General features: G+C 36.2%; 31 protein-coding genes, 2 long non-coding RNA genes, 1 other non-coding gene and 1 pseudogene across 56 annotated transcripts; 18 read left to right on the forward strand and 17 right to left on the reverse strand.

Moving 5' to 3' along the window:
• Nucleotides 1-14,060: 14,060 nt before the first annotated feature.
• LOC147569866 (NAD(P)-binding Rossmann-fold superfamily protein) lies at nt 14,061-17,954 on the forward strand. Its single transcript, XM_086656398.1, has 7 exons — nt 14,061-14,417; nt 15,091-15,196; nt 15,290-15,378; nt 15,858-15,913; nt 16,330-16,476; nt 16,857-16,982; nt 17,442-17,954. The coding sequence occupies exons 1-7, from the start codon at nt 14,278-14,280 to the stop codon at nt 17,720-17,722; spliced, it is 945 nt and encodes a 314-aa protein (XP_086512524.1). The 5' UTR covers nt 14,061-14,277; the 3' UTR covers nt 17,723-17,954.
• A 7,149-nt stretch (nt 17,955-25,103) lies between these two features.
• LOC147569867 (cellulose synthase-like protein D3) lies at nt 25,104-31,783 on the forward strand. The gene is made up of 4 exons (XM_086656397.1): nt 25,104-25,658; nt 25,751-26,665; nt 28,486-29,296; nt 29,711-31,783. The coding sequence occupies exons 2-4, from the start codon at nt 25,758-25,760 to the stop codon at nt 31,466-31,468; spliced, it is 3,477 nt and encodes a 1,158-aa protein (XP_086512523.1). The 5' UTR covers nt 25,104-25,658; nt 25,751-25,757; the 3' UTR covers nt 31,469-31,783.
• Nucleotides 31,784-32,803: 1,020 nt separating this feature from the next.
• On the reverse strand, nt 32,804-36,049 carry LOC147569868 (putative xyloglucan endotransglucosylase/hydrolase protein 30). The gene is made up of 4 exons (XM_086656399.1): nt 35,583-36,049; nt 35,385-35,485; nt 34,583-34,791; nt 32,804-33,539 (listed from the first exon to the last, which is right to left on the reverse strand). Exons 1-4 carry the CDS (start codon nt 35,848-35,850, stop codon nt 32,987-32,989), a joined length of 1,131 nt encoding a protein of 376 aa, XP_086512525.1. The 5' UTR covers nt 35,851-36,049; the 3' UTR covers nt 32,804-32,986.
• A 6,567-nt stretch (nt 36,050-42,616) lies between these two features.
• Nucleotides 42,617-44,737, forward strand: LOC147569869 (F-box protein At1g20360-like). Its single transcript, XM_086663555.1, has 3 exons — nt 42,617-42,682; nt 42,817-42,982; nt 43,557-44,737. Exons 1-3 carry the CDS (start codon nt 42,617-42,619, stop codon nt 44,735-44,737), a joined length of 1,413 nt encoding a protein of 470 aa, XP_086519681.1.
• Nucleotides 44,738-47,217: 2,480 nt separating this feature from the next.
• LOC147569870 (protein AE7-like) lies at nt 47,218-49,657 on the forward strand. Of its 2 annotated transcripts, none has more exons than XM_086656403.1 (6): nt 47,218-47,546; nt 48,097-48,261; nt 48,419-48,524; nt 48,625-48,724; nt 49,156-49,201; nt 49,315-49,657. In XM_086656403.1, the coding sequence occupies exons 2-6, from the start codon at nt 48,132-48,134 to the stop codon at nt 49,413-49,415; spliced, it is 483 nt and encodes a 160-aa protein (XP_086512529.1). In that variant the 5' UTR covers nt 47,218-47,546; nt 48,097-48,131; the 3' UTR covers nt 49,416-49,657. The 2 variants fall into 2 exon arrangements, with proteins under 2 accessions (XP_086512529.1, XP_086512530.1); XM_086656404.1 differs by having other exon boundaries at nt 47,281-47,508.
• Nucleotides 49,658-49,827: 170 nt separating this feature from the next.
• LOC147569871 (AMP-dependent synthetase and ligase family protein) lies at nt 49,828-60,624 on the reverse strand. 3 transcript variants are annotated; one of them, XM_086656400.1, is made up of 18 exons: nt 60,233-60,624; nt 59,659-60,156; nt 59,038-59,234; nt 58,692-58,895; nt 57,523-58,251; nt 56,622-57,286; nt 56,143-56,218; nt 55,960-56,046; nt 55,403-55,446; nt 54,485-54,593; nt 53,785-53,844; nt 53,444-53,528; nt 52,983-53,047; nt 52,818-52,877; nt 52,680-52,724; nt 51,473-51,582; nt 50,881-51,391; nt 49,828-50,427 (listed from the first exon to the last, which is right to left on the reverse strand). In XM_086656400.1, exons 1-17 carry the CDS (start codon nt 60,567-60,569, stop codon nt 51,145-51,147), a joined length of 3,618 nt encoding a protein of 1,205 aa, XP_086512526.1. In that variant the 5' UTR covers nt 60,570-60,624; the 3' UTR covers nt 49,828-50,427; nt 50,881-51,144. The 3 variants fall into 3 exon arrangements, with proteins under 3 accessions (XP_086512526.1, XP_086512527.1, XP_086512528.1); XM_086656401.1 differs by lacking the exon at nt 52,680-52,724; XM_086656402.1 differs by lacking the exons at nt 49,828-50,427; nt 50,881-51,391; nt 51,473-51,582 and adding an exon at nt 51,831-52,517.
• Nucleotides 60,625-63,548: 2,924 nt separating this feature from the next.
• LOC147569872 (DNA-directed RNA polymerases II and V subunit 8A-like) lies at nt 63,549-66,549 on the reverse strand. Its single transcript, XM_086656406.1, has 5 exons — nt 66,517-66,549; nt 66,017-66,119; nt 65,625-65,782; nt 64,039-64,133; nt 63,549-63,865 (listed from the first exon to the last, which is right to left on the reverse strand). The coding sequence occupies exons 2-5, from the start codon at nt 66,087-66,089 to the stop codon at nt 63,754-63,756; spliced, it is 438 nt and encodes a 145-aa protein (XP_086512532.1). The 5' UTR covers nt 66,090-66,119; nt 66,517-66,549; the 3' UTR covers nt 63,549-63,753.
• On the forward strand, nt 66,040-71,531 carry LOC147569873 (uncharacterized). The gene is made up of 8 exons (XM_086656405.1): nt 66,040-67,169; nt 67,335-67,430; nt 67,836-67,946; nt 68,018-68,327; nt 68,839-68,929; nt 69,838-70,171; nt 70,325-70,473; nt 70,809-71,531. Exons 1-8 carry the CDS (start codon nt 66,876-66,878, stop codon nt 71,320-71,322), a joined length of 1,899 nt encoding a protein of 632 aa, XP_086512531.1. The 5' UTR covers nt 66,040-66,875; the 3' UTR covers nt 71,323-71,531.
• A 418-nt stretch (nt 71,532-71,949) lies between these two features.
• LOC147569874 (uncharacterized) lies at nt 71,950-74,646 on the reverse strand. Its single transcript, XM_086656407.1, has 4 exons — nt 74,371-74,646; nt 72,868-73,041; nt 72,385-72,576; nt 71,950-72,262 (listed from the first exon to the last, which is right to left on the reverse strand). Exons 1-3 carry the CDS (start codon nt 74,440-74,442, stop codon nt 72,391-72,393), a joined length of 432 nt encoding a protein of 143 aa, XP_086512533.1. The 5' UTR covers nt 74,443-74,646; the 3' UTR covers nt 71,950-72,262; nt 72,385-72,390.
• A 1,672-nt stretch (nt 74,647-76,318) lies between these two features.
• Nucleotides 76,319-78,362, reverse strand: LOC147569875 (NADH dehydrogenase [ubiquinone] iron-sulfur protein 6, mitochondrial-like). The gene is made up of 3 exons (XM_086656408.1): nt 78,221-78,362; nt 76,799-76,883; nt 76,319-76,660 (listed from the first exon to the last, which is right to left on the reverse strand). The coding sequence occupies exons 1-3, from the start codon at nt 78,347-78,349 to the stop codon at nt 76,545-76,547; spliced, it is 330 nt and encodes a 109-aa protein (XP_086512534.1). The 5' UTR covers nt 78,350-78,362; the 3' UTR covers nt 76,319-76,544.
• Nucleotides 78,363-82,941: 4,579 nt separating this feature from the next.
• LOC147569876 (lipoyl synthase 1, chloroplastic-like) lies at nt 82,942-86,524 on the forward strand. The gene is made up of 7 exons (XM_086656409.1): nt 82,942-83,422; nt 83,702-83,865; nt 84,067-84,157; nt 84,285-84,442; nt 85,161-85,332; nt 85,477-85,587; nt 86,184-86,524. The coding sequence occupies exons 1-7, from the start codon at nt 83,087-83,089 to the stop codon at nt 86,262-86,264; spliced, it is 1,113 nt and encodes a 370-aa protein (XP_086512535.1). The 5' UTR covers nt 82,942-83,086; the 3' UTR covers nt 86,265-86,524.
• A 657-nt stretch (nt 86,525-87,181) lies between these two features.
• LOC147569877 (uncharacterized) lies at nt 87,182-89,338 on the reverse strand. The gene is made up of 2 exons (XR_015231352.1): nt 88,579-89,338; nt 87,182-88,500 (listed from the first exon to the last, which is right to left on the reverse strand). It is a non-coding gene; the product is annotated as an uncharacterized LOC147569877 (long non-coding RNA).
• Nucleotides 89,339-92,525: 3,187 nt separating this feature from the next.
• LOC147569878 (uncharacterized) lies at nt 92,526-95,596 on the forward strand. Of its 7 annotated transcripts, none has more exons than XR_015231358.1 (6): nt 92,526-93,395; nt 93,688-93,756; nt 93,867-93,961; nt 94,060-94,167; nt 94,809-94,867; nt 95,328-95,596. It is a non-coding gene; the product is annotated as an uncharacterized LOC147569878 (long non-coding RNA). The 7 variants fall into 7 exon arrangements; XR_015231353.1 differs by having other exon boundaries at nt 92,590-93,395; nt 94,112-94,167; XR_015231357.1 differs by having other exon boundaries at nt 93,255-93,395; nt 94,754-94,867.
• Nucleotides 95,597-100,130: 4,534 nt separating this feature from the next.
• SCAMP5 (SCAMP family protein) lies at nt 100,131-105,512 on the forward strand. The gene is made up of 12 exons (XM_086656444.1): nt 100,131-100,430; nt 101,450-101,566; nt 101,665-101,730; nt 101,853-101,886; nt 101,974-102,096; nt 102,704-102,766; nt 102,877-102,970; nt 103,693-103,738; nt 103,819-103,886; nt 104,127-104,175; nt 104,676-104,741; nt 105,275-105,512. The coding sequence occupies exons 1-12, from the start codon at nt 100,374-100,376 to the stop codon at nt 105,305-105,307; spliced, it is 816 nt and encodes a 271-aa protein (XP_086512570.1). The 5' UTR covers nt 100,131-100,373; the 3' UTR covers nt 105,308-105,512.
• A 1,698-nt stretch (nt 105,513-107,210) lies between these two features.
• PRK (phosphoribulokinase) lies at nt 107,211-110,812 on the forward strand. The gene is made up of 5 exons (XM_086656445.1): nt 107,211-108,395; nt 109,165-109,249; nt 109,578-109,662; nt 109,776-110,020; nt 110,294-110,812. Exons 1-5 carry the CDS (start codon nt 107,839-107,841, stop codon nt 110,543-110,545), a joined length of 1,224 nt encoding a protein of 407 aa, XP_086512571.1. The 5' UTR covers nt 107,211-107,838; the 3' UTR covers nt 110,546-110,812.
• Nucleotides 110,813-111,359: 547 nt separating this feature from the next.
• Nucleotides 111,360-113,809, reverse strand: LOC147569881 (uncharacterized). Its single transcript, XM_086656446.1, has 2 exons — nt 113,422-113,809; nt 111,360-112,493 (listed from the first exon to the last, which is right to left on the reverse strand). Exon 2 carries the CDS (start codon nt 112,412-112,414, stop codon nt 111,521-111,523), a length of 894 nt encoding a protein of 297 aa, XP_086512572.1. The 5' UTR covers nt 112,415-112,493; nt 113,422-113,809; the 3' UTR covers nt 111,360-111,520.
• A 4,669-nt stretch (nt 113,810-118,478) lies between these two features.
• On the reverse strand, nt 118,479-122,357 carry LOC147569882 (transmembrane 9 superfamily member 2-like). The gene is made up of 7 exons (XM_086656447.1): nt 121,610-122,357; nt 120,964-121,004; nt 120,282-120,867; nt 120,061-120,198; nt 119,747-119,903; nt 119,184-119,668; nt 118,479-118,889 (listed from the first exon to the last, which is right to left on the reverse strand). The coding sequence occupies exons 1-7, from the start codon at nt 121,768-121,770 to the stop codon at nt 118,670-118,672; spliced, it is 1,788 nt and encodes a 595-aa protein (XP_086512573.1). The 5' UTR covers nt 121,771-122,357; the 3' UTR covers nt 118,479-118,669.
• A 596-nt stretch (nt 122,358-122,953) lies between these two features.
• Nucleotides 122,954-124,899, forward strand: LOC147569883 (uncharacterized). The gene is made up of 4 exons (XM_086656450.1): nt 122,954-123,300; nt 123,398-123,464; nt 124,435-124,521; nt 124,624-124,899. Exons 1-4 carry the CDS (start codon nt 123,139-123,141, stop codon nt 124,704-124,706), a joined length of 399 nt encoding a protein of 132 aa, XP_086512576.1. The 5' UTR covers nt 122,954-123,138; the 3' UTR covers nt 124,707-124,899.
• A 100-nt stretch (nt 124,900-124,999) lies between these two features.
• On the reverse strand, nt 125,000-130,481 carry LOC147569884 (D-xylose-proton symporter-like 2). Of its 2 annotated transcripts, none has more exons than XM_086656449.1 (14): nt 130,276-130,481; nt 130,067-130,158; nt 129,053-129,131; nt 128,786-128,845; nt 128,604-128,670; nt 128,391-128,515; nt 127,904-128,005; nt 127,305-127,670; nt 127,181-127,228; nt 127,017-127,079; nt 126,522-126,602; nt 126,181-126,279; nt 125,889-126,026; nt 125,000-125,308 (listed from the first exon to the last, which is right to left on the reverse strand). In XM_086656449.1, exons 1-14 carry the CDS (start codon nt 130,327-130,329, stop codon nt 125,177-125,179), a joined length of 1,506 nt encoding a protein of 501 aa, XP_086512575.1. In that variant the 5' UTR covers nt 130,330-130,481; the 3' UTR covers nt 125,000-125,176. The 2 variants fall into 2 exon arrangements, with proteins under 2 accessions (XP_086512575.1, XP_086512574.1); XM_086656448.1 differs by having other exon boundaries at nt 130,067-130,161; nt 130,276-130,462.
• Nucleotides 130,482-132,259: 1,778 nt separating this feature from the next.
• LOC147569885 (putative NADH dehydrogenase [ubiquinone] 1 alpha subcomplex subunit 12) lies at nt 132,260-135,378 on the reverse strand. Its single transcript, XM_086656451.1, has 5 exons — nt 134,769-135,378; nt 134,422-134,448; nt 133,531-133,619; nt 132,679-132,788; nt 132,260-132,597 (listed from the first exon to the last, which is right to left on the reverse strand). Exons 1-5 carry the CDS (start codon nt 134,855-134,857, stop codon nt 132,436-132,438), a joined length of 477 nt encoding a protein of 158 aa, XP_086512577.1. The 5' UTR covers nt 134,858-135,378; the 3' UTR covers nt 132,260-132,435.
• A 153-nt stretch (nt 135,379-135,531) lies between these two features.
• On the reverse strand, nt 135,532-143,690 carry LOC147569886 (protein TOPLESS-RELATED PROTEIN 2-like). Of its 4 annotated transcripts, none has more exons than XM_086656453.1 (26): nt 143,426-143,690; nt 143,192-143,232; nt 142,811-142,978; nt 142,416-142,709; nt 142,172-142,330; nt 141,824-141,998; nt 141,623-141,737; nt 141,392-141,504; nt 141,152-141,290; nt 140,920-141,029; nt 140,698-140,767; nt 140,509-140,582; nt 140,299-140,394; nt 140,126-140,221; nt 139,590-139,717; nt 139,155-139,389; nt 138,903-139,070; nt 138,675-138,782; nt 138,449-138,595; nt 138,101-138,211; nt 137,822-138,004; nt 137,562-137,690; nt 137,343-137,438; nt 137,015-137,200; nt 136,323-136,492; nt 135,532-135,984 (listed from the first exon to the last, which is right to left on the reverse strand). In XM_086656453.1, exons 3-26 carry the CDS (start codon nt 142,915-142,917, stop codon nt 135,771-135,773), a joined length of 3,423 nt encoding a protein of 1,140 aa, XP_086512579.1. In that variant the 5' UTR covers nt 142,918-142,978; nt 143,192-143,232; nt 143,426-143,690; the 3' UTR covers nt 135,532-135,770. The 4 variants fall into 4 exon arrangements, with proteins under 4 accessions (XP_086512579.1, XP_086512582.1, XP_086512581.1 ...); XM_086656456.1 differs by having other exon boundaries at nt 135,532-135,981; nt 143,426-143,604; XM_086656455.1 differs by having other exon boundaries at nt 143,195-143,232; nt 143,426-143,565.
• A 6,734-nt stretch (nt 143,691-150,424) lies between these two features.
• LOC147569887 (Sec23/Sec24 protein transport family protein) lies at nt 150,425-161,094 on the forward strand. Its single transcript, XM_086656457.1, has 12 exons — nt 150,425-151,448; nt 151,758-151,931; nt 155,957-156,118; nt 156,335-156,477; nt 157,049-157,124; nt 157,204-157,379; nt 157,482-157,563; nt 158,305-158,382; nt 159,387-159,548; nt 159,645-159,908; nt 160,087-160,191; nt 160,794-161,094. Exons 1-12 carry the CDS (start codon nt 150,726-150,728, stop codon nt 160,938-160,940), a joined length of 2,292 nt encoding a protein of 763 aa, XP_086512583.1. The 5' UTR covers nt 150,425-150,725; the 3' UTR covers nt 160,941-161,094.
• A 555-nt stretch (nt 161,095-161,649) lies between these two features.
• ENH1 (rubredoxin family protein) lies at nt 161,650-164,565 on the reverse strand. The gene is made up of 6 exons (XM_086656458.1): nt 164,048-164,565; nt 163,743-163,964; nt 162,982-163,148; nt 162,463-162,547; nt 162,120-162,188; nt 161,650-161,838 (listed from the first exon to the last, which is right to left on the reverse strand). The coding sequence occupies exons 1-6, from the start codon at nt 164,156-164,158 to the stop codon at nt 161,668-161,670; spliced, it is 825 nt and encodes a 274-aa protein (XP_086512584.1). The 5' UTR covers nt 164,159-164,565; the 3' UTR covers nt 161,650-161,667.
• A 563-nt stretch (nt 164,566-165,128) lies between these two features.
• On the reverse strand, nt 165,129-168,256 carry LOC147569889 (myb family transcription factor PHL11-like). Of its 6 annotated transcripts, none has more exons than XM_086672453.1 (7): nt 168,197-168,256; nt 167,467-167,682; nt 166,444-166,520; nt 166,294-166,357; nt 166,102-166,174; nt 165,956-166,025; nt 165,129-165,764 (listed from the first exon to the last, which is right to left on the reverse strand). In XM_086672453.1, exons 2-7 carry the CDS (start codon nt 167,609-167,611, stop codon nt 165,372-165,374), a joined length of 822 nt encoding a protein of 273 aa, XP_086528579.1. In that variant the 5' UTR covers nt 167,612-167,682; nt 168,197-168,256; the 3' UTR covers nt 165,129-165,371. The 6 variants fall into 6 exon arrangements, with proteins under 6 accessions (XP_086528579.1, XP_086528561.1, XP_086528568.1 ...); XM_086672435.1 differs by having other exon boundaries at nt 166,102-166,180; XM_086672442.1 differs by having other exon boundaries at nt 168,024-168,214.
• Nucleotides 168,257-170,511: 2,255 nt separating this feature from the next.
• LOC147569890 (alpha,alpha-trehalose-phosphate synthase [UDP-forming] 1-like) lies at nt 170,512-179,836 on the forward strand (annotated as a pseudogene). Its single transcript, XR_015235032.1, has 16 exons — nt 170,512-170,540; nt 171,100-171,214; nt 171,348-171,445; nt 172,204-172,358; nt 172,919-173,007; nt 173,361-173,409; nt 174,595-174,695; nt 175,001-175,188; nt 175,429-175,496; nt 177,871-177,917; nt 178,375-178,554; nt 178,644-178,766; nt 178,860-178,947; nt 179,052-179,182; nt 179,284-179,382; nt 179,576-179,836. The product of XR_015235032.1 is annotated as an alpha,alpha-trehalose-phosphate synthase [UDP-forming] 1-like (transcript).
• Nucleotides 179,837-179,860: 24 nt separating this feature from the next.
• Nucleotides 179,861-182,941, reverse strand: LOC147569891 (cell division cycle 20.2, cofactor of APC complex-like). Its single transcript, XM_086656465.1, has 4 exons — nt 182,212-182,941; nt 181,369-181,641; nt 180,410-181,261; nt 179,861-180,301 (listed from the first exon to the last, which is right to left on the reverse strand). Exons 1-4 carry the CDS (start codon nt 182,305-182,307, stop codon nt 180,161-180,163), a joined length of 1,362 nt encoding a protein of 453 aa, XP_086512591.1. The 5' UTR covers nt 182,308-182,941; the 3' UTR covers nt 179,861-180,160.
• An 8,822-nt stretch (nt 182,942-191,763) lies between these two features.
• LOC147569892 (uncharacterized) lies at nt 191,764-194,046 on the forward strand. Its single transcript, XM_086653198.1, has 4 exons — nt 191,764-191,902; nt 192,131-192,508; nt 192,783-193,185; nt 193,407-194,046. The coding sequence occupies exons 1-4, from the start codon at nt 191,764-191,766 to the stop codon at nt 194,044-194,046; spliced, it is 1,560 nt and encodes a 519-aa protein (XP_086509324.1).
• Nucleotides 194,047-199,895: 5,849 nt separating this feature from the next.
• LOC147569893 (uncharacterized protein At1g51745-like) lies at nt 199,896-204,838 on the forward strand. The gene is made up of 3 exons (XM_086656412.1): nt 199,896-200,674; nt 201,807-202,843; nt 203,195-204,838. Exons 1-3 carry the CDS (start codon nt 200,475-200,477, stop codon nt 204,367-204,369), a joined length of 2,412 nt encoding a protein of 803 aa, XP_086512538.1. The 5' UTR covers nt 199,896-200,474; the 3' UTR covers nt 204,370-204,838.
• A 1,523-nt stretch (nt 204,839-206,361) lies between these two features.
• Nucleotides 206,362-208,598, reverse strand: LOC147569894 (ubiquinol oxidase 2, mitochondrial-like). Its single transcript, XM_086656411.1, has 4 exons — nt 207,993-208,598; nt 207,470-207,598; nt 206,823-207,311; nt 206,362-206,594 (listed from the first exon to the last, which is right to left on the reverse strand). The coding sequence occupies exons 1-4, from the start codon at nt 208,395-208,397 to the stop codon at nt 206,535-206,537; spliced, it is 1,083 nt and encodes a 360-aa protein (XP_086512537.1). The 5' UTR covers nt 208,398-208,598; the 3' UTR covers nt 206,362-206,534.
• A 1,345-nt stretch (nt 208,599-209,943) lies between these two features.
• Nucleotides 209,944-218,403, reverse strand: LOC147569895 (uncharacterized). The gene is made up of 6 exons (XM_086656413.1): nt 218,304-218,403; nt 212,599-212,721; nt 212,264-212,520; nt 211,841-212,185; nt 210,681-210,787; nt 209,944-210,435 (listed from the first exon to the last, which is right to left on the reverse strand). Exons 2-6 carry the CDS (start codon nt 212,706-212,708, stop codon nt 210,136-210,138), a joined length of 1,119 nt encoding a protein of 372 aa, XP_086512539.1. The 5' UTR covers nt 212,709-212,721; nt 218,304-218,403; the 3' UTR covers nt 209,944-210,135.
• On the forward strand, nt 214,583-216,211 carry LOC147569896 (uncharacterized). The gene has a single exon (XM_086653233.1). It carries the CDS (start codon nt 214,583-214,585, stop codon nt 216,209-216,211), a length of 1,629 nt encoding a protein of 542 aa, XP_086509359.1.
• A 5,652-nt stretch (nt 218,404-224,055) lies between the features above and the next one.
• Nucleotides 224,056-225,754, reverse strand: LOC147569897 (acyl-CoA-binding domain-containing protein 1-like). The gene is made up of 4 exons (XM_086656414.1): nt 225,699-225,754; nt 224,719-224,836; nt 224,486-224,548; nt 224,056-224,312 (listed from the first exon to the last, which is right to left on the reverse strand). Exons 1-4 carry the CDS (start codon nt 225,708-225,710, stop codon nt 224,233-224,235), a joined length of 273 nt encoding a protein of 90 aa, XP_086512540.1. The 5' UTR covers nt 225,711-225,754; the 3' UTR covers nt 224,056-224,232.
• A 2,151-nt stretch (nt 225,755-227,905) lies between these two features.
• TRNAG-UCC (transfer RNA glycine (anticodon UCC)) lies at nt 227,906-227,977 on the forward strand. Its single transcript has one exon. It is a non-coding gene; the product is annotated as a tRNA-Gly (tRNA).
• A 3,139-nt stretch (nt 227,978-231,116) lies between these two features.
• LOC147569899 (cysteine-rich receptor-like protein kinase 10) lies at nt 231,117-235,091 on the forward strand. Of its 4 annotated transcripts, none has more exons than XM_086656418.1 (8): nt 231,117-232,220; nt 232,765-232,896; nt 233,180-233,304; nt 233,387-233,597; nt 233,720-233,957; nt 234,057-234,213; nt 234,303-234,545; nt 234,963-235,091. In XM_086656418.1, the coding sequence occupies exons 1-8, from the start codon at nt 231,299-231,301 to the stop codon at nt 234,969-234,971; spliced, it is 2,037 nt and encodes a 678-aa protein (XP_086512544.1). In that variant the 5' UTR covers nt 231,117-231,298; the 3' UTR covers nt 234,972-235,091. The 4 variants fall into 4 exon arrangements, with proteins under 4 accessions (XP_086512544.1, XP_086512542.1, XP_086512541.1 ...); XM_086656416.1 differs by lacking the exon at nt 234,963-235,091 and adding an exon at nt 234,870-234,909; XM_086656415.1 differs by lacking the exon at nt 234,963-235,091 and having other exon boundaries at nt 234,303-234,845.
• Nucleotides 235,092-237,325: 2,234 nt separating this feature from the next.
• Nucleotides 237,326-239,225, forward strand: LOC147569900 (uncharacterized). Its single transcript, XM_086656467.1, has 3 exons — nt 237,326-237,869; nt 237,991-238,605; nt 238,904-239,225. The coding sequence occupies exons 1-3, from the start codon at nt 237,601-237,603 to the stop codon at nt 239,037-239,039; spliced, it is 1,020 nt and encodes a 339-aa protein (XP_086512593.1). The 5' UTR covers nt 237,326-237,600; the 3' UTR covers nt 239,040-239,225.
• Nucleotides 239,226-246,987: the final 7,762 nt, after the last annotated feature.

A 246,987-nucleotide genomic window follows, 5' to 3' on the forward strand; every position in this document is an offset into this window, starting at 1 on the left:
TTGTCACGAGAATATGTGACAATTAGGACATAAACCCCATATTACTTTGTTAGCCAACATTACTAGTCCCATCTTTCAACAAAAAAAAAACATTACTAATCCCATCATTTTATTTTTTTTTTGTTGAAAAATAAGCCATTCATTAAGATATCATAACGTTATTACAATATTTATCTATTAAAATACAAGGAATATTAAGCCACTTCTTATTTCTATTCTTCTTTCTTGCCCATTTGGCTAGCTTGTCTGCATGGTAATTGAGCGCTCGTTTGGTGTGTTTGAATAGGACTTTCTCGAAGATTCTTTTGATTTCACGCGCTTTCTTGATATGAATCAGAGATTGTCAGTGAACTGAATTCTTCTTATTGTTGAGATGGTTGATAATGTTGATGTTGTCACTTTCTATGATGATAGTCTTTAGATCTTGTTCTTTCGCCCATTCTAGACCGTATAGTATTGTCATAGCTTCGCTTTCTTCACTGTTTCTAGCCCTCGATGTTTTAACTTGCGCCTCGATAAATTTAGATTCAGAGTTATGAGCAATTAAGCTGATTCCCACATTGGATGTTATATTAATAAAAGATGCATCAACGTTAATTTTTATAGATTGAGTGGGTGGTGGTTGCCATTTTTCTGTAGTTTTTTGATTCTTTTCTTTCGAGATTTTGATTTTCCTAGGAAACGATTCGATCATTTTGATAATTATGTTTAGGTCATTAACCTCATGTTGAAAACAGTGGTCGCATCTAACTTTCCATAGTATCCATAAAATTATCGCGAAGTGGATATCTTCACTGGTATAACATAGATCTGAGTTCTTTTCCCATGAAAAGATTCAGTCCGTAATTGAAGTGATGTTTTCCGATATAATATTAAAGTGGAACCATATGTTTTTAGCAATAACACAGTGTAAAAGAGCATGCTCTATGGTTTCTATGTTTGTACAGTTCGGACAATTCATATTGTTGGCAATGTATTTTCCTATTCTATTTCTGACAGGTAGAGATTTAGTGCAGATTTTCCAGATGAAGATCTTGATACGAGGAACCGTTGGAATAGACCAGATGAACTTCCAATTCTGCTCTGTGGGATATTGATTAATGTTGTTGGTGCTTAGGTGCTGGTACATAGATTTAACCGTGAATTTACCGGACTTAGCAAGCTTCCACTTAATCTGATATGTGCCTTCGCTGTTCACCGGGATGGCTTTGATGAGGTTTTGCGTCTCAATATCAAAGTTAGCGTTGAGGACCTCCTCATTCCATGCGTTATTCGTGATGAGTTGGGAAACTTTGTTAAGGCCCGAGTGATTATGGTTGTTTATGGGACCGGTAGTATCTGGAATCCAGTTATCTTCCCATATCTTGATGTCCTTACCTGATTGCACTTCCCATACAGCTAAGTTTTCAATCATGCTGTAGTGCTTCCTAATGATTTTCCAATTCCAAGAATGATGAGGTTTCGCCGGACCTGGTTTATCCGTGAGCGGGAAATATTTGGCCTTGAGAATTTTGGCCCAAGCAGTATTTGGCTCAGTTTTAAGCTTCCAGGCCAGCTTGGATAGGAGGGCTGTGTTGTCTTGGTCCGGGAGATGAATACCTAGACCTCCGAGATTCTTTGGCTTGCAGATATCCGACCAGGCTTTGGTACAAATTCTTTTTGACTTACCCCACCAGAAATTCCTTTGAATGGACTTGATGCGTTTGCATATTCCTTTCGGTATTGCAAAGCACTGCATCTGATATCGGGGTACGGCCGCCGCGATCGCCGAGATGACCACCGTGCGACCAGCTTGGGATAAAAACGAGTGGTTCCATTTGTTGAGCTTGTTATTGATATGATCGAGAATATCGTTGAAGACCTTAGTTTTCTGAGCTCCTATGAAAAGCTGGGCTCCTAGGTATTTCTCCGAGGTGGAAGCATACTTGACTTTAAGAGTACGCATAATCATCCTCTTGAACTTAGGGTGTGAGTTTTTGGAGCAGAATATATTGGATTTAGCATAGTTGATCATTTGCCCCGAGGTCTCACAGAATTCCTGAAGAATCTTCTTGAGGATGTGAATGTTGTCAATCGTGTTTCTGCCGAAGATGATACAGTCATCCGTGAAGAGAAGGTGAGATATCTCCAGTTCAGCTCTATTAGTGGGAAAACCCTGGAACTTGTTGTCATTGATATTCATCAACTTGCGGCTTAGACCTTCCATAGCCAGAGTAAAGAGAAAAGGGGAAAGGGGGTCTCCTTGTCTTATGCCCCTAGTAGGGTAGAAGGTGTTGCCCGGACGACCATTAACTAGGACAGCCATTGAGGATGTTGAGATACATGTATGTATCATCTTGATCCAGTGATCTTCGTAGCCTAGATTTTTCATGATGTCTGTAAGGAATTTCCATTCAATTCTGTCAAAAGCTTTAGACATATCCAACTTGAGTCCGAAGTATCCTGTTGCTCCTTTCATCTTCTTGTAAGAGTGAATAATTTCTTGGCCTATAATGATGTTATCTGTTATTTGTCTGCCAGGAACATATGCCGCTTGGAAAGGAGAGATGATAGGGTTCAAAGTGTGCTTAAATTTATCTGCAAGGATCTTCGTGATGATTTTGTAGGTTGTATTGAGGAGACTAATAGGTCTATAGTCTGCAGGGGTTTGAGGGATGGGTGTTTTGGGAATGAGGCAGATGTGTGTATGGTTGATTTCCGGAGGTAGGTAGGCTGTTTTGGGAATGAGGCAGATGTGTGTATGGATACCCCAACCAGAAAATCGACAAGGGTACGAGGGCATCCAGGTTTTAGTGAACTAGGGTTTTTATATTACGAAGATAAGTTTGAGATCTTGGAGAAAGACGAAAATTCATGTATCATTCGATCAACTGTGAGCGTTGTGCTGAAGGAAGGTTCTGAAAGTTATGCTTCTCTTGTTGCTGTCGATGCAAGATATGGGCTTTCCAAAGCAATCACAAAATATGTGATTGAAAACAAACAAAAGACTACGGGTTAAAGTAATGGCATGGCGAGCAGTTCCGGGAGGATTCCATTTATGATGATGAAGTTTGTGCTTGGTAATGTTTTGTTTTAATGTTGATTTTCAGTTCAGCAAGATGTACTATTGAGATACATGAGATGGATTGAGAAGGCAAAGATTCGACCATCACGACTAATTCAAAATTAGTTTTGATTGGCGGTTCTTAAATTTCTCAATCCGTCTCATGTATCAAGTATCTCGACATGGACTTATGGGTCTGTCAACTCCTTTATCGTTCTTCCAGTTATTTTGAGTTATATTGTATCAGTTATGATTATAATAGTGAAATAATGTCTCAATCTTCCATTGGAAATAACATGACCCCGTAATGACTCTCTGTGGTCTTACTATAGCTAAAGAATTTTCAAACATATAAATCGCAACTATATTTATTGTTAATTTAGACTCTTGATTTGGGATATCAAATTTATTTGAAATCATATTCTATGAGCTCAGTATCAGTAAAGCAAAGTTAGAGACAATAATGGAATATAAACTACCTAAGTTAAATAGATAAAAGTGAACAATAATAAACTTCCGGTCAGTCTTTCTATTTTGACCTTTATTTTATAACAGATTTCCTCTCTCTCTCTCTCTCTCTCAGTGGATACAGTAAATCAATTGCATCTCCCATACTTTCTAATTGGCTTAGTGGATAGAACGTTATTTGGGTATATGATCTTCTCGTTGTCGAAGCTCAGAAAAACTGTATCAAGGATGTTCATCTCTTCCACTATCACCTGGACGCCCTCTATTTCGCATAGATCGCCGACATCAAAAGGATGCATTACAAATAAGAAGAAGATTCCCTCAAACACCGTTTTGCAGGTGTTCCTCAAGATGAAAGCAACCAGAAGAAGCTGAGAGCTTATGAAGACTAGGAGCTGGGTGGTTAAAGTAGAAAGTAGGGCACCCAAAATCAAATATAGACTTAACCATTGAAGAACAGTTGAAGTGTTGAACTTAGCTCTCTTATGTTCTTCTGCAAATGGGTCATCATCTTCTTCATCATTCAATCTCCCCAAAAACCCAGATCTCAATTGCACTGATTTTGGAATTCTCCCTGATCTCTCATAATTCATGAATTCTCCACTTCCGATCTCACTATCTAGATCATCTCTTGATAGTGAGATCCCACCAGCTCCTGGTGGTGGCAATGGAAGTGGCCTGCCAGAATCCCTAGCTAATTCATCCAGATCAGTGTTCTGATAAGGTTCCTTACAACCAGGACAAATTCCATTTCCAGTTTTAACAGCATCAACATAACAATCCCTACAGATCTTGAAATCACATTCACAAGGAAGAATATCTAATCCACGTTCATCACTCATAACTTTACCATCACAACCAGGAACTGCACATGAAGATCCTTTTGAACCAGCCATCTGTGGATGATTGATTTCAGATTCAATCACCTTATCCATCAGATGAGCTCTAGTAACGTTGTTAAAACCACCGGTAAATAACGAATTTGAAACGTACTGTTCTTCAACTTTCTGTGAAATCGATGGATCCATTGGTTGATTATCAGGAGTAGGAGGTATATGAACTGTATAATTCATGAACTCTCCAAATTCTGATGTTTATGGGTGAAAAAGATGTAGCAACCACAAAGATAAAACATGCAATAAAGTTGGTTGGTCTTAATATGTATAAGAATGACAGGAAGGGAAAGAAGAATATACCAATTACCCCATATGCATTGCGTGACACAACCCTTACAAAGTTGGTTGGTCTTAATATGTAGAAAGTTGAGTACACATTATTTTTTATTATTTTTTTGTTGAAGGAGTACACATTACTTAATTAGTCTAGAACAAAACCATAAATAAATTTCTATGTTACAAATTTATAACTACTTTATTTTAAAGCGTCTTTTGTTCGTTTCAACTTTCATGTGAAGGAGTGGTACCTTTGTCTTTCCAATCATGTCTTCCACTTCTCTTTTCTCTGTACCATCTGGTCCATCTCATAAGACGTTTAGTTTATATACTTGCATTATTCTTTAGGTGAATAAAAAAGGAATGCTTTGCCTTATTTTGGAGATGTTTAAATGGATTCTTCTTAGAATTACTGAAATTTATTACATAAGATATTTATTTATGGTTTTGTTCTAGAATAATTAAGTAATGTGTACTCAACATTCTACAATTATCCAAAAAAATCCATTCTTTGAGTACAAGCTGGTTGGGCATACTTATAGTCGTGGTGATGACCATAGTATAAACTTTGAGTATAAATCAAGATAGCCAATATATAGACAACCAATTTTGTTATATGGACAACTATTTTATGTGGATAACTAAAAAAATTAAAAAATTTATATGGACAACAACTTTTAAGGGAACATCACTTTATTATTTTCCACTCAAGTCCTCAAAAGAATTAGAACTTTTATTTTAACTCATTTTTTTCATAAACCCTAAACTTTAGTCTTCTTGTTCTCCTACTTCTTCATCACCTACAAACTTGTAGAACTAGAAATTTTGGAAAGGCATTTTTGATCATTACCCCCAAAACAATCAAACAAAATTATTAAAGAACCTGCACCACATATGAGTTGTTGGACAAACTTAACTTAATCTAATCTATAGCAGATTTAGTCATCTTCATTAAATCATTAATAGCAGAACTCTTTGAAATCGAAAAACAAAATCAAGAGATTTGATTTTTTTGCAACAAATAACAATCGCCAAACTAACACCTATGAGGCTATGAATACTTGAACAATGCAGCTACAGTTCGTGGATTTTTCTCAGGAAAGACTAGCATTGATCTGCTGATGGAGGGTTTTCGAAACTGCTACTGTTTCGGTTTCCAGTGTTTTCCCCGAAACAGGGTGAAAAAGATCACTTTGTACACGTGATGGGAGAGCACTGGATAGAGGCAAGTCACCCATTTTGTTTTGCTTAGACATTCCTTCGTCATTAAAGGCAGGTGTAACTTTTTAACCTAAAGTGATAAATGTGAATTTCATCACTTGAGTAATAATGTCTTCATAAGAATATTTAGACAGGCACAACCAAACAGATGTTCCATCAAGAGGGGTTTAATTCCTTCTTATCCATCTAGTTTTCTCCTCTCTCTCGCTCTCTCTCTACTTCTCATAATGATATTATTCTCCACATCCGTGTTTCATTTGTGAACAAGATGGATGTTTCAAAAAAAGAAAAAAAAAAAAGATGAGAAGGATATCACCCGAAGAAGATGAAGAATATGAATGATAGTTAGGTTCTTATTTTTGATCATTGTGTTTTCTTAATGGTCCTCGGAATAATTACTCTTAATATTTAAGACATTACGGAGTTGTCCCCTTAATAAATTAAAATCAATTAAGTCAAATATAATTGACTTATGCCGGACCCGAAAATAGTGGTCCATCACATGTCCATCACAATATTGTGTGTTAGAGGGTGTTCATTTGAGGAGGTCATCCTTAATTAAGAAAAGGAATGGAATAAAATCAAAATTTAGTCACATGTCCATCACAATATGCATTTTGACAATAACTCCAATAAGCTTTTGCCTTCTCAAAGATTCTCCTAATTCAATTTATTATACTCTTCCATTATCTACATTTTACATTTTTTTTTTTGCTTTTACCTTTTATGATGTAAATTCCATTTTTTTCTCTCTATGATTGTTTCTTTTACGTTTTTTCTTAACTAGGTCGTGTTTGTGTAACTCGACTCAATCAAGAGCATAACTTGATCATATTAGAGCTAGACTAAACTTCACGAAGTACTTGCCAAATCGGATCAAATTAATGTTGAACGTCGTAATAAACCTTCTCCAAAAACTTGCATGTATGCAAATCTAAGACAATGAGAAATAAGCTTTATCAAATAGCTATCTTGTATTCAAATCTATAACTATCGCTTTACGAGTTGTGTGAAATTTGTCGGATCTAATTAGACATAAAATAGTATCATGCAAATATTTGAAAACCCAAATCTTTCATTTTTTGCTTCAAGTTGTCTTCCTCGTAACTCATTGTCCAAAGTTAGACGGACTTGTAAAGTCCACTTTGGTTGGGTGTGACCAAATATCTGATTTATTTCATGGGAGACATCATCATAGGAAAGCTCTACCAAATAGAGAGCAAGTCAACAACTTGGGAAGTTCAACAAAAAAAAAGTCAACAACTTGGTCCTAAAATTCTAGAAATATGTGATGGAGGCTTGTTATGTCCCATAAACTCTTTGAAGGAGTCCTATCAAGATAGCTGTAAAAATTCATCTTCACCAACTAGTCTAGTCTAGTTCCTTTTTTTTTGTGTTGCAATTCAAAGGATTGTTGCTATATATTTTCTACTTGTCATACAATACAATTGTTGCTATATATTTTCTACTTGCAATTCAAAGGATTGTTTGACCAAATAATGAAAAATAAGTCAATCATGTTTTCCATCTATTGATTTTGTTGCTATATATTTTCTACTTGTCATACAATACAATTGGATTGGTTCAATATTATATCGTATTCTATTGTGTATTCTAATTCAATTCACAATTTTCGTTTCGATTTTTTGGTTAACTCTTTTGCCTCTATGACAAGGTTTCAGAATAGCCCAAGTCCACAACAAATAACTAGAATCAGGAGCCTGAATTCCCTGCCACTAGTTAGACTACTTCTAAATGATTCGCTATAAAGTGGCCGATTAAAATGTTGAAGGATATATTAATAAAGGACTAAAGTATGTATATTAACGAACATGATTTTTTAAGCAAGAAAGTAGTCAAAGGAAATTAGAGAAACCAAACGGAGGGCGAAAACAAGAAGGATAGTGAATGAATCATAGGTTTCCTTGAAGTAGTCCAAATGATAAATATCATATATTACTAAATGTACTAACATGTGAGGTTCTCTTCACAGTTTAATCCATAAAGTAAGATTTATCTGCAAATATTATAGCTCAAGTGCACTAAAAGTTCAAAACAAGCAAAATGGTGGCGAATGTCGGTAACGTGAAATACACATAAGAAATGGTCAATCAAATAGATGGCTGCTAATGATATATAGAAGCCCTTGTCTCCCTAGATTGCACTTGTATATAAGAGATTGGGCTGAACAAGCGACCATGATGCACATTTGTGAATGTTTGGCAGTCTAAGTTTGCAAATGTAAACTTTCACTTAATGAAAAATGATTAAGTGAACTAGAAGAAAGGTTGCAAATGAAGTACAGATTACCGTTGTTTGGGAATTTGGAGAGAACCTCGGACTCTGCTTTCCGCTTCCCAGTGAAGTATCCAGAAGAAAGTAGAAATGGTGGTAGGTTGTAATCATGGACAGAGATCATAACAAACTTGGGGATCCCTATACGCGAAACAAACACAAATTAGGTTTTACTTAAAGCATGACATACACTGACAAACAAAACACTCTCATGCCAAAAAGGTAAACTGTAGCCATTATCGAAAAGAAACATAGCAAACCGGACTCTTTTGCTCCCATTGGAGATTTAACATATCCATCTCATTGAAGTTTTCAATGCAAGCTAAAACTAGTTTCGGTTCCACACTTTCATAAAATCGCGGACCAACCGCAATCTTCAGTATCAAAGCAATATAAACCACGGTAACCCATTTCTTAATTCCGACTTGCAACTTCAAGATATTTCCCTCAATCCAAAATTTAACTATTACTTACTGAAAAAACGCAGCCAACGGGAATATGGTCGAACGGATTTTCTTACCATAATCCTTTGCAGCACCAACTGCTACAACATTTGCTTCACCATTTATCTTCTTCATTTGCTCCTCACTTCCAAAACCTCCAATAGTTGAAACAACTGCGCAGCACCAAGCAATACTTCATCCCAATTTGCATAAAATACGTCCCCTGTACATTGAGATATGGTTTTAGATATAGAAGCATACATGCAAGAAGAACTACACAATAAGAATCTGTCAAATTACTGACATAATCGTCCTAGAAGTCTAGAATGATAGTTCTTAGCTCTTGAGTAGTTTGGCCTTGCCTATTTGAGAAGCTTTATTTTGAAATGGAAAATTAACTTCTCTAGTTAGTATAGAATTGCTGCTATTCACTACTTCCTTGATTAAGGTCACTTCCTACTGGTAAATATACATGTGAAATCAAGTGATGGTTAAAAAATTTATTAGCTTGAGTAACCTGGTCAACCCATGGATCTGAGTAATTAGGCCGCCCTGACCTGAAGTGGCTCAAATTTCGGCTTCAAGAACTTATGTACAAAAGCACAAAAAAAAGAAAATGACAACTGAGATGAGAAAGCATTCTTGACCCAAAGTAAACTGAGAAATAAATCCAATGCTTCTCCATGGTAGCCATTGTCATAATTAAGAAAGGACCGCCGCATTGGGAATTGGAAACCAAGAAAATTCTCCGGAGTACAAAATTTTGGCAAACTTTTTTGTTTCCACCAAACCTCCCACCACCATTTCTTCTCCACGGCGGTAAGGGTTGCACGCAAACTGTCACTACCAGCGACCTTTAGTAATTTTTTTTCTAGATCTTTCTCTCTGCTCTTCACTGAACAGACGAACATACCAAGGTCTGTTCTTGAAGAACAGATCTCGGTTTGTTCTTCAAGAACAGACCACTCCGGCGAAGGTCTCCCTTCGTCGGAGTAGTTTTAGAGAGAGAGAAGAAGAGAGAAATTATTTTTTTTTTAGTTTGAAGGTCGCCGGCCGGAATATTTGGCCGACCGGCGACCTCTGCCGGAGAAGGTGATGAGGTGGCGTAATAGATGATGTGGCGTGACTTGCCAGAGAGAGAAAACATGAAGGAGGAGAGCAAGTGACGGTGTTATAACGGAAGGGGCCATATGGGTATTTCTCGTAAAGTGAGGGGCCAGGCGGGAAGCTGGTCACAAAGTAGGGGGCCATTAGGGAAATAACCCAATCTTTTATTTATTCTTTTCAAAAGAGTAAGATATGAAATGGTATTATTTTAGGGACAAAAATAGAGGTGTTTCAAACGTCTAGAGAGAGAGAGATATTTCAACAAAAAAGAGAGAGAGAGAGAGAGATATGTTTCTTTCTCTTTTAAGGCAGATAAATAAAGATATCTTGAAAGAGAGAAAGAAATCTTAGGGGAGAAACGTGATAGGCAAGAGCTAATACAATATTGGGAAGAACTTAAATCAAATCAGAGAATGAGATTTTGATTGATATGGAAATAGAGCATTAGGGGGTTGGTTTTCTATATATATGAGATATATTTTAGAGAGAGGGAGAAATGGAAAGAGTGATGAAGAAGTTGGTTTTGGATGGAAAATTAGGAAGATATATTTTTACAGAGAGAAATCCTAAGAATTTGGCAAAGATAGAATCAAGAAGTTTGAAAAGACTCGTTAGGTATCAAATTATTATTTAGGTTGATTATGTAAAATATTCATTTTGGATCAGTTAGAATCAAGAAGAACAAGATTAAGACACTATGAGAAAAAAAAAACATATCGAAAAATGGAAACGTACCAAAGTATAGAACAAAGATAACTAAGTATTCATGATTTTATTTATCTTAAGCCTAGATAATATAAATCCTTTATTTGACTGTGTTACAGTTATAACGACAAATACATTTGTAGCCATCACAAATTGCAAATCCATCTTCATGCTCGCCTTTGCAATAATAGGAACATAAATCAGTGTCACAATTATAGTACATTACATATTCGTCACATGCTTGTGTTTGTTGCACCACCATTGTTGAAACTACACGACAAAATGAGATAAACAATTAAAACCAAACACAAACTTTATGGGTAAAACCAATGTTTTTGTATAGCTCATCTACACATATAATCTTCTCACAGGAGGAGGTTATTGTGGGTCGAAGTTGAAGGAAAGTGCCTATGGTCGTCAAGGTGAGATGGTCGGAGAAGTTTATACATACATAAACACATACATACATACATATATACTGTAAAAAATTTGGTGCTTGTAAAGTAAAAGTTGAGGAACAAACCAGAGAATAAAACAAGAACAAGAAGGAAAATATTGGTGAAAGGGAATTTGGCCATTCCAATAGCTTAAAAGAACTTGAGGAAAATACTTTTTTTAAGAAGAACTCGAAGTTATATTTTTTTTTCCTGCAGGTTCAAGAATGTGGTTATTCATCTCTATTTATAGGACTTACAAACAATCACACCTATCTTCTAATTCTTATAGTAGGTTTTGTCTTAAAAGGAAAATCAATTTAAATGTTTAAATTTAATTAAGAGAATAGTTGTCACAATCATATTAATTTTTAGATATAGTATCACTCAAGTGAATCAAATATTTAATTACTCACTAAAACTAGAAAAAAAATTATGAATTAACATGAACGAGGAGGAAACCATATGGTGGTCAATACGTGGACAACCAATTCTCCTTTGTGGACAACTAATTTCAGGACCGGTGCGAGTCAACTATATTTGATTTAGTTGACTTTGAATTAATAAGGGGACAACTCTATAAGGGCTTGAATATTAACACTACTTAATGATAAGCCCAAAAAGGTTACACCTGCAAGTGCACAGGCGCCAAGTAGTGATATTCCGGTACGAGATCGATGCGCATAGACTTAGTCAATCACGTTCTTAACCTTATAACTATTACGGTTTCTTCTCAAAAGTGGTTTGATGGTAAGACGATAATAAAAGAAAACAAAATAATAGAATAACGAATATATTAGTAATAGAGAAAACTTAGAAAATAGGAGAACCGAGGGTTTTCGAATCCATCCGTATAACGATTCTAAAGATGATGTACTTGCACTAGTCAACTAATTCTTTATATTACTCGGGTTTTATAACATGAATAGTTTAAAATCCGAAAGATATTTTCATTATAAGCAATAAGAACTTAACAGTAAACGAGAATTCAATCTAGGAATTAATTGACTCACATATAAATCACATCTATAAAATAATTTTAATAATAGACTTCATCTAAAACCCTAGATAAGATGGTTAGTTACTCATAATGAACAATATGAAAATTAGTAAGTATGAAAGAATAAAAGAGAAACATGGAGGATAAACTGAACTTTTCTCACTAAAACTTGTTTTCCCTTCCGAAGCCAAACGCACCCGAGGAAAAAATGATTTTCCAGCACAACTCCGGGAGAAAATGATTTTTCAGCAAAGCTTTCGAACCAAACAGGGTCTTCTTCGACAACACATTTTTTTTCTCTCTCTATTGTGTTTTAAACTTTTTCTAATTTGTCTCTCACTAAAACTATTAGAAAAAATGCAGAAAGAATATGAAGGAGTAAAGAAGATGAATTGATTTTCGGTTTCTCTCTCTCTACAACTTCTGATTTCTCTCTCTACAGTAAAAAAAATACAATAATGATTTCCTCTTCTCAACTCTCTGTCTTTATCATAAAGAAGAAAATTGAAGAATCTAAATGCATATACTAATCAAAGATCAACTCTCTGTTTCTACTAATCTCTCTACAACTTCTGTTAATTTCTCTCTCTCACTAAAAGAAACACAAGAGAGGAAGATGGTAATAGAGATAATGTCAGCCGAATGATGATTAATGATAACTCTCTGTTTCGGTTTTAGTCACTATTCAAGGTGAGAGATGATGCCCTGTGTCTCTGTTCTTCCTCTTATATAAATCCGAAAAGAAGTGCCCAACAATCAATCTCTCTCTCTCTCTCTATCGCAATCTCTCCCTAAAATCAGAAGGTAAGAGATATTTTTTTCAATCAAATTTGCCCTCTTCGATTTTTTACTCCAGTTCTTCAAAATTTCTTTCCTTTTATCTTTCTCTATATTCTCTGTTTTCTAAGAGGGAGAAATATAAAAATATCAGACAACATCAGGGTTTCAGACTACATTTCTGTAAGATCAGATCATTTCAACAACCAAATTAGGCTAATCAATCTCCAAATACAAGATGATCAGAAAATGTTTTCATTTTGGGTAAAGTTATTGCCAGTAGGGTTTAGAATCAATCTCCAAAAATGTTTTCATTTTTGGGTAAAGTTATTGCTAGTAGGGTTTAAAATTTTGGGTAAAGAAACACAAGAGAACAAGATGCCATCAGGAGCAGAATTGCTAAGAGACACCACCAATGTCTCTCAACTATATGGTAAAGAAATTAGAAGAAGTAACGCTTGCAATTCATCATCCAAAACTAACTTCATTGCAGAAAGTTGATTTACTAGACTTTTCATCTCATTCAAGTGTTGAGTAATTGAGGTTCCTTCTTTATATTGTAATTTTCCTAGCTTTCTGAACAAGTAAGCCTTTTTGGCAGCTGTCTTCTGATCATATAATTCTTCTAATTTCCTCCACAGACTAAAAGCAGAAGTCTCTGTCAATACATGATGAAAAACACTGGGTTCTACCCATTGTCGAATAAATCCAACAACCTTTCGATCTAATAACTTCCAGTCTTCTTCTTCCATCTTCATCTGTTTTATATTGTGATTTTCAATGAGTGCAACTAGGTCTTTGCAGTATAACAAATCTTCCATTTTTGCTTTCCACATCAAATAGTTTTCTCCATCTAAACTAATCATGCGATTAGTATTCACTTCCATATTTCTGAACAATAAATCCAACCTAAGCTCTGGTACCACTTGTTAGGAAAAGTAACATGATTAACTTGTTCAGGAATATGAAGACAAACGATGCGAAAGTAAAAGTAAATACACCAAGATTATTTAACGTGGCAAAAACCCCTCCAAATAGAAGGTAAAAATCACGAGATCTAGTCCAGAAATCTTCCACTATAATGATAATAATGGGTTACACAATTCTTCACCAAACCTATGGTGGATAAACTAATTGTTCAAGATGTGTAGAAACACTCTTTGATAACAATTCTTCCCTAAACAAATAGAGGATTAAACATTTCTTCAAGATGTGTGGAAACACTCTTGGATAACAATTCTTCCCTAAACAAATAGAGGTTTACCAATAGAAATAGGAATTTATGTTTTGGCTTGAAAAAATAGAAGTTTATATTTTTTTCCCCAAACAATGAATAAGAGAAATCTTATTCCAACTAGGATTCCTTTTATTATAAGGAGAGACCCCAACAGATACGATCTAAAGCCCGACAAAATTAATGGCCTCAAACTGGTATTAACTTGCAAAATCACATTTTAATCTTCTCTCAACTACCTCGTGTCTAATAACAAACCTCACAGTAAAAGGCTGTTTATGTCATTTCCATACTATCCCCTCTCTCTTATTGTAGTTCAGTAGTTCAACTTTGTTCTCTTTCGAGTCTCGACGATTTCTCACCCTCTGAAAAAGAAAAATGTCGTCTTCGTCGGTTTTCATGTCTTTCGCCGCCATTTCAACTCCTCCGACTTCATTCAAGAAACAGACGGCGTCTCCAATTCGGTTAAATTCATCTCTTCAATTCTCTTCTTCTTCTTCTTCTTCTACTCAGAATCGGTCAGTTCTTTATTCGTTTTTCTGTCATTCCATAATTTGAACTATTTCAGTGAATTCTCTAATTTAACTCTACTTGAGCTAAAATTATGATTTTAGAGAGAGATAGGGGAGGAGATAGAGTTAAGTAGTTGAGAAAATGTGTTAACTTTGAGAGAAATAAGATGAAGATTTTGTTTCCTTATAAATTGGATTGCCAAATAGTACAGTTACAGTTTGTTCAATCCATTAGAATTGGGAAATTGTTAGAAAAAAACAAGCCAAATCCCTAGAATTTGTTTTTAATTGTAGGTTGATTTGACCCAATTTGAAAAGCAATAATGAAAACCCTAATAGTAGAAAAATGAATAGTTGAATAATGTACACATTCAATTGGAAATTTAGAGCTACTTAAACAAGCCTAGTAGGAAGTTTATGTATCACAAATTGCTTACTCCATGGGTTCTTCCCGTTGTGATCTATTAGACTATATGGGAATTTCGTGAAATTAAACAAAACGAAAAAAAAATGAAAACTTTAGACTTTAGAGATTGATTTTTGGATCAGCTTTAAATCCTACTTTTAGAGCATTGAACCCTACTTAAAGAAACCTTTTGGTTTGATGCTATATTTCTTTTTCAACATAATGTGAATGGGATGTCCTCTTACTGACATAAACCTTTCTTTTATGTTTTAGTTTGTCTAGTAGGCTTAGTGTGAGCTGCACTTATACTGAAGCAAACATGAGGGAGGATTTCACAGCTGCTCCAATAGATGTGGTAGCTGATGTGAAGAGCGAACGGGTTTGCACTTGAAAAAATTTCAAATATTATCAATTTGTGCGTTTAAGTTATACTAGAAATGAGGTATCTCACTGTTTTATTTTCGTTTAGTAGGTTGTAGTTTTGGGTGGTAGTGGATTTGTTGGTTCTGCAATATGCAAGGCTGCAGTTTCCAAGGGCATAGAAGTTGTAAGTCTAAGCAGGTGCGTTATAGTCTCATCTAGAAACTTATTATACTTATGTTACTTTAACATAAACACTAGCTGGTGGTGGACACAATAACCACCGAGAAGCGGATAGATCATTCTGATACTTGATTTTGTTGATACCATCGGCCGCCCATATCCAATTCAACAGTTTATGCATTGAGTGAGTAATTTTAAGTTAGCAAATTCTGATACTCTGGCTACCACCTCCGGCCACCACCAACTCGAAGGTGGTGGTCGGAGGAGGAGAGGAGAGAGAAAGATCTGGAAAGAAATTACTAAAGGTCGCCGGTAGTGACAGTTTGCTGGGGACTGTTACAGTCGTGGAGAAGAAATAGGGGCTCCTACGCATGGAGAGGCATTGGATTTATTTCTCAGTTTACTGTGGGTCAAGAATGCTTTCTCATCTCAGTTGTAATTTTTTTTTTGGCCTTTTGTACATAAGTTCTTGAAGCAGGAATTTGAGCCATTTGCAGGTCAGGGCGACCTAATTACTCAGATCCATGGGTTGACCAGGTTACATGGATACCAGGCATGTTTCTTCCTTTGGTCTTGGTCTTAGGTTCTCTTACTGAAGCTAATAAAAATTTTTTATGCGAACATGGTTCATGACAATGTGGAGGTCTTCATAATGCTGACTTATGTATCTGCACCAAAAATTTATCGATAGGTGTTTTTAACCTTCACTTGATTTCACATGTATATTTACCAGTAGGAAGTGACCTTAATCTAGGAAGTAGTGAATAGCAGCAATTCTATACTAACTAGAGAAGTTAATTTTCCATTTCAAAATAAAGCTTCTCAAATAGGTAAGGCCAAACTACTCGAGAGCTAAGAACTATCATTCTAGACTTCTAGGACGATTATGTCAGTAATTTGACAGATTCTTATTGTGTAGTTCTTCTTGCATGTATGCTTCTATATCTAAAACCATATCTCAATTTACAGGGGACGTATTTTATGCAAATTGGGATGAAGTATTGCTTGGTGCGACGGCAGTTGTTTCAACTATTGGAGGTTTTGGAAGCGAGGAGCAAATGAAGAAGATAAATGGTGAAGCAAATGTTGTAGCAGTTGGTGCTGCAAAGGATTATGGTAAGAAAAACCGTTCGACCATATTCCCGTTGGCTGCGTTTTTTCAGTAAGTAATAGTTAAATTTTGGATTGAGGCAAATATCTTGAAGTTGCAAGTCGGAATTAAGAAATGGGTTACCGTGGTTTATATTGCTTTAACACTGAAGATTGCGGTTGGTCCGCGATTTTATTGAAGTGTGGAACCGAAATTAGTTTTAGCTTGCATTACAAACTTCAATGAGATGGATATGTTAAATCTCCAATGGGAGCAAACGAGTCCGTTTTGCTATGTTTCTTTTTCGATAATGGCTACACTTTACCTTTTTGGCATGAGAGTGTTTTGATTGTCAGTGTGTGTCATGCTTCAAGTAAAACCTAATTCATGTTTGTTTCGAGTATAGGGATCCCCAAGTTTGTTTTGATCTCTGTCCATGATTACAACCTACCACCATTTCTACTTACTTCTGGATACTTCACTGGGAAGCGGAAAGCAGAGTCCGAGGTTCTCTCCAAATTCCCAAACAACGGTAATCTATACTTCATTTGCAACCTTTCTTCTAGTTCACTTAATCATTTTTCATTACGTGAAGGTTACATTAAACTTAGATTAGCAAACATTCACAAATGTGCATCACGGTAGCTTGGTAGGGCTGAATAAAAGTTACTCTCTCTCTCTCTCTGTACCTCACACACACGCACACACAGACACAGACACAGACACACAGAGACACGTGCACACACGTACACATATAATGTGTGGCATCAAGTAACCATAGGTATTCAAAAAATAGTTGCAATTAAACCAGTTAAGAGGGAAGTCAATTTTCAGCCCAATCTCTTATATACAAGTGCTATCTAGGGTGATGCTTCCAATGGCTTCTAAAAATCATTAGCAGCCATCTATTTGATTGACCATTTCTTATGTGTATTTCACGTTACCAACATTCGCCACCTCACAGATATTTTGCTTGTTTTGAACTTTTCAGGTGTTGTATTAAGACCAGGTTTTATATATGGAAAACGAAAAGTCGATAGCTATGAACTCCCACTTGATCTAGTAGGGGAGCCATTAGAGAAGTTTCTGAAAGCAACCGAGAACTTCACCAAACCTTTAAGTTCTCTTCCAGCATCTGATCTTCTTCTTGCACCACCCGTGAGTGTTAACGATGTTGCACTTGCAGTTATAAATGCAATCACAGATGATGACTTCTTTGGTGTTTTCACAATTGAACAAATCAAGGAAGCTGCAGCAAATGTGAAGGTATGAAGTCTCGAACTCGAGGTTACCATTATCAGACATTCACAGTTTGGCTAACTCAAAAAAATTCAAAATCAATTCGTTTCAGATTCCTGAAATTTAAAAGCAAGTCGAAACCTTCCCATTTTAGCGCACTTGAGCTATAATATTTGCAGATAAATCTTACTGTATGGATTAAACTGTGAAGAAAACCTCACATGTTAGTACATTTAGTAATATATAATATTTATCATTTGGACTACTTCAAGGAAGCCTATGATCCACTATCCTTCTTGTTTTCGTCGTCTGTTTGGTTTCTCTAATTTCCTTTGACTACTTTCTTGCTTAAAAAATCATGTTCGTTAATATACTTGCTTTAGTCCTTTATTAGTATATCCTGCTTCAACATTTTAATCGACCACTACCACTTTATCGCGAATCATTTAGAAGTAGTCTAACTAGTAGCATGGTTGCCGGTTGGGAATTCAGGCTCCTGATGCTAGTTATTTGTTGTGGACTTGGGCTATTCTGAAACCTTGTCATAGAGGCAAAAGAGTCAACCAAAAAATCTAAACGAAAATTATGAATTAAATTAGAATACACAATAGCATACGATATAAACTTGAACCAATCCAATTGTATTGTATGACAAATAGAAAATTTATAGCAACAAAATCAATAGATGGAAAACATGATTGACTTATTTTTCTTTATTTGATTAGAAAAAAAACAAGTCAAGTTGGATTTTCCGGGTTTAATACAGAGAGAATCATATTTCCTTCTTTTATGTAAAACCAAAATAATAATAATTATTTGATGAATTAGGTCCCCGGACCCCCTAAAAGATGTCAAATCCGTGTTCAATATCATTCTACGTGCTTACAATACATTCCTTATAAAAATATATTATATATTGAGTGTCAGGATGTACCTAATCTCGTAGAGTCATGGTAGATTTAAGTTATGTTTATCATCGATTGATTCTTTTCTTGATTACTGATGAATAAGGTTGCTTGTAGTTTAGATAAGTTCCAAATGCAAAAATTTTACCAGGATGTTTACTAAATCATTGTAACGACCCTAATAGATACTAAATAATTCATCTCAACAAAAGTATTGTAGGAGCCCTAGCTCAAAGTCCGCATATAAATTTATCTAGCCTTCATGTGCAATTTAGGTTCCTCAGCAGTTAAAAATATGAATATGAAAGTGTTTTTTTTTCGTTGATGTTGGATACAGATTAGTTAAATTTTAAAAAATGTTTTTTTTTCCGTTGATGTTGGAGACAATTAACCACTCATTTAACTTGGTCAAACAATTATTTCAGAGTAAGTAGAAACGGCTCTCTCTCATCAAAAAAAAAAAAAAGTAGAAACGGCTCAACAACAATCCTTTGAATTATCCTAAAAAAACAATCCTTTGAATTGCAACACAAAGAAAAAGGAACTAGACTAGACTAGTTGGTGAAGATGAATTTTTACAGCTATCTTGATAAGACTCCTTCAAAGGGTTTATGGGACACAACAAGCCCCCCATCTCATATTTCTAGATGGAGGATTGTCCCAAGTTGCTGACTTGCTCTCTATTTGGTAGAGCTTTCCTATGATGATGTCTCCCATGAAAAAATTCACATATTTGGTCACACCCAACTGCCCAAGCACCCAACCAAAGTGGACTTTACAAGACACGTCGAACTTTGGACAATGGGGAAGACTACCTAGAAGCAAAAAATGAAAGATTTTCGTTAATATATTATGTCTAGTTAGATCCGGCAAATTTCACACAACTCCTAAAGCGATGGTTATAGATTTGAGCACAATATAGCTATTTGATAAAGCTTATTTCTCATTGTCTTAGATTTGCGTACATGCATGTTTTTGAAGAGGATTTATTATGACGTTCAAGATTAATTTGACCCGATTTGGCGAGTACTTCGTCAAGTTTAGTCTAGCTCTAATATGACCCGGTCATGCCCTTGATTGAGTCGACTCACATGAAAAAATGTAGGGTTTTTTTTAGTGAATGACTCCCATTTATTTAGCAATATCAGGGGACACCCCTAAAAACATTTTTGTTTAGGCGTTAACCCCGATTGACCTAGTTTCCGTTAAATATTTGTTATATGTGGGGCGTGTGAATCACACGCTTCCTCTGTGACGAAACTACCCTTGTCTTAATCTGATGGTCATCACATGGGTTCGAGTTCCACCGGTCCAGATCTATTCCTCCCCTCTCCTTCTTCTTTTTCTCTCGTCTTGGAGCAAAAGTAATTAAAACTAGAGAGAGAAAGTGCGAAAATAGCTTCTCTATCAAAACCATTTTCATTTAGAGATCATGTTAGATGAAAGCAAGTTTTACACTACTCCAGGAGATTTTTAAAAACCGAAGTTGTGCAATGTCTTCTTCAAATGAAAATTTTTGTCCTAAAAATCCAGGATTTTGAATAAATGAAGCTTTCATCATATTCATGGTCCGTCCGGACAACTGATCAGTCAAGAAGATACTCTTCTTTATGTCTTTCTACATGAATTTGGTATCTTGTGATCTATACATGATGGTTTCAGCGGCCTGAGACTGATTTCAAATTGCTTCTTTCTTCCAAATACCCAAGTTCGAGAACACAATCAATTGCCATAACTGTAATTGATGGATCTTGAGAGCTTAAATGACTAAAGATTTGGGGATTTCACCTTTTGATTCGAGTTCATCAACAAGAGGACTTTTAATTGGTCTGATTGAACCCATTAATACTTCACCTACGAAAACCTCTTTATCGTCTTATCGAATTTGATTCGAGTTCATGTTTCTGAACCTCTGCGAGTAAGGGTTGATCAAACACTATGATGACCTTGTAAGTTTTGAAGATTCTTGACAGGGTTTTGAGTTCAGAGATATGATTAGAGAGTCGAGGGATTTAGGTCGTTAGAAAGTAAAACTTTTTGCTTCAATTTCGAGCTCTAATAGAGCTTCAATGGAGAATGAGTCTCTTGCATCTTCATGTGTGGAGCCATTGAAGAAGCTTTACTCTTAGATCGTTTTTTAGGGCCAACCCTTCAATGGGTTCTTCCGCCATTTCAATCTTTTTAAAGTTTCTGGATTTCTTGTTAGAGGTTGGATAGAGAAGAACAATCTCTTGTAAGGGACATGAATCAGAAGGTTGAAATTTGAGATTGGGTTTTGATGGATTTTGTTCTTCGGTGAAGAAGAAAAAGAATTAATATTGAGGAGACCAAGAGTGAGGTGTGGATGATCTTCGCCATTGAAATTTTGATTTCCGATTTGGGAAGAAGAAGATGACTTGATACTCAGATGGGGTTTTGCTGGTTTCTGTAATTGAGATGAAGAATCCATGGTTGAGTAATTCTAGAGAGACAGAGAGAAAGATGATCTTGTCACTGTTTGTTTGATGGATTTGATCTTGGTCGTTGATAGTGTAAGTCTCTAGTGCAGATTATTATGGGGGTATTTTCGTCCGATGAGAAGCAAGTGATTCGCACGACCACTACTTCACGATTATTTGACGGGAGAATGAGCTTTAGGAGTTAAAGCCTAAACGAAAATGTTTTTAGGGGTGTCCCCCTAATATTGCTAAATAAATAGGGGTCATTCACTAAAAAACCGAAAAAATGTAAAAGAAGAAAATCATAGAGAGAAAAAATGACATTTACAACATAAAAGATAAAAATAAGAGTTAATTCCTATATGGCCCCCTACTTTGTGACCAGCTTCCTTTATGGCCCCCTTTTTTTCGTAAATTCAAATATGACCCCCCTATTTTCAGGTAAATGTCATTACTACCCTTCCTAATTCTAAATTTAAAACATTAAAACAAAATTATTTCCACCTCACCCCTCTCTCCCTCCACCTCATCTCACCCTACACCTCACCCTTCTCTCTCTCTCCAATTCACCTCTCTCTCTCTCTCCAACTCAACCCTTTCTTCTCCGGTGAGGTGGCCGGCCAGAAAATTTTCCGGCCGGCCACCTTCAAATTTAAAAAAAAAAAATTTCTCTCTCCTCTCTCTCTCTAATTTTTTTTAAAAAAAAAAAATCTCTCACCTCTCTCTCTCTCTAAAACTCCGGCGAAGGGGGTTTCCCTTCGCCGGAGGATCTGTTCGTGAACAGATCCTCCGGCGAAGGGAAACCCCCTTCGCCGGAGTTTTAGAGAGAGAGAGGTGAGAGATTTTAAAAAAAAAAATTAGAGAGAGAGAGGAGAGAGAATTTTTTTTTTTTTTTTAATTTGAAGGTGGCCGGTCGGAAAATTTTCCGGCCGGCCACCTCACCGGAGAAGAAAGGGGTGAGTTGGAGAGAGAGAGAGGTGAGTTGGAGAGAGAGAGGTGAATTGGAGAGAGAGAGAAGGGTGAGGTGTAGGGTGAGATGAGGTGGAGGGAGAGAGGGGTGAGGTGGAAATAATTTTGTTTTAATGTTTTAAATTTAGAATTAGGAAGGGTAGTAATGACATTTACCTGAAAATAGGGGGTCATATTTGAATTTACGAAAAAAGGGGACCATAAAGGAAGCTGGTCACAAAGTAGGGGGCCATATAGGAATTAACTCTAAAAATAAATTTTTTCAAATGTAGAAAATGGAAGAGTATAAATTAGGAGAATCTTGGAGAATGTCAAAGCTTTAATGGGGTATTTTCAAAATGAATATTGTGATGGACTGATACTCCGACAATTTTGTGCCATGGTGACACTTTGAAACAGACTTTTGCTTAAATATAGTGTTGATTTGTACTGAAAGTTATACTATTGTCATCACGACAACTATCAGTATATGCAACTAATCTATACTCAACAAATGATTTTTTTGGGTAACGGTTGAAAGTCGAGTACACATTAGTAAATTAGTTTAGAACAAAACTATAAATGAATTTCTAATGTTATAAATTTCAGTAATTCTAAAGAGAATCGAATTAGACATCTCCAAAATAAGGCAAAACGTTCCTTTTTTATTGACCTAAAAGAATAATAGAAACATCTTATGAGATGGTATAGGGAAGGGAGAAGTGGGAGACATGATTCAAAAGACAAAGGTACCACTCCTTCACATGAAATGAATAAAAGATGCTAAAAAATAAAGTAGTTATAAAATTGTAAGAGTTGTGTCAGGCAATGCATATGTGGTATATTCTTCTTTCCCTTCCTGATCAGTTCCTTGTCAATCTCATACATATTATTATATACTTTAAATGTTAGGATTAAGACCAACCAACTTTATTGCATGTTTTATCTTTCATGTTGTTACAACTTTTTCAACAATAAAATTAGGTACATACTTTGAATTTATTCGTATTGCATTTCTACTGAGGCACAAAAAATTCTACAAGTTCTAGACTTGTAGTTTATCTTACAAACTTGTTCTACGGATTTGATCGCCGCCAAAAGAACTAAAGATGAGAGAGTTTTAGAGGGAGCGAGAGACAACATACGGCAAGAATGCAATAGAAGCACATAAATGGATCTCTTGCAATCAATATATCACAACATTAATATGCAAAAGATTTCTAATACATGGGCTTTCAGATTGGAATATAAAGAATTAGCACAGGTAAATTATGAGTTTGGAACACATGTGAATTTTTTTTTGTTGAAAGATGTGAAATTATTCTGTCAAGTTGTTTTAAATGTCGTTTTTACTTGGGTTTGATGTAAGACGGCTAACTGAACGGTGACCGGTAATTGTATAATTTATACGCGAATAATAAAATATTATTTATTTGTTTGATGTAACCAGCCACAGTTATTCGATTGATTTGTTTATCTCCCTATTCCTGGCATGAACGGCACGATACCGTTGAACAATGTGTATCGCACGTGCTTTTAGGAAACTTCTTCGTATATGGGCCAACGTAACCTGTTACGGCCCATTAAGAACTTCTCAATTCGTGAGTCCACGATGTAATGTTTGCCACGTGGCATGCGATGATACACCGCCGCTCTAGAATATCTTACGTCTGACGATTAGACAAATATTTCCGAGAATAGCCTTATGTTTCAAATGTAATTACGAGATCAACCAGTGGTCATTGAAAGTCCTCCCCCTAAAGCTGTTTCCCGCTGTTATCATTTTGATTTGAAGATGTACAGTGGGCTTACACGTTTTCTAATCTTTGTTGGGCAAACGAACCACTTCCTTTTACTCCGGAAAATAAAGTACTATTATTTTGAAGGAAGAAATTGCGCCCCTCCTGCCCCCTACTATGGTGGGACTTAGTCCGACCCGCCGACGGATATTTCAGACATCGAGTTGGGTGAGTTGGACAACTTTGATCTTTGTCCATCACGGTGCTCTGACCTACCGAAGGATCTATTTAAAAAAAAATGTGTCATTATCTGCTTGGGCCTACTAAATTACTAGAGTAACTATGGCTCAGACGTGCATATTGGGCTCAATGTATTTTTCGCTTAGATGTAGTCATGTAGCTATAAAATTTGTTGCCCAAAAAGCTTCATTTGAATAAACATTACAGCCTAAAGTGCAAGACCCAAACTTAACATCTTTACATTTATAAACCATCTACCTTTCCCGACTTCAAAATATGATGTACTATTTTTTCGCCAGATTTTGACAGAGGGCCGGGAGACTCAGTGACACTAAAAACTCAAATGTTGAGAACAGGTTGAGTTACATAACCACAATCCAACCCAACCCAACCCCACGACTATCCTCTTCGAATAGAGGATATATTAATTTTGTTTGAATTTTTCGGTCTGAGCACGAGATAAGTTTTGGTTCACAAATGCGTGGGGGGGGGGGCAAAAGACAAATAAAATTGAACATACTGTTTTGCTTCCGAACCCAAGACAACTTAAAATTCACATAAAAATCATAAAAGAAAATATTAAAATGAAATTAATAGGGATGACTAACTTTTTTTAATGGTGTGAAAAACCAAAGAACCACTTATTACTGTAATCTCCATTACTCCAAAATATTTAATTTTTGAAACACATTCTATTGTAAAGAAAAATGGTTATATGATTGATAAACAACTGACAATCCATATACAACATATCCCAATTGTTTAAATCAAATTTGAAAAGAGAATGACTTCTCAAAAAAAAAAGGCTTCCCAAAAAAGGCTTATCGTGATATGTTTCTTATTTTCAATAAAAAATTTCTTTTTATCCCTCTATTTAGATTCCTCTCCCAGTCCTCGGATGATGTGGCACATATTACTTGATTATATTTTTCTAATATTCTCTCCTCAATTGTTCCACACTCAAGTAATATGTCGCCACATTAACGGTGGGTTGGAGGAGGAACCAAAATAGGGAGACGAATAAAATTTCTCATGTTCAAGAGAGTCAAAGGAAATTTTCGGCATTCTACGGCATACTTTCAAAGAAACCCGGTGCGCCAACCCGTGGGCTATAAAACTACAGCCAAATCCTAGCTGCCAAATCAGCCGAATTTTTAAATTTATTTTACGCGTCATTTATTTCTCCATATCAGCCATTTTCCACATCAGAATCGTTTACACTCCTATTACGCGTTTATCTCTCTAAACATTTTTTCCCTTTAAAATCATCTTCCGTTCCGGCTTTCTCCCCTTAATCCGGCATTTTTCTTCTCTCTCTCTCTCTCTTTCTTTCTTTGTAAGAAAAGGACTTTATTAGTGAGAGAAAGAAAGAGAAACCAATTTCAAGGAGATAAAAACCCTAATTTCACTCTTCTTGTCCTAAAACCAGAAAGAAAGAAATAAAACACCTTTTCAGAGAATCATAGAGATTTTCAGAAATGGCGATTACTACTGTTCACTATTTGAATAATTCTAGGGTTTATTAGGTGTTTTTTGGAGACGAAGATGATGGCGTATTGATAAGTGATTGTTTTGTTAGTTTGACTTGTAGGTGACGATAGAGACTTGGTCTTTGATTCATCTGTTTTAACTCAGTTGAAGTTGAAACTTTCTTACACACATTGTTTAATTGATTTGATTGCTGAGATTGAGATCATCGGTAAGCTCTCTAGCTCAAGTTTGAGCTTATTTCTTGTTTGATGATTCTCTTTTTGAAGTTGATTTCTTATTGAATTGAATTCAAAATTTCAGGTTCAAAATGAATTCAAAATCGTTTAAAGCAAGCCAATCTTCGTTATCTTCATCATCAGATTTCCAGGAAATGCAAAATTTGAATAATAATAATGGTAATAAGCCTCCGATGCCACCTCCTTCTGTGACTTTTGGTAGGAGAACTTCATCAGGAAGGTATGTGAACTATTCAAGAGATTCAAGAGATGATCTAGATAGTGAGATCGGAAGTGGAGAGTTCATGAATTATACAGTTCATATACCTCCTACTCCTGATAATCAACCAATGGATCCATCGATTTCACAGAAAGTTGAAGAACAGTACGTTTCAAATTCGTTATTTACCGGTGGTTTTAACAACGTTACTAGAGCTCATCTGATGGATAAGGTGATTGAATCTGAAATCAATCATCCACAGATGGCTGGTTCAAAAGGATCTTCATGTGCAGTTCCTGGTTGTGATGGTAAAGTTATGAGTGATGAACGTGGATTAGATATTCTTCCTTGTGAATGTGATTTCAAGATCTGTAGGGATTGTTATGTTGATGCTGTTAAAACTGGAAATGGAATTTGTCCTGGTTGTAAGGAACCTTATCATAATACTGATCTGGATGAATTAGCTAGGGATTCTGGCCGGCCACTTCCATTGCCACCACCAGGAGCTGGTGGGATGTCTAAGATAGAGAGGAGGTTGTCGTTAATGAAGTCAACTAAGTCTGTGTTGATGAGAAGTCAGACTGGAGATTTTGATCACAATCGTTGGTTGTTTGAAACAAAGGGAACTTATGGGTATGGAAATGCTATATGGCCAAAGGATGAAGGATTTAATGGAAACGGTGATGATGGAGTTCACGATCCGTCGGAGCTGAGTAACAAACCATGGAGGCCGCTTACTCGGAAATTGAAGATCCCTGCTGCTATTATCAGTCCATATAGGTATGAATATACTCTCAATTGGTTGTATTATTACTTCCCTTTTTTCCTTTCTCACTTTTTTTTTATTATTCCTTTTGTTTATTTTGAATGATGATTAGATTATCCACCATTGTTTAAAATTGATGATATGCAAGTTTTTGAATTTGTCCCTTTTTTGGGTTCATCATATTGCATTTCATGATGGTGAGTTAGGGAAGTCAATAACATAATTACTACTAATTAGAGGAAGGGATAAAAAGAAAGTAAGAATTATAGCAAACAATAAGAGTTTTTCACTTTGTGTGTCTTTTTAAATTCATGGAATCATGGAGTTTTGGTTAGGTGATTCTTCCACTTATGAAGGGTGTAGCAGGTTTAGTTCACTAGGTCCTCATTTATTTGACCATGTTTCTTTCTTGTAATTTTGCTTGAAGAGATCGGTTTTGATCTAAAATTGAGTCCCTATAGGCTACAACCATAGAAAAGCTAGGTAAGATCCAAGTCAAGGGGTTCTTTTTTCTCTCTAAAAAATTTTCAAAAAGAAAGCTGTTAACTTGGACCCCACCAAACTTTTATCAGATCCAATAAGTGGGAGAAAACCATACTCTTTTTTCTCTTCATATGGGTTACCATTGACAACTTTCGGAAAAGCTGGCCTAGCTCATTGAATTTCTGTTGGCAAAATATATTTGCTGAAATTCAGGTTCTTTTGTTTCTACTGCTACGCCACTTGGAGAAAGTCCTGTTTATCAAGTGGATCTATGGTGAATTGGTGTTTTATCTATGATCCTACTATTTTTCATGCCAAGTGGAAAAGTGTCTTGTTTATCAGATGGATCCATGGTCGATTGCTGACTTATCTACGGTCGAAAAACAACCTGTTCTTTATGGATCATGACCTCTAAAAATGTGTAGCTAATTTTATGTGGATCCCCATCAATAGTCGATTCACCTTAAATACCCAGATTTCTAATATGAAATTTGATTTATCGTACTGCGTAAGTACGTATGCATACTTATGTGCTATTACATCTCTTAGTCTAGCAAATGAACATACTAACTGAGTGACTTGTTAAAAGTAAAACTTCGGTGATTGCACTCGCGTAAAAGGGAGGGTGATGAAGGTAATTATTGATATACAACCACTTACGAAATGTGTTATCTCTTTGTCTCTAACCTCCATTTTCTCTCAAGCATGTTGAAGTCAACTATGTGAGAGATCACAACCGACACATATCGAACTTACTCTCCTCAATTTTGCTCTTTCCATTATGAAAAATTAGAAACAGAAAGGGAAGAACAGGATGATCATCTTTCGCAGTACAGTTGAAATTATTAACTTTTGACAAAATTTAATACCTTGATTAGAATACATCCCGATCAAGGTCTTAAATACTGGTTATAGATGACATTTTATTTTTTCCCTACCTTGTGCTGATTTCCAAGGAATATTAACTAAAACCCCAGAATATCCCCATTTTCTCTTAGAATTGTTTCTGGTAGTGGCAATATAGTATTAGGGCTGAAAAGTTGGAAGTCCACAATCCACGCCAGTTCATAACCCTCACCCCTTCATTTAAGTGTGCTGGATAGTGTAGTTCAGAATCTATGTACTAATAAGTTATGCTGATTTAGTGATTTCTTGGGTTACTTTTCTGCACGTCATTGTGCGGAAGTATTTTACCTGACTAGTGAAGCATAGCTACTACAGTTTGTTTTATTGCTTTGGTCTCTTATATCATTCACTGAGTCCTTTCAGAACTATTTTCAGGATATTCCTGAACTCGGCTTATTTTTCTTTTTGTTGAAGTAACTGTTTTGTGGCGTTGGTTGTGTCACAGGCTGCTAATTGTTATTCGGGTAGTTGTTCTCACCCTGTTCCTAATGTGGAGAATCAAACACAAAAATGAGGATGCTATCTGGTTATGGGGAATGTCTGTTGTCTGTGAATTATGGTTTGCCTTCTCTTGGTTGCTTGACCAACTCCCAAAGCTTGCCCCAATCAACCGTGCTACAGATCTCGCTGTCTTGAAAGAAAAGTTTGAAATGCCGAGCCTCAACAATCCTACTGGAAAATCTGACCTCCCGGGGGTGGATATCTTTGTTTCTACTGCTGATCCAGAGAAAGAACCTCCTCTGGTAACTGCGAACACTATCTTGTCTATCCTTGCTACTGATTACCCTGTCGAAAAGCTTGCTTGCTATGTATCTGATGATGGAGGTGCCCTTCTAACCTTTGAGGCCATGGCAGAAGCTGCAAGCTTTGCTAATGTATGGGTGCCATTTTGCCGTAAACATGATATTGAGCCCAGGAATCCAGATTCTTATTTTGGTTTGAAGAGGGATCCTTACAAGAACAAAGTGCGTGCTGATTTCGTGAAGGACCGTAGAAGGGTAAAGCGCGAGTATGATGAGTTCAAGGTTAGGATCAATGGTCTGCCTGAGTCCATCCGTCGCCGTTCGGATGCCTATCATGCTAGGGAGGAGATCAAAGCCATGAAACACCAAAGACAGAATAGGAATGATGACGAACCTGCGGCAACTGTGAAGATCCCAAAAGCTACTTGGATGGCAGATGGGACCCACTGGCCTGGCACGTGGATGGTTTCTGGATCTGAGCACTCTAAGGGTGACCATGCTGGTATTATACAGGTAACTGTTCTTACTGATGTCATTTTTTCCATGTTTTTCGACCCCCTGACTTGAGAATGGACATAGAGATCATGGAAACTTTAGATCTTTGTTTTGGGCCATTTCTGTGAATGACCTTCTCAGTTCTAGTTTTTTTAATGTTGTAGAAAATGTGGGTTAAACTATTTTTTTGCATCATGAGAAAAATGAAAGAGTTAAAGTTTATATGCTCTATTTCGTTTTTACTACTGTCTCAAATAATAATTTTTGGCATGCCATATTTTTGTTGTGCGCCAAATTCGTGATGAGGGTGCGGACAACTTGATTATTGTATTATTATCTTTTGTTATTTTCCCACTATTTTACCTTCTCATCATATAGCACACTTTGATTAAATAGGAGAAACAAAACTAATCATGCTTCATTCACCTACAGGTGATGCTGAAGCCTCCTAGCGATGAACCACTACAAGGAACTTCTGATGAATCCAATCTCATAGACGCGACAGACGTTGACATCCGTCTTCCCTTGTTGGTCTACGTGTCCAGAGAGAAGCGTCCTGGATATGATCACAACAAGAAGGCTGGTGCCATGAACGCCCTGGTCCGAGCATCTGCCATCATGTCCAATGGGCCCTTCATCCTCAACCTCGATTGTGACCATTATATTTACTATGCGCAAGCAATGAGAGAAGGAATGTGTTTCATGATGGACCGTGGTGGGGATCGCCTATGCTATGTTCAGTTCCCTCAAAGGTTTGAGGGTATTGATCCCTCCGACCGATATGCCAACCACAACACAGTTTTCTTTGACATCAACATGCGGGCCCTTGATGGGCTCCAAGGCCCTGTTTATGTCGGAACTGGTTGTCTCTTCCGCAGAATTGCTCTTTACGGTTTCGACCCACCTCGATCAAAGGAACGTGCTACCAATTGCTTCAGTTGGTGCTTTCCTCGTAAGAGGCAACCTTCCTCAGTTACTTCCACCCCTGAAGAACACCGATCTCTTAGAATGGGTGATGATGAGGACGACAACATTAGTCACTCACTACTCCCAAAAAGATTTGGCAATTCAAGTTTTCTTCTCGATTCTATACCAGTTGCAGAATTCCAAGGTCGACCACTTGCAGATCACCCAGCAGTGAAAAATGGACGCCCCCCTGGTGCTCTGACCATTCCAAGAGATCTTCTCGATGCATCAACTGTAGCAGAAGCTATAAGTGTCATCTCTTGCTGGTACGAAGATAAAACTGAGTGGGGTCAACGCGTTGGATGGATTTACGGGTCTGTTACAGAAGATGTCGTAACTGGGTATCGAATGCACAACAGAGGATGGAAATCGGTTTATTGTGTGACAAAACGTGATGCTTTCCGTGGGACTGCCCCAATTAATCTTACCGATAGACTTCATCAGGTTCTCCGATGGGCCACTGGTTCAGTCGAGATCTTCTTCTCTCGTAACAATGCTTTCCTTGCCAGCTCCAAGATGAAATTTTTGCAGAGAATTGCGTATCTTAACGTCGGAATTTACCCTTTCACTTCCATCTTTCTCATCGTCTACTGCTTCTTACCAGCTTTATCACTCTTCTCCGGTCAGTTCATTGTTCAGACTCTGAGTATTACCTTCCTAACTTACCTACTCGTAATCACGCTTACACTAGTCCTGCTTGCTATTCTTGAGATCAAATGGTCAGGAATAGAGTTAGAAGAATGGTGGAGAAATGAACAGTTCTGGTTGATTGGAGGAACAAGTGCTCATCTTGCTGCTGTTCTTCAAGGTTTACTCAAAGTTATTGCTGGGATTGAGATTTCTTTCACTCTAACTTCAAAGTCAGGAGGAGATGATGTCGATGATGAATTCGCTGATCTTTATATCGTTAAATGGACATCACTTATGATACCGCCTATCGTGATTATGATGACAAACTTGATAGCTATTGCTGTAGGATTCAGTAGAACTATTTACAGTGTCATACCACAATGGAGCAAACTTATCGGTGGAGTATTTTTCAGTTTCTGGGTTTTAGCTCATCTTTATCCGTTCGCCAAAGGTCTAATGGGAAGAAGAGGAAGAACGCCAACTATCGTGTTCGTCTGGTCAGGTCTTATTGCTATAACTATTTCCCTTCTTTGGGTAGCTATCAAACCCCCATCTGGTAGCACACAGATTGGAGGATCATTCCAGTTCCCTTGATTCTTCATCAACAAGGTAAATCTGATTTTGATCTTCAAAACACATTCATCTTTTTTTCTTTTCTTTTTTTGTTTTCCATTTCCTGGCTCTATGGTAGTTTTTTCTGATGGACCAATTCCTGATTGACTGAAACAAACTCGTTATATTGAACCGGAGATCAAACCTAAAAATGAAGAACAGATTTTGTTATTTTCGGGTTACATCATTTTTTGTTAAATTTATTATTAGTACAGTGTAATGAACTAAAAATACAATCTTATATGGATTCCTTCTGTAATTTGGTTTAGTATCGACAATCGAAATTAAAATTTACTTTATGTGATCCTTGTTCTATGAAATTTTTAATTCTAATCTTTTTGTTTATTCATAAACTGATGTGGATCCTTTGTCACAAGAAAGGGTTGCAGGTGGATTGACCATCTATTCTCTCTATTATACAGTGGAAAGAATGACTGTTACAAGTAGTGAAGATTATCGTATGTAGTGATAAATCAGTTCTGTTAAGACTCAAGGAACCTTGAGTTTGACTGACTGTTTGACTAACCAATAAGGCATTTACACTTCTTTTACACCACCAAACAGAGTTTGTCTTACACCTTTGATATGAAAGAGTGACAGTCTCTCTAATTATCTTCTTTTTCCTTCTGAACCTCTCCATAAGAAAAGAACTAAAAACATGAAAACAGTAAACACACAAGATTGGATGCATCCCCTCCCACAGAGAAAGAGAACCTTGACAGAGGAGTGATCACCCTTTGACAGAGAAGGGGACCTGCAGTGGTAGAGGTCTCTCAATATAGATGAGAGAGATGAGCATTTCGGTCACAAAACGGAAGTGATGGCGTTCTAATGGCTTTCGGTTGGCCTAGGAGTAAACTCAATTACCAACTATAGAAGGAGTAAAATTAATTTCTAGTTGGCTGAAGGGGTGCTTTAGAAAAAAAACTAAAAGTTTATATTCTTCACATATCATCAGTTTCTTTTCCCAAATTTTACTTAAAAACAGACTTTAAGATGCCAATCTGTAATGTTTTTTGGGTTCTCTCGAAGTACATGGATGTTTGCCTTCAGCCGGCATACATACACATTTAATAGTTGATTTAAGTTGTCAATAATCTTTTGGCGATTATGTATTATATAAGTAGTGGTTTCCTCGTCCTATCAAGCATATACTAATCAACAACCTCTCAAGTAGAGTGGGAAGCAAAATTCGATTTACGACAAGTCTGTATATTCACGCTTCTGAGCACTAAAAATCCAGACCTATTGCGATTCGTCTATGGGATTAGAAAGTGGACTCTGTAAGGTGGTATATATTGAAATTTGGAATGAATATTAGGTAAAAGAATAAATTGAATTTAAATCAGTAAAATCCACAAATATGCAGATGTATATATATACTTTTTTCTATATTTATTAATATAGATAGTAATAATGTAAACCGAAAAGAAAGAGAAAGACACCACAACTAATAACACCATCATATACAATGTCAAATACTCATTATACCACCCTCTTTTATATTTCTGCTTGGTTACCAGACAAGTTCACAGAGGTTGAAGAACCACGACTGTGTCGCTTTGATCGACGGTGGCGAACCTGGTGGCTTCCATGACTACCATGACTACCACTGAATTTCAACCTCCCGCTATCCTTAAACCGTATCTTTTCTTCCGGAACAATGACACATTCCGGTGGTGGAACTGGATATCTCAACGTATCGTAACAGTATGAGTAATACATATACTTTTGTCGGAAATCACTCATTGCAGTTCTTCGTTTCGGTGTTATAACAGCAAAGTCAGCATTCTCTAATTCAGCATTCTTCTCAGAGCAACCAGAGTTTGGAACTTGTTCAATAGGATCAACTGGACAACCATTCAGGACTAAATCTGAAAATTCCGATACAAAAGGGGCGAATTTGTAGTCAACTTTGTATTTACCCCCATTTGTAGCCCAATTTGAAGCATCCCATATTGTTGCATATAAAGACATCGGCTTAGAAGGGTAGTCGGCTCCCATGGCTTCGTTTCTTGCTACTTCTCTGATTGGAACGTCGTCTACGTAAAAACTGTATTTTCAATCAACATAATATTGGTATTAGAGGCAGAATGACTACAACAAACTAGAACAATCGCGTGTAAGTTACAATTTACGAACATATTTAGGTTTTGCAGAAAACAATGACTACAACAAACCACAACACAAAATTTTTATTCGTGGACACATTCTATTCAAGCAATTTTCCTTTACTCTTTTTGAAAATTCGGAACCTTTTGCAAAAAACCAATACCACACAAATAGAATTTTTTTCTATCAATAGAATTAAGAATATAGTATTATAACCACCCAATTTTTTTTTTTGTTGAACTTAACCACCCAAACTTGGTTGTATCAAACGAATATCCTTTTCAATTCGTGCTTATGTTTTTTAAGGGTTGTTTGTTACAAGGCCGTTTTTTTTTTCTTTTGCAAAGTATGAGTGTTCTGATAGTCACTATCAGAAAAATTAGTCAATTCTAAACCTTTTAAAATATGTAATCAAATCGATAAATATATTTCAATGAATTCCATCATATCTTTGATCATAAAATATGGTGCAAACATACCATACATATGTAAGGTGGACCACCAATAAAGGATTCGAATGATTCATTATTGACTTGGAAATGTCATGGGCAACATGACTTAAGCAAAGAAATATTATGGGAAACATGACTTAAGCAATGAAAAAATTGAAATGATTTTTATTTTAAAAATAGGCTCAAGAAGAAAGTATTTTTGTTAAATGACACCATCAAAAGTTGGCATATGTTATAGCAAACCTATTCATGGTTAGCAATAGAACTATTTCATTATCTTAACAAAAAAAATAGAACTATTTCATTATGCATCATACCATATATTATAAGAATTATGTAAGATAATTTAGCTTGTTCCAATTAGATATCTCCCTAGTTCTTTATTCACAATCTCAACATTGTTCGCAAAAATATAACTTCTAAATATATTTTCGAATTAAACGACCCTTAATTAACTATAAAGTAATCTAAGTTCTTCAAAATTTTGACTAGGAAATTAAAAACAAAAGAGATTAGAGAAGAGACGACGTACATGATAGAAGTAGCGGTCCATAGGATACTGTAACGATGGAATTCCCGAGTTGGGTCGAACCATAAGGTATATCTTTCTTCTCTACCTCGGTTAGTACTTCCATTTCCGTACACATTAGTTTGAAATCTCCATTCTTTTCCTTCAACATTCCCTAGGAATTCTATATCTAATTCATCATGGGTTTTCTCAAATACGTCTGCATTTGATGTCTGCCATGGTAAAAAAAAAACATAAATAAATTTCTTTAACAACATAAATAAATCTTCTCCGATAATGAATAATACGGAAATAACTTTTTTTAAGGGACGATCATGTTTGGTTGGGGTAAAGAAATGCATCTAGAGATTGATTTTGTACATCCAATACTGTTTGATTCACAATTATTAGATATAGGACCGGAATAACAAATCCACCCACCCCAGCTCCGATCCTCCATCCAGGAATTGGGAGTCACATTCCTGATACTATTTATTCAATGTTATTCATGGTAATCGCATTTTAGTGTGTGACACGTAAAACTAGTGATAATAAAAAATTCTAAAACAGTAAACTCTAATCCTCTGATAACAAGAAATTACCCAAACTTTTTCTATTGATTTTTCTTCCTTTTATAACTATGAGCCAAAATTAAATTAAATTAAATTCAATATAAGGAAAAAAAAATACTAATTTCCAAATTGAACAAAAATAAATAATCCTGCTATTAACCTCGAGATATACGTCAACAGAGAAAACTCAAATCGAATCATCAACGGTCCAAAACAAGCTAAATAATATGAAATTCAAGATGATAAAAGCTTACGTAGAAAGCAACAACAACACCGGCGGTGTAGGCAGATGGCAATTTAATTTTAGCACTGAATAGTCCATGATTATATAAACTTGACGATATGAACCCCGATCCTGTTATATTTAACGGAAAAACGTTTAAAAAAAACCCTAATAAATAATCAAAACCGAAAAAAGAAGAAGAAAGAAATTGATTAAAAAAGTATATTACCAGAATAACGATTTAGAAGAAGACGAACAGAGTTTCCATCAGATGAACGGAGGAGATTAAAATCACCAAAAAGAGGTGAATAACCTTCGTCGAATTTAATCGTCGTTAGGTTAAAAGATGATGATGATTCAGAAGCGCCTATACATGTTTCTATTGAGAGAAGAAGAACAAGAACAAGAATCGAAGAAGAGATTAAGATTGATGAGGGTAACATTTTAGAGAGAGAAAAACTACTACGTAAACGATGATTTTTATTATTATGATTCATTCTTTTTTTTTTTTTCTTATTAGTTGTTTACTTTCTCTCTCTAAAACTCTGTAATTTTCTCTCTCTATCTGTCTCTGTTTTTCTTTTCTTCCCCTCTTTTGATTATCTTCTTTGAAAGGTTTTATAGTAAGCAACTCAAATACGCTAATGATCTAGTTGGCATAACGTATTGGATTTGTCTTACTATAATACCCTTGTTAAATTATTAAATGACCAACCTAACCTATCTTATATAGACCTATATTGGGTAATTGTTTTTTTGTTTTATTTTCTGAATCTAACACGTTTTAATCTAAATTGTCTAATTTCTTAGTTTTTATAAGAAACTCGAAAATTATCTCATATTAGAGGCTCTTAATTCAAACTACTTTCATAATTGATTCATATTAGACTATAAATGTTAACTTAGATTAGACATTCAGACAAGTTAGAAAAAAAAGACAAAAATTATGAAGTCTAACTCGTATCAACTATTCAATTGTTGATCTTGAGTTAAAACAAACACCACATACTTTAAGGATATGAATTATTAATACGTCTAAATATAACGTGTGTGTGTGTATTATTTTCGTTTATGTTTATTGTCTAAATATGACGCATATGATACGTCTAAATCAAAATCGTCTACCTCAAATGAACTAAAAATCAGTCTATGTTAGTCACTCATACGAGTCAATTACTGAGTTAGACAAAAACAATGTAAAGTTTAATTCGAGTAAATTTGAACCTCGAGTCAGATTTTGTCTTATCGTAAACACTACATTGGTCTTTCTCCTAATTACTTCATTAATCAAGTGGGTTCTTAGCGTGGTTACTAAATGAGGTGTTGTTAAGGGTAATAATGTCAACAAATAAAATGCTTTCTGTAGGGGGTATTATTGTGATAAGGATGAATTATGGGAGTATAAATGAGATAAATTTGACCTCTAACGCGTCCTATCCACTAGAAACGGCAAAAAGAATGAAGGGGCGGGGGGTGGAGAAAGTTTCTTTTGGTTGTGCAAGAAAAGCGTGGCCTATACTCACGGCGGCCATAACAGCGAATGCCACGCTGGATTCCACGTATGTTACGTGGAATGTAAGATAACTAAATTTGTTAACATCAAAACAAACCGTGAGATATTCCTCGAACATTGTGGTGTTTTATGATATTTACTAAGGTATATCCCGTGCCCTAGGGCACGGACACTTGTATCAATTAAACGTTATGAAATTTATTGTTATATTTTATTGAGGGAGATAGATTTTTATTAGTTATTATTTTTTTGTTTATTTTCTCTTAAATTAGTTATTATTTTATTGAGAGAGAGAGATTTTAATTTCTTTTTTTAAACCCTTGAAGTTTATTTTGTTTCTGTTTTTCTTAAATTAGAATTTTTATTTCTAAGAAGGAAAGGATATTGTATTTTAAATAGGTAACTTTATTTCTACGAAGGACTATATTTTAAATTTTGAGAAGGACTTCTAGACAATATCCTTTATTAAAAAAGGATGTTTGTCCCAGTCATCGTTTTCCCTAGGGTATATCCCGTGCCCTAGGGCACGGACACTTATATCAATCAAATATTAAAGAATTTATTGTTATATTTTATTGACAGATTTTTATTAGTTATTATTTTTTTGTTTCTTTTATCTTAAATTAGTTATTATTTTATTGAGAAAGAGAGATTTTAATTTCTTTTTTTAACCTTTGAAATTTATTTTGTTTCTTTTTTTCTTAAATTAGTTATTTTCTTACTAAGAAGGAAATGATTATTGTTTTTTAAATAGGTAACTTTATTTTCTTACTAAGATAGATTTTTATTAGTTATTATTTTTTTTGTTTATTTTCTCTTAAATTAGTTATTATTTTATTGACAGAGAGATTTTAATTTCTTTTTTTAACTTTGAAATTTATTTTGTTTCTTTTTTTTTCTTAAATTAATTATTTTTTTTTCTAAGAAGGAAAGGATTATTGTTTTTTAAATAGGTAACTTTATCTCTACGAAGGGCTATATTTTAAATTTTGAGAAGGGCTTCTAGACAATATCCTTTATTAAAAAAAGATGTTTGTCTCAGTCATCGTTTTCCCTTCTGTTTTATTATATAGATTATTTTTTTGTATTATTTTTTTGTTTCTTTTATCTTAAATTAGTTATTATTTTATTGAGAAAGAGAGATTTTAATTTCTTTCTTTAACCCTTGAAATTTATTTTGTTTCTTTTTTTCTTAAATTAGAATTTTTATTTCTAAGAAGGAAAGAATTATTGTTTTTCAAATAGTAACTTTATTTCTACGAAGGACTATATTTTAAATTTTGAGAAGGGCTTCCAGACAATATGCATATTTAAATAAGGATGTTTGTCCCAGTCATCGTTTTCCCTTCTGTTTTATATAATAGACTAGGGTATATCCCGTGTCCTAGGGCACGGACACTTGTATCTATCACATGTTACGAAATTTATTGTTATATTTTATTGAGAGAGAGATTTTTATTAGTTATTATTTTTTAGTATTACTATTTTTGTTTTTTTTCTCTTAAATTAGTTATTATTCTATTTTTTTGAAACCAGTTATTATTCTATTAAGAGAGAGAGATTTCAATTTCTTTTTTTAACCCTTGAAATTTATTGTCATATTTTATTGAGAGAGTGAGAGAGAGATTTTTATTAGTTATTATTTTTTGTATTACTTTTTTGTTTCTTTTCTCTTAAATTCGTTATTATTTTATTGAGAGGGAGATTTTAATTTCTATTTTTAACCCTTGAAATTTATTTTGTTTCTTTTTTTCTTAAGTTAGTTATTTTATTTCTAAGAAGGAAACGATTATTGTTTTTTAAATAGGTAACTTTATTTCTACGAAGGACTATATTTTAAATTTTGAGAAGGGTTTCTAGACAATATCCCTTATTGAAAAAAAATGTTTGTCCCAGTCATCGTTTTCCCTTCTGTTTTATTATATACTAGGGTATGTCCCGTGCCCTAGGGCCCGGACACTTGTATCAATCAAATGTTACGAAATTTATTGTTATGTTTTATTGAGAGAGAGAGAGATTTTTATTAATTATTATTTTTTGTATTATTTTTTTGTTTCTTTTATCTTAAATTAGTTAATATTTTATTGAGAGAGAGATTTTAATTTCTTTTTTTAACCCTTGAAATTTATTTTGTTTCTTTTTTTCTTAAATTAGTTATTTTATTTCTAAGAAGGAAACGATTATTGTTTTTTAAATAGGTAACTTTATTTCTACGAAGGACTATATTTTAAATTTTGAGAGGGACTCCTAAACAATATACATAATTAAATAAGGATGTTTGTCCCAGTCATCGTTGTCCCTTCTGTTTTATATAATAGATTCTACCACTAGTGGCTTGTTCTATCTTTTTAGAAAATTTGAAAATATTTGATCAGGTCAAAAAATAATTGTTCAGGTCAAAAAATTATTTTCAGAAAATTTGAAAATAATTGTTCAGCTCAAAAAATTTGAAAATAATTTCTTAAATATCTTAACTGTTGAGGCGTGTTTTTCCTTTCCTTTCCTTTAGATCCAACTTTTATCTTCTTGCTTCGTCTGCTTTCCTCATCTTCTTGTTGTGAAAGACATGGCTGCTCCTTCCACTGACGCTGATTTTTCTGGCAAAATGCGTTTCCCTAACCATATGACTCAAGAAGGTGTCGCTAGTCTTTGCGCCGAGCATATGATTCTGGATACCATCGAGCTCATTCTTCCAACTCCCGAAGATCGCATCTGTTTTACAGACAATCACCATGTTGGTGTTTATGAAATCTTCTTTAACTTGGGCTTGGTATTTCCTTTTCCACCTTTTCTTGTGGAGTTGATGAACTACTACAGGCTTCATCAGTTTCAATTGAACCCTAATGATGTGATGACTATCATGGTGTTCTATTTTCTCTGTCTCCGAAAGGGTGAAAAGGTCAGTCTCTATGCTTTTGACAAGATCTTTTCTATTAAGTCTAGTGATCGTTGCTGGCATTATTTCTCCTCTCGCCTTGCGTCGTTCTTTTCTGCTCCTTCCATCCCTAGAGATTATAAGGAGAAGTTCCTTTTTGTTCGTCCCTAACTCGCTACCGAGGAATTTGGTTTTGTCGTTCGTACCGCTGGTTCTTCCGTCGATCGTCCCAACTTATCCCTGACGCTGAGGATGCTAGATGCTTGGAAAGCTTGACTGTTTTGGATAAGGGGAAAGAGGGGTTGATCCCTGAAAACTTTGCGAATTTTCGCGCCTTGCATCAAACACAGGTGGTTCCTTCTCTTCCAGGTACGCCGTTTAATCTCTTGTCGTATCGTTTTAGTTTGTTTTCCGGTGATTCTTTTTCCGTAAAACTGTTTTTTTTAACTTCCTTGGTTACCAGTGTTTTTGAAGAAACGAGTCAGGACTGACGATCCACCGTTTTCCTCTACTTGGGGTGGGAATCGGGCGGGTTCGGACGGGCTCGGGCAACTATGAGCCGGGCTCGGGCAACTATGAGTCGGGCTCGGGCAACTATGAGCCGGGCTCGGGCAACTATGAGCCGGGCTCGGGCAACTATGAGCCGGGCTCGGGCAACTATGAGCCGGGCTCGGGCAGATCGGGCTCGGATAAGCCGAGCCCGCAATAGGGAGTCGGGCTGATCGGGCCGGACATAAATCAACATACTAGAGCCCGTAGCCCGTCCGAACCCGGCTGCCCGAGCGGGTTCAACCGGACTCGGACCGGACGGGCTCGGGTAATTTGACTTAAAAAATATTTGAAAAAACAATTTGTTTTATGTAAAAACAAATAATTAATTAAAATAACACCAATAGTGGATCCTGTATGGCTTTTAGGGTTTGTGTATAGATTTTAGAGTTTTTATATAAAAAAACAAATAATTTGACTTAAGAAATCAATCAACCTAATAGAACAACAGTAATTGCAGGTTTATGTATAGCTTTTAGGATTTTTAAGATCCCCTCAGATTGAAAATAAGCAATAACTGAATAACCAGTAAACCCTTCTACCAAAATAAACAGTAAACCCTATTCTTCCATATACATTAATAACCAAAATTACCAAAGATTCAATAAGTAAACCCTATTCTTCCAATAACCAAGATTACCAAACATTCAATAAGTAAATCATATTTTTCCAGATACATCAATAACAAAGATCTATAAAGATACATCAATAACCAAGATAACCAAAGATTCAAAAAATTTGTTACAACATCATCAGATCTATAAAAATCACTACAAACCATTTCCAGATCTATAACAACAATACATCACATTTAAATAACAACAAACCTATTCTTCGAGGTACAACATCATCAGATCCATTATAAAACATTAAAAATCAAAAAAAGAAACAAACTAACTACATAATAACTAATTTCTAAGATGACTTTGAAGCTTAAAGAATCCTCAATTTATAACTTAGAAAAATCATTTGTAGACTATGGAGAAGGGGAGTACTTGAACATATTAGCTTTAGGATCTACAAGATTTGGTCAAAGTGTTCATGAAGGAGAGAGAGGGGCAGAGAGAGGCGGAGAGAGAGAGAGGCAGAGAGAGAGAGGGGCGTATAGAGAGTTAGGGTTCTGTTTAAGAACCCTATTTATAGGGTTCAAAGGGTGTTTAGATCCAACGGTTGAGAGACCCGTAGGGTTGCCGAGTTTATTTTTTAATCGGGCTCTTTCTCGGGCTCGGGTAGCGGGCGGACACTATAGGGCGGGTAGCGGACGGGCTTTTCGGGCGGACTTCATCGGGCTCGGGTAACGGACGGGTATATTGGGCCGGGACTCGGATTTGAGGTTATGTCCGAGTCCCGGCCCAATAAGCCCGATTCATCGGGCCGAGTTAGCCCGGATCGGGTTGGCTACGGGCAGCGGGCTCTAATGGTCCGGGCCGGACCCCGGGGTCTCGGACCGTTTTCCCAGCCCTAGTTCTTACAGAGAGTTAGAGGCATCGACAACTGCGGTGGCAAGAAATTCTAATGGAGAAATCATTCAATCAAAATCTCACTTTCTCACCCAAATCGGCGATGCCAATGAAGTTGAGGATTTCAACCTTGGCTTTTAGCTTGCGACTGGTCTACAACTGACGGGTTTTATAGTAGAAGGAGATGCTAGGGCAATTACACATCTAATATCTGACGACTCTGAATTCACTCCATGGCGCCTATTAGTCTATCTGAACCGTTTGCGTGTCTTAACCAGAGATCTCCACGTGTCCATTTAGTGGTGTCCCAGAGTATGCAACCAGTTTTTTTTTTTTCTAGTCAAAGTATGCAACCAGTTGGTCCACCAAGTGGCTTCTGACCCTTTAACCCATTGACTTTGGGAATGACGTTTTAATTCTTTGATGTTAACTTAATCTCTTAATAAGTTAAGGAAAAATCTTAATCTCTTAATAGTTAATTCCTTTATTTCCTGTTTTGATGTTTGAGGAATTATATGTACGTAAAATCTCCCAATTCAAAAAAAAAAAATATTATATGTTAATATCTTGGTGTTTTATATATACAAAATGCTTTATTCTCAAAAGAAAAAGAAAAAAAGAAAAGCCAAAAAGTTTCATCAGAAAAAACTCTCTCTCTCTCTCTCTCTCTCTCTCTCTCTCTCTCTCTCTCTCTCTCTCTCTCTCTCTAAACCCTCTTCTCTCCTTAAACTCTGTTCTGAAACTCTCTCTCTCTCTCTCTCGCTCAAAAATCAATGGTTTCCTCTCTTCTCCATCAAAACTATTCTCTGCCAGAAGTAACAATTAATACTAGAGGTTTTTTGAGCAATCAAAGAAGAATCGATCCAATGAGGAGGACGACGACAACGACGACGGCTTCTATTTCCACATTGATAACCTACGTCAAGGAACAGGTAACTCAATTTCCACATTCAATTTCTCTCTCTCTCTCTCTCTCTCTCTCTCTCTCTCTCTCTCCCTCTCTAATACTACTATATAAGTTGCTGATTAATGTGTACCTTGTTTGATTATTAATACTCAATAATAGGACGACCACGGGAATCATATAATAGGTTTTTTTGGTATAGTCACCGATGATGATGATGATGACATTGACAGTACTACTAGGGTTTATGACGAGGTCGTAATTCCACCATTGAATGTCATGGCTTTGAGTTTCACTAACACCGCAAGAGCAAAGATCGAAAAAGCAGGTGGAAAATGCATAAGTTTTCATCAGCTTCCTCTCACCTTCCAGAAAAAGTTTTTATCTGACTTCTCAAAACACCATCATCCATTACCCATCCTCAAACCCAACAACAACAACAACAACAACAACAACAACAACAACAACAACAACAACAACAACAACAACAACAACAACAACAACAACAACAAAGATAGGAGTAACCAAGCCATGAGGAATGTAAGAAGGAGAATAATACAAGGAGGAGGAGGAGGAGGAGGTACTAGGGTTTATTATTTTATTCTTTAAGGACTACTTTATTCTTCTCCCATGATTGATTATTTAGAACAAGTCTACATGACTCGCTTCTTTGGACTCCCGGCCACTTGAACCGTCTGCCGTCTGTGAGAGAAATAAGGGTTTCTCTCTCTCCACTTGACTGAACATGTGAGAGTAGAGAGAAACTGAATATGTGAGAGGAGAGAGAAACTTTTCTTTCTCTTACAAGCGGTTCAAGTGGGAGTCCACGAGGCGGGTTGAGTATACTTTTTGTTATTTAGAACTACTTTCTCAAGTTTTTCTCTCTTTCTTTTTCTTTGCAGAATATTACCAATGTACTACCCCAACAATGTCAGGACTGGTCATGGACATCGACGATCTCCTTTGTGAAATCCTGATAAGATTACCTGCAAAAACATTAGGTCAGTTAAAAGTTATCAACAAAAGATGGTACTCTTTCATCTCTGATCCTTCCTTTGTCGCCAAACACACTAGTCTTCAAACACCTCAATATCCTTCTGGTTTTCTTTCGGAAACATCTATTTCATTTTCGAGAACATTTGGTGATATTAATATCACTCTGTTACCTTTCGATCGCCCTTCACCCAATCTCTTTAGTGAAACCACCTTTGCTCCAGGTTTACCACCTCTTAAGTGTAATATGTCAACCATTCGTGCTAGTTGTCGTGGCCTTCTTATGGCTGAGATTGGAGACTACATTTTCGTCTACAACCCTTTGACCAAGAAAAAAAGAAGAATTCCATCTCCCTATGATATGTTCCATTGTAGTTATGGAATAATCTTTGGCGGGTCAACTTCCTTCGACCAGTATGACTATAATAATCAATACACTCTGGTTTGTTTGGTTGAAGCGCACAAGGTTATTAAATTCAAGATTGTTTTGCCAAAGAGAAAGCGTTGGAGTGACTCCAACAAGTCCTCGATGATAAGCTATGGTACTAACGGGTTAAAAAAATCTTCCGTATGCAGACATATTCTTCCTATTTGTTATCGAGGGATTATACATTGGTTAACTAAAGAGGGTTATATTATTGCATTCAATTTGGGTAAAGAAGAGAGTGGGATGATTGAAATACCAAAGAGCGTAATGGCGGTTGGAGGGAACGTAGATTGGTGGAATTGTACTTGGCTTGGAGTATTAGAAGATGAAGTTAATCTTGTTGTGGCTACCTCTAAACATGAAATAGAAACTTGGGTGCTCCATGATTATGAAAATAACAAGTGGAAAATTAAGAGAAAAGATGTGGTGATAAAATCTAGGAGGATTCCCGTACTTCATATAAGACCATTGTTCTTTGATGGTAAGAGATTTTTGTTAACCATCTCAACCAACATCTTCTGCAAGTCTGGGCGCACGGTACACTTACAGATTGAACATGATGTCCGAACTGGTGTTTCAAAATATATACGTCGCGAAGGTCATTCATCGTTTGTAGGTTATTCACCGCGTTTCCCTATTATAAGCACTCTTACTGAGGTTTAGAATGGTACTTAGTTTGTTTGTGGAAGATAGATACACATTTTGTTTGGTTTAAGTTCCATTTTGTGCCATTTCGGTAGGAACTCTTTTTCCGGGTTAAGCTTTCAGTAGATACTAATCTTTTCTCCTTTTTCATTCTTTAAAGCTTTGAGTTTGAAGTTCATAGTAATTGAGTTTGGATGTGGATGATCTCTACAACATCACTGACGGAGTACTAGACAATGACAATGAGTTAAGAGATACTAGCAATTTTCTTTATCATTGCTATTCGAAAATTTCTGCTTAAATCAAATCTTATGTGGGTTGTATTCTAATAAAGGTGCTTCGTTTTCACTTGTCCGAGTTGCTTTCACTTGGAAAAAAAATGTAGGAAGAAATTTTATGATACCAAACAAAATTTTCTTTTATGCTGTAGTTGGATTCTAATACAGTACTAGGCATGGTTTGCTCTTAATTTTTTAGGTTAATTGTGTCTTGCAACTCTAATTTGTGACTAATTGGTCATTTTGGTCACATTGATTCTAGTTGTTCCCTTTGATTTCCCCCTCTTCCAAGTTTAATTCTCTCAACAATAAAGTTCAGATTAATTTTAAGGCTCCTCTTTCTCTCTCACGAATTTAAATTGGATAGTTTGTGGTTTTAGTTTAGATTTTTAATTGAACTTCGATAATTTGAGGAAGTGTTTGTAGAATGGTCGATTACAGGCTAAAGGAGAAGTAGAGACTTTCTTTTGGTACAAAGTTTGTTGGTTTCATTTTGTGGTTGAACTCTACAACCACTACCGAGTAACCGGTAGATTAGACCAATTTTGTCATAAATTTTGGTTGAAATCCTTCTATTTCAACTCATGAGAGCAAATCCAATGTGTTGGGCTCGAGCTCCCAGTTTTGGGAGTCTCAGAGCTTTTTGGAGTTCTTAGTTTTTTCAATTACATTGACAGGTTGTCAACCCAAATTTTCAATTGTTGCAATTAAAACTCATTAAAATTGATACACACACACTAGGCATAAAACTCGCGTTACGGGCGGGGAAATGCTCTTTACACAACGCGAAAAAATAGACGTGATATTCGATTATTAAATTTTTATTTCTCTACATTGCGTACTTTTTCATTGTAATTTTATTTTCTCTTGGTACTTTCTCATTGTAATTTTTAACTCTTTGTACGTTCTAAAGATAAGTGTCGTTTTTCTGGAGGTGTAAGTTTATCATAAGTTATTTAAGATTTTTGAAACTACAAATTTTTTTTTCTTCTGATTTTGATGTTTTAACTCTTTTTAGAAAATATTAACAGAAATTTTTTTCTAGTTTTTCTTTTATAGATAGTTCACTGCCCCCGTATTATTTTTTGACAAATGTGTTACTAAAATGTTTGCAAATTGTGATATAGTTATCGAACATAAATTTTCATATAGCTTTAATGTAATCAATTTAGACCCATTTAAAAGGGTGGGTGTTTTGGGGAAGAAAGAAAATTTTCTGGAAAAAAAAGGTGGAAACTCCAAAAAAACCTAAAACCATTTCCCCAAACACACCCTTAAAGTCGCCAAACGGATTTGTCCGACGAAGGGGGACAACTTTTTCGCTTCTTCTCCCTCATCTATCTCTCTCTCTCTCCCCCTTCTCTCTGTCCTCTCTATCTCCAGCGAAGGGGTTCCTTCCTCCCCTTCCCTGGAGCTTGTCTGGTCTTGGAACCAAATGAGAATTTGGTTTAAAATCAGAGATACCAGATCTCGGCTTCGGCGAAGGAGATCCCCTTCGCCAGAGATAGAGAGAAAGAAAGACAGAGAGGAGAAAAAAAAAAAGAAGAAGCCGAGATCTGGAATTAATGGTGGTAGTGAAAAAAGAAGAAGAGTGAAGAAACTTAAAAATATCAGAGTTTGGATGTTTGGAGAAACAATAAATTCTAATTTTTTTTTTCTCGTTGATAGTTTAATTAGCACAATTTAGGGATGTACTTGAGTCGAGCCGATGCGAGAAGTAAAATATTCAAGTTCGGCTAGTGTCTTTGACTCGAGTTCTAGCTCGAGCTCGGTCGAGTACACTGTCTACTTTCTACAGCTCGACCTCGCATTGTTTTAAGCTCATTTATCAAATTACTTCAAATTAAAGCAACTTCTTAAATTATCAAAATACTTCAACGACCATTTATCACATACAACAATAATGATTTATGATTTATATTCCAATAATCTTTTAATGATTGATCTTCCATGCACAAATTTCAATACTAATACGTAAATATGTACTACACTATTATAGATAGTATGTTAAACGAGTTGTTCACGAGTAACTCGAGATATACTAAAGAATGATCAAATTCGACTCGTTTACATAAACAAACATGATTTTGTACTTGTGGTAAGCTCATACTCGTTAATCTTCGAATCGATCATGAGCAATAGTCGAGTCAAATTCGAGCAACTCATTAAAAGCTCGGCTCGAGTACACCCCCTCTTAAGCAACTCTATTTACCTCTTGATAGGAACAAATTCTCTAACAATAACCACCAAGATGATCTAACACATATTTGTAGCGTGGGTGTCTTCATAATTGTGCAAAAGGGTAGGGGTGGTTTGGGCATTTTCTCTACTATAATTTGGGGACCGAATTCAACACCAGCAACGACGAGACGAGAGCAACTAGTTCTAGGGTTTATATTCTAGAAAATTAATCTCCCATTTCTTTCTCAAGGATTGCTTGTGAAGATTTCGCTTTGAACTTTCTCTCTCAAGGATTCGATTAGTACCACAACAAGTAGCCGAGCAACTAGGGTTTATTCTAAATCTTCATTTTCTCTCTCAAGGATTCGGTTAGTTGAACTTTCAATTTTCGAATACTTGATTTGATTCAAACCACTTAGATGTTTAATGTGTAAAATATTTTAAAATTTGAATGTTCTGAATCATAGAGATTATAGATATTAGATATAATTTTGCTTTTCCTTTCAAGAAATTCATCAAGAAATTGACAGAGTCTCTTTAAGAATTGTAAATATGGTTTAGGTTGTAGGCTTGTAGTTCACCTGTTTGATGAAATTCCTCACTTTAAGTTTTTGTTTGCTGACCACTCTGAGGTTAGAAAATTGCAAATTAAAGACCTCAATCGATTGATGATTATGAATTATGAACTATGATTCCTACTTCCTTTTAAGTTATAAATCTTAGATAACTTCAAATTTTGTTAACTAGTCCATTTTCGTTTGCCGATTGATGGTTATGGTTTATGAAATACGATTCTTACATTATCTATTCTTTGTTTGGATCATCTAGTAGGATGATATTTGTTGAAGCAAATTTATTTGTCGAATAAATCTCCAGCCAAAGATAAGTCTTCATTATCAATTCTTTTTTTCCTTTCAGGAAGACATTTTAACTTCAAGATTTCACGTGGAAAAATGGCGCCAGGGTTGATTAACGCTAACCCTGTTGTCTATGAAAGGAAAGAACGTCGCATACGTGATCCTGTATCCCCTGCTGATGTGGATGAATATGCTGTTGAAGCCATTGATCAACTAGAAATTTTTGATATCCTCTCGATGCAATTAGTTCAATTTAATAACCCCGATGCTTATTTCTTTTTTTCTTCTTGTATATAACAGTAAGCTTCAATTGTATTGGGTCCATCGAAACTTATAAGCATTTTGTTACTTTTGAATTATTTTTATTTCCTTAACAATCTTACATCATATTAGAGATATAAAAGATCCAGAACATCCTTATTCATTGGAAGAACTCAAAGTAGTTACTGAGGATGCAGTCGAAGTGGATGACAGGCATAGCCATGTTAGGTGAATATGTGATTCTTTAATTTCTAAGTTATCGTTGACTGTGTATTGTTCCTGAAAATCGAAACTCATTGTCTACTATTTCTAATGTCTTATGATTCAGGGTAACTTTTACTCCTACAGTTGAACATTGTTCTATGGCTACAATAATTGGACTTTGTTTACGAGTGAAACTTGTGCGCAGTCTACCTTCTCGTTACAAGGTGTGTTAGTTATTCCTCAGTTTAACTAGTGTAGATTGATACTTTAATGAACCGTTGCTTGTGAGTTTGTTTGATATTGCGATGTTACTTTCTAGCAACTGATTAACTATTTCTTTTGCTACTATCTCTACTTCGGAGCTTACAAGACATATTTATCTCATTTTTGTTGGCACGAGTCTACTTCTATAATTAGTAGTTGTAGCTTCTGAACCTGTAGAAAGGGTTGGCATCTTATTTAACTTTCACCATGAAGGTGTTAAATACTTCTCTTCCTGATTTCTTGTGGAACTGCTGATTTCTTTTTTGGCGTTTTTTGTTCTTTTACTAGAATTTCACCCATAATCCCTATATCTATGTGGCTAGTCCCATTTCCATTTAAAAATTAGCTTTTCCAGACTACTAAGTACGGAAAATGTTTATACTTTTTGTAGATTGATATTAGAGTAGCACCAGGAAGTCATGCAACAGAGGCTGCAGGTATGTTCCTCCCCAGTCTCTTTTGCCTGAGATATTGTCAAAAGTAGGTATTTTCTGTTTTCGTTTCTCTCACCATTTCTTTTTTTTTTTTTTTTTATCATTTTTTATTGCAGTAAACAAGCAGTTGAACGATAAAGAACGGGTTGCAGCGGCACTAGAAAATCCTAACCTAGTGGATATGGTTGATCAGTGTCTAGCTACAACTTGTGAGTGAGCAAATGATATCCAACAATCGCCAGTCAGTAGTTCGAAGGAGTGAGAACTGATTTTTGCCCGAATAATTCTTTTCTTGTATAGGTTGTCTTGACAGGGATCAACTTCGTTAATTACTCTTCTTGCAATTTCCAAACTCGTTTACTTCTGTACGATAGTTATGCTTACTTGACATATCTGTACTAGTGATGATTTTGTACTAGTGATGATTTTCAGCTTCAAAATTTTAATATGTTATTGAGATATAGTTGTTATGAAGATCTCATTAGGATAACTAAATATGCCCCAGTGAGTTTTTGCTAAGAACGATCAATAATGCTCTCAAGGATTTAACCGCATTCATGAACATATTATGCTAAGAACTAGGTATGCCCCAGTGAACTTTTGTTTGGATATATCATTGGTTAGATAGATTTTCTCATAAAATTACTTTTTTTTGTTGAGAGACTCATAAAATTACTTCTGTTATAATGGCTTTCTAAATAATATAAGATTATATGGGAACATTTAACTCGCATTCCTTTGAACAAAAAACAAATTTAACTCGTATTTAGTTTACAACTCGGAAGTTACAAAAGATAGCACAGTCGAAGTGAAGGAAGACCTCCTAGGTCACATGAAAATGAGGATTTATGTTCTATCCTGTTGGACTCTTTGATGTTCTATCCTGTTGGACTCTTAGTACTGCTCTCAAGTCGACAAATATAAATATTTTCTAACCATGAAAGATGAGTAATCAGAATCAGATTGTGCTCCTTGACCTCTCAATCCTGCAATCCTCTTTTGACTATAAATTTTCTGTCCCGTTGATTCACACTTAAATATTAGTCTATTGTGCTCCTGGCAATGTCCATTCCCATTTCTTCGCCTAACATTATAGCCAGGTGAACTGGAAATGCTCACTTTGATTATACACTCGATTTACTTGTTCTGAAGTTCGATTCTTAGGGTTCAGTAGTCCAATCACATGCCTAACCAATGCAGCTGACTAGCTGAGAGCTCTCTCAGAGATTCTGCAATAAAAATTGTTGCAATAAGGAAGTTATAACTTTGAATGGATCTTTCACGTCCCGACGTCTGTGTAGTTTTCACAGACTCGGTCACATTTCGTTTAGGTGTAATTGAAGAAGAAACTTAGAAAATCTACATAAATATAAGTTCTGTTCTATCAGACCAAAATTTCAACATGATTGATGGGTGTTTAAATCACCAAGCAGAGTGAATGAGCTGGGCTGTTCATAGTTTATCGTGCCCACCAATCATGATGGTCAGTCTAAATTTATTCAAACCACACTCTGGTTGCTTTGTAAGGCGAACTGGGATAGCTCGAGGCCGATCAAGTTGTGGGACTTGGATGGCTCAGCCGTCGAGCCTAGCTGAGCAAGGCCAGAGTCTCGAACCCAACTACTTGGAATATGTACTAGTAAGTTTCAACGAAAGACGCAGCTGAACACACAATGACTAACCTGCATGGCTGCATGAAACATTGACGTGCTCATGACATCACACCATCAACCGTAATCTACTCGCATTGACTTGAGGGATGTCAGACTGATTGCCGAGGCGGTCCGATGTTCTCTTCTCTTCTGAACTCTTGTCGACAATTTTCCAAGATGCGGCGTTGTAAACGTTTGTAGCAAAATCTGCTTAGACAAAGTTACTAAAGGCAGTGTAGAATAACCAGTTAAGGAAGCAGCTAATACGAGAGAGGATTCGCCAAAAGGAATTTATCAACTTGGTTTTCCGTTGAACATCTCGACTTCTATGCAATGCAAGTAATCGTCTCTACAACCAACAAATATACGTCCACCAATCATCACAGGTGAGGAGAATATTTCTCCTGGAAGATCCAATTTTCCAATTTCTTGCACAATTGAGTCTGAAGAGTTATCATTTGCTTGACTATTCTGTTGTAGATTATGCAAGTTGATTCTAAGTAAACAAATGCTTCCAGAACTGCTACAGATGCATACCAACCTGAGAGAGAAAGTGGATCGTAACACGAATCAATGGTCAATATATCTTTGGAGTTCTATGCAACTGACGTTGTATTTCTACCTGTCTGATGGGTGGGATGGATCAGATGTCAACTGCATATTCTCATCAACAAAAGCAGATGCAGTAATTGGATCTCCTACGTTATATTTCCACAGCAACTCCCCTCCTTCCTGGAATGGGAAAAGAAAACCTAGGTTACTCAATGCTCATTCAGAATCAGAATAGTTCGCATACAGGAAATAGTTGGGGTAGTACATCTGTACAAGCTCAATCATGCTAACCACTTCAAACTTCTGCAGACGTTTTACTACGGTTAGATGTTATAAGTTTCATCATCGTCTTTGTACTACGGTTAGGTTACCCGCTATACTTGCTTACCAAAAGATGTGATTATTCTTTTGGTTCAAATTCACTACTGTTTTTTTTTTTTTTTTAATTCAATGTAAACTTTATTATTTATCTAACAAAAGTTTACAAGGGGAAGCAAAGGTTACATCAGTCAAGCACATAAAACTAAAATGTAACACCCATAACCAGTTCTTAGCCGATTTCTTCAAATGCAAGGTAGCCTCTACAAATATAGTAGATATCCAAGTAGACAAGAACTGCTGCACTTGTCCTGGGCTAGTAAACCCAGAAAGAACACCCCACTGCAAACTACTGATTATCATGTCAAATGTCAATCCAAATCTGCTTTAAATACCAAGACAAACTAAACCTGTCCCAGATAGGGTGAAAATAGGAATCAAAACCTTCCCCAAAGGCTATGGACTTCCTAGGAGCGGAACCAAAAGGTTCCAAAGTTACCCTCCAGAATTCCCTCGGTGGAGATATATCCAACCAATCTTCAGCAGAAAATGTGTTAGATACCTGGTAAATAGGGTTGCCAGCCCAGTCCAAGTTCAAAAACCTGACTGAGCCAGGAAAATGAAGCAGTAAAACTGCTGAAGGTGGAAGGAGAGACAAGTAGTCTATGCCAGTTGAAAACACGTGAGGATTGAAACCCAGTTAAAAACTACTTTTTGGACCTGCCTCTAACTCCCCAGGTTCCCTCTAACTTTCTTTTTAATGTATCAAACTTCAAAATCTCATTTTTGCTAAGAATCTGCAGTACCAGAAATTGATGATTTCAATAAGTTGGTTTATTAGATTCAAAGTCAAATATAAAATCAACTGTAACGAAGGTAATCCTACAAATACTATAAAATCTATACCCGGATGCAAAGGTTAACCCTAATCATAACTAGTGCAAGTTTCCTGGCCTTACCAATTCAAATGAGTAGACACTACCATTTCTGGAACATACAACAACCTGAAATATAATCAAAACCAACCATAAAATTTTGAAGAAAATTGAGTTCACAGAAACAAGTAGGATATGTATGTTTCGGGAAGGAAAGGACACCTGAGAGGGGAGCGCATAAGATATGCACGCGCCAGCAAATATTGGACCATCTGTAACTGCCTAAGGAAATAAAAGTAAACAAAGTAAATCTTCTGCTTCATGTATTTATGCAAGTCGTGTAACACGTAAGAAATGTAAAACATGAAGCAACTAATATAGACATACCTTCCAGACGATTGACCCACTTACACTAAATACAAGTACATTCCCATTAACCAAGCAGCAAATGACTGTCAAATCAATGTATGAAACACTGATAAATTTGCATCCTATAGATAAGAAATATATCTCTTTAGAGCTATTAGTTGGCCTCCGATTGACTTGTGAGGCCGCTGAGTTCCCACTTTTCTTTCTTTTAGGTTTTTTTCTCTTCATTTTCTTTTATATTGTACATAGAACTTGAATGGTAGCTAACAAGTATATTCCGTATAAGAAATAGTACTACGTTACTATGTATATACATATGTTTACATTATTAAAATATACTTAATGCTCAAGCTTTCGAAAGCGAGCGAGTCCTGCCACCCGGCTCAGCTTTCACGGAATTGGGGACAATACAAGTCATACGGCTTGGCTTTAAAAAACAAATTTCAAGAACTGCAGGAAGTAGTCAGAGACAATGTTACCATTTCCATGTAGAGAACCAACCGAGAGAGATCCGAATACTGGTGCTTCCAACTCATGGACCCATTGAGTGCAAAATGGTGACACCTACATGACAGAACACCTTTATTGTAATAAACACTAATCTACAAAACTCATTTATACAAACATCTAACAACACGAGGAGCAACGCGGAGCGCACAACTTGCCACAAAAATCGTCGCTAATAATATGATTCATTCTGTAAAGATAGTTTCACTGGTTACCATTAAGTTCATGACAGAGTATTGGCCTAAAAAATATTAAAGAAATCTACAGAGACAATTACATACTCAGCAGAATGATATGATTTACTTTTGCATACCTCAATTGATAGAGCTGTCAGGCGCCCTTTAGTAGATGCCACATAAAGCATGTTATGTACCTACACCAAAAGACGACTGACCACTGATTACAGATGCACTAACATGAAAAATGTGGCAATTCATTTTCTAAGTTCCAGATTATACATTAATAGTGCACTATGGGAGATGAAGCAAATAGTTGTAGGGATTTAGTAAATACTACCTTTGGCTATGGAGTATGTATCCATTAAAGGAAGTGGAATCAGTATCATGCTTGGATAAATATCCATTTCATAGAATTGATGATTATTCAGTATGGAACAGAACCAAGTGGTCTGCCCATATTGACTTAAGGATGATAACTACCAGTTGAGAATGAAAAGCAAGATCGATAAAGTCCGAAAACATTTCTAGGACTAGATACTGGCTTAGGTAAGAGTAATATATGCAACATGTCCCTCAACGCTATTTAATGATTGAGTAAAATAAACAACTTATTAGCAAATCAGACAGCGCAAAAAGCAAGTAAAATTGAAAACTTTTTAGGAGAAGCAATATCAAGCAACACAATAAAATACCTCATGACATTGGAAAGATGTCAAAAGGACAAGACATAACAGACCAGAAATAAGAATGAAAAGAGAAACTACATCTGTGGATGAATCCAAACTTTGAAGATGTTCTAGAAAAAAAAGGCTTCACAAATCAAATAGAACGCACCATATCAATAGAAGGTGACCCGTATATGCTGCCACCACATGAGACATCATACACACAAGAGTGGTTTATGTAATCCAGAGCATAAAGATTATGATCGTAGGATCCACACCTGTAAATGTTAAAATATAAATACATCTAATCTACAAGATACAACAAAGGGCAGTTGCAGCTTTCATTAACTAGACAGCACCAACAAACATTTGCAAATTGGAAATGTCATCTCTGCCTAAAATGCTCTATCAGTATACGCAAACGCAAGTATTACTTTTTTTTGGTTGTCTAGCTGCAACCACATTTACTAAATTGTAGTTACTAGTTAGCTCCCACGAATTTAGCAAACGTTGGTGGGAATATATGCATTCATTTTAAACCAGAAATAGTCACGCCCTCTTTTTTTTCCTTTTCCCCAATGGTTCGTGAAGCTGCACCTAGATAGTCAACACTCGACAACAATGTCTTGAATTGGGAATGTTCTGCAAATATTTATGGCCATAAAGGGACAAAATGCCATATGTCGGGTAATACCCTCTGTACATACACAACATGCACATGAGAGGTAGGTATGGCGGGTTATGCAAGAACCAACCCGAGATAACATGCCGAAATGACCTACCTACTTCTGAAGCAATGTGAGAGATATGTATGCACAAAGGGATAACCCATAAGTACGTATTTCACGCATACGGAGCTAGGAATAATTATCGGGACATGGAAAATAAAAAGCTAATGTGTAAACATAATGAATTTAGTATATAAAGGAAAGAGATTAGGGGGCACAATTTTGTAGGCTTGATTATGTTCTATTATTCGCCATTTCACACTCAATACGTCTTGTGAAAAGTTGGGATACATGCATGTGCTTTTGATTCAAAATTCAGGTATAACATTAGAGAAAACAAACAAGTTATAGCACATTACCATATCAAGTGTCTGTGTTTGTCCACAACTGGCTGTGATTTAACCTTCAAAATTCAGTCATAAAGTTTCGAATCAAATAAACAGGAGAAAAAGAAAAAAACTTGGTGCACATAATACTAGAATAAGGTCCCATGAAATAACTACAATCATTTCCGTAAAATAAGCAGTTCAGATAAGAATAGTTGGACCAGTGAACTATGTTCCCTGTTTTGTATAACTGGTCCTCAGATCATTTTCTTCAATAACGAAACGAAAAATGAAAACTCCAAACATGTCGAAATATCGTTTATCAGTAATGTAATCAAAGTTCATCATTTTTTTACTGAAGGGTCTTCCCACAGCCAACAGTGTTGAGCTTTATTCAGGCCAGTTCCTCTTCTTCAACTACATTTTTCCCCTATTCTTTTATCATGTAGCTAGATTACTTATACATCCGATTTCTCTTGGAGTTTAATCTAGTGATCGGTTAAGTGATCAATGCAACATGTATAAAAGATGAGGGCAACTTATATGTATATAACTGCTTCGAAAAGTAAACTAAAGTAGACAAGTCTCACCTCACCCTGTGTTTGGAATGCCCAAGCCAAGGCGCCAGTCATAGAATCAAGAAAGTAAACCTTTCCTTTATAACACCCAACGACAACCTACATACATTAGAAAATGAGCAAATGAGTAAATATCTTGTATACTAGTGAAAAGTACTTGGTAAATCTGGAAAGACACTCTAGTCAGATATATACCTGAGAGATATCGTCAATAAAAGCTGCTGAGCATTCAATTCGTCCCTCTAATTTGATCTCCCATTGAGGAATACCACTAAATAAATGTATATATAACCACTTTAAGTTTAACATCTAAAGATAACAAATTGTTTTAGCAGTAGCACCTTCATTACAATTTCATTTTTTCAGAATGGTCTTTCATTATAAGTTCGTAACTAAAAGCAAATTTGGCTGGTTATGCATATTTATCTAGTAGCAACATAGTTGTGATTTTAGATCTGACTCTCTGACACCTAGTTGTACTTCGAAGTTTTGTTTCATTCAGGAACTCTGTTACTCGGACTTGACTAATGTCATAAGTTGTTAATACAGATCACGAAATCATTGTATCTATAAAGAAATCCTAGAGGAGGAATTTTAAGATAAATATTTTAATGTCTACTTTTTACTTGCTAACCACATAACCAGAGTGAAAACCAACTTAAAACTGTGCATACCTTATGCCATCAGTACAGAGAAATAGATGTGAATGAGATCCAATAAATATATAAACTGCGTCCTCCTTGAAGACAACTAACGGTGATGCATCAACACATGATCTCAAATGAACCTTCCACAGTTTATGCATGAAACCTTTTATATTTCTTGGAGTTCGAAGTGCCCTGCATGCTTTAAGTACATCATTAACCCCGTTTTCCTCTCCGCATGTTATCTTGTTACAGCGACTAAATGAACATGCCATAGATTTACAATAACTTGGCATCCATGTATTCCTTCCTCCTGAACTTCTATCTATTGAACCAGTATGTAGATTTGCACCCACTTTCAAATATCTTGAAGCACCACTATAAGGAACTCTCAGTGAACTACCAACTGACTTATTGTTGTTTGCAGGAGTCAGTGAACTGAAAGACTGTAACAGGTTAATCTTTCGTTTTTTCAGTTTTTCTTCTGAATGGTGAATAGTTAACCCATCTTCAAATGAGATTTCATCATCTAGTAGAGCATTTAGAAGCTTAGATGGACTCGGGAATTCATATAATAACCTCATATTGATCCCCAACTGATGGGCAACTTGTGCTGCTGCAAGAGAATTACCACCCATTTGAAAGAAATCAGTATCATCGGCAACTTCTCCAACCATTAAAGCAGTAGAAAAAGCCTGTTGAAGAATGAACAGAAAAACCCAGGTTAGAAATTTGATCCAGAGAGAAATGGTGACAATTTCGATAGGTTCTAAGTGAAAGGTTTTATCAACCAGTACTGGGGCCTGCCAAGATAAGAAAATTCAGCCAAGAGTCATTCATAGGGCTAGACTCTGGAAATTACAAACCCAGAAGACCTAATAAACATTCACTAATATCAGCATTAGTTACAATGGAAGAGTGAGATGCAAACCTGTTTCAAAACTTGCAGAAGATCAGAATCACATTCAGAAACACCAGTTTGCTTTTGACAGTGTTTCATGGATAATGTTGATCCAGACAGAAAAGCATAATCTACTTTTCCAGTTGAGGACAAAGGCAATGAATGGATACACAAATACCGATTAGGAATCATAGCCAGAGGAAGCATTTTGCTTAACCAAGTCTTAATAGAAGAAAAGAATAAATCGTCTGTCTCGACTTCTCTTTTCAATACGATGTAAGCTACAAGGCAAGAACGCATTCCTGGCCCTTTTTGATAAATTACAGCAGCATCAACCACATCCAGGTGCTCCCTCAAAGCATCTTCAATCTCCTCTAAAGCAATACGTTGCCCATTGAATTTTATAGTGCGGTCTTTTCTCCCCAAGAAGACCAAATCACCAGAAGGAAGTCTTTGGGCGAAATCGCCAGTTCTAAAATATAGTTTGGTCCTAGTATCCGAGAGAGAACCCTCACGAAGTCCAGAGTCTTGAGGCCATTTCACATAGTCCAAAGACGTAATAGCAGAATCCATGAAGTATCCAACTGATGTGCAGACACCACCTACATATATCTCGCCTTCGTTAGGCTCATTTGGTTCTCCAACCAGAACTATGTCACAATTAACAATGGGTAACCCAATAGGTACACTGCTTAATACCTTATCTTTCAAAATCATTGGCAACCTCTTGCAATCAAAATATGTACAATCGCCTGATACCTACAACTCCAAGGGTTGATAATTAAATAATCAATGTCGTAATAGCTCTTTCTGTGGTACGTAAAAGCAATTATCAGCATCCCTTTTTTAACCTAGCACGGACCATATACCTCGGAATACTTGTATTCCCGCTCTATCCTTTTTTTGTAGAGAGAACGATAAGATTTTTTTTTTTACAAAACGTAAGTAGGTAACCATTAAACCACAGATGTCAATCAAGTCGACTATCATACTGTTATAGTGTTATGGACGAAATCAGAGAACAAACTAAAGAAGATTTTAATTTCGAGAAAGAAGAACTATACTCCAATAACAAGATTTCTAAATTATTAAAAAATGTCGGAGCACAGAAACATGATACGAAACAAGAATTACATTATATTTCCATAACTACGAAAAGAAGAGCGGATAAAGCAAAGAAGTTTTTTATTTGCTCAAACCTCCGTGCTTCCGTAGAGATTCAAAACTATAGTCTCCGGCAATAGTCTGCAGAGGATATTCCACAAAGATATCGGAAAAACTTCTCCACTAAGTACTAAAGTGTGTAAGGACCTCCGGATACGGAGACTGTACTGATCTCTTGTAGCGGGAAGAATTGCTCTCATCACTGACGGGACGATAGTCAGACTTGAAATACAATAGGCCTGAAGAAAGAATAATCAGACTTTGTAAGCACAATGCGACATGATATATTAATCTCATTGCACCTTCACAACAGTAAAGGTACAGCAAAATGAGCGATATATTGGGCAAGTAACAGAGAAATTCATATTTGCAGAAACATACCTTTAAATAGTCAACAATACAAAGTGGATTTGCTTTTAATTTCTGAAAAGGAGGTACAACTAATGGGCTACAAGTAAGAATAGCAGCAAGAAACTCTTGTAAATGGTCAATGAAGCTAACTGATGTCTTGAACAGTAAAGTTTCCCCTCTATGTAGGGGATACATCTCTTGCATCCATAAAATGCGATTTAGAAGACCTAAAATGATGAACAGTGGTTAGCTGCTCGTAAATAAATGCAGAACGTAGCAATATCAGAATAAAGTTGGGAAATAGTAAAAGAGAAACAAAATGTAGCTTAATTGAACAAGTACATATTTTATTTACTTATAATCATTATTCACTAGTAGTATGTAGACAAAAGAACAGATAACATCAAAATAAGGGAAAACGGGTATTCAAAGATTTATAGCCAACAAACCCGAGAAACATTTCCATCCCACCAAATTCATCAATATTGCTAAACCTAAACTATCAGTTCATGGGATTTGGAGAGTAAAACAGTGGATAAGAGTCATGGTACTTTATGTCGAAACTTGAAAGAAGCAGAAAAATTACAGAACCTCGAATATATAATGCAGTTTAATATAATCTTTTATTTAAAAAGTTATAGTAGCGTTTACCTTTCTCAGTACCACAGACACCTTTAGGTTTTCCACTTGATCCAGATGTATACATCAAGTAACAAAACGCCCGCTTGCGTCTGCTTTCACAAGGCCATTCTAAATCTAACTGATCATGATTCCTTTTATTGTTCTCTTTCATAGACATATAAAGAACACGACAATTGCTGTCATTTGATAATGTCTCATCAAGTTCATGACTTTCACTTATATCATGTGAAGATTCACACTTTATAATAAGATCAACTTTCGAAGATGAAACAATCGACAAAATCCTGGATTGTGGCCATGAAGGATCTAAAGGCAAGAAAGCTTCCCCACATCTTAAAACTGATAAAACAGTAACTATATATTCTACAGAAGGTACCATATATATTCCCAATATCCTTGGGAGTCTATCTATCTCTTCAAGCTCAGATGACTGATCTTCAGTTAACCTAGAAGCATTTGAAGATTCTGAATTCAATTTACCCACTTTCTCTTTCTCAAGGAAAAAACCTAAAACAATACCAAAGTTAATTAATTAACGAGATTAATTTCTGCGTGAGAGAGAGAGAGAGTTTAGAACCCTAACCTTTGGGTGTTATCGTGTTCGGATCATTACCGCCGTCGAGCACAAATCGAATACGAGAGGTCAGCATCTGAACTGAAGCTAATATATCTGAGAATGTGAAAATCTCATCTCCTTTGTAAGTTAGGTTAGAGAGAGAAACTCGATGAGAATCAAAAAACTTATCTTCGTCGTAATCAAAATCAGGATTGCTGAAAATATTCCGACGCAGCTCTTCACATATCTGAGATCCACCTGAAGCATGTATAACTGCAATTTTTTTAGGGTTTCTTGAGGCAACATTGAAGAACTCGTGAGATAAACAACAGTGATTCTCTTTCCCTCCTTTTTCTTCCTCCATGGTTGTTTTCCAGTGGCAAGAATTGGGTGAAACTTTCCCGCGAAATGAGTAGAATGAAGGGATTTAGAAGCAAGGTCGGGCAAGTTTAGGGGGGGTAGTTGGAGCGGGACTTTCACAGACTTTCATAGACAAAATATCCCGTAGACATTTCAAGACATTTCGGATGAGTTATTATAGACAACATGTGCTCATAGACATTTTCAAGACATTGAGAGTTTGTAGACAAAATATCTTTATAGACATTTCAAGACATTTGATCCATAGACAAAATGTCTTGGGGACATTTTAAGATCTTGAGTCCATTGACAAAAATATATTTTTCGACTTTTGTAGACATCTGTGAATATTTGTGGACATTGATGGACATTTGGTAGACATTTATTATTTTAATATTATTATTATATTTAATCACATGAAATAATATATTAATACTAACATTTCAAAAATATATTTTTCGACTTTCGTAAACATCTGTGAATATTTGTGGACATTGATGGACATTTGGTAGATATTTATTATTTTAATATTATTATTATTTTTTAATTACATGAAATAATATATTTATACCAACATTTCAAAAATATATTTTTCGACTTTCGTAGACATCTGTAAATATTGTGGATATTGATGGACATTTGGTAGACATTTACTATTTTAATATTATTATTGTTTAATCACATGAAATAATATGTTTATACTACATTTCAAAAATATACTTTTCGACTTTCGTAGACATCTGTGAATATTTGTGGACATTGATGGACATTTGGTAGACATTTATTATTTTAATATTATTATTATTGTTTAATCACATGAAATAATATATTTATACTAACATTTCAAAAATATATTTTTCGACTTTCGTAAACATCTGTGAATATTTGTGGACATTGATGGACATTTGGTAGACATTTATTATTTTAATATTATTATTGTTGTTTGATCACATGATGGACTTCAAATGTCTCTTGTTTTTTGAAAGACATTTTGACTTCCAAATTTGTCCCAAATCCTTCACAAATTCATCAAACTATGAAGTCCACCAAAGTCTGGGACATATTTTGTCTACAATCGAATGCCTCGGACTTTCATAGACTCTCAAATGTCTGGATTTGAATGCCTCAGACTTTCGTGGACTCTCAAATGTCTGGATTTGAATGCCTCCGACTTTCGTGGACTCTCAAATGTCTGGATTTGAATGCCTCAGACTTTCGCGGACTCTCAGGACTCTCAAATGTCTGGATTTGATGTGAGCCACAAAGACCACATAGCTCTGCCTAAAAAAGGCAATGTTAGGGACCTAAAATCCAACTAATCTAGGTGTACTTCATTTATTCATAAGTTTAATAAAATCAGTATTTATGTTTCCATGAGATCGAACCTAAGATTGAATTTGAGACTGATGCATTACGGAATAGATGCACTACCAACTGGATTACCAGTTGTTCGCTAAAAAGAGAAACTTAGTTAAGTTTCGGTTTCGATGAAATTTTCGGTAGACATGAAAATAGATTATCGAAATATTTCGAAATTTAGTTTTTAGTTAGTGGAAGGATTCGTTTCGAAATTAGAGTCAGAAAAATAATGCAATTTTTTTTGTTCATGTTTGACTTGCAATTTGATTTTCATACAAATTTTTTTCCTTGAAAAGGGACCATTAACTTCTTGAAACCATAACTCTTAAAAAAAAAAAAAAATTTCTTGAAACCATATGAAAAAAATTGTGGTTTTTAAACAATTTTATAGAATACACTTCTTTGCTCATCATTTCACTGAACTTATGGAAATGAATGTATGTGTTTTTTAATTATTTTGCATGTTTTTATCTTAAGATCTTAAAACAGTCTTTTATACCTAATGCATGTGTTTTCAGCAATCAAAACAAATCTGAATTTGAAAAGAAGACTAATGTCTAAATTGATTAGAGAAGTAAACACATACAAGTACTCGGACTATACAAGTAAATCACGCATTATTTATTTCAGATTTAACAAAAAAAACAACACTTCTATTTTTTTCATTTTCACTTTCTTTTAGGTATTTTTTTGGGCGTCCTCTTTCTCTCCAAGTCGTGATTATTGATGTAAACTAGTAGCAGCATAGAGGACAAATAGAAGTCCACAATAAATTTAACAGATCCGTAGCAAAACCGTTTATTAGAAAGGCCAAAATATCAATTATTAAAATGTGAAAGTCTGCATCTTTCAGAAAATGGTTTCCTATTCGAAGAGTGCATATGGAAGCACAATAAATAAAACTAGGTAGCAAGATCTAATGAGGACTGTCAAAAACGATGGAAAAAGAAATTGAGAGATTTGGGAAAATAAAGAAATTATCTGGAGTAAAAAGTTTTGGCCCGCAAATAATTTTTTTTTGTAAATCTTTTGTTTCCTCCAAACACTTGAACACTTACATTTTCAACTTCTTCCTCTTCCAATTCTACCATGGACACCCGTGAGTTCCACCTAAATTCCGACTACCTCCACAACAAATCCCGATCACATTTTCATCATCTCCGACAACTCTCATCTTCTCACTCTCTCTCTCTCTCTCTCCGAAGGGGAGGAGCCCCTCCGCCGGAGATCAGGTTTTCAATCGAAACTAGATCTGGTTTCATCTGGAAACCAAACCAGACTCCGACGAAGGGGTTCCTCACCTTCGCCAAAGATGGCGAGAGAAGAGAGAGAGAAGAAGAGAGAGAGAAGAGAGAGAGAGAGAAGAAGAGAGAGAGAAGAGAGAGAGAGAAGAGAGAACGAAGTCGGAGGCTAACTCCGGCAGGCGACTTACTGCCGGCGACTTTAAGGGTTTGTTTGATTTATGTGTTTTGGGGTTTCACCTTTTTCCCCGGATAATTTTCTTATTTCCCCAAATCAGCGTCCCAAAAAACTGCAACTATGTCAAACTAATCAAGATTTCATCTTCAATTTCCAGCCTAGGCAAGAAGTGAAGGCCATAATATTTTAACCCGGAATCATTGACTAATATCAAACAGATTAATATTAAGTATTAGATACAAACACCTCCTGTCTTTTTTTTTTTTTGTTGAAATCAAACACCTCCTGTCTAGATACCAAAATGCATTTAGCTAAGATAAAATCAACATGAAAATATTTGACTCTCTCTTCTTAGAGTTTCAGTGTTGTGTAAATCATATGTAAACCCGACAAGAGATCTCACAAAGGCTTCATACTTTCCTCATTAAGAGAAACAATCTCTGATCTAACTCAAAGTTGTTGGCCAAGCTTGGCTCCCCTTTCAGCATCATCAATAGACCGCCAAATGACGCGTAAATCTCCCTGCAACCAGAAGAATAAGATCAACAAAATTACAAACTTTGGATCTTAAAAAGGAACCAATCGAAAAATAGATCTTGAATCCTGAATATCAATTGAACTCGAATTTTAGAGAAAGAAAAAGTATATGAATCAATGTTTTGTTTAAACCAAAATAAGCTATAGCATACACATACACTTTAACATTGCCTCCTGAACCAGTCTCTGATATCTTGTACAGTTTCCCGTGCATAACGTACTCATATTTATCCGCAAGCGATTTTCTTGCTGCCTGTACATTGTTCGATAAAAGTGTGAGGTTTTTTCCAAATCAATTGATTTTTTAACAGATTCCGAGAAGCAGATCAAGGGCGTAAAAAAGCTGTTTTATATCGATGTTGATTATTAGCAAATGTAAAGCTACAAAATAGGACATAGGAGTAGTACCTCGAAAAAACTAACACCTAAACATACTTCAAACAAAAAAACTACAGTACCAAGTTAACACTAAGTATTTGGGTTTGGGACATGGGCCAGTTGTAGTTTGAGCCGCTAACTGAGGTGATGCCTAGGCAAGCACCAGATCGTGAACGGGTAACTATATGTCGTCTTAGCCATAATCCCTCCATGTATTTTGACTATTTTTTTAATAAATACTCGAGATATTTACTTTGACTAATCTCCATTGATACATTTTGACTATTTCTATATATTTTCATGATAAGAAAGTTACAAACTATTCAATTATCAGACGTATAATTAAAGGTCCAACGTGAAAAATAGAAAGATGTATATGTATCTATTTATATGCATGTGTGTGAGAGCGCCTAGAGCACGACACCAAGCAACATTCTTTTTGACATGTCGGCTAGACACCACTTTTGACAACATATCTGAGCCAAGTTGAGTGGTCTTGATTCTCAAGGTATCTAAGTCACTACGGATTTAATGGGCTAGATTTTTTTAATGAAATACATAACATAAATACAAAATTTCTTGTAACGTAAGATTATAAAACACTACTTTTTTACGACCTTGGGTTTTTTGGGCTTACCCCCTCAAAACTAATCATTAATTGAGTTTACCCCCTTCAGTAATTAGTAATTGAGGTTACCCCCTTGAATTTAGTGTTTTTAGCAAAACTGCTAAGGACATGTTTGGTATGGGACGATAAAATCGCAAATTACAACCAAAATCAATCTTTACAAATCTTATTACCGACCAAATCAAACAATAAAAGTAAGGTGGAATAACTACGAGGAATCATATTGAAGGATAATTGTTCTTGGTAGTCATATTTATTTCACGTACACCAAACACAACCTTTGTGTTTTTGTCAAAAATAGTAAACCTAAGGGGGTAAACTCAATTTCCCATTATTGAGGGGGGTAAACTCAATTACCAATTACTGATGAGGGGGTAAGTTCAAAAAACCCTAAAAGTTTCAAGTTTAAAGTAAAATAATATGAAGAGGGGAGGGATGGACCTTGAATCAGGCCATGTATCACCGAGCTTAATTAGACTTGAGAGTGATAAATCTAGCTATATGCTATGACACTGACACCTCGTCCAATACTACGACGAATAGCCTAACTTATTCAAGAAGCAACTTCTACGCGACTTTCAACTATCCTCCTTTAACAAGTGAAACTAATATCTTTTAACAATTATAGAGAAAAGAAGACGCCAATAGTTTCTCAAACTGACTCTTAAAAGATGTGAAACACCTACCGAACTAAATAGAAAAATATCACCATTATCGGTGTTTGAAGAAGTATATTACCTGATCGTAATAACCAGTGTCAGGAGTTCCATCGAGACTTAGAGTGGGAGCTAATGCCATTGTGAATTTGTCATCATGTTGTAGAGGATATATCTCTGTGTTCACATCTAGATGCATGAAGGCCTCAAACTTCTCACTCTTTGCTTCAATACGAGAAACTACATACATAATTAAATAGGTGTTTATCAAAAGAACACAAGGGAAAGGTTTATGCATCACAAAAGAAGAATAACCCTTAAGTGAGACAATAATACATTTCGAATTACATATAAGAGATCAAGAGATGAAGCATATCATTGTCAATATGTAAGTTATTCACGTAAATAGTACATTATCCGATCTAGTTTAAATGTAGAACGTGCTGTTAAGCTAGAAACCAAACGCCATTATACCTTTATCGAACTTTTTACCACCTGGGTCCAGCTGCATCACTTTGAAAATATCATCAAAGAGAAGATCAGCCATTTTAGCTAAACTTAGAGGATCACAAATCACCTACAAAGTAAATTTAATTAAGTGAGTACAATCATTTTAATTAGTAGCTAGTTTAGTTGATTGAAGAGGAAAAAGAAAAAAAAAATTCGAACTCGAGTTGTTGAAGAGTTTGCCAGTTTGTGTCATGCATATAAGGGGGTAAGTAAAACCCTAACCCCTTTCCAAAAGTGTGTGGTTGATAAAGAAAAGATTGTAACTTGGAACTCACAAGGTTAAAAAAACACAGTCAAAGAGAGGTGGATAGAGAAGATTAGGGCTTCTTTATGGGATTTCTACACCATTAGTGGAGGTGGGTATGTCTCTAAACGCCCTAGTTCAACTTCCCCTTACCGTTTTCAAGAAAAACTGCTCTTCAGTTTAGCAATCGAAGATAATGGAAACCCTAAATATAAGTTACCTGTGTAAGAAAGAAGATGGAGAAGATTCGAGCTCACTTCTTCTCGTCTCCTGTTAGTTGAATTTGAGAGAGAAACTAACCAAAACTCTGCTTTTCTAACCCCCCAACTCGTATTGGGTCGGGCCGGGGCCCCGCTAAGAATAGGGAGAGTGGGAGAGAAGAAACCCTACAAAAACCCTGAATTCTCTTTTCCTCCTCTTTCTTCAACCTTCCAAGGGGGTTCTGTGTCAAACCCCCATCTCTCTTTCTCTCTCTACTCATACTGTTTCTTCCACTTAAAAATATCAAAGCACTTGAATTCAAAGCTACCCATTTCTAGGGTTTTTAATAATTCTAAGGATTCAAAACAGAAATAAAAAATGGGAAGAGCTTCTACATTAGGTGTTGTTTCTGCATTGATATCTGCATCATTAGGTATTGAACAAGTTTATGCTGATGGCCCTTTCAATTTCTCCCCATTCTCTTCTTCTTCTTCATCTTCACCGGAAGAGTCTCCTTCATCTGATTCATCAATGGAAGCAGCAAAGGAAGACCCACCACCCCGTGTTCGAAATTATAATCCAAGAACTACTGCTGCTGGATTCGATCCTGAAGCCCTTGAGGGAGGAGTTAAAGCACTTAAAGAGATTAGTAACTCTAATAATGTGAAAAAGGTTCATTTTTTCGATTAGTAACTTGTTTTCCCTTTTGAAGTAGTATTTATTTGATATATTGAACCTTTCTTTTATGATGATAATTGTTTTGTTGGTTAAGAGTTTGATATTTTTTATAGTATAAAACTTCATAAGTTACAATATGTTTGAGTTGTTTGTGTATAGGCTTTTGAGGAGAGGAAGAAACAACAAGAGACAAGGCAAGTTGAATTGGCAGCGAAGAAAGCCGAATTTCAGGCAAAGCGAGCTCAACATGAAGCTGTAAGATTGATGATATTTCTTCAAAAACATTGCTATATAAACTATTTATTTACTTGATTTATTACCCAACTTCTTCGAAAAGAACTTAGAAAACGAAAGAAATATTCGATCATTCTCGGGTTTAATGTCCTCCGCGACTATATTTGTTGATTAATCAGTGGGAAGCTCTAAAAAAATTTCAGCTACTATTTCATCATTTTATGGGTGTAAGAAATTATTGATAAGGAGGACTTAATAAATTGGAAGAGTTTGCAAGCTCTCACAATTAAGCCTTGATCACAGTTTTTGGGCAATTGCCAATATTTTATCTTCCGACTGTTTTATGCTTGTGAGTATTCAAGTACTTGGTGTAAAAAAGTGAGTGTTTTTTTCTTGAAGTTTATAGTTCTATCTGCTTTCATACAGGAGAGACAGCAGGTAATATATGAAGAGAAAAAAAAACTAGCTCAGCAACAGGCACAAACAAAAGCTCAAATGGCTCGTTATGAAGATGAATTGACGAGGAAAAGGATGCAGGCATGTTTCTAGTTCTTATGTTGTTCTGAAGCTCTTCAATAGAGCAGGAGCTAATTTTTGTGTTTCCACAGGCAGAGAATGAAAGTCAAAGAGCAAGAAATCAAGAGCTTGTAAAAATGCAAGAAGAATCATCCTTAAGGCAAGAGCAAGCTCGACGAGCAGCAGAAGAGCAAATTCAAGCTCAACGTCGGCAAACAGAGAAAGAAAGGGCTTTGATAGAGCAGGAAACAATTAAAGTTAAGGCGATGGCTGAAGCAGAAGGAAGAGCACATGAAGCAAAACTAGCTGAAGAGGTAAATAAACGGATGCTAGTAGAACGTGCAAGTGCTGAAAGAGAGAAGTGGGTTGCTGCCATAAACACAACTTTTGATCATATAGGAGGTGCAAACTCAATTTCATCAAAATATATACCCACATATCTATATCTTTCCTACAAAACAGATATCAGGTTCTGCCTACTTTTGGGCAGCGTAATAGATCAGTAGGCGAATTTCCTACTTGATCCGTACTCAAGCATTCTTATTGGAGGAATGTTCCATTACAACAAGCGTATTCATCTGCTGCTTATTTATTAGAAATTCTAATAAGCAAAGTTGGATCGGTTTTTGTTTTGGTAAAGGATGTGTTATTGCTTACTTACTGAGTGACTGTTAGATATAGTCACTTTCATTTAAATATTAAATTCATAGTTTAGCTTAGTTTTGTGCTATTTTGAGAATTCATTATTTAAGTTTTTGTTGTCAATTGGCGTTCTATATATCAAACTTACGATTTAGTCCCTGTACAATACTATATTCTGGCATACTGTTACTCTATTATTCTTGTTGTCACATTAAGTTAAATGTATTTAAGAACCCGACTAAGCTGATAGTGATATGTATCTCTGATGTAGGTGGATTGCGAGCCGTATTAACTGATCAAAATAAGCTCATTGTGCTTGTTGGAGGATTAACAGCTCTTGCAGCAGGAGTTTACACAACTAGGTACCTGTTCTAGTTTATGACGACTTTTTTGTTCCGTGTAGTTGTTTATTACCCCAAGTGGTGTTCCTAGCATTCTCAAGTGTATGCACATCTGCAATTAAGATACTGACTATGTTGTCGAAGGAGGCACCTTTGACTCCCCAAATGGACTATTTTATATTTTGGCACCCCAAGTTTTTGGCTTTAACACTTTCCCAGTGGTGAAAAAAAAATAGTCAATTGCACATTCATATAAGTATATTTCTTAACAAGATAAGTGTCTTTTGTATATTTACTGATATATCATGCATGTATTGATTTAGTTTTTTATAGTTTTATCATATATATTGTGCATCAAATAGCATACTATGCCTCACCTCCCTAATTTCAGACTCCTCTGATCAGCCGTGCATTTCGCTTGCCACGCCTTTCGCCCCGAGTGACATAGGTTCATACTGGATAGCTAACGGAATCTTTCATACTAATTACTGCTTTTGGAGTGGATTATTGCACTAGTTCCTTACTCTTTACGGTTTGAATCTTTTGATGTCTTCTACTCTTACAATGGTCTATGTCTATAGGAGGATTGGTATCCATATGGAATTTTTTTATTTTTGTTCACCGGTACCCTGCTTGCGTGCTTTTACCTTAAAAAGTAAAACCATTGTCGCATTATCTCGTAATCTGACAATGTTAAGTCATCCAACTGTTAGCATTAGCCTTCCATGTCCTTCCACGTATATATTGGGTCTTCCATCTCCTAGTTTTCTCGTCCAGTTGCCGTTTCAAATAAACTTGTGTTACTGTTGAAAACAAATTATACGCTCGGTGAAGTGAGATAACCCAAAACTTCCTAGATTATATTTTCACTATACTAATTTGTAATTTTGGGGAACATGCTGACATTTCCGGCAATTTTATTAACGCAGAGAAGGTGCAAGGGTTGTTTGGGGCTATGTGGATAGAATATTGGGACAACCGTCTTTGATAAGAGAATCTTCTAGGGGGAAATACCCTTGGTCGGGCTTCTTTTCTCGTGGCATGAGCTCACTTACACAAAAGGCTGATAAAGGAGGTGCTGCGAAAAATGGGAGTGGATTTGGGGATGTGATTCTTCATCCTTCTCTTCGTAACAGAATCGAACAACTTGCTGGCGCAACTGCGAATACAAAATCCCATAAAGCTCCTTTTCGAAACATGCTCTTTTATGGCCCTCCTGGAACAGGAAAAACTATGGCTGCTAGAGAACTTGCACGAAAATCGGTATGGCATCTAAGTCCTTATTTTCTATTTTCGATTATGATCTCTTATCTCTTAATAGTGTGACTTACAAAAACTTTACTGTTAGTTTCAAAAAAAAAAAAACTTTACTGTTTCCTCTTATATTTTCATCAAGTCCTGAATCATTCTTTTTAGGGGTTGGATTATGCATTGATGACTGGTGGAGATGTCGCGCCACTAGGATCACAAGCAGTGACCAAAATACACCAGTTATTCGACTGGTCTAAGAAATCTAAAAGGGGTTTATTGCTTTTCATTGATGAAGCTGATGCCTTTTTATGCGAGTAAGTTATTTTTCCTACACAAGATGGCCCTTTGGGGCTCTCATTTTGACATTGACCGACCAATTTATGGAAAACGCGATGGGTGTTTGATTTTCTTGCTAAGAAATTAGCGATGGGCGCATGAAATTATTCTTATTATTTATCGGTGTCAAACCCAAAACTAAAGCCAGACCACTGATTGCATCTTATTGCCTCATCAAAACCGAGAACAACCTGGTTCTATCTCTCATCAGTAACAAGATAATAACAATATCACATCATATCAAAGTCTAATTTTTATCTCTTATAAACCCTTGTTCATAAAACTGAAAACTGAAAATGGACAAATTTTGCAGGCGTAACAAGACATATATGAGTGAAGCCCAACGGAGTGCTTTAAATGCCCTCCTTTTCCGCACAGGTGACCAGTCCAAAGACATAGTTCTCGCTCTCGCCACTAACAGACCCGGTGATCTAGATTCTGCAATTGCTGACCGTATCGATGAGGTCCTTGAGTTCCCCCTCCCTGGTGAAGACGAACGCTTCCAGCTGCTTAAACTTTACCTCAATAAATACATCTCCAGAACAGGAGAGAGAAAATCTAGTTGGATATCATCCTTGTTCAAAAAGCAACCAAAGAAGATAGAGATCAGAGGTGTAACAGACGATGTTATTCGAGAAGCTGCAAACAAAACAGATGGGTTTTCAGGAAGAGAGATAGCAAAGCTTATGGCCGGTGTTCAAGCCGCTGTTTATGGAAGCAAAGACTGCGTTCTCGATGCAAACTTGTTTCGTGAAGTAGTGGATTACAAAGTCGCCGAGCATCAGCAGAGAAGAAAGCTCGCAGCTTCTGATGGGGGTAGCCTGTGAGTTCATTTTCTAAATTTTCTCCGGATGATAACTTTCTAGTTTAGGGTTTAGGTGAACGATTTCCCAAGTTAATTTTGGTGCATTGTACTGATGTTGTCCATCAATATTTTCCCTACTGTGATTGAGGGGATTTTGAGTTCATATTTTTGTCAAAATCTAAGAGGTGGTTTCCGAGTAATAATAAAAATATTGATAGATTTTAATGATAATCTGGTTTACTATTTCACTTGGATCTCTTTCCAAGTTCAATATTTCATATTATTCCTCTTTTTATGGAAAAATTGTCTTTGGTAGGTCATGTCCACAGTTATTTTCAGTCTCTAGATTCTCTCTTCCCCACATGGTGATTTATTTATACAACTAGGGTTACCAGGACATCCAAGTAATCATATTGAATAGTGGGCTTCTTTTTACACCTTCCCCAAATCTACCTCATACCATGTCTAGTGTAAATTACTTGATTTACGACTCATCTATTCCCTGGCTTTTACGAGTTTTGGTAGGCAAATTCCATTCCTAATACATTCCCACGTACCAAACATCACTCAGGCACGCGAGTTTTGGTAATCAAATTCCATTTCTGTGCTCTAAACATGGCTTCAAAGTTACGTGACGAAAAGAAAGGGGTTGCCTTTCAAAGAGATCAATTTGAGCCTTTTATAAATAAACTCAGACTTTAGTTAACATTTCAATGACCACAAGTTCTGTTTATAGAAAACATTGATACCAAAAAAGTGCAGGTGAAGAACTTGATCACTTCTCTTCTTCCATGTTATCTTCACTTCCTTGCTTTCAGGACAACCAGTGCGAACCATTGTGTCTAATGAGCGAAATTTGACCTGAAACTGATGAACCGTGGAAGTTTTCAAGGGCATCGAAGATACATACTTAGTCCATCAGATGCTTATCCTTCCGAACTTACAAAATGTCCGTATAATATCTGCAAAACCAAATATGGGAAAAAGGATATAATACATAGCATATACTATAAGAGTGAACCTAAAAGATAACTAGTACGACGTTTCAAATGCTAGACAGAATGCATTCTTCAAGCAGATTTACCTTGTTTCAAATCCCAGAGGGATTACATTCTTCGAGCAGATTTACGAGATTGGGCTGTGGTGCACTAACAGAAGGTAAGATTAATCGATTAGATTGAGGTGGTCTAGTCCTTGGCTCAGTCGCTTCAGAACTAAGCGGTAAGCTGCTCCTTTGTGTAGTTGCTGAGATTCGTTCCTTCCATAGTCTCCCATCCTAAAAAAAAAAGTTCCAAGCAGCACAAGAAACAGTTCAAAGATGGGAACTTTGATTTAAGACTGAGTAAAACAATCATTATTCAGATGAGCAATATCGATTATACAGTTAAAACAGGTCATAACTTAAAAAGAAAACTATTTGACGGCCAACGATTCATTATATTATAGAATCACAGAAGGGCCAAACGTCTACCAATTTAACTAACCAATCTAAAAGAGTATCATAAAGAGTGAATAGAAAGAGCAAGATCTCTATCACTTGAGAGTTGATGAACCACTTCAGACTTACATTAAGAATTGAAGGTTCTGGTAATGGACAAGTAACCGGTTGACCATTATCGAAAGGCTCGACTGGGTGTTCAACTGGCTTAAAGTCTATCATGCTTTCTATCCCATGAGCAGCAGCGGCGGAAGCAGTAGTAGTGGGAATCACAACATTCTGAGGCAATGCTCCCCTCTCCTCCTGTAAGCACAGTCATGAGTGAGAATATATATATATATAGACTCTAATATGGAGAAGATGAAGTTGTTCACATAGAGGTGGTGTAGATGAAAAACTGCAAAATGAAATGCAAGTTATCGTACTCGGTTAGTTAACATGTTGGTTAACTATATTCTAGAACACGAAAAATTGCTTACCAAAATATCTACCGGGGTCTTCTAAAGATAACAGAAGAGATACCGGCAGAACCAGTAGTCCCTCTCAAAGAAGAAGAACGGGTTAATTTACGTCTTGTTTGATGGTTGGAGGTGAAAGAGAGCCAAACACATACTATAAATTGCTAGTATTTTTTTTTTTTGCATTGAAAATTGCTAGTATTTTCTTCTTCAATGGGTTCTTGTGTCAGTGTCAACGAGGGTTACCCTTGGGGGATGAAGATTTGTTAGAGTATCAATAGATTACATAATAAGGGTTATTCGGTCTTATCAGGAGAATAGAAAAACCTAATAGTGTTCAATACTGCAACCCATGACTTCCAAAGCCATCTAGCTTGGATACCATATTAACAAGCTTGCACTCTAAAGGCAGGATTTAATTGAGAGAGGGGAAAGAGTGTCAATACTCAGGGTCCTTCGGCTTTAAGTCTAACAAGGATTAGGCAAAGTCCGAAACTCGTATACTAACAAAGCTTCAAAACTAAATAGCGCCGTAAAAATGCTTTCATGGATCTAACAAGGACTAGATGCACTTAAAGTCAAGTGGATTCAAAAGTCAAGTGGACTAGATGCTTTCAATTAATATCCCATTCCATGTAAACTTGCTTTTGAACCTCCTAGGAATTTGGGTTCCTAAGAATCCTCCTTATTGATTCTCAATAAAGCTTGCTCACAAGACCCACTCAAATCCATTTATATTGAAACTTCCATTCCATATACTAAATGAGTAATAAATACAAGTCCATTTAAATCAAAGGGGTCTAAAATATTGAAGAAACTAAGAACCCAATCAATGATATAAAGATCCACTTAAGTAATCACAAATTTCACCAATCTAATTGGTCTAAAATAAGTCAACTTCTTTAAAGAACAATCTTAAAATTGAAGAATGAATAGAACCCATTTCAGGAAATTTAAGCTCAAGTAAAGAGTCAAATGGATTCACCAAAATTCTTGATCTTAAACAATAGAAATTTTTTTTACCCAAAAGCATAAAACACAGAGTCTTAAACAGAAACTCTTTTCTTCCTATAAAAGACCAGATAGATTAGAGTGGAAAAGAGAGAGAGATGAGAAAACCCACTACCCATGAATGAAAATCAAATTAACAGTTCAAATCATATGGGATGCTTACAATTGCACTTTGAGATCTTCTATGATTTCCGATTGCTCTTCCAACAGAAAATCGTGAAAAAATACCCACCATTTCTAATGCTTTTTCTCTTTTTTTTTTTCTTTCGTGATTTGAAAGGTCTTGTTCTAATGGACTTTCGATTTTAGAGTATATATATATGTTTGAATTTTGATCGATCAGGACGAATTCGTCTTTTCTGTTATTCTTTTTTCCTCTTCAGTTTCCTTGTTAGTTATGGGACTAATAAATAGAGTTTTTGTTATGGCAGGTTAAAAGGGACAAGAAGAATGAAGGTGAAGGAACTTTAAAAACTTGGGGGAGATTTTGGCATTAACCCCCACATTCATGACAATAGTTGTTCTACACCCAAATCTCTTTTTTATTTTGAGAAATTGACTAGGATCTACGTCCTAAAGCCCGACAACAAAGAGCCAAAGCCCAACAACATCTACTTTATTTAGTGCCTAAATTGCATGGAATATTTCTTGGTGATAATCTGCTTACACCCGAGACTCGATCCCAATACCTCATGAGCTTAAGAGGAATGTCCTTCCACTACACCAAAGAGTTGTGGACTCACCCTAATCTCTTCTTAATATAGGTTCCCTCTTGGGATGGAAGAGTCAAAACAAAGTTAAGTGCTTGAAGGGAACTGTCAATGACACATGTAATTCATGACGAAAATACCCTCTTTTTTTATCAGAAGTTTCCCAGCCAATTTCAGATTCATTCCGTAGGCATATTAGGTTAGACCATTCCAAAATGTCAAAGACGAAGGCGAACATAATTAACTTTTAATATATTTTCGAGAGACTACAAATCAGATACAAATATATTTTCTTATAAGAACTCATATGATGGAGAAAGACGTATGTGTAAAATTATTTAGCTCACAACGAGCTTGCGGACAAGTTAAATGAGTTACAATGAGTTGGATGAGTGTGATATAATTATAGGAAACATCAACGAGTTGTAAACTCTAGGTAAAAACCTTAGAGATAAATTGATTATATTTTTTTTCATATAAATCTAAATCTAATTGCATTATGTAGGAAGTAGGATTAATGGAGTTTTTTTCGTTGAAGAGTATCATTAATGGACTTCTCTATCATATATGGATAATGCTACTCAGACTCTCAAAGTCTAAACAAAGTCAAGAATGTAAGCATTTTGAGGGTGTGGGTTTTATTCACCTTTACCAAAATAAAAGTGATTTACAAATCTTTAATCAAATAGTGCTCACTTTCTTGACTTTGTCTGTATTCTGTGAGTCTGAATAGCATTATCCATCATATATTGTATATGCAGCTCACATCTTAAGGTCAAATGGGTCCACCTCTTTGGAAGTGGAACTCAACCACTCTCCACATGCCTTGTTTTTCTTCTCTCTTATTGAAGAGGAAAACTCAAAACAATGGATCCCAGTATCCAGCTATCCGAAATACTATACAACCAATAATTAAATAAAACTTTATTTCTGGTTTGACAGAAATGTATGATTGAAGATGTTCACTTTTTTTTTAATTAAATCTTCTTCGTGTAAATCGAGTCAAAATAGAAGAGTATTAGTTTCAATAATTAGTTTAAAACCCAAAATCAGTTACAATCTCCTTAAAAGATCTCTCTATCCAAACGATCTAAACTACTCTCCACGTAGTTTCTTCTGAACGAAAATAACAAATCAAATTCAGTTTCTTTTTTTTTTTCAAATGCAGGTTCCAAAACATGTGATCTATTGGCGTTAGACAAGAGGGATCTAGAAACCCAGTCCTTCTTGATGTCAAATTGAACTTACTCTCTTCTTCATCTTCCCTTTCGTCGTTTTAGAGATGCACATTTAGATATTAAATCTTTTTAAGTTCCACGCTTGTCTTAACGATTTCACTTATATTACACCATGCCTACATATCTTCTACACTAGTTGCATTAAATATGATTTAAGAATTAATGAAAGAAAGATTTTGGTAGCATAAAAAGTAAAATTGGTCAAGAAAGCTTATTTCAAACAAGGATGCAAGACAGTATTATCAGCTCATTGAAAGTAAACAACATTGATGAACAACAGAAAAACAAGTTGAACCTGAGATGAAATAGGAAGCTGTTACTATACACAGTTCTCTGAAATTCGCCTCAAGATACTACGGTTCTTTCAGAAAGGCGACAACGACAAGCTCTTAATGATGATGATCGTGATTCTGAACATATCGGAGGCCACAATACTTGCAGACAGCTGGGTCTTTTAGATCTAGGCATATGAACTCGATTGGATGCCCGAGTGCAGGATCGTTATCTGCTCAACGCAAAAAAGAAAAAAACAGAAAGGGAATACATAAGAAAGTGAAAAACACATACAGATGCCAATGTGCTCGAGCAAACCAAACATACAACGAAAAGATCGCGTAAAATAACATTTGGTAATACTAGTTACCTCCTTCACAAGCAACTATCCTGCCTTTGACTTCAATTGGTGGAACTTCATTGATCAATTCCATGGGAGATTTCTTACTTGTATCCTGTTATTAACAAAGAAAGGCTATTTAGCATACATATATTACAGGCTCCCCAGGTAAGGATAGTAAAGTAAGAGAAATCATGCAAATAAGGCGACTTCCTACAAGGTTAAGACTAGACAGTGCTTAAACCCAAGGTTAGATTTGGGTTCCACTCCACAATCATCAAGAGCTTTGTAGTGAGAGAGAAAACAAAAGCACTGGACCCATTCACACATATCAAAGATTTTTTACTTCTAAAATTGAATTTTGAAAATCCTATAAAAGATTCCTTAGCCTAATCGATTTAATGAAAGAGGTGTTCATGGCTTCAACTACAATGTAAGATTCCATTTTCCCTTGGTTTCGTTACAGAAGCCAAGCAGTATACTACCTTTCCTTGCTTGCAGTAAAAAATTGATTATCTTTCATTGCTATACAGTTGAAACTCTTAAATCTTCCTTGAGCCGATAGCCAATTACCCAATTTACTGGAACAACTATACTTGAAAACCTATGTACTAACACGAATACTCTTTTTTTGGTATCATTTGTCGTGTAGGGACACTCATATAGTCACTTCACTGTAAATTTTAGACAATATATATACATCTCGAGTGTACTTGCACATAAACTTATTTACACCCATAAATATTGGGTACCAACCTAGATTAATATAGTCCTTACAATCTAAAAGTTGTTCATCCAGAATTAAAGTTGTAGGTGAAAATATGTGAATTTGTGATTAAGACAAAAGAAGGGTGTTTCTTCTGTGTTGGCCTCTATTCTCTCCCACCATCGGGATCTCCTATTGACGTCTAAATACCGAAACTAATACTACTGTCCATGCTACGAAAACATGTGTGAGAACTCCTAAGATAATGGGTATTCGATGTGAACAGAAGATCGACATGGTAAAATCGGTAAGCCATTACGATGTCTCGACTCTTGACAGTAAAAATCCAGACACCTCTATGATCCTAAAGAATAAAAGATTCTTAATGTAGACTATGATTAACAAATGAGAAAGATTTACATGATATTGAAAATTGAACCATGTTGTAAAGAGTTTTTAGGGTTTGATTTCTTAAAGGGGGGAAGTAATTATTCTAATTTCTATCCAATTATTTATTCTAATAAGATTGCTTGATTGGGTTCATTAACAAGGGCCAAATAATTGAGCATATATTAGCAATCAAATACCGAGAATGGGTTCGGTTGGTTCAATTCATAAAATCGTGAATTGGGTAAATGATCAACTGAAACCCTAGTTCCGAACGAAAGATATGAGCACAAAGACCCAGATGAAAAGCAAAAAGGGAAATTCAGAGCCAAGAATAATCAAAAGAGGAAGAACAGAACCTGCATCCATTTAGCGGTGTGCTTGCTGATTTGACCGGCGACGAGAGAGAGATTTCGAGTGTTTGATGGATTATGTGTTGTTAGGGTTTTGAAAAACTTCGATGCATAAACAGCTCCATTCCTTGCCATCGTTAGTACTAGAGAGAAACTTTATCACAGTTCGTAGGAGCAATCCGGCCTTCACTGGTTTTCCTCTCTGAGACAAGAATTACTGATTATAGTCCTTTACCTTGTTTCAGTAAATTTAATCTAATTAAATATTTTTATGTACCGTCTTGTGGTCGTAGTGGTGGTTTATTATTACATTGGTCGTCCGACTTGGATGTTATAGTAAATTCACACTCTACGAATTATATTCATATAACTATTACTAACTCTATTAGTCCAAACCCTTGGGATATGTTATGTATTTATGGTCCTCCAAGGGTTCAGGACAGAGCATGTTTTTGGAATGATATTTTAAATAAAATCAGATCTATTAATAATTCCTTTTGTTGTATAGGAGATCTGAATGCTATCACTAATAGATCGGAAAAGAGCGGGGGTTCCTCAAACATTCCGTTCATGTCGCAATTTCAGAAGTTTGTTAGGGATGCAAATCTGGTTGACTTAGGATACAATGGTCCTGGATTTACCTGGACAAATAGTAAATCGATTCATCATTTAACAAGAGAACGTCTCGACAGAGTACTTTGTGATTCAAATTGGTTACTCGATTTCCCGGATTCCGGAGTATTTCACCTTCCAAGATATAACAGTGACCATGCCCCTATACTTTTGAAATTAAAGGTTCAGGGACAAATCATGAAGACAATCTCAAAGTATGAACTTTTTTGGACTAAACATGATGACTATGATTCTATTTTTTCAACAGAATGGGATAAAGCAGAAGGAAACCTCATGGACAAGTTTCAACTTATCAAGAACTCCATACAACTCTGGAGTAAAAGGGCGTTTGGGTTAATTAAAAATAGACTAGCCATCTTAAGGAAGAGACTGTCGGATATTCAAGCAATTAATCCTACTGACTCTTCTCTATCATTTGAAAGCTCTATTCAGGAACAAATCATCTACTTGGAGGAAGTCCAACGGACTAAGGCGGAACAGAGAGCACGATCGAACTGGGTTAAAAACGGAGATAGAAATACAAAAGCATTCCATCTCGCGGCATCAATTAGAAAACAGAAAAATTATATCCATCAGATAAAAACAAATTCGGGGCAGACAGTAACAAAAGAAGAAGACATTGCAAAGGAGATTATTGGGCATTTTCAGAACATATTTCAGGAGGAGCCAGTACGACATCCGCCAATCGAGATTTTAAATGCTTATAAGGTCATCTCGGATTATAATCAGGACCACTTCTCGAGGGTGCCAACAAAGGAGGAGATCAAAGTTGTTGTGATGGAGATGGGATCAATAAAAAGCCCGGGGCCAGATGGTTTACCAAACTTTATTTTCCAGCGACATTGGGACATCATAGGGGACGAACTTACTCAATATATCCAATCGGCATTCCAAACAGGTTCCATCGATCCTTCTCTAAACCTTACAACTTTGGCTTTGATCCCCAAGTGTCAACACCCGAGTTTGGCCTCAGACTATAGGCCGATTTCCCTTTGCAACTCGATTTATAAGTTCATCACTAAATTGATAGCAAATAGAATTCGACCTTGCTTAGAGGAATCAATAATGTGGACCCAGAACGCATTTGTACCCAACCGTCAGATTTTGGATAACATCGTAATTACTCAGGAATTATTACACTCTATGAGTCAATCCAAAGCTAAGAATGGAGCTTTCGCCCTTAAAATGGATATGGCGAAAGCTTATGACAGAGTAAATTGGGGTTTTCTTAAAAAAGTACTTATTGCCACGGGTTTTTCTGGCCGCCTCTTAGATCTTATTATGTCATGTGTTACTACTGCTAGGTTTAATATAAAATTGAACGGAAATTTAGTGGGGGATTTTCAGGCCACTAGAGGCCTGAGGCAAGGATGCCCCTTGTCCCCCTACCTGTTTATCCTTACCTCGCAGTCTCTCTCTCTCCTTATTTCTCATTATGAAATCAATAATCAGTTTACAGGTTATAGGATAAATCGGTCCAGCCCTAGCATTACACATTTGCTGTTTGCTGACGACCTCATTATCTTCGGGAGAGCTAACTTACATAATTTAGATTCAATATTACATATGATGCAAGTTTATGCAGATTTCTCGGGCCAAAAAGTTAACTTCACCAAATCATCTCTGTTCTTTAGCAAAGGAGTCCAAGATAATATCAAATCGGCTTTCATCTCCCAACTAAATGCTCCTCTAATGACAGATCAGGCTAAGTACCTTGGAGCATTAATCCTCAAGCCAGGTAACAGAATAAATAGTCATCAATGGTTAGTAGATAAATTTGATAAGAGTCTTGCAGGTTGGAAGGAAAAATTCATAACACAAACAGGTAAGACTGTCCTTATCAAATCAGTTTTGTCATCATATTGCACATACCCTTTCGGCTATCAAATACTTCCTAAGCATATCATTAACAGACTAAGCAAGGCAGAGAGAAGTTTTTGGTGGGGTCATTCTAATGACATTACTATAATGCACTTCATTAGATGGGAGATTATTTGTTCTCCAAAGCATAAAGGTGGATTAGGTATTAGGAATCTCCAATTAGCCAATGAGTCTTTAGTGGCAAAATTGACTTGGAGACTCTTAACAAATGCAAATGCAGTTTGGGTTAAACTTCTAAAATCGAAATATTTTAAAAATGATGACTTTTGGACTACGGATAGTCCATCTTCGACATCCCCTCTCTGGAAATCGATTCAACACACTAAACCCACCATGAGACGAAATGTTTTATGGCAAATAGGAGATGGAACAAGGGTTAAAATAAAAACAGACCCTTGGATCCCAAACTTGGTGAACAAAATCCCCATTATCATAAATGAATTACCAAATAATGTATTCTGGGTGGCAGATTTGATAAACACAGAGAATAATAGTTGGAATCATGATCTTCTAACCACTTACTTTAATCAAGAAACTGTGCAGGCTATCCAAGAAATTACTATTCCTCACAGCACGAGAAGGGATAAACTAATATGGTGCCAAAATGAGAATGGGAAATTCAACACTAAGTCTTATTATACAGAGATTAATACTTTCCCTATTTTAAGTCAAGAGGCTATTGATTTTCCATGGAAGGAATTCTGGAAAATTAAAGAAATGAACCCTAATATTCATCAATTTATTTGGAAAATCGTTCATAATGGAATAGCCACTCTTACCAACATAGGAAAAAGGGTTCAAAGTATACCTCAAGATTGTCTGTTATGCAACTCAGGAGACCCAGAAACATTGAATCACCTTTTCGGGGCTTGTCCTACATTCAACCAACTGTTACTACAAACAGGGATCTCGGATCTGCAACATATGGGCGAAGAGGTCATTAGAAATCTTGCTAGACTTCTACTTGATAAAGAAAACAGGAGTAATTGGTTCATTTACACTTATCTCATATGGGAATATTGGAAGATGAGGAATAACAAACACTTTCGTCATCAAGAAGTAGATCTCAGTCGCTGTTGGTGGAATACGAAAGAGGCACTCAGGTATGTTCCATCTCTCTTTGAATCAAATCCCTCATCATTTTCTCTAACTTCTGGAACAGAAAATTGGAACCCTCCAGCTACAGGTAAGATTAAAATAAATTGTGATGGCTCGTTCATGGAAACTAGAGCATCAGCAGCTTCGGTTGCTAGAGACTCGAGTGGAGTAATCATTGGGACAAAGAAGATGAGATTCAGACCAAAATCGGCACTTCACAGCGAGCTAATAGGGTTTCGGTTGGGAGTAGATTTGGCCGACGATCTAGGGTTAGAGGAGTTTATATTGGAGGGGGACAGTAGGGTTTTGGTGGATCTCTTATCCATCGACGGCCTGGAGACACCTTGGCGTTTAACGGCTGAGATTGAGGACTTGCGTGGGAGACTCACAAACCGCCATGTCCACATTTCATTCACTCCACGTTACTGCAACCAGCTGGCTCATTCTTTGGCGAGTGGAGTTTAGTCCCTACATTTGATTTGTTTGTGGTTTGACCCATTTAGGTTAACTTTTAATACTCTGTTTCAAGAGATGTATTACATTTGGTTTATTAAACATTTACCCTCAAAAAAAAAAAAAGTACTAGAGAGAAGAAGAAGAGGGAAATGTTTATGAGAGAGAAACTCCTGATGAAATGGCCATTGTGTTATTTGGTTCCCGCTATTTGACAAACTTACTATTTAGCCTCTAATATTTGACTAGTAGACTATTTGGCCCCAACTAATAGTTTCGTTAAGAGTTTGTTCATATATTACAATATAACTTTCATTTTTGCCTCTATTTCTAATACTATGAAAATTTATCTCTCTCGCTCTCTCTCTCTCTCTCCTTTTATTTCTATTTCTTTCTCTCTCAAATTAGAACATTGGGAGGAGGATGTAACTCTCAACTGCACAGTCTATCTCTTGTTGCTCATCGTGCACAACATCGATGATGTCATGAGTTCAATACTCTTCCACTCGGCATCACCAACTATTTTGGGGGTTAAGTACGTTCCCAGCCGAAGTGAAAATCAATGAATTATAAACTTTGGGGCAAATTTAGTAGGATGTGAGCCCTCCCGGAGTACCTTTTCCCAAAGAAAAAGTATATGGGGGCTGAATTAGTAAAAAGTTGGGTCCAAATATCATATCATGTTTCCCGTTGGGTTTAAAGGGCAGCTGAATTACCGGCACATAAGTGACGGGGATTACAAGTCCAGTCGACACAGAGAGATCTTTCTCATTTTCTCTCTCTAGAATTCTTCCAAATTTCATTGAAATGGTTCATCAATCAATATCAAAACCTTCAATCCCTTCATTATCATTCACATATTCAAAACCCAAACCCTCAAATTCCTTTTCCTGGCTAAAAATTAGATCTGAAGTTACTGATTCATCGTGGAAGAAAACCGAATTGAAATCCGTATCTTCGTCAAAAGGTCCATACCCAGGTGGAATGGGACCTTATACTGGGAAAGATCCAAATGTGAAGAAACCTGAGTGGCTAAGACAGAAAGCACCTCAAGGTGAGAGATTTCAGGAAGTTAAGGATTCTTTATCAAGATTGAAACTTAATACTGTTTGTGAAGAAGCTCAATGCCCTAATATTGGAGAGGTAATATTCAAAACCTTCTACTTATAAAGGTTACAAATTTTGAACCTTTTTTAGTACTCATTTTCTATGAATTGCTAGTTTGTGCAGATATAGATTGTTGGTTTCCATGATTAGGTAGAATCTAATTCCATGAACTGGTTTAGGGGTTCTTTTATGAACAATAGTTTATTATTAGTTTGTCAAATTTGGGAAAATTCTGTATTGCAAAATCGATAATCACTCTTTCAGGTCGATTGAAGTAGAAATTGATTATCTTGCTTGCATATTTTCTCTTGGCAGTGTTGGAATGGGGGAGGAGATGGTATCTCAACCGCAACGATTATGGTTCTAGGGGACACTTGTACTCGTGGTTGTCGATTTTGTGCTGTGAAAACCAACCGAAACCCAGCTCCACCCGATCCTATGGAACCCGAAAATACTGCTAAAGCTATTGCAAGCTGGGGGTAAATCTTATCTTTTGTTATTTCGATTTATACAATTTATAATGTATATATTCTTGAAATTGTCTTATGAACTCATGATAGTAAATCTTCGATTATAAACTAAATGAAGAAACTTAGAGTACTTGTGTTCTTTTAGCTTTGGTTGGTTCATAACGTGGAGGTGACCTTTTACCTTCTAATGGTGGTCCTTGTGTATAACAGAGTCGATTATATCGTATTAACAAGTGTCGATCGTGATGACCTACCCGACGGTGGAAGTGGTCATTTTGCTCTCACAGTCAAAGCTATGAAGGTAAGTCTAATTCGTTATACTTTGGTTTAGTTGGTTGTTAGCTGCAAAACTATCTAGACAATCAGGAAAAACAGTATCCCGTGATGCAAAAGATGAGCTGATTTCATTTCATAAATTTATTGAGCAGAACCTAAAGCCCGATATCATGGTTGAATGTTTAACTTCTGATTTTCGGGGAGATTTAGAGGCTGTAACTGTTCTGGTACACTCGGGGTTAGATGTGTTCGCTCACAACATTGAGACTGTAAAACGACTTCAAAAAATTGTCAGAGACCCTCGGGCAGGGTAAGTAGAAAAACAAACTTACATTTCTGTCGATTCCTACGAACCAGGTATTAGATGTATTTATCCAGACATTTCTCACATTTAAGTTTAAGTCATAGCAACTACATATTTAGATGGACATGACCACATTTGATCGAGGATTTAGCTAGTAGGTCCACCATGCTAGACTAGCTTTTCATGTGTCTGACCAAGTTATTGGCTGTTTCTACCACCATTTCTTGGTCTCGTTTAGAATCCATCCTCATTCTGACCCAATTATTGTATTGTGTTCATCTGATAGATTAACCGATCCATTGAGTGGCATAGGCAGAATGTTGAAAAACTGGGAACTTTTTGAAACAAGGCGGAAATGTATTTCATGACCTTTAAACCATTATGGATTGTCTTGAATAGTTGAACTTTCTCTTCACCCTCGTTATTTTCCCCATCTCAGCTGATATTTTGGCGATGAATGAGTTGAATCTTGTCTGTTCTTACCTTATCCTGCAAAAACATGCCTTTTCCCATTAGAGTTCAAAGGGATGGTCGGACCCGTAACGTTATAGCCATGAAAAGAGCAAAAGCAGGTACAGACAGGTTACGTTGGATCTAACCTGCCTTCAGTCAGTTGACTGGCGAAGCAAGAATTTATTGATCCAACTGAACCCAACCTCTTATGTTCGAGTTTAGCATATCTTCTAGATGCTATTGTGATTCACTATTTTAGTTGATAAAACAGGTATGAACAAAGTTTATCTGTACTGAAACACGCAAAGACGTGCAAAGAAGGGATGGTGACAAAATCTTCTATAATGCTTGGTCTGGGTGAATCTGATGAGGAGTTGAAGGAAACCATGGCCGACCTAAGGGCCATTGGTGTTGATATTCTGACACTTGGACAGTATTTACAGGTGACAAATACAAATTTCTTTCCAGGCGTGTTTTTGACTAATTGGTATGTCGTGGACTGTGGGACTCACACTGTGTATGTATATATATATATATATATATATATATATATATATATATATATATATATTTCTTTTTTGTTGCAGCCAACTCCATCGCACTTGACCGTGAAAGAGTACGTCACTCCTGAGAAGTTTGCTTTCTGGAAGGAGTTTGGGGAATCAATCGGCTTCCGTTATGTTGCCAGTGGACCTTTGGTAAACTGTGAACCTAGATCTCGATAGTAATAATAATTAGTTAGTAGAGATTGAATAACATGAAACTAACTTACTAACAAACAAGTGTCGATATCTATTAATAAGACCTGAAAACTACATTCCTACAAGACCTACAGTTGAACTTGAAAGTGTCATAGTCGTCACTCTCTACCCTTGGAAACCCAATTTGAAGGGCTTTTAAAATTTTCATTTTTCATGTTCTATACTCATAAACTCCTCTATAATTGAAGTATCAAACGTCCAATATTTAAAAATTGCTTTATTTCTCACTTAAGAGAGCTACGTAACTTTCTCTCCCTTCATTTTTTAAGGTTTCGCAAAAAAAAAACTGAGTCGGAATGTTGCAGTCCGTTAAGTGCACACACACGAAAAGGAAGCTAATTAAATTTTTAACCTTGAATAGTTGGCTCGGTCTCAAGTTACTTGTATGTGACACTGCATTTTGTGAAACTGCATATATGCAATAAAGATTTTGAAACGACTCTAATTCAAACTTCAAAGGGTAACTGCAGTACTTTCCTCAAATTTGTTGAAGATTCTTTCTGATGTTCTGTGATGGGTTTCATTTTGTGCAGGTTCGATCTTCATATAGAGCAGGCGAGCTCTTTGTTAAGAATATAGTGACAGAAAAGACCAACCAACTACTCGAATCTTAACGATTTCAGCACAGATGACTGAATATGATTGTTCATGTTGCTGCACCAAGAACAACTTGCAACGTCCCGAAAATTTGGTACTTGTGTCGACATGAACCATTTTACCATGGTGAAATCCTACAAATTTTGTTTGAACTAGTTTCTTTTGTTGTTTCCTTCTCTCATATTCGCCTTCATTCTTGTAAAAATTGTCATCTTTTTCATTACTTAACTGCTTATTCAGTATTCCTTTAGCTGATGAAGTAGGCCATTTGAACCAAGTTTATGTTGGGTGCAAAACTAAAATTGATTTTTCTAGTTGACCCCCCTCCGTGCAATTTACGTTTGAAAATACCCCTCACCTCTTGGTATTTTCACAGTAAGGCATTGAAGGAATCTGTTAACTCGATGTTAAGTTGTGTCGGTGGCATGCACGCATTGGCTTTGGAGAATCAAACTTAGCCAGCTATAAATTCAGGTTAACCAAAAGACCAGTTTCAATGGCTTTCTCTGTTTTGGCAGCATATTTTCTTGGGGTACTTGAAGGTGAAACTTTTTAGGCGGAAGCAATCGACCATGACTCAGGCAACATAAGCTAGCCTAGTTTTAAAAATTCTTTGATACTTGGTGGAACTTGTTTAGATGGAATTTCAATTACACCACCAAAAGACTTCTTCTACACTTAATGTCAACCTGTCAATTGGTCAGGGGTGCTCTTCACTTCAACTTTTGAATGTCTGTGATTGCAACCATATTGGTGATGTTGGACTGATAGTTATTGCAAGGGGTTGCCCTCAGCTTGTCTACCTTGATGTCAACGGTCTTGAGGTATGTGACTTTCTATCTCTATAGTTTAAAACTTCATTATCTACTAGACGAGCATTGGTGAGGTGGTTATTTGTTAACTCCTGCATCACAAAGCCAAGAGCACTTGGCTCTGCCTCACTAAATCTTGCTATGACATTCCAACATGCTGATCACTCGGCATAATTGACAAAACAAAAAAGTTAAATACAATACTAGAGAAGATACATCCACACATCTTCTTTACATTCAAAAATACATAAAAGCATACGACAAAGCTACAACTAAATAAATAACATGGTCTCGTATTTAAGATCAATGGCGGCCTCGGCCAAGACCACCGTGAAACCTGGAGTTCGCCCTCTCACGCTCTGCCGCTATTTCTTTCTCTCGCTTCTGCCACATTTGGACAAGACTCCTATCCCACGTGCTAGCTAGTCCACCATCATACTCTTTGATCATTTTCGCTTCGGTGGCTAGAGTTCAATCGTCAGAGACTTGATCCAAGCTCTCTCGTAGGGCTTCCACCATTCGGGTTTAAGCTCCAAGCTCGAGATTTGCAGCATCGCGCTCGCGAATAGCAGCATCCCGCCCTTGAATGAGAAGATCTCGCTCGTGAACATGTCCGGTGGCCCGTAATTCCATTTGAGAAAGGGATTGCGATAGTTGAGAGACCCGAGCTTCACTGAGAGCCAACTCCCTCCTCCCATTTAGGGACAACACGAAAGCCTACAAGTGAAGGAAAAAAAATCAAGAGAATGCGACATGAAAATGTAAACAAAGCTAAATATCAATACCTGCATACTCTTCCGGACGCTCAAATCAGCGGACATGCTAGGACTTATCTCTTGAAATTTGTCCATGTCACAGGGAAATATGAACGAGTCCCCAAGAGTGTGCATGAAAGACGGATCCTCTAGAACGGAAGAAGATTGAGGAAGAGTCCATAAGACAGACCCGTCAGGACGGTAGGCTTGTAAAAGAGCGGACGAGCCCGGTGCAGGCAACCCCCCACAGGGGTTGGGAACTACAAGCTGGTGAGAAGAGCTTGGGGGACAGACGGAGCCCTGTATGGGACCACAAGGCAAAACATGCTCCTGGTTACTCGATCGGAACGCCTTCTTTTTCCTTTCACGTCGTTGGGAAGCCTCTTCGCTCAGAGGATCAAAGCCCACACCTTTGCCTACATCCCTACTCCTGCCTGCCTTTTCCATCTGGAATTCTAAACAATCATCGTCTGAACTGGCAGCACTGCTAGAGGATTCCCTAACTGGATTTGAAGAAGCAAGGTCAGAAGAGGTCTCGACAACTTGCCACAAGCCTGCTTTCGATATTGTGTCTTTTTGAAGCAAATATTTCCAATAACGATTTCCCTCTGGAAGCGAATACAATTTTCCAATAATCTCAGGACGCCCATTGGACAGCAGCCTTTCGTGATTAGTATCAATGACAGCTGCAAGAACAAAGACGGATGTAAAAGCAATAACAAAGTTATGTCATCAACAACGTCAGTAACCAACCAAGAACTTACGTCCGCTCTGCCAATTGAAAGGAATTTCGAAGGTCCTGCCAAGTACGTAAGCACCTTTAGCGAAAAATATCTATCTTTCCAACGACGGTCAGCAGGAGAGAGGTGAACAATCACGGATTTCATATTACGTTGCGGCCTGACCTGATACCTACCCTCCTCATGATCATGTTCCTGAAGAACATAATATTGAGCGACATCCGACAGAGTCGTATCAACTTTTTCAAGACGACACAACACCTCAAGTGCCATGAACACCCTCCAAACATTGGGCATCAACTGAGCAGGGGCTATCTCATAGTAAGACAGGAAACCATGCACTACATCCGGGATAGGAAAACGGAATCCAATACTAAAAGGGAGTTCGTAAAAAGCTACCCAAGGAGCAGAGTCGCTGGTTATGAGCTCCCCAGAATAAGGCAAACGAATCTCCATCGAGTCACGGATATCATATAATTGCCTCATCTTCACCAAGTCAGCCTTCACTAACTTCGAAGTGGGTTCTTTCCTAAACCCAACCTAGACTTGGAACTAGAAGGTCCAGCCACATCAACCACAAGAGAAGACGGTCTCATTTCTCAAAACTATGAAATATAAGAATGATATCAGCAAATAACACACATATATTGACTCTGCACGAGAAAAATTCATCATTGACAATCTACCACGAATTTTTCTACAAACAGAAGATAAATCTATGGGAAAGTAAGAAGCTTGAAAGATAGTAAAGACAAAGATGAAAAAAAAACTTTACCAAGAAGATAAGAACTTTATACTACAAAAGAACAAACATAAAAAGATCTTAACAAAAAAAAGTAATACTTGGACTTAACAAAAAAGTTTTACTATATTTTTTTTACTTAAGACTTTTTTTGTTGAAAGAGAGACAAAGAGTCGGTACTTAAACTTAGATAAAACAAATAAAAAAAATATTTATAAGGGGATCGGAGCCACGGGAACGAACACGGAAACACCTTGAAACGCCACGAGAACGGCCACGGCAGGAAATGATACGGGAACGCCACGGAAACGGCTGGGGCGTTCCTATGGACCTTTTCTGTCCCCAGACCTTTATTGTCTAGGCACGACACGGCACGGCTCGCATCCGTGTTTGCCGTGTCTGTGGCGTGTCAGACACGTCACGACTGTCAAACGGGTCGTGCCGCCACGGCACGGCCCGTTGGCCACCACTAGCATCTTCCAAAGAAAGTTAGGCGACAGTCCCAACTCCCAAGGTAAATAAAAATATATTAAAAAAATGGGGAGGAAAAATCATGTTGCCGCCAGCTGGCGGCAGTATGCCTCAAAAGCTGTCCGATCCGTCTTGATTTTTTTGACATTTTTTATCTCCATCTTTTCTAAAAATTTTGAAAACAAAAAGTCTATTTATTTGTTAATAATTTTTCATTTGGTCCCAACAATCTCTATAAACTCGTGTTAACTGTTTAAACTCTCTAACAGTACACCTAGCTGCCACGACTTAGTTCAAAATCCCGCATTTTATCCTATTCCTCTCCGACTATTTTCTAAATTAACCCGACTACAACAATTTCCTTCTATAAATTTTACGGATCAAATTTTTTTTCGGCATTTCCAGATCTCCGGGTTAACTTTTAATATGTTGAACAAATTCTATTCAGTTATTTGATTATTTTGCTTCTTAATAATGTTGAACAATTTCTATTCAGTTATTTGATTATTTCGCTTCTTAATTTTGTTACTTTTTTCACTATATACATTCATTTATTTCTCATCTAGTTTTTTGGTTTTTTTTTGCTCTCTCTCTAAAAAAAAGATTTTCTTTTTTAATTCTCTCCTCTCTCTCTCTCTAAACTCCGGCGAAGGGGGTTTCCCTTTGCCGGTGTTTAGAGAGAGAGAGGAGAGAATTAAAAAAAAAAAAATTAGAGAGAGGGTGAGAAGAGAGAGAAAAAAAAGTTTCAAGGTCGCTGGCCGACGACCCCTACTGGTGAAGACGATGATGTGGCGTGCTTAAATGATGTGGCAGAGAGAGAAAACGAGATGGAGGAGAGAGAGTAACGGAAAGTTAAAGATAACAGAAAAAGGGGGCAATGTAGAAATTTTTGATAAAGTCAGGAGCCAGGCAGGAAGTTGGTCACAAAATTAGGGATTATTTGGGAAATAACCCTAAAACAATTAGGGGTTGACATAATAGTACAGATTCTCACAACACCCTCGAAAAAAGACTACCCAAAATGATAGAAACAGTTTATGCAAGTTCTTCTGATAATAGAATCTAGGTAAGCTTCATCAACTATATTCATGATTGTGTTTTGTTGTGTTTATTGCACTTATGTTTATTTGAATTTAATGTTGCAAAGCCATGATTTGCAAAAATATGAATGTTGTATGTTATCATTTTAATATTTTCTTCTTTGTTGGATCATTAATTCTTTGGATTATATGGAAAATTAGATGCGACCATTGTTTCCAACATGAGATTACTGATCTGACTAAAATGATTAAAATGATCAAATCCTACCCGAGAAGCAAAAAACACATAGTGAAAACGACACAAAAACCAGTAGAAAAATGGAAACCCCCACCCCCACAATTCATAAAAATTAATGTCGATGCATCGTTTGTGAACGTAATATCCAATGTGGGAATCAGTTTGATAGCTCATAATACTGAATCCAAATTCCTCGAAGCTCAAGTAAAATCTACCAGGGCTAGAAACAGTGAAGAAAGTGAAGCGAAAGCTATTCTCCATGGCCTTGAATGGGCTAAGGAACAGAACCTCAAGTCAATCATCATAGAAAGCGACAATATCAACATTATCAATCACTTAAATAATCAGAAGCACTCAATTCAATGGCAATCGATGTCTCATATCCAGAAAATTCGGGCGATCAAACGAGGGTTCGAGAAAGTTCATTTCAAGTATATTAATAGAAATTGCAACGTGCTTGCAGACAAGATAGCTAAATGGGCGAGAAAGAAGAATAGAAACAAGAAGTGGTCGAATATTCCTTGTATTTTAATTGACAAATATTGTAATAACTGTTTGATTCATTAATGAAAGTTCCTATTTCAACAAAAAAAAAAAAAAAATTAATTCATTAGTGATTGTCAAATCAAATAGTGGGCACATTTTGATTACCTTAATTTCATCAAAATCTAAAATGGATATCGTGAGGTCGAAACAAAGGAATTTATGTGTTTGGATGACGGAATCATGAATCTGCGGATTCATGAATTTATGAGTCCTTGGGATTCATGAATCCAAGTAATATTTTTTGGTTTGTTTGACAACTAATAAGAATCCTATGACTTATTATTATTTGAGTATTTCTAAACGCTTCTTTAGAAAAAATATTGAATAAACATTGTTCTCGAAAGTCGTTTTTTTTAAATATTGTTTCATTCGAGAACAATCCGTTTTCTTCATCATTTTTTTCGAGAACCCGTTTTTTAATTTTTTTTGTAAACAATTTTTTTTTCAAATCCGAAAGTCGTTTTTCCTCAAAAGATTTTTTCCCCCAATTTTTTTTTCAAAAACATTTTTTCGGTAACCGAAATTTCATGAAACCTATTTTTTTCACGAAAATTGAATTTTTTTTTAGCACCGCTTTTTCTGGGAAAAAAATCATTCGGGGAAAACAGTCTTTATGAAGCAAAATTTTTTATATTTTTTCGAAAAAAAAAACAATTTTTCAGTAAAAATAAATGGGTTTAGAGTAGGGCTGGGAAAACGGTCCGGAAACCCGCGATCCGGCCCGTTCGGTCCGAACCGTGAGAGACCGATGACCGATGCAGCCCCGAGCCGAGCTAGCCCGGCCCGATATAACGGGCTAATAGGGCCGGGCTCGGACAGGTTCTCAATTCCGAGTCCCGGCCCGTTAAGCCCGTCCGAGTCCCGGCCCGATAGGGTCAGCCCGCTACCCGAGCCCGATTATTAAATAAACCCGGCAACCCTACATCCCCGATCCGCGTGAATTGTAACACCTTGGTCCTTCATCTCTCATAAAAACCTCCCCCAAAAACTAAAACCCTAAACCTAACTTAACCTGCCTCTCTCTCTGCCTCCTTCTTTCTCTGCCTCCCTCTCTCTCTCCGCCTCCCTCTCTCTGCATCTCTCTCTGCCTCCCTCTCTCTCTCTGCATCTCTCTCTAACTAGCCGAACCGAAACCTAACTTCGAATGATTTTCTTATGATCTTATCTATATGAGATTTTCTTATGATTTTATTTTTATCTATGAGATTCTCCATCATCTTTCAATGTTCGGTTCAGTGGTATACGCCGATGATCTACGGATCAAATGACGCGGTTAAGCCTTCGAACTTAACTTTGAATGATTTTATTTTATGATAGTCTGTTGTTATTTTTTTTTTCGATGTGATGATGGTGATATGTAGGTTCTGAAGGAAGGAAATTTGGGGGATAAAGAAAAAGATTTAGGGTTTTTGTATGATTATAAATGAAGGAAAGAATTTTGGGGGGTTAGGGTTTTTGTGTTCTTGAAGTTGTCTTAATTAGGGTTCATGGTTACTGTTATTTCTTGTTTCTTTTTATGATTTTATGATGTGTAGTATTTTTTTTCGATTGGATCTTCTTTTCTGATTTTTTTTTCTTGTGTAGTTTGATTAACCATTGATTAGGGTTTTATAAAGTTATCTAATTCTGTTGTTTTTTTTTGTTGTTTTCAGGAAGCTTCAAGTAATGACATATTGCTCCTCTTTATGCTTAAAATTTACAAGTTGATGGACTTCGTGCAAATTATTCTGGATCTTTGGTATCTTTGACCGACATCTGCTTGAAGCCACTTGGCAGTGACTGTGCGACTCAAAGTGTTCTGCAGGTATTAGTCCTTGCATCTGCCTTAACTCATATCTGTTCTTCGAAAGCAGTATATTTGTATGGTAGTTTTCTATTACGAGGGTGTCTCTGTTAGCTGCTATCTAGTTAGTTGATGGCTTGTGCAAAGCTGTCTTCAAAAGAGTATTACATTGTTTGACTCATTGTTGATATGTCGTGAATCATCAAATTTTCAATGTTTCTTCATGATATTTCATAAGTTCTTTTTACCGTCTTTTGTATAAGACATCATTGCATCTTATTTTCTTCTATATACATCTGATTTCTGTTTACAGTATTTTAAAATGGACCCTGAAAAATATGATGATTATGGCGGGCTTGATCATGCTGAGTATTGCTTTCTGGTAAGTTGGTTTAATGTTTTAGTCAACATTGTCTTGGTATATATTTAGTTCTAAAGTTTTGAAGTGTTAAAGACCAATGACAGTCACTTACCATAATTTTCTATCTTCAGCATTTTACCTCTACCGAAACATGTTTGAGTGCATTTAAGGGCCCTCTTGATCCTAGCACAGCACTAGGGGTTTTTCCGGGAGCAACTATTCAGAGGTATGACTAAGCTTTATCCTTGAAATTACTGATTTAGTAGTAATCAGAGGTAGGACCTAGTTTTATCACCGAGTAATTCCGTGTATGCTTCATGACAGGCTTCTGCATTCATAGTGACGTACCCTGTGGTAAACAATGTTGATGAAACAGGCAACGGAAACGAGAAGGCAGTTGCTTGGGAAAAGGCCTTCATTCACTTAGTGAAGGTTCGCTTACTTTGCTACTTAAATACCTTATTCTCCATTTTCATTTTAGCCTATCTCCCGTACTGTTTTCTGGCGTTTTATCTAGATAACCAAGTGGTGGATCACGAACACAAAGTTGGTTATGAAACTTCCCTTCGAATTAATAAGCATTCCAGAATAAACCCAGAGTAGAATTTTGTATTTTTAGGATGTCGATCTTCTCTTCTTAAAGATCATCCTCACAATGAAAGTTAGATAATATTTCCATTCATATTTCTCATTGTAGTGAGCAAAATTCACCAAAAAAATTAAAATATAGTACCTTGCTTGTAGTAAAGCATATCTTTTCTTTCATATGTTATCTTTTGTTGCACATTTTAACTCTATGTAGGGCTACAGTATGTATTTATTGTTCTTAGATAGACTGGCATCTTTGCATAAAATATTACACTGCACTTTATTTTGTTTATGTAGTCCAGATTTGCAAATATGTGAAGAACTACAGTAAATTTTTGTTACTTGATACTTCAAAATGATGTTATTTACTTATTTTTTACTTGGGTAATTGTTTGTGATTACAGATTTTAATTCCATTTTTGTCCAACAGGAAGAGTTACTGCCACTGGTTAGGGCCAGAAATCTTACACTCTCCTTCTCGTCAGAAAACTCTATCCAAGATGAACTGACAAGAGAAAGTACTGCAGATGCTATTACCATTTTGGTGAGTATTTAGTGGAGGATTCGTGCTAATCTTTAGATTATCCTAAAATGATATTGGTGTAAATTCTTGAAGAAGGCACAATCACTTATTTCCCAGTATTTATAGTGAAGAATACTATCTACACTTCAGGTTACCTTTTTCGAATGATACGCTAAGTTGGCCTGTTGTCCAATTGATCACAGTTTTCATCTATTGTCTTTTTATAGAGACCAGATTAGAACTTCTAGGATCCTTAGTAGGCGAGTTAGAATTTCCCGGTTAATGAGTGACGAATCCTTGGTAGTGCATACTTTCTAAGAGATTTCTTTTTGACAGCATTTTCTTTCTTACTTGATTACAGATTAGCTATATTGTGATGTTTGCTTACATATCTTTGACTTTGGGAGATACACCTAACTTGTCCTCCCTCTTCATTTCGTCTAAGTTATCTAATTCTGTTGTTTTTTTTTGTTGTTTTCAGGAAGCTTCAAGTAATGAGATGTAAATTTTTGAGTTCAAAATCAGACTATTGTAAAAACTTGGTGTTCAAGTTCATCCATTAATTACAGGGGTTTGTAACTGTGATATTAGTTGAAGATGTAAATTTTTTTGATGAGTTGAAGATGATGATTGATATGTAGCTTAATGAAGAAGACATGTAACTGTGATATTAGTTGTTTATTTTTTTTAATTAGAAATGGTGTTAATTAGTTTAATAATGTAAGATTTAATGATGATGAGCATATTTAATATTCGTTTTTTTTATATTAGAATGATGGTTTAATTATATATTTTTAGTAAAATAACCCGAGCCCGTCCGGCCCGAGCCCGTCCGGCCCGAGCCCGTCCGGCCCGAGCCCGTTGGAACCCGCTCGGGCAGCCGGGCTCGGACGGGCTACGGACACTTAGATGGTGTGTTTCGCCCGGCCCGATCCGCCCGACTCCCTACCTCGGGCTCGGCTTATCCGAGCCCGATCCGCCCGAGCCCGACACTTTGAAGCCCGAACCCGTCCGATTCCCACCCCTAGTTTAGAGGACAATTTTAAGGAAAAATCGGATTTCGGGGAAAAAACAGTTGTCGGAAAAATCGGAATCTGTGAAAAGGCGATTTTTGGGGGAAAATGATTCTTTTAAAGAAAAAAATAATTTTCGTGAAAAAATTTTTATTGTTTTCAAAAAAAAATTTTAAAATTATTATTTGTAGAAGGAAATATTTTTTTTTGTTGATTTTAAGTTTGAAATTTAGGTTTATTAATCCAAAATCATAACAAATCCTAGGGGGTAGGGTGGAATTTTGGTCACATATAAATTTTGGAATTAGGAAACCTTAGGATTCAAGAGTCTTAGGATTCTTGGTAGCCAAATGATGGGCCTAGAAAGTTTCCTAAATAGGTCACCACCCGCAAGTGCACGGGCGTCAAGTGATAATTCCGGTAAGTCCGGTTCGTTCCTCAGAGACTAGTCAAACCTATCCTAAAATCAGGAAGTAATAAGATTGTAAAATGATTTGGTTTTGGTTTTTAAAATAAAATAAATAAAATATTAAAATAAAATTACGGAAATGAAAATGAACTCAAATGGGGAGAGGAGTCTAGGGTTTAGGATTTCACCACATAAAATCACTTTTAGAAACAAATACTTAAAATGGTTAATTCTTTTTTTTTATAACTCAGAATTTCGGATAATGAACTATCCTAATTCCGGGAGATGTCTTCGATAAAATCGGTTTTTAGATCATAAAATGGTATTTGTCTTCTTTTGAAAAATATATTTCTAAACTACTATTTATCAATTAATAAGTATGAACCGTCAAATGATTTAACATAAGCACGATGCATCAAATCGAAAAGTATAAATAGTGAAAAGATAACCGATTTAACAAATTAAACTTTATCATTCAATCAAAAGAATTAATCAATCAAGAATATATCTAAAAGATCAAGAATTAGTTTCTTCATAAAATCCTAGATGAGAGATTATTAATTAATCATGATCGAGATTTAAAATAAATACGAAAAGTAAAAGAGAGAATGGAAGAAGAATCATAACTTTTCTTGTTGATTTCCTGTCTGGCAGCCAAACAGACCCTAAGGGAAGAGTTTTCCTTTTGTTTTTACGATTTTCCAGGAGAACAGACCAAACAGACCCTTAGGGAAAACGATTTTCTCATCTTCCCGGAATCGATTTCTCTGTTGGAAAATGATTTTCCCACTGATTTTCTCATCTTCTCCAACTGATTTTCTCTCTCTACTTTCTGGAAATTCTCTTTAAATCCTTCTAAAATGTTCCTTTCTCTCTCTATAACTCTCTGTTTCTTGATTTCTCTCACAAAAATTCAGAAAACAGTTGTAAAAGAAGAAGAAAAGATAATGAACTTTGATTTTATTGGATTTCTCTATCTCTTTCTCTCTCTATACAATCACTCAATCCTTCTCTATCAATCTCTGTTTCTTGATTTCTCTCACAAAAATAAAGAAACAATATAAGAAGAAATAGAAAAGATGAAGATAATGATGATGATGGTTTCTCTCTCTATCTCCCTCTCTCTCTCTGTAATTTCTTGTTAGTTGAGCTTGAGAGGTTGTCTTCCCAAATCCGAGATAATCTGCTTCTTCTCTGTCTCCTTCTTTTATAAAACCAAAAAAACCATCTCACCCAATCTTCCTCTTTCCTTTTGTAGTTCGATTTCTTTCCTTCTCTCTATTTTCGGTTAGGAAGAGAGAAGGAAATAAAACCTTCCTTTCTCTCTCTAATACCAGAGAGGAGAGAAAGATATTATTCCCGTGTTGCTGGTGTTAAAGGGCGGGTGATTCGGTGTAGCGTAGAGCACCGTGGCAGCATGCACCGTGAAAGAGACCGTTGGATCGAGTCAATGAAGACGTGTTGCAGCATGGTTCACCGGATCGTACTTGGTAACATCCAAGTAACGCTGCGCTAAATGTATTGAATCAGAGCCTAGTCTGATCCCGAAACACACCCTAGTGCCCTCCTGTACGTCCCGACAGTATACCGAAATTTGAATTCCCTCCTTAGATTCGCGCCAAGTGTTACTACAACATCTGCGTTAACCATTGGTCAACGGATTTGGAACCAAACTTTGACTCGCTCTATCTTTCTCGTTCGGACTCCGATTTGACTTCCGTTTTCGCCTACGGGTTCATCTTGGACTCTACTTTCCATCCGAGCACTAATACTGATCAAGAAATCAGAATCACAAAATGACCAAAATACCCCTAGTCTGCATTTCTCCGACTTTTATCCGTTTTGCACACATAACTCTGAAAAAGGTACCTGAGTAGAAAAAGAGGTAATTCATGAGAGTAACTTGCCCTAGATAGACTAACTCATCCAATTCAAGAGACTCAAATGGGACATTTTCATGTCTCATCACCAAATAGACCAAGGATTCACGATTCCTACCAAATCCCACTTTTGACATGAATCCTACTCAACCAAACACACCATTACATTATTATTATGTAGATGTAATAAAATGGTTGAAGTTCTATCAATGTAAATATTTCTAACAATACAAAATCGATCAGTCAATAACTTAATCAAAGTATCTTGATTATTAGAAGCAGTGGGTCTAATTGTTTGACGACTCAAGTTGGTGAGTTTGAGCCATCTTTTGCATGCAAGAGAACATGAATCAGTATCCGACTTTGATCCCTCACAAGGACTCAATATCTCAAGAATCGTTTCATCAGGTAAAATTCTGTTTATCAAATCACGACCTCCAACCATTCCCCTTAAATCCCGAAGGAGAGAGTTACGAGAAGGGGAGAGAGAGAATCCTATAAATTTGCGCAAATAGGAAGAGTTAAAAGGGTGTGTGTGTGTAAGCACCCTTCTTTTTTACTCTTGGGCCTCCTAATTCTCTCGCGCCTACGGATTGGGGAAGTCCGACGGTGTTTGGACTTGAACAACACGGACTTCGCCCAGTCTGTCTGCTTTTCGGATTGCCTCAATTTCTAAAAAGAACAACACAAATAACTTCTAGTTTTAGTCGCACATGGCCTCTTTAGAATTAGGAAAAGTGTTAGGAGACTTTATAAATGGAGAGGAAGAAGTGAGCTTTTTCAAATCATGGGCTTACCCGCTACCCGCCCGTCCATACCAAAATTACCAGAGCTTCTTAATGGGCAAGCCGAATTTCAAAATTACCGGTCCGATTAACCCGCTTACCCTAATAGCCATTTAAGTTTGGTGCTGATCCGTCCCGTCTAACGCTTCAAGTGTCCGTGGACGTCCGTCCGTACCCGCCCGTTTCCACCCCTACCTGTCCCTCAAGTTTTGTATGTCTTTAATTTCTTCTTTCTTTTTTTTCCTTTAGAGACATGCTTGACCGAGGGCTTGGCTCCCTCAACAACACGACCCTTCAAAAGATTTAATGTTGTATTGATATGCTTTTTTTATCGGGAGGTATTAATATGTTATTCAAGTCATATAAAGTTAAAGGGCTAATTCCGTTTGGCCCACAATTTGTGACCAACTCGCTGTTTTGACTCTGTGTAAGTGTCTGACAGTTTCATTTGACCGCAACTTCCTATTTACCCCCAAACTTTTCTAATTTCTCACTTCCACCCTCATGGCATTTCTGTAACTTAATTTCTTGTTTTCTCTTTGTCCACCTCAGCTCAACAATTTCCACCTCACATTCTTCAACATAAGAAGGTCGCTGGATAGGGTCACCCCGCCCAACAAATTTTTCTGGCGACCTTCATTTTTTTTTATCTTCTTCTTCTTACACAATCTCTCATCTCCTCCACCCCATTTCTCTCTCTATCTTCTCTTTCACTTTCTTCTCTTTCATGTCTCTCCTCCACCTTATTTCTCTCTCCCTCCCTACTCTTCTTCTCTCTCCACCCTCCCCTCCCTCTTCTATTCACTGTTCCTACAAAGTAATTTTTTTCGTCGAAAGTCGTCTGGATCTGGGGAAAACCTATATTAATATTAAGGTGGATTGATTTCGGTATTAAGGGTCCGTTTTTGGACCCTAGACCCAAAAATATAGAATAATTTCTGTTTATAGAACCAAAAGTCCCGTCCATAAAGCTCAAAGGTTGAATTGTACACAAGACATTGATACATCATTAAGATGTGATAAGCACGATAACCGTCTAAGTTAAACCAATAATAAAGAGGTCTAAAGCCCGACAACATCTACTTTATTTAGTGTTTAAATTACATGAGATAAATCTTGGTGATAAACTGCTTCTACCCGAGACTCGATTTCGAGACTTCATAGACTTAAGAGGGATGTCCAATCCAACCACTACACCAAAGGGCGGTGGAGTTTTTTTGGTTCAGACGTTCAGTAGTCTAGGAAGAATAAGGGAGTAATTAAATAGGGTAGGAAAGGGCAAAAAAGTCAATTTGACTTTATCACCTTTGCGGTTAGATCCCGCAAGCTACCTGAGTTGGTGAGAGAGAAGGTTCAAATTTCGCACTACTAGTACCTTACTCGACAAGTAATAAGTTTTTTAGTGAGAGAAAGAAGGAAAAATCTCTCCTCTCTTTTCTGATGAATCGCCACGGTGATCCCAATCCTTTCGATGAGGAAGCGGTTAATCCATTCTCGGTAACTCTCAGTCCACTTCAGATCTCTCTTTTCACTATTTCTTTCTTGTTTTCTCTTTCATTTACTTTTGAAACCCTAGTTTGATTTCTTCCGTTTTGATCTACTAATTTTAAGCAATTTTTTGTGAATATGATTATGTTAAGTTGTGGTTATAATTTTGATATCGATCTCAGAAATGGGATGAATCTTAACGTGGGATTTGATGGACTAAATATATGGTAACATATGTGAAAAAACTGCTGCATTATACTCAAGTTAGCTCTAGAGAAAGTGGGTTGTGAATGAATCTAGGTTATTTTCATGAATGTGGGAATCCATGTTTGAATTTGGTATGCTTTAGTTTCTCTACTATATGGTATAAAGTATAATAAAAGTTTTATCGACATGATTAGCCTCTCGATTTTTAACAACCTACTCGCTTAAAGATCTTGTCGTTCCTTTCCCTCGAAATGGACCATCACATGGCAAAAGGAGTAATTTGAGATAAGAACCTCTCAAGTATTTTCAACCTTCCAAAACCGAAAGAAAGATTCTAGAGAGTCTATCCAAATGCAGGAGTGGCGCGCTTTGACCTCTTTGCTAGATTATTCCTGTTTTGGGTATTGAAATTCTCTTGGTTACATCATATACAAAGTTGGAATTTAATCATGAAGAGCATCCAAATAAAAGGAGAAGCCTTTGTTGGAGTTCGGGATAACCCTATCTTTCTTTGCTAACATTGCTGTAAAAGAGGGCAGTGGACTTGTGGTTGAGGAAATTATGTCAACAAAAATATTTCAGTGAAAGAGCGATTCTTATCCTTGTATCGAATGATCGAATCCATAGCTTCTATTTTGGTTGGACTGTTCGAGAAAAATTTAAATGTATTCTGAGTTAATGGATTATGGAGCTGAACAGTTGACATAATTATATCTTGTTATGGGACAACCCTTTGCCCAGGGGAAAACTATCAGGTCTTTTGTAGTTTTGTTGATTCAACAATCCTGTTTTTGCTCTAACCTCGTAAGGGTCTTTTGTAGAATGCTGCCGCACCTGCTTCAAAGTCGCGATTTCCTTCTTTAGCTGCTGGTGTTGAGGCATTGGGTTTTGGCCGTAAAAATGATGCGACTGTTGACATACCACTTGATACAATGAATGTAAGCAGTGATATTTCAGTTTATGGAAATGTGTAGTTGTATAGTTTCGAGTTTTCTTAGTCAGATGTTCACCAGAATGTATATGTGGATTATAACAGGGTGGTGGCAAGCAAAAAGAGAGAGAACTTGCATCGTGGGAGGCGGATTTGAAGAGGAGAGAACAGGTTATCTTTTAATTGCCCTCTTGTTATTGTTACTACCATTAATTATTCATTATTTTACTCACCGTTACGGATTTTGGACCATCTTGCTTAACATGGATTCGCTCGTGACTCATCTATTGCAGGACATAAAAAGAAGAGAAGATGCAGTTACGAGAGGTAGTATTTGAACACTCAGGTTTATTGCTATTAACCTTAAGTTGCTCTTGCACAGTTAACATGTGCTTCTTGATCTTGTTAATACAGCTGGTGTCCCAGTAGATGACAGAAACTGGCCTCCATTTTTCCCAATTATTCATCATGATATAGCTAATGAGATACCAGTGCATGCTCAGAGGTTGCAGTATCTAGCTTTTGCAAGTTGGTTAGGTTTGTAATACTGTCTTTCTTATTAACAAAGAGAGAGATCCCATACCTTTTTTTGTGCTTGATATTCTCATGAACATATTGAATGTCAGGCACCTTCTATACTGGACAGTAATTGATCACCACCTTTTGTTATTACATTCGAAAAATTGGAGCGGTCCTCAAGTAGGTTTATATTTTGGCTGTTACTGGATATCCCCTATCAACAGTAGGTGTCTGAATAGGCTTGGCTTAGACAGCAAATATTTTAGAGAAACGTTTAGACGTGGACATACTATGGTGGAGAAGGAATTCTTCAGCCTGATTTTGAGGAAACCTTTTTAGGTTCTTCAGGAATCACCAATCCATTAGTGTTCCTAGTGATGAGCCTTGGATGAAAGTCAGGTTGTAGTTATATTTTCGGGAGACACAGAATATATAATACATCTGCATGTTGGTGCTAATGTTGTCAACCTTGTCACACATAATCTCTCTAGGGAGCACTCCTATTCAATGTATAACAGTATTATTCCTGTAACCCTGACTTGGTTTACCTGTTAACCAAACTGACATGAAATTACGGGTTTTGCTTATTTAGCCACGGTGAATTCATATCATAGTACTTTTGCAGGTATAGTCCTTTGTCTTACCTTCAACATTATTGCGGTAATTGTCTGTTGGGCTAGAGGTGGAGGTGAGCTTATCTTTCTAGAACTTGTACTTTTCTCTATTCCAAGTCGATTAAGAGGGTTTAGTTTAGTTCAGACTTTCTTCTAATGAAGGTTCACACTTCACAATATGCAGGTGTTAAAATATTTTTCCTTGCTATCATCTATGCTCTTATGGGAGTACCGCTTTCTTATGTGCTTTGGTATAAGCCTCTCTATCGTGCAATGAGGTATCTTGTTATACTCCTCCGTGCATACCCGGAGACCTCATTTGAATCTTCAACCATTGCATAGATTTTCTTGTACCTCGGCAAAATATTCTGTACTTTTTCCTACTTTCACATAATAAAGAGAATAAACTGTTCTTGTGAAAAGAAACTAAGAATTATATGTGAAGGTTAAAAAGTATGCTCTATTTTTCTGCTGAAGCTTCTGATAAAATTAAGATCTTATTTGTATTTCCTTAACTGCCGTATTGGAGTTCGTCAACAATCACATTATGTCGTTTGTGGTGCCACTGCATGAGGCGAGTCGATGAACCTCCCGTCCAACCTCACTTGCCTAGGCGCACTCCTCTTATCATGGAAAAGGCTCCTCTATTGCCTCCCATCCCTTCATTGTTCTATGTTTTTTCATGTGTTTTTTCCATAAATATTCATAAATCATGATATTTATTGCTAACATGTATGCATATTGTAATACAAAAAGTATTCAACTTAAAACTACAAATTCAACTTGTAAAAAGAAAAACAGGTCGCTCTGGGTTGCCTGGCTCATAGCGGCTAGAAATTTTAGCTTTCACCTAGGCCGCTTCGGCGTTCCTCGTTGGCACTTTTGACTCGTAGTTATCATCCTCATGATGAGCGTCTGCATGTTTGTCATATAGGCATAAAAAATCAACCAATGATTTATCAATCCCTTCTCACGAAGATATCTTTTTTCTGATTCACAGGACAGATAGCGCCTTGAACTTTACTTGGTTTTTCTTGTTTTACCTGGTGAGCTATTTTGAATCCACTATGTTGGCTTAATGGTATTGTTATTTTATTTGTTGTTCTGATGACGTTTTCATTTTCAGCTACATATTGGTTTTTGCATAGTTGCCGCTATTGCCCCTCCAATTGTTTTTGAGGGGAAGTCATTGACGTAAGTGTTCTTGACCACTTTTATGCTTGTATTTCATATTGCATGTTCCTTTCCCTTTTCTTAATTCAATCAAATTATTCAAAAACAAAGTAACGAGAGAAGTCATTTTAGCTGATATTGGGAAGGTCACTTGCTTCGGTTGATACTGATATGATGATTGTCTAGCTAATCATCGCCTCGCTTAGTCACTTGAAATTGTTTTTTCTTTGTGTGAAACTAAGATTCTCCTTCTGATTTCAGGGGCATCCTTGCGGCAATATCGCTCTTCTCTGACAATCTATTTGTTGCGGTAAGTTGTATAATATGTGGATGAATATCAACATGTTGTATATTTGTTATTCTTTTCTGACTCACTACGTTGGTTCGGATTAGGAATTTCATATACTAAGTAATTAGCATGAACTGTTTTGCCAAGTTAACAAAACTTAAAATGCTCAAGTAGTCCTTACAACGATGTTTGAGTACATGGGGAGGCCCTCTTTTTGAAGAGAGAAGTGTCTAGAAGTCAGAGTGATTAATTGAAAAAGAAAACCTGGCACCAAGATAACTCACATCAAATCCATTCAAAATAAAAATCCAAGCGCAGTGACAACCTTTCCCTGGCAAGTTGCATTATTCTGCACTTCCTAAAGAGTCCATACACCGAACGGGGAGGAGATAGTTCCGAAAAAACGGGCACTCTGATAACCAGTTCACTTCTATCTTATAGTTCTAATAGTTACAGTACATTTGTATTATAGATTTGCAGTTTCCTTTTTGTAAAACTTCAATAATTTTCATTTCTTGCAGATCTTCTACTTGGTTGGCTTCGGGTTGTTCTGTTTGGAAGTACTGCTAAGTTTGTGGGTACTCCAGGTTAGTTCTAACTTCTAAAACATTACCTGCCCCGCAAATGTGTTCTCAAGTGCTTTTCTTATTCAAATTAAAACACTGTTTCAAGATGAGTAAGGCTATATACCCTCTGCTGCTTGGTGTACTGTGAACGATTGGAAATATTCAGGTCATGGTTGTGTTTATTTATTTCTGTGCTATAATATTAACAAATTCATGGGTAATCCACATGCTTAGCCTCATAAAGAGAATATACCAAAGCACAACTTCACCTGTGAATATTCGTGCAGAAATAGACAGCTTTGACCTAATTTAGGAAGTTGGAACCCTGACTTCAATTAGAAGAACCAGAGTCCAGAATCGTTGTAAAAAAACATCGCTGTCAAAATTCTGCCTTTTTTATTTGTTTCTTTGACTAGAAATTAGTAACACGTTCCGGAAAAGAACGTGAACGAAGCGAGAAAAAGAAAACGAAAGAGTATTTGTTGCTTACTTGCATGAAAGTAATATGCATTCCGATTACTAATTGTTGGTTTTACTTCTTATTAATTTTGCAGAAAGTTTACATGTACTTCAGAGGAAACAAATGAGGAAGATGATGCTATTATCGATATTTCAATCTCGAGTGAGTTTTAGGGTTCTTGCTGCTGTAGAGTGTTTGGGTGGTTTTTTTCGTCTTGTTTTCTTCAAACTATTTGTTCTTGTTCCGGGGTTGTGAATGTAGTTTTTAAAGTGACATCTTTTAGAGGATTGTTTTTCATCTTTGAGTATATATCTTAAATACTGTTTTTCAAGTGACATCTTTTAGAGAATTCCCTGGGAGTCCCAATACTGTGTTGCGTTGTTTTCGTTCTTGCTCCTCATTCCAATTAATGCCAGTGAAACCATGTGCATGCCAGTAGCTTGCCTAGTGTTGCACGGAAGACAAACGGCTACTAGAAATGGGGGTTCAGTCTGACTGTCTGAGTTGATGCTTTATGAGACGATCGAACAACTTCTGGAGGTTGATCAGAATATCAGATGGTCCTCCCTTTCCTATGACCTCCCGAAGGACACTCTCACGTGGCATTTTTTGAAGGTGTGAGAGGAAGACGAGAGAGCGGCTCTTCCGGTCCAGCCCTACCTATATATCTCGATTGAATCTTACTCTTCGGCCGAAGAAAGGCTTGGTAGAAAGGTTCTTTCTCAACGCTGTCAGGTGAATGCGTGACCCGTGATACGGTGACGGGGGATACAGCGATGGAGTTTTGCTTGGAGCTTCAAAGCCGTTTTTGTGGGCTCCAACACAAATACATTCCCTAGATCTGGTGCTTTGCAGCTCTCTATATGATGTGCCTCAATAAGAAGGGCCAAAAGTTCTACTAACAATTGTTCTACATTAACTCCTACAGTGACCTAATTGGACTATCTAAGTGTTGGTTTATTATCATCTTATAAAGATACATGCAATGATCTCAAGATTTTGGTGAGAAATTCAAATTTAAACAGGTGAGTTGATTCCCAAAAAAAACAGGTGAGTTGACTCGTTATCTGAACGATCCAAAACATCAGAGTAACAATAGCTCAAACAGACTTTGTTGGATTTATTCTTGTATCATCTCATCAGCTTCTTTATGGAGGAAAAAAACAGAAAACTTCATTCATTCCAAGAGAAACTTCACAAGCACACGTTTCTTATCACAACAGCATGGGATCGAACACTTGGCTCACTCTTTCATAGCAGGTTGAAACCCCCTCTCCCTCCCATCAGTTACCATTACCTTGTTCTTGTGGGCCCACGTTCCGTTATTTTGGTTGGTCAGAAATTTTCAACTCGGTTTTCTTTATTTTTTAAAAGATCAAGAGCATACTTTAACAGATATGACTATGTGTCTCGAACCTTTGACTTATAAGGTGAAAACCAACTTGATAATCACTCCGACCAAATTGTTACCGGAAGTAGCTTGGGTTTAGCCTACTTTTCTATTTTGGCGAAGTTAGGCACGTACATACCCTTCAAGACTTAAGATAACACGTAAGTTTAATAGTTGGTGATAGTTCAAACAATTAGTAGATTTTAGTTTTTGCAGGGGCTGAAGATCAGAAAAATTGAGCGATCTTTTTTAACCAAAACAAAAGAAAATTATTGACTGAATTCCTCTTAATTGTATATGTTCCTAGTTTTACTTTCTAACCCTAATCTTGACTAGATTAACAGTGACTTTAGTTAAGCAATGGTCTAGGTCTAAGTTTTGACAGTTCAAAATGCTAGACAAAGAGCAAAAAACATTGAATAAGAAGTGAAGCAATAAACTCCTCAACCATTCATTTCATATCCCTTTCCTTTACTATCCTCCATCCTTCTCTCATCTCATCTCTAACAACCCAATCTTTATCTGCCAGGTGGCATGCCAATATCCAAACTGTAGTTGAATCACTGCCAAGCTTCTCAATCTCCTTTCTGGTCTTCACAAAAATTATAAATTAAAAGAAAAACAAAACTTTTGGTAAAATAAAATAAAATACATTTTGAACAATATATGTCATCTTTCACAAAAGAAAGCACCTCATATTTTACATTTGTTACCATTACTTTTGGAGTTTTGATTTTGAGCCCTTGCAGCCTTGCTCGACCGATCGATGACACAATCAGTATTTTAATTTTAAATAATGAAATATTCAAAAAATAGTTAATAAGAAAGTATAAATCTTAAAAACATACAAATCAACTTCTGAGTTAAATTCTACGAAATTGATAATGTACTTAACCTTCAACGCAACGCTAGGCCGACGACTTAAGTTAAACGACCGTGATCTAGGACAGACTCCATCTCTCTTGATCTTGTTCGTCCACCTCAGTCAGAAACACCGCAGTGAGGGTCGGGCAAACTATCATATTTCTAAAATCTAATTAAGACTCTAAGGGAAATTAGCATTTCCTCTACTAGACACCTAAAATTACCTCCTCAAGTGTTGTAAAAAAAATCAAAGGGCAATGAGAACCTACCTTATTTTATTTTTTTCATTTATAAAAACCAAAAAATATCTAGACTCCCTTTTATGTTATAATGCAAAACTAAGTTTCACTTGTTTCTCTTACTCTCCTCTCATTAGAGATTGAACTCAAAGAAGAAGAAAAAGAATGGCAATTTGTACTGTTTATACAACCCAATCTCTGAATTCAATCTCATCATCATCATCACCAACAAAAACCCATTATGGATTTCATCAAAAACAACAAGTATTTTTCTACACAACCAAAAAATCATCATCATCAAGAAGAAACTATTCCTACTCATCTGAAATTTCATGTGAAGCAAAAACAATAGTAATTGGATTAGCTGCAGATTCAGGTTGTGGTAAAAGTACTTTTATGAGAAGATTAACAAGTGTTTTTGGTGGTGCAGCAGAACCACCAAAGGGTGGTAACCCAGATTCAAATACATTAATTAGTGATACAACAACAGTTATTTGTTTAGATGATTATCATTCACTTGATAGAACAGGAAGAAAGAAAGAAGGTGTTACTGCTCTTGATCCTAAAGCTAATGATTTTGATCTTATGTATGAACAAGTTAAAGCTCTTAAAGAAGGAATTCCTGTTCAAAAACCTATTTATAATCATGTCTCTGGTTTATTAGATCCTCCTGAACTTATTCAACCACCTAAAATTCTTGTTATTGAAGGACTTCATCCAATGTGAGTATCCCTTTTTCAATTTTCATTCATGCAAACTCAATCCCTTTCTTTTTCTTATCTTATCAAGTTTTTTTTTCTTGCCACAAAAAAAAAAAATTATATTTTTTTTTTCCATTTTTTATTTTTGAGGTATAATATATATAATGTTTTTTTAGGATTTTATTATCTTTGGAAAATGATTTTTTTTTTTGAGTAAATGAAATTATTTTTGAGAGATTCTGACGTGACAATAAGTTAGCTCTTGTTTAAGGTCTGAAGGATGAACTAATTGTAAAATACTCCCTCAGTGCACTAAGTGACTTGGATGTTGATGGTTTGGATTCCTTAATGACTATCTAACGCCGATTTATCTCTAATTTAAAATGATGTTGGGTGTTGTAAGAGACCCAAAATTCTCGGCAAATAAAAATAAGAATCAATTAAAAAAAAAATCAGATGAATTGAGGAATAGAAGAAGCTCCTAAGATGGACTTTCAAAGTTTTAACGGATAGATCTTGTTGTCAAGTCAAAATATCTGAGATTTACAGTTTTCCGTACTTGTATCGAAGCTGAAATGACTCTATTAAGAAGAATTTGGATAGAGAATATAGTTTGCATTTGAAGCCTTAACACACAAAGCTTAGGCCTCATAGCCTATAGAACGGTGTAACCATGATGTGAAAGACCAATACTAAAAGTTCTCAATATGTTTCTTGTGACAAAGTGTGAAAAGAAACTCAGATTTGTTTATGTTAAGATTTTCATGCCTCAAATCTTTTTCTTTTTCAGGTTCGACTCTAGGGTTAGAGACCTCCTTGATTTCAGTATCTATTTGGATATCAGCAATGAAGTCAAGTTTGCATGGAAAATTCAGGTAATTTTATCCTATCGAAGAATCATATTCGTACATAGACGCGTGGGTGCACACATTGCCTTTCAACTTCATCTGTATAGACTATTATCCTGTCTGCACATACAACCCTGTCACATGAGAGGATTGCCTTTCACAATGGGCCGTGGGCAGGCTGCAGTGTCCATTAAACGGCCCATGTGGGGCCATTTATTGGTCGAACCAGCATGTTGTGAAACACTAGCATTTACTTTGGCACACAGAAAAGGCTTGGGAGAGTAGCCACTGCCAGTCCAATACCTAACCGACGTGGGACTATAACATGTTGATTCATTGTGGTTAACATTTGCAGAGGGACATGGCAGAACGTGGACACAGTCTTGAAAGTATTAAAGCGAGTATCGAAGCTCGTAAACCAGATTTCGATGCTTACATTGGTAATCACAGCACTCACGTATAATCAAATTCTTCACTTGTTTCTCCTCTGCTTGAGAAAGACTGTGCTGAATCTAACCTTCAAATTTCATGTTGTTTTTCTTTTCTTGTTCAGACCCACAAAAGCAATTTGCGGATGCAGTGATTGAAGTTCTTCCAACTACTCTGATTCCCGGTGACAACGAGGGGAAAGTCTTGCGAGTTCGATTGATAATGAAAGAAGGGGTGAAATATTTTAGCCCTGTTTACTTATTCGACGAAGGCTCAACCATTTCATGGATTCCTTGTGGAAGGAAATTGACTTGCTCATACCCTGGTATCAAGTTTGCTTATAGTCCAGACTCTTACTTCGGCAATGAGGTAAGTTTTCAAGCTCCTCCAAGTTTAAGTTGGTTTTCGTACTTCTCATTACATGAATGACTTGTTTCGATCAAGGGTACAATATTCATTTTAGATTATTTCAGACAATGAACCCTTAACTTAGGCTTATGTTATCACTAACTAAATTACACCCTAAATTTGCTAGTATCGGCCACATTCTGAAATCTGAACCAAGTACATCCATATTTCGAGTTCAAGGGATGGATCGTTGATTGATTTTCACCTTTTGTGTTGTTCTTTTGTTTTCCTCAGGTGTCTGTGTTGGAAATGGATGGACAATTTGACAGATTAGACGAACTTATTTACGTCGAGAGTCATTTGAGCAACATTTCGACTAAGTTCTACGGAGAAATTACTCAGCAAATGTTAAGGCACTCGGATTTCCCTGGCAGTAACAATGGTACAGGTCTTTTCCAGACCATAGTTGGATTGAAGATCAGAGATCTCTTTGAACAGATTGTTGCTGAGAGAGTTGGAGCTCCGTTACAAGCAACTAAAGCTTAATAAACCAATCTGCAGAATCATTTCTATCAACATTGTCTTTTTCTGTTCTTTTTCCTCTTCTTCCTCATCTCGATCAAGATTCCGTTCTCCTGAGTTTGAAAAGAACCTCTAATATATGTATTTTATGTTGTAAACTTGTAATATAGAGTAGCAAAAAAAGAGTATGATCATATGCAAGTTAAGATAAGATCAAGTGTTTGTATCTTTATAAGGCATATACCTTGTATGATCACTTCTCCATTCATTTTAAGACTTATTTCATCACCATTTCCATCTTTATTTGCTAAGGTAAGCTTTGATATTTGTCTCATAATCCGTTTTTGTTTATATACTGATGCCAAATGTTTCATGTTCAGACTAGTCGGGTTAAGAGAGTGATCGCGCCTACAAGTCTGCCTCGTTTGTGCAGATCCACGGGGTTGTGGTTTGGGTGTGATATCAGATCCCCGTAAATTGAACCAACTATAGTCACCTACCCCAGCTCATAACAGTATATCACATTATACCAACACTGAAGCGAATGGCGCTCTGACTAGAATATCTATGTATTTGAGTATCAAACACAGCAAAAACGAAAAAAGAAATGCTAGAACACAAAGGAAATATTTGACTGGAACAACAAAATCGGTAAACATACCAAGGATGGCTAGGGATGATGGTTTAAGCTTCCTTCTTTAGTTTAAATTTGATACCCTAAACCAATAAAGTCATCGATAACTATAACGAAATATAAGATCCTAGGATGAAGGGTTATTAGATTTCTAGAAGGCATGACAAGAAATACAAGTTAATGATTAAAATGGATGCAGAACAATTTTAACTTGAACAGATTAAACTCCTTCGTTTACTACATTACAACTTTACAATCAGTTCGACGAAAATGTTTCTAATATAGAAAAACCCACATCTAAAAGACGAAAACAAGTGAACTTCATAAGCAAACAAGTTAACATAAACTACCATGTTTTTGTAAAATTACTTGATCGTAACAAACTTATTGGTACCGTGTTTCGCCCAATGATCCTTCAAGTCAACTGCTTGAGAGAGCTCATAACCTTCAGCTGTCAGTCTCTGTAAAAGCTTTCCGTACGCACCATTGCTCATTTTCCTCCCGGCTAAACGGGCACCGGGTCTTGAAGAGCTCATCGGAAGAGGATATTCCGATAAATTGGTAGTACAACAAGCGGATTGCCATCCACCAGCTCCCCATCTGTAACATTGCCGAGGAAAGCCTGTACAAGAACAAACTGGAGAAGGTACCTGTGAAAAATCTAATCCAGATCCATCTATAACAATGTCAAGATTCTTCTTTTCACGTTTCAATGTTGATGAAGATGGGGCCTTCTTCTTTGCAGATGAAGCTGATTTCTTTTTGGTTTCTTTTGGCTTCAAATCTTTAGAAAAAACTGGATCGGATTTCTTTGTAGAACTTCGTGGTTTCCTAATCTTCGAAGATTTTTGCCCATATTCATCATGTTGCATTGATGATCCATCTGAGGGCATACCAAAACTAATAGGAGCAATGGATAATGGGGTTTCTGTCTTGGGAACAACTGGTAGTCCAGTTTCTATATTTATATGAGTTGTGTGCATATGGTGTTGGTTGGATCTGTTTGTCGGTAAAAAGTTTCTCTGGTTTCCCCAAAAATGGTTAGCGAATTGTACCGAATGTGCTTCTGCTTCAGACTTAGGGATCATATGGTTTCTGTTTAAGAACATACCCATCTTTGGATAAGAAGATTGATGACGTTCATTACTACTACCAGAGACTGGCATTCCAGAACCAGGTTTAAACATTACTGGATCGGCATTAACTGATTGCTTCGAGAAATCCCAATTTCTCATACCCATTCCCCCTTTTTCGTCCATGTTAATCTTACGAAATTGACGAATCCTAAAATGGATTTCTTGCTCGAAGTAAGAGATTAAACCAACATACTGGAACTAGCTGCATTTGATATTAAGCAACCAGCATCAAAGATCTAATATAGATAGAAAAAAAACTCATCTTCATTAAGCATCAGATAGTAATACAACGTGAAAGAAATTTCCATTGAAGATAAATGACTAAACTAGGTCTGAAACATTAGCCAAATGCAACACTTTGGAATAGTTTAAGAACAATGGACTGTGGAAATAACAATTCGATTACGGGGTGTACAAAACCCTAATGGTGTTACAAGGGGAAACATGTAAGTATTTAAGAACACAACCGAAAATCTAGAAGTGGAAGCAAGATCATCACAGTGAGCTTGAGATGTCATTTGGGCTAGTTCAGACAATAGATCAATGGACTTCCCAGAGAACCAAATCACAAAAGTTTCTACTTCATTGAGGGGGAAAAGTAGTTATGATCTGGAAGAATCACATTGTTAACCTAAAATATCACCTGGATCATAGTGTAAAACTGTAAACCAACAAAAACCCCAAATTTTTATCATGGGCAAGTAGCAAACCCTAGTAAAAAAAAACCTCAAGTAAGAAAATTTCATGATAAGTCAAAGCCCAAGAAATCAAAGAAGAAAGTAAATCAAGCTGAAACACTAGCTAGATCATAGAAGGTACCTACCAATAGCTCTAAAAAAACAAGTCATGATTCCTAAAAAAAACCCTAACAACAAACACAGCTCAAAATCCTCTTTAAAAACATTAAGAACTAAATCGAACAAATAGACAATCTGGGTCACAGATTTAACTACCCACACTTGGATTTCACAAGAAGAACCAAGATAATTTCAGAAGAAGAAAAAAAGCATCAAACTTTGAAGTAAAAGATTCCTTCATACACCCATAAGAGAGAAAGGAAATATCTATCTATGTAACAAGAGAGAGAGATGTAGAGAGAGAGAGAGAGAGAGAGAGAGAGAGAGACTTACCAGTTAGAGGAGGAAGAAGAAGAAGAAGAAGAGATCCAGATGAGAAGCAGTTCTTCTTGTTGGTGGTGGTGCTCCTCTCTTTCTCTCTCTTTCTCTACTTGTTTAATGGAAGACTTGTGTTTTTATCTTATTTTCTAGCTTTTGTTTTCTTTTGTTGGGTGGGAATTGGGAGATTGGGTTTTTAGATTAAAAAAAAAAAAGATGTTAGTTTTTTGGTATTTCAATCTTTTTTTTTTTTGATGAAGATTGGTATTTCAAGCTTGGCAAAGCCTATTATACTTGAAACCATGAAGGACTGCTTGTATTTAGAAATGTATCCTACACTTGTGTGTAGTGGGTACTCTCTTTCTTTTCTACATTTGTGCCCTAATTTTGTAGGTGTTGAAGAATTGGGTTTATTCTCTATTAGTCCATATTTTTTATCATTATCAACTTTAGCTCTTACACTAGTTTGTACTTTGTATGGTTAAGAGGGTGTAAGAGCAAGTCCACTCCCAGCCTGTTTTAGGCCGAAAAAACCACTTTTTCACCTAAAATTATTGGCCTCAGCTCAGCCTCTAAAATTCAGCTCCAGCCCCAGCCTCTCTTGAGGCCGAAAATTTGAATTTGGAATTTCCCAATTTACTAATAAAATTCAATTAAAAAAACATCGATTACAACTAATAATTGATTAAAAATTTAAAACTACTTAAATACGACTAAACAACACTAGAAAAATTAATTAAAAATAACTAGAAGGGGTTTCTTGGGTCTCGTGGTGCACCGTTGAACCAAGCCTCTCGCGCCGCTAAAAGCATTTGTTGAGCATGTTCGTTGAGAGATCTAATATCAATCTTCATTAAGTCCATCCCATATTATCGGTTCGCCAACTCCGTTTGCACCCGTAGAAAATCTTGTTGCACCTTTAGGGTCTCTTGTTGAACCCGTACTGCTTCACTCAAAGTTGCTGATCTTTGTTGGGAATCTTCATCTCTTTTTTCCCAATATCCCTCACTGGGAGTTTTTGAAGCGGTAGAATGTGTGGATGGTTCGCCAACTCTTGCATTTGCTTTGGCTTGTTTACGGTCAATTGGTCTTTCTTCCGATGGATTGGTATTAGAATCTCTTTTACCGGATGTTGACTCTCCTGGCATGTCTGCCATCCACTTATTGTGTGTCATCAAAATTTTGTAAACATGTAGGAACCTAAACCCTTTACCTTGATGATTTTTTTTATACAATTCGATAGCTCTTTGTAACTAAAATAAACAAAATATATATATAAGTATATATTATGAATGAAGTGAAAAGATAGAAAAAAGAAATTAAAAAGTTAGAAACAATTACCCGGTCATAATCGTTTTCTCCGCTTTTTGGAACTTTATTTATTATCCTCAAAGTCGATATAAAACTTTGACATTCCGAGCTTATCTCACTTTGCACTCGCATTATATTCATCCGATATTTTTTGCCAAAATACTTTATATTTTTGGCTATTTCCGACAACCGCATCAAATGTGATTTTCAAATAACAATTAGCAAGTAAAATATCTTCATCCGGCTTATACGGTTCCCGTTTAGTTATCTTTGTCGAATTCGTCCCTCCTTGCACACAAGAATCCTCACATACTTCATAATCATCAACTCCTAATTGAGCCGACAGGTAAGTAGAATTAGGGGACAACATTTCCATATAACTTTGGTTATCGAATTCGTTGATGTCTAATGGATCCATGGGTGAACAAATGAAAAGATCAAAAAAAAATTGAAAGAAAGAGAGATAGAAATGGAGAGGAAGTTGCAAGAATGAGAGAAAGAAAGTGATGAAGAGGGTGAGAGATGAAAATGGATCTAACCCCTATTTATAGGGGTTGGATCCATTTCTAGCCGTTGGATTTGCTCCAACGGCTAGGGGGCATCCCCAAGTGACCGTTGGGGCCCCAACGGTCACTTGGGACCTCCATTCAGTCGCCCCTAACATTAGGGGCGACGGAAGGAGGAGCCCCAGCTCCAAGCGGCTGGGATTTGAGCGGGTGGTTGAGGCCATAATTTTGAAATTATGGCCTCAGCCGGCTGGGGCTGGATTGGCTCTAAGTGTAATCTGGTTTCTCCATGGACCCCGTGAAATAGAGTCAACATCTCATGTGCCCCTCTACTTTGTAAGAATAGCCTAGATGACCACTTTCTTTTTTCTAAATTTAGTCATTTTTATTTTATTTTTATTTTATTTTTATTTTATTTTTATTTTTATTTTTGAAGTGTCATCATTTTTTCTCATCATCATTGATTATTATGGGTTAGATCAGATTTTAATTTTCCAAAATTACTTTTCTTTTATTTTCTTCTTTCTCTTGTCATCACAGCAAACCAAATGTAATTTTCACTAAATAAATAGTGGACTTCATGAAATAAAATATTAGATCTCATCTTCTTCGTGAAGAAAAAAATTAGACTTAGATTAATTAAAAAAAATTATTTTTATTTTGAAGACTTCCATTAGTAGAAATCCTCATAAAAAAGCGAGGGGTCAGAGAGAGGGAAAGAAGAGATGCAAGAAATTTAAGTTTCAAAAGAAATCGGTGATGATAATAAGAAAGAAGATTTTAGGATGATGATGAAGAAGTTGGGTAATTTTAGAAAAATATTTGAGTTTTCTTTGAAGTTGTCAATGAAGATGATGTAGGAGAACACCAGTCAGTAAATAAATTTGAGACCAAAAAAAAATAAAAGGTTGAAATCGGACGCGTCGGATTATCTGCAGTTGTTAGGGGGACTTAACTTTTCAGGCTGATTTGGATCGAGAATCAAAATTTTGTATCCATTTAATTGCTCGGTCTGTCCAGTCTGGTCAAAAATAGAAATTTTTTTGACCATTAGCCCTTTATGGCCAGTTGACCGGGCGTGCTATCTCGATATCGGGCAAGTTGATTTTCGGACTAACTCCCAACTTAACAATAAAATGATGAATAAGAAATTAATTTTAAAATATTTAAATTGTTGAACTTAAAAAAAAGATTCAAGTAGTTTACAAGATACCAGTGTGATACAAAATTATACTATCCTACAACATCAGAAAAGTAGCACATTTCCACCACTATACATATTCATCACCAGATGGTTAAATATGCAACATACTAACTCCACAAGGTGATCATCTATAGAATAGAAAACAACATTCCCCATTAACTCCAAAAGAGAAATTTAATTATACTAATTTTAAATCACATTCTTCTCAAACTTTATACTATTATATAAATTGGGTTAATTTTATTTTTGTCTCAAATTTGTGACAAACTCTTTGTTGTGGCCCAGATACTGACATATCCGACCCTTTGATATGGCTCCGAAGAACTAAAGGATTTCGATTTTTTTCAAGTCTCTTCTCTCCACTTCATCTTTCCCTTTCTCCACCTCACCCTTCTCCTCTGGGTTGGTGAAGAGAGGGACAGATAAATCAAAGGAGAGATGGGATGAAGTGAAAGAGAGAATGGAAGATGATGTGGAATAAAAGTTTCGAAATGTATTTCCTGAAAAAGTTTAAAAGAAAAATCCTCTTAAAGGCACGTTGAACCACTTACATAAGTCAAAGAGTAAATTTTGTCACAAAATACGGGTTAAAAGGGAATTAACCTTCAAAAGATTGGAGAAGATAGAGGGATAAAAATTGGAAAGCAGATATGACATATAATTGACTTAATCAAAACCCATGTATATTATTTGTAGTCTACTAATGTTCTTTGACTAGGCGCCTTCATATTCTTGTTGAATTAGTCAAGACTCGTTGTTAACTCCTCCATATACAAAATTAAGAAGTCCTCCAAAAAAAATATAGAACGACAATGTAGGAACCAATGATTTGCATATGATGGATTAGACTATCGACAACAAATTTCACATATTTGGGAATTTTCTGTCATTGAGAAAGTCAAGGGACCCCTATAACAACCATATAAATTAAGAAGGTTGCCATAACAAATATCGCTATATGTCAAGGGTTATGCCATAATATGTCCCATATAATTCTACTGTCACTCAGGGGACAATAATGAATGATATGCAGTCCAAAGACTAAAAGTCAGTACTCCCAGCGTAGTGGTGCCAGTGGGCCGTGTCGATACAGAAAACAGGCTGCATGGCTCAATCTAAGGAGGGGCAAGACGGGTCTGGTGGGGTGTGGCAAGCCTGAGAGTTAGAATCCCCAGACGTGTTAGCCCCGCTGCGAGTTCAGAACAGTGACACGACTCGCCATACAAGACTCGTGGAAAACGGGTTATATTAATTAATAGTAAATAAGCATCGACAGGCTCTACTTGGTCATTACTTCAAGTTGAGAAAAAACACCAAACTGTTCTCAACAAACAGAGTAACCAAAGTGGTAAGTTAAAACAAAGACCACAATGTTGGACTTATAAAAATAATAATAATAAAAGTTTTGGATTTGTACCCCCACACCCAAAAAATGTTACCGCAAGGGCTGGGTCATTATCAGTGTTCCCGTGTCCAATTTTCTAGTCTGAGCTCACGACTCTGAACCGTGTTTGTCGTTGTCGTGGCATGTTAGACACACCACGACACGTTGGCCACCACCCCTACAACAAGTATATCAACTGTAGGATCTTGACAACCGGTTAACTGGTCCAAATCATCCAGCTGGGGTCGGCTAGACCGGGTCAATTAGGCCTAAGATTGTCTAATATCTAATAGGAGTCTCAGTTGGGACGGTTGCTCAAGCCACCCCCTGCCTGTCTAGGGCGTGCAACAGCGGACCACCGACCAACCTGCCTATTTGCTAGGTCGGGCCAAGACGACTTGCCCTTGTGCTTGGCCGGCCAGAGCCAGGCAGTCCAACAAACTTGGCGAACATGTGCAGCCTTTGGGGCCACAAGGTCTCTCTCTTTCTCTCTCTTCTAACAACAATCTAACTTCTTATCGTCTAGTTTTTTCTAATGAACATGGATAGCAAGGCCCCTATACCAGTGACCCTATTTTAATATGCAGGATTACCTGAGCAACTACTCAAAGAAGATATCAGATTGAATGACAGAAAGAAAAACGAAAAATGTAAATATATCAGAAGGAAAAAAAAGGTGGAACATATATTCGATATAATGCAGAATAATATATTGTTAATTCCATATAATGCAGAAAATTTTGAACGGCAAAGCAATCGAAGAGTCGTTACTTTTGATTACTGCTACAACTATTGCTAATACAAAATTACTTCGACAACTAACGACAAGTACTAGAAGAGAAAGTATGAATTCATCATCTACTCACACTTGATCGAACGGTATATGTGACGAACAAACAGCAATGATGCACGAAACCCGACAGTTCCAAGCATGAGAAAGAACCCATAGCAGATGCAAGTCATGTATCCAAAAAAGAAGGATGTTTGCATAAAACCAGACATGTCCGATCTTGCATGATAGTAGTATAAGCAATATCCAAAGATAAATACACCTGTGGAACCTCCACAGAGAACCGACCTGCATGAATTCGAAGATTTCTCAGTAGATGGAAGTAGTACTGTGACTCGAAACAGTTAGGACTTAGGATCGTTATGTTTACACAAATTTATCGTTTTACTTGAAGAGTTTCGATTACTCCGAGAAATTCCATACGGCAATATAGAACATAAAACCTATCTAACACGACACTGATATGTTCATTACTATCCGAATACCAGTACAAGGTGGATACTGGGAATAGGGACCTAATCACCCAACACAGTAAAATATTAAAACAGGTACTTTAGAAACATAACATAGTACAAAATTTACCTCCACCACCATTCGTGATCCTCCACAGCAAGCTGAAAGTATGTCAACGCCACCGTAATGAAGGCTGTCACGATGATGAGAATGATGAACACGATAAATAGGATACTGTATATGGTGTAAATCTTGTGACCCCAAACACTCGCGAATATGTAATAAAGCTCAATGTAGATAGCACTAAAAGGAAGAAATCCGGCCATTGCCATCTGAGGAATAGTTTCTCTATACCATGGCAATGGAGGTATCTCTCTTGGATATTTGGTTGTTCGGCATGGAGCTTGGAACTCTGTCTTGCTGTTCTTACCCGCAATACCACCCAATACTAGCAAAGGAGAAGTTACTAGTGTCCATATGAGAAGAATAACCAATATAGTACCGAAAGGTAAAGCCGCTGTGGCACTATAGGCAATTGCGACAGTGTTGAGAAAAGAGAATGTTAAGAATAGTGGGCCACAAAACAAACAGCCCGTCAACAATAAGTTTCTAACCTGAAAAGAAAGAAAACGTGAAAAATGAGAGAAGTCCAACAAAATGAAGTAAGTGGCTATCTAGGTTTTTTCCCGTACCCAGTTAGTTCCTTCTAGTTGCAAATATGTGGATGTCGAAGTGTAACCCGCAATTCCAGAGGTAAGGGCATATATGACAACCAAAGCAGTAAAAAGAGCGCCCCTATTATACGGGTAGAAAACTCCAACCAATGCGAGGAGAAAGATAAACATTGCCCTGGGTGAAAAAAAAAACAAATTTGTCAAGCTTCGTGTAGTTATGTCTAGATTCTCCTTTGGAAACCCAACATAGAGTATAAACGGAAATTGGACCACTCAAGCGGTTAAAAGCTGCAACTGGAGGTAAGATATGTAGTTTGAGGAACATTGCTTACAGAGCAAGGAGCTGAGTTCCTGATCCAAGAACTGCTGCAAACAACGATTTGTACTTCGGGTATCGGAAGACATCTCCATGGATATACTTCCATCCAGTCTCTTCTTGGTCATCGACTGCCTCTTCATCATGAGAATACCTATACCAAGCAGAAGAAACTGTTAGATGAAAAACACATGGGACAACTAGCGGATGTACAAAATGAAGACGAGTATTTCTTACTTAACAAAGTCATTCTTAAGCACTCGCATAAGAATAGTAGCAAGAAATCCAGTCAGAAGGAGAACAGTTACACAAGAATTAATTATTGAAAACCAGTGAATCTCTAAGTGTTGAGGCATTGAGGAAGATTTTGAGTATTTCTCCATTCTGTTCTCAAAAGGAATATCGGTTTCTTTCCACTTGACTGAATATGAAAACTCTGCCTCGACCTCTCTATCATCTGTGATGTCCACTGACTGGTTTGGATCGGTCTGGACATTGATTTCTATGACACGGTCATTGTTATAGAGGACATCAAAATGAATATGCTTAAAAAGCAAGTATTTGTACTCGCTTGGATCTGTCTTGCCTTCCCTTTCAACTTTCCCGAGGAATCCCCAAAATGGCAAATCATCATAGTACATTTGAAAATAATAATCCTTCAACACGGCACTCCTTAATTGAGCAACTTCCTCTTTCGTCAATTTCTTCCTACAGAGTGTTTCACTCTGTTTGTCAACTCGAAAGTTCAATTCGTAAGGTGCATCAACCAGTCGATCCCCGTTCAAAACTTCCCCGAGAGCTTCCTTTTTATCCTTCACATTGTCTGAAGGATTAAAAGACGGATCAAACTAGTGAAATGGGTAACTTAAGCTAAAATAAGTCATTTAAAGCAAGATAAAATGTGTAAGAATGAGCAAACCTGGTGCACAGAACGGCAGATCATAGTACCGATACGTCTCACTACAAAGAGATCAAATCCCATCAGGCAAACATACTCAAATATTAACAATAAACGAATATAGATACAAATATTTCTTACCCAATTATGACAATGAATTTCGAAATACATTCTATTGTTCATAGCTACAAATGGAGAGAGGGAGAGAGAACATGATACACTGAGTAAAACATTCATAGGCTATTAAGAGTAATTTGAATATCGACTCGAGAAATGTTATAACATCAGCATCATTTGTTACATCATCAATAGGTAAAAATCGGTTTTCTGATTTACAACTATACGAATCACGATGGGTGTTTCACTGTATACCATATTTGGAAACTTTAATAACAACATCTCCATTTGTAGCCAAATTCAAATTCTTCTTCTTCCAAACATCCAGAATTCAATCTACTATCTATAACTTAATTTCAGTCAAAATGTATTACTTCAAATCTATCTCTTAGAAGATATATTAATACCTTCATTCAAAATGTCAAGAACAATACAAGTAGAAAATGCAGATCCATCAAAAAACTAACAAAATCATGATAAAATATATTTTTTTTTATGGGAATTTAATTGATAGGAAATCAAAAGTTCAGATCTTGATATAAGAATTTACCTAGGGTTGTGAAATGGACCAACTTTGTTAGCATATAGAGGAACATGTTCTCTTTCATTGAACTTATGATTCGACCCATCAGCTTCTACTCTGAAACTAGAAACCAATACTAACAACAAAAAGATCACCATACTAGCTCTCCCCTCCATTTTTATCATCATGGGTTTTCTCAATGTAAGACTTTTTTAAGTAAAGATCCAAACTTTTTTGGATTTGTGACAATTTTATACCTAGATAGATCAGATGAAGACAGAAACAAGGGATTTTGATAGAGAAAACCCTAAGTTGTGTTTTGAGGGGATGGGGAAGAGCAATTGGGGTGGCAGATCTGAGGGAAAAAGTTTGGAGATAGAAATCTAGAGAGAGAAAATGGGTTGGAGCTAGTAATCCATGTATTTCGGATTGAGGGAGAGATGGAGATGGGAGCTTGACTGATATACCAACAAATACTTGGCCTCCTCTCTCTGCCTTTCATAAAATCGTTTGGATCTAAAAAGCCTCCTCTCTCTCTCTGGGGTGACATAACAAACTTTATTCTCAGCACCGACAAAAAAATACTATCTTCATAAATGGATTACTTGGTTGCATATGCATACATCAAAAGATGTGATAAGTACGGTAACAGCTATCTTATCAAAAAAAAAAAAAGTGTGGTAGCAGTCTAGTTCGAGCTCTAACGAAAATGACAGAAACACTTCTTTTTGTTCAGAAAATGACAACAACTTTTTTTTGAATTGTTCAGCTTGTGCCTCGAATCCTTGATCTCTAGGTGGAAGATTATACCTCTTACCACTCTACCAAGGGTTGTTGGCATTACATAGAAAAAATAAACGTTTAGATACAGTTTAGAAAGAAGAGTTAAAGTCGTTATCTTTTATGGAATTTGAACACACAAAAACAATTGCTGTCACTTTTACTTTTAAAGTAACATTTCTATTTTAATATGGGAAATGTTAAGTGTACAAAGAATCTTTGACAAGATTCTTGACACGATGAGTCACACGGGTAAAAGAACGTCCCAGAGCTGAAAATTTGAAAATTTGTGTCAAAATTACGTGTTAAACACACACACGTGGGAACTGCATTGGACATGTAGTTGTAATTCATTGATTACGCTTCCACTCCTATATCTAAGAGATTTTCTACATGTATAAACAAAGTTGCAAGTAGGTGTATATCATGCATGGTCTGAAGAAGGGTCATGCTTGATATGCAACAAAAGAATCGGATACAATGAATAACAAAAATTTGTACTAATATGATTCATTTTAATTTGTAGGAGAGAAGTGCCTATAAGAAAAACATTTTAGTTTAATAGTGTTGGACGGGAAGAAGTCCGGGCTTCAAATATCGCCGTCCATACTAAAGCCCAAGAAGTACAAAGTGGAGTAATTCTGAACAGGCAGTCCAGGAAAAACCTCAGTTTCAAAAGAAGATACTATAAAACCAACACTCACAAATTAGGGTTTATAAAAAGTTGCAGAGAGAGAGAGAAAGAAGAAGAAGAAGAAGAAGAAGAAGAAGGGGAGATGACAAAATTCAATGTTATACAGAAAAAGAAGCGAACTCAAAGTGCAGATCGTAAGAGACAGCTTCATGGTCATCCTCTAACTGGTAAGATTAAGAATAAACCTCAGTATGTTCCTATCTCCAGCAAACGCAAACGAAAGCTCTTCAAAAAATGGCGTCGGGTTCGTTCTCTCTCTCTAACCCTTATCTCTGTTCAGTTTCTTCCATAAGAAGAAATGGGTCGTAATTATTTTCTTCCAATACTTAAATAATTTTCAGGATCAGAAAGAAGCTATTGAGAAGGGTTTAATCACCATGGAAGATGTTGAGATGGCAGTTTCTCAAGGTAACTCCTTTTCTTATACTACTGTTTTAGGTTAGATTCCTCTTATGCTTTGGATTAATTACTATGAAGTTAGGTCTTAGTTGTATTTTGAAGTCATTGTTGTGGTTCACCTACATGTAGTATTTTGTTAGACTATGTAGTTGAGCTAGCTCGAATATTATCACCTACATGCCGATATGCACGAAAAAAATATTCCATGGAGATAGTTTAGTTCTTTGGTATCAAAGGGGAAAAGAAAAGCTTATGCCTTTTAAGCTCTAAGAAGCTGAAATCCATTCCCATTATTAAAAAGTTTTACGCGGGGAGTAATCCTTCGGGTCGGGTGGCTTTATGTTTTGCTAGTTCTTGGTCTTCACTTGAATACTGGAATCATATTTAATCAGATGGAAGTAGTGGATTTCAATGGCGTTCTGAATAGTTGAATGTGATGGACTTTGATAAAATTTACAATTTTTTACTTAATTGTGCCGAACCGAGTAGCATCACTGTCTAGATTTAGTCAACTTTTCGGTCGGACATTGAAGGCTTTAACTTTTGTCAACTTATAGCCAATATATTTGTTAGATCATCTCATGAACTATTTTTAGTTTTGCTATTGTGGTCTATATACCCTCTTCCCATGTATCTTTTTTATCGAGGAATTGTCAAATTAAATATATGAAGATTTTTAACGCAATTTTTCTTATGAAGATTCTCCACTATTGCTAGCTTGCATAAGCTGCAGAGTCGGTTATGTTACTATTTATAGCTTAGGAGTTCTATTTACCTTTTCTTTATCTATTCCAACATTGAAGTAAAATATGATTGAACTAAAAGCTAAACCATATATCGTCTACATATGGTAAGACTCCTCGTAGACAAAGAATCACTCAGTATGCTCTTACACAAGCTGACACATATATGTTGCTACGGTATCTTCTCTTATCCCAAAAGCCAGGCACCTGATATTGATAAATGATTATGTAATTAGGTCCATCTGAAGGTACCAACAAGACTCCATCAAAGTTTCCGATGAAGAAGTGTGGAAAGTTGCAACTTAAACGGCTCAAGGGCAAAGGCAAGCTAACTAGCTAGCTTTACTCTGACTATATTCTTCTTCTTCAATTTATACTGTTACTCTAATTGTTCCAAGATTAATGTTTTCATTTTTCTTTTGTAGGTAAAGGTCGAAAAACATCGAAATCCCCTACCTTAGCCATAAAGGAGGCTACTCCGGCTTCTGTTGATGCCATGGTAGAATAGTTTAGGAAACATCAGCTGAAAGAACAAACTCTGTATCTATAATGCTAAAGACTGAGATTTGTTTTTAGGATATCAATCTTAATTTTAGTTGGAAATTTTATCTGTTTGTAATTTTCAGGCAGCAAATTTGCCTTCTTGATCTCAATGCTACCTTTTCCTTCACTCCAGCAATGACATAGATGGTGTTCTTATAGACCATGTTGTGTTTTTTTCATTTTAGGAAATTCAGATCTGAAATTGATGTGATGCCACATTGGTTTTTTCATTTTCAAATTCAACAACTGGGATGGATAGAGGAGAAATCAGACTTTCACAATAAATACGGGTTTAACATATAGATTAGATCGATACATGGTAAAACCATTTCTATCAGAGAGACAAGATTTCTGTATTCAGACAGCTTCCTTTCACATCTACAAGAATAGGTACTTCTAAACTCGCATAAGAAATGACGATAACTAATGATACTTCTACAAGATCTTCGCCTCTATTTCCTCCAGAGTGAGTCCCTTTGTTTCTGGCACAATGAAGTATATGAAGATAAGAGAGAACAAAGCTATTACCCCGAATACTACAAATAGAATTCCAGCTCCCACCAACGTCTGCAAAAAAAAACAACAAAATAAGTATGGTTATGGTTTCAGTTGATATATAGACTAACTTTAAGTCGGAAGGAATTCTACTCGCTTGGGATAGATTGTGTTGGAAATGATAAAATAGGAAATAGGCAGTAATCGAGCAAGTTATCAGCGTCTAACTTGTTGGTTTACTAGATATCTGTATCTACTCGCCAGATCTAAACCTAACTGTCATCCTAGTTCTTTATTGTTCTTCACATTCCCACCTTGTTGCTTTAGGGGGTGGTAGTGGTTCAGGACATTGGGGGACACTCAATAGGTCGCATGAATATGATATAAGATTTTTTGTTTCCTTTTTATTAGTGTTTCACAATAGGTCGCGGGTCCCCTATCACCTCGTTGCAGCCCGTTTATCCAGCATGGACTCGTATAGGCAAGAGACATGGCACGAAGAGGGATGTGGACCCGCCATGGCACGGCACAAAGTGAAACAGTTATTGTTCTGCTGGTGGTATCCTCACTATGTAGATTAATCATCGAAAAACCCGAGCAGGGAGAAGTTAATTGACAAAACCGAAAATGGAAATCGCAAGAAGATTTGTACCTCTAGTGGAGAGAAAGCAAAAGTAACTATTGCATTTGAAGCGAAATTCACAAGCACTGCTATACTTAGCCCACGCCCTCGAAGACGTAAAGGGAAGATCTCAGAAATCATCAACCAACCAATAGGTCCAAAAGATAACTGCAATATTAGAAAGTGTTAGGCGTATACTTATCAGATACCCGTTAACAAATATACGACCTTCATGCACTGAAGCAGAATCAATACTAGTCCTCAAATTCTCGAAGCAAATTAAAAAACTAAAAGAAAAAACAAAACTCGAACTCTGGATTACCTGATAACACCCAACATACAACAGCAAAGCAAAAACAGCGACTTGCGGTGCATTTGTTAAGAACATATAATATGACGCCAGTAAAAACAGAGAAATTGCCTGCAAATAAGAAGAAACTTTTACTCGGTTGAGAATCAAATTAAACGATAAAACTCGTACACCTTTACCAATATACTCTCTCAATCTGCAATCCTGGTTTGAATGAATGACAATGTAGGAAACTCGAATATTTTCTCATCTCCCTCGTGTTAAGAAGAAAAGGTTAACCCAAAGTGGAGCCAGATAACTTAGACATATAGCCTCAAAATTTATCAGTTTGGTTGCACCAAAGAGAAACTTACAATGCAGCTGACTCCGCCAAGAAGTAAAGGTCTTCTCCCTAGTCTATCTACAACAAGAACCGCAACTCCTGTCATAACCAACTACATAAAAGAAGAAATATCAGCCCCCTCATCCTTTAAAATTTTCATTACTCTTACAAATTTACAATCAAGTCAATAAGCAAAGATAACTAAGATGTGAAAAAATCAAGCCCTTGAAAGAAGAATTCTAACTTCAAAAGTATGTCATTAGAACACTCCAAGAAACCAAATCGGCTCCAATGTCCCAACGTATACTACCTATCTATATACAAAATAGAGCTCAGGGACGGAACCTTTGTCTCACTGAGCTTTGATAAAACCAGGTAGTTTTGTGTAAAATCAAGAATCTTTCGATAAAACCATGCAATTAGATTATGCCTAGTTCATTTAAAACACCAATCAATCCAATTCAGACAACAAGATGTTTGGGTTAGTTGTATAGCGAACTCCAATTGTGTAAAAAAGAGGGCTTACCTTCAGTAAACCTAGAAGAATCGAAACACGAGTAGCATCAGATGCAGCAGAAAACCCAGCACTCTGTCAAGAAAAACGGGTAAGGTAAGATGAAATTCAGCTCCTATTCTCTCAAGTAAAGGTATAGTTTATGAGGCAACTAGAAAAGAATTCCATAGATGTACCTTCAGAATGGTTGCGGCATAATATAACACGCTCGGTTGTCCTGTTATCTGCGATAAATGACATAATTTCAGATGCCAAATGTTCGGCAATATCAAACTAGATAACCTCGGATAATAGAAGTACCTGCTGAAATAAAACTAGTCCGGCACCAATAATAAGTGCTTTTAAGCATTTTCCTTCAAAAATCTCCCTGAATGAAGCCTTCTCTTGATCAATATAAGACAACTCATGAAGCATTTCATCTACTTGTACTGATACTGAATTATCAAGAACCTGACCCCTCAACTTGCACAAACACCGAATAGCAATTTCTCTTGCCTCCTCCATATTTCCCTTTCCTTGGATGGCACATAAAAGTAACCACCTTGGTGATGCTGGCAACCACCACATTCCGATTCCCATAATCAAAGATACAGGAACACTCGTTACGTACATATATCGCCATCCTGAAACTATATTAATTTCCAGACTTCCAACGGTATAACCTAACTGCACGAGAGAGAAAAACATTCAATATTTGCAATCCCAAAACTTCACAAATTACATCAGCATAAGTTAAAAACACTAACTTTAGGTGGGTACCGTGCAAACTACGCAACAAAAAAAAAGTAAAATTGAAATTTGAGTACTCTCTCCAATACTCAATATATACCTCCTGGACATATAGTTTCACTTTCACCATAATAGAACTAACTACACCAATGCAATTTTGAGGAACTTACAAGCATTCCGAGAACTATAAAGAACTCTTTAAGAGAAATTAGCCGCCCTCGTATCTGACTTGGGGAAGTCTCGGCAATGTACATTGGAGCAGCATGCATTGCCTGGAAGTTAATAAGCAGAAATCACGAACAGTGACATAAAACCAGTGTAATTTAAAGAACATGCACAGTATGTCTTCTTGGTTCTATGTTATATCAGAATTTGGATAATGATTAGTGAATCAAGAAAAGTAAAGGTTTAGAAGGAAAGAAAACCCTAGAAGAGCTGCAAGTTTTTGTTTGGGTTTTCCTCTTTTGCTCAAAAAAGGAATCGAGTAAATCTCTATCGACTGGATTTTAGTCTGCAGATTTACTTCACGGAGCGAGGTCTCTGCTGAAGTCCAGGACGAATACAGTTTGTTTTCTAATGTATCATATCTCGTAAGAAGGGAATATATAGAAAGCTGATGACATATTAAAACTTGAGTCTTAAAGGAGCCACAGTTACCAGTCCAATTCCTATACCAAATAGAATGCGTCCGATCACTATAACTGGGAAGTTGGGTGCGAATGCTGTTACTAAAGCTCCAACAAGATACAATGAAGACGACAGAATCAGCTCCTTTCTTCGCCCTGCAATATAAATTGTCATGTAGTAGGTTCCACTAAATAACATGAGATTTCAAGAATTACATAGATCACAGGGTTGAGAAGAACAAACCTAGAATATCGGCAATGGTAAAAGCCAAGATAGAACCAATCAGGGCCCCATATAACGAACCACTGACCTGTAAATTGTAAACCATGCAAATGAACAGGATGTGAGTTACATGATACCCCACTTTGTGCCTCAAATCAAGGGAGGCTATAGCAAGACGAAACGAAGATGTGATAATAACTTACAACGAGACCAACTTCCACAGGGGACAAATTATACCATGTAGTCCCGCTAAGCGTGGATGACTGCAAAGAGTTAGGAGTTTTATTGGGCAGTTGATGAGTCAAACAAATTGAACAATAACGAAATTTAGGTTTATAGTTTACAGTATATTCTTGGCAAAGCACTATTATTTTTTCAAATTTCATAGTTAAAAATGGATTCGAATAAGCACTTTCTACCAGACAATTTATGTACATATAACACGGTTAAATCTTCAGATTTTAACACACCTCTAAAGAAATTATAGCTCCTGATGTAGCACCAATATCGTAGCCATATAGCAGTCCTCCAAGAGCCGGAAATAGAAACCTAGAAGCTAATTGGGTTAATACAACAGCTTGTGAAGTTTATCAAGAACTACATTAAGCGAAGACTGAGAAATATTAAATCTTTTGCCAACTTATGAAATGAGCCAGTGATAGTGGGACGTCCCAAGCCTTAGCAGTTATCGATATTGACCCCGCTTTAGACCACCTTAGGCCCACCCAAGCCTACGGAAATTTATTCTTGGAGAAGGCTTCACCCACTCAAAAGGCCTCGATATTGGCGATGACACACAATTCCCTCGACCTAGCAGAGCACGCTACGACAATGCAGACCCCCCACATGTACGATTTTGTCCTCACTTAGCCATCACCCACCGTGGTATGAGGTTTTGTTCCACACCTAGAGGCCACGATATTTACTAAGCTTGAGCGTTCACTTATAGCCCAGACTCCGGACGCTCTCGCGAGTGATGTGGGACTATCACAATCTGCAACCTTTCGCGAAGAGCCGTTCTTAGGGTGTCATAAGTGGCATCACAGCCGAGGACGTCTCTTCACTAAGGGTGGGGGATTGTGATAGTCCCACATCACTCGCGCGAGTGTCTGGAGCCTCGGCTATAGGTGAACGTTCAAACTTAGTAAGTGTCGAAGCCTTCTGGATGGGCTCGCGGAGCCTTTGCCAATAACAAAACCTTTTACGTGTGGGTTTGGGTAGGAGGAGTCAAAAGCAACCTTTTACGTGTGGGTTTGGGTTTGAGGAGTCAAAAGCGGAGACAATATGGATAACTCCTAAAGGTTTGGGCGTGACAGATAGTATCAAACTATCAATAATATTAATATCCATTATCTTATGCCAAAAAGCATAAAGTGAGTGATAAAAATAGACCCAAGTATAAAAGAATAATTAAAAGTTAACCTTGAAATAGTATCATCTTCTCTCTCATCATAAGAGTATCAAAATGAAAACAAAATACTCACGGGAAAATTGCAGCAAAAAGAGAATAGTTCTCACAAGAATGATCATTTCTGATAATAAGAGGCTCTCTTGCATTTTCAATCTCATCTGAAGACTTCTTTCAATACCAAGTAAAAGAATTGAAACCCCAAAATTAGTTTGTCTGAGGAAATTCAAATTTATTCTTGAAATTGAAACGAAAAGGAATTGTTTAAAGGGAAAATTGTACTACCTTTTGGGAAAATGGAAGTCTGGGTTGTTCAGGATCCGATGATTGAGATGCCATTTCTAAGATTTGGGACTAGTAGTGAAGTAGAAACTAGGGTTTGGAGTAGGCGAGAAGATGGGTATAGAATTGAAGAGAGAATGAACAGAAGAATCACACACCAAGCTCATAAGTAGAAGAACAAACTCAAATTGAATATTATGTATAATTTCTATCAGCACCTGTGAAGTTAGGGAAATTAATCGGACCTCCCTCTGACTGTTGGTCAACGTGATTTGACTAACTTGATTCCCAACCCCCTCCCACCCTAATTTTAGCTGATTTGCTTGTCATCAAGCAAATTAAATAGAATAGGCCAATGACATTCTTGTTGTTCACTATAGTGATTCCACTAAGAAGTGTCTCCCACATTTTTTCGACAAATCATGCCCATTTTTTGTTAGATGGTAGCATGTGTTTTTCTTCATTGAGGACACCATAACTAGATTCGTACTATTTTCAAAGAACAAATATTTCCGATCTAACAATCACTTTAAGATTCATATTTATGAAAAGACTAAAATTTGAATCTTACTGTTTTAAGAAAGAACAAATGGTCTAGAATAATGACAAACATTACACAAGGGCTTTTCTGTGAATCGTATGAAATCCAGGGGTGGTATTGCAAATAGAACTCACGATACTTCTAGTAGGGAAAGAGATGCAACATAACTTGGATATTAAACCATGTTTAATTGATGTCTAAATTTAGTCCACATCATCTATAATGTTCTAGCTACATCATACAAACTTTGTCACGTTTGCATTCTATTTTATAGACGTGAATGTGACAGTTCCACAGGTGCATTTGCTGGATAAATTTTTTTTAAGGGCATCCACGTTTGGTTTGGATTCTATTTTAAATTATTTTTAAATTAAAAAGACAAATTATGTTTCTTTTAGTTGAAAATTTAAAACTGGTATTTTTTTGTCACAAAATTCAAATATTTGTGTTTTGTTTAGCTAGAAACTCAATATTTTTTTGTGTAAAGTGTTGCAAAACTGTCGGAAAGTGTTACAAAGGTGTTGTAAGTAACTAGAGAGCTGAAGACTAAGAAAAATTGACTGATCCTTTTTCACCAAAACAATTCAATTCATATATTTAATCTTGATTTGTTAATTTCATATTGAAATCAATCACTCTTGAAATTCATGTCAAAGAAAAATATTGATGAGCGATCTCATTATGTTATTTAGGTGTCGTTTGGCAACCAAAAGTAGAAGTTCTTTTGCTTTAAAAAACGTAAAAAATTATCATGAGTGTGTTTGGCGAAAATGTTACTTATAAGTAAAAAAGTCAAAAAGTTAGTTTGATAATGTAATTTACTTTTGTATTTTTTTCCTTCATAAAGATACTTGATTTCAATTAAATTCATTTATGATTACTCTTTTGAAAGAGGTGGTGGTGATAATGGTAGTAATTGTGGTGATATTGGAGGTAGGTGTCGGCTAGGGTGGAGGTATGATGGTTGTGGTGGATGTATGGGGATGGTGTTGGAGGTATGGTGGATGTACGGTAAAGGTATGGGGTAGTGGTGGTGGATGTATGATGGTGATGGTGGTGGAACGATGGTGGTGCAAGTACACTGATGGTTGAATTTTGATTATAATCAAAATTCTATTTGGATTCAAGTCAAGAAAATTAGATAAAATTGCTACCCAGTTAGCCTGGATTTCTTTTAACAAAAAAAAAAAGTTAGCCTGGATTTTAGATGGATCAAGTTATAGAAAATTAACATATTCTGAAAAAAGACTACTTCTTAAGGCACACCAAACAAATTTGGGCATTCATCCAAAATTTTAAGTGATAAGTTAGTTAACCCTGTCAAAGGCGCAGGCGCCTTTCCAATGCTTCTCTTTTCATTCAACCAAACTCACAGAAATTCTACTTCAACGGAAAAACAAGAAAGCAAAGATTCAACAAACAATTATCAGTCCAAGGAGCAGATAATGCGTCAATAATTCTCCAATATCACTGACTTCAACAGAGTTAACACACAAAGATTAAGAAATATATGGGGTGAAATTGTGCTCACAAACTGCTCAATGCAGTTATTTATGTGTGTTTTGGAAAAGAAAACAGGATTACACGATAAAGATGTATTCATCGGAATGAATAATAGGTGTTTAGGCGTCGGTTTTGGTCGGCTCCCATGTTTGGTATCTTGTCCAGTCTCTTTGGCCAGGGTTCAGACTGTGTCCTTTGGAGTGGTATATATATTCATCACCTTCTCCAGAAAAATTCTGCTTGTGCTCGATTCCGTACCTCGACGGTTTCAGCATCAGAAGCTGCCATTGCCCAAAACGACAAAAAGAGAAAAGTAGTCGGTATTTTTGTTTCCATGGTTACTACTTGAGTCGAAATTTTACCTCGTCTCCTGTATGATCAGTAATGTGATGAAGCCACCCGTGCCATTCTGCTGGTATTTGTGATGCATTGTACCTTCCTTTATCTCCATACTCTACCCACCTGTGCTTTCCTGCATTTATTTTGTACCGAGGTGTTATCATATCAATTGCAACTTCATTTCAACAAATGTTTCAATTAGGAATGACAAAATTATGAGAAACAACCATTTCGATCCTTCTGACACAACAGAATGGTTCAATACAACAAACACACATTATATAATGGTTGTTGAAATAAAAACAAACATTTTGAAACCCAAATCTCAACGTTAAAAGTTAAAGTTGGATAAGAAACATTAACTCTAGCTTAAAGACTGAAATTAGAATTGTTTACGGTTTGTTACATAGATATTCCAAAAGCTTTAGCAGAAACGCGGGGAGCATCAGTTTAGCGGAACTATAGTTGATAAATGCAATCGACCTAGGATGGAGAGAATGATGACGGACTTCAATATTCCTGATAAGGCTGTGTTTGATTGATAGCCTTTATTTCAATGGAAATAGATGAGTTTATCTTGTTTCAGCTTCAATTACAATTTTGCTTCTGAGGAAGTAAGGGTCTATAAACTTTAAAAAGCACAACATTGGTGCGGTGTTAATACATTTCTACGGAAGACACTTCTTTGCTCCCGAAAAGAATTGTTTATGGAACATTAAAACCAGTTGAAACAAACAAATGCTGGAGCACAATTACTTGCCATCAAGCAAAGCCTAACAAAATTAAGAAATTTGGTTTGAAGATTTTTTTTGGCATTAAAATTTGTATTAACTATAAAGAAAGTAAAACGAGGAAAAAAATGGAAAATTACTGACCATATTGCAATTTAAGGTCCTGATAGTACTTATTTCCAAACTTATCGACTCCCACGAGAGTGGCACCTATATTGTGGATTTTGATGTTCCTGAATATAAAATGAACAGGGATTAAACAAGTAGTTAACAAAGCAGAAGATATTAGGAATATAAAATGAACAGGGAGTAAACAAGTTGTTACATTATGCAACAAAGATATTATTAATCTGGAGTGCGGTCTTGAGGTTAACACAATTTTCTGTAAATTCACTCAGTATAGTATCCGATATACATATATAAATTCTAAAAGTACACCCATTGAAGTTAATGGAATATCTGATACAAGTAATCCAACTTCGGAACAACTATTCGGCACATCAGTATATTGCTAAAATAGTATACCCATGTGGCACCAAATACAAAAATAGTTATAGAAGTATCAAGGCAACGAAATGAGAATTCATCTTGTTGTACCCTGGAAATGTGAGACAAAATACTATTCATCAACTTAATCTTTAGAAAATGCAATCGGATAAGCTAAACATCAGTTTAGAATATAAACTGCTTCTATCACTACGAATTGAGTATGCAATTCATTAGTTACTGCAATATCTGATAAAACAAGTCCTACTAACTAAGCAATTGGGATCGCCTGATCCACAACCGGAGGTAGACCCGATCCATGCCTATTGTCCGATCAGAGATTTTCCAACTAAGTTTAAGAACTTCCAACTAAAAACCAAAATCAATAAGTGAGATTCCCAAAATCATACAAACTTGGTTTTGAGACTTCTCTCTCAATTGATGTAAGAACTACTCGACCAACATGTATGCATCCAAAAAATAAACCCAAACTCTAAAACAATATAAGTAACAAAATTAATGGTTTTGATCGATCACAAGTTTACTTACATAAGATTTCCATCCGCAAGGCACTTCCTGCATAAAAAGGTAAATGTTAAAAGAAATCAATCATCGTATCCGGATAAACATCAAAAATGAATCAGGGAAAATTACTGCAAGATACATCTAATCTACTAAAACATGAGCAGAGCTTGTTTTCTTCTCTGTTATCCCTAGGGTAAATCGAACAATTTGACTATCAAAGAAGAAGCCAAATAACTAGGGCTTCTTTTTATCACCTTTTCTATAGAAAAGTTAATTGGAACCCTATAATTTTTCAGATTGATTTCCCCATTTCTAGGGTTTATATATATGAATATATGAATATATATTGAGATAGAGAGAGGGGGACTAACAAGAATCCTTCATCCTTGAGCTCCCTAACAAAGTTCCCGACGCCTTTCTCCTTAATCGCCTTGAATGTGCTCCTCAACAAAGATGCCATTATCTTCTCTCTCTCTGTCGTTCTTTTTCAGTTTTCTGGGTAGAATTTCTCTCTCTCTCTAGATCCAACACGAAGGAAGAAAATACACTCTCGTTTCATTCATAGTCACACGTGCCACTGATCCTCTACTTCTTACGTGCGAAGCTTACTGTACATACAAACCCGAATCCAGATGTACCCGAACCCTAATAGCTTGAGGGTGGTTTTAAATACCCGAACCTAACACTTATAGGGTGTTGCCAGCCGGCGAAATTCACCAAAGTTTCTCATCTCTCTTTTCCTCTAGCCGGATTTTTGGATTCCAGGCGAAACCGATCTAGTTTCCTCTAGAAACAAGACGACCTGCCTCGCCTGGTCTGGTTTCTAGACGAAACAAGATCTCATTTCGTTTAGAAATCAGAACTCCAGCGGCGAAGGGACTCCTCCCCTTTATCGAGTAGAGAGAGAGAGGGAGAGAGAAAAAAGAGAACAAAAGGGAAGATGAGAGAGGAAGAAGTGTTGCCGGAGATGGTAAACGTGTCGCCGAAATTTGTGGTGGTCGTCAGATTAATGGTGGTAGTGGGAGAAGGGGAAAGAAGATGTGGCCTACCAACATTAAGGATGGAGGCGTGATCAACAAAGTTAATGTACTGATTTGTTGGACTAGGTATTAATTTCTCCATTTTGAGCACTAGTTGTAAAACAAAATTATATTATATATATGTAAATATAATTATGATATTACATCCAACAAGTTTCTGTTCTCCCACCCCTCAATCTGCAAATAAAGAAAAGGAAATTTACATAGCTGTATTTTTCTAATGGGATTCCAAAGGAGCTTACAAAAATCTGCCATCTCTCTCTCTTTGTTGCTTCACTCTAAGAACTATCATATCTATGCTTTGAGCAATTGTGAAATTTTAGTTGCCTAATATCATCTGGAAGATGGCTCCCCTGACTCTTGTCTATGATTACTTGAAGGATTTGAAGACGACTTTGATCCATTTTCTTGGGGTGGGGCAACTACCCACCTCGATTCTGCATCAGTTGGCTCGATAACGTGAACGGTACCATCGCTCATCCCAAGTGATATCTGATTTGGTTCAGACGGGTGTGCTGCTATAACTGATGGGTACAGGTTACTGCTGCTGAAAACAAAAATTCAATTGCTCTTTAGAATCAACTAGCTTCGACATTTATAACATTACCAATTCATCCACAAGAATTCATGAACTCAGGTGACATCTGTGGCACCCACGCACTAAATAATGTCATCTAAGGTCAAGTATGGGGTTCCTATTCCGAGGTGTAAAACTTTTCATTTGAATGCCGTTTGGTCCAAAAAGTTCAAGAAAGTGTAGTTTTCACAAGTAACTGCTTCTATATGTATGAAAGAATGCTTTTCCAAAAGCTACTGAATTCCAAGGTTGTTTATATAAGTAAATACCGAGTAGATATAGTTTAACAAAATATAACCCAAAAGTACCTGGTAGCAGGAGGTAAGTAAGCAGAAGACGCTATTCGACACCTGAGACTCAAACTATCAGCGTCAAATACTCCTACGGCACCATCACGAAATCCGACATACACTAGCACACCATCACATGAATATATTGCACAGAAGATTGGTGCTGATAGAGCATCTCTTGGAGACCACTTTAGAAAGAAAAAGTAATTACCATCATTAAACCAATAAATAAATGACCAAAACTACTTGGACAGTAAATTTAAGACTTCAGACAACTTTATGGGGGAAATGGTATAACATTAAGTGGATCAATAAAATTCAAACCCTAGTCGTGCGAACTCTTAGTAGGAGCCCACTAAATAAATTCGGTCAGCAACTCAGCATAACATAGACACTAAGACACTAGTGCAGATATTGTCTGCTCTTTTTACTTGCAAATCTTTTCTTGGATCAGTTATTGTTAGTATATGCCTATATGCAAAAAAAACCATTAACTTAGTGGCAGTTATTTGAAGGTCCTAATGCTAGTACATCTAATACTGTACAAAAAATTTTAAATTTTTCTGATTGAACTGACTCCAAGTCCGCAAGTATACAATTACGAGTATTTCTAATATGATACGACAAAAAGTACCAAAAAGGAGTGTCTTAGATGGATAGACTTCAGTTAGTCACAAATATAAAAGTACAAGGGTAGTAGAACTACTTACCGAACGTATACACTCGAGTTTGCTGTCATAGACAGCAATTTGGCTCTCATGGACCACTAAAAGACTCTTTTGATCATTATGGTACTGGATTTTAGTTTCCCCAACCAAAGGACCTGGTCGTCCACCTGGTGCTTGTATGAACCTTGATTTCTTCTTCTCCCATCCATCAATACTCCACATACACAGCTGCAGTTTAATCCATCAAAAATTTGCAAAGTTTCATACTAAAAACAATTTTTTTAATCCAATTTAGTTTTACCTTTAACTCGAGGAAATTATTATTTTACTGGTGCCTAAATACCCAAGTCATCACCAGTTAGTAGCTTACCTGTGCGTCAGATCCTGAAGATACCAATACCTCCAGAGCCTGAGAAAATGCAAGGCCTGTGATCCGTTTCTGATGACCCTTTAACTTGGTTTTAACCTGGTGACAATAAACCAAACTAGACTATAATTGCAGAACAAGATCATGCGATGAAGATGATCATCAAGAATCTTAATTAACATAATTGTTGCAGCAATTTCCAACTGGAAGAAGATGCATCACCTCATCAATTCGAACATTGTATATTTGAATAGTAGAGTCTTCCATTCCTATGGCAACGATATTATTATCTTGAGGGTGAAAAGCCAAGAAGGTTGCAGCAGGAGGTGGAGGCATGAATGTTGTCATGACCTAAGACGCAAGTTAGCAAGGTCTGATTAGTTACTCAAACCTCTAGACACTCTCAATCAGTTCAGTTCATTACAAAAATTACAGTATTCCACACAGGCGTATACATCAAACAAGTTAATACAATGACAGACCTTGAATGTCATCATGTTGAACAAAGAGACCTTCCCGCCAGAAGCAGACATGACATAGGAGTCGTTCTTAGATAATGCAATGCATGCAGCTGCTTCTTCGGGTGGGGTGGTTTCGCTTGTGTCATTTGACATTACGATGCCATTTGCCGGCTGCCACAACTGAGGAGGAATAGACGCTGTAGACTGAATGGGAAAAAGGATTGTTAAGACACGAGAACACACACTGACACACATACGATTATTTATGGATGAGCAAAGAAATATGGGACTGACAATCACCTTCCCAGACGGATTACGCTCCGAACGCTGCCATTTCCAAAGTTTATGAAGAGCATTGGAAGAAAGGGCCAACACTGCAAGCCCAGAATTTGTATATATCAGCCGTACTACCTGCATCCATGATGAATCCAATTACACACAAAATAACAGATCAGCAATTCCCAACACGTAAACTTCTACAAAACAAATTTGAAATAAATTTCTGAAGGACATTAAATTGTGGCTTTCATAATTTAAAGCACAGCAAAGTTCAAGAATCACAACTAAAATAGAAAAGGTAAACAAAGACTTTTCTGAGGATAAATCTCAGGATGGCTCCTTAGTGTCTTCAGAAGTACTAGAACATACCTTGCCCGATGTCGAGGAATCAGGCAACCGTATAGCCTTCAGCTGTCCTGATTCAACAATATCAGGCAATTTCCAGGTTTTAACCTTGTCACCATCTTCAGAACTTCTAGGTTCAACATCTGGTGTCCTGCTGTTGTCCATAGCAGCCTGCAGAAGACAACATTGTTGCTGCAGATTAGAGCTTCTTTTCTTCTTTTATTTTAACCAGAAAAGTATGGTAACTTACATGACCACTAACAGATGCTGCAGGAGTAAGTCTATCAGGGTGTTCTGATGTGGATGGCTGAGGTGTGGATACATTTGATACAGGGCCAAGTGCATTAACAATTAAAGGCTGTATTTAATCACAAGAGACGTTAAACTTATGTATAAAAACGGAACTAGAAAAAGTGTGTTCATCAGGCAAGCATGACTCTCAATTATAATTGATTTAAACAATGATTAACGTAATAACCTTTGTGTTCATAGGAGAAGGGCCACGGGACCCTTCCATTACCGCCCTACACTCCAGCAATTTCATCAAACGTTTCCCGTCAATGTTGGCTAAGATTTTGAATCCATTATCACTTGTAGTGACTGCCAATAGTGACCCTTCCCTGTTGAATCTCAGCTTAGGGCTCGCCTACAAGTGGCACAGCAGTATCATTAGGTTTCATCGATAACCAAAAGTGTTCACAAGAAAGTAATGCTGGAGTTTTATACTAACAGGCAATCCACCATCTGCCTCTGTAGTTGACAATATGTTGTTATTGTCCACATCCCAGAACTTTATCTGAAATTCATCACCAGCAGCCAAGTAGCGATTCTTTGTTGTATCAAACTGGACCACTCCTAAGGAGCGCTTTCTAAAGCCAGCATATGTCCTTTTGATAGCTCCTTCACTTTCATTCCACTCGACTAAATGGGAATCGCCTTCTTTACTTGTCCCACAAGAAAAGAGTCTGGTAGAAACAGAAGGCAATATGACATATAGTAAAAAAATGTATGAACTTCCATCAAGGACCGCTAATTCAAGAAAATGAATGACCAAAAGCACCACAATAATTTGTGATATATGGTTGAACAAAGGTATAGAAATAGAAAGAACATTAAAAAAGAAAAGCCTTTACTACTAATTCACTTTCTAGGGTGTATACTTCACCTAGATCCATCCGCACTATACGCCATTGTGGTGCACCAATGGCCAGGAGCATCATACTCCACCCTAGATCCCATTCCATCGTAGAGCCACGCTCTGATTTTTCCGTCAATAGCAGTGGAAAAAATAAACTGCAAGACAAAAATGAGTTGGAAGATCCAAAAAAATGTCATCTAAACTTGGGGGAAATAAGCAAACAATTCTTTCGCAAGCAGTCATGTCTCTAAAGACAAAAACATCATACAATTCAAGCTACCACTAGGAAGAAATAACGTTGGTTACATACTGCTTTCGAATTTTTTAAAGTAATTTCAAATTTGTTTTCACAACTATCAGCTTTCAAACAACTTGAAAGCATCCCTTGAGTTGCTTCTTGAAACTGCTCTAGACAGCATTTGCTCATCAGAAAAAGCTCTTATTTTTTACCAAACAAATTTCTTATGAAAAAATACTTTTAGAAAATAACTTTTATCCATAAAAAAATCATCCCTTTACTCAGTCTAAATCAACAGATAAATCCAATTACAAAGGAAATATACCTGAATATTCTCTTTATAATGAGGGCAAACGGAATACACAGGAGCTTCATGACCTGCAAAGGTATATAGCCTGCGTCCAGCAACAGTATCCCAGACCTGTTATATAAAGGGGGAAAATGAGAGTTCCAATTTACCTTGTCCCACATAACCTCATAAAACTTTCAATTGTTTACCTTAATTGTTTTGTCATCACCGCATGTGACAATACAGAGTTGTTTGTTGGGATAAGCAAATGCAATATCATTTACACCACCAATATGAGCATCAATCTACAACATAAATCAATCAAGTACTCAACATCCTATTACTTGCCAAGGCAAGGAAAATGGACAATTTGGATTACTTCTTTTGTTCTTTTTTGGGGTTCAGACACAGATGCATACCTCCAAATGTTGCCTTAATTCTCCAGTTGGACTGTAACCATACGTCTGAACAATATGTTTAGAAAATGCAACACCTGTAAAACAATAGATATAACAACACTAGTTTAACATTACTAATCAGTCAATGGAGAAGAAAAATCAATTTGTAGTGAGGAGGCCTCAGTAGAAACAAAAGGTGTGAAGATATACCAAATATAGATCCATCTGGACCCCAAACACATCGATTTACACATATTGTGGCATCTTTCATCAATGATGTCTGGAAATAAAATAAACAATGAGATCTATTAAAAATGACAGATTAAAAAATTTAAAGTTTGAATCTGAAGACCAAATAGAACAGAAAGACAGATACTTTCAGTGGCGTCCAAGATTTGAAGCTATGCGATTAAGGAAGTAGTGAGTAATTACTTGCAATGGCATCGAACAAGCTGAGAGGTCCCAGACCTTGAAACTTTTATGTGCTAGCCTCTCCCTGGCCGCAACTTCCCAAATAGCAATATCACCGACATTTGTCCCAACTAGAATATAAAATAAATCACAAAACACAATTTTAGCATATAAAATCTAAGTGTTGTGGCTCAGAAGAGTGCTTCACAATATCTAAATGGGAATGTAAAAGCGAAACAGGTCAGAGATCAACCTAAAAGAATGGTTTGTTGCTGGGGATGGAAGTCCATGCTCATGATATTAGATCCTTGATTAAGGGTCCTCACAACAACTTTTGGAAGGTCGGCAGGCGAATACATATTAGAGGGATGTGATACACCAGAAAAAGAGACCTAGAAGAAGCATGACGTACTCAGCTTATGTGAAGAAGAATTATAACGAAATATATAATAGAATCTGGAAATTCAACAATTGAAATTTTAGTATTGCCCACCTCATCAGATGGACCAGTACGAATACGCTTCATCAAATGATCAGAATCAGCTGACTGGTATTCCATACCTGGAGCACTAGTAGGAGGTCTTGGATGTGGCTTCAAGAATTGAACTACAAATATTAAATATGACGCCTTAGGATTGCTAAACAAGCACCCAAATATTCACAGACAAAAGGTGAATGACATAAAACTAAAACCATCATCATTCAGAGGATACAAGGACAAAACCTGAATTAGGCTGCACAAGACCAGGAGGCCCAGCTGCCACAGCAGCATGAGGTAATGAAGGGTTAGAACTAGACATCCACCCGGCAATAGAACTAGCAGAAGATGGCTGGAATGGCTGGCACAAAAGACTGAGATTTAAAAAAAAAAAAACAGCTCTATGAGAACAAGTCAATGCATAACGGAGACCATATTTTCACTTACATTATGAGCGCCAATAGAAGGAAATGCTCCACCTTTGGGGGGACCGACAAGAGGGCTGTTTGCTGGAGGAGGTGTCCGAACTCCATTACTGGGAGCACATGTATGATCCGTGAACAGCGTCTTGATATCAGGGTACGGACGAGGATTCTTGCACAGCTGATGCTGCCAATTAAGACTGAAAATGTACTATAATTAGTTAAAAGAAAAGATCGAAGAATAGACCAGCTAAGGTGTCTTTCAGAGATTCACTATATAAGTAAAGCAAGATTAACAGCAATTGAACACTCCGGGCTTGAAGGAAGACATATATCAAGCAGAATGGACAGAAAATTGGAGGCAAAAGTCAACCTCTGGTTTATCAAGGTCCGCAGTCGTGCGGTTTTGAAGGATGGGAGCGTAAGCTTGTCTCGAAACAATGGGTTTGCTTCAATAAGCTTTTTAAGCTCAATTAACATTATATTACGTGCCGATTTTGTGTCCACATACTTCGAGAGCTGCTCATTCTGCCTAATGACAACAAAAAAAATTATATATCAGAATCACGTCAAGGAAACCACTACAGAATACCACAACACCCAACATGGTGGCGTACCTGAAATTCTCTAGTGTCATCAACTGTGTGATCTCCTTGAAAAGCTCTTCATTAAAAGAAGAGAATACCTTCAGATCCTTGACAAGAATATCAACAGCCTTTGCTCTATCTTGCTGATCAAGGGCTTCCAAATACTTTTGTTTCCTTATCTCAAAGAAAATCTTCATCGAGTAACGATTATCTTCAACCTTAGTAAACCCACTTAGATACCGTTCAACCTCATCCCACTCACCAGCCTGAACCTGATCCTCGAAGTGTTTCATGTTGAAGTAAAACCCAGACTCTTGTTCCAACCTAGAATTGGGGGTTACGTTATGAACTAATAAGAAACTACTTCTCCATGTCGCAAATACTTAAATTAGTACATTAAGTGTATAACATAACAGAATACTTACTTATGAACTGCTTCCTTGAACTTTTCCTCGTCCAAGAACTGTAAAATTAGGAACACCAGTTCCCTGCTTAAGGAAGATGTAGCTCCAGGTGTATTTATATTCTCCATCTCAAAGATCTAAATTGATATCAACTAAACTACAGAAGGAGATGCAGAGCCCAGAGAGGAACTGAGTGACACAATTAAATAGTTAGTGTAAGTTTTACTCTCCATCTAACTTTTTGAAATAAAACATGAACTTCTCCTTTTACTGAAGATATGAAGCTTAAAATCAACACAGATACCCTAACATTACTAACAAAATAAACATAAATAACTCTTCAAACCATCATGCAAAAAAAAATTATCAGAAGAAACATCAAAAATTTTAAAAAGTACTTACTTCTTCTCTCTATCTGCTCTAACGAAGCCCTAATCCCTCTTCTTCACAACAACAAATGATCCACATAGAAAAAAAATCAGAGTATAAGCAAGAGGAAAATGACTAATTTCAAAGCTCGATTTCAAGATCTAGTAACTAAAATGAAGAACCAGATGATTCATTTTGATCTGATAAGAGTAAAGGAAATGTTTGAAAAACAGCAAAATAAGGAACATCAAAGTAAAGAAACCTTACTAAAAAAGAAGTGTGGACAGCAGACAGACTATGAAGAGTGCGTTTCTAGGGTTAGGGTTTTCGTACTGTTCTCTCCTCTTCCTCTTTTTCTTCTTTCTCCTCTCCTGCAACAATTCTTTCTCTCTCTTCTTTTGCTTTCTCTATCAGTGGATTTCTAGAGAGAGAAAAAGATTGGCTATTTATATATCTCTACTTTCTCTCTTCAAGGTCAGCATTTATTCAAATTTTCATTTCCCCAAATAACCCAACTCCTAATTGTCCAACCGCATAGCATTAAATTTATTTCCATCTTTAACCTTTTTCTTTATAGTTTTCTTCTCTTTTTACCCTTTTCTATGTTGGTTAATTACGTTTTCCTACTATGGGATTTGGGACACACATTCGTATTATTGTATATACCAGCCTATCTCTTATCGGTTATATGTTGCGTCCGTACGAAAGCATATAACTTAGTACAAGAACATGTCTTCACATGGAAATAAATATGACACTATGTTTGGTCAGTCTTCCCAGTGAATTTCGAGCCCTAACATGATCTGTATCTTATTTAACAAAAAAAATGATTTGTATCTAAACTTTGTCCGACCACCAATCTGGTTTACTTTGGAGATTGGACAGGTAGAGTGTCTTTCTATGTTGTTCTTTGTTGATAAATATGGTTCAGAATAATGTTTGTCAAACTAAAAAATCTAGTAATAACTCGTAGAGTATACATAAAATTGACCAGTTGCGAGTGAGATTGGTAATTTCTTTTTTTATGAAACTTTAGGTAACTTCTAAAATTCATAAAGTATATGTTTTTTACTATTGTTGTAACGATTGGGAGGATATTTCGTTTTCTTTTTATGTATGACATAATCATGTAACTTTCAAAACATAAATATTTGAATAATTAGTAATAGTATATTGATATAAAATTTCTTAAAAAGTGGATACCTTTTTAATTTGAACCCGAAATAACTCTAACCACTATAGTTACAAATAAGAACAAGTTCGGATATTAAGTCACAAGAACAAATTTTTGGAACAACACGTAACCATCGTTTCCATTTTATATTCTTCTTTGTGAGTGGACCTTCCCTAAAAAAAATGTTTCTCAATTAGTAGGAGATTGTTGCTCCATTAAGATCTCTAATATTGAGGTCTTTAATAGTCTTCCACTTGTGACAATATTTCACCTAAGATGTCCAAAATTTAATGGTTGGAATTGCTACCAAATTTGATACTACCCGAAAATTTGCATTTTTTTTTGTCGTGTTGTTTGTTATAGGCTTCTGACATTAGTGTATTTACGGATTGCGATTAAATGCAACAGAAGAAACTGAATTGCTTTGTTGTAATTATTTTATTTAGAATACGAGTTTTTTGTTCTTACGCTTTTATAGCGAAGAAGACGATGATGATGGATAAAGAAATTAGTTTTAGGGTTCTCATCTTTTAGTATGAAATTGCCTAGGTGTTTATTTTGATTTGTGCTACTTTGTAAACATTGTCTTCACTCTCCAAATTTCTAATTTGCTCTTTGCCCTTTTATATTCTTTGTGTTCGCTGCAAACTAACGAATTTATTTTGTAAATGTTTCTTTGGTCCAATGATTGACATTCTCTCTTCTAAACTCACGATGTGTTGTGTTTTAGTTTTGGTGGCGTTTTTATCTGTAACATTGGTTTAGCATGTTTATATGTGAAGAAAATGTTATTTATACCCTCCAAACATTCTCTTTTAGATTTTCACCGAGAGTACTCTTAGACCTCTACTTCAATTAATGTATTTTTAGTAAAGTAATAGACTACCAAAACGTGTGCTACTTAATTTCCTTCCAAACACAAGTGAAAGTCTACTCAATTTCTTTGCAAATACAAATATCTCGTAGCCCGTAATTAAAATGAGTTAGTAATTTATTCTCATGTTAACATTAACATCGTAATCTACATCAAAATAGTTTGTTGTTATCATAGTTTACCCTCAATATACATATAAATTTGTATATTCTGGTTAACTTGTTGAGGTATATTTTTGACTAATTTTATTTAATTTTAAATTGACTTAACCAAAATAATACAAAATAAATGTATAATATTTTGACTGGGACCAAAAAAAAAAGAAAAAAAAAAATTTATTCCTTTATTCTACAAGTTGTTACCTTATCTCATTGTCCATGCAATGGTATCAGTTTCAAACTTTCAATTTTTTTTTTTGTTGAACAACTTTCAATTGAACTTCATTGCTATACTGCAACTATGTTTGGGGTTGAAGCTAAAGGGTAAAATTTTCAGCAAAAAAGAAAAGGCTAAAAGGGCAAATAGGGGTTCAAGCTCAAAGGGCAAATAGGGGTTCAAGCTCAAAGGGCAAATTATTACTTTTGTCTTTCTTTCGTTTAGCTCTCAATGACACATGGGCCATCATCACTTCTTCACTCACTTCAACTTTTATATTGATTTGATGTTGAGTAGTACATTTTTTTTGTTGAACATAGTACATTTTTTTGTTGAAAATGTTGAGTAGTACATGGTAAGTTTTTTTTTTTTTTTTTTTTTTTTTTTCATCAAAAAAAAAAAGTTTTTTTTTTTTGTTTTGTTTTTTTTTTTTTTGTTGAAAGGTAAGTTGGTATTATATTCTTTCATCAAAAAAAAAAAAATTGGTATTATATTCCATTACCGTTCATTCCAATTTTCGCACTTCAGAACAATTTAAATTGCCCTTCAAATTTGTTAAACATATAACTTTAATCAAATTTAAATTTTGACTTTGCTTTCACTTCTTGTTACATTCCAATCATTTTACTTATCTTTTCTGTCTCTGTTCTCTTCATTCTCACACGAAGAAACTCTTCCAGGATAAGTTTAGTGATCTAGTTGCTAGGACATTTTTTTCTCACTTCCCCTCCAATTTATGCGCACTTATTTTTTCTTTAATCTATTCGCTCTTCATCTTTTAATTTATTCTTTATATTCTTTGAGTCTACCTAATATTTTTCTTTTTGTTGTGCATCTCTTTGGTCTCTCTTTGCTGGAGTTCTCAAACTTCATCGTCTATAACTATACATCACAACTATGTCTATAAATAAAATTGTTGTATTTTAGATTTCAAGGCGTATATCAAAATCCTCTCTGAACAACTAAGAACATATCTAATGAGACACTCAAATTCTAAAACTTAAAGTGTCGCTCAAAATTTATAAAGATTTTGTTAAAAATCTTCTCCAATGGAACAATCAACTTCACACTCTATGATGATGTGGAACATATTAGAATGATTGTTAGAGTGTCCCCTCAGTGCTCTAAGTCCATAAAAAGATTATCATATGCATAATGTCTTTTCAAATTCTTCATAAAAAAAATGTTATTTCAAATCCATAGAGGTGAGGACAAACTGAGTCCCTTGTGTGGGAAACACGTGAGAATTAAAGACAGGCGACAGAATACATAATCATTAGTGTGGGGTTATGTCGTGAGCTAAATAAAACAAAAAAGGTTAAAACAGTAAATAGACAAAAAACCAATAAGGACATATCTGTCCTTAAATATAAGAAAAAGGTCATTTTAGTAACAAAACCAGTTTGATTTCAATGAGCCACGTCGTTCCTCCTGGTACACTCTTATCTTTTTTCAATTGGGGAATTTGGTCAAAACTCCCTAAGAAATTATGACTTTGGTTAAAAAAGATTCATCAAAGTTTTTTAGGCTTCACCTCCCTGATGGCAATTATGTAATTTTCAATTTCAGTAAAAAGACCAACCTAACCCTAGTCTAAGAAAATACCTTGCAAACACTTTGCACTGCCTTGCAAACACTTTGCACTGCCTTGCAAAGCCTTGCAAACACCTTGCAGAGCCTTGCAAACAAATTGCAGAGCCTTGCGAACACCTTGCAGAGCCTTGCAAAAACTTTGCATGACTTTTGCAAATACCATGCACAACCTTGCGAACACCTTGCAGAGCCTTGCAAAGCCTTGCAAAGCCTTGCAAACACCTTGCGGAGCCTTGCAAACACCTTGCGGAGCCTTGCAAACACCTTGCAATGCCATGCAAATGGTTTGCAAATTAGTTTTTGAATTGATTTAACATAAAATTTGTTACAAATTATTATGTTTTGTCTAATAGAATGTTGTATCGAAAAACTAGCTAAAACCCCTACAAATTCATAATAGTCATTTTATAAGCTCTAGCACCATCATTTTACATTTCTTCGAAAAACTTCCAAAGCTTTCATGAAATTCTCAATTTGAACATAAATACCAATCATGATTGTCCAAAAAAAAATATTTCTCATAGGCATTTCATCTAACAACTTTATAGCTATTTCAACCAACCTAAGTCTTGTATAACCAACTAAAGTTGCATTCCAAGCAACAACATCTCTTTCAAGCATTTTATCAAACACATTGCTTGCATCAACTATACTTTCACAACTTCCATATAAATCCAACAAATAAGTTTGAACATAAACATCAAAACCAATAAATTGTCATCCATCATTCATATCTTAATGAAAATAAAGCAATGAAGAAGTTGGATTATACCTTGAAACACTATCAAATTCTCCTTCCATTGAAAGTATATAAAACTTTCTCTCTCTAGAATTTAGAACCAAAAACTAGATCAAACCCCTTAAAAGCCTCTTCAAACAACAAGCAAATAGATTAAATCACCAAAACCTAAAAACATCAACCTATCTTATAGCCAAAATCGATTCAAACCCCAGAAATTCTAATCGGCGTCGACAATCCAACTCGGTTCGTTCATGAGAAAAACTCAAATTCCTGATTTATTAGTTAGATTATTACTAGGTATTTCTAATTGAATGAAGGGTATTTTTGACTCTTAAAAAGTTGGTGCCTTTAAAAATGTCCTTCAAGCCTATTTTGATAACTTACTTGGGGCCTAGCTAGTTAAAAAGATGGGTTGTCTTTTTAACAAAAAATTACTAGAAATTGGGCCTCCGGCCCAATTTCCTGTTTTCAATTTAAAACATTTTTTTTCTCTTTTGTCGTAACCAAACAAGTCATTGTCTAAACAGTGCTGGGTTGCTGTCGAGCCAGACTCCCATAATGATAAGCGAATTTGCTTATCAAATTCACTTTTCAATTAAAAATATTAAAATTCAACTGCTTATCTAAAATCGCTATCTTTACTTTCAATTTTCTATTTCTAAAAAGTAGAGAGAGAAAACTATTGTACTAATGAGTCAGATGAAGGTTTTCGTCACAGATTCCCACGCTCTGGTCATGTATTTGACACCTGTCAATTTATTGTATTTTGATAGATTAATTAACAATTCGACCTATATTTTGATCAACTTGTTATTTAGACCCAACATTTTGACCAACTGTATTTTTAACGTTTAGGAATATATTCAAGGAAAAAAAAAGTTTGAGAGAGAACAATGAGAGGAAAAATAGAGGATCAAAGCTTCGCAAATGGTTTTTTCCTTCTATCCAACACTTGAACTGTGTCACCTGACAAAGGGGTCTCTACCGAACATATTATATCACTGGCACTCGTTTGCAGACTACTAAGCATCAAGTGGTTGCACATAATCCATTTTCAAATCACAAGGGTTTACAATGTTGGGTTTAATAAATAAGTAATGAAATTACTATAATGGGAATTGGGGGCGGCTAAAAGCACCTGAAAAATTGTTGTTACGACCCAGTGGAAGAGATTGACTAAGGTAAATCTCGTTTGACCTCAAACATCTATTGGCAACCAGACACATACCGACCCGCCCGAAACCCAAAGCAAGATTTCGGACCCCGACCAGTTCGAGAGGCTTCAGACTCAGACCAGTTCGAGAGATTTCAGACTTGCCCAGTACGACGCTTGGGTTTGAGTTTCCGACTGGTTCGAGTCCGAAACCAGTCCGAGATTAGGATTCTCGAATATTTTTCATGGTAGTTCTTGATCAAGGTTATTTATCTCTCTAACTCACCATGATAAATCAAAGTTGGTCTGAAATCAAACAACAAAAAAGAAAAAAAATGAACCAACCGAACGAAGGACCAATTTGTCAAGATAGGAAAATAAATTATCAAAAAAACCCTCTGTCTCTATTTACAAAAAAAAACTAGAAAAAGGTCCGGAAAAGAAAGGTGAAAATGATAGTTCAGGGCTCCTCTGTATGGAGTAACGCGTTACATTTGTCACCAAATAGTGGCACATTTTTTGTAATTTTTTTACTTTCTTTTTGGTTGAAAATTGTAGTTTTATTTGCAAATCATGTCTTTTCCCTTTTCAGTTTTTTTTTTTCTTCCACTATTTTCTTCCTTTCACTATTTAAATAATTAAATCCATCCTTTTTTTTGTTGTTATTTATAATTTTTTTTTTTGTTAAATCTCATTCATCTTCCCAAAAAGTTGTGGTGATGTACGTCAAGCGTGGTACTTTTTTTTTTTTTTTTTTGAGAAATGGACTGCGATCAACGATAGCCCATTCCACCTTCTCTGGAATTCGGACCTGGGACCTCCAAGAGTTTCTGGAGTTTATGTCAACACCTTGGTGCCACTTGGGCTACCAATTGTTGACGTCAAGCCTGGTAGTTAGCCCTGTCATTACACTACATAATTGTTGTTATTATACCTTCCTTGCTTGCCTCATAACTGAAACCATTTTGCATTGTATAACCTCATAGAGAAATTATATTGGCACAATGGTTTAACCGAACCGCGATCCCAAATCCTCTCGACTTGGTCCACTCACTCGAGCCAAGTCTTTCTCTGACCCCTTTTTCCGATCTCCTTCTTCTCTAGAAAAAAGCAGAGAAAGAATCGTTTTTTTAAATTGTCTAGGTGCTTCGAACCCTGGACCTCTGAGGTGGAAGATTAAACCTCTTACCCCTCCAACCAAGGATTGTTAACAGAAAGAAATGTTGGTGACGGTGGTGATGTTAATGGTTCCTCCCCCTGTAAAGCTTGACTCTTCATCGTGGAGCCTTAGCTGGAATTGGGCCTACTAAAATCCACAGTGCCCATATAACTTCCACACTTAGATTTTTTATTTTGTTGAAGTTCCCCACTTAGATGATATGGTCTAAAAGTTGAGACCCAAATCATAGGCCCAATCTTATTCCTGTAACGAACTTCCTAAAAGCCGAGTCTCTGTGAAACTCTCTCTCTCTCTCTAGAGTGGAGATTATATGGAACTGATCCAAACAAATACAAACCAACGAGATTATATTTTTTCCTTCCAAATTCGATCTCTCTTCAGTCTAACTGATCGAAAATCACAATTTATTTTAGAGAGAGAGAAAGTAAGAACAAAATCATCATCTGAAAACACACAAAACTCGATCATTATCATCAATGGCGGAATTTCTCGATTTAGAATCACAAGATGGTGTACGAATGCCTTGGAATGTTATACCAGGATCAAAACAAGAATCAACAACTTGTGTTATACCAGTTTCTGCTATTTATACTCCATTAAAACCTTTCCCTAATGTTCCTGTTCTACCTTACGGTCCTCTTCGTTGTCGTACTTGTAGATCGGTTTTAAATCCATTCTCAATCGTTGATTTCGTCGGTAAGATCTGGATCTGTCCATTTTGTTTTCAACGTAATCATTTTCCTTCTCACTATGCTTCACTTTCTGAAGAGAATCTACCGGCTGAACTTTTTCCTCAGTTTACAACAATTGAGTATGAATTTCCATCTGAAGAAACTTCAATTCCTCCTGTTTTTCTATTTGTTGTTGATACTTGTATGATTGAAGAGGAATTAGGGTTCTTGAAGTCTGCTTTATTACAAGCTATTGATCTTTTACCTGATAAATCACTTGTTGGATTGATTACTTTTGGAACTTATGTTTATGTTCATGAGCTTGGGTTTGGACATATTCCAAAATCTTATGTTTTTAAAGGATCTAAAGAGGTAACTAAAGATCAGATTCTTGATCAGATGAATTTCTTTACTAAGAAGCCAAAGCCAATTACTGGTGTCATTGCTGGTGCAAAAGATGGTCTTTCTGCTGAGAGTATCTCCCGGTTTCTCTTGCCTGCTTCAGAATGCGAGTTTGCAGTGAATTCTGTGAGCTTCCCCTTCCTAAACACATTGAAAAAAATCTTACTTATTTAGTAATCTTGATAGTTTATTTTGCCCATGGGTGAATTCTGGTAGTCCAGTTCGTAGTGATTCCTTTTTTTTTTTCGGAAAACTCGGGCCATTGTTATTTTGCCCCTGGATGTTGCTTGATGAATCGTGATCATAAAAGAAGAGTTTTTGGCTGGTTACCTACCCATGAGTGTTTTCGTATTTGCTGAAAAAGGTCCTTTGGTAACTCTAGATAGTGATCCTCTCTTGTTCTGATTGGGTAATTGGTTTGTGTTTTGTGATTAGGTATTGGACGAGCTCCAGAAAGATCCTTGGGCTGTGCCTCCAGATCAACGAGCGACACGGTGTACCAGCACAGCCTTGAATGTGGCTGCCTGTTTATTAGGTGCTTGTGTTCCTGGTTCGGGAGCTAGAATTATGGCATTTGTGGGTGGACCATCAACTGAAGGATCGGGTTCTGTAAGTTTCTCTTGCTATTTCGTTTTCTGTTGGAGCCCGAAATTTGTTTTGGTTTCAGTATACAATAGTGCATACTGTGTGTAAGCCCATTTGTGCTTTTGATGCGTGTGAATATGTGCTTTTAGTGGTGGATATCAACGAAATTTAGTAATCTGAACTTGTTTATGTAGTCATTCTATCACTCACCAGGATCCAATATGAAGAATGCCCCTAGAAATTATTTCCCCAGAAGTACAGTTGGTCACTAGGACAGACTCATAGTTTACTCGATCCTTGTTGCACAATGTCCCCAAGGTTCTGCATATGTAAAAGTTCTTTATCATTAAATATCTCCTTAATTCCATAAATTATGTGTCTCAAAGTTATCTCAGCGAGTATATTTTCTTTGTAGATTTAAATCATTAAAATTCTTAGACATTTCTTTATATGGTAAGAATAGGCAGTCAGCGATAGTTGAAAACTTGCAAAAAAACTTACAATTGGACCTAGCAATCAACTGATGTAGTTAATTGCATGCCCTTTTTTCTCATTTGCTGTGAAGATATTACTAAAACATGCAAAGGTAAATATGTATTTTCTAGTTATGAAAACTAGAAAAACCATTATAACAGGTAATATTTATAACACGAGCAAAACTACGAATAGTATGTCTTATTTACCCAATTTGACTGAAATATCATTTCATAATTTTTTATTTTCCTCAATAGTAGTAGTTGTATTTTAATTGAATTACAGTTCTAGTTCTTCGACTCAAGTTTCTATTTTTATTTTGCGCATGCTAAGTGATGTAGAACACAGCGGAATTAAAAGAACGGAATAAAAGTAAATAAAGAACAATAAAATAACTCTAAAAACTGAAAAACTTTATTAAACTCAAGGGGTTTTCTCTTTAACATGAATAATAAAGCAGACTGGACCTCTTTTTATAGACTACTAAACTTTCCTAGATAGACACAAACTAGACTTTCCTAAATAATAGAGATACTGAAAATAAAGAAACTTCCTAAACCTAGATTCATTATGAATCATACTAAAATTAGGACTCCTACTAAACTACTAAACTCTGGCCGACTAGGCCATGGCCATGTGGCCTTGTGGGTCCGTCTTGGATGCGCCTGCTTCAGCTCCCCTTTCCCCAGAAGGTTCGTCCCAGACCGATTCGATGAAGAAAATAATTTGATGCACCCACATACGATGAATTCTATCATGGCGATCCGTAATTCCCACTTTGCATGGAAGGGGCACGATAACCAAAAGACACCATTATGGATTATAACACTAGCTTTAATCTCATATTGCAAGGAATTTCGAAAGATCGATCGTGAGAATGAATCTTCCAACAAATTTCGACATCTCCCGTCATCTTGTAGTTTGATGAAGAAGATTGCAAATACCATACTTTCCTCTATGAAAATTCTAACCTTAAAATTCTTCTTCCAATCCATCATGATTCCTGCCTCTCTTCTTTCAATAATATCTGGAATACTCGTAACGACGATTTGACCATCATACGAAGAGGGAAAGTGTAGACAAAGAAAAACAAACGAATCACCAGGTTCCCAAATAAAAGTATGAAAATTTGCAGAACTTGCAACAATCTGAGTATTGTTATGAGTATCCTCTTGTAATATTGTGAAGTACGCAACAAGGCTTTTTATAATATCAAAGAGGGCGTCATCAGTGGAATCCTTACGAGAAGATCCAATAAAAATTGCAAACCATCGTAAAATTTCTCGAAGATGAATGATCATATTTCCTTTTATATGTTGCATGGCCTCACCATTAACAAAAGTACAACCAATTCCATGAGGAAACCCAGCAGAAACACTTTCATCGATGATCACTAACGTTGGTTCTTCGGATTTGAAGTTATCGTCGTCTTTTAACAGATGAGACGGGGTTGTTAGCTTGGATCTTGGGGTGCCAACAGAAACAAAAGGAAGTGCATCGAAATCCTCACGCCTAGAGTCTAAATTTTCTATCGAAGTGCCTCTAGAATCAACAAAAATAGTGGAAGAGGTAAGGGATAGGATGTGTTCACAAATTTGAGGGTATGAGTAATGGTTTATGGTCGTTGGACTATTGTATAGATGTGGAGAAGAAGAACGCACACTTATACGGTATGAAGTTGAGTAAGGAGGAAAACCCGGAGTGTGGGTAACGAGTAGGTTGACTGATTGGTTTTGAGAAGCTTCGGGAAAGGTCTGGTAGTTATTCCGGGTTTGGGTAGCCACATGAAAGGTGAACGATGGGATTGGTGGTGTAACTAGGTGAATGGAACTGGTTGGTGATGGTTCAATTGACTTGTTATGGTGGTGTAGGGGCATGAATAATTCTGCCTGGTTATGGGTAACGGGCGGATGGTGTGTTGTTCGGTTTGGCATGGTTTGATATTCAATCCTGGTATGGTGAAGGGGGATGAATGGTGGTTCAACACTTATGTGATGTGGAGGGACATTGTTTATGGATAAACTAGAATTGTTTGCTCCTGTTATTGTTGGGTGAACATGCACTTTATTAGGGTGGAGGAAAACTGTTCCTTGATTTTCCAAGGAAAGAAAAGTATTTGATGTAGTAGTGGTGGTTGTAGAATGTTGGGACGAAGATGGTGTATAACTAGTAGGCGGTTGTTGTTTAGACGGGGAAGAGTTAGAACGAATACCTTTGAGTTTGAGGTTGAAATCTCTGATTGTATCATTGATTTGATCAAATCGGTGATCAATGCGGTCAAATTTTTCGGTGTCTCTCTCTTGTATTCGGCAAACGCTTCTTCTAACATCGAAACCGAAGATAATCCTTCTCTAATGTTGTCCCATTCGGAAGCGAAAGTTGGAGTCTTCTCTTTAGTGGGCGTAGTGGAAACAGTAGTGTTACCGATTTGAGAGCTCGTTCAATGGGTATTTTTATCGAATCATCCTTTTTCTTCTTATCATCAATGACTTTTTCTTCGGACAACGATGTGGATTGCTTCAAAAGTGTTGGTGCCGCGGAACGGTCAAGAGAAGATGGTTCTATCGGTGTTGGTGGTTGTAGTGAATAATAAGTGCATGGAGGTGGTGGTGAGGGTGATGTTGGTGTATAATAGGAAGATGGGGGTGTTGGTGAATATGGTGGAGGACAAGAAAGAGATGGGGTTGATGTAGAGTAGTAATAAGATGGAGGTGATGGTGTAGAAAACACTGGTGGTGGTTGGTATTGATAAGGCGAAGGTTGTGGTGTATAATTAGAGTACGGAGGTGGTGGTGGGGTTTCTCTTAAGGTTTCTCCAGGATTCCAATGATAATCGTACGAGTTATTTGGAGAAAAACAAGATGTGCATAAGCATTGATTCGTTATCCCTTGATGAGTATAATCTAGTTGATTATGACTCTCTTGAGGAATAGAATATGACCGATTCTGAATTAACTGATTTAGAAAAAAAATTCCAGAATCATTCCCCAAAACTTTGGTGGCTCTGAATACCACATGATGTAGAACGCAGCGGAATTAAAAGAACGGAATAAAAGTAAATAAAGAACAATAAAATAACTCTAAAAACTGAAAAACTTTATTAAACTCAAGGGGTTTTCTCTTCAACATGAATAATAAAACAGACTGGACCTCCTTTTATAGACTACTAAACTTTCCTAGATAGACACAAACTAGACTTTCCTAAATAATAGAGATACTGAAAATAAAGAAACTTCCTAAACCTAGATTCATTATGAATCATACTAAAATTAGGACTCCTACTAAACTACTAAACTCTGGCCGACTAGGCCATGGCCATGTGGCCTTGTGGGTCCGTCTTGGATGCGCCTGCATCACTAAGTACGAGATACACAAATTAGTTACTATTTTTTTTTATAATTTGGCAAAAGCTTCTTATAGTTAACCGGTCGGGCATACTCATTCATCAGAAAAAGTGATCTTTATGCTTTCATCAGTGCTTAAAGTCTTTCAACTTGGCTTTAATTAATTTCCCAGGTCATGGATGACCATTTGGAGTTTTATTGATTTTTTTCATAATGTAACCAATAATGCAGATTGTGTCGAAGAATCTATCTGAACCCATCCGTTCTCACAAGGACATTGATAAAGACTCTGCTCCTTTCTATCATAAAGCTGTTAAATTCTATGAAGGGCTTGCAAAACAGCTAGTAAATCAAGGACATGTCCTGGATTTATTTGCTTGTGCCCTCGATCAGGTACTCTCCTAGTTTCCTTGTCGTCTTATTTTGCTCAATATGTTAAATAGTGTGCTCATAACTACTTTGTTTCATACAGCGATGTATTAGTCCTTAATAATTCTGCATGTTCTTACTGTTTCTGAGGTTAAATTAGCAGCTCTATTTAAGAAGTAAATTAGGATAAAAGGGAAAATTAATTGTAGTACCTTTTGCATGTTCATTTGTTTTTCTCAGGTAGGTGTAGCGGAAATTAAAGTGGCCGTTGAAAGAACTGGGGGACTTGCTGTGCTGGCAGAAAGTTTTGGCCATTCGGTTTTCAAAGATTCTCTTAAACATGTTTTTCAATCGGGTGATTCTGATCTTGGTCTTTCCTTCAGGTGCGATTAGCATGTTAGCTTTGCCATTCTGATTTATATGGATGCACAAACTAGCTTTGCTTGGAGTTCAAAATACTGTATATTATGGTGATTTGTATTCTTAGACTTTTTTTTCACTTAACTATAGCAATTAGAACGGTAGATACCTTTTAAACAAGTTTGCGAAGGAAGAAAAAACACCATTAACTACAGATTACAGCACGATATAATTTATAAATTTCTGAACGGCTATCACAAAATTTGATCCCTTTCTGCTTTGGAAGTTCACGAGCTGAAGGTGTGTAAGCATGTATGTGACTGTTGTCACCAGATTGATTATATTACTGCCGTCAGTGTACAGAGTGGAATTCAGTGTACATTGGTTATGGATTCTTGACAACACCTTATCGTGTGCATATGATTGCCAAATGCCAGCATACCATAAAATTGGGGTGCACACACGATCTCTCCTTCTGCAGGACCACATTTATGATCGCGATGATCTAGGGCTTATGTATAGTGGAACTTTGCCACTGTATTTTACTTAGGAGTGAAGTGGGAGTAACCTTGAACGATTTGTTTTTCTATGCAGTGGAATATTTGAGATCAATTGCTCCAAGGATATCAAAGTACAGGGGATTATTGGGCCTTGTGCATCTCTCGAAAAGGTATGTACTAAATTATTCTCATTGGTTCCTGTTTCGGTAACGTTTTGTGTTGTTTGCTGATAGATTGTTGTTTGAGCAGAAAACTCCTTTGTGCTCCGATACTGTTGTTGGTCAAGGTAACACCAGTGCCTGGAAATTGTGTGGCCTTGACCAGGCTACGTCTTTGTGCTTGGTATTTGACATTGTGAAAAAGGATAGCCCAGAGGTCATTGGTCAACCAACAAGCAACCAATTCTATTTCCAATTTCTGACGTAGTAAGAGTCTTGCCTTGTCGATTATTTTTCTTATTTCACAAAAGCGAGATCGTTGCCTGTGACTAACAAAGTGTTGTTGATGCAATTCACTAATTTCTACAGTTATCAGCATACTAATGGTCAAATGAGACTTCGTGCTACAACACTTCTTAGACGATGGGTTGCTGGAACTGGCAGCTTGCAGGCAAGACTCGTGGTTATCTTTCTTTATGATAACGTTGCTGTTTAGTGTATTCTGTTGATCAAATTGACAGACATGGCTGTTATTAATTTCGTAAAACTGTTTATATCTGTATGCATGCCTAACCAGTGTAGAGCTGTAGTTCTGTCTTTTTCTCTGTCCATTCAAGAAAAGATTAGGAGTTAAACCAGGTCGTTCCCAAAACGCCTTTCTTTGAGCTCGTGTTCCAACATCCAGTTGGCAGTAGCATGTGACCAATATTTGTTAGGCTCTGAGAGTCTGAGAACATTTCTTTTTGAGGCAATACGGTACCTCTTTCTGAACTGTCCAAAATGAGCTTCAAACGAATAATTTGGAAATACTTGAAGGTGTGGATGCCTGATTTCCAGAACCTTCACGACCATCTAGCCAAAGAAAACTTTACCTTGTATATGCCCCTAAAACGTGACCATTTTTGTTTTCATCCACCATATTTTCTCTCTCTATATATCTTGGCTTGGAGGGCATATTTCGCAGTTTCCTATAGAGAGAACAGACTTATCTCGTGATATTATTGTACTAAAGGGCATTATACATACGTATCTTGGTATCAGTGTCATCAAAAGCCTGCAATAGGTGGCATTCTGTTTATGTTTTAATTCTTTTATATCATTTTGCAGTTGTAAATATTTTGCTTTAGATTATTTGTTTTAATCATTTATAATACCTCAGATTCTGTCACTGCTAATGAAATTTGTTGTATAGGACTTAATTACCGGTTTTGACCAAGAAGCAGCTGCTGTAGTCATGGCACGCCTGGTTTCTTTCAAGATGGAGACTGAGGTACTCCAATTTCCATTTCTACTAGTTGGTACTTCTTTTTGAAACTCCGAATGAATATATTAAACAATACTATGTGCAAGGCCCCTTCAATGAATACCTAGATGGCCGGGACAAGCCACTTAGCCGTAAACACAAAAAAATTGGTAGGAGGAGAGGCCCCTACCTTTACACCTCCTGCTATAGACAGAACTTACATAGTGAGCACTAGGGCGTCCCACCTAGTTGGTACATAATTGTGTTGTATGCTGATGTTATTCTTTATCTGGTGTCGTGAGAAGAAATCGTTGTTAGACTTCAATTCTACGATTTGAATAAGTTGCAATAGCGGCTCAAAACCTATCAGCTATTTTATTTATTAGATTGGGAATTATAACTATGGTGATAGGTGTTACGGGAAAAAAAATATAAGTGACACAAACTACTCATGTAATACAAGTATATAACATACTAACAGAGTGAAGCTGTTCAGTGACAAAGTTAAGATTAAAGCTTTCAACCTGAAGCTCATAAATCAACGAAAGTTAGTGGAATTGTCAAACAAAGAAACAAGAAATAGTGGAAGAACCTACTAAGAATTATAAAACCCCTTTGTGGCATTATTGACCTAGAGGAGGCTTAACTATTCAAATACTCCACTTGCTCAGTAAAAGGGATATTGAGGCTATTTATTGGCTCGGGGCCTCGGGACTCGGGCACCTAGCAAAGTAGCAAACAATATATTATTTGCTGCACTTGTCATTTCTACTTTGTTTGTTTGCACAACGTCTCATATTTCCTTCATTCGAGTTCTTAATGGGCTTTCAGTTCAAAGTTTCATCCTTTCCAACATGATACAGCTAACTTCAGCTACAGAATGGATCACAACTTAGTTTAACTTTTGTAGTGCTCAGATTTATCAATAAGAAGTGCAATCCTGATATTTTGGTGGCCTGATAGTTAACTTGTATAATCTTGCAACATGATTAGTTTCCATATCTGAGACTAATAGAATATAAACTTTGCAGGTTGAATTTGATCCTGTCAGATGGCTTGATAGATCTTTGATACGTTTATGTTCTCGGTTCGGAGATTATCAGAAAGATTCTCCATCATCTTTCAGCTTATCTCCACGTTTTTCAATATTTCCTCAGTTTATTTTTCATTTGCGTCGTTCTCAGTTTGTTCAGGTACAGAGTTATTTTTTACGACTGTTAGGTATCGCCTAGAGATCTAACTGTTATTTGAAACCCTTTTTTGACCTAACGTGATTGTCTTTGTTGTAGGTCTTCAACAATAGTCCAGATGAGACTGCATATTTTAGAATGATTTTAAACAGGGAGAACGTTTCAAACTCAGTTGTCATGATCCAGCCTTCTTTAATATCGTACTCATTTAATTCAGGCCCAAAGCCAGCTCTCCTCGATGTTGCTGCCATTGCAGCTGACAGGATCCTGCTCCTAGACTCCTACTTTACCATTGTTGTGTTTCATGGGGCAACTGTCGCTCAGTGGCGAAAAGCTAGATACCAAGATCAACCAGAACATCAGGTAATCTGAATATAGAACAACGAAACTTCCAATTCCATTTTGCTTCTAAAAGTTTGTAAAGCTCCTGATAGGAGCATATGTTTTACTACGACATGTTTTTTTTTTTGGGTACTTTCTTGAGATGGTTGGATTCTACACTCCCATCGATATGTTCTGAAATTTGTTTTTTTATCCTTAGGCATTTGCTTTGTTGCTAAAAACTCCTCTAGACGATGCGGATGTAATAATCAAGGAACGGTTCCCAGTTCCTCGCTTAGTTATTTGTGATCAACATGGTTCTCAGGTTAGTTCCTCATTAAATTCTTTTCCCCACCAAATTAAAGTTCCACTGAAATTCCGACTCCAACACCATTGCTTTCTTTACCGCGTATTGATTGTTGTCTGGGTGGTGTTTTATTTTCCTCATTCTCCGAATCTGACTCGTCTGAATCTTAATAGTCCGACTCAAATGAACCCCAAATCAGCTCAAATCAGCCATTTAGAAGAGTCAGCCCATAACAAACATTTTGAAATCTGTCTGGAGTCAATTAAGATTTCGAGTCAAATTTCAAATCTAACTTGAGAAAAACAAACAATCCCTACCTTACACTTACTATTGGATAGCAGAAGTCATTGATAGATCCTTGAAGTTCAAGGGAGTGTATGAACTTCTCAAGGTTAAAAAAACCGGCACCATTTTACTCTGGGGCAAAAAGGCCTTCCAAACCAACAGATAATATTGGGGAAAGGTCACAGACCTTCCCCTTTTTATCATTATATATTATCATTATATATATATATTTGCATATTTCGGCACACGAGTGAATCAATTCTTTGTTTTTTATTGGTTCGGTTGATCTGGTTATATTCTGTGACATGTTATATTGACTGATTGAAATATAACAGGCACGGTTTTTACTTGCGAAATTGAATCCATCGGCCACATACAACAACTCGAGTACACCATTACCAGGAGGTGATATTATATTCACAGATGATGTTAGTTTTGATGTATTCTTGGAACACCTTCAAAAGCTAGCAGTTCAACAATAAAAAGAAGAGAGAAAATGGTTGAGATCTTTACTTCCAATTTTTGTCACATTTTCTCATCTCTCTCTTCTGCCCTCTTTGTATAGCAAGTTCTTGATGATGTTTATTCCTGTTTTGCCCTCAACTTTTTAGATAAATTATTTGGTTGAGTTATTCATATATATATATAGCTTTTATTTATATTGAAAGAAATGCGAGTGCTTTTGTTACACCATGTTTACACCAGTTTAGGGGAGGGGATTTGGATAATTCAAGCAGAGAGCCAAATTCTAGTGTTTGTATACCATTTCTAGGTTATGAAGTCCACGTTTGATAGTGGAGGAATGTATTTTACCAATAGAATGTGGTTTTCAAGAATTACATTCCATAATGGTGTTTGGTAAGCGAGAACTCAATGGGAATCCTGTTCCCAAACCTTCTGGGGTTCCCATTTTCTTTCCTATGGAATTGCTATTGAGTATATTTCTGACCAAACAAAACAGTAAAAAAAAGTGTTGCCGTTACTACTATCCAACCACACTTCGTACGAAGAATTTCTCAACAAAATCATCATATATCATCCACTTCTTTTGTCCTGGCACACTTCTCGTACGAAGAATTTCTCAACAAAATCATAATATATCATCCACTTCTTTTGTCCGGGGAGGAAAACGATATATATATATATATTTTTTTTTTTCATATTATAGAATTAATAAATTGCAAAAGAAAAGAAAAAGGAAAATATAAATTATTGAAGACCATATACAAGCAATGCTCCAACTCCAGCAACCCCAGCAACAAGACCGATGATAACTCCAATAGGTGGCAAACCACCACCAATCGCCTTTCCAGTATTCACATCGTATTCTGCAAATCGTTTCTTCGGAGCTTGACACTGTGGGCATCCATAGGTGTCCGGCTGCCAAAAATCCAACACTTCGATATGTAAGTAACCAAAGTAATACCACTGATTTTCACATAATGAAGTATCAAACAATCGGTCTTTAGATGGTGAAGTTTGAGCCAAAACTAATACTAGTTCTAGATTTTCACATAATAATGTAGTTTTAAGAACATTTCATATTTCATTGAAATGTATAAAGGATTAGCTTGGAATCAAATTACGATATTTGAGGTGGAATTCACAAATCAAGACTGAAAAAGAAAATGATAGAGAATCTGAGGAAGTAGGAAGCTTGCCTGCTCTTCAAATGGTTTCTGCAAGGTGTAAATGAATCCACAATCAAGGCATATGTGTGTTGCTCTGGCCTGCAAGAAAGTATTGAATTCCCAAGCTTCTTTAGGGTTTGTACGAATGAAACTTTGAGCTACGCATTAACTAAAAACGAACATAAATGGACTGATCACATCTAAGCACAGATACAGTCTATGTGAATCAAGTTACTGTATGGACTAGGTGTATACGATCTCTGTGTCTATCCACTGACATTATGTTTAAATACCGAATGTCAAATCAGCACACAAAATTTGTACAAGAACTTGAAGTTGATTTCCCTGAATATAACTTGAAAGCCAAGCTTACCTTTTGAGTTTCAGTTAACTTCCTTCCAAAGCGCGGTGGTGCTGGACGTTTTGGCAATCGTTTTACATCTACATCAGGGCCGCCCCTGCATGGAAATATGAATAATCTAAATTCGACTGGAGGAAATATATTTTCTACTTTCTGATAAACCAATTATTATTTTTATAGTTTTTGAAATTTGAAGATGGGCATTTTATAAAATGTTGATAATGGACTGTCAATTGATCTAAAAGTATCAAGTACAAATGGAGGGTCACCGACACACCTCCCATGATTTTCCTATGAAAATATAGGACTCCCCTCTTACCCTACTCCTTACATTACCGCATTGTCGACGTGGATAATAGGACAAGAGTGGTGCAATGACGAAATTGCCCTTGAAATCACGTTTTCCTTTTTGTCCTATTCAGATGCGGTAAGGTAGGAAGTGCCACGTGGAGCTCTGTATCATCGTCGATTAGGATAAGAGTATGTGAAAACCTAGGGAGGAGAAGAGAGATGATGATGATGATACTAAACCTGTTAATGACAAAGTAGACAGAATCAGGCTTAGCTTGGATGGCAGTTTTAGTGAATCCAAGCTTATCAGCAGGCCAAAGTTCATCTCCAAAGAAACTACTTGTGTACAAAACTTGATCCCCTGATTTCAATCCTGCTTTCGCTGCATTTCCACCATTTTCTACAGCCTAAGAGGAAGACGAAAAAATGGTGACTTAGCAAATCCTAAACTTAAACAACTTGCATTGTCTATGTTTACCCATTTCTTTTCGTAAAAAAGATCCATAAGTTAGCACGAGTCTGTATAGATTTGCACATAGTACATTTCTTACAAGTACACATATTATGCAAGATTGCACATAGTTTGTGGGATGGATTTGCACAGTTTACACATTTGCAGACGTCATTTGCACACGGAACCTAAGCCTAATACCGTTACGTATTGACATGTTTTTTTAACGAATACCAACAAAAAATTGGATCTTTGGCTCAATTTCCCATGATTGAAGTATTCTTGTTCTATGTAATGGAAATGAAAAATGCTAAGGAACAAGAAAAACTAGGCAGACTTTGGACAGAAATCTTAGGCGGCTTGCTGTGATTCGTGTTTCCGATGATTTTGACCCACGGAACTGCGAATCACAACAAGCTTTCTACCCCGAGTCAGCCTACGTTTTCTTCTCTATCAAATGTCTTTTGGAAATATTTCTATCAATGAGGATTAAGTAAAATAAATCAACAAGTTTGGAGGAAAAAAATTTAGAGAGAGGGAGAGAGCTCACAGTAATGACAACACCACCACCTTGTTTTTGACCCAAAGTGAGGCCTAATGGTTTGTCAACTTCAACCTCAATGTTCTTGGCAGCAGTACTTCTTCTAGCTTTTATCTCCAATCCCCTCCTCAACCTATTATCACTACTACTATTACCATTTCTCTTCGAAATGAAAGAATTTGTAATACCCTTTTTAGCTTCTTCAAGTGTGAGTCCTTGAAAGCTAGTTTTCTGTTCATCACCATGGCACAAAAGTTTAGAGAGAGATAAACATTGGGTTTTGACTTAATGCCTTGATGGGTTTGAAAAATTACCTGCTGGTTTTGATAATGAAGGCTTGTATTATTAGTACTAGTAGTAGATTTGCAGGAGTGATGATTCTTTGTGATTAGTGTGATACTTGAGGAAGAAATAGCTGATGACATCTTATTACTCCACTTTCTTTTAAGTCTGTTTTGAAATTTTCAAGCTCTGATCTTCAATCAGTGCTTGATAAAAGTGTTGTAACAGGGTTTGGGTTGCCCTTTTTCTAAGTATAAATAAATTTGATGAGCCTAAATCAGATAACCTTTTAGTGGTAGGGAGGATGACAAGCACACGCCCATTTTACAATTGGCAAGGGAAGAAGGATAAGGTTTTACTTACTTTATGTGTTTCAACATCACAATGAGAAATAGAAACAATTCTATGAAAATAGCATACTCGAACCCATCTACTGTTGGTTATTTCAGAGTTGAGGAGTTTCTTTGGGGTGATCTGGTAGTTCCTACAGGGTGGGGCCCAATGGAGTAAGTGGGGGGTCGATCATGGATTTTTCCATCTTTTTGTTGGCATTTCGCTCAAAGGGTTGAAGGGAGAGTTATTCACAAAGGCCAACTTGATCTTCTTCTCCAGGGATCTCAGATGAGGGAATCCCAGGAGAGTCGCCGATTCCAACTACTGTCCATGTACGAACCATAGTAGACATGACCAATTGCCCATCCTACCTCTTCTACGTTATTGACAACCCATCTTTCTCCCAGTAGAGTCGCACTCTTGGTTTTTTAGAAGAGTCCACAACCAACTGAGTTACAATCTGCAATAGGCTACAAATGCCGTAGTTTTGGAGGATAGATTGGGCCATTGGAGTGAAGAGTTAAAGATTTACCTTTTAATGGACACAACGTCACAACACTATCACCTTCTTGATTACGACTAACAAGACATCAGGGGTAACATGTCAGCACAACGTTTTAAAAAGTGGTATAAAACATTAAACATGTTAGAATCAAACATCCCGACAAATTTCAAGTATAATATTATTAAACAAAAGAGATGCTACCTTAGCCCAAACATGAATTCCGCAGAAAATTAAAATATCTAAGCCAGATTCAGATGCTTGGAATGGTCAAAATATGAAAAGAAGACTAGTGGAAGCCTACTCAACCTCCAACATTCATAGAATTAAGCAAGCTGTTCTATAATTTAGACACACATTTTACATATTTTAACTACATCATATAGATAGATAGATAATTCAAAAGAAAGAGTAGACTTCAAACTAACTACTAAAATGAAGTACTAGGAACCAAAATAAAGCTGAAAATTGCCTAATTTCTCTCCCTTACAACCCCAAATTATATCTTCTTTGAATCAAATTCACTTCCCTTTGCCTAAAAAGAACTCATAATTACCATTCATGTTAAGATCGAAATGGACTGAACCAGCTCCTTCAAGCTTCACCTTGACTTCTTTCTTCTCTTCCTCTCCTTCCCTATATAGCTGAAAACCTGAACTATTATGATTCATTTTCTCATTCTCATGCATTAATAATATGTTCTTTCCTATTTCAATATCTTCTTGGCTATCTTGGGTGGCCATATTCTCCATTAAACCTGATAAAGCTAAGTTGAAGTTAGTGAGTTGAGCTCTTGTTGCTTCTAAATTCCCAGCAGAGTTCATATCTGAGGAAAGACTGTTGTGAGCTTTATCTAATATTGCTTGTAGATACTTCCCTTGTGCTGCAATTCTCATCTGCAGCTTCTTTTGTACCTGTTTTAAATAGTTTAAACTTAATAACGGTGGATCCGAAAAACAGAACTGGAAATTCGATAAGAACCCCTCGAACCATGTGCCTTTGCCCATGTCGGCACCCACAGTCAAAGGCGTCCGGGAGTGCATATAGCTAAATCGAGGAGTCTAATAGAAAGCATAGAGTTGTAGATATGGGAGGGGTTTATTACCTCTAGTTGTTCATGCAATCTTCTTTGTACTTCAATCTGATACTTTAATGTGTCGGGAAACGGAATTTCTCTGTTTAAATTTAAGTCATCGCTTAGTATAATAATATGTAGCTCGAAATGAGAAAACAAAGGGCAACAAGACATACCCTTCATTGTTCCCTCTTGAGGCACAAGTACTTGTAGATGGGGAATGCATATTTACATGTCCATCTGAATTTCCTGAAACTAACAAAAAAGAAAACAATGTCAAGGTTGTTATACAAAAGATTAAGTTATATTGAGCGAAAAAAAATGAAGAAATGGAAAAGAAATATAGAGAAAGAATGGGAGTCACCCACCAGCACTATCTCTGTTTTGATCTGAATTACAATCCTTTTTTCCATGCTTTCCCAGCCTATACTTCTATAATAGAAAATTGGGTTGTAATAGTAAGTAAATGAGAAAGAAAGCAAGAAAGATGAAAAAAGTAGAAAACTTGTAAATCAGACCTGCAAATGACTCTTCAAATGGTACAATGTCAAGCCTTTGAGACCCATCAACCTTAACACTGATTTTGGAGTTGCTTCTGTTCCAAACATAATAAAACCAAGATTACTAATTAGTATAATTCTAACATAAGATATTCTTTTCCCATCAACCTCTATTTGTCATGCCGACGGCAAAGGTTGCCAACGGCAGAGAGAGGGAGAGAGGAGACAGATAAGTTGGTGAGGGTGGTTGATGGTGGTGGTGAATCATTTTCTTACAAGTAAGAATGTTGCCCTTGTAACTAACACCACCCATTTGGACGGATGGATACTAATCATGATTCATGCATAGGATCCCCATGGTAACAAAGAAAAAAGTAGAAGTGGTGCCCATATAATCTTGAGACAAAAGGAGCACTGGGCTTGCATAAGGACCAAAAGAATGGGCAATTTCTAATAGGCACCCTAGTCTATAAAGGCCATTTTGATCGTGATAACATACATGTTTTTTTAACTGGAGAAATCAGAGCTGGAAAGCTCATTTTGATTGAGTGATTACATATACTATGTTTTTTGACTGGAGAAATCAGAGTCCTCCAACCCGACTCTTACCAAGAAAGTAAGAAACATTAGTATACTCGACCAAATGAAATCACCCTCGGTTTGACATTCATAGAGGTAAGAGGAACACACCACTATCGTACCCCCGCAAATTGACATTCATGGAGGTCAGGGGAATACAACTATCGTATGTCAACAACCCTTGGTCGGAGTGATAAGAGGTTTTAGTCATCCTCTCTATGAGTCAAGGATTCGCGACAGACTGACAAGTTCAAAAAAAGAAAAAACACAAGGTTGTAGACCTAGCTAGTTCACTCCCTTAAAATAATAATGTGTCATTAATGGAAGATTGAAGTAGGGCTACTCCAATTAGGAGTAAATTATAACTACCCTACACCTAGAGAGAGAGAGAGAGAGAAAGAAAGAAGATGGAGAAATAATTACTCCAAGTAAAACAGAGGAAGAAAAGAAGTTAGTACATACTATCAGGTCCACCAAGCCGATTAACAGCATCAACAAATCGTTCATGAAGGTCAGACGTCCATCTTAGACGTGGCTTCGGATCCCTAGACAATACCACTCCTCCTCCTCCTCCCCCTTCCCCAGTCCGATACTGATAAGTTTCCATTTTCTTCCAAACCCTAATTTCACCTCCCAAAATTGGGAAATCCTTCAAATTCTTAATACTCGATTTGATTTCTGCAAATTAGAAAATTCATTCTGGTAAAATAGATTGTTGTAAATTGAAAAGCAAAAGAGCAATTCATTTTGATTCTTTAATTCCTTCTCAAAGTTAGTGAGAGAAAATTGAAAAAGCAGTTGATTAAAAAGGAAAAGCAGAAAGCTTTCTTCGAATCAGAAGAGATTCTTACTTGTAGAGAAATCAATGTATCAAAAACTAGAAAGAAGAAACCTCAATGAAATTTCAGAATTTGTCAAAATTGAGTTTGGTAAAAAAATTGATCTTTTTGTTTATGAGCTAAAATCGAATGGGAAATCAGGAAATGAAGAACAATTGTGAAGAGATTGATTATACTTACAGGGAAAGTTGAAATTGAAGATCTGAATTGTGAAGATAATAATAATAAGTGAAGAAAATTGAGTAAAGAGTTAAGCTTTATAATACGTGAAAAGATATAAAGAAGAAAGATAAAATTAATAGTAAAACAAAAGAATCAATCAATTTGAGAAAGAGAGAGAGAGAAAAAAAAACCCTAGATTCCCTGAAAATGAAAGATGAACATGCAGACTAGTGAGAGGTTTTATCGGCGACGAATCTTCAATTACTTGTTAATAGTCATTCTCCTAATCTTATTTTTCTTAAATATAGATTAAATATATTTTCAACCCCAATTTGTCACTAAAAGGCCCGTTTGGTCTAGCAAGTGTCTCACAATTGGTTTCCGTCTTTAAAGGCCAAAGGATTTCTTTTTTGCTTGAAACGGAAAACATTTTTGTACTACATTTTCTTTCTTTCATCCACACATTTCTACCCCTCTAATTCATTTCATTATATTCTTCCACTTCATCTACCCTCTCTCCACTTCACCCATTTCTTTCAACGATGTTTATATGAAATCCCCAAGATTGGTAAACGATATATATGAAATACAAAAAAATATATGTAAATACAAAAATATTTTCTTATTACAGGTATAGAACGGTCGTGCAATCTAACTTGGGGATCTTTATCACATTATCTCAGCCGCCGGCTAAACAAATAAATATAAAGCAACAAGTTCATTCAAAAAATGAGGATAGATGGTTCAATTTCTAAATTCAGATTTATAATTCAATTTTTAACTACAAAGAAACTTTAACACCCAAATTCCTGAATTCTTTGCAGGTTCTTCTAATCCTCCTCTTTCCCTCTCACATTAAACACTATTAATAAAGGCCAGCGCTTTGGGGAAAGCTAAATAGTTTGTGAAGACTTGGTCAAAAATTGGTCAATTTTGTTTGACAATTTTATTTTGTAAATTGTTAGAGGGAAATAAAAACATCCACCTCACCTCTCTCTCCACCTCACCTCTTCTCTCTCTCCTCCATCTCATTTCTTCTCTCCGCCCCCTCATCTTCTTGCCATTTCACCGGCAAAGGTCGCCGACCAGTCAATTACCGGCCGGCGACCTTCAAACATAAAAAATAAAAAAGTTTTTTTTTTATTTCATCTCTCCTTTCTCTTAAATTTTTTTTTCATCGCCTCTCTCTCTCTCTAAACTCCCGCGAAGGGGGTTTCCTTTCGCCGGAGTTCGTCCGACAGATCTTGAAGGTCGGTTCCGAGCAGATCTACAGCAGACCTTGTAGATTTGCTCGGAGCAGACCTTCATGGTCTGTTCCGGCAGATTTGGAAGGTTTGTTCGAGCAGACCTTCATGGTCTGTTCCAGCAGACCTTCAAGGGCTGCCGGACGAACTCCGGCGAAGGGAAACCCCCTTCGCCGGAGTTTAGAGAGAGAGGAGATGAAAAAAAAAATTTTTTAGAGAGAGAATAGAGATGAAATAAAAAAAAACTTTTTTAATTTTTATGTTTGAAGGTCGCCGGTCGGAAAGTTTGCCGGCCGACAACCTTTGTCGGTGAAGATGATAAGTGGCAAGAAGATGAGGTGGCAGAGAGAAGAGATGAGATGGAGGAGAGAGAGAAGAAGTGAGGTGGTGAGAGAGAGGTGAGGTGGAAAATTTCCCCATAAAATATATTTTCCCAGAAAATTTTCAAAATTTTACATATTATCTTTTAAAATTTCACACCCCGAAAACTATTTAGCTTTCCCGAAAGCGCTGGTCTTAATAAACCATGTGTCTACAATCCAAACCCGGCCTTGGAAGTTTGAACCCGACCTTGGGGGTTTAATTCTGTCACTAAAGACAAGAAAGGGTTTTGTGGTATAACAAATGGAATATTGCCACGTAAGACAGATACAAAATTGGTTAACGCAACGTGGAATATTCGTCCGGCTACTTCTTGGAAAATATGATTGGGTCAGTCCAAAAACCCATGTGCCACGTTGGCAAGTAATATCCTGAACGTGGGAAAAAAGTATAAGTGGGACCCAATGTGACAGGTTTCGTGTCTGACATGAAAAAAAAGGAATATTCGATACGAACCCAACAAGGGTGTAAATATATACATATACTAGCACCATGAAAAAAAAAGTTAAAAGTGTCGGTTCCACAAAAATTGATAATGTCCCAGACGGTGCAAATCCATCCGTCCATTGATCTTTATGAAATTATGAACAAGACGAGACTATTGAGATGGACGGTCAGATTACCTACTATCACATCATTTTGATTTGTCACTATAGATATAATAATGATATAATTTTCTCAATCAGTGGTGTTTGGGTTGACTAAGGGAGAGTTTCACGGTGGGCTGTGGCGAATCACCTGACCACATAAAACAACGCCACACAATTCATTGTAAGACCGTAGATCAACTTGTGAGATTTATAATCAAGTCTCATGGTGCAATATGTATTCTACTCGATGATGTAGGTGCATGGCGAAAGTGGTCGTTTTGGGGGATGGAAATGATTGTTGCGAGATTGTCTTCTGTGAGGTGGGAAGACTTCGGAAAAAAAAAACTAATCAATCTAATTCGACTCTGGTTGATTTTATCTAGTTACAACACAGAGCTTGAGCTGGTTAGTAGTATAGGGCCGTTCAACTCACATATTGTGCCCTCTCTTGTGTATACAAATTTCTCCGACTGCAATGAGCCATGTCATAAAACGATCATAGCGCCATTAAATTTTGCCAAAATATTACTTGTTCTCTTTCAATCCTGAATCCATCTCTCTGGTTAGTGATTGCCAAGATCAATCGATTGTTCCTCTAAAAAAAAATAGGGAGATTTTATAGGGCACCCTCATTTTTGTTAAAAGGTCTCCCCTCAGCGATAATTTAGCAAGTAAAATGGTTCATGGGGAGGCCTTTTAACAAAATTGGGGAGGCCTTGTTGGGTAAGAATTAGATTTGTGAATTGTGATAGTGATAACGTTTTAAATCATATTGAGTTACAGTTCTGCATTTTGGTATAATTAAATTTGTTTTTCACATTTAGATCATTGTGTGTGAAGTTCATAATGTTTTATTGATGCCTATTTTTTTTTCTCCAGTTTCCACACATATGATTACGCAAGGCACTTTGTCAGTGCTTGTACTCGTATTCTTGGGCTTGAAGGCACTCCTGAAGGTGTCGAAGATCAAGGAAAGCTAACCAGGGTGGCTGCGGTATACCTATACTATTTATCCAACTATTTCATTGTGTTTTCTTCTACCAATTTTCCTAGAAAATTGCATTTATTAGTTTCTCATGCTTCTTTATTTGGGTGTTTTAAATTTGTATTTGGGATGGAAACTTCAGTTTCCAATTGGTATAGATTCTGATCGATTCATTCGCGCACTTGAGCTTCCAAAAGTCCAAGAAGACATTAGAGAATTGAAGGAAAGATTTGCTGGACCGTAAGGTGTGTGGCAACATTATTGAATAATATCTAGTTCTTGTTTAAAGTTGTATGCAATATGATAATTCAATTCTAAACTACTGTACCGATTTAAAAATCTTTTGATTCTCCGTCTTCTGCTCCCTTCGAAATGCTGTTCAACAAGATAGAAAGCTGTAGATGTTCCTCAAGAGATCATGGGGTGAAAATCTGTTGATGTCATTAGTTTTCTCTTGCTAATACCATTTCTCCATATGTTTATGTATCATCACAATATTCTTATATGTCATGTGTTGGATTGTATGGGCAACTTCTTGGGTAGTCAAGAGGCCGTGAGCGTCCTCCCCCTGTCCCCAGCCATACACACACACACACTTATGATCTAACCACTTATCTTACACAACCAATGTGTGATTATCCCAATTATCTCCCCTTCACACATTCGTTTTAACTTCTATAGCTTGGGTATAGACTTGTTTCCTGGGCTCTGATTTCAATGTTGGTAGTCTTCAGGCGTTCGCTCCAAAAGCTAGCTGAAGAGGTGATCCCTGCCCCCCCTACTCCTTCGTAACCAGTATGGGATTGTCCCGACAGTTTGTTTGTTACTATAGGCGCAACTTATTCTCCACCACTTCAAGGCTCAGAATAGGCTTCTTTTTCTTTTCTGCTTAGCCTACAAGCTGGACTTGTTATATGGACCAAATTTTCTCTGCTGAGTCTTGAGATTTCATTATCATTTTGTCATTCCATTTTCTCATAGGAATCTGCTGTTGTTAGGTAATGTTAGGGCCGGGTTGATCGCCTTGACATGATTAAAGGAATTCCGCAAAAGATATTGGCATTTGAAAAGTTCCTGGAGGAAAACAAAGCTTGGCAGGATAAAGTGGTGTTGTTGCAAATAGCAGTCCCGACAAGAACAGACGTTCCTGAGTGTATGCTTCTAAAAACTTGATACTCTAATGTACGAGTATAGTATTACATCTAAATTTTGTATTATTGACCCATCCTCGATAATATTTGGTTTAGTCTGTCTAGTGGAAGACAAGATTTCATCAAGTTAATGTGTATTGACGAATGGAAGCACTACACCTTATTTTGTCAAAACAAAAGATCAAGATAAAATTCTCAGGACCCACATCTGATTTACATCTCAAAGATTTTAGTTGCCGTAATGGGTTTTGTTTAAGATGACCTTAGATCGACGATCTATAGCCAGGCTTCTTCTTTAAATTTTATGTTAAAAAAAGAAACACATAAACCATAGTGTAATAATTATTTTCATATGCTCTTTATATGAGTGGTTTTCTTTTCCTGTATTTAGGTGGTTTATTACTAGATACCAAGAGTACGTAGCTTTCTCCCGTGATTCTTCTGTGGCTTTTTATATGTTATTTTCTACTTGACGACCATTTCATCTGCATTCCTAACGCTGGTGCATATCATATATTGCTCATAAAAACATCGCATTAATCTTTTCTCCCTTTTTATACAGACCAAAAACTTACAAGCCAGGTTCATGAAATAGTTGGGCGCATTAACGGACGATTTGGATCTTTGACTGCTGTTCCCATTCATCACCTGGTTAGTTTTCAGCTTTTTTAATTTGACAAACCGGCCCCTTTTTTCTTTATTTCACTGTCGGATTGAGTATGCTCTATACGAATGGATCTCTTCAAGATTATGTTTCTCTCTAGGAATGATGAAGATCAAGGGCTTGTTTTATAAATATATGCTGTTTCATTCTTGTTTACTTCAATGTGCAAGAAGCCTTTTTGGATTTGACACTAATATAAAACTGAAGCTTGAGTATCTACTGCACTTCGCGAATTGTATATGATAGGATCTCATGTGTTCTCATGTATTATTGTTAATATCTTACTTTTATTGATATAATAAGAGTGTTTGAAGCATTTTTTTCGCTTCTTTATTCACAGGACCGATCTCTCGACTTTCATGCGTTATGTGCCCTATATGCTGTCACTGGTATAGTGGTATTAATTAGTGTTGTTTATTGGAGTTTCTTCTATTTTTATGAATCGGATGAGTTGAGAATTAAATTGGTCTGCCGCTACTATATTCTGCAGAATATAAGAGGAGGGTATTTGTTTTCTCGTAACTGATGTAAGTCTTGGTCACATATTGCCAATACATTATCAAAAGAAAAAGATCATGTTTAACTTCAAATTCAGCATTATAGAGCTAAAAGATAAATGAATGTCATAGGGAATTATGAGTAAAGCATAAGCAAACACTACCACTAGCTCGGACTTGTGAAAGAAGAAGGATTGAAAAAATAACAAAATATAAACTATTACACAAAGCCTTATCTAAGCCAAGGTCCTGCGTGAATGGTCAATGAAAGTGCATGGACGCTTTCAGGGATGTCTTGCGATGCACTTTGGTGGCACTTTCTAGATGCACTTCTGGGCCTTTGATGTACATTAACAATGCACTTTTTGCAATAACTTTCAGCAACACTTGTGTGAGAAGTTTCAGGGACATCTTTGTGAGCACCTTCAGTGACGCCTTTGCGAGAACTATTGGTGATGCTTCCTTGAGTACTTTCAACAATGCTTTTGCAAGCACCTGTGAGTCCACCTTTGCTGGCACATTCCACTGCATCTTTGCTAGCATGCATTATTAGCAACAGTGTTGGGTGGAAGGATCCACAGAAGTGTCGCAGAAAATAGTCAAAGTGCCTGCTAAATGGTGCTAACACTGCGTAGAAAAGTGTTGTCGAAAGTGTCACCAAGAGTGTGGCGAAGACGCCCTCAAAGTTTCTCCTCAGGTTTTTGCATATGCGTCGAAGGGGTTCCTGCAAGATAATTGCTGTGTTCTATAAACCTAGGAAAACCGTTCTATTTTTTTTAGGACCATTTCTAGTATCTGTTGTTGCACTTGTAAACTTTCTCTGGCCGGTTAGTTTTTGTACACGGTTCAAGCACAAGAAACCCCTAAACAAGAAATCTCATTTCATGTTTAGTGTAGAGTAAGGACATGCTCATTAGATAACTTCATTTGCGTAAATATACGATATATTGTATTTATTTAGAAAGTCTCCATTTTGCTATTAGAATCCCAAGGCTTCATGTGAGGTCAGTGCATGCCTTAATTTCAGATCACTTTCATTAATGGAATTCTTGTTGTTGCTCTGTTTATTCTTTTCAGATGTGGCTCTAGTTACGTCTTTGAGGGATGGAATGAATCTCGTCAGCTATGAGTTTGTTGCATGCCAAGATTCAAAGAAAGGAGTTCTCATCCTTAGTGAGGTCATTGTCAAAAATTTAAAATTTTCTGTTTACTAGCTTCTTTCTATTATGCTCGAGAAAATTTTATCCTAGTGTGTTTTTTTATCTCACATTTATGTACGCCCGAGCCACTTCAACCATTTGGTTGTTAATTTACGCATGTAATTTCTTATGCTTCTGGTTGAGTAATCACAAATAATATGGGTTGAACTTATCCATCTTTTTATCTTGTTTATGCGAATTCAGATATGATTTGCTTGTTTTTTTAGTAATTGTGAACTTTTTTGGATCCTGGTTTTTGTTAATGTTGTCAATTCGTTTTCTAGTTTGCAGGAGCTGCACAATCTCTTGGAGCTGGAGCTATCCTTGTTAACCCATGGAACATCACAGAAGTAGCAGCCTCAATTGGTTATGCTTTGAATATGGCTGCTGATGAAAGGGAAAAACGACATCACCATAACTTCGTACATGTTACAACTCACACGGCTCAAGATTGGGCAGAAACATTTGTAAGGTACTGATTCTATTCAAAATAATGTTATCAAGCTCTAACAGTTGTATGGAACTAAGATTAAATTAGATAATTCAGGACCAATGACGGATACGTACAGAGATCCATTAGATCAAAAATAGATCCAATGGAGTGGTTTAAGAGTTCATTGCAATTGTACTACTACTTTCAAACCAAGATTTGAACTTTCAATGACATTAAATTTGATATAATTATTTTTCATGTCATGGGTGTTATATGCAGTGAACTGAATGATACTGTTGTGGAAGCTCAACTAAGGATGCGACAAGTTCCTCCTACTCTTCCTGTCTGTAAGATAAAATAAATATGAGAGGGAGAGAAGAGTTGTATTGATAGTTAGATTTAGCTATTACATCTTTGGCTCTTTATACAGGCTCTACAAGAGAGTCACAATATTAGCCCATCCAATGTGGGACTATTCATTCAAGACACTCATAGACTATCTATTCTCTAACACTCCCCCTCAAACCAATGTACTTATCAAGATATTGATAAGTACAATGGTTTGATACAATAAAACCTTACTCATTACAATAACATCTAAAAACAAAAATAACTTAAAGGCAAAACAACTTTTGTTCTTCTCTTGAATCAATGGTGATTTGGGTTCCTCCATAGACTTCCTCCATAATACTCCCCCTCAAACTAATGGGACTTGCAAGTGTGGAAAACCATGAGTTTGAATAGATTTCCCTTGATGATGCTTCAAATTCTTACTACTAATGTTGGTGTTGCTTTAATGTGTGTGCTTGAGGTAAATAAGATGTAGATTAGTTGTAGTTTTGGCCCACTTGGGCTTTAAACAAGAAAGAAGAAGCATGATAGCTAGGTCCACTTGAGAATGAGAAAGAAAGATGAAAAGAGAGAAAAGCTTAGCCTACTTGGGCTTGAAAGAGAAAAGAAAAAAACATAATAGATTGGCCCACTTGGGCTTGAAAGGGAAAAGAGAAAAACATAATAGATTGGCCACTTGGGCTTGAAAGAGAAATAGTTGAAAGAGAGAAGCTTAAAAACTTGGCCCATTTGGGCTTGAGAGAGAAAAGAAAAGCTTAATAGCTTGGCCCATTTGGGCTTTAAGAAGAAAGATTTGTAAGAAATTTAGAGTGAGAAAGGTAAAGTATGAAAAAGATTTTAGAGGCACACTTGAACACATCATCACACCAAGTTATAGGCAACACAATTCCCATGAAATTTTTTTTTTTTTTTTGAAAGCACCAAGTAGTTCTAGCATCATTCTTAAAGCATATGAGAGAAGCCCAGCAACTTTAAACTTTTTGAATCCGAAATCTTAAAGGCACCACATGCAAAAGAAACCCTAAATCTCATTTAAGAACAACAGCCTTCTTCTTCTTCCCTCTCACTTTCTCTTTTTAGAAAATCTGCATTTCTTAATGTTAAAACACACTCTCACTCTCACCATCACCAACCGCCACTAACAAGCACTACCTATACGGCTCATATCTGACCTCAATCACCTCCCCAACAACCACTTCATCAGAATTAAGAAGAGAATATAGAAAAGAAATGGACTCTCCATGAAACACAAATACTAATTACTGCTAAAAGGATGGGTTATAATAGAAGAACCAAATCCACTAGTACCCAATCTTTTTTTTTGTTAATACCAAGAACAAGAAACAAATTGTTGATGAAAAGAGTAGAAAAATGAAGATGAAACTTACTGCCCTTCACTCCTTCCTTACTTATTTAGATAGAGAAAATAGAGAGGTGGAAAGTAAAGAAGTTTTAGAAATAGTGAGATGAGAGATCAGAGGGTGATGGAACAAACAGAGATTTTAGAAGAGGGTTTTTTTTTTGTATAATAATAAGAGGGAGAAGAGAAATCACTTGTTTTGTTAATTTGAAGGTACTGCTAAGATGACCATTAGTACCACTAACACAGCCATGTCTTTTGACAAGATCATTAAGTAGCTAGAAGAGAAGAAAGTGTACAAACTTACGGTGTTTTAGAAATAGTGAGAGGAAAGATATAATGGGTTTTGAAGTTTGAGAGAGATAGGAAAGATATAATGGGTTTTGAAGTTTGAGAGAGATAGAGAGCTTTTACATTTGGGATTTGAAAAGAAGACCACCATTAAAGTTCAACAAATTGTTTGTTTTACTCTTTTAAATCATCATCTCCTACTATTAATAAGTAGGGATAAATGGATCTAAGAGTTAAAGATTGATCTTCAATCCTTCAAACTTTAATGGTGAAAACCATTGTTGAAGACTTACATGAAGACTCAAAATCTTTGAAACTTGACTACTAAAAAAAAGAAAAACTAACTTATTTAGATTGAAAAGGTAAAGTAGAAAACTATTCCGGTAATACTCCGACGACACTCCGGCGGACGGTAGTCATTGACGGACTACCGCCGCCGGTTAATCGAAAACCAAGGATCTAACTCTTTAGAGTTTATAAGCTCTTGATACCATGTAAGATAAAATAAATATGAGAGGGAGAGAAGAGTTGTATTGATGGATGGATGATGAGGAAAAGAAGAAGAATAAGTAGGGAGGAAATGAGCTGCGATGAAATTAGAAGTAGTAGTAAGAGAAGTTGGAAAATGATTGAAGAAGACCCACATCTAGACATCTGATGATGAGAAATTAAAAAAAAATAGAAATAGTGAGATGAGAGAGTGATGGATACTGTCAAAGCTGCAGTTGAACGTTATCTGCAATCTAAAAATCGATTACTCATATTGGTACCATCCGTTTATAATACTACAAAAACACCCACTTAATGTGTTAGTTTTTCGCGTATGCCTAAGGAGACACCCTACATGTTATATATTCTTGGTCATGAGAGTATCCGTCGTTCATGTGGAACTATTACCACACGCCCTCTCACGTGTGCGTTCTTTGAGCGAGCATGTGCAGCCTCGAGTCTACCATGTATCGGCGTTGCTCTGATACCATATTAAGTTTGTAGGGATCCAACTCGAAAAGTAATTAGCAATGACGGCGCAATTTCTAGATATTATGTTCTTGCTCATGACAGTACCCTTTATCCATGTCAGACTATTCTTACAATATAAACTTACAATAGCATTATATTGTATTTGTATCACATTACTTGTTTCCTTGAGATGAAAATCCAAACTTCTCTTGACCGAGTTTCATTCTTTTTCCTTTTCTAATCATGTTGTTTCAAAACCACAGGGTTTCAATGCAACTTTGACCGAGCCCGTGGATACTCCAGGGAGAAGAGGGGGTGATCAAATAAAAGAAATGGATCTTAAGTTGCATCCTGATTTAAAAGAACCACTTAAAATTCTATGCAGTGATAAAAGAACTACCATTGTTATCGTCAGTGGAAGTGATAGAAATGTTCTAGACGAGGTACTTAAATTTAGTAGTCACTATTCGTCCCCTTCTCTCTGTATAAAAGATTATTACACTCCATCCCTGATTCAATGTGCAAAGTGCAGAACTTCGGAGAATACGATGTTTGGTTAGCAGCAGAGAATGGGATGTTTCTCCGACCTACAAATGGAAAATGGATGACAACAATGCCAGAACATCTGAACATGGATTGGGTTGACAGTGTGAAGGTACCTATCATATATGTAACTTCGTCTTTCATGTCCTTTCAAGTTTGTTGAAATCTTGATCTGCTAAGTTAATTTCTTTATACAAATTTTCAGCATGTTTTCGAGTATTTCACAGAAAGAACGCCACGATCTCATTGTGAACTTCGTCAGACTTCACTTGTTTGGAGTTATAAATATGCACGTACATATTTGAATCACATTTTATTTCTGTTCTTTTATTTCTAATTGTTTTTAGTTTGCCTAAATACGTACTTTTTCATGCTCTCTTCTCTCTTCTTAAATTAGATATTGAATTTGGGAGACTCCAAGCGAAGGATATGTTACAGCATCTATGGACAGGTCCAATTTCTAATGCTGCCGTTGATGTTGTTCAAGGCAGCCGATCAGTTGAGGTTCGGTCAGTTGGTGTCACCAAGGTTTGTGAACTTCAACTTTTGTCATTGAGCATACACACACACACGTATACATATACACCTATGTGATGGGACATCGATCATAACAAGATCTTTTTAATCAGGGTGCCGCTGTTGACCGTATCTTGGGAGAGATCGTTCATAATAAATGCATGGTGACACCAATTGATTACGTCCTCTCCATCGCACATTTTCTAGGAAAGGTATGTTTTACCTTCATCCTTCAAAATTTGATTTCTTCCACAATTTTTTATTTGATAAACGTCCATTACAAAATTTCTTCGCTGAACTAGAAAAATTTGTCGTCGGTTGTTTACCACCATAATGCAACTGTATATGCACTGAAGATTCAATCTGTTCCTACTATATTTTGTAAATTAATATTTGCTTTTTCAGGATGAAGATATCTATACATTTTTCGAGCCAGAGCTTCCGTCTGAGTCTCCATCTACTTCAAGAGCCAAGGTAGTCGATCCCATAAAAACATCTGTGGATCGGAAACGCTCTACACCAAAGCAAATGACTAGTAAAAGTGGATCAAGAACTTCTCATCAAGGTAGGCCTCAAAAGACTTCTACGAGTTTTAATAGAGAACTAAGAACCTCACAACCAATTAATCTTGTTATTATCAGTATCCAAGACACTCGAAAACAATAGCAACTAGAAAAGAACCCAAGCAACTTGAAAGAAGAAAAAATCACTGTATTTTCATTTATAAACCACTTGTTTAAGATAAAATCTACATGTAAAAAAGTTCAGTTTTTTTTACTGAACTTAGAATAAAATAAAGGACTTCAGAAATCTGAGTTTTCTAGATTTTGAAGCCAATTTGATGCAAGTTAAACTTAGAAAAGAAATCCTCCCTAACTTATGCATTCAAGAAGTATATGAATATCAAAATCAAAGAGGAAAAAGGTATTCGACATTCGGCAACATTATCGTCGTTCTTCAATATGTTTCAGTTACTCGAACAAATTATGCTTATCGGATACGACTGATATTTGCGAATGGCTCGGGGTTAGCTTTTGGTGCAGGCTTAGCAGCTTCAGGAGCTCCAAATACATTCCAAAATCTTAAAGTTTCATCTCCTGCTGCTGATGCCACAGTACATCCATCTGGACTCTGCTCAAATTTCAAAAACACACAAGATATTCAAAAGAGTAAGAAAATTGAACAAAACCATCTAACGAAAAAATTTGAATGGAGATTTGGGTTTCTTTGAATCATTACCTGAGCCATGAATAGAACTCTAGAAGTATGACCAGTAAGCTCAGCCAATTTAACCATTGATGGGTACTTCCAAAGAGTTAGTTGATTCTGAGTAAACCCATGAGAGCTTAAAAGTTCTCTATCGTTTTTGTTCCAAAGTAAAGAACAAACTTGTGAGCCAGTATCGACCGAATTCAAACAAGCTCCAGTGTGGGTGTTCCAAAATTTTATGCATCTATCGTTTCCACCTCCACCAGAAGCAAGTAGGTTAGACTGGAATGGGCACCAAGCTAGGGCTTTTACTGCCGCAGTATGATCTTCGAGTCTGTGAAGCCATTGAGTAGGAGAATTTGAAGAAGAAACGGATCTGTCCCAAATATGAAGAAGATTATCATTTCCACCACTTGCTAGTTGCTGCCCGGAGGAAGACCATTTCAACCCACAAACCTCTTGATGGTGTCCTCTATATGTTTCGACAATGTGGGATCTTATTCTAACGTCGTTGTTCACAATCAAACCATCCATTCCTCCAGTTGTAAGGATGTGATTGTTCCAATCCATAGCCCCAACTCGTGATCCATGGCCGCCTCGAAGAGTTCTTAATTGTCTGTTAGAAGTAGTATCCCATAATTGAACTTCAGAACTGTTTATTCCAATAGCTATATGACGACCATCAGGTGCCCAACTAACACTGGTGACAGGACCTTCATCATCGTCGACAGTCATAAGTTCAGAAGTTGATGAATCTGAAGCATCCCATAAGTAAACTGTGTTTCCAAGAGCAATTGCCAAGACATTACTGCTACCCCAATCAAGCAAATTCAAGTAGTAATCGTCGAGGATCTCAGGAGCATCTAATGTTCTTTCAGATGTCTGCAAATGATAGGAAAACAATCAGATTATCAGAGCCAATTTTCGATGCAGAAATTGAAGAATCGAGAATAAAACAAAAAACCCATTTCAAGGAGAAGAAGATTTACCTGAGGAATTGATCTCCGGGGTTTGGTTTGTTTGATTTGCTGAACAGATGTGGATGGTTCAGGAAACATTGGTTCAACAGGTGTTGGTGGCTTGTTCTTGAAAGCAAGGATTCTGGTTCTGTTCATGTTGAAAGCCTCTGCAAGTGCTTTTCTGTAAGCTTCTTTAGCTGGAGAACTCGCAACCGGGTTTTCCTTACCTTTTCTCGCCTCCATTAGCATGAACTGAGCATAATCGAAATCCATTGCCGAACGGTTCGGGATGAATCTGTCCAACTGCAATTTCCAAACAAAAATCCATCCATGAGAAACAATCACAATACTACAAGGAAAAAGTGAAAAACCTAGATTCCAATAATTCTATCTTAGTAACCAAGAATACTATATCATCTAGATTAGGTTGGTAAAAATAATATTGAAGCCCTAAATTAGAGGTTAATGAAAACCCCCAATCTCAGATTAAAAATCTTAAGAGATACAATCAACAGAAATGAAAAACCCTAGATTTCAATAATCCCATCTTAGAAACTACACAACAACGCCATTTGGAATAAAGTCAGAAACATAAAGAAAACATTGAAACCCTAGATTAGGGCGGATAAACCCTACAAAACCCTTATCAATAGAGGAAAAATAGAATCTAGAAAACGATAAACACGGAGAAACCCCTAAATTTAATGCAAAAAAACCCCTAAATTTAATGGCAAATTCATAAAAACCCTAGATTGAGAAACCACTGATATCATAAACAAGATGATAAATTGAATCAAAGAATACACAAAAAGATGCAAATCAAAAAATTTCAATGAAGATAAAAATGGGGTCTTTTTGGATTCAAGAACATACATTTTCTCTGGAATTTCTTCTATGGAGCATCTGTTCTTGCAATGGAAGTCGAGATTGACTGTTGTTAGAAGAAATGAAAGATCCTCCTGCATCCATTGTTAGACAAAAAACAAAGAAACGAACAAATAGAGAAAGGGGAAAAAACACAAACACAGAGATAAACCTGCAAAATAAAAATTAATCAAGCAAGAAAATAACAATAACAATAAAGTGAGCAACAATATCACAATCACTTCAATCTGCTAGAGAGATTGAATCGAGAGCTTATCAGATCGCGTAGAGATTAGAGAGAGAGAGAGAGAGAGAGAGAGAGAGAGAGAGGGAGAGAGAGAGATTTGTGAATAGAATTGGGTCTAGGGTTTGGTATTTGTACACAATTTGGATAGACCAGGAAATGACCCAACGGCTATATTTTAGGCTGGAAATAAAAGTAGCCGTTAAGATTAAGTTAGACATAAGTACCCTCGATTATCAGATCAAATGAAATTAGATAAATCATAAATTCTTTTACTTGGAAAGTTCATATTATCTTACTCATTGTCTTGGTCTCAAGATTTTCAACTTAAAAATGTAATAATGATTAATATTAAAATCCCTTGAATATATCCCAAAGATTTGAATTAGGATACTTAAAGATCAACAAGATTTCCAACTTAAAAAGTAAAAAAGATTAATTGAAAGGGCCCGTAATTATAAGGTCCAAAATGGGGAAGTTAAAGAGAATCAGGCCCAATACTAAATAATAATGAGGAAAAAACCCAGTAGGTAAAAATACAATTTTACCCTCCAAAATGAAATTTTCTGCCCAAATCAGCGTTCTGAATATTTCTGAACAATTCTTGGTTTGCTCTCGACAATTTTGTAAATTTCTGAACAAATCTTAGTTTGTCTCAACAATTTGTAAACTTTTGAACAAATTCGTTTTTGCTTAGACATTGTTTTGCCAAAATATTTCGCATTTTTTTCTTTTGCATTTTACATAGACAAACAAACACAAACATTTTGGCTACAACATTTTTCGATTTGTCTTGTGAAAAAATAAATGGTTTTCGCATTTTCTGTTTTGCTTTCGACATAAATATAAAGACTAAAGCATTTTTTATTTGTCCTTTACAAAAATTAAAATGTTATGCATATTATCCTTTGTATTTAACAAATCCGTTAACGAACAAATAATATTTTGACTAATACATTATATATGTTGTTAAGAACATAATTATATATGACGCCAACATTTTATAATAAGTCGGGACATTATTATAGATATTGTCAACATTTTATAACAACACAATGATATATGTTGTCAACATATAAGGGTAAAAATGGAATTATGAAAAAAATATGTTGCCTTGTTAACAACATAACTACATATGTTGTGAACATTTTGAAAAATGTTAAAAAAATTGGTTTTTTTGACATTATTATTTTTGAGTGGGTTTTTTTCTTATTAGGGTCTAGATTTTGGGTTTTTCACTCATTTTTTCTAATTGAAAACCCTGGAATAAACCCCAAAGATTTGAATGAATACTTAAGACCAATCATAACTCATAAAAACTCAAAGTTGGGAAAATAGAGCGGGAATATTTGAAAGTTGATTTGCTCTCTTCAACATTTATTTTCGTTCTCTTAAAAGATTGAAAATCTTTTTGTTGTCCATCTCATTTTTCAGTTAGCCCAGGGCTTTTCAAATCATATATTGTCTCCAATAACATGGTAGAGGTTGTTTGAAGCTCGTAGGGTTTTTATTGTATGAGCTAAATGAATTTATATTTGTTTCGTTTAAAGATTGTAAGATGTATTATTAGCGATTCGATGTACCAATGGATTACGAAAACTATTTTGTAGACACGACCATCAACTTTTGGGGTTATGAGAGCTTATCAGATTCAATTTATTTTGTAAACACGTATAACAAATTCTCCTCTTAGACTGTAACAAAAAAGTATTAGAGCTTTGGCATATGTGATTATGACAGTGATTCAACTGTCACGAGCAACTTCAGGAGCAAATCAATTATTTTGTATTATGGGCTATCTAGTTTCATATATATATATATCTATATATATATCTGAAGGGCGCTGCAAGGTCCGGACAAATTACATAGAATTTCATATTTAGTATTAATGTCTTTTAACTATGAAACTAGTGTTTAAAAAAAGATTCCATTAATAAAAAGGAAATGTTAAGTGTATTGACTTGATGAGTCACACGGGTAAGAAAAAACGGTGTAGATTAAAGTTAAAATTTGTTTTTTTTTTCTTTTAGTAAAAATGAGTCATTAAGTCAAGAGTTTTGTCACCTCACAAATAGACTAAATGTTATCAATACAACTTCAGTTTACACTCATTGGGCATTTTGAAGGTTTAAAATAATAGCGGCTAATTCACGAGGGACTGAATCAGAAAGTCGTAGACAATAAGAGATTGAGACCTGGCGACTGCCTATAAAGACACATGACGCCTGAATATGGTATCGGATTCTCCACATGGCTTCTTCTTCACCGTCACATAAAAGAGCAACGAGAGTTCGAGAATCACTTCCCATTTCGTGAGAATATACCAACTAAAATCCTAATTCGAAAGCTTTCAACTTTATTCGTTTTTTCTATATCACTGGTTTCCTTAGTATTTTGAGTTATTTGGGTTTGGGGCAAACACTAATATTGGGTGATAAGTTTGGGACATGAAAATATTTTTTTTTAAAATTTGAATTTGTCAACGGGTTTAAAGGGCCCGGCCCCCGAACAAAAAAAACAACTAAGAATAAGAAAGTAACAAAAGAATCGTAAGAGAAAACATCACTAAAAAAACCCTAAGTATACCGCATTCTAATTACACCCCTTTTATCATCTCTCACTATTTGCAGCAGATCGGGAGGAAGATCATGCGCCGTATATGCTGACATTCCCTCATGTGTCTTCAGTTTCGACAGATAGTCCGCCGCCTGTTTTATTTCTCGAAACACATGCTTGATTGAACAAGTCTCAAACTGATTCCATATATTCCTAATCTCATTTACTAAGCGTGTAACTTGCCAAGGCGGCTACTTAGTATTGTTAGTAAGAGTGTCCACTGTAAGTTGAGAATCAGTGGCAATTCCCACTCTTCTTAGTCCATACTTGATTGCTAAATGGAGACTTAAACACACTCCCTGTAACTCATGCTTCAGTACTGAGTGTATCCTAGTTGCTGCCGCCACAAGTACCTCTCCTTCAGAATTCCGAATAATTGCTCCATAACCCCCAGCTGAATCGTCGAAAGCACCATCGGTGTTTATAAGCACCTCGTCAGTTGCTGGTCCTTGCCACCGACAGAATTTGGGTGCTCGTATATTCGATGTAATGGCCAGATTCCAGTTCGCAAGGATCTGCTGCCCCCCCCCCCCCCCCCCCCCCCCCACCAAAATGAGCTTTGTCTCATTGGATTTTCCTAGTAAGGTTTTAATGAGACAATTTCTGATGTGGTGGACATCCAGGGGGAGTGTTATAAATATTAGATTTATGGTGGATGACCACCACCAATTGTAACTCCCACCACCATAGGTTTTCCACCATTACTTTGTATTCAAGCTCCATTATTGTGTGCCTATTGGATGTGTAACTCATCTAGAGAAATGCCTATATAAAGAGGTTACTTGCTAATGAAGAAGATTGATCAAACCAATGTATCATAGTACTCAATATACCAATGTACCAACGTAGAGAATTCTCTACAAACATATAAATACCAATCTAGTTTCTTCTTGTCTCTATCTTAGTTTATATTTCTATAATCTTTCTTCTTCCCTCTTGTATTTTTCACAACACGTTATCAGCACGAGTTGCTCTATGATCAAAAGGAAGAAGAAATTTTTCACTTGTTGATCAAGATACAAACAAATGAAACATGGGTAAGTTTGGTCAATTATAATTGGTAAGTTAAAAGGTATATAAGCTCTCTTTGTTAAATTTCCAAACTTCTTATTCTTATTTCTCTCTAACTATTGATTTTGTGATTGTTGAGGCATAGTGAATCATATCAAAAGAATATTAAAATTAAGTAGATGATAATGATGAAAAAGTTGGTATTGCAAACTAATATGAATAGCAATGCAATTTATTCAATGGTAAGGTCAAGGTAAGTTATGCCTAAAATATATAAATTGATATTACTCTCATAACTAATGTTTAATTTTGTATGAATATAACATGAGTGCATATTTTGACCTGTTAATGGAGATCTTTTCAAAGAGGAAATTTAACCATCAAAATTTGGTTAAGATCAAATTGAAACATCTATTTGTATATGAGATTACCAAACCTGAAGTTTGGTGTATATACTTCTTCTAATCTAGACAATTCTAAAATAATTGCTAGAGTAAGAAAAAAAAAATCTCAAATGATGAAAAGATGTTCCCTTATGAGTTGATAAATTGTCAAAAAAAAAAAACAAAAAAAAAAGGGTAAACCCCCCGAGAAAATAAATTTGTCTGCGCATTCCTGAAGAATGACAAATGCTAATTTTCCAGTATTGAAATTATTTTCCATTTATTATTAAAGGATTATAATTAAATGGTGGTAAGAAAAAACCTACACCGAGTTCATATTGGAAATAGGGTGACAAAATTGAGAATCTTTTTTTTTACTATACCAAAATATAATTTGATTAAATTCGACAAAGTTCTTCATCATGGAAGACAACCAAATTTTATGAAATTCTTTTAAAGAGAATACGATATCAAAGTTTTGGTTGCACTTGCATTGCAAGTGGTGATAATATTTTGTTCGCATCTTTGGACATTAGGACGCTAGGATATCCGCTTTCCAATTACACCTGAAGTTGTATACCCAAAGAAAAAGTGATGATGAATTTTAATAAAAAAAAAAAATCACATGGAGATGATATATCTCGCATGCAATCAATCACACCTGAAGTTGTGATATTTGAACAAATTGCTCACACCTGAAGTTATGATTAGATAACAACTTTGGTCCTGCAGCCCATATGATATGAAAATAGAAATCAAAATTTGACTGAAGCAATTGATTTTTTTTCTTGTCACATCCTTGAAGTATGTGCGCCCAAATAAAACAAAAATATATCGACATTAGGAGGAGGAAGTTGTATACTCAATGTCGTAAAATACTTGAAAAGTATCAAATTTCTTTCATTTGGAATTAATATAAGGAGAATTTGCTTCCTCGAAATATTGATATTTTCCAAAGCGTAATATGCTTATATATGAAAAAAGGTCAAGGAAAATGATCAGGGTTGATCAAAGTGACATATACTACTGGACACTAAAGGAACAATTTTATATAGGAATTCTCCTGAAGAGTCTATCAAATTAAAAACAAATGTGGTTCATGTTCCTAAATATAAATCACCCGAAGATGATATGTCTCAAAAGAGACAATGACCCTTAACGAGGGACACATACCCAAACCAGAAAACTCATTGAAATATATGTACTTTGCCAAAATTTGAGAAATTAAGTAAATGTTTTTAAACGATGTATTTCTGAAAATAATAGACACTGGGAGCATATTGATCCTAAATTACTTAAAGTAATTGGACAAATTTTGACTAAATAATTCGTTGTATATAACTTTTTCTTACAAAATAATTAAGTCTTTAGACATGAAGTCGAAGCACCAACCAAGAGTTACCCTGAAGGTAATAAAGTAGGCATATGTAAGAAATGTCATTTATTCTATAAAGAGTCCGACGTCTATTTATAAATTTTTAATATGAATTACAAATTCTCGAGTTATATTATGAAGTACTGATAAATCCTATCGTGACTCCTGAAGAGTTTATCAAAGCTTCAAAGTAGAGTATTGAAAAAGATTATTCGAGTAAAGAAAATTTTGAAATACTAAAAGGCTCCAAGCTTCAAAACAACTCATGTTGTCTCGAGTTGTAATCTGTCAAAGAAAATTGAGGTCCAAAAGTACCTAATGTGGTATAAACAATATATTACATATGTTGTCATATGGTTTCAGAAAACAACCATCATTCATGTATAAAATGTCAATCGTGGTGTACTTTTTTTCCTTCGTCAAGGTTTTATCCCATAGGGGTTTCCTTGTCAAGGTTTTAACGAGGTAACTAGGCGTACATGAAAATTATTTCAATTTTCTTAAGGTTGTAGTCTTTTTTCCTTCGTTCAGGTTCTGTCCCATTGGATATTCCTGACAAGGTTTTGGCGAGACAACTAGTCATTGAATGACGAGTTTAACACCTCTTATGCGTGCCAAGTGGATTGCACATTGAAATGTGATTAGTACACGATTTCACAAAATATTATAATTATCTAATCGATATATATGATACACAGATATGAATCACTAGAAAGTGAGTTCAACTGAAATCCCTGAAGGATTTAACAAACTTCAATCTAAAGTGTGCATAAACTTTTAAGCATTATATGAATGCAACATGAAATGTCAAATGGTATTTATTATATTTTTCTGTATATATACCAAAAGGAATCTGGCAATAGAAAGTTGAACAACACCCTCAACCTTTATGAGGGGGAGCAAGTTTATGAAGACACTGTATACTACATTTTCATACTGTACTCTTTTTCTTTCGTTAAGATTTTTTCCCACTGGGTTTTTCCTAACAAGGTTTTTAATGAGGCAGATTATGTATTGATAAAAGATATACATGAACAAAGAATTTGTACTCTTTTTCCTTCACTATGGTTTTGTCCCATTGGGTTTTCCTAGTAAGGTTTTAATGAGACAATTTCTGATGTGGTGGACATCCAGGGGGAGTGTTATAAATATTAGATTTATGGTGGATGACCACCACCAATTGTAACTCCCACCACCATAGGTTTTCCACCATTAGTTTGTATTCAAGCTCCATTATTGTGTGCCTATTGGATGTGTAACTCATCTAGATAAATGTCTATATAAAGAGGTTACTTGCTAATGAAGAAGATGGATCAAACCAATGTATCATAGTACTGAATATACCAATGTACCAACGTAGAGAATTCTCTACAAACATATGAATACCAAACTAGTTTCTTCTTGTCTCTCTCTTAGTTTATATTTCTATAATCTTTTTTCTTCCCTCTTGTATTTTTCACAACACTATTTACATTATAAAAAACATATTCACATAATTATGCATATTCTATAAATTTATAATTTTCTTGCATAAACTGACATATCATGGAAACACTGAGCACAAAATTTAATTGTTTCCATTCATTAACACACAAATTGGTTTAGAAAATAGTAATCGATAAACATTCGATTGTTCCAAAGCATCTAAATATTAGTAGTATATTAATGTTAAATAATATCTATCAATATTTGGGTAACTTAATGTTGCTCAAAAATATAAGGTGGTCTATCTATATTCTTTGAATATTTGAATTGATTAAACTATACAATACGAACACAGACACACACATTATAGTTAAAAAAATGAGTCCTTAAACCTGAACACAACTATAATGATAAAAAAATCCAAGAACGAAACAACAAATGATACCCTGAATTCAAAGAATCCCAGTAATATAAAAAAAAATGCAGAAAAAATTGAAGACCAAAACCCTAGATTGATTTAGAAGAAGCTTTGTAGTAAATAATCGCAGAGAAAATAAAAATATAAATAGCGTCAACTGATGTCAGAAAAAGAAACCCTAGGACCTCTCTTCGATTTGCAACTTAAATCGTCGGATAAGACATTTTTCGTCAAGTGAGAACTCTAGGACCTCTCTTCGTTTTGCAACTTAAATCGTCGGATAAGACATTTTTCGTCAAGTGAGAACTGAGAACTGGGAAGGTAGTATTTTCAAGCCCCAATTTCATCACCTCATACTTATGTATGTCCTAATTTTGTTTCTACTTTCATCCATTATTTTCGCCCCATCCTCTTTAATTTTCTTCTTTTTTTGGTATTCAGGGCGGGAAAAAATATCCAACGGTTAAATCCAAATTTGTAATCTGTGAGGAACAAAAACAATTTAGTCGAGTAGCTTACAAATTTTAGTCTCCACTAATGTGATTATGTTAGACTTAATAGTAAGGAATTCCATCTTTTTTTACCCTTCTTTCGGAATTTCGTTCTGCACCCTTTATTTTTTCCTGTTGTCGAATAGAGTCGGCGAAAAATGTCACTCGCAACGGCCGAAGTACAACTGTCGGTGACCTTTAACTTTTCCTTTCGTCCTCCTTATTTTTCTCTTTCTTACCACTGTGACGATCATCTTCATCATTATCACCTCTTTAACTATTTCTGTCTATCTCTCATTCTTCTAATGATGAAATTATTTGACACTTGGTTGTCCAAGTGGTTAAAGTGTTGAATATACTTCAAAGGTCCCTGTAGGTCTATATCTCACTACTTTCATTTTTAATAGTCTAATTTGCCTCATTTATTTTACCAATTTTGGATTTTAAATCTTAACAATTGTTTTATTAATTTTTGAGTCTATAGACCAAAAATAGGGTCCTAATAGGAGATTTAATCCTCTATAATCCTAAAAAGGATTTGAAAACCTAAATAATAATCTTAATAGATATCCGGTCCTTTTAGTGTCATCTAGAGAGATTACACAAATCCATATAATATTTATTAAATATGCAATACCTATATTAACCTTCGGTTAATATCTAATCGTGATTTTCCTTCTAAACCGTTTTAGATTTCTCTCCATATTTATCTCAACTTTCTCTCTCCAATCACGTTCTTTATGTAACTAACAACTCTCTCTCTATAATTCCGTAACCGAAATCCAGAAACTTTCCCATTACCTCTCTAAAAATGAAATCATCATTAAACCTTCATTAAACTCTCGCCCAGCTGTAAAAAACTCCATTGATTAGTATTCAATCAAGAGCCATCATCACAAACTCCATTGTCATTTACAGTTTTTACTCATCTTCTCTTTATTCTAGCCACAACTATTCAGGTTTAACATCTTATGTACATTTGCTTATAGTTAACGATTCATATTGAAGATTTCATAAATATCAAATGATCGTCTTTTCCATTCATCATTTACAATGAATCTGTATTGCTGTTATTTTCCATAACTAAAGTGTTATTTCATGTATTTGATATCTCTGTTTCATTTTTATTGAATCCATGTAATCTAGATCTGATGTTTTCATTCAAATATTTCGATTTCTCACAGCTAATATTATCTTCACATCAAATTGAACTGATAGTACAGGTAATGTTGGGTATTAGATTTCAGTCATTTAATCTCAGATCTGTAAAGAAAATACTTGGTATGTATTATACATTATGTATAATTTACGTTACATTATATATATTTTTTAATAATATTATGTTGTAAATAACATGTACATATATGTAATTTATCACAAAGTACGCATACTTTCTTACATAGTTGTCTATAAAATGTTGTAATAGGTATAAATTACAATTTTACATGCGACAAAGTATGCGTACTTTATTTACAAATGAATGATATTCTCATACATACAGATATAAGTACGTATTTTGTTCTTTACATTTTCAATTGTTTTCGTATCAAAACAATTTTTCTGTTTTACAATATCAATAATTATGTTTTACAGAACAGATGGAGATTCAAGCAGATTTATCATTACAAAGCAAGAAGACGATATTAAAATCTGATGGTTGGGATAAAATGTTTACAGAACCTGGTCAATTATTTCCCGGGGGTGCTAAAGCATTTCGATTTGCTCTTCGTCAATATAGTATAAATACTGGCCATGATTTTAAATTTATTAAAAATGATTCGAAGCGGGTAACAGCTGTATGTCCTGTTGAAGATTGCAAATGGAGAGTACATGGATGTGCGCCATTGAAATGCGAATCCATGTTTATTTTGAAAGACATGGAAATGAAACATGACTGTGAAGATTTCATTAAGAAGACCAAGAAACCCAAACTAAACAGTTCATTTGTTGGGAAACTTATTTTAGATGATGTTACAAGAAGCCCGGATCGTTCGACAGCAAGTCTGAAAAAAGACTTCTTGAAAGATTATGCTGTCCAACTTCCATATTACTACACTTATGAGGGGAAGAAAGTAGCAATGAATGAAGCATTTGGTCAAGAAGGAGACTCATATGCAAAACTTAGATGGTATGCTGATGCCTTTTCACGTACCAACCCAAACAGCATAGTACAACTTGAAGTTGACGATGTGTCTCGGAGATTTAAAAGAATTTTCATTGCACCACATGCTTGTATAGCTGGCTTTCAATATTGTCGACCAGTTTTATATGTGGATGGTACATTTTGCAAGACTCGTTTTAACGGTTGTATACTGGCTGCTGTGGCTAAAGATGGTAACAATGGTAATTTCTGAACATTCTTTATAAAATTCATCCAAATTAATCTATAAAAGTATCTCATTTTTCAACATCATTTTCTATCATTTTATATAGATTATTTTACATTTACGATAAAGTATGCATAATTGTACATAATACTGTCATACTTTATTAAGGTTTCATACTTTAAAGTATGAATATTATGTAAAATTTACCATACAATATGAGGATTTTACATAAGATTGCTTGATGAATATTTAAAGTTTCATACTTTCACTTAAATATTTACAAATTACAGGTCTATTTCCGTTAGCATATTCTGTTGTTGATGTTGAGAATGACCAAAATTGGGACTGGTTTCTAAGGCATTTGCGCAATGCTCTGAATATGGAAAAGACGTATATCTTTATTTCAGACCGTCACAATGGTATAATCAACGGTGTCAAGAACATTTTCCCGACAGCACACCATTCCTTCTGTGTATGGCATCTAAGGAACAATCTGAATTTAAGATTGGCAAATGGAGCTAGAAAATCAAAATTCTTCCAAACATTAATTTTCAAGGCTGCTAGAGCTCTCCCCGAATCTGAATATCACGCAACTATTAATCAGATGATACAAATGGGTGGTTCAAAAGTTGCAGCATTTTTTAATTCCTTAGACCCTGCCTCTTGGGCAGATGCTTTCTTTCCCGGTATAAGGTACGATCTGATAAATAAGTGTATTCATTTCATTTACTATATTGATAATTTATGTTGACAGTACATATTGTACCGTATACAGTTTTGACTTTAAGTAACAAATAACACGTATTTTACACCGCATATCCGATAGTTTATAGAAAAGTATGTATTCTTTTTGTTAAAAATTATCGACTTCAGGCTGAAATATTTAAAATTTATATACGTTTTATTTGATACAGATACACGGCGATATCATCTCAACTCTCAGAATCCTTTAACAATCAGATTCGACATGCTCGTGGACTACCAATTACAGCAATGTTGGAGGCAATTCGTATTCATATAATGAACAAAATGAACACAGCAAGGGAATTGTCTAAAAAATGGACGACGTTCTTGTGTCCAACCATAACTGATTTGTTGAAAGCAAAACATGATAGTGCTGCAACCTGTAATATTGCCCAGGCTGCCCCATTTATATTCGAGGTTTACTCAGAACCTTCTCATTGTGTTAATCTTCTACAGATTTCTTGTACTTGTAGAAGGTGGCAAGTTGATGGTGTTCCTTGTGAACACGCAATGTTGTGTATTAAAAGCTTGTCTGAAGACCAACAAGATTGTTTTTACGATCCTATTTGGACAACGGAGTCTTATGTGAAGACTTACCAGGAACATATAATGCCTATATCCAATGTTGATGAACCAAGGATTTTTGATGAAGCCACCAAAATTCTCCCACCGTTGATTCGTCGTAGACCAGGTCGTCCAAGAACAGTACGGATCGAGAGCTCTGGGAATATGCCAAGAAAATTAAGGATATGTGGTAGGTGTAAGCAACCTTCATACCACAATCGGAAAACATGTAGGGTAAACATCTGATGTATTTGAATATATGTTACATAACACTTGCAATCCACATAATTTTCTAATATGCAATCGTTTTTTCCTATGTTTTGTTTCACTATTCTATCTTTATTCTCTATCAGAAGTTTTTTCTCTACATGAAGGTTATACTTGCCTAACATATGTGGTGTATATGTTAGCAAAACCAATTACACAAAATACAGTACAATTTATGTATTTTGGTGCAAAATTGTTAAAGTTTTTACAGAATTTAAATTTACATAACGTGTTCTGGTTAAAAGTTCTTGTTTTGTTTCATAAATTTACTGTTATTTATTCTTAAATATTCATACTTTGTCTCATGTTGTCCGTACTTTATTTCATATTTCTTACGTGTTTACTACATAACACGTTATTTATCAAAACGTTACTCATGTTTATGTAATAAATGAAAGGAAGAAACTTGATATATTTCAGACATTTTTTAACAAATATGAATTTTTAATTAAAAATTACAGTTTCAACCATCAAAATATTTTATACTTCAAACTGGCAATTGTAATTCATTACAACTAATTTTAAATTTCAAAACATAAAACCATACTTTAATCTAAACTATATTAAAGATTTTTTCCACAAATCTCTGGTTTCATTCAATAGCTCGTACGTCAGTTCCGCTCTTCTACGCTGAGCTAATTCAATCCAATCTCTTGCAAGGTATTCCTCCGGTACTGCCCATTTGTAATGTTTCATAAACACTAAATCCATATGAAGCATAACAAATAGTCCACAATCCGCACTGTCAATCATTGATATAAAATTTAGTATGAAACCACAAAATAATTTATAAACTATGTAACTATCTGTATGCATTACAGTAATCTTAAAAATGTGAAATATTTTGTACTTACTTTTCTCCTTGTTGATGATCATACGGCGTCTTCGAAATCTTACATTTCTTCTTAAATTCAGGACTCACATATTTTGTTTTGTGAAGCACATCTAATATGTATTGTCCATATCTTGCAGCATTTTCTTCACATTGTTTACGTAGCTTTATGTCAAAGAACAACGAGTTGTAATGGGTCCAAGACTGATCAAAATAATCAAATACTAACAAAGTCCAGTGAATAACCCTACTAACATCTGTACTCATCGCATGACACATTGGAGCCACTATATAAGATATAAGCCCTCTTTCAGCCTCCTTTAATAACCGTCCGGATAGGTGGGGGTCTATGTTTGACTGGGCTGACTTGCAATTTATCATTGTCTGTCAAATAAAAAACACATACTGTATAAACAAAAACAGGTACACTGCTATAAAGTATTCATACTTTACAACAAACAAAACACTTGAATCGAATAAAGTATACATAGTTTTCTCATCATGCAAACCTTTTTAGTAGACAAAACATGTAATTTATACACATAAAAACTTTTCTATTATGAAATTATGACTTCTGTAATTAAAACTTACCCATAATTCAGATGCGAGAACGAAAACTTGTCCAGCCCCTTTTAAAACTTTTGAAGATAGATGCTTTGACCACCAATTTATAAGCTGAGCATCGGTTTCACAGTTCATCATAAGCCAATTCACCTCTCTTCCTCTAACATCACTTGTTAGATTTGATTCCCATACAATTGTTCTGCATGTTAATTGTTGTTAGTTTAACAGATTAATTTATAGCAAAATATTTATATTATATTATATATATTAGATTATGTTTGTTACAATCATCATAATGTAACACAAACAACAAAACATTTCATAACATATTGAAAATGATTCGAAAAACTTCAAATTCATTACTTCATCTTCACTCCTTGGTTGAACTCCTCAAGCAGACCCTTCTCATTCTGGTTCACTTTCTTCCAAACCTTGCTCTTCTTCCAGTTGCTAAGTGGTTCATCATCATCAATCGAAACTCCCTTCCCCTTTTTATCTTGTTCTTCAACATTGACTACCTCCTTTTTCCCAATTTCCTTCTTTTTATCTTTCTCGGCCTTTTCTTTTGGCTCGGCCTTTTCAGTTTGTTTCCTTGTTCTCGGAGCTTGTTTGATTCTCTTAATAAGAGAATTCTGTTTAGGTGTTTCACCCCCATCAACTGTTCTGTCCGATCCACCCTTAATAGCTTTTGATTTTGTTCTCTTCTTCTTTACTGATGTTGGAGTAGTCTCGACAAAGTCATCATCTACGAGTCTTTCTGTTTCAGCATTCTCTTCATAAGCTTGAGCAACTTGAACAACGTCGGTGAAGTCGGGTGCATTTGTGAAATCTATTCCCAAATCAAAATTGGGAGTTGAACTATATTGCTTCTCTTCCTCATTAGGCACCAACACAATGGCCGTGCATGGCACGTTTCCATCATCAACTGAAAACAACAATCATATAAAAAAAAAATGGATTCATCACTAAATTGACATATAAATAATATATAATTTATTTTGTGAAAATTATATTTTATGTAAAGTATCCATACTTTACCATAATGAGTAATATACAAAGTAAAAGTATGAATAAATACTGACCTTCCTGTTGTTGTTCTTCCACATTTTCATCTTCCTGTACTTTATCATCATGTTCTACTCCATCAGACATCTCATCATTGACATTTTCTTTATCCCCAACCTTATCTACATCCTCATTCTTGTCCCCATTATCTTGACCCATTCCTTCATTATGATAATCATCCATCAATGATTCCTCCCTCTTTTCAGAATTTAGAAGTAACTTCAATTGTATTACTTCATTCCTCAAACTTTCAATTTCCTCATCCTTTTTCTTTAATTCTTCTCTTTGATTACTTACTTCTCTACTTAGGGCTTCGATTTTCTCCACCCTATTCAACTCTTCATCAAAAGGTATATCCACAACTACCTTTTCTGTAAACTTCAACATTTCTTTCTCTTCTTCACTCACATCATCCACAACATCCTCATAAACCTGCATGTAAAGAGTTACATAAATCACAGGGTGTTCTTTATATGCATTCGAATAATTTATCATAAATTATATGTAATGTATGATAAATCACATATAATGGAAAAAGAAATACAATATATTTATAAAGAAATTATACTTTAATTAATAAAAGTTCACATTAAAAGTTGGTTTTACCTCCTCGGGTTCAAGACCAGCTAATTCATTTTCCATTCCATTCTTGAATCCATCAACAGACCACCTCAAGAACCTTGGGGTTCTTGTTTCATTCAGTGCATTCTTCGCATACAGATTAGTATGCATACACACCCAGAACTAAAGAAAAAAAAAAAAGTATTAAAAATTACTCATACTTTATAAGAAAGAATATGCTATTTAAATAACAAATTAATTCAAAAAAGAATACTCACAGGTAACAGTAACAAGCAACCAGATGCTTTGGTGGGGTCTTCTGAATGCTTCTCGATCGTTTCCATCATATATGAATGTATGGCTCTTGGCCATGACACCCTGTTGATTGCTCTTCTAGACTGGATGTTCTTATAAATACTAGGCAATACAGTGAAACCAGCCAAAGTAGCAAATAGGAAGCTTGCCGAAAACATCATAATTAGAAGTTGAACAAATTCTATTGCTGGTTCACTGTTCCTTACGCATTTGATTAGTGCATTCCCAACAACAGCACTTGAGAGACCCATATTTTTGTTTCTTGATGCTTCAAGTGTTTCCTTGAAGTATTTGTTCAAGAAAGCACACTTCAAAGGATCTAGGTCATTTTTCTTAGGGAATGCCTCATATTCAGAACCCTCCATTGGCATTCCCAACAACAAAGATACATCTTCGGGTTTGAATTCTAACTCTTTACCCCCAATAACAAATTTCTTTGTCGATTTTTTATATCGACAAAGAACATCCAAAATGGCAATTGTAGGACGAATAGTATAATTCTCCCTTAATATCGTACCTTCTGCCATAGCATCAAACAATTGACTGAAAGGAGTTTTGCTAATCTCCTCCTTCATTTCTTCAGTCATGTAGGTACGTATGCTATTGATTAACTCTATTGGTTTGCTGAGAGTGTATCTGAATAGTGCCGATGTTTTTTGCACCGGTATTAATTTCTGTTCACCTACTATATCAATCCACTTACTAGAGCTTCCTTTGTCCTTAATCTTCAAACTTTTTGAACTACCACCAGCCTGCAAATACGACAAAAAAACACAATTGTAAACCGTCAGCCATTCTTCATCTAAAGTATGCATACTTTAACTAACATGATTGGAAATTTGTTAGACAGAATGAATTCTTTAAAGTTATATCCCAAATTTGTACATCAAACTAGGCATAATTTGTTAAAAGAAAAAAACATATATGTATGTAAATCATAATTTATCATTCAAAGTAACAATAAATTAGAACAAATTCCAGATACTTTACCTCAGATACTGATGTTTCTTTTGTTTTCGATTTCTTCTTAACAACTACTTCTTCGACAGTGGCCTTTCTCTTCATAGGACTCCTTCTTAATGTGCTTTTTTCTTCTGTAACATTCGCTTTAGATTTCCCTTTTGGAGCCATTATCAAACTATTGCTGCAATGTAAAGGACATCTCATTAAACCCTAAACCAAGATCAAATATTTCATTAAACCATTTTTAAGAAATATTGTTTAATTTTATATAAATTATCTGTTTTTTATAACACAAAGTTATCTTATTATTAAACAGGAATAAAAGTTTAAAAAGAATATTTAGGTTTTTCAAGTAAAACAAAAGATTTTAATGTCGATCCCTTCTTTGTAAACATCTAAAGATCTATTAATCATGAGACAAAATCGATTTTGTACCCCTTTTTTAAATAATTACGAACGAAAAAACCCTAAATCTGTCTTAATCTCCTTTAAAACGAAAACAAACATCATATCTAGAGAGAAATCTTTACCAAAATCAACAAAACCTCTTCAATATGAAGTTAAACTGACATGCAACAACTATTTATAACGATTTAAACTGAAAGAACAAATCGTTTCGCTTTCAATCGATTTTATAACGAAAAGGGGTTTACTTTACAACTTACCTTTTCACCTGAAGCGATTCTTCAATGTAAAAGATGAATGGAGAAGATGAAATGATATAAACTTTCGGGGTTTGTAGATCTATTTAGGGTTTATCGATTCGATCTTCTGAAGAGATTTGATGAAAATAGAAATCGGGTATTTTAGAGAGAGAAAATGAATTTATGAAGGGATAGTTAACACTTTCTGTTTCGGCTTCCTTAGTACGGCCCGAAATCACGCCCGGCGGTTTTGGGAAAGTTTCCCAAAACCCTCGGAAATTCAAATATCCCGGGTTTTTTAGATTTAGGATACATTGGGTAATATCCAAAAAATTATCCATACTTTATGCCCTTCTTTTAAAAGGACTAAAAATCCATAATCTAAGAGGAATGGTCTATAAACCTATTATCAAAATGATTTTGGTCTATATACCCATGGACTCTTGTTTTATTAGCAAAAATCACATATCAAGTCATAAATTTTTTTCTTTTTGTAAAAATTTAACTCACCTCAATGCGTGCATCATTTACTTAAAAGGAATTTGTTCTAAACTAATTGTGCTACAAGTTGTTTTTGCATAAATCGTGTTTAGAAAGGTCAAACTACACTACTATTTTTAGTAAATTGCAATTACATCGCGATACGTTTTTTCACAAATAATCCGCTCGACGATATTTAAGTCAGAATCTTGTGTAGACTTATTTATTCTCCCATTTACCTAACATTATTGATGGGTTGCATTAAACAGAAATAAAGAAGATCATTCGGCGTTATAAATGATCGGTAGGACAATCATCATTACGAATTATTCATATGATGTACTAATGCTATTACTGGAAAAAAAATGTGCTTAGTATCCACTAAGTCTTGTGAATCATGTAATGGTGTTGGATTAGGAAAATCTAATCCCCGGTGATGATTTAATTAGATGTCTCGAGGAATACTGAATCAGTCTGTCTTTGAGTAGCACGAAAATTTCGCACGTGTTATTTCGTAACCGCGGGGATTTTAACCCTAGCCCAAGGTCCCAAACCTAGGGTTAGAGAGAAAACTGTTGATTCAAAAAAAAGAAAAAAAATCAAAGCAAGGAAAAAACAAACCCTATTCTGATCCAACCAAAGTCTTCGATTAAAATTGGATAGAATTAATGAATTTCCATCCCTAAAATTTTCATAGAAATCAAATTCGCACATTCTCGAATGAAAACCCTAATCTTAAGAACTAAGAAAACCCTTATAAAGGACTCTTCTCTTATCTTATTGCTTCCTTGCCGCTGAGCTCTGTAATTCTTTAGAGGTTGAAGAGAACGATCCCAGTCTCATGAGATTATAAGTACTGAATGATTTTCATTTCTTTATTTAGGGTTTTGTCTGGTGTTCTGAGTTAGGGGTTTTTAAAGACAGAGAGAGATAGAAAGAGGGAGATACTAGTTAGAGAGAGAGAAGAGAGAGGAGGAGAAGAGATGGTGATATCGGATGGGTTGGAAGGATCAGGGGGGGCAGAGATTGATTGTAGTGTGGGCACAATCGTTTGGGTTCGGAGAAGAAACGGTTCATGGTGGCCGGGGAAGATACTTGGTCCTGATGAACTTTCTGATTCTCATCTAGTGTCACCTAGATCGGGAACTCCAGTTAAGCTTCTTGGAAGAGAAGATGCAAGCGTGTAAGTTTTTTTTTTTCAGATTTTATTTTCTCCTTAGTTTGATGATCAATTGATGCATGTTAAATTTCATCAAGTACAGATAGATTTTCTCTATGATTCAATATCTAGTTTATAATCTATATCTCCTATGAAAACAAGAAGAAAATATACTTGGGTTTACTGTAATTAGATATTTCATTTAACTGTTTTAAGTGGAATTAGATTGTTGATTGATCAGCTTCTTCATTATGTTATTTGTTTTTCATTGATGTCGAATCGATTATGTATCTGGGTTGTTGAAATTAACTATAAATAGTAGATTGTGTAGAAGATTAAGGTATCTCGGATTCTCGAGTAAACCGTTTTAATCTATGACTCTATGATCATCTGACAGACGTCGGTTTTATTACCTGCTTATTCGAATGGTATTATTAAGTACTATTTTGATCCAAGTATTTTTCGTGTTATGTTTTTGAGTTCCCCTTTTGATATTACAAAGAATTGGTTCCTCCCAAAAATCCGATGCTTGGAATGGGGTTAACCCTTTAGGGTTTCTTATTCCTTTCAAAAATCCATTTTATATACAAATATTAAAGTTCCTTCTTAAGACGTTTGCGGTTTAGGATGTTGCAAACCAAAGAGGGAAACTGTAACATATTTTTTCTTCCTTTGATCTCTATAATGGGATCGTAACTTAGAACTGTGTCGAGGTTCTAAACTGGTAGGAATTAGGAAATAGGATCTTCATCTGAATACCGTCTGTTAACTAGGTATTAGGATGTTCTGCTATTTTGGTAATAAAACTTAGGTCTGTTGTTGCAGTAAAGAACAAAAGCGTAATAACCATTCTATTTTTGTAACCACCCAATTTTACGTACATAATTGTGGAATTCTATCTTGCGCTTCACAAACGTAACTTCCACGTTGTGACGAGAGCGTAACCACATGCACAACCTAGCAGTTCTCTTTTATACCCCTAGACTCCTATTATGTGTGGGTTGTCCTTGCCTAATTACTAATTGTGTATCTTATGCATATCTAATCTTGTTGCCGGAGAAAGGTATGGCCTGAGAGTTTTTGTTTAGTCACTTCACCAGCTTAGTTTTATTTGTCTCCTTTTTCAGGAATTTAACTTTTTATATTTGTTTTCCAGGGATTGGTACAATTTAGAGAAGTCCAAGCGCGTAAAGGCATTTCGATGTGGAGAATTCGATGATTGTATTGAAAGAGCTGAATCTTCTCAAGGTGCTCCTATAAAGAAAAGAGAGAAATATGCCCGCCGAGAAGATGCTATTCTTCATGCTTTGGAGCTTGAGAAGCAGTTATATGATAAGGGACAGCACACATTGGGTGGTCCAAATCATACAAACAGTAAATTGCCCATCGGTTTGAAGAGGGATTTAGCTAGTCCTGCTGGAAGTTTAGGGAATAATAATGGCAATTTTTCAACTCCCAAAAAGTCTCAGTCCTATTCTAAGGGACATGATTCTTCTGGGGACGAGAGCAGGGAGACTCCTTCACCAGATACCAAACATGGGAAACAACTATCGTGGAAAGATGCTAATGGTGAAGCCACACCTCGGGTGAGAGGGTTGAAGGACTTCGGCCTCAGGACAGGCAAAACAAAGAGAAAACTTGCTGCTTCTATATCTTCAGAGGACCCTCGGGGATCTTTCTCAGTTGAGAATCATGTCAATGTTCTTCCTGGCAGTAGGAGCATGAAAGGGACAGGGCGCGCTAGTGGCCGTAAATCTTCAATGTCCTTGAAAAAGAGAAGCACAGAGGGGGTCAAGATCAAGGATTATCCTCTCAAGAAACGCGACAGGCGCCGTGCACTTGATCAAGTCTTGAAAAGTAGTGCAATGTTGACTGTTTCTAACTCTTCGCAGACTAACGGAGCTAGTACTGTTCTTATGGGAGGTGCAAAGGGGCTAACAGGAACTATAGCTCGAGCAAAAAGAAGCCAGTGTGTTTATCTCCCAGCTGTGTCAAATGATTCTTTGGAAAATGCAAGCATTCCTTCTGATCAAAAGCAGGTATCTCCATCCCAATTTGCCGCAGGCAGTCATCTCCATTCAGATTCTTCAACAGAAGACAATACCTCTTCTGGTTTTATGGAAGCGGCAGAATCTGATTCTTCTGAGACACATCTAAGTCTAGATATGGATGATGAAACAGCGGTATTTTCAGGTATGATTCTCGATTTTCCTATTTCAGATAGCCTACATTTACACATACTGCCAGTATCGAGTTACAAATGGCTGCTTTTAAGTTATTTCCCTGCTTTTAAGTTGATGATGGAATTTTGGAATTCATATTCGTGTTAGGTACTAGTGATTGAATTTTCACTAAGAATGCATATCATGATTGATTTTATTTAGTATCATGATATCCACTAAGTTAGAAGATCTACCAACTTCTACTGGATATTTTGAGCTGTAGATTATACTTCTAAAGGATCGTTTTTTTAAACCGGCCATATAATTTCCAATAATGCTGTCATTAAACTCGACTTTCGCGTTGAAAATATTGGTTGTACAGATTCTACTCCTATTCTGGCAGACGGGAGACCTACAAAATATGGAAATTTTGTGGGCAACTATCAACTCCAAGGAAAGAGAGAAAACATAGGTAATGATGAGTTAGACCAGTCCGAATTTACTCGCATGCCTCATTTTCATCCCCGTGAGCGAACGGGTGCTGATACTTCTGATGGCGGGGTGTCAAAATGGCAACAGAAAGGGAAAAGGAACATCCGTAATTTACCAACAAAGCCCTTGGAGATGGATGGAACTGACCCAGAAGGATTAATCAAAGGCACACATGTGGAGGGCAAGGGAAGTTATAGATCTAACCAGAGGGCCACGAGGCAGAGCTCCTACCGTAGAAATGAAGATTTTACATATGACTATGATGAGGTTGATGAGGTTTACGGGGATATGATGCAAGATCAGGGTTTCGGATATGACAACGGGAAATACCCATCGATGTTGAAAACAAAAACTGATGATATCGATTCAGACGAAGATTTAGTTTGGGATGTCAACGGCTTTCATCAACAACCATCATTTAAACGACAGTGGGCCGAGTCAGAAGAGTTTCCTGACCCATTATATCTTGGGCGTCGATCTGGAAACGGGAAGAATCCCAAGTGGGTAGAAGTGGATTTGAAGGTTCAATCAAGTTATCAGGGAGAACATGTTCCATTGGTTTCCTTAATGAGCAAATTGGATGGGAAAGCAATAATAGGGCATCCAGTTCAAATCGAAAGCTTGGAAGATGGTAGCTCGAATCTTTTCCTTTCTATTTATGGTGATTTTGAAGAAGACCTGATAGAAAATGACGGAATTGCAGCACTAACACCAGTTTGGAGTACTGCACGGAGAACAGTGATGCATCGAGTCCCTCGTCCTCATCCTTCAAAATCAAAATCATTGGAAAAGAAATTGTCAAAGAAGTTACCAAAGAAAGTAAGTTTATCTAATCAGAAAACAAGAACTCTTTCTTCGATCGCAACACAACAGAAACTCAGTAAAGCTGCAAATCAGAAAACAGTGAACCGGTTGATCAAACCAGAAACTGAACCTACTACAACAAGGTGCATTCCCGTCAAACTTGTTTTCAGCCGGCTAGCAGAAGGATTGGGTAAGTTTCCATCCCGAGCATTAAACCCCACTGCTCCATCAGGTGATAACAAAGAACACAGACCATCATAACTCTCAACCTCATACCGTTAAATGCGTACTATTACATTAAAGAACTTCAGCAATAAATTTCAAACTTACAGTAAACAATTCGCCCAACATTTAGGGTTTGGAAGGCGAGACTCCCTTTTTATATTTGCAGGGAGAGAATTCGGTCGGCAATGCTCTGTAGAACTGATAGGAATCTATCTATCTAGATCTTTAATTTATAATAGTTATATCTTGTGTTATATCCAAATTACCTTTTGGATATCTCACAGCTCTTGGCTTCAGTGGGTGGTATTTATGCAGGTGGTGACTTAAGTCCAGAGGATCTGAGTGGGAAAAAGGGCTTTTGTCATGTATTTAAAGTACTTCTTAACCTTCTTACTTAAAAGTTTAAACAGAATTTCATTTAGCTTGTTTTGAAGTACATGATAGATAGAAGTTATATCTGTTGAAAATCATTTATATTAAAAACAGTTTAAAAGTTGGATCTTTATGTTGTTGTTTTTTTTATTCTGAATTTTTATGTTGCTGTTTTTCGTACATGTATGCCCTAAACATAGTTTTACCGACAGGATCAATTTGATTCAACCAAACCATTGCATGATTTCAATATCACAATGAGTAAATTTTCGTACATGTATGTCCTAATACCAAATCTATTTTTTAGAACATCCCCGATTTTGTTCGAAGAATATCCTAATACCAAATCTATTTTTTAACACGTCCCTGATTTGATGGAAGAATATTTAAATACCAAATTTATTTTCTATAGAACCTCTACTATTTATTGAAAGGAACAAATTTTGAACTCAAGAAATAAACAATTATTTGTGTATGTTCTTTTTTTCGTGTAGTATGTTATTTATATTTTTTTAAACATCCCTGATTTGCTCGATAAGTATCCAAATATCAAATCTATTTTTTAAAACATCCCTGTGTAGTACGTAATTTATATTTATATATTTTGATAAAAATGATTTTAGCTTTATTTATTCATTCAAATTTTGAGATAGGATTACCTCCAATCCTAACACTCTTACAATGCATTGTGGGGATTTAATTCCTCCCATTGCGTACAAAGTTTAAGCATCAAAGCTTCTCTTATAGATAATGAGCAATCTCATTGTGCTCTTAGGGATGGTAAAATTCCACATTACCAAACAGTTGTGTTTCATTGTGAATATCATTGATTATATTTCGTATTTGCCATGGAATACTAGCATTCTTCGATTGACAAGCTTTAATAATCGAGCTTGAATCTCCTATCACGACTCTTCTTAGTGAATGGTTTTTGGTTAACCTTAGTCTCATTAAAACCGCTTTTGCTTCTGTCTCAAGGGCATTTCCTGCAATATAGAACTACGTTTCAGCAACCATGAATGAGTTGTTATAGCTTCTCATAACCACAGCTGATGTCCCCTCTCCATTTATGTATGATCCATCCACATTTATTCTTACTTCATCTTCCATCATCACACCCCTTGTTGCTATGTGTGAATTACTTTCCACATTGTAGAAGTGATGTCCCCATTTTCCTTCAAGTTATTTTCATAGACCATAACAAGTCAATTGCCTCTTTAATGGTTTTCAACACATCTGAATTTTCATCATCAAAAATCTTTTTGTTTCTTGTCTTCCAGATTGCCCAAATTAAGTAAGCACTCGTTCTGACATCTTCATCTTATCCTTTGCTTTCAATCCGTTCTTTTATTTTCTCTTGAATGGTGTTATTATTCTCAAACCAATAGCCAAAAGGAGATCGAAACCAGGTTTCCTTTGCAAATTGACACTCTCTTTAAAGAGATGGTTGATGTCTTCTTCATATTCTTCACACATCGGACATAGTTTTGTTTCTATATTATTGAATCAAAGGGCTTTGAGTCTATGGGTATTGCATCTTTCAACACTCGCCATATAAACGTTTGTACTCGTGGAATGACCTCGAACTTCTTCCGTAGTTTTTGTCATTTTAAAGTCTGAAATACTACCAATAGTGCTGCTCGAACTTGACGGTTGTTTTATGGATTGATAAAAGAAACTTCATTGTATTTAAATTACTTTCATATATACAAGAGATATTATTTCTCAATCTCAAGAAACACAGTAGACTAAAAAGCAATTGTTATTGAGGGAGTAACTGTAGTAGAAGTAGCAGCAGAATACTATATACTATTCTGTAACATAGAAGTTCAGTGATAGCCAATAGGTGCAGCTTCTTCCTTCAACTCATGCCCTTGAACATGTATGTCCTGCAAATCCAATAAACTCAAGATTTTAGGAGAAATATTTACAATTATTGCAATGTTCGAGTCAACCATTTAGGTGTAAGTCAGACTTAAAATCTGACTCGGACAAATGCATATCCCTAGTAAGACTTCGTCGAACTCGACAAACACTATCTATGACGAAGAATCTGGTAGTGAAAGAAAAGTAAAGACAGTGCAATGAAGAGTGAAAATGGAGAAGGGTTTACGCACCGAAGCGAAGTGATTAACATCACGATGATGAGCTTCATCTGCTCTAACAACCATAACGACATCTCGAAGTGTAGAATCAGCAGGTAATCTCCAATAATCAATAGCAATAGCAGGTGCTTTAACATTCTCAATATTACCTTTATCCAATTCTTTCAAGAACTCAGTATAAGAATGAATTGCTTCTTCTTCCAAGTAACCAACAATTCTATGTGAAAGTTTTGGTGAAACCAAGTAAGAAAGGAAATAAGCATTGAAGAATACTCCTTGAACTGCTATAACCAATGCCCTTTCATACCATCTAGGTTTTGCTACTTCCATGAATGTCATTAGATGCATTCTCTCGTTTTCGGCTTCTTCTAATAATGCTTTTATCCAGCCTCCACTGTGTTCAAAACGACGGAGGGATTTGCAGTGAAGAAGCATTCCTCCTACCATTCCGGGTACTGCCGCTACTGTTTCTAACATCATTGCTCGGCACCCGTATCTCCTCTGTGTCAAATTTTAACCAACATGAGTTAAATCGTAAATGTAAAGAATTTTCTACAAGTGTTTTAACAATAATAAAATAACAGTCTATGGTCCTCATTTGTACGACTCTTTTTTTTTTTTCTGAACATAACTATTTCTACGAAGAACAAATTAAGTACCTGGAAGAACAAATCAGTAGGGAATCGAAGGGATTTGACAGTCCAGTAAGCAAACTTGTCCATTAATGTCTTTGGCTCATGATGCTTCTTCAAATCAATTGACATATCTGGCTCATAAGCTTCCCATGGCTGTTCACACAAATTCAATTTACCAAAATACCCATCTCAATCTTCTAATTTTACCACTTAAAACAAAACAATTTTTTTTTATACAATCAATCATTTGAAAAGATGCGAAAAAAAATATGGCGACTTAACCAGATCTCAAACTATAATATATATTCATGTGACAGGTCTGACTCGTGTAACAAGTTTGTATGTAGAATTGTCAACAACCCTTGGTTGGAGTGGTAAGAGGTATAATCTTCCACCAAGAAGTCAAGGGTTCGAGGCACACGCTGAACCATTCAAAAAAATAAAAAAAAAAGTTTGTGTGTACAATTCAACAACCCGCTTTTATAGAAAGCCATGGACAGTTGAACAAAGTATGTGTCAAATCATTCTTATGAAAATAAAAACTTACCCTAAAAGATTTCCACCTCCATTGTGTACCATCTTCCTTGACAACTCTAGCTGGAGCAACATTCCAATAACTCTCCACTGCTTTCTTATTATCCTCATCACCATCTCCATGACCACCCCCAAAACTAGCACCACCACCACTCCTAATCACACCACCGGTCTTCTCATCTTGTTCACTTAATACCAATGAACTTCCTTTTCTTACACCCATTGCCGGAAACCTAACTAGCTCTTCAACTCCAGTTTTCTCAGGCAATTTAGACCCATTTGAATTTACAAGATTACCCTTAACTCCTGTATCGATTAATGAACGGAATGTTGAATTGAACTGTAAAGATGGAGTTAATTGCCTTAAAACAGAGCCAGTTATGTTCTTAGAACTATACTTCATCATCATCATCATCATCTTACCCTCACTGTATAAATATCAGGAAAATTGAAACACAGAATTGCAACTTTTGAAGATTGGAGATTCAATAATGATTGGGTTTTTTTTTGGTTTCTGAATTAGGGTTTACTATGAAGGAAAAAAAACAGGGGTTTTAGGTATTTAAAGGTGTTCTTGATTGTGGACTGTCTGGGAGTCGGTTATTGTCTTAGATGTTTCGAGTTGTCAAATGCGTGTACCTGTTTAACTTTGTTGTGTTAATAATAACGTGGGTAATATAAACTCATTTTAAACACAAACCATTATCTGCTTTAAAATTTGGGCCGAAGTCGAGTTAGACCATCCGATTCCACCTTCTGCTTCTATCTCTGAATCGGTTGGATGGGATCTGACTGAGCACACTAGATTTGGGTTAAGTTGAGGGTATCTTATTAACCAATAAGATGGTTTGTTTTGTTGACACAAGTTAAAGTGGGTTAACATAGTTTAGAGATGATTATATCAGGTGCCAAAATTAGTTCTTTAGGTTTCATGCATATCTAAACTCAATGGTCAAGGATCTAGAAAATCAAATGAGATTTACGTTCATGCCCTTTTGTTTTGGTCTAATTTGGCGGTTGGAGTACTTAAAGAAGTGGGGGTTTTTTTGGGATTGTCATATTAGGAAACGGCTTGTTAGGTATGAAACTTGGGGATCAAGTACTACTTTCTTGGAGCCCAAGATTGTGGGAGTAATGCTCTATAACCCACTTCTCTATGAGTGAACAAAACTCTATCATCCAGTCGTGTTTCTACATTTATATATGGGTATACCTACGCTACAGAATCACTTGTTTTTCCTAATGCTCGTTCGGGATTAGATTGGGCAATAAAAGAGCGCCTCACTCCGCCTAAGAAGTGGATTAAATCTAGCTTTATTGTTTACCGTAAACGTTGTTGTGTAACTTGTGTTGGTGGCCGACTCTGACTTGACACCTGACGCGGTTTGCTAGTTGGAACCAAGTCTCATTTCCTGTGGAGAGGAGACATATTTTACTTTAATGCGGCATGTCAAGTTGTCAACCACTTCTGTTTTCAGTCCAACCAAAGTGTTGTTTGTTTGTATTTCTAACTTTTTTAAGTACATCTTATTATGAAATAGATCATATTTCTTTTTTTTTTTTTTTTTTTTTTTTTTTTTTTTTTTTTTGTTAAGGAAAATAGATCATATTTCAGTTTGATACTTTGTAGGAGTGTTTTTGTTTTTTATCAATAATGTTCGTAACTTCAATTCTCATACTTCTTCGCTCGTTGTGAGCTTTATCGTTTGTTTGTTTAGAATCTGAATTCCTTAGTCTGTTTGGCAACTACAAATCTTAAGAATCGCAAATATGGAATAAAGCTTCGTTCTTTTGTTTTTGTTGTAAATCTTAGCCTACCTTTGATATTTGGTTACCAAATAAACCAAAAGAAAGTGCTTTTTTTTGGAAGGATGTCAATTGGTGGGTTCCTTACGAAATGATTTGTGGAAAACACAAGAATTTTGGGCTAATGAAGTAGAAAGAAGCAAAAAAAGAAACAAGAATTACACAACCAAGTTTTTTTTCATACAAACATCAATACGGGGAAAAAATAGAACAAAACATAGTACTTTCTAACACTCAACCCAAACCTCATAGTTTGGTTCACCAAAGTAGTTCCTAATAGATCTAAACTTCACACTCACATCATGGTTGCATACTTGCATTTCAAAACCAACTCCTGAAGACAAGAGGTATCATTTAGCACATGGCCTTGAACATGCCTGAGTCTTCTTCCCACCATTAGACTCTAACCCTAATTGCTTCCTTGTCTTCCCCACAAAAAGATCCTTGGATTTGATCAACCCCGGCACGCATCCAATCGTAGTAACGAATGGAAACTGCGCAACTGCTTCTTTCCTTCCCAATGACACAATTGCCATTTCTGATCCAGTCTTGTAACTTGACATCTTGTTATCTTTTCCATCAATGAGCAACTTCAAGTTCTCTGCGGTTAACAAGGCGTGCTTTTGTGCCAAAAAACCTTGCTTCAATTCCTGTTAAATATGAAGAGATAACCATTATTAGAGTTGTTGTCTTAGGATTCAAACAAACAGAACAGAAGAAGAAGAAAAAAAAACTACTAAATTAATCTACAACTTAGGTTATAGGTGTTCTTGTTGTGTGGTATGGAACTATGGATCCGTTCGACCCAAATGAATCTGACTTGTTTCAGTCTGATTGAAATAGACTTAAAATCAGATAGAGTCAACTATTTAAATGAGTCAGATGTACGACTTACTGGGATGTCAGTAATATCTCCAATGGCAAAGACATTGTTTTGACCCTTAACGCGTAAGTACTCATCTACCATCAACCTTCCTCTAGCATCAATAGAATCACCCAAGACTGAGGTTGTGTTTGTTTTTTTTTTGTGTCTGAATCTGAATTAGCTGAATCTGAAATGTTTGAACTGAATTAGTTGAATCTGAAATGACGGAATTATTTTACTAGTTAGATGTTTGTTTTTCAAATCTGAAAATTAAAGTCTGAATGAAAACTTTGACATTTATACCCACACCCATTTTGTAACCCAAAAAACCCTAACATTTCAAATGTCTCTTTCTCTTTCCTGGAATCTCTCTCCCCCCATCTTGCTGCTCCTGCCTGCTAAGAAATTCCTCTCTCTCTCTCCATACAACCGAAGTTCACACAAACCCTAGCAAGACAACTCTCTCTTCCCCATCTTGCTGCTGGTATGGGCCTAATTCCTCTCTCTCTTTCTCTCTCTACAAACCGAAGTTCCCAGCAAACCCTCACCAAATCTGGCGAGGATTTGGAGCAAGATGACCTCGCCAGATCATAGATCTTCCAGTCGTGGTGGTTGTTTGTGTTATGGTGGTCGTCTGGTGTGTGTATGTGGTGTCGTTCTTGTGGTTTAGGGGTGGTGGTTGTTTGGTTTGTAATGTGGCTTGCGGTGGCGGCGCTCTAGTTTATGGTGGTGGCTGCTAGTTTTTGGTGGTGGCCGTCTAGTTTATGGTGGTTTCTTTGGTGGTTGTCTTTGGTGGTGATTTTGTGGTAATGGTGGTGGTGGTTATGGGATATGGTGGTGGTTGTGGTAATGGTGGTGGTGGTTATGGGATATGGTGGTGGTTGTGGTGGTGGTTGTGGTGCTGGCGGTGATGGTTGTGGTGGTGAGGATGGGTGGTGCACTGGTGGCTGAGACATGATTTTTCTAAATAATAGGGGTACTAGCGTCAATTTACACATTTCAGAAATTAGGCTCTTGTTTCAGACTTGTTTTGAAGTCTGAAATAAGTGGGTTCTTTTTCAGCCCATTCAAACAATGACAAAATTCAGCTGAGTTTTCAGATTTACCTAAATTTAAAAACAAACATCTGAAATCTGAATTGGGTCTCAATTCAGATTTCAGATCTGAAAAAAATTGAAAACAAACAGCACCTGAGTCTTTAATCCAAGTAGTACTCAATCCTTTTCCAATGCAAAGGAAGTGACAATCTGCTCTTATAGTTTTGCCATTTGAAATCTGATAAGATTTGTTTTTCTCTGAATGAGAATTCAGATTCACTGTCTGACCCAAAATAACTTCAACTTTCTTTGATGTCAACCAATCTAGAGTCTTGTTGGAGGCTTTCGACCCGATAAAATCTAGCAACCTCTGTTGTTTATGAACCAAAGTTACTTTCTTTTCAGGGAAATCAACAACAATTTCACCAGCAAATTCAACACCAGAAGGTCCGCCTCCGACGATTAAAATCGATTCTGCTGAGATTATCTTTTTGTAATCTGTCATAAAATTAAGAAGAATCAGAGTCAGCAGGGTGGATTAAAGTAATAAATATAGTTATAAAGGAGTGTAGTTACCTTCTTGATATTGTTGAAGTCTTTGAGTTCTTGATTTGGGGAAAGATTCATTGTGACCAGTAGCAATGACAAGATAATCATAAAGAATTTGATGGCCATCAGAAGTTAATACTTCTGTTTCAGTGACTCCAATTGCTGTGGAAATGATAATGTGGCCATTTGTGAAGTATTCACTGTGTTTTATTACAATTCTTTCTGCAAATAAAGGTTCTACTTTTGATCTCTGACTTGCCCATGTTATTTCATAATACTCCTTCCTGAAAGTCATAAAAATGTTAAGAGACAGACAGACAGACAAACAAACAAACAGACAAATAAATAGAGACAAAGCTTACGGGTCGACGAGAGTGACATCAGCATGAAATTGAAGGGATTTAACAAGGAGGGCACCAGCCATTCCTCCACCAACAACCACCACCTTCTTTTTTGCTCCATCAAAAGCCATGGGTATGGAAATACTAGTTGATGGAGACCATCCGGCAAGTGGACCTCACGGCCAGGATATTATGGGGCCCGATGGCCAAGTTGCTATATTAGCATAGTTTCTATATTTTAGTATTTTGAGTTCCTATAATTATGAGTCCTAGCAATCAAGGAAAGTATCCTTAAGTTGTTATCTTCTTTTATTTTCTTTCTTATTTGAGTCTATCTAGGAAATAATAATCTCTATAAAAGAGCAGTCCAGTCTGTCTATTGAACCATTGAATTGAATATCAAATACAAATCACCTTGATTGCATCTTCTTCCTTTAATTATTTCAGTTTATTCTTCGTTTATTATCGTTTATTCTTAGTTTTTATCGATGAATTCTATTAGTTTTACGCTTCCGCAACAATCTACATCAGCTGGTATCATGAGCCCTAAAATCAGGGACGGAACCAGAAGTTTTGTTTGGGAGGGGCCATTGATTTTTATCCTCTTGCTTATCAAACGAAAACCGCAAACTGTTTCCCCCGTTATAGTGTTTTTTTGTTAAAATGTCTCTCCGTTCTAAGAGAGCCTTTGCAAACCCGACGGTCGCCATATCTAGCGCTAATTGATCAATGTTATCCTGAAAATGATCTTCCGCAAGGGCGTATTTTCTTCCAATATTAAAAAATCGCAACTCTTTTTCCATATAGGAAATTTTTACACGAACAAGTCAAAGAGATTAAACACAAATGTCAATTTTATTCCATTCAAAACTAGCATCTAATAAATATCACCTCCTTTCAAAATTACCACTTAAAAATATCAATTAAGTCATAAAGATTAACCACAAGTAAAAAAATAATATACCACTGCTACTACAACTGATAGTTTTTTCTCTTTAATATATTAAAATAGAACCTGTCGCTCCTTCAAATTTCTAAAGTCATTTATAATGGATTATGTGTTAAAAATTTTTGAAGGATATCTTTCTTATTTTACAAAATCAAAAATTCTTAAAGAAAATACGATATTTTTATTAAGTGTACCCGTTTTTTGAATTACGATCTGAGAAACAACCGATTATGGGTCATGAGAGATCAAAGTTTGGATGACTTAAATTTATTTCTCTCTATAATTGGAATCAATATGAATTAACAACTACAAAAACACATGAAACTTGAAACAACTACAACTTGAAATAATATAAAAATAATAAAAACTTGCACTAATTATTTGGCCGGTGGAACTCAGAAGTTACAAAGTAAGAATAGATCACGAGAAATGTTATATACACTCACCAATTTTACTTGTCATATTCACATCTCCTTTTACTTTAACAATAATTACCTTAGAAGTAATTATATATAACAAAAATGGTGGTGTGTTTAAAGATTCTGTTAGTTAATTGTTTATTTAAAGTTGGGCCTAAATTTTGGGTTGGGTTTGGAATGAGAGCATTGGATTAAAGTTTAAGGGGAGGGGCCGATAGAATTGAAAGGGTAGTTGGAACAAGGATTTTAGGTGGCATTTGTTTACAATGGGTAAGAGCAAGGAGGGGCCAGGGCCCCTCCTGGCCTATACCTACATACGTCCCTGCCTAAAATTCCTGAGCAAAAAGAGACAAATTTTTTTTCACCACCAAATCATCCCGAAAGAAATAAGGTTTTCAAATCACGTCTAACCATTAACCACAAGGTATGTGATTTTATGATTGATAATGGCAGTGAGGAAAATATAGTTTCTCGCCGTCTTATCGAAGTACTAAGCCTTCAGACAACCGACCATCCGACTCCATACAAAATCGGTTGGACTTCTTCTCAGAGAGAGTTGCACGTACAACAACAATGTTCGTTCTCTTTCTCCATTGGTTCGCATTATCGTGACTCCATTACGTGTGACGTAGTAGACATGGATATTTGTCCCATTATCTTTGGTAGACCATGGATCTTCGACGTCAATGCTACTCACCATTGTCGCAACAACACGTTCGAATTCACATGGTTCTGGAAACGAATCACACTACAACCACTACCGGACGAACCGTCACCACCACCAGTGTTTTCTACACAACCACCTCTTATACCATCTTCTCTTTACTATTCCACACGACCAATTACACCAACTCCCCATCAACATCAAAATTATTCACTTCAGTTGGATACCAGTAATCCAGATAGTTTACTTCCTCACTTTCAATATCCAATGGCAAAGAAGAAATCTTCTCATACTCAAGATTCTCATCAAGAAGAAAAGTCATCTGATCCGGTTGCTCACCAAAAACAAGAAGAGGTTTCTCATCAAGAAAAGCCAATCACTCTCAAAGAAGCAAAAGAGAAGAGAGAACAGGTTAGTAAGCTTATGGGATCGGAGAAGAAAATACTTGAAGATAAAGTAGCGGCGGCTGAAACTCAACATAAAGAAACCCTAATTTCAGTCTCTGAACAATTTAATGAGAAACAGAAGGCATTAGAGGAACAGATGAAGAAAGAAACGGAAGAACTGAAAGATCAAGTGAAAGAGAAGATCAGAGAGATTGATGAGGTGAGTAAGAAGTTTAGTAGTTATCAGAATGAGGTAAAGAAGGATCTAGAAACAAAGCAAACGGAAGTTGATAGGTTGAAATCGTCAGTGAAAGATTTGGAGAAGAATAATGGCGAAGCTCAGAAAGAGAATAAGCAGATTCGGAAGGAATATGAAGAGGTTGTGGAGAAGAAAGATGGATTGGAGCTTTATGTTGGGAATCTAGAGAGAGAAAAGGTTGATGTTGTTAGAGAGAGAAAGGAACTTGAGAAAGAAAAGATTGAACGGGATGTTGAGATAAATGTTGAGATAAGTAAATTGAAGAATCAGGTCGATGTTGTCAATGGAGATCTAGGTCGTTTAAAAAGTGTGTCTGAAACTGTTCTTCGTGAGAAATTCTCAATCCAGAAGAATCTCGAATTGAAGACGAATGAATTGGAAAGTGTGAAAGCAAAAGTTCTTGAATTAGAGGAGAGTAAATCGAAGATTCAAGAGAAACTCAATCAAATTGAGAAGGAAAGAGACGAACTTATTGAAGAAGGGAAGATTATTCAAAGAAAAATCGAATCCTTGGTAAACGATAGAGATTCTATTCAAAGAAATTTGGTTGATTCGACAAAGTCAATTGCGAATTTGAAGAGTGAGAAAGAAGAAATTGTTAGAGAGAAGAATGAGATTGAAGAACAGAGAACTAATCAATTGGCGAAGATAGAGAAATTAGAAAAGGAAGTTGAAAAGCTTCATGCTGCCATTTCTACAATTCGAAAGAATGAAGAAGAATTGAAGTCGAAAGCGATTGAGATGAACAAGAATTATACAGAAGCATTAGAGAAACTTGAATTGTTGAAAATGGAGTTGGATGCTTCAGCTAAAGAGAAGAGAGAGAAAGAGGAAACCCATGAATTATTGAAGGATGAAAAAGATTTGATCAGTAGAAAACTGAAAGAAGCTTTAGAGAAGTTTAGTAATCAGACAAGTGAATTAGAGAAGATAGGTAAAAAAAAAAGCAAAGCTTGAGCAGGACAAGATCAATGGTGAGATTGAGTTTGCTGAGCTTCAGAAAGAATTAAGTAATCTCAAAGTTGTTTCATCCAAACAAGATGAATCCTTGAAAACCCAGATGGAAAAGAATGACAAACTTGAATCTCAAGTTAAGAAACTCAAGTGTGATTATGAAATAATTTGTACTAAGAAGAATGAGATTGAAGTCGAGGTTGATTTGATGAAAAAGGAGGAAGAAAATTTCGATGAGACAGATCAAGAAGAAGAAATTCATCAAACTAACACAAGCTCGAATAAGTTGTTTGATCCATATATGATTCCGGGAGACGCATTAGTTGTGTCGAATCATAAAATACTTTCTCCTCCATTGATTTCTTCATGGCTTTCAACTTTAAAGAATCATACAAACCAATCTTCATGGCCATCCATTGTTTTTCCAAGAACAAGACAGGTTGTGTATGTGACCTTTTTCGTCAAACTAAACGACGACGGGCGATGTCGCAATTTACTAGACGTATCTACGTTGGTATTACTTTTGCGAGTATCTTGGCAATATATGTTTCACATTATAATTGGTGATATTGTCAATATTTTTCTTCTTCAGATTTTCGGCAATTTTCGTGAAAAGTGGGAACTAAGGATTTGTAGGGATTTACACCCTTCTACTAGTGTTTATAGCGGAAATATGACATCTAATGTCTACACTAGTATTCCCAGGATCACATGCAAAACTAGTAATTAATCTAATGGAGATAGTAGATTACCTTAATCGCTTTTCCCTCGAACTAGTTGAATTGATTGAAGAAGACCAAGAGCTTCAAGTGTAGCTCCTCTACTTGGGACACGAGCAATCAATTTGATCTCCCACCTTGTTGTATAGCTAGCACACCAATGGTGGTTGGATAAGAAGAACACCTTCTTCTTTGGCTAGATTGATAGTTAATGGGAATTAGCTCACTTTCTCCTCTCTACTTGATGTGGTAGAGTAAGAAAGCTTAGAGAGAAATTTCACACCTTATTCTCTGCCCTAAGAGTGTTTATATAGAACCCTAATAAGAATCCACCTCCTTTTAGGTTTCCTAAAACACCCTTTAGAATAAGATTTAGGGAAATAGTCGAAAATAGCAACTATTGGTATTTTCTCAATTCCCTAAGGAGGAGGTGTCCAATCACCACGAAAATTGGCATATATAATGTTTATTATATCATCAACTAACCCTCCAAAATTCAGCCCAATCCGAGTCCTAGAAGTACCCGAACCGGTCTAGGCCCAAAAACCCTGTTTTTGGCCTTTTTGTACTATCTTTGCCTAATTCCTTTTAGGCCTATGAGATATGTTTATGGGACACTCCCATGATTATATCTCACTCCCACTAGTCATATCCTAGATCAATTTGTCACTCTTATGTGTAACCCGTTGTAGGATCCGATCGAAGTTAGCCGCGAATTACTTCGTAATTCGACGATCGTAGTTGGTCTCTAGCTACAACTCTACGATCCCTAAATCAATCGGACTTGATGATCTTCCACATCAATTGTCCTATCCGACAAATTGTTCGCATTGTCACCTTGGTCGAAGGACATCTCCTTCAACTCCTTCAGGATTGCCTTCAAACTCGTCGCCGAAGTTACCTTCAACATCGCTGATATATATCCTCGTTACTTGGACGGTCCGCTTTATGACAACACCAACTTGGGGGCAAGTTGTTCCGCAGCGGGGGAGTATGATGGAGACCATCCGGCAAGTGGGCCTCACGACCAGGATATTATGGGGCCCGATGGCCAAGTTGCTATATTAGCATAGTTTCTATATTTTAGTATTTTGAGTTCCTATAATTATGAGTCCTAGCAATCAAGGAAAGTATCCTTAAGTTGTTATCTTCTTTTATTTTCTTTCTTATTTGAGTCTATCTAGGAAATAATAATCTCTATAAAAGAGCAGTCCAGTCTGTCTATTGAACCATTGAATTGAATATCAAATACAAATCACCTTGATTGCATCTTCTTCCTTTAATTATTTCAGTTTATTCTTCGTTTATTATCGTTTATTCTTAGTTTTTATCGATGAATTCTATTAGTTTTACGCTTCCGCAACAATCTACATCACTAGTAATGAAAGATGTTTCAGAGAGAGAGAGAGAGAGAGAGATGAAAACTGAATGTGTTTGTGTAAACTGATGAGTGAGTAATGAAGATGTTAATTGGCTACCGATATATATATATATATATATATATATATATATATATATATATATATATATATATATATATATATATATATATAGGAAGTGGGGATGGAAAGAAAATTGGTTTCCATGAATGATTGTGAAAAAGACTAGGAAACAACCTGAATGAGAAATCAAAAGAGGATTCTTTCTAGATAGAAAAAAAAGAAAGAAAAGAAATACTAAAAGTAGAAATCAGCATAAGCATCATACTTTTTGTTGATAGATAGATTTGTTGCTTATGCCTGCAATGACATCAAATGCTACTATTTCTTTACAAAAAAGGGTTTTTAGTATGGGAAATTTTAAAAGGCCCCCCGTTTTTGTTAAAAGGCCTCCCCGCTAAAAGCGCCCCTCATTATAACCCATTTGGTTATAGGGCCCCCTCTACAAAAGAGCACCTCCTTCATCAATATTTGACCTAACGGCAAAGTTAACGCCGTTAGGTCAAACTTAACCCAAGACCGGTGATGTTGACCACGCCACATCATCATCTTCTCCGGCAGGGTCGCCGGCCGGCCAAACTTCCGGCCGGCCGGCGACCTTCAAATTTTTTTTTTTATTCTCTCTCTAAAAACAAATTTTTTTTTTTTTAAACTCTCTCTCTCTCTACAGATCTAGAGAGAGAGAGGCAGATCCATTGAAGGTCTGTTCTGTTCGCAGACCCATTAGAGGTCTGCGAACAGACCTTCAAAAGGTCTGTTCGCAGACCCTTTGGAGGTCTGCGAACAGACCTTCAATGGATCTGTTCGCAGACCTTCAATGGATCTGCCTCTCTCTAGATCTGTAGAGAGAGAGAGAGAGTTAAAAAAAAATTGTTTTTAGAGAGAGAGAGAGAATAAAAAAAAAAATTTGAAGGTCGCCGGCCGGCGACCCTGCCGGAGAAGATGATGATGTGGCGTGGTCAAATGATGGAGAGAAAATGTGGGTGAAATACACCTTTAAAGGGGGTTTTTTCACGCATTCAAAGAAGGGGCCCTTTAACTAAGCTAAGTCAAAGGTTTTTTACTAAGTCAACGAAACTATGGGGAGGCCTTTTAACAAAAACGGGGAGGCCTTTTAAAATCTCCCTTTTAGTATTCTTTTTTTTTTTTTTTTTGGAAGTCGACTACGATCTACGTATGTCGTTACATTTGGCACTTGATACATCATAGATGTGATAAGCTCGATAACCGCCCACTCAAACACTAACAGGACTGGGCCTATAGCCCAACTAGAACATGCCCTAAAGGCCAACAACATTATTTACACCCTAATAATCCCAATTCAAATAACCAAAGATTCCACCTTCTCTGGGATTCGAACCTGGGACCTCCAGGGCTTTCTGGAGTTTATGTCAACACCTTGGAACCACTTGGGCTACCAACTGTTGACCCCTTTTAGTATTCATATCAATAAAGTTCCCCACAATTGGGTTATTTTTATTTTTTATTTTTGGGGTGTATCCTTTTTTTCTGTTTTTTTTATTGAATAAACAATAATTGTACTAGGTCTACGTTTGCATAGACGTCATCTTCAACGTCTCAAACTTTATTGTCCGGGGCTTGAACGCGCAAGATTGCAACCGTATCGGCGTTGGAAATAACTGGGTACCTAGACAAATAAAAAAGGATTTTTGAGGGAGAGGACCAAAAAAAGCCCTCCCAATAAGACCCAGCCCCACTGCAGCGTGTCAATTAGCCGCAGGTCCTAAAGCCAGAAAAGGACGGTCAGTGACAACTTTCCTTTTCCTTTTTCTTTTTTCCTTCCTGGAATACCCTTGTGCCGTACATAATAGATCTTTCCTTCCTTTTTCTTCTGGAAAGAAATCTATGGAGAGATTTTCTTTCTTACTTTAAATTTCATTTCCTATATTTCTTACTATATTTTCATCACCATCTTTATCAATTTCTTATTTCTCTCTCTGTAATTTTTTTTTGCAGAAATCTTACTTTCTCTCTCTAAATTTTTAGTTGAAATCTTCCTCTTTATATCTTTGGTACCAACTTTTTTCTTTAACAATGATTTTTGATATAGTGAATATGGTGAAGAATGATGATTTAGTGAAAGTTTAATGGGAAAGAAAACTTTTTTATTCAACATAGATTCATGGGTTTTGGAGAAATATCAGATTTGGATTCAGAAACAGAGCTTCTATTGAAGAGAGATTCGTTTCATTTTTTTTATAAAGATTGATCACCAACCAATTTAGATTATAATCTTGGAGAAAGTTTCGTTAGTTTTAGAGAAGATTCATTACCAAGTTTAGATCTGGTATTTTTCTTTTGGGTGAAGACCAAAGAGGTTTAGATCAAAGAGGTTTAGATCTAAATTCAAGATCCTAATTTCATTCTTATTAATTGATTTGTAGGATTGAAATTCTTTACATGTGTGAATCAAAATTGATTCATATATGTAAATGAAATTTTCTGATACATTTGATTATGATATTGAGAATGTTTTTTACGTACAAAGTTGTTTTTTTTTGTTGAAGATGATGATGATAAATGTTAGTTTTAGAGGAGATTCATTACCAAGTTTATGAGGAAATGTAATGTACATTCCTCAGTTCCCACTACATTTTATCGTTCCCGATCAGTTCCCACGTTCCCTTGTTATGTGGAAGTTTAGTGTACATTTTTTAGTTTCCTTCGTCTTATATTTATATCTTTTTCCTTATTTTGTGAAGGTTGCAACGTGAAATCTTTTTCTTGAACAGAGATTCATGGATTTTGGAGAAATTTCAAATTTAGGTTTGGAAACAGAGCTTATAGTGAAGAATGAAGATTTGATAAACATGTAATAGTGAAGAAATCAGATTTAGAGTTACTTCCCGGTACATAACTAAATGACAAGTACATAAAACAATTCCCGGTACACAAGAAAATTCCCAGTACAAAAAGTGTCTAGTACATAATCAAATGACTGGTACATGAAACAATTCCCGACACACAAGAAAATTTCCTGTACAAAAGTGTCTCGTACATAACCAAAAGGCTAGTACATAAAACAACTCCCGGTAGGTACACAAGAAAATCCCCAATTCAAAATTGTCTAGTACCTAACCAAATGGCCAGTACATAAAATAATTCCCGGTATACAAGCAAATTCCCGGTACACAAGTCCCGGTACAAAAGTGTCTAGTAAATAACCAAATAGCTAGTACATAATAAAATAATTCCCCGTACACAAGATAATTCCCAGTACAAAAGTGTCCAGTAAATAAAAAAATTTACAGTATAAAAAAAAATATTCTATAAATTTGTCTTGAAAATAATTTACGTTTTAGAAAGAATGTCCTATAATTGTCCATCATATAAGGAGAGAATGTTTGAGAGAAGGAAAGAAGTTAAGATTGGAGAGAGAAAACTTGTTTAAAAAGAAGAGAAAATACAGAGAGAATCTAATCAATGGGAAACTACCAAAAAATATATGGAAACAAATCAATGAAAACTACCAAAAACGAGGAAAGTAGTTAAGATTGGAGAGAGAATATTTTAATTTTGAACAAGAACCTAGTGTTCAAGTTTCTCCTTTTAGAGTTTTTTACCACAACAAAATTGTTAACAAAACAAAATTGTTAACAAAACAGTTTCTCTTTGTACATATATTTGTCTGTACGTTAAAAAATTTACCGTCCATTGAATATATTCCCTCATTTAGATTATATTCCCTCATTTAGATTATAGTGTGAAAGCAAATTTGTTACATTTATAGTGCATTTGCAAATGTCGAGTAAATTAGTTTATTTATAGTACATTCACAAATGTCCAGTAAATTTTAAAATTTGTAAAGTTACTTTATTTATAGTACATTTACAAATGTCCAGTAAATCTTATAGTTCCCGAGATACTTTCAGTAAATTAGCTTCCATTTTTGGATGAATGTATCGACATTCGTCACACGTTTAGTCGTCTTTTGTGGTGGCTTCGGGTTTACCATCTCCATCAAGGAAAGGAAAAAATATAAACCCATTTTTAAGAAACTCGAAAACCCTAATCGAAACATAAATTCAGTAACTCTATCTAAAAATAGAAACTACAAAAAACAAACTCAAAGAAAGGAGAAACTCAAAAACCTTATTAGAAGCCCGATCTTGTTAACAAACTCGGACCCATTCAAAAACCCTATCAGCAAAAGAGTTTGTTGAAAAAAACAAGTGAAGAGGATGTTGAAAAAAAAACAAGAAGAGATTAGGAAAAAAAAAAACAAGAAGATGGTGTTGAAGATCTAATGGATACTCAAATTTCCAAGTGAAGAGGATGTTGAAAAACAGATTCGGGAAGAAGCAAGGTTCGATTTTTAGCTTCCAAGTGAAGTCTATTTTACTTCAAATCCAGGAAGGATTGAAGGAGATCTGGGAAGAAGCAAGATTTTTTGAATTTTTTGGGAAGGTTTCACTTTTACAATAATGGCAGAAAATAGATATCTATGAAGAAGAAAGGTTTTTAGAGAGACAAAGAAAAAAAAAAGGAAGAAAAAGAGGTGGGATTGAATTGAGACACCTCTTGAATTAATTGGATGGGACGGTTGTGTGTCAAAGTAGGGAGGGGAGTCAGAGTTTTGGTGCGTTTTTTGGGGTCGGTTTTTTCGTAATTTCTCGAAAAAGCAATGCCCTTTTCGCCATTTAAATACCCTCTCTGACAAAAAGGACCTGCCCCTAAATTGATCTCTGACGTGGGCCTGCATCTTATTGTGGGTCTCATTTTAAACGTTTTGCCCAAGCCCTTATAATATATTTTACTTTCAACAAAAAGATATATTCTTAGGCATGGAAGCTGAAAAGGTTTAGATCTCACACTAAAGATTTTTTGCAAAAAATTAATCAGTTTGTTGTATATATAAAATACTTGTCAACTCATTGACCTCTACGAGAGTTAATGTTTTGAATTGTTCGCATAATCGACTCAATGTCAACTCCACTAAAACTTATTTTTCAATAAAGAATATTAAACTATGTGACTTGTCGTTGTCTAGTGAATTAGAATCATCAAAAACACGAATCACAACAAGCCACATAGGATGTATGTCCAAAGTATGTCTTGATTTTCTTGTTCTCTATCATTTCTCTTTCTTTAGTGTGTCTTGACTAACTATATAACTGAAAAACTCTTCCACCGGAAGCAGTTGTAACCGACAAAGTTAATGCTAAAGTGATAAGCAAATAAACGGAATAGGTTGATGGAAGGACTCCATCCCAGTACCTTGGGCTCCCGGCCACCCCCTACCGCAAGCTAAGTTTAATACTCGTACCACTCAACTTGGCATCAATAGATGTTGATGTTTTCACATGATTAGCTATATATATAAAAATATATATTAAAAGAGTGTTACTACTGTTAATTTTTCTAGAGGGTCTAGAGGGTGCGGCTGCACACCCTCGCATCCCCCTACCTGTTGCCTTTGAATAGATTTGCTCATATATTTATTCAGTCAAGTCGTTGACTTAATGACTTCGTCAAAACTGACCATTACTTGACTCGGTAATTTTAGCAGGCAAAAGCGTCCATAAAGGTGAGAAGAGACATGCCTAGTTGGTGTGTCCGTCCACCTGCTATAAAACTAAGGTCGGGTTTTGGCTGCGCCTCTGAAGTCTGAACCAACCAAATGTTAAATCGTTTATTCGCGTCCTCATAGGAGTTAGAAGTTAGACTGTATAAACTGAATTAGGGTAAGCTACTTGAAAAGTATAGAAAGATTAGAATAGCATATAAAGAGATTTAGTGCTGGTAAAATTACCAAGCAGGAAGTTTAATTCAAACTGAAATAAATCATCACTAGCTACTTCTCCATTTATAATTGAAGTTATCACTAAAATGATCAGGATAAAGATTAGGCAGTAGCAGTAGCTTCTTCTAACAATTGCTTAACCTTGGCGACGTAATCGCTCATAGCTTCCTCATTCGATTTTCCTTCAAAAACAAATACAAGTTCATTTTAGAACTAGTAGTCTAGTACTTACACTCGCTACCATCTAGCTTGAAATATACTACTCAAGTTCCCATAGAGAAGAAAAATCATGTACTTTTGAGATAAAATAAGCAAATGATTGATATCGAGGTTCGATAGAATTGATAGAAAATACCTTCAACTGCTTTCCATGCATCCCACTTAGCTTTTCCTTTCGGGTCAAACAACCCAGGTCGACCTTCAAAGGAAGATAAACTTAATAAACACAAGAAACAGAAATGGAACTATACGATATACTAGTTATTTACTTTTATCCATTCATCTAGAGAATCAAATACATATACTAAGAACAAGTAAGAACAAGATCTTTGTTGACAATTGTAGTTTAGTTACGAAAGAGTTTCATACTAGTGTTCACATCTCCAACAGTGGCTTGCTTGAAAAGCCCATAAAGAACAAGCTTGTTCTCGTTCGATGTAGAATCAGGTAGGGTCTTAGCGTTCTCGGCGTACTCCTCAAACTCCTCCTGCAGAACGATAATAATCATTCATAAGTTAAGTTGATAATGGAACATTAGAACGAATAATATATGTCCATGATTTTGTACTACATTGATAGATCTGATAGTAGCAAAAAAGGCGATATAAAGAACGAACTAGCTCGTTTAATTACAGGGTTCACGCCTAACAACATCACTTGTTTACACAAGACAAGGTAGAAAACAATCTATCCAAAAATTGAGCCTACAACTTCAAGCTCCACATTAAATCTAACCTTGTCTTACATATATATAGGAGTAAGATCCTAATAACAATTTCCCCAAAATGTCAATTAGCATTCTTCTATAACAATAACAAAAGTAACCCAACCATTAAATTTCTAATCCTAAGGGAGTGAGTCCATTAAGATAAATGACAATCTCTCCACACTACCCACTTATCAGAAAATGCAGGAGAATTTATTTGTCAATGGAATCATCAATCATGAATAAAAATAGGGACTTCCCCATCACACCCCATTTACAATTCTAGGTCAGGAAACATTCTACTCCAATATCTACTAGACTACTACTACTACTACTCCGGTGAAACTCTCAAATTGCTCACATATTTTAATTGAAAATCCTAGATATGGGTAAAGTTTTGACGAGATTAAAAGCTAAAATAGTAATCGAAGTTCATGAAGATCTAACTAAATCAAAATATAAATAATGAAAGTTCAATTTCAATTATTTATGTGAACAAGTTATAACTTTGTTTCATGAATCTAAAGAGAAGAACCCAAATCAAAGTTAGGTATATACAATCAAATCAAATAGACTTGACGGACTGAACAATGCAAAAAAGTAGTAGTGATTTTTAGAGAGAGTGATAGATATAAAAGCAGACCTTCAAAGCCATTGTTTCGTTTTCTTTTATGGCGTAGTAACGATGATAAGTCACAAAGGAATTACGTACACTGATTATATAATAACAATTTAGAGAAATACCCTCCGATTTTTTGTTATTAGCAAATATGCCATTGTATTGTTCATTTTAAAAAATATTTGAAGGAAGACGGAACCAACATTTGGTAGTCCAAGTGGTGGGTGATGTTAACATAAGTTTTAAAATTCTGGAGGTCCCAACTTGGGTTATTGAGGTATAAATAATGTTGTTGCACTTTAGGTCATAGTTTAATTGGGCTACAGACCTGTTCTTCTAAGAGTTTGAATTTGGCAGTTATCGTGTTTATCACATCTTTGTTGAATCAATGTCATTGTAATGACTATCGTAGATCGTAGTCAATTTTCAAAAAAAATAATGATTGATATAGTGTTGACGTAAACTCCAAAATCTGGAGGTCTAAGGTTCGATATTTAGTGGAGGTAAAATCCATAGTTTATTGAACTTGAGTTATTTAATATATAAATAAAGTAAGTTGATGGACTTAGGCTAGTATAGGGGTGGCAATGGGTACCCGTTTACCCGAGAACCGAACCGACCCCGAGTCTTAATGGGTAGGTACTGGGTATAGGTTTTAGATCCATTAAGGAAATCGGGTCTTAAATGGGTATACCCGAAAGGACCCGACTAGGAGGCGGGTCCTTATCGGGTATATCCGCCGGGTACCCGACGGGTAATGGGTACCCGAGATAATACGAAAAAATACCCTAGATTATATAGTATTCTTGTACGTCAGGGTTTTTCTCACCAAGTTACCAACTCACCAAGTTATGAAATTTCTCAAATCCTCTTTTCCTTGGTTGAAAACTAATTTATAAAACACAAAAGTGAGCGAGTTAATATAACATAAAGGTTAATTTCTTCTTTCTTGATTCCCCTAATCTCTAATCTCTTATACTCATTAACTATTGTACCCGAGATATTTGCTTATTTAAGGATCTATGTCGTTTATGATATTTCTTTTCACTAGATTCATGCAAATTCTTCTACTTTAAGAAATATATGATATACTTTTGTGAATACCCAATGGGTACCCGATACCCGATGGGTACCCGAGAATTTTAAAGGTTCCGGTTCTGGATCCTTTGATTGAGGTACCGGTACCGGAACCGTCAAGAACCGAAACCGTTACAATTTATAGGTTCCGGTTCTGGATAGTTAAATACCCGAACCGGAACCGACCCGTTGACACCCCTAGGCTAGTATATTAGATGGGATTTAGGTCCAATAGTTTAGAATGATTCATTCTAGGCGATTCGTGTTTATCACATCTTGATGATGTATCAATGTCTTTGTATTGATTTCGTAGAATCATAGGCAACCTTCCGAAAAAAATTGTTGATGATACTGTACGCTTTGACACTTATACACTTCATAAGACTAAAAAGTTTCACACGTCACAGTTTATGGGAAATAGTGATTCAGGGCACAGGTGGGCATGAAAATATCTACCAATATCTGTGTTATTGGTTGAGGACATTTTAAATGTCCTGAAATTTCTACGTTATTCATTTGAGACACTTCAAACGTCTCTCCATGTCTATGTTATTCGTTTGAAACACTTCGAGTGACTTAGAAATGCATGAATCATGATGTACCTTTATATTATCTCTTCCTGATATATCAGTATCTTGTAGCGACTGTTGTAGTCGATTTCCAAAATGAAATAAAATATATACGATATTATGTTTTTTTTTTTTGTTAAAAAAGACATATGATATTATGCTAACAACACATATATGTTGAATCCAATTGGAAGATGATAATAATTTGAAATTAAGCTCATTTAATTGTTCTAACCAAACAAACAGAATAAAGCCAATCTATATCATGTGAAGTTAAAACATATATTCTTAGACTTAGAGAACTTCCATTGTTGTAGGACCATTGTCGTGGTAAGCCTCTTGCTTAATAAAAATCTGCCCACTTGGTTAAGTCTACATCATTTAGATGTGGAGTGGGGATAATTATTTTCTTCCTAAAATCAATGACACTTATATACATAAGTAATATCAAGTGAACCCTAGCGGCTAGCTCACATAATATCCCAACTTCATCAGAGCCCTTCATTGCGAAAGACGAGACAACAATTGATCCTCTGTCCCAGCAGAAACGGATAAATAAGGCTTATAGTACCTTTTGTATATCTTGCGTTTGTAGTCCAACGGTTAGGATAATTGCCTTCCAAGCAATAGACCCGGGTTCGACTCCCGGCAAACGCACATTTATTTTTCTGGCACTAAAACAGTTGAGTTATTCCTTTTTTGTGACCGGCTTCTTTTTTGGCCTCTTATTTTTCATAAATTCAAATTCAGTCTTTTTTTTCTTAAGGTAAATGCCGTAATTACTCTTCCATTAAACATATTTTCAAAATAAAATTAATTAGAAAATATCTCTCCACCTTACCTCTCTCTCTTTACCTCACCTCTCTCTTCTCCGACGAAGGTCGCCAGCTGGAAAATTTCCGACCGGCGACCTTCAAACATTTAAAAAAAAAATTCTCTCTTCTTTCTCTCTCTCTCTCTCCTTTCTTCTCTCTCTCTCTCTCCTTTCTTCTCTCTCTCTTTCATTTTTTTTTTATGTTTCAAGGTCGCCGGCCGGAAAATTTATCGGACGCCGGCCGGAAAATTTATCGGTCGCCGGCCGGAAAATTTACCGGTCGGCGACCTTCGTCGGAGAAGAGAGAGGTGAGGTGGAGAGAGATGTTTTGTAATTAATTTTATTTTGAAAATATATTTATAGGATGGGTAGTTATGACATTTACATTAAAAAAAGAGGTCAAATTTGAATTTATAAAAAATAGAGGCAAAAAAGGAAGCTGGTCACAAGGTAGGGGGCCAAAAAGGAAAAAACTCAAAAAAATTTCACTTTTTCTTTAGGGTGTTTGATATAGCAATAACAATGTTTAGTATATGCAGTGCATTAGATAAAAAGAGCATTAGTTTTAGGGCACCTCTATAGGCGCCTCCCCCAATGGCTGTAGGGGCCTCCCTCTGTTGGCGCCTCCCTTACCGTACCAAAAGACTCCTCCCGCTCCACCATCGCTTCTTCTTCTTTTCCTCTTTCATATTTTTCTTTCTCTCTCTACTTCCAAGAAATGAGAGATTCATCTAAAATGCTTACTGTTCTTGAAAGAAAGATTAAACAAATTTGAGGTTAGTGGTTTGGTTAGATCAGAATAAGTGATTGATCCATCATTTGAGGGGAAAAAATAGTAATTGGTGATATTTCAAATCCTAAAACCCTAGAACCAGCTATGGAAAGACTTGATGCTTTGATAATTCTTACAAGTGCTTCTTGGATTTGTTCACACACTAACAAGATCAAGACCATCGAAGAACGATTACTGACTAGAGAGAAAGCGAGTTTTAGAGAGAGAATAAACTAAATTCCTCTTTCTAGTGATTTATCTAACAAGAAAGTTTAAAGAGACAAATCAATGAAATTAGTAGTATTAGATTGTTGTTGCTACCTTTACCAAGGAGAATTGATACCCCACTAAAAATTTAATGACACAGACTTCCCCCATGAACGCCAAATACTTCATCCCTTCAAGCTTCAAGATTCACGAAATGGCTAGTCCGTAGCCTTCGAACTGGTTCAGTCTGTGGGTCAAAGCAAAGGCCCAGACTAGCCCAGTCCGAGACCAATCGGACTAGGCAGTCCGAATTCTCTCGGGCTGGCCCAGTCCGAGACCATACTTTGGGCCTCGGACTTGCCAGCCCGAGTTGGAGGCGCCTAAAGTGGTCGGACTGTCAACTCCTCTTGGGAGGCCCCTATAGCAATTCGGGGAGGCGCCTATAGAGGCGCCCTTAGTTTTAGTATAGGGAGATATACATGTTATTTGTTTTCAAAATTAATTGAGAAAAAAAATCGGTCTCTCCCAGCTTTACCCGGTAAAGAAACAAATAAAAACCCTAAACCATAATTGATTAAAGCAACACTGTCTCCATAGAAGGATTCATACCTTAGTTTGATTGATTTTTCCATAGATTTCAAGAGCTTCAACACCGGTGATATTAATTTAAAGAACGTCATTAACAACTATCAATTTTGCAATGAAAAATACAAGCAACTAATTTGAAGATTTCGGCTTAGCATACAAAAAAATTCATAAATGAAAGTGGTGAAAAGTTTCAACCAAAATCACTGAAAATTAAGCAAATTTCGTCCACGTCAGATGAAACATGACCTATTTCGCCGGTAAGGAATTGTTGAAAAAATAAATCAACTTCATAGGCGTCGGTTGAAACTTGTTGCCTTTCTCGTTCAACCCAATCTTCAGTTACTGATAACGGTAACTTTACCAGAATTTTGAATTCTGCTGATGTGGTTTTATTTTTGGTACCAGAAAGTTCAGAACTGGAAATTATGAGGGAAATCAGTGATGGGTTTTATCCTAAACCAGTAGTGTTTTTCAACCCAAAATGGGAATTTGAGGAAGAAAGTGGTTTTGATGATTTAAGTGGTTTTGTTGGAAGTGGTTTATTTATTCATTTCTGGCTTTAGAAGTGAAAGGACTTTTAAGTATGAAAAGACCAGTGGTATTTAAGGGTGTTAAAGATGGGATTTTTAGTGGTGAGAAATGGGTAGTATTTGTTGAAGAAGAAGGAGCTTTTAAAGTTATTACAAAGTTTAAAAGACAGACCATCAATTGGGGAAGTTGAGAATGTTTTATACAATTTAATGGCTGTTAGTTCACCTGTTACTAAATCAGCAAAGTTTCTGAGAGATTTGGTTTCAAATGTGATGGGGAAGAAGATTTCTGGTTCTGAATGTGAAATATGTAAGTTCTTAACTTTCCTGTAATGTTTTCTAACTGTTTGATGAAATTACTGAATGAGGAGATCCGAAATGCTTATATAATTTTATTCATGGGATCTGCATAGAATGTTATGTTTTTGATGTTCATAATGCATTCCTATTGGAATTCAAGTAACTTAGTGATTATTTGCACTTATATCATGTCTGCATCCACTATTGTCTCTTATTCGAGAGTGTTTACGATATTAGATATGCATAAGTATAATTATAGCAACTATCTTTAGAAGTTCATGCATTTTAGCACGCGCGGACAAAGGAATGCAAATTTGAAAACAATGAAAAGTAATATGTATATATCTTAATAGTTTGATTCTTTTTTACGATAAATGATGTTTGGATTTGTCATTCTTTTTCAAAGGAATCAATTCTTTGACTTAGACAGAGTTAGGCCTCTTCAATTACCACACGAGCACGCACCCTCTTTTAGACTATCAATTATTTATTATTACAACTTGAATATGTAATGATGTCATTAAAGAAGCTGAAATTATTGTCCTAAGAGATAAAGCATTGATGGACCCCTACCTCAAAAGAAACATGTTTTGTTGACATAATTAAATAAAAAAGAATATCATTGTTTGGCAAACTCACCCACCCTATGGAAAGCAAAGAAAACAGATTCATCAATTCCCTACTCATACATGAAAATTTTCATATACAGATTCTTGAGTGTTTGAACTTTTTATAGAACTAATTTCAAGAACAAGAAGGATTTGAAGATGGGTTCCTTTGATACTTTCATCATCTTCTCTCTTTCTTCTATACTAATTATACATTACCATACTCTTAGTACTACTGCACAAGTACCATACTATGCTTATCACTTCTGTTTGGGATCTAATTACACACTTAATAGTAAGTATCAAACGAACCTTAACCTTCTTCTTTCTTCTCTAACTAGTACGTTCAACGATACTAACACTGTCAACACATTCCTCGAAAATGGATACCGGAACGTGACAGTGGGACAAAACCCGGATACCGTTTTTGGGTCTATTCATTGTAGAGGTGACTTATTTACATCAGATGTTTGTGAAGAATGTATTAATCTTGCAGCTAAAACTATTATTAAGTATGATTTTTGTCCTACTTCTAAAGGAGCAATTATTTGGTATAGTGAATGTTCTTTGAGGTATTCTAATAAATCTTATTTCAAGATTATGAATGAAAAACCAGGAGTATATCTTGCTAATGCAGATAACATCACAAACCCAAACACGTTTTTTCGAATATTAGGTCGGTTGTTAGATGATCTTGTAACAGAAGCTGTTCTTTCTAATAATTCTTCTTCTTCATCTTCTTCTGGTCCTATTAACTATGCCACTGGAGAAGCAAATTATGCAAGGTTTGAGAAGATGTATGGGCAAGTTCAGTGTACTCCTGATATATCATCACTTAGTTGCAGTAGATGCCTTCGAGTTGCGATCGGCCATATATCGGCATGTTGTGATGGGATGCAAGGTGGAAGAGTTATTTATCCCAGTTGTACTTTCAGGTATGAGATATATCCTTTCTATAAATCTAAATTGGTGATTCCGGCACCACCGCCCCCATCCCCTCCTTTGGTTCTACCACCTGAACCAGGATCACCACCGGCAGCGAGGAGTTCTCCTACAAGCACCACTACTATTACAACAAAATGTAAGTCTCGACTACAAGCACCACTACTATTACAAAAAACGAATATATATATTGTTTGGTTCTTGAATTTAAGCAGTACAGCAGTGATACTCTGCGCGGCCATTATCCCGCCACAATCCTGGCCGAGCTATTTGGATGGGCAGGATTTAGAGAAAGAACGTACTCTTACTTTCTCTCCTTAAATCTTGCCCCACCACATACTCGCTCGGGATTTGCTGGGATAGTAGCCCTGGATACTACTTGGATGATTTATTAGGTATAAATAATCTCATTGCCACTTAGTTGCCCAATCTTTACATTCTGTAGGCTTCTAAAATTTCAATTAACTGATCAAGAAAATTATTGATTACTTGTTAATTACGCCAAAAACAGAACTGAAATAGTTAATCAGTTGAAGAACTTATCGTTTTGTATCGCTTATCTCTTTTTGTTTAAAGATGGGTCTAAATAGTCCTAGAATGGGTGAAGTTCAGAAGTTTATCTAAGTTTCATCGTTCCGAGAAACTTAACCCTGATTCTTACTTGGTTCTTGTTAATCATGCAGCAAAGAGAAGGGGCTCATCCAAACTTGCTATTATCATTGTTGTTCCTTCTATTCTTGTATTACTATCCGCGCTTGCTGTTTTCGGGTTCTGCTTCCAGAGGAGAAAGAAAATGAAGAAATTTAATTATAACGGTAAGAATTCATTTCCTTTTTTGACCTAAGAATGAAACTCAAAATTTTCCAAGTGATGTATTGTTACCTATTTAATTCCAAAAATTTGATGTTTTTTAAAAGCGAAAAACTTCATTTATTTGAAAACCAAAAGGAAAAGAATAACAAACATACAACTATCTGGCAACTCAAACGCCAGGTTGGGACAAGAAGAAAAGTGTTAAGTTAGAATACTAAGAATAGCATTTCAATTAGACACAGAATCATTTAATTGGAATCGCTTATTGTTGTTATACTGTTGAAGATGTCGATCATGAGGTTCGAAGTGCAGAATCCTTGCAGTTCAACTTCAGTATAATAAGTGCGGCCACGGACAACTTCTCTGAGGGTAATAATCTAGGGCAAGGTGGATTTGGTTCTGTATACAAGGTAGTGCTAAGTTAATAATTTCACATAATTGGAGTAAAATTAACTTTTCAATTATTAAGTGAGTTGTTTGATGTTTAATCAGGGTACACTTAGAGATGGGGAAGAAATAGCTGTGAAGAGACTCTCCATAAATTCTGGTCAAGGTGATCAAGAATTTAAAAACGAAGTCATATTAGTAGCTAAACTTCAACACAGGAATCTTGTTAGGCTTATAGGTTTTTGTTTACACGGAGAAGAAAAACTACTCATCTACGAGTTAATGCCGAACTCAAGCCTGGATCGCATCATATTTGGTTTGTGTACTATGGTTTCTAATTTTCTCTTACCCATGCTCACAAGAAAGAGTTCTTTTTTGTTTATGTATCTTCGTTTGGACGATGATTAACGGTATTGTTTGATTGAAACCAATGTGTAGATCCGGTCAGGCGAACAATTTTGGATTGGGAAAAGCGATACAGGATAATAGGAGGAATAGCCCGAGGACTTCTCTATCTTCACGAGGATTCTCGACTTAGAATTATTCATCGAGATCTTAAAGCTAGCAATATATTACTAAATGAAGATATGGTACCCAAAATCTCGGACTTTGGCATGGCTAGGCTTTTTGTGGTAGATCAGACTCAAGCTAATACAAATAGAATCGTCGGAACATAGTAAGTATTCGAGTAATAAACCAATTGATATTCCCTCCACGTTAGATCAAACTATTAACCACTTAAATTCTTGTTATATTAACATTTCCTCGTCTTCAGTGGGTACATGGCTCCAGAGTATGCAATGCACGGACAATTCTCAGTGAAATCAGATGTTTTTAGTTTCGGTGTCCTTGTGCTAGAGATTCTTAGCGGAGAAAAAAACACCTCGTTCTATGAATCGGTAGTAGGAGGAGCTCAAGATCTTCTCAGTTATGTGAGTACGATTCTCATTTTCGATTAAACTGAAAAATTAAATCCTTGAATTATTTGCCGGGTTTTGAGTAATTGGGGAATTTATCATAGGCATGGAAACATTGGAATAATGGGACATTTTTAGAATGTCTGGATCCAATAATGCGGGACAGCTGTTCGACAAGCGAAGTTATGAGATGCATCCACATTGCGTTGTTATGTGTTCAAGATGATATAGCTCTCAGACCAACAATGGCATCGACGATTTTGATGCTCAATAGCAACCTCGCTACTCTTCCAGTACCAGCACAACCTGCATATTTTGTGTCTGATGAATCAATAGTAGAGGCCGCGGTGAGTGTCAACGAGGTGTCGATTACTGAACTAGAGCCTAGATAACCATAAAAAAGTCAAAAAAATTTCTTATAAGTTATGCACTTGGCTATTTCTCCTTTCTTGGTTGGGTCAACAATGCCCTTAGATCTCCTTTTTGGTATTTTTTCGAAGTATTTTAGTCAAGATATGGAAAGAAAATGATGTAGATATAAGGGTCTGTTTGATATGTCAGAATGTCTGAGTAAGAAAATCGACCTTTTTCTGATAGGAAAGAAAATGACTTTCTTTTTCTTATATGAAAGTCAAGTTCTAGTGTTTGATTGGTTATGAGAATATTTGGAGGTACCTTTAAAATTCAAACAAATTCAACCCTATTAAGCCATTCCCTCGGAGGTGCCTCTAGACAATTTGACATCATCTTCTTCTTATTATCAGAAACCCTGATGTCCCTTTAGTTCAGCCCGGACTAGATATAGATCAGACCGGGAGAGAGCTAGAGCATTCGCTGCAATTCTTCATCAATAATTTTCGAATGCCAATTCTCAGAGAGATAGTAACCCAGATCCACTTCTTCCCCCTTTACATTTCTCTCTTATTTTGTTCAGGTTAATCAATTTTGCCTTCTACTCCTCCTCCGTCAGGCGTTAGTGACGATTTTACCTTCTTAGTAAAGATACTTGTCAGCCCCAAATTTTTTGATGGTGGTGGTAGTTACGAGAACATTTAAGGACGAGTGTCTGTATATAGGGCTGTACTTTTAGTATTCGGACCGACCAAACCAATCTGATCCAAACAGATTTTGGCGGTTAGGAGACTGATCCAATGTTTATCCGGATTACTAAAAAGTCAAAACCGAAGGATTTGGTTCGGTCCATGAATTTATTTGACAGATAACCGAAAAAACCGAAGCGAACCATTTATCATTATCTTTTATATATTAAATATGTAAGAACATATGATTGTGCATGATGGGTGGTGGAGATTCAATTGTTTATCATTTTTTTTTATCTTCCTCGAATGTTGATAAACTATGTAGAATTAATCACATACATGTAGACTTAATGGTTTGTGAGATAATCCATTTTTAGCACATTTTAAACATAATTGTAGCATGTTTTAAAGTTGAAAACTCGAACTTTTGTTCTTGCAAAATTTTAAGGGTGCGTCTATAGGCGCCTCCCAAAACTGCTATAGGAGCCTCCCGTCTGTAGGCGCACCCCGTACAACTCAGGAGGCGCCTCCCGAGCACCCCTCTTCTTCTTCTCTTCATCGTGCTCTCTCTACTTTTTTTTAAAATCCAAAATTCAATGGTGTTTCCCAACTACAATATTGTGTTTTCCTAAGCCATGAATCACCTTAATCTCCGCTGCAGGTATAACTTTAATTTCTTCTTCCCCAAATCTTGAATTCAATTCCTTCATCCAATCTAATATTATCTGCATTCTCGACTAAAACTGATGAAGCTATTAGTTTTTCAACCAATAAAGCTTCATCTTTCTGAAATTTCTTGATCCATGAAATGAAGAACCCTAACGATTATCAAATGGTATTTTTGAGTTTTCAATCTTTTGAATCAACGAAACAAAGAACCCTAACCATGAAAAGAAGAACCCTCATTAAAGGAAGAACCCTAACTATTATCAAATGGTATTTTTGCATTTTCATCTTAGAATCCATGAAATAAAAAATCCTGACCATGAATGAAGAACCCCAACCATGAAAACACAGGGGAGAATCCATGAAAGGCTTAGATTGATAAGAGGGCTCCGATTGTATCAACCTGATACCTAAAACAAGGTCTCAGACTGGCCCGGCCCGAGACCTCTCGGACTGGATAGTCCGACCCTTCTCGGGCTTGCCCATTCCCGAAGAAATGCACTGGGCCTCGGACTGGTTTGGCCGAATGGGGGGCACCTACAGCTGTCGGGTATTGACTGTAGTCAAACTCGTCGGGGAGGCTCCTATAGCAGTTTTCGGAGGCGCCTGTAGAGGCGTCCAAATTTTAATATTTGGTTTGGATCGAGATTTACAACAACCAAACTCTTTGGAGATAGATTCAAAAGTCGGTTACCCAACCTATGTTATAATTAATAACTTCTAAATTAATAAAGGTTGATGTTTTGGGAAACAAGAAAGATTTCAGAAGTACAAAATTTCAAAAGTTCGAAAAACAAAAAGATTCTTCCAAAACACACTTCCTCTCTCCATCTTTCTCTTTGTTTTTCTCTCTCTATGTTACGGCGAACGAGAAACGGGTTAAACTAAGGGCTCTGGTCTCTCATGTATTTTGATTCAAATAAAAACCATATACCTTAAAGTTCATGTGCACTTGTTGGTATTGTGGTTCAAATTAAACAAATTTTCTATGTGGGTATAGTAGCAAATGGGTCTTTGGTTTAGTGCCATAGACAATTTGATTTTCATTAAGTTTTCAATTAGGCAACTTTATCCAATAGCATTCATTTCATAAATAGAAAGTTACAATATGAGCCTTTATTGGATAAAGTTGCCTAATTGAAAACTTAATGAAAATCAAATTGTCTATGGTCGTTCTCGTTCCTTGTAAATTGACTACGTCACAAATATCAATTCAATCAAAATCTTATTCGGGTATCCATTGATAGACTTGTCGTTGTGTTCTTCATATAAGACTCTAGTAGCACAATAAATTTTTTTTTTTTGTTTTTCGATGAACACCAACTTTTTTTTGTTGAAAGTAATAGCATGATATAGTTCAAAAAAAAAAAAATATGGTTTCCTCCTACAAAAAAAAAAAACCAAAGGCCTTAGAAGAGCGCGCCCCAACAATATCTCTCAACCGCCAAATCTCAAATCTCCCCTTATCTCAAAACCTAATAAATTCCGCGGTTTCCTTCTATAAAACGTGGATGTTCCCAGTCTAGGGTTTCTTTTTTTTTTTTCATTGAGAAGTTTCGTATCTTTCTCTCTACTCCACTCTGTCTCTCTTAATTCGTTCTAGGGTTTTCATATCTTTCTCCTTTTATTTGTTGGTTTTGTGATTATTATTTGATCTCTAGGGTTTCTTGTTCTGCTACTACCAAATTGTTACAACATGACGGTGAATCTCACTGCCAATGCTATTTCTATTATTTGTAATGGGGCTTTTGAAGAAAATGGTTTCAAACCCATTGTTCAAGTTATAGGTTTGAAGTTATTACGTTCTCAACAAGCTAGTTATGGGTTGTTGCTTTCGGATGGAATTCATACTCAGCAAGGGATGCTAGCTACTAAGATGAATAATTTGATTACTTCTGGAAAATTGCAAGCAGGATCTGTTATTCAATTGTTTGAGTTTGTAAGCCAAACCATTCAGAATCAAAAGTAAGTTAATTACTAAAAGATTTTTTCTTTATCAGGATTACAATTGGCATCTCTATTCCTGTGAAAACTTTAACTAACTGTTTTTTTTTGTTTGGATTTGGACTTGGATTTCTTTTATCAGGATTTTAATTGTCATCTCTATGCATGTGATACTTGATAAGTGTGATCAAATTGGACAGCCAAAGCACTACTATATGCAAGGTGCTGCTGGTTCTGCCCCACTAGCTCAACCAGCCATGGGGAAGCTAGGAATGGCTGCAGGTGCTGCTGGGTCTGTCCAACAAGCTCAACCAGCCATGTGGAAGCTAGGAATGGCTAGTGCAGGTGCTGCTGGTTCTGCCCCACTATCTCAACCAGCCATGGGGAAGCTAGGAATGGCTGCAGGTGCTGCTGGTTCTGTCCAACAAGCTCAACTACTCATGGGGAAGCCAGGAATGGCTAGTGCAGGTGCTGCCCCACTATCTCAACCAGCCATGGGGAAACTAGGAATGGCTGCAGGTGCTGCTGGTTCTGTCCAACAAGCTCAATCACTCATGGGGAAGCCAGGAATTGCCGCAGGAACTGCTGGTTCTGCCCCACAAGCTCAACCATCCATGCAGCAGCTAGGAATGGCTGCAGGAAATTATCAGCAGTCATATGCTGCCTCTGCTTCAGTTCCCAGTGGTCTTTCCGCGACGCAGCAGGGAGGTGTTCTGTGGACGATGCAGCAGCAGCAGCAGCAGCTAGATTCATTAGAGTACTTTTATATCTTAAAATCTAGTAATTTTAGAAAATATAATATTAGGTAGTTTTATAGGGTTGGTAAAAGGGCACTCTGAATTTTGTACAACCCCACCGAATTCGAAAGAGACTATTCGAGTCCACCGAATTCACAAGAGACTATTCGGTACGAGCCCACCGAAATTCACTTCAGTAGCCCTTCCTTTCTCTTCTCTCTTTCCCTGTCTCTCTCTCTCTCTCTCTCCAAATGAGTGAAGAGCCCAATGCATAGATCTAGTTACATGCTTATTTAATTAGGATTGTCTGAATTGCAGGTCGCAAAGGCGTTTAATGGCATCTACAAGAGAAGGTATGCTGTTAAATCAAATTGAGGAGCTGAAAGAAGAGAACAAAAGACTGAGAGAGGACACAGAAAAGTTGAAGAATGCTTTATCGGTTTTGATAAAATGATGAAGATGGGTATTAGCACATATAAAAGATGCCTAATATTTTTTCTTTTCGACTGGCCTAACTTTTTTTTTTGAACTAGCCTAATTTTCTTTAAGTAACATTCATTTTATAAATAAAAAGTTACAATATGAGCCTTTGTGGGATAAAGTTGCCTCATTGAAAGCTTGATGAAAATCAAATTGTCTATGATCATTTTCATTCCTTGTAAATTGACTAGGTTACAAATATCAATTCAATCAAAATCTTATTCAAGATGGTTTACAGATTACTAAACCAAATACCCATTTGCTACTATGCCCATATAGAAAATTTGTTTAATTTCAACCACAATACAGACAAGTGGAAATGGATTTTAAGGTTTAATTTCAACTTAGAGATAGAAAAACAAAGATAAGGATGGAGAGAAAGTGTGTTTGGAAGAATTTGTTTGTTTTTCTAACTTTTCAAATTTTGTACTTCCCAAATCTTTCTTGTTTCCACCAAAACATCAACCTTTAATTATTTAGAAGCTATTAATTATAATTTAATTAGCTTTAAAGAAACATGTAATCAGAGTTCAATTGGGTTGGGGTAGGGACGATGTGTTTACCACTTCCATAAGATGGAACATGGGACCTCTGCATTACAAAGTATATGTACTGGTCAGCTGGGCTACCAGTGGTTGGATATCTTAATACTCATATCAAATATACACAAAAAAAAGTTTCACGGCGTTGCTTGCTCGACACGACAATCCTCTTGGGGACGATGTTCCCTTTGAAGGTCGAGCCTGAATGGTCTAGGCCCAATTTGGGAGTGTCGCACATCACAACGCCCCTAGAAGTGGGCAGGCATGTTTGAGCTCGGACAATCTATGTTATGAGTCGGGTCCGACGGGCTCAGAATCCACAAGACCACTAGGCGTCGTCGGGTAGATAGGGTCAGACATATTTTATCGTTAGGGTGGTCGTGGGCAGGAAGTGTCTGTGAGCCTGTTCGAGTTTCAACGCCACTGGACAATGGGGCACCGGGATGCTCGAAGTACAAAGTTACTTTTATAAAAAAAAATATTATTCGAATTTCATTGATTCAGTGACAAAAATTATATTGAAAAACATTACATCTTTTTAAACTACGTCTAGGGCCTAGGCCGCCTAGTACCCCCAAATTTAGGGGCCCCCGATTTCTATAACATCATATATAGATATTATTTTATGCATATTTACATCAACTTTGTTAGGGTAGTAGAGTTGGCGGAGTAGTTGATTAGTGGATTTGAGGTCAAGGGTTTGACTCCCACGACTTACATTATATTTTAGATAATTTTTTCTTGCTAAAGACAACCTAATTAATAGAAAATTTAAGAGACAACGTCATAACATTTAAACTTAATCAAAAGAAAAAAAATGAATTTAAATACATATTCTTATAATTTAGTTTCTTTTCTTGTCTAATTTCTCTTCAAACTCTAATCTCACATGTGAAGTTTTATATTCTATTCGATTTAAAGTAGGGGTCCCCGTCGACACCTTCGCCTAGGACCCCACAAAAGTCAGTGCTGGTACTGGCTACGTCGCAACAAAAATATACAAAGTACAAAAGATACAAACAAAAACAACTCTGGAGAAACTTAGTTGAGAGGTTAATAGAGTCTACAGATGAGTCTACTCTAAGGTTGATAGAATTTGAAGATGAACTAAGAGAATTTACGAGAATATGAGAAGTTGGAAGGCTATGAGAGTCTTCAGATGAAGAGAAAGTGCGAGAAGACGAACAAATGAAAAGTGGTGAGTGAAGTATATAAGGGAGGTGTTATACAGGGAATGATGCATCATTTTGGGTTTTGAATAGAGGCCCCCTTATATCCAACAACTAAGAATCTATCTTGAAGAGACATGTAATCTGTACCGTTGGATCGAGCACATAGGTGATGCAGGTTTTCGGACGGGGTTTTCACTTTTCAGGCAAACTAAAATGGATCCCCAACTACTAGGTATAACGGGCCGAGACTCCGTTAGATGGGCTTACTAGTTTCCCGACTACTAGAACCCGTTGTAACAGATTGGGTAAGCCCAACTCTCAGGCTCATTTTACCCTCGGCCCTTTCATAGTCTAGACAGTCATCTTCGAGTCACGGGACTCCCCACCCCCCCCAAGGTCGGTCTGCCCTTTTGCGAGCCTTTCTGAAATGAGCCGATCGCGTGGGGGACAGTCCCAACAAACACCTATAGTCGGAGGTGTTACAACTTTTGGTCATTAAGGGTGCTAAAACTCTAATAGCAAAATAGTTACACAACTCCAAAAACAAAAATGATGCTATGCCCGGCTGAATCCCGGCCTGAATCCCGGCTGGCCGAGTTGGCAGTCCAACCGGGCATAGCATCGTGACTCATCTTAGAAAAAAGAGGGTATTTTACAAAATTTACAAATTGGTCCCTCTAACTATATAGAATTCAAGTTGAGGTCATTCTTCATTAAAAATACAAGACACGGGATTTTGAGCTTTTAATACAACAGCTAGGGCAAAGCAAAACCACCATTTTCATTCTCCACCTCTTCTTCACACGATTCCAGTCCAAGGAGACGATTCTAGGGTTTTATTAGGGACGATTTCAAGCTCGGTTTAGGGTATCAAACCACTTCCTAACAACATCAACTTAGGGACGATTTCTCTCTGCAAAACTCTCTATACGAATTTGGGCATTCTGTCTCTCTTTCTCTCTACACGAATTCAAGCTAGGTGTTGGCATCAAACCACTTCCTAACAGGTACATATTCATATAACTTTCTAATTTTTTGCTTCTAACACGTCTGAGACCTAAACGAAACGATATGTGATATGTGAGCTTTCATAGCTTCATTTACTCATCAAATTCTGCTTTTACTTCATTTATGTAATCTTGGGTGCAATCTTCTTTTAATCCACAACAGTCACACTTGGCTCATTCAATCTCCATTCTTTTACAGTCACACTTGGCTCATTCAATCTCCATTCTTGAGTTGTTTGATATGTATAGTGAGAAAAGTAGCTATATTTTTTGGGTTTTTTCTCACTAGATTTTGGATGTTTTTGTTGTCACAATATATAGATGATGGTGTATTTGGGTTATGATTGTGTCGATTCCTGTTCACTTTCTTTGTCACTCAAACTAAGATGTATTTCAGAAATTTTTTATTATATGTTACTAAGATGTATGTTCTGAAATTGATTATATGTTCTGAAATTTTGGCTGCAGAAATGTCAAACTCTTGAGAGAGTGAGGATTTTGATTGTTTCGACAAAACATCCGAGAATGACATTGGCAAACAGAAAGGTTGTGAAGGTTGTCTTTAAGGTTGTGAAGGTTCTCCAATGGCATGTATCATGTCTAGCGTTGCCCTTGCTTCAATTGTAAGTGATATCTTGGTGTTGGGCTCGCGGCATATTCCGGAGTTACAAGTGACGACTTTTGTGGGCTTCCAGGGGCTATAATAATGCAGGTTGTTTGCACTTCACTGCCTCTTTTCTTATCGTCATGGGTCTATGATGAAACTAAGACGACATGGTTCCAGCAGATGGAACAAAAGCAGCAAAAGATAAGGAGGACTAGCACGAAGCAGCAAACCCACTTAGTTTTGGTATACAGAAAGGAGCAGAGGTGTTCTGACTATATTTTACTAGTATAGTAACTATAGTTCCTTCATCAAAAAAAAAAAAAAAGTATAGTAACTATAGTTAAAGACCTAAAGGTTTTGTTGATGTATGTTGAAGATAGCAACAGATTCACAAGATGATAATTGCACAAAGATAACAACAAAAGCAACAAAAAACAGTAGGAAATAACAGGACACAAGATTTACGTGGTTCGGCGTTAAAACCTACTCCACGGGGCAGCAACAATCAATCTTCTTCTTCACTAAACAGGAACAGTTTTACAGGGTTACTCTTAAAGCAGAGAATAATTCAGAACATGAAAATAAACCACTAGTAATTACATATATATAAGCACTTGGTAGTTTTCACAAAACAGTTTCTAAACTGCACAAAACTACCACCCACTCCAACAAGGCTTCACACATTGCCTTAAAAATAGGATATTTCTCAACATTCTCCCACTTGAAGACTTGTTCTCTTTTAGTGCGATGAACGATTCTTCAAGTTGCTGTCCAAACGTTACATCTCATCAAGTAACAACAAGCCCGAGAGGTGTCATGCACCTCTCAAACTTCTCTCTTGCAACCGGCTTCGTAAAGATATCTGCAAGATTATCATTGGTACTGATTTTCTCTAAGGAGACCTCTCCATCATCAACAACTTCACGAACAAAATGATATTGAACATGTATGTGTTTAGTCCGAGCATGGAAAGTTGGGTTTTTAGCCAAGTGCAAAGCACTTTGACTGTCACAATATACTGTCACCATATTCTGCCCAAATTTCAATTCACCAAGCAACCTCTTCAGCCATATAGCTTCTTTACATGCTTGTGTTGCTGACATATATTCAGCTTCTGTGGTGGATAAAGCAACTGTTGACTGCAACTTTGATTGCCAACTAATTGCTCCACCACCAAGAGCAAAAACATAACCTGTAGTTGATCGAGCTCTATCCTTATCACCACCAAAATCTGCATCTACAAAACCAACCAATTTCAAATTTTTCCCACCATAGGAAATAACACAATCAGAAGTGCCCTTCAAGAAACGAAGAATCCACTTCACGGCATCCCAATGCTCTCTACCCGGGTTTGCCATGTACCTACTAACTGCTCCCACTGCTTGGGCAATATCTGGCCTAGTACATACCATGGCAAACATCAAACTCCCTACTGCTGATGAATAAGGTACACGAGACATCGCTGCCTTCTCCGCTTCCGTGCTAGGAGATTGCCTAGAAGACAACTTATAGTTAACAGGAAATGGAGTACTGACTGGTTTAGCATTCTCCATATTGAAACGACGGAGAACCTTCTCAACATAACTCTTTTGAGTTATCCAGACTTTCCTGTTCTTTCTATCTCTATGTACTGTCATCCCAAGTATCCGATTCACAGCCCCCAAATCCTTCATCTCAAATTCCCTAGCCAAACGAGCTTTTAAGTTAGCAATGCTACTTTTGTTAGCACCTGCAATCAACATATCATCTACGTATAATAACAAGATAATGAAGCTACCATTGTCAATATCACAAACATAAGCACAATGATCAGCTTCACACCGACGAAATCCCAAGCTCACAATGAAGGAGTCAAATCTCTTATACCAACACCTCGGCGCCTGTTTTAAACCGTACAGAGACTTGTTCAACTGACAAACCAGATTCCCTTTATCTTCTTCTACAAAACCTTCGGGTTGAGTCATATATATTTCTTCATCCAAGTTGCCATGCAAGAAAGCAGTTTTTACATCTAACTGCTCAAGTTCTGATTTTTGAGCATACCCTTTGGCAACTAAACGGGCTCTGTATCTTTCTACATTCCCGTTAGCGTCTTTCTTTAGTTTGAAAACCCACCTGCAACCAATTGCTTTTCTACCCGGTGGTAATGTTACCAATGTCCATGTATTACTTTTATACAAGGCTTCCATCTCCTCTTCCATGGATGCTCTCCAAGAGCTAGCATCAACAGACTCACATGCTTCTTGATAGGAATTAGGTTCACGATCATCAGCAACACATGCATATGTCGTGTCGTAGTCTTTTAACCATGTAGGAGAATGACGAGTTCTTTGTGGTCGATCTTGTGTTTCTTGCATTTGAGCAAGTGGTTCTTCTACCTGCTCTTCACCAACATCATCTTCATGATTTTCAACAGGTTGGTTGTTTGAATCAGCACCCAATTGTTTCTCATCTCTTTTTGCAAATTCAACTTCAACACTATCTATCTCATGTACATCAGCAACTTTCTGTTTTCGCATAGCATCTTCATTAAAAATGACATCTCGGCTAATCACCAACTTGCGGGCAGTAGGATCCCACAATCTGTACCCCTTTACTCCATCTGCATAGCCAAGAAAAATACACTTTTTGGACCTCAAGTCCAATTTAGTTCTCTTCTCTTTTGGAACCCACACATAGGCATCACAACCAAAAATCCGAAGGAAAGAATAATTTACAGACTTACCAGACCATATCTCTTCCGGAACCTTGTAACCAAGTGCTGTTGTAGGAGATCTATTTACTAAATAACACGATGTAAGAACCGCTTCTGCCCAAAAACAGTGCTCCAAACCAGCAGCACTTAGCATGCTTCTAGCACGATCCATAAGAGTACGGTTCATACGTTCAGCCACACCATTTTGTTGTGGTGTGGCAGCAACAGTCCATTGCCTGTAAATCCCATGCTCACTGCAAAAATCCTGAAAATCTCCAAGATACTCTTTTCCATTATCAGTTCTCAAGCATTTTATTTTCTTTCCTTTCTGATTTTCAACCAAAGCCTTAAACTTTTTAAAACATGCAAATGTGTCAGATTTCCTTTTAAGCATATAAACCCAAACTTTTCTAGAATGGTCGTCTATGAAAGAAACAAAGTATAGTGCACCTCCAAGTGACTCAACAGTGGCTTCCCATGTATCTGAATGTATTAGTTCTAAAACATCCTTACTTCTAGAGTTAGACTTTGAAAATTTAACACGATGTTGTTTACCAAATAAGCAGTCTTCACATAAATCTAACTTAGAAGATTTCAGACCAGGAAGTGAGTTATTATCAAGGAGTACCTTTAAACCACGCTCGCTCATATGACCCAAGCGTTTGTGCCATGTTGTTGCCAATTCAGATTCTGCATCTGCAACAATTGCTTCACCGGCTACGGTATCTCCAATAAGACGATACAAACCACTGATTAATTCCCCTTTCATGACCACAAGTGCCCCTTTACTTACTTTTAGTCGTCCATTTTCTCCAGAAAATTTGTAACCAGCTTTATCCAAGACCCCCAAAGATATGAGACTCTTTCCTAGTGCAGGAACATGTCGAACATTAGAAACTGTACGAGTACTTCCATCAAACATCCGGACTCGGACATCTCCTATTCCAGCTATTTTACATGGATTATCGTCACCCATGTAAACAGTACCTCTATTACACACCGCATAGGAGTAAAACCACTCTTTATGTGGTGTCATATGAAACGAAGCACCTGAATCAAGAATCCATTGATGTATCAACTCGCCACATCCTATTGCTGACAACACAACACCATCTTCAGAAGAAGTTCCATCTTCAACTATATTTCCTTGTGAAGTTTCTGGTTCTGTTTTTTGTCCTCGCAAATCAGCTTTTGAATTTTCCTGATTTGCTTTCCGTAGTCGACAATCTCTTCGTAAGTGCCCAGATTTTCCACATGACCAACACTTTACTTTCTTATGTCCTTTAGATTTGGATCTGGATCTATCCCCATAATTTTTTTCAGTCGATCTACCTCTTACCAACATTGCATCGCCTGAAGAACCTTGGCCTGATTTTCGCCTAGACTCTTCGGTGAGTAATGCTGACACAAGTGCATCCATACTAAGAGATGTACTGCCACTTAAGTTCATAATCAAACCATCCCATGAATCAGGCATTGAACATAACAAAAGGCTGGATTTTTCCTCTTCTTCAATCTTCACGTCAACTGCTGCAAGTTTATTAATCAGAGTATTGAAGTCGTTCATGTGCTCTTGCAATGAAGCTCCTTCCTTCATCCTTAGATTATATAATTGTCTACGGAGAAAAACTTTATTTGGTAAAGATTTTCCTTCATACATGTTTGTCAATTTGTCCCAAATGCCCTGTGCAGTTGTTTCTCCAGACACATTGAACAAAACAACATCATCTAAAGCAAGTAGAATATCTGTCATTGCTAAACTATCCTTTTCTTCAAATACATCTTCCTTCATTTCAGGAGGTTTTCTCTCTTTTCCCTTAATCGCAACTTCACAACCATCTTTCACCAACATAGCTTGCATCTTCAATTTCCACAATGTAAAATTTGAACCATTGAATT

This window comes from Eschscholzia californica, unplaced genomic scaffold (assembly GCF_041429995.1).
Source record: "Eschscholzia californica isolate CP2 unplaced genomic scaffold, dmEscCali1.0.p SCAF_1, whole genome shotgun sequence".
NCBI lineage: Eukaryota > Viridiplantae > Streptophyta > Magnoliopsida > Ranunculales > Papaveraceae > Eschscholzia > Eschscholzia californica.

Bases quoted from the DNA above. Each gene is read 5' to 3' on its own strand.
- LOC147569866 (XM_086656398.1), top strand. From the start codon at position 14,278: ATGTCGTCTTCGTCGGTTTTCATGTCTTTCGCCGCCATTTCAACTCCT. The intron at 15,197-15,289 runs GTTTGCACTTGA...TTCGTTTAGTAG, and splicing joins CTGATGTGAAGAGCGAACGG to GTTGTAGTTTTGGGTGGTAG. The intron at 15,914-16,329 runs GCATGTTTCTTC...CTCAATTTACAG, and splicing joins CCAGGTTACATGGATACCAG to GGGACGTATTTTATGCAAAT.
- LOC147569867 (XM_086656397.1), top strand. From the start codon at position 25,758: ATGAATTCAAAATCGTTTAAAGCAAGCCAATCTTCGTTATCTTCATCA. The intron at 26,666-28,485 runs GTATGAATATAC...GTTGTGTCACAG, and splicing joins GCTATTATCAGTCCATATAG to GCTGCTAATTGTTATTCGGG. The intron at 29,297-29,710 runs GTAACTGTTCTT...ATTCACCTACAG, and splicing joins ACCATGCTGGTATTATACAG to GTGATGCTGAAGCCTCCTAG.
- LOC147569868 (XM_086656399.1), bottom strand. From the start codon at position 35,850: ATGAATCATAATAATAAAAATCATCGTTTACGTAGTAGTTTTTCTCTC. The intron at 35,486-35,582 runs GTAATATACTTT...TAAATATAACAG, and splicing joins TCTTCTAAATCGTTATTCTG to GATCGGGGTTCATATCGTCA. The intron at 34,792-35,384 runs GTAAGCTTTTAT...TTACCATGGCAG, and splicing joins GTGTTGTTGTTGCTTTCTAC to ACATCAAATGCAGACGTATT.
- LOC147569869 (XM_086663555.1), top strand. From the start codon at position 42,617: ATGAGGAGGACGACGACAACGACGACGGCTTCTATTTCCACATTGATA. The intron at 42,683-42,816 runs GTAACTCAATTT...ACTCAATAATAG, and splicing joins TAACCTACGTCAAGGAACAG to GACGACCACGGGAATCATAT. The intron at 42,983-43,556 runs GTGGAAAATGCA...TTTTCTTTGCAG, and splicing joins AGCAAAGATCGAAAAAGCAG to AATATTACCAATGTACTACC.
- LOC147569870 (XM_086656403.1), top strand. From the start codon at position 48,132: ATGGCGCCAGGGTTGATTAACGCTAACCCTGTTGTCTATGAAAGGAAA. The intron at 48,262-48,418 runs ATATCCTCTCGA...TAACAATCTTAC, and splicing joins TGATCAACTAGAAATTTTTG to ATCATATTAGAGATATAAAA. The intron at 49,202-49,314 runs GTATGTTCCTCC...TTTTTATTGCAG, and splicing joins TCATGCAACAGAGGCTGCAG to TAAACAAGCAGTTGAACGAT.
- LOC147569871 (XM_086656400.1), bottom strand. From the start codon at position 60,569: ATGGAGGAAGAAAAAGGAGGGAAAGAGAATCACTGTTGTTTATCTCAC. The intron at 58,252-58,691 runs GTTTGAGCAAAT...TTGGAGTTGTAG, and splicing joins ATCTCTACGGAAGCACGGAG to GTATCAGGCGATTGTACATA. The intron at 52,725-52,817 runs GTGTCCTTTCCT...ATTATATTTCAG, and splicing joins CTTATGCGCTCCCCTCTCAG to GTTGTTGTATGTTCCAGAAA.
- LOC147569872 (XM_086656406.1), bottom strand. From the start codon at position 66,089: ATGGCTGATCTTCTCTTTGATGATATTTTCAAAGTGATGCAGCTGGAC. The intron at 65,783-66,016 runs GTATAATGGCGT...TTATGTATGTAG, and splicing joins TGGTAAAAAGTTCGATAAAG to TTTCTCGTATTGAAGCAAAG. The intron at 64,134-65,624 runs GTAATATACTTC...AACAATGTACAG, and splicing joins ACACTGGTTATTACGATCAG to GCAGCAAGAAAATCGCTTGC.
- LOC147569873 (XM_086656405.1), top strand. From the start codon at position 66,876: ATGGGAAGAGCTTCTACATTAGGTGTTGTTTCTGCATTGATATCTGCA. The intron at 67,431-67,835 runs GTAAGATTGATG...GCTTTCATACAG, and splicing joins AGCGAGCTCAACATGAAGCT to GAGAGACAGCAGGTAATATA. The intron at 70,172-70,324 runs GTATGGCATCTA...CATTCTTTTTAG, and splicing joins GAGAACTTGCACGAAAATCG to GGGTTGGATTATGCATTGAT.
- LOC147569874 (XM_086656407.1), bottom strand. From the start codon at position 74,442: ATGGTGGGTATTTTTTCACGATTTTCTGTTGGAAGAGCAATCGGAAAT. The intron at 73,042-74,370 runs GTAAGCATCCCA...CTGTGCTTACAG, and splicing joins GAAGATCTCAAAGTGCAATT to GAGGAGAGGGGAGCATTGCC. The intron at 72,577-72,867 runs GTAAGTCTGAAG...TTTTTTTTTTAG, and splicing joins CAGAACCTTCAATTCTTAAT to GATGGGAGACTATGGAAGGA.
- LOC147569875 (XM_086656408.1), bottom strand. From the start codon at position 78,349: ATGGCAAGGAATGGAGCTGTTTATGCATCGAAGTTTTTCAAAACCCTA. The intron at 76,884-78,220 runs GTTCTGTTCTTC...TGTTAATAACAG, and splicing joins ACACCGCTAAATGGATGCAG to GATACAAGTAAGAAATCTCC. The intron at 76,661-76,798 runs GTAACTAGTATT...TGCGTTGAGCAG, and splicing joins GATAGTTGCTTGTGAAGGAG to ATAACGATCCTGCACTCGGG.
- LOC147569876 (XM_086656409.1), top strand. From the start codon at position 83,087: ATGGTTCATCAATCAATATCAAAACCTTCAATCCCTTCATTATCATTC. The intron at 83,866-84,066 runs GTAAATCTTATC...TGTGTATAACAG, and splicing joins AAAGCTATTGCAAGCTGGGG to AGTCGATTATATCGTATTAA. The intron at 84,443-85,160 runs GTAAGTAGAAAA...TTGATAAAACAG, and splicing joins GTCAGAGACCCTCGGGCAGG to GTATGAACAAAGTTTATCTG.
- SCAMP5 (XM_086656444.1), top strand. From the start codon at position 100,374: ATGAATCGCCACGGTGATCCCAATCCTTTCGATGAGGAAGCGGTTAAT. The intron at 101,567-101,664 runs GTAAGCAGTGAT...GGATTATAACAG, and splicing joins TACCACTTGATACAATGAAT to GGTGGTGGCAAGCAAAAAGA. The intron at 102,097-102,703 runs GTTTGTAATACT...GTACTTTTGCAG, and splicing joins AGCTTTTGCAAGTTGGTTAG to GTATAGTCCTTTGTCTTACC.
- PRK (XM_086656445.1), top strand. From the start codon at position 107,839: ATGGCAATTTGTACTGTTTATACAACCCAATCTCTGAATTCAATCTCA. The intron at 108,396-109,164 runs GTGAGTATCCCT...TTTCTTTTTCAG, and splicing joins ATTGAAGGACTTCATCCAAT to GTTCGACTCTAGGGTTAGAG. The intron at 110,021-110,293 runs GTAAGTTTTCAA...TGTTTTCCTCAG, and splicing joins ACTCTTACTTCGGCAATGAG to GTGTCTGTGTTGGAAATGGA.
- LOC147569881 (XM_086656446.1), bottom strand. From the start codon at position 112,414: ATGGACGAAAAAGGGGGAATGGGTATGAGAAATTGGGATTTCTCGAAG.
- LOC147569882 (XM_086656447.1), bottom strand. From the start codon at position 121,770: ATGATGATAAAAATGGAGGGGAGAGCTAGTATGGTGATCTTTTTGTTG. The intron at 120,868-120,963 runs GTTTGCTCATTC...TTAATCCTTCAG, and splicing joins TCTGCCGTTCTGTGCACCAG to ACAATGTGAAGGATAAAAAG. The intron at 120,199-120,281 runs GTAAGAAATACT...TGCTTGGTATAG, and splicing joins CTTAAGAATGACTTTGTTAA to GTATTCTCATGATGAAGAGG.
- LOC147569883 (XM_086656450.1), top strand. From the start codon at position 123,139: ATGACAAAATTCAATGTTATACAGAAAAAGAAGCGAACTCAAAGTGCA. The intron at 123,301-123,397 runs GTTCGTTCTCTC...AATAATTTTCAG, and splicing joins TCTTCAAAAAATGGCGTCGG to GATCAGAAAGAAGCTATTGA. The intron at 123,465-124,434 runs GTAACTCCTTTT...TTATGTAATTAG, and splicing joins TGAGATGGCAGTTTCTCAAG to GTCCATCTGAAGGTACCAAC.
- LOC147569884 (XM_086656448.1), bottom strand. From the start codon at position 130,329: ATGGCATCTCAATCATCGGATCCTGAACAACCCAGACTTCCATTTTCC. The intron at 128,671-128,785 runs GTAAGTTATTAT...TACAATTTACAG, and splicing joins CTGTGGAAGTTGGTCTCGTT to GTCAGTGGTTCGTTATATGG. The intron at 126,603-127,016 runs GTAAGCCCTCTT...TCTTTTATGTAG, and splicing joins TTCTTCTAGGTTTACTGAAG to TTGGTTATGACAGGAGTTGC.
- LOC147569885 (XM_086656451.1), bottom strand. From the start codon at position 134,857: ATGGCATCTTTGTTGAGGAGCACATTCAAGGCGATTAAGGAGAAAGGC. The intron at 133,620-134,421 runs GTAAGTAAACTT...TTTTATATTCAG, and splicing joins CTTGCGGATGGAAATCTTAT to GAACATCAAAATCCACAATA. The intron at 132,789-133,530 runs GTCAGTAATTTT...AAATAAATGCAG, and splicing joins GGACCTTAAATTGCAATATG to GAAAGCACAGGTGGGTAGAG.
- LOC147569886 (XM_086656453.1), bottom strand. From the start codon at position 142,917: ATGGAGAATATAAATACACCTGGAGCTACATCTTCCTTAAGCAGGGAA. The intron at 140,768-140,919 runs GTAATTACTCAC...TTTTATTTCCAG, and splicing joins CTTGTTCGATGCCATTGCAA to ACATCATTGATGAAAGATGC. The intron at 138,005-138,100 runs GTGATTGTCAGT...TTTCCCATTCAG, and splicing joins AGCGTAATCCGTCTGGGAAG to TCTACAGCGTCTATTCCTCC.
- LOC147569887 (XM_086656457.1), top strand. From the start codon at position 150,726: ATGGCGGAATTTCTCGATTTAGAATCACAAGATGGTGTACGAATGCCT. The intron at 157,125-157,203 runs GTATGTACTAAA...TTGTTTGAGCAG, and splicing joins CTTGTGCATCTCTCGAAAAG to AAAACTCCTTTGTGCTCCGA. The intron at 157,380-157,481 runs GTAAGAGTCTTG...TAATTTCTACAG, and splicing joins TATTTCCAATTTCTGACGTA to TTATCAGCATACTAATGGTC.
- ENH1 (XM_086656458.1), bottom strand. From the start codon at position 164,158: ATGTCATCAGCTATTTCTTCCTCAAGTATCACACTAATCACAAAGAAT. The intron at 163,965-164,047 runs GTAATTTTTCAA...GGTGATGAACAG, and splicing joins TTCATTATCAAAACCAGCAG to AAAACTAGCTTTCAAGGACT. The intron at 163,149-163,742 runs GTGAGCTCTCTC...TCTTCCTCTTAG, and splicing joins GTGGTGGTGTTGTCATTACT to GCTGTAGAAAATGGTGGAAA.
- LOC147569889 (XM_086672435.1), bottom strand. From the start codon at position 167,611: ATGGAAACTTATCAGTATCGGACTGGGGAAGGGGGAGGAGGAGGAGGA. The intron at 166,358-166,443 runs GTCTGATTTACA...TTTCTATTATAG, and splicing joins ATTTGAAGAGTCATTTGCAG to AAGTATAGGCTGGGAAAGCA. The intron at 165,765-165,955 runs GTAATAAACCCC...TATTTAAAACAG, and splicing joins GATTGCATGAACAACTAGAG to GTACAAAAGAAGCTGCAGAT.
- LOC147569891 (XM_086656465.1), bottom strand. From the start codon at position 182,307: ATGGATGCAGGAGGATCTTTCATTTCTTCTAACAACAGTCAATCTCGA. The intron at 181,642-182,211 runs GTATGTTCTTGA...TGGAAATTGCAG, and splicing joins GAAGAAATTCCAGAGAAAAT to TTGGACAGATTCATCCCGAA. The intron at 180,302-180,409 runs GTAATGATTCAA...AAATTTGAGCAG, and splicing joins GAGTTCTATTCATGGCTCAG to AGTCCAGATGGATGTACTGT.
- LOC147569892 (XM_086653198.1), top strand. From the start codon at position 191,764: ATGGAGATTCAAGCAGATTTATCATTACAAAGCAAGAAGACGATATTA. The intron at 191,903-192,130 runs GTATAAATACTG...AACTTATTTTAG, and splicing joins ATTTGCTCTTCGTCAATATA to ATGATGTTACAAGAAGCCCG. The intron at 193,186-193,406 runs GTACGATCTGAT...TATTTGATACAG, and splicing joins GCTTTCTTTCCCGGTATAAG to ATACACGGCGATATCATCTC.
- LOC147569893 (XM_086656412.1), top strand. From the start codon at position 200,475: ATGGTGATATCGGATGGGTTGGAAGGATCAGGGGGGGCAGAGATTGAT. The intron at 200,675-201,806 runs GTAAGTTTTTTT...TTTGTTTTCCAG, and splicing joins GGAAGAGAAGATGCAAGCGT to GGATTGGTACAATTTAGAGA. The intron at 202,844-203,194 runs GTATGATTCTCG...TTGGTTGTACAG, and splicing joins TGAAACAGCGGTATTTTCAG to ATTCTACTCCTATTCTGGCA.
- LOC147569894 (XM_086656411.1), bottom strand. From the start codon at position 208,397: ATGATGATGATGATGATGAAGTATAGTTCTAAGAACATAACTGGCTCT. The intron at 207,599-207,992 runs GTAAGTTTTTAT...TTGTGTGAACAG, and splicing joins GGAGGTGGAAATCTTTTAGG to CCATGGGAAGCTTATGAGCC. The intron at 207,312-207,469 runs GTACTTAATTTG...AATTTGACACAG, and splicing joins CTACTGATTTGTTCTTCCAG to AGGAGATACGGGTGCCGAGC.
- LOC147569895 (XM_086656413.1), bottom strand. From the start codon at position 212,708: ATGGCTTTTGATGGAGCAAAAAAGAAGGTGGTGGTTGTTGGTGGAGGA. The intron at 212,186-212,263 runs GTAACTACACTC...ATTTTATGACAG, and splicing joins ACTTCAACAATATCAAGAAG to ATTACAAAAAGATAATCTCA. The intron at 210,436-210,680 runs GTAAGTCGTACA...CATATTTAACAG, and splicing joins GAGATATTACTGACATCCCA to GAATTGAAGCAAGGTTTTTT.
- LOC147569896 (XM_086653233.1), top strand. From the start codon at position 214,583: ATGGATATTTGTCCCATTATCTTTGGTAGACCATGGATCTTCGACGTC.
- LOC147569897 (XM_086656414.1), bottom strand. The intron at 224,549-224,718 runs GTATGAAACTCT...CTTCCTTTGAAG, and splicing joins TGTTGGAGATGTGAACACTA to GTCGACCTGGGTTGTTTGAC. The intron at 224,313-224,485 runs GTATTTTCTATC...TTGTTTTTGAAG, and splicing joins TGCATGGAAAGCAGTTGAAG to GAAAATCGAATGAGGAAGCT.
- LOC147569899 (XM_086656415.1), top strand. From the start codon at position 231,299: ATGGGTTCCTTTGATACTTTCATCATCTTCTCTCTTTCTTCTATACTA. The intron at 232,221-232,764 runs GTAAGTCTCGAC...TTAATCATGCAG, and splicing joins CACTACTATTACAACAAAAT to CAAAGAGAAGGGGCTCATCC. The intron at 232,897-233,179 runs GTAAGAATTCAT...ATACTGTTGAAG, and splicing joins GAAGAAATTTAATTATAACG to ATGTCGATCATGAGGTTCGA.
- LOC147569900 (XM_086656467.1), top strand. From the start codon at position 237,601: ATGACGGTGAATCTCACTGCCAATGCTATTTCTATTATTTGTAATGGG. The intron at 237,870-237,990 runs GTAAGTTAATTA...TTCTTTTATCAG, and splicing joins CAAACCATTCAGAATCAAAA to GATTTTAATTGTCATCTCTA. The intron at 238,606-238,903 runs GTACTTTTATAT...TCTGAATTGCAG, and splicing joins CAGCAGCTAGATTCATTAGA to GTCGCAAAGGCGTTTAATGG.